General features: G+C 36.2%; 25 protein-coding genes, 1 long non-coding RNA gene and 1 other non-coding gene across 41 annotated transcripts in view; 13 read left to right on the top strand and 14 right to left on the bottom strand.

The window, feature by feature from the left end:
* Positions 1-3,182: 3,182 nt before the first annotated feature.
* On the top strand, positions 3,183-13,427 carry LOC143465798 (cullin-1-like). Of its 2 annotated transcripts, XM_076964268.1 has the most exons (20): positions 3,183-3,407; positions 3,619-3,718; positions 3,819-3,868; positions 4,114-4,318; positions 4,541-4,708; positions 4,816-4,957; positions 8,066-8,221; positions 8,407-8,573; positions 9,159-9,321; positions 9,422-9,552; positions 9,765-9,952; positions 10,215-10,287; positions 10,354-10,485; positions 10,684-10,801; positions 10,931-11,007; positions 11,241-11,372; positions 11,478-11,585; positions 11,709-11,815; positions 11,952-12,057; positions 12,317-13,427. In XM_076964268.1, the coding sequence occupies exons 1-20, from the start codon at positions 3,400-3,402 to the stop codon at positions 12,509-12,511; spliced, it is 2,526 nt and encodes an 841-aa protein (XP_076820383.1). In that variant the 5' UTR covers positions 3,183-3,399; the 3' UTR covers positions 12,512-13,427. The 2 variants fall into 2 exon arrangements, with proteins under 2 accessions (XP_076820383.1, XP_076820384.1); XM_076964269.1 differs by lacking the exon at positions 8,066-8,221.
* A 132-nt stretch (positions 13,428-13,559) lies between these two features.
* On the bottom strand, positions 13,560-20,029 carry LOC143465801 (uncharacterized protein CXorf58-like). Of its 2 annotated transcripts, XM_076964273.1 has the most exons (8): positions 19,268-20,029; positions 17,640-17,774; positions 15,495-15,594; positions 15,141-15,341; positions 14,742-14,873; positions 14,380-14,609; positions 14,143-14,305; positions 13,560-13,938 (listed from the first exon to the last, which is right to left on the bottom strand). In XM_076964273.1, exons 2-8 carry the CDS (start codon positions 17,708-17,710, stop codon positions 13,612-13,614), a joined length of 1,224 nt encoding a protein of 407 aa, XP_076820388.1. In that variant the 5' UTR covers positions 17,711-17,774; positions 19,268-20,029; the 3' UTR covers positions 13,560-13,611. The 2 variants fall into 2 exon arrangements, with proteins under 2 accessions (XP_076820388.1, XP_076820390.1); XM_076964275.1 differs by lacking the exon at positions 17,640-17,774 and having other exon boundaries at positions 18,866-20,029.
* Positions 20,030-20,173: 144 nt separating this feature from the next.
* On the bottom strand, positions 20,174-27,471 carry LOC143465800 (RNA-binding protein FXR1-like). Of its 3 annotated transcripts, none has more exons than XM_076964270.1 (14): positions 27,165-27,471; positions 26,837-26,889; positions 26,538-26,643; positions 25,519-25,739; positions 25,148-25,361; positions 24,715-24,964; positions 24,343-24,542; positions 23,908-24,118; positions 23,699-23,792; positions 23,400-23,497; positions 22,896-23,123; positions 22,705-22,806; positions 22,458-22,532; positions 20,174-22,162 (listed from the first exon to the last, which is right to left on the bottom strand). In XM_076964270.1, the coding sequence occupies exons 1-14, from the start codon at positions 27,318-27,320 to the stop codon at positions 22,005-22,007; spliced, it is 2,166 nt and encodes a 721-aa protein (XP_076820385.1). In that variant the 5' UTR covers positions 27,321-27,471; the 3' UTR covers positions 20,174-22,004. The 3 variants fall into 3 exon arrangements, with proteins under 3 accessions (XP_076820385.1, XP_076820387.1, XP_076820386.1); XM_076964272.1 differs by having other exon boundaries at positions 22,896-23,015; XM_076964271.1 differs by lacking the exon at positions 22,458-22,532.
* A 156-nt stretch (positions 27,472-27,627) lies between these two features.
* LOC143465802 (protein PRRC1-like) lies at positions 27,628-31,276 on the bottom strand. The gene has a single exon (XM_076964276.1). The coding sequence runs from the start codon at positions 29,085-29,087 to the stop codon at positions 28,188-28,190; it is 900 nt and encodes a 299-aa protein (XP_076820391.1). The 5' UTR covers positions 29,088-31,276; the 3' UTR covers positions 27,628-28,187.
* Positions 31,277-35,211: 3,935 nt separating this feature from the next.
* On the top strand, positions 35,212-49,153 carry LOC143466246 (transcriptional coactivator YAP1-like). Of its 3 annotated transcripts, none has more exons than XM_076964888.1 (8): positions 35,212-35,838; positions 35,925-36,073; positions 38,136-38,283; positions 38,643-38,727; positions 46,198-46,262; positions 46,558-46,689; positions 47,095-47,266; positions 47,420-49,153. In XM_076964888.1, exons 1-8 carry the CDS (start codon positions 35,317-35,319, stop codon positions 47,761-47,763), a joined length of 1,617 nt encoding a protein of 538 aa, XP_076821003.1. In that variant the 5' UTR covers positions 35,212-35,316; the 3' UTR covers positions 47,764-49,153. The 3 variants fall into 3 exon arrangements, with proteins under 3 accessions (XP_076821003.1, XP_076821001.1, XP_076821000.1); XM_076964886.1 differs by having other exon boundaries at positions 38,643-38,757; positions 47,098-47,266; XM_076964885.1 differs by having other exon boundaries at positions 38,643-38,757.
* A 104-nt stretch (positions 49,154-49,257) lies between these two features.
* On the bottom strand, positions 49,258-56,301 carry LOC143466245 (plasma kallikrein-like). Its single transcript, XM_076964884.1, has 13 exons — positions 54,587-56,301; positions 54,327-54,437; positions 54,044-54,153; positions 53,716-53,884; positions 53,329-53,549; positions 52,370-52,495; positions 51,862-51,990; positions 51,583-51,642; positions 51,092-51,236; positions 50,930-51,014; positions 50,424-50,652; positions 50,083-50,219; positions 49,258-49,727 (listed from the first exon to the last, which is right to left on the bottom strand). Exons 1-13 carry the CDS (start codon positions 54,949-54,951, stop codon positions 49,557-49,559), a joined length of 2,058 nt encoding a protein of 685 aa, XP_076820999.1. The 5' UTR covers positions 54,952-56,301; the 3' UTR covers positions 49,258-49,556.
* Positions 56,302-58,712: 2,411 nt separating this feature from the next.
* Positions 58,713-60,425, top strand: LOC143466197 (heat shock 70 kDa protein-like). Its single transcript, XM_076964833.1, has 5 exons — positions 58,713-58,729; positions 59,155-59,302; positions 59,556-59,693; positions 59,866-60,054; positions 60,243-60,425. The coding sequence occupies exons 1-5, from the start codon at positions 58,713-58,715 to the stop codon at positions 60,423-60,425; spliced, it is 675 nt and encodes a 224-aa protein (XP_076820948.1).
* A 2,401-nt stretch (positions 60,426-62,826) lies between these two features.
* LOC143464703 (heat shock cognate 71 kDa protein-like) lies at positions 62,827-66,156 on the top strand. Its single transcript, XM_076962634.1, has 12 exons — positions 62,827-62,986; positions 63,080-63,209; positions 63,296-63,414; positions 63,494-63,733; positions 63,814-63,937; positions 64,099-64,252; positions 64,329-64,614; positions 64,694-64,888; positions 64,966-65,164; positions 65,260-65,492; positions 65,571-65,679; positions 65,749-66,156. Exons 1-12 carry the CDS (start codon positions 62,912-62,914, stop codon positions 65,892-65,894), a joined length of 2,010 nt encoding a protein of 669 aa, XP_076818749.1. The 5' UTR covers positions 62,827-62,911; the 3' UTR covers positions 65,895-66,156.
* Positions 66,157-67,423: 1,267 nt separating this feature from the next.
* LOC143464704 (uncharacterized) lies at positions 67,424-70,586 on the top strand. 2 transcript variants are annotated; one of them, XR_013118528.1, is made up of 5 exons: positions 67,424-67,656; positions 68,331-68,419; positions 68,586-68,637; positions 68,989-69,094; positions 70,228-70,586. It is a non-coding gene; the product is annotated as an uncharacterized LOC143464704 (long non-coding RNA). The 2 variants fall into 2 exon arrangements; XR_013118529.1 differs by lacking the exon at positions 68,586-68,637.
* Positions 70,587-76,556: 5,970 nt separating this feature from the next.
* LOC143465432 (angiotensin-converting enzyme-like) lies at positions 76,557-87,800 on the top strand. The gene is made up of 28 exons (XM_076963721.1): positions 76,557-76,575; positions 76,788-76,866; positions 77,185-77,329; positions 78,645-78,735; positions 79,013-79,089; positions 79,180-79,267; positions 79,387-79,530; positions 79,751-79,833; positions 80,371-80,479; positions 80,596-80,693; positions 80,935-81,104; positions 81,190-81,328; positions 81,712-81,941; positions 82,137-82,238; positions 82,317-82,439; positions 82,630-82,811; positions 82,961-83,097; positions 84,049-84,207; positions 84,456-84,693; positions 84,776-84,899; positions 85,153-85,318; positions 85,478-85,647; positions 85,879-86,017; positions 86,232-86,420; positions 86,634-86,773; positions 86,870-86,992; positions 87,122-87,309; positions 87,462-87,800. Exons 2-28 carry the CDS (start codon positions 76,823-76,825, stop codon positions 87,584-87,586), a joined length of 3,723 nt encoding a protein of 1,240 aa, XP_076819836.1. The 5' UTR covers positions 76,557-76,575; positions 76,788-76,822; the 3' UTR covers positions 87,587-87,800.
* A 1,770-nt stretch (positions 87,801-89,570) lies between these two features.
* On the bottom strand, positions 89,571-95,429 carry LOC143465475 (uncharacterized). The gene is made up of 7 exons (XM_076963798.1): positions 95,229-95,429; positions 92,637-92,715; positions 92,224-92,405; positions 91,749-91,864; positions 91,422-91,520; positions 90,974-91,071; positions 89,571-90,411 (listed from the first exon to the last, which is right to left on the bottom strand). The coding sequence occupies exons 1-7, from the start codon at positions 95,343-95,345 to the stop codon at positions 90,101-90,103; spliced, it is 1,002 nt and encodes a 333-aa protein (XP_076819913.1). The 5' UTR covers positions 95,346-95,429; the 3' UTR covers positions 89,571-90,100.
* A 3,043-nt stretch (positions 95,430-98,472) lies between these two features.
* On the bottom strand, positions 98,473-108,622 carry LOC143465111 (uncharacterized). Its single transcript, XM_076963276.1, has 21 exons — positions 108,447-108,622; positions 108,145-108,361; positions 107,718-107,899; positions 107,370-107,528; positions 106,919-107,067; positions 105,938-106,073; positions 105,422-105,568; positions 104,983-105,168; positions 104,289-104,432; positions 103,982-104,158; positions 103,584-103,733; positions 103,201-103,278; positions 102,989-103,096; positions 101,941-102,087; positions 101,470-101,565; positions 101,070-101,186; positions 100,747-100,840; positions 100,600-100,633; positions 100,344-100,442; positions 99,998-100,151; positions 98,473-99,756 (listed from the first exon to the last, which is right to left on the bottom strand). Exons 1-21 carry the CDS (start codon positions 108,567-108,569, stop codon positions 99,568-99,570), a joined length of 2,886 nt encoding a protein of 961 aa, XP_076819391.1. The 5' UTR covers positions 108,570-108,622; the 3' UTR covers positions 98,473-99,567.
* A 9,206-nt stretch (positions 108,623-117,828) lies between these two features.
* On the top strand, positions 117,829-120,554 carry LOC143465892 (mitochondrial inner membrane m-AAA protease component AFG3L1-like). Its single transcript, XM_076964412.1, has one exon. The coding sequence runs from the start codon at positions 117,871-117,873 to the stop codon at positions 120,196-120,198; it is 2,328 nt and encodes a 775-aa protein (XP_076820527.1). The 5' UTR covers positions 117,829-117,870; the 3' UTR covers positions 120,199-120,554.
* Positions 120,555-120,587: 33 nt separating this feature from the next.
* Positions 120,588-122,004, top strand: LOC143465897 (ubiquitin carboxyl-terminal hydrolase isozyme L3-like). Its single transcript, XM_076964419.1, has one exon. The coding sequence runs from the start codon at positions 120,588-120,590 to the stop codon at positions 121,281-121,283; it is 696 nt and encodes a 231-aa protein (XP_076820534.1). The 3' UTR covers positions 121,284-122,004.
* LOC143465894 (pescadillo homolog) lies at positions 121,923-135,001 on the top strand. The gene is made up of 17 exons (XM_076964415.1): positions 121,923-122,063; positions 122,270-122,404; positions 122,698-122,796; positions 122,912-123,021; positions 123,154-123,281; positions 123,519-123,652; positions 124,072-124,290; positions 124,514-124,743; positions 124,861-124,986; positions 125,226-125,410; positions 125,743-125,837; positions 125,949-126,011; positions 126,099-126,200; positions 126,432-126,642; positions 126,782-126,901; positions 133,080-133,410; positions 134,857-135,001. The coding sequence occupies exons 1-14, from the start codon at positions 122,043-122,045 to the stop codon at positions 126,525-126,527; spliced, it is 1,743 nt and encodes a 580-aa protein (XP_076820530.1). The 5' UTR covers positions 121,923-122,042; the 3' UTR covers positions 126,528-126,642; positions 126,782-126,901; positions 133,080-133,410; positions 134,857-135,001.
* Positions 126,805-126,877, top strand: Trnar-acg (transfer RNA arginine (anticodon ACG)). The gene has a single exon. It is a non-coding gene; the product is annotated as a tRNA-Arg (tRNA).
* On the bottom strand, positions 126,975-130,730 carry LOC143465893 (uncharacterized). The gene is made up of 7 exons (XM_076964414.1): positions 129,236-130,730; positions 128,987-129,103; positions 128,799-128,900; positions 128,065-128,195; positions 127,811-127,922; positions 127,616-127,731; positions 126,975-127,335 (listed from the first exon to the last, which is right to left on the bottom strand). Exons 1-7 carry the CDS (start codon positions 130,341-130,343, stop codon positions 127,075-127,077), a joined length of 1,947 nt encoding a protein of 648 aa, XP_076820529.1. The 5' UTR covers positions 130,344-130,730; the 3' UTR covers positions 126,975-127,074.
* LOC143465896 (uncharacterized) lies at positions 131,022-132,966 on the bottom strand. Its single transcript, XM_076964418.1, has 3 exons — positions 132,044-132,966; positions 131,385-131,870; positions 131,022-131,244 (listed from the first exon to the last, which is right to left on the bottom strand). The coding sequence occupies exons 1-3, from the start codon at positions 132,696-132,698 to the stop codon at positions 131,168-131,170; spliced, it is 1,218 nt and encodes a 405-aa protein (XP_076820533.1). The 5' UTR covers positions 132,699-132,966; the 3' UTR covers positions 131,022-131,167.
* Positions 135,002-135,635: 634 nt separating the features above from the next.
* LOC143465895 (protein ERGIC-53-like) lies at positions 135,636-141,720 on the top strand. Of its 2 annotated transcripts, none has more exons than XM_076964417.1 (12): positions 135,636-136,416; positions 137,604-137,758; positions 137,954-138,123; positions 138,254-138,353; positions 138,452-138,572; positions 138,962-139,014; positions 139,111-139,278; positions 139,768-139,835; positions 140,099-140,260; positions 140,418-140,613; positions 140,773-140,891; positions 140,969-141,720. In XM_076964417.1, exons 1-12 carry the CDS (start codon positions 136,395-136,397, stop codon positions 141,003-141,005), a joined length of 1,371 nt encoding a protein of 456 aa, XP_076820532.1. In that variant the 5' UTR covers positions 135,636-136,394; the 3' UTR covers positions 141,006-141,720. The 2 variants fall into 2 exon arrangements, with proteins under 2 accessions (XP_076820532.1, XP_076820531.1); XM_076964416.1 differs by having other exon boundaries at positions 135,637-136,563.
* Positions 141,721-143,243: 1,523 nt separating this feature from the next.
* Positions 143,244-149,710, bottom strand: LOC143465347 (G patch domain-containing protein 1-like). Its single transcript, XM_076963580.1, has 19 exons — positions 149,599-149,710; positions 148,558-148,639; positions 148,043-148,193; positions 147,717-147,883; positions 147,380-147,542; positions 147,092-147,286; positions 146,762-146,900; positions 146,498-146,688; positions 146,170-146,397; positions 145,839-145,953; positions 145,455-145,606; positions 145,178-145,308; positions 144,968-145,094; positions 144,663-144,833; positions 144,176-144,335; positions 143,994-144,080; positions 143,610-143,753; positions 143,418-143,479; positions 143,244-143,339 (listed from the first exon to the last, which is right to left on the bottom strand). Exons 1-19 carry the CDS (start codon positions 149,663-149,665, stop codon positions 143,286-143,288), a joined length of 2,586 nt encoding a protein of 861 aa, XP_076819695.1. The 5' UTR covers positions 149,666-149,710; the 3' UTR covers positions 143,244-143,285.
* Positions 149,708-151,117, bottom strand: LOC143465348 (splicing factor U2AF 35 kDa subunit-like). The gene has a single exon (XM_076963581.1). It carries the CDS (start codon positions 151,038-151,040, stop codon positions 150,396-150,398), a length of 645 nt encoding a protein of 214 aa, XP_076819696.1. The 5' UTR covers positions 151,041-151,117; the 3' UTR covers positions 149,708-150,395.
* Positions 151,118-158,164: 7,047 nt separating this feature from the next.
* On the bottom strand, positions 158,165-159,857 carry LOC143465851 (uncharacterized). Its single transcript, XM_076964361.1, has 4 exons — positions 159,533-159,857; positions 159,068-159,314; positions 158,663-158,746; positions 158,165-158,434 (listed from the first exon to the last, which is right to left on the bottom strand). The coding sequence occupies exons 1-4, from the start codon at positions 159,749-159,751 to the stop codon at positions 158,382-158,384; spliced, it is 603 nt and encodes a 200-aa protein (XP_076820476.1). The 5' UTR covers positions 159,752-159,857; the 3' UTR covers positions 158,165-158,381.
* Positions 159,858-163,609: 3,752 nt separating this feature from the next.
* On the top strand, positions 163,610-181,352 carry LOC143464692 (uncharacterized). Of its 4 annotated transcripts, none has more exons than XM_076962619.1 (28): positions 163,610-163,717; positions 165,262-165,353; positions 165,530-165,640; positions 168,790-168,870; positions 169,062-169,158; positions 169,317-169,434; positions 169,751-169,932; positions 170,925-170,986; positions 171,657-171,719; positions 171,869-171,976; positions 172,082-172,274; positions 172,399-172,454; positions 172,652-172,716; positions 172,793-172,896; positions 173,057-173,187; positions 174,098-174,198; positions 174,376-174,447; positions 175,110-175,223; positions 175,396-175,538; positions 177,607-177,783; positions 178,137-178,226; positions 178,361-178,502; positions 178,590-178,728; positions 179,007-179,090; positions 180,099-180,156; positions 180,242-180,324; positions 180,939-180,975; positions 181,044-181,352. In XM_076962619.1, the coding sequence occupies exons 1-28, from the start codon at positions 163,669-163,671 to the stop codon at positions 181,154-181,156; spliced, it is 2,865 nt and encodes a 954-aa protein (XP_076818734.1). In that variant the 5' UTR covers positions 163,610-163,668; the 3' UTR covers positions 181,157-181,352. The 4 variants fall into 4 exon arrangements, with proteins under 4 accessions (XP_076818734.1, XP_076818733.1, XP_076818735.1 ...); XM_076962618.1 differs by having other exon boundaries at positions 170,925-171,049; XM_076962620.1 differs by lacking the exon at positions 179,007-179,090 and having other exon boundaries at positions 170,925-171,049.
* Positions 181,353-181,368: 16 nt separating this feature from the next.
* Positions 181,369-185,094, bottom strand: LOC143464693 (poly(rC)-binding protein 3-like). Of its 2 annotated transcripts, none has more exons than XM_076962622.1 (8): positions 184,907-185,094; positions 184,350-184,502; positions 184,136-184,264; positions 183,886-184,014; positions 183,615-183,731; positions 183,349-183,540; positions 182,971-183,188; positions 181,369-181,879 (listed from the first exon to the last, which is right to left on the bottom strand). In XM_076962622.1, the coding sequence occupies exons 1-8, from the start codon at positions 184,976-184,978 to the stop codon at positions 181,486-181,488; spliced, it is 1,404 nt and encodes a 467-aa protein (XP_076818737.1). In that variant the 5' UTR covers positions 184,979-185,094; the 3' UTR covers positions 181,369-181,485. The 2 variants fall into 2 exon arrangements, with proteins under 2 accessions (XP_076818737.1, XP_076818738.1); XM_076962623.1 differs by lacking the exon at positions 181,369-181,879 and adding an exon at positions 181,920-182,791.
* A 3-nt stretch (positions 185,095-185,097) lies between these two features.
* Positions 185,098-186,469, bottom strand: LOC143464694 (iron-sulfur cluster assembly 1 homolog, mitochondrial-like). Its single transcript, XM_076962624.1, has one exon. It carries the CDS (start codon positions 186,058-186,060, stop codon positions 185,671-185,673), a length of 390 nt encoding a protein of 129 aa, XP_076818739.1. The 5' UTR covers positions 186,061-186,469; the 3' UTR covers positions 185,098-185,670.
* A 2,244-nt stretch (positions 186,470-188,713) lies between these two features.
* On the bottom strand, positions 188,714-206,732 carry LOC143465270 (uncharacterized). Of its 3 annotated transcripts, none has more exons than XM_076963484.1 (29): positions 206,600-206,732; positions 203,588-203,679; positions 203,396-203,512; positions 201,684-201,764; positions 201,396-201,492; positions 201,120-201,237; positions 200,620-200,801; positions 199,489-199,622; positions 198,812-198,874; positions 198,555-198,662; positions 198,264-198,456; positions 198,084-198,139; positions 197,815-197,879; positions 197,631-197,734; positions 197,340-197,470; positions 196,005-196,105; positions 195,755-195,826; positions 194,967-195,080; positions 194,653-194,795; positions 192,407-192,583; positions 191,950-192,039; positions 191,670-191,814; positions 191,444-191,582; positions 190,981-191,064; positions 189,708-189,765; positions 189,540-189,622; positions 189,278-189,314; positions 189,077-189,210; positions 188,714-189,005 (listed from the first exon to the last, which is right to left on the bottom strand). In XM_076963484.1, the coding sequence occupies exons 1-28, from the start codon at positions 206,643-206,645 to the stop codon at positions 189,083-189,085; spliced, it is 2,958 nt and encodes a 985-aa protein (XP_076819599.1). In that variant the 5' UTR covers positions 206,646-206,732; the 3' UTR covers positions 188,714-189,005; positions 189,077-189,082. The 3 variants fall into 3 exon arrangements, with proteins under 3 accessions (XP_076819599.1, XP_076819598.1, XP_076819600.1); XM_076963483.1 differs by having other exon boundaries at positions 189,120-189,210; XM_076963485.1 differs by lacking the exon at positions 190,981-191,064 and having other exon boundaries at positions 189,120-189,210.
* An 8,436-nt stretch (positions 206,733-215,168) lies between these two features.
* LOC143465852 (carbohydrate sulfotransferase 5-like) overlaps positions 215,169-218,578 on the top strand; it is a 3,924-nt gene continuing 514 nt past the window's right edge. Inside the window, exons 1-7 of the mRNA XM_076964362.1 lie at positions 215,169-215,946; positions 216,157-216,348; positions 216,431-216,695; positions 217,575-217,692; positions 217,795-217,875; positions 218,016-218,194; positions 218,308-218,578. The exon at positions 218,308-218,578 is cut by the window's right edge and continues 514 nt beyond it. Of these exons, the coding sequence (XP_076820477.1) occupies positions 215,229-215,946; positions 216,157-216,348; positions 216,431-216,695; positions 217,575-217,692; positions 217,795-217,875; positions 218,016-218,194; positions 218,308-218,578 (1,824 nt within the window). The 5' untranslated portion in view covers positions 215,169-215,228. The remainder of the gene's footprint in view (positions 215,947-216,156; positions 216,349-216,430; positions 216,696-217,574; positions 217,693-217,794; positions 217,876-218,015; positions 218,195-218,307) is intronic.

Raw genomic sequence — 218,578 nt, 5'->3', positions numbered from 1 at the left:
GAGTAGCTAGAGTGCTGGTCTAGCGGCCGCGTCGTGTTCGATGCCCATCTAGTGGTGTTAGCGCCACCGTTTTGATGCCCTTGTGCAAGGCATTTGTGACTCTTGCTCCTGTTTAACGGATCGCTTAAATAGTTCCAAATTCGGGAAATCCATTGTTAAGTAACAAAATAGAAATCTTTGTGTTTGTCTATTGGAATTCGCACAAAGACTAGCTCGGTAACCGAGGCTAGAGAAGTGAGGAATCATGGCCGAGTTTAAATGGTGCAAAGACTTCCCTTAGTCTGAGTTAAAGATTATGATAGTATACCAAACCAAATTAATTTCTACGTGTATCTTTCGGCTAATGTGTGACATATTTCTTAGTCACTATTCAAAAGCTTTAGCTGTTACGCGGTTAGGTCTCGGTCAGGGCTTCTCAAACTTTTTTATTTTGCGATCCCATTTTAAAAAGAAATTTCTATGTGACTTCTTAATAGGTAGCCTACGCGTTAATGATATTAAAACAATAAACGTTCCATCACAAATCTCAAGTGATAGTTTGTCTATGGCGAAATCATTCAAATGCACCACCCACACAATCCACGGAAGCAACTGCACAATAATAAAAGAATCGCGTAATGGAAACAAGAAAGCGAATAAGAAATTAACATAAAACAATTCAATTCATATAAGTTGAATTTTTTTCACGATCCCAAAATTACATTTTGCAACGCCAAACGGGGTCGCGACCCATAGTTTTAGAAGCTCTGTGTTTATCATTACTGATAGATATTAGAGAATCAGTGAAAGTTTTATTACAAAATTAGTAAATTCCAGATCCTGTCTTTACTTTAGGGACTATCCCCTAAATTTGTGACAAGATCTTGTAATGTGTGGATCTTTGCGCTTAGTGGGCGCCAGAGGACACTGCACAAAGGTTGAAAGAAACAGCTTTAAAAGCAGGCTGTTCATTATGACGTAAAATTTCTGTTTGTTGAATTGGCCTTATAAGTTTTGGCCGATATGGAGTCGTTGTTTTTTTCTTTGTTAGGCTATTTAGGTGACTTTTCGTTGTCGACTAACTAGACTTTAGTTGAAGACAAAATAACTAGGCTTAAGTATTGCGAAAAGTATTTCCGCAGGTACTTTGAAAAATTCGCATTTGTGAGTTTATGTTCTAACAATCTGGCTGTTTCGTTGTGGAATTCCAAGATTTTGTCACTCTGATACCAACGATATAAAGAATTCTTTATATCGAAATTTCTTTGTATCGTTGCTGGTACCATCTGGCGACTGACCGTAGTTTGTGTCAGTATTTAGCCAGTAGGCCTGTTTGTGATCACTATTATTCAATTATCAGTGCATGACATGGAAACCAACCAAATGCAAATGCAAGTACAGCACCGTATAAAAATATATATTTCGGTAGCCTATACTTGTACGGTATAGTATTTGGGAACTGCTCTAGCTATCCAGAGGGCAGTCTGGCAGAACTAGCGATGAACCATCATGCATTAGGCTAGAACCCCTGTTACTAGCCTATGATATGAATGAGCCTATGATATAAAAAGTACCGGCATATAGCCTAGCAGACAAGTGAACTGAAACTTGCTTTTTAAGGTCTGTAAGAGTAGGCCTATTACAAAGACAGTGTCACGGTATAGCCTAGCAAACCTTTGTCACATTACGACTAGCCCGATGCTCTAACAGCTTTGACAACGATTGAGCCGACATTTCTGCATTTTACATTCACATCTTATCCTTAAAGTGCTGCATGGTTTTGTTTAGCCAGTACCGCTACCAATCTGCCAGAATACAATATATGGCGAGAGCAGACCCGAGATTTTTTTGCCAAAACGGTATCGCACACCAGAAGGTTAAAGTGACATGCCTGTTTTTTCGGTGAGAGAAGAGTGGTCTCAAAAAAGCGACAATACTTTTTTCTTTCTTTTCTAATATTAAGAGCCGATCTTTCGCGCAATGCACATCGGCTAGGTTGTTGAACACCTGCACACCTGATTTATGTTTCTGCATAGATCTTAGACCACAGATAAGCTCTCGGCCTAAACTGCCATACTCCGCGGTAGCCCAATCTGCCAATTCAGGGAAGTTATTTGATATACAACATAAAAAAGCAAATAAAAATATTTTTGACCATTGTAACTTGCGCGAAGGCCAGCTTGTAAACCGGTGCTCAAACAATGAGAAATCATCGCTGGGTTTATGTCATACAAGGACTTTCCTCATTCCTAGACTGTCACCAGACTGCAGAGTATGGCAGAATCACAACCAAGATGTTTTCGGTCAGGAGAAGAGCCTTCTGTCTAAAAAAAGGAGATACCATCTTTTTCTTTGTTTTTTTATTCTTAAAACCGCGTCTTGCTTACCACAGACGCCGGAGAGCCCGGTACACACCAGAATTTTGCTTCTGCACCATGGAGATCAGCTTGTATCAACCGTGCTATCAAGCTCTCTTTGTAGGAAATTGATGTACTGGCTTGCCACAGGACTTACACATACACATATGCAGAGTTACAGTCATGGTAAACCAGTAAACTGAAGATATAATAGGCTAAACCAGTGAATTGTGTTTCCATCAATGGCTTAAATGCACGTTGTCATTATTTGGGCTTGTGCAAATTTGAATATCATAAAGGTTGACTCGAATGAATGCTGAGTCTATTTGTATCAAATCTTGGTAGGAATGTGATGTAGTTGCTAAAAATTATAAAATTATTAAAGAATCTTCAATAAGAAATCTTGATTCTAGTTTAACTTAGCCAGGAAGAGAGATGATCTTTTCTTATCAAAGTCGATAAATTTATATATAAGTAATATTATATTTGGTTTCGACATTGTTAGTATTTGTGTTTACCCGCATCTTCCACGCAGGCAATATTCTATGAATGCATTAAGGTTTGGGCTCGAATCGACCTGTCCCTAGTTTGTATTTTTGTCATACCGTCACTTTATGATATGTATATACAAACCAGCCATAGGTACAATAGTCAAGTCATGAAATTGGACAACTATGTCCAGCAAGTTTATCGGCTGATGAGAAAATTTATTTGTCTTTGGTTGTTACAGAGCTACTAAATTTGTATACACCGGTTTCAACATCTTTACGTAGTTAATGCTTAATAAGCATTGCTTATGCTCCTTACTTGAAACAACACTTTTTAGGCTGCCATTCTAATCTTTTACAGAAAGTAAGCCATTACATTATATTTTTGTGATCTTTGAAATACTCATGATTTTAGCAAGTGTCACTTAAGCTTCAAGATTGCAAAGCGAAGGAAGAAACGGGTTGCTTCTGCTTCATCAAACTCCTCATCAGGGCCCAGCCGCTCACCAACTGAAGTCGAACCTTCACCGAGAAATTTGCCGGCAGTCAGTGAGTCTGCCTCTCCACCGAGCAAAATGTCAAGGTCAGTTACCATTCAGACATGTCATAGATGTTTTCATGCGTCTGTTTTATGCATTTTAGTTTTTGATTTTGCTTAATGAAAGGAGCAGTTAATAGTGTTTGTAACTAAAACATTGAAAGCTAGCGATACTACGCAAAAATTCCTTATTCTGCTACTCGACACAAATTTTATGCATCTTATTCATGTAATGGTTTTATTGGGTGACTTGCAGACGACCATCAGGACAATACAATGCAGGAAATAACCCACATGGTTTAAGATATATCAGCCTTGACCAAATATGGGATGATTTGCAGCAGGGAATATACCAAGTGTGTTGAGTTTTGTACATATACCGTAGTTGCTTTCTTGTGATTTACGTTTGTGTTAATCTTTTTACCTAGAAATGTAACTTATAATTTCATGTTTTAGGTTTATACGAAGCAGAGCATGGAAAAAAGTCGTTATATGGAGTTATATACGTATCCTTTGTTGCTAAGTTTGCTGCAGCTGCAGCATATTATAACCTATGAATGGAATGTCATTTATTAATGTAAAATGTTTAACATATATACTGTATTTTACCTTTGGTGAGCTGTCTTTTGCAGTACTAAGAACCGAAACACCATCAACTCATCAGTTTCTTGGTTGCATTGTTACACATATAGTATGGTGTTAACATGCATTTAGCGTTCTTTCATCCTTAGCATTTTGTTATCACATAAAGACACGTTTACAATTACTGCACCTCGGTTGATCAGAGTGGCTCATCACGGCAGGGCCCTACAAATTCAAGCTCCTCGACGGGTAGGAGTTCCATTGCAAGGGGGCAAAGTAGAAACCAGGGAACAACCGGTGCATACCTCGTTGGTCTGGAACTTTACAAGAAGCTAAGGCAATATTTGCGGTCCTATCTTTCTGACATTTTGCAGGTGTGAAGCAGTTTGAGGATGGAATAATTGTTATCGTTCCATTTATTTAGCCGCTGTTGACTTCAACATTTGCGGAAGTTCTTCGAATATTTACGAAATACCAGCTTTTTTGTCGTCTGTAAAATTGTTTGCCCGCACCATGTCTCTTCTGATGGCTGTATTATTTTTATTGTTTTGTTTATAATTCTGTTGTTTATTGTGTGTTTGTGTGTATTTTTATAGTCTGGCAAAACTTTGCTTGGAGAAGATGTGTTGCTTTTTTACACTCGCCAATGGAAAGAATATCAGTTCAGCAGTCGAGTTTTAAACGGCGTGTGTTCCTACCTCAATCGTCACTGGGTGCGACGAGAATGTGACGAGGGCCGTAAAGAAATCTATGAAATTTATTCTGTGAGTTGTATGTTTCTACCAGTCTTAGGTGTCTAGCATAGTTCAAGGTTATAATTTGCAGTCACTTTGTAATGTGGAAAATAACGTTCTTATTTCTGTTGCCTTAGCTCACTTTGGTGATTTGGAGAGAGAATCTATTTCGGCCGCTGAACAAACAAGTAACATCAGCTGTCTTAAATTTAATTGAAAAAGAAAGAAATGGCGAAACAATTAATACACAGCTTATCAGCGGAGTATTACAATCATATGGTAAGTTACTAAGTTTACAACTAACTTCACTGCATTGTGGTGCTTTAAATTTAATCAAATGGTAATGTTTTTTTTTATGCCAAACTTCCTTCTTTAATGTATATACAGTAGGATTGTCCAGAATTGGGTCATGTTTAAAATATTCAAGTTAAGTAGACTAGTCCCATTGTGTATCCACTAAAACTAAGTTTGCAAAAAAACAGTTTTAAAAATATTAACATTCTGACCCCACTTATGAGTCCCAAAGTTTTTCAACCAAAATTGTGTTTTTGGGAGATTCCCCTAATAGCGCACCTTTTTTTTAAGAGGTTTTTAACAGTTCAGTGTGCAATTAGGCTGCCCAGGCCTGTCTACAGTTAGAATTTTCACTTAAATCAACTGGTACACAAGTGCATTCAATTTTCCAAGCGAAGAGTTAAATTAGAATTTATCTCACAATTGTTCCAGAAAATTGTTTGAAATTGTTGATAGACTACTGCTGTAAGCTATGGCTTCACCAGCAAGTCAACCAAGACTCAGTACTGTCAGAGAAACTTGATCCATGAGTACCGTATATACTCGAGTATAGGTCGAGATTTTCGCAACTGACTTTCACCTCTAAAAGCAGGGGTTGACCTATACACGTGACAAGCCAGAGTAAAACCTCCATCTGACAGCACAGTGACTGACACATACAAAGTACGGAAAGCTTTCCGATAAAAGAAAAAAGTTTAATCACAAAAACACCAAATAGTAAACGCGACCAACAACACGAAATAAAGCCAGAAGATGCATTGCGATAATTCGTCAGTTTTAAAATCCATCAAACTCTTCTTCACTGTAATTGCTGTTTTTTCTGACGTGTTAAAATCCCGGGCAGCGGCAGAATTGTTAGTTTTTTCAGCAAATCTAACAACGGTTAGCTTAAACTTAGCCGTGAATTTATTGCGTTTACTGGCTATTTCGTATAAATAACTTTACAACCACTTGCACAAGACGAATATCACATGACGCTTTCGCTCACAGGACAAATATGACTTGCATCACACGAGTTCTTTGTAGGCTTGTCTTAAAGAAGTGCTGCTGAAGTTACAGTTATGCAATTGCTACACAAGTACTGGCAAACTAGGCTAAGGAAAAGCTAGGGAATTAGCTAGCCGACTTATACACGAGAGAATAAAAATATCTCCTATTTTCAGCGAAAAAGCAGGGGTCGACCTATACTCGACTACAGTCTATACATTACATACTTCTTGGTTGGTGCTTCTAAACCAAATATAAATGGATCAAAATTGCCTACACTCCTCCAGGTGTTTCAATATTTGTTGTATTTACACAAAATTACCCCATCTGCTTACCCAATCAAATGTCTTATAGCCCTTGACACTGCATCTGGCAGACACTGTGAAGGCTCTTGTATTTGACACTATTGCCAGCAACAGTGAGTGGAAAAGTGGTGCAGTTAAATTGCTAGAAGAGGAAATTGGCCCAAAGGTGTTTTATCATGTCTGCAGGCATCACATTTATGAATTGATACTTTGTGGAGTTTGACATGTTCTATTTGGGGAAACAACAATGGGCCCAGAAAATATATTCTTCAATGATTTCAAAAGCAAGTGGGATAATATTGATAAAAGCAAAAGTTTTCGTACATTGCAGTTGGGCACCGATCAGTGGTTAGTAGATATCATGATGATAGCAATGACATTAAACAAATGCTTGAAAAGAAAAAGATCTTGAATCCTCTTACATCAGAGGAGATTACAGAGAATGTGAATTAACATTAGCAGTGCTTGAGATTTTGTCTTTTGGCAAAGTATGACGTCTTTGGCCAGGCGCAACACATGCTGCTAGATGGATGAACCCAATCTTTGTACATGTGGGCTGACCAAATGTCCTAAAGCCAAGATATGGTTGAAAAGCTGGAAAGATTTAACATTTTCATAGCCTTCTTTTATGTTCCTGCATGGTTAAAAGCCAATATTGGATGTGAGGCCGCTGTGAATGATGTAAACTTTTTGCAAGACAATTTTCAGTGATTTAATTGCTGATGACATGAATCAAAAGATGGCAAGAAGACTTCTTTCTTTTTCATAACCAGTTGAATTCCGTCGTGGAATACCGAAAACACGACAACATGTGTGGATCTTATTGGGACAGGTTCCTGGCTTCTTTTTCTTTGTCTTGGCCTGACACATGAATGTCTGAGAAAACCAGTGAAAGAATGGGGCTCCTTTGAATTATATCTACTGGCCAAGTCCGGTGTCTGCTCAGTAAATGTAGTAAATGATGCTCCAGAAAGAGGAGTAAAGCTGATGACAGACTATTCAGCTATATTAACTGAAAATGCTCAGCAAAAAGATAATATTGTGCAAGTAGTTGAAGAACACAGACAGAATATTCTAGGGTTTTCAAAGTAGGAATTGTGTTTAACATTTCAACTTCGAGAAAACACTACATTGTGTTGTCGGGTTAGTTGTGGCAAAAGCGCTGTAATTATTACTTCAGTATTCTATATAGAATGTTGCAATCTTCTAATTACACTTACAGCATGAGCTTTAGAACTATGCATTGTACAAGTATGATGAAGTGCAATCTAGTATGTGATACAGAATTGATAATTAACCTTGCTTCAAAGTTCGAATAAAATAGGATAGGAAAATGTTGTTAGAAATGTCTGCTAAAGGGGATATTTATAAGAACATTAAGCAGAAGCATTTAATTTTCTCAACAGTGAAGAAATTATAACTTCGGTTTTTTTCGCTTTAGGAGAATTTCCGGATTTAGCAATTTTAAGCGGAAAATTGTGAGTGGGGTCAGAATGTTAACATTTTGAAAACTTTTTTCTGCACACTTAGTTTTGATTGATACAGAATGGAATTAGTCTACGTAACTTGAATATTTTAAACATGACATAATTCTGGACAACCCTGATATACAGTCAATTGTAGTGCGTAGATAAAAATTGAGTTCAGTCAACGGATAGCCAGCTACGACAGTGAAGAGAAAATGCAAATTATTTTAGAGTGTTTCTTCAGCACAATATTTAGGGCTTACAATGCTATTACCAGTTACTACTGTAGTTTGGTTGTGGTTACCAAGTTTAATCTGTCATTCATACTGCAATAGTTGAAATTGGCGTCGGTGAGTATGATGAAGTTAGACGAGTGAGCAGATGTTGCTCATCAGTTTCCAGGCCATTGTCAGAAAGTGTCAGTAATACTAGCGTGTCAAGTGATAGCGGAAGTGAAGGTAGAAGGTCGTCTCGAGATGGATATCAATCAGGTATTTGTATTAACATCAGCTGAAAACCTTCTTGTGAGGTAGTAATCGATGAATCATTTTTACAATACAAGTGTTTGGAATTTTTACTACTGGGTTGTATAGCATATTTATATAATATTGCTACATTACTGAACCGTTTGAGTAAGTCATATATTTTTAAGGGATTTTTGTTTTTGCCATAACAGTTGAACTTGGTTTGAATGAAAGTGGTTGGTCGTTTAACAAAATACAGTCGCTCTCCGTTTACAAAGATGCATTTGAAACAAAATTCTTAGAGGATACGGAACGATATTATATTGCAGAAAGTCAAGAATTTCTCTCTGAAAACCCGGTCATGGAGTATATGAAAAAGGTAATCTTCAATATCCTAATTTAGGCTTGCATTTGTTAATCGACAGCTAAGAAGGGCGAGGTTGATAAGTTGGATATATCTCACTTTGTCTAACAATGTTATTCTTTGAGAAATATTTTGTGTGCTTGTTATTTAATATTTTTAGCTAGTTGGATCGTGTACAGTTTTTTTTTTTATAAAAAGTACTTGATGATTACCAGCAAGTTTTTCGAATTAATATATTTAGACACATATTCTGTAATCCCACTATTTACTGGGTTAGGCAAAGTTTAGGGTCTTACACATACTTCGTTGCATTCGATTGTCAGGATCTCCCTGTAGTCAAGGATGGTTCTGATGATCAGTTATAGCTGTGGATATTCGTATTCTTAAATGTATATTTCATCCTAAAGGGCACCTTCTGTTTTTGTCAGAGACTCACAAACCTTGTTACATAATATTTATGCCATGTTTTTTTGGTTAAATTTTCTTATTAATACCTTTACAACTCAAAGTACAATGCCATCTAAACCTCTAAGTCTAATACATTGTCGTCAAGTGAGAAAACTTGTTATTTATCTGTTCTTGTCATATCTTTACGGTCAGGCTGAAACAAGGTTACTAGAAGAGGAGAGACGAGTGCAGTCTTACTTGCACAAATCTACTCAAGAGCTTCTGTCCAGAAAATGTGAACAAGTCCTCATCGAACGCCATCTGGAGCAGTTTCACGCAGAATTTCAAAACTTGCTGAACGATGATAAAAATGAAGGTAGCTATCACAGAATTCATGTTTACTATTCTTTAAGCCCAGGCTTTAATCTCAAGCTGCTAACTGCTTTGTTTAATCTTCATCTGAAATTTTATCTCAGATCTCGGTCGAATGTTCAAACTTGTATCCAAGATCCAAGATGGGCTTGGAGAGCTTAAAAGTCTTCTTGAAAAACACATTCACACTCAGGGTGATTCTGTCATTCAGCAGTGTGCAGACACCGCGATTAATGTAAGTTTTTGAACCATCCAGTTACATAGCTTATACATGGGATTAATAATCTTGTTTTGTGTTTAAGTTATGGGGTGATTTCTATCATATGTTTATGTATTGTGATTGTTATCATATGCATATGTGATTGTGCATATGCATATGTGTGATTTTTGTCATGTGTTTATGTTATCGTATGTATTTGACACTGCCAATTTTTTTCTACTTTAAAGGATCCAAAATTATATGTTCAAACTATCCTACAAGTTCATAAAAAATATGACGCCTTGGTGGGAAAGTCTTTCGAATGTGATTCAGGTTTCGTGGCAGCATTGGACAAGGCCTGTGGAAGATTTATCAACAAAAATGCAGTTACAGTAGCCGCAAAATCTTCATCAAAATCTCCTGAACTATTAGCTAGGTAAGCATTAGTGAGGGAATGCTTTGATAGATAATAGTTTTCATGTAACCGAGAAGATATATCATTGACGGTAGAATTTGTTAAGTTTCTAAATCCACAATAAAGCACAGCCATATCGCACCGTTAAGGTGAACAACCTGTTCAGCCATAGATCTTGTACAGTAACACCTGATGAAAGTGAAGCTTGTTTGAGTTCATAACTTAAAAGATGTCGTCCCACTATACATTTTTTAGGATAACTTAATTATCTAAAATCTTGTAGATATTGCGATACTTTGTTGAAAAGTGCCAAAGTTTCAGAAGACGCTGAACTAGAGGCCACCTTGAAAGAAATTGTAAGTTTTTCACATATCTGATATCGCATTTATGTTTCTGTAATTAAGTAAATCTTCTCTTTTTAGATGACTGTTTTCCGGTACATTGAAGACAAAGACGTTTTTCAAACTTTCTATTCGAAGATGTTGGCAAGACGACTCGTTCATCACACGTCGGCAAGTGATGACGCAGAGGCCCAAATGATCTCACGACTGAAGGTGGCCTGATTATTATCTATTTCAATTATTTTGTTAATTTTTCCCATGTTTTTGTATTGAATACTCTATTCACATTCATGTAATATTATTCTTTTTGCCGCCTGCTTTTTCGAAACTTTTTTCCCAGTTTGCGTGAAACGTTGTCCAAGCTCAATAATAACTGTATCAGTTTCTAATTGTAACCTACTTATCTCGTAGCAAACTTGTGGATTCGAATACACATCCAAACTTCAAAAGATGTTTCAGGACATTGGTGTGAGCAAAGACCTCAACGAAAGGTTTCGAGCTCACATCAGCAGTACAGATTCGTTAGACTGTAAGCAAACTTAGCCTGTTACGCGAAGTACTACAATGCGATTACTCTATCTGCTGCCTCATTTAAGTAGTTGTGCTTTGTACAATTCTACATGGTTTTAGTCTCACTTTAACACCCTTTGTTATGCAGTGGACTTCACTATTCAAGTGCTGAGTTCAGGGGCCTGGCCGTTCCAACAATCTATTGTGTTCAGGCTTCCATCAGAGGTGTGTTAAATTGTGAAATTTTAATTTCCTGTTACTTGGTTTAACAGGATATTTCAACAATCTTATATTAACCTTAGAACGTTAAAATGGCTATAGCTTAAGCTAGCCACCTAGTTCAACATTGATATAATGCTCGTTTTGCAACCCCGAATACAATTACAAAAAAAAGGATATTTCAGTTACAAACCTTTTCAGTAAAGTCATTTTTTTTGGAAAATCTCATTTACCCATAGTTGGAGAAAAGCTACCAACGCTTCACAGCCTTCTATGCCCAGCAGCACACAGGCCGCAAGCTTTCGTGGCTCTACCAAATGTCCAAGGGAGAAATAGTGACCAACTGTTTCAAAAATCGCTACACATTTCAGGTTTACAATATCTAAATTCAAGTACATGGTTCATTGGAATTTGATTTTCACCTGTGCACAAGATATACCATATACGAATGCATAATATTTATGCTTTACGTCTAGGCCTCCACATTTCAAATGGCAATTTTACTCCAGTACAACACAGCTGTGACCTATACTGTACAGCAATTAGCCGACAACATTCAGCTTAAAATGGATACTCTTTTACAGGTAAATGACTGGTTGTGTTAAAATTTTCCGTCATCATAATGAATTTCCAGGTTCTAGTTAGCATTGCTTACAGATGTAGAATAATTACGTTTGCGCATATTTGTATGATGTCTATCTTTCTAGGTGCTAATTCATCTTCTAAAATGTAAAATCTTGCAATGCAAAGAAGGGGTTGACGTTAGCAATCTAAAACCTGAGCACGAGATAGAATTGTTCATGGGTTACAAGAGGTTTGTCCATAACCTAGCAAATAAATCCTCAAATCAGCACAGGCTAGTTGCTAGTCTCTGACATGAAATACAGAGCTCGTAAGCATAAATTGTTATTATATCACTAGTTTTGAGGCATTTTTCATTTCAATTACAGCAAGAAACTTCGAGTTAACATCAACAAACCGATAAAGATGGAGCAAAAGCAGGAACAAGAAACAACCCACCGGCACATTGAGGAGGATCGAAAGATGCTAATTCAGGTGAAATGAAACCACTTTTTGCTGTTTCACAGTGCGCCATGTGCTGTTCTTTCTACGCTTCATTGAGTCTTAAACTTTGAGAACTGCGAAATTAAGGTTGTTGTGAGTCTGGCATTCATTACATTTCAGTTTGTTTTTTTACGGATCAGTTTTATTTTCACTGGTAACATTGTCAGTGCTAACTAACTAGCAGCATTTATATGAAAGAATGATTTACTTTTTCAAGTGATTGATTGACTTTCCGTTTTCTGTTGCGCAGGCCGCCATTGTCCGAATCATGAAAACAAGGAAACAGCAAAAACATCAGCAACTTCTCAGCGAAGTTTTCACTCAGCTCTCTGCTCGCTTTAAACCTAGAGTACCGGTTATTAAAAAATGCATTGATATCCTAATTGAGAAAGAATATTTAATTCGCGTGGAAGGTGAAAAGGACACGTACCAATATCTTGCATAGTGTAAATGTTTGTAGTACACTCCGTGCGACAAACATTCGTGCCTGCATGTGCCCATAGTTCACTGTCACTTCCTCTCGCTTTGAATTACAACTTGTAGGATATACAATATTTTCTGTTTCATTTGGCTATGACAATGTCCACGTCAAAGGTGATTTTGTTGCGTTTCCAAGAACAGTATGCATTTTTTGTTTTCTGAGAAAGTTTGTTTATTTTGTTGTAGTTCCTACTTTCCATAGCACTGCTTCAGTAAGCCCACAATAATAAATTAAATTATGGCTGCAATGATTTTCTAACCGGTCTGATAGAATTGTTATGATTTGAACAACTGGTTGTAATACTGAGGCAAGCTTTTTTGGTCAGTTACGCACGTCACAAAATTCTGCAGTTTCCAAATAATTAGTGCTGCTACTATTTCTATTGGTCTGTCAATTACAATTGTTTAGATGAATAAAATGATTTTTTTAGAGCTAAATTGCAACAACCCAGTGGCAAGTTGCACAAAAGTTTCTTTAAAATGTTCTGAAAGCACTTGGTAGAATGTGTTTTTCCAAAGCTTCATATTATTGGCCGAATACTTTTGTAGTACTATATCAAGTACCATGTGTTAAAAGTTGCATTTTGTAGTGTGTTAGCTTTCTTACATACTGCTATAAAACTCAACAATGCTGTAATCAGGTTGATGCTTTTATGGGTTTGGGGTTGCAGCCAAAACTAGTTAAGAATATTTCTTGTTGTATGGGTTTAATTTATAATGTAGTATATTGTTCAAAATGCCTATTACGGTAATTGTCCTCTTTCCACAGTTCCAAATAACTTTCACTTTAACGAAAAAATTTTTTGTTTTGCTCTTTGCGTGCTTTGTTTTCCTGTTTAAACCTTCTATGCCTGTAATACATTTCCAACAATATAACCTGATTAGGCGTTCTTCACAGTACAAAACAGTTTCTTTTAATGGTATTTTTCAGCAGTTTTAGGCAGTTAAGTGTTTTGTTGGCCTTCAACGTTTACAAGAAGTACATAATAATACAAATTCAGTATAATACCAAAAAACACAAATAATAATTGATAAAATGAAGTAAACTACGACATACAGAAATTGTTATGTCGCATAAACTCTTTTCGTGAGCTGAGAAGAAAAAGATACAGATCTCGGGGCTGACTCAGGCCTCGATGCGCTAGAAGGAAAAATCCCCTTATTTATCTCGTCCAGGTTAAGGTCGCACGTCCACTCGTAAAGAGCCCGGGCCTCCTGCTCTTCTGGTTCCACGTCAGGTGCAGGTCTAGTTTCCCTCCTGACACCTGTCGAGGGCTTGACAGTGGACGGGGCAGTAGGTTTAGGAGAGGTAGTGGCGGGATGGGATAGATTTTCTGCAATATCAACCTGTCTGGAGAGAGATGAAGTGGCACGGACAGTAAGATCTTGCGCCTGTAACACAAACTCATTGTTATATATAGATTTAAGTCGGAACTTGTGGTGTAGTTGTTAAAATTGTTTCCAATACTAAACCCATGATAACGTTCGACACATGCACAGCAGTGACCGCTCATTTATTTTGTTGATTGAAAAAAATACTGGAAACTTTAAAACATAACTAAAAGGAAAATCAAAGAATAGAAAATTCTGGTGAACCTCATCACGCTTGACATGATCATTGCTTGAGTCCATACCATACATTTTCTTCATTTTGGCAACTCTCCGCCTAGACTGGACTGATCGTCGTTGAGTAGCACCCCCTGAGGCTTGTGGCTTGACAACCGCTTTAATGAAAGGGTATGCGCTACTTGGTGGTGAACTGAATAGAAAGTATTAGTTTAACTACTAAATACCACGTTGGATAGTTTACTAAGGAAATTGTTATAAGCTTACGGCAATCTTGAGATCACACGGAATTGTTCCAATTGAACTTCTTGCGTAACCGGCCTTGATAGCAAGACGGGCATCTCATTTTGTAATCGCTGACTTGGCGATTTCGTTTTTAAATACTCAATGATGTCATACATGATGCTCTGTCTTGGTAGGACTTCAAGTGAGAGCTGTCTCCAATAATTTTCCTTTCCTCCAAGATAGCTTGGGGTTTCATCCATATTACTAAGGTACTGTACATCAAGCATTGCTCACTACATTTTGAATTAACGTTTTGCAAAACTACTTGACTTCTATCTGGCGAGATGGTGAAAGCCATAGAGAAATTTATTTAATTACAGAATCCACCAAACACAATGTTTCACCTGCATGTAATCTTTTACAGTGGTAACATCAACTTCATCTGTGATTTTATCCTTTTCGAACTGACAGGCATCAATAATCATTTGATCATAAAACTTCCGATGTCCCATTAACTTGCATGCATCAGATGCAGCCTGAAGGATTTAATTTTCAATAGAAATCATGCATTAATTGAGTCAAAGTATATGGATTTTTTAATAATTAAAGTAACAGAAGATAAATGCTATATCGTTAGATTTGAGAATGCTCATATGGTCTCATGTTACGTTGTATATCTTTGAACCTAAACTTATTATACCTAAGTGTTTCCGATAAAAAAAGGAAAAAGTTTTCACACAGTAGCGTTTAATCAAAATGTTTAACATTTCTTTCCCACCATGTGCTACAAACATTTCTCTTACATTTGTTGCCGGCCGAATAATTCTTTTTCCACTAATGTACTTTGTCCCATTGTTGGTCAAATATATTTTAAACAAAATAATGGGCGGAAACTCAGTTCCTCCAAATCGAAAGCGAACTCTTGCTTTTACACTTGGATCATTTAACAGCTCAGCTTCTTTTGGGCTGATCTTTCGAAGAATGTCGTATGTCCATGATTGTTCCTTAAAACAAAATTGCGCCGTTCAGACTTTCATTATGCTCTGGAAGAGTAATGGTCATTTTTATTTAGCCATTGATATTTTAGAAATAATTTTATAACAAACGTTTTGCTTTTCAATTTAATATATAAATTTGTTAAGTGTTTAATAACTTACAGCAGCGCGAACTGCGTGTTTCAAAAGAATAAACATTTGTCGATCTCGATATGATAAATATGCTCTTTCTATCGTTGCAGCAGCTATCAAACTTTTCATTCTGCAAAAAATAAAATACAATCAAGTTGGCATGAAAAAGTAAATACAGCAAGAGCATGTTTGCTGAACACTGTAAAAATTCTGCAGAATTAGAAGTACGTTAATTTTGCAAATTTTATGATCTTGATATGTCAACTGCATATTTCAAACTTTTTAGTTTGTTGATGATTTGAAGTGCAATGCAACTATGCATATGATTTATATTTAAGAAAGATGCCAACAATGCCTTCACAGTAGTTGTAATATGTAAATGTTTTCATTTCTACACAAGCAAAGCTGTGAGGCAAAATGAAAACCAACCAATCCAGCCCCTACTTCCTTAATTCAAACTATAACCAACAGGCATAGTTCCCACTAAATTATATCTCATTATACAAGTGTAAAAATTGTAAGTACGATACAAACTAGGGATGTGCCGCGAGGAAGATTATTCGGGTTCGTGCGAACCCGAATATCATGAAGGTCGACACGAACGAATCCCGAATCTATTCGTATTAGAACCGAACAATAAAATTTCCTCCAAAAGTTGTCAAATGTTGCTTCTAAAATGACGTAATCGATAAGCAAATCGCTTTCTTTCGAAAAATAGTGTTTAAAAAACTATCGAAAAAGCAAAATCGTTAGAAAAACGACCTTCATTGTCAGAACTGCTGACTCTAGTTTAGCATTGTCGAGAAACTAGATCATCATTTCTTAGGAAATTCAGTAAATTTATAAGTAATATTGTATTCGGGTTCGCCATTGTTGGTATTCGCGTTCCCCCGAATCTTCCATAAAGGCGATATTCGGCGAATCTATTCGGGTTTGGGTTCGTATCGGCCTATCCCTAATACAAACTGCCAGGTTGCTTATGCGTTCCAGTTGCATGTAAACAGCAATGGTCAATAAGTGGTTAGGCTAAAAAGATGGTTCCTGTGCCCCAGATATTTCCTTTGCATACTTTGCGCCAAACACCTATGCACATATGCGCAAGCATCAAGTATGCAGCTCAAATGGAAAATTATAACCAACATCTTAACGGTGACACAACGCTTATGTCCTGCCAAACTATCAGCGTAACTTTTGTTTTATATTAAATATGTTTAAATTACGTGTTTTTGTGTTAAATTATGTTTTAATAATGTGTTTTATAATATGGGTTTCGTGGCCGTGTTGACGCTAATATCTTTTTTACATTCTCTAATTGGTACGTAATGCACGTTTTTGCCCTCGAGGCCTTGCAACATTTTCCCGTGCAAATTGTGGAAAATATTGTCGATAACTACTAATATGTTTGCGACCAACTGTGTCAGCACAATTTGTTCGTTCCCCACAAAGAAGACGAAAAATAAAATGAATGAATGAATGAATGAATTAACGAATGAATGAATGAATGAATGAATTAACAGGGCACTTTCAAACATAAAACGTGTTTTGCATAAAATGTATCTCTGGTGTGCGCTCTACTAACTCTAATTACATCATTCTTGTATCATTTGTCGGACAATCAGTGTATGCTCTACAGTGTGTAGTGTAAGTGATAGGTCTGGCGCTGGATCTGACAGTTGCGATTCATGAATTTTGGTTCTCAGCATAAATCCTTTGTGACTAACTGGGGTAATTTACTTCCTCAAAAACATATTTTTGTCTACCATTTTTATAATTGAATCCAAAAAAATAACTTCCTTGGAACTTTGAAATTATCCGACAACTTACAATGATGATTGTTTGAATGTTATGAATGTTTACCAAGTTATGTGCCTATAACTTGATTAAGGAAACTTTTATGATCAATTTTTACGACGAATTTGTTTTCAATTTTTTTGCGTTTATCATTTGTTTTTTCATATAATTCTGAATTCCTTTCATTTCATGTAAAAATGACTTCTGATTACAAACTAAAGTCATAGTGTAAAGCTTATTTCTACATAATGCTTTACTCTAGCAAACTATGTTTTGAAAAAACATTTTCACAAAAATATACATTCAGGCAAATAGGCTACCAAATATTTACAAAATATGAAACATATTTTGATATTGTAAGCTGACAGGTTAACTAGAGATTACCGATAATCAGAATTCATGTTCTCGATTTCTTTCGCTGGATCATATTGGGACTGGGAGTGACTGTGAGTCATAATTACAATAAATAATTCTATAGCCTTTTTGGTAATCAGCAAGATATGATACTCTGATATCCAACTGTTTAACAAAAATGAAACAATGGTCAGATAAATTCCAAATCAAAATTTCACCCACAATGTGTGTGAATAACATACTTTCTACAAAGTTGCTGTTGTCTGAACCGTGTTTACCAAACTTTAAAGTAAAATAAAAAATAGGATATAGTTTGGCACTCTGAAGGTTAACTTTATATTTTTCAAAAAATCTTTTTTCTACCTTTTGAAAAATATAAAGTTAACTTTCAGAGTGCCAAACTATATCCTGTTTTTTATTTTACTATAATAAAGTAATGTTCGAAATTAAGCAAACAAATATAAGTTGCGCTATTTATCCCATTTCAAACAAGGTTAAACTACAACAAAACAATTTAAAAACTTTTTATAAAAAGTTGAACAAGTTTAACAAGACGACTAAAATTGTTATAGCTTTAAAGTTTGATCTTCTTATCACTATCAACGCAATTCGTTCCTTTTCCTGTCTGTTTAGTTTTTAAGTTTTGCAAGGTTCAAATTATAACATCTGAACTTATGTGAAAACTTGCCATTTGGGGTCTCTTGTACTTTTGCACTCCAACTGCAAGGCCTAAATGGAATGGAGTTAAAAGGTAATAGAAAAGAAGTTATGCCGTAGTAGGTTAATTGATAAATAATCGAAGTAACTATTTCACCAGCATCCGTTTACCGAAGTTGCTGAATCATGATACGGTGACCAGTTTGGGTTTATTACTCTCGTTTTAGACAGGGAGAAGAAAGCTATGTGGTGGTGGTGGTGGTGTAGTGGTTAACAATGGGGTTCGTATGCTGGAGGTCTCGGGTTGGAATCTGGTTGTTGTTTTACTTCTTTTTTTGTCCAAATTTATTTTCTATCTAATTTAGACATGAGAGGTGAGAGTTTGGGTGGGAGAGGATTAGCTTTAAATTAGACTTTGGAGAAAATGTTCTTTTAAGTTGGAAAACAGCGTTTATTCAAATTCGCATCCTAGCTTAGTAATTTTATCATGACAAGTTAGAGTTTAGGTCAGAAAGGATTAGTTTTAGGTTAGTTTACACTTTAGAAAAACTAGTACTTAATTTTAAGTTGAAAATTAGCAAACAATTCAATTCACTTACTAGAGTAATTGCCATTTATCGTATTCGTAACTTTCTACTTCAGTAAACGGTAGCCAGTAAAATAAGTACATGTCTACTACACTGGCCTTCGGCAAGAAAATACAAATTGCTTAACCGGCTAGCCGTTTACCGAAGTAGTTTTTTCCAAATTCGGTAACCGGCTAGCTGGTGAAATAGGCGCTGCCAGTGATAATTCCTCAATAGTCAATACTCGATCCTGATATGGGAGTGAAAAAGTAAAGGAAACCTGCCGTTGGTATGCATTACACTAATCACCACAAAGATTAAAGTAAGATATTACATAATTCCTGGCTTTCTGATATTTCGTAAACGTAAAGTCAAAACTTATGGGCTAGGCCTAATCAATCAGTTAGCCATATATAGGTCTATATACCGGCTGACCGATAGTGTGTCTGTTAGTGTTGGCAAAAGACACTTGTATGGGGCTTAGACTGATTGGAGTTGGTGGCTATGTTGCATCAGCAGACATAATGAGTTAACACGCCGCATATTTTGTACACAACATTACCAATGTCTATCACTAGGCTATAATACTATTCAAATATAGGACTAAGCATTTCTGACCAGGGGACTTTTTTGACGTTTCTGATGTTTTGTTGCTAAGACAACTACGTCATCTAGTGATAAGAATATACTGCATATATTTATTTTAAAGCGAATGGGCAAAAGAAAAATGACCGTCGATTGAAAAAAGGAGACTCTGGTATATTACAGTGCTAACCCTACTTGAAGCCACTATAACAAGATGGTTGATATAATTCATTACATACTTCTGAAGGGGAAGTCTCCTACTTAAAATAGAGCGAATAGTCAGTGGTTCTGGCAAAGTATAACTTGTAGCTATAGCATATCAAAGGAACTGTCCGCATTAAATACTACATATTACGAATAATACTACATATTACTGTATTACGAAATCAGTAGTCAAACATGGCATTACGAAAAAACAGAAAGTACTGTAACTTAACAAAACTTATATTCCCATGATCACCACCATACTATCTGAACGCGAATCTTGTCAAGAAATATGTGTGTTTGTGTTAAATTATGTTTTAATAATGTGTTTATAATTTGGGTTTGGTGGCCGTGCTGACGCTAATATCTTTTTTACGGTTCGTAATGTACGTTTTTGCCCTCGAGGCCTTGTCACATTTTCCCGACCAAATTGTGGAAATTATTGTCAACACAACAATACGTCAACAAATCTTTTCGTTCCACACATTAAAGACGAAAAATAAAATGAATGAATGTGTCTTACTGAAGCAGTCCAACTCAACACGAGAAATGTGAAGTTGCAAAAAGAGCAGGTTTATTTTGTCATGCAAACAGCTTAACACTTGCATAACGTGTACATATTACTTGAAACAGTTTGCTTTTACAAGTTGAAACATGTTCACCAATGTTGTAAAAACAGCACTATTAATGAGTTGAATGTAGGCTACACCAAAATCAACAGATAAATATGAATACAGCGAAATTAGTCGTGAAAACAATCTGAAAAATAACACCTGAAAGCCGAAGGACAAAATCATGCTCAAGCAAATTTGTGTTTTATGGTCAGGTGTAATAATAATAATTGATCGGTCAGGTCGACGTAAATACATTATTACACTTTGTTGTGAGCCCGGAGATTGGCTTGAAGATTTGAAGGCAATTGAGTATAAAGCAGTATTTTCTGCTTACCACTTAAATATGAGAGCAAAAGTTAGTGAAAATGTTTGCTTCATACAATTAAGAGAGCAGCTTGTACCAGCTTACAGTGTGATTTTTGTCTGACAGAATATATGCTGCGTCACAGTGCACGAAATTGGGTCAGAAAAAAAAAGACAAACAACATGCTCATAACGAAATATAAGGTCAAAACCTGTACATGAACTCAAACACGCAGAACTAAAAACAGAACACACTTCAGATTACACGCAAGCAAACTGTTACATAATAGATAGTTGTTTTATAAAGAATTGAGTTGCTGAGAATTAAGTTTTCCTGACACTGCCCATGTCTGTCCCATTTTCGCGGCTGATATTTGCAAAACATTTGCTTAAAACGATATCGCAACATACAAGAATAGTTTGCATTTGGTCAGTAAAGCTAATAATATACAAATGGACGTTACCTTTACAGTTTGCAAGTTTTTAAACATTTTCTGAAAACTATATATCTAAACTATGTGACAATATTCAGTAACAGTCAGCTTTAAATGTTGCAGTATTGCAGTTATCAACCCAAGGTGAACTAGTTGCAACAAAATTTAAGAATAATTTAGATTTGCGGTATCAACCCATGGACAGGACAAAGCAACCTATTCTTGGTTTCGAGGAATCCCACCTCTCCTTCTCAGCTGCGCTGGAGTCAAATTGCAATTAAATTGTTGGAAGAAATCTTGGCTTTTTCAGCAGTGAATAGAGTGTGCCAATAGATAAGGGAGAAAATTATAATTTTCCCTTCATCTTTTCATAAGTACTGTACAAATCTTTCGTTGTAATAATCAAAAAAGGTTTAAAAAAATGTAAATTGAGATGTCAGACAGCCAGAAAATATCCACTGTGAGATTTCAAATCATTCTGAAAGAGTTGAAATGATTCTACAAATAAGTTATATTAACTTTGGTGATAAAGTTAATCATCAAGAAGTGAGGCATTGAATTCAAGCAATTGCTAGCAATATCATTCTACAACTTTGTGTTTGCAACACCGCTGGAGCACCAACATGCACTGTCAGAATAAATAGCACAAAGAGAAAACAAGAAACCATGTAAAAAAAGTCAAGCTTATCAAGGTGATGCAAGTGACGATAAAAATACAGAGCATGCCAGCACAGCAGATATTGACATAAATTGACCAAAGTGTAACAGGAAAATAAAAGTAACAATCACATTTAGTACCCCACTGGAACAGAAAAAAAATCACCAGAAAACATAGTTTGTAAAGGTGAATAATTTAGCACAACAGTGTTCGCGTTGTTCTTAACGTACAAAGAGAAGACTTATTTACACATGTTGTTCTTAACAAGCAGGTATGAGTTTGTGAAGAATAACTTATACACTATATCTTATAAATAGCTTCGAATTTGAAACGACTTTCAAGTCAGGATGTCATTAGATCTGAACAGATGTTTCTCAAGCAACTCCATTACTGAGAAGTTGAGCTTCTTGGTTATTGCTATTGCTTTCAACTGTCTTTTTTCGTGGCTGTCTTTGATCTTTAGCATCGCCTTGGTGCGAATTTTCATTCTCATTTGCTTTTGAGCTGGGTGTATTGCGTCCACTTTTTCGATCTGAAGTACAGTTAGGTATGGTACAGCAGTGGTGCGGAAAGTTAAAAAATTTAGACTTTGGTTATCGCGTAGAGTTTGAAATTAAAATAATTTACTCTCTTCATGATAATATGTGAACATGGGAAGTTGCAAACGTGTAACTTATTTGTAAAGCATTTTAAATTCATTCCAACAACGCAATAACTTGTACAAGTCCAAGAAATAAGTAGTGAGGAAAGTGGAGATTTGTAAGCAGAGTACATCTACAGTATCAATGCAGGAAAAATAGGTGGAAGGTCTGAGCCATGCGAAATACCTTCTTTAGAGGTAGAAAGATCTGAGGGAGAGTTAGAATGAGAAAGGGGAGGAAAGTCAACATTGGAATCACACTCTGGTTGAAGAAAAAGTAAAAGCTTATCGTAAGATGTTTCATGTTTTACAGACAAACATCACCAGAGATTGGAAAAGAAATCTCAGAAAAATATTGCTATAGTCGATGATGGTAGCGACCGTGGAAAATAAAATAATAGAATAAATAATAAAACTGAAAGTCAAAAACCTACTTGGTATGTCCCCATTCGTTACTGGTGGGTTATTGTTTCCCCGGCCCCCTCTTCGGTTGTTTCCCCGACCTCGCTGTGAGCGATTTCGACCCCTACCTGACCCTGTTGAACATAATTTATATCCAAAAATCACTGAAAATACAAAAAAGGACTTGAGTTTGTGTTTGATAAGAACTTTGGCTCAACTCTACCTTGCTCCTGGGAGGTCTCTTGGTTGCTTTCGTTTTGCCTCTGCTCCTCATCATGACCATTGATGCCATTTTCGACGACTACATCAGCTGTGCCGTTTTCGTGCCCTTGATATCCAGGCCCTGAAGAAGATTTTAATTTGTTGTTTTCTTGTCCTTGCTTTACGTTACCCTGTTCGTCCTCAACACCCTCAAGCAAATCAAAAGGGTTCCGGTTTGGGTCGTTTAAGACTGGATATTGGTAAAAAGGTTCAAAGAAAAAAATAGAAAAAAAAATTTTGTTAGAAGAAAAATCGTTTTGGATAACACAATTTAGCAAATCAAAGCAGAATTGAGGAAATTAGAAATCAAAGATTTAAAGAACGAAAACATTTTGTCAAAAGAAACTAAAAAAAACTTTATGGCGAAATGGAAAGCAAGAAAAGAAATGGCACAAGTTCAATTCACATCTATTGGTTTCCCACGGTCAACAAAAGCAGTTATATCTTTCTCACAGTTATATCTTACTCGAATTTCTCATGTTAGCTTGATTATGTCCACCTCGCTGTTTGTTGCGATACCCTCCTCTTCCACGATATTTTGGGTCTGCACCAGGCCCATATTCTCTGTGATCAATATGTTGTAAATTGTAATAACCTTAACTCGGATCGATATTAACAATACACAAGGCGGCCAGGCTTGTCCTTGGACTGCCAATTGCATCAGTCCATGCTAATGTGAAACTGACACAACCCAGTGAATGCTGTGTAGGTGAGAGGTTTATTTACTGAGGCGTAGTTTACGCACACAGGTAATGAGTCATTTACCTTCTGGTTAAAGGTTTTCCTTCAGCCATAGAATCTCCAGTTTCTGACCCTGTGTCTGATACGTTTGACATTTCTGAGTTTGTGCCATTACCTTCTGCAAGTCAATCAATACGAAATTGATTCCATGAAAAATATCTTCGTACTTCATAGATTCAGTCTAGAACACTGCAACAAATGACAATGCCACTATCACATACTCATCAACTCACCTCTATCCGTGTATCGTTGTCTGTTTCGGAATCGATTTTGTCTTGGAAACCTCCTCCCACCATCACTTTCATCACCACGAGGTGGCAATCCTGAGTTATTGAGGTTTTGATTAGACGAAGCAGGAGACATCGACATGCTCATACCACCCCCGTTAAGCTGACGAATCTGTTGCGTTAAATTCATCTGTTCCAGCTTCAGAGAATCAAGGTCCTGGGTAAAGTAAGATGTGCAAACAACATTACAAACACGGACACAAATTAATATTTCTGAGAGTAGCGACGCATTATTAAAGCAATGACAAACAATAAAATATAAAAGCAAAAAATATTGTTAATGGAAAATGTCTTTCAACAAAGAAAGTCTGAAATTCCCTTTAAAAACAATTTACAATTTACAACAATTTGTTATCTTTGGCAAGGCAATGCTACAAATACCTTTAGGTATGCAACATGATATTCAAGTAAAGCTCTGGCATTGTTAATGCATTCTCTTGTACCAACAAAGCGAAACGGCACTAGACCATCTTCCCTGTGTGCTGGATCGTTTTCGTCATCCCCAATCACTCGAACACGAAGGACTCCTGATTTATCAATCATTTCCTGAATTGTGACACCTTTTTTGCCAATTACTTTACCTGTACATGAATTTTTGGAAACAGCAACAGCATGAAAAATAAAGCAGGTGAAATGTTTACAAATTAACAGAAAAAAAACACAATGGAGATAGATTACGTTTACTTATACTAAAAGCAATAATTTTGACATCAGTAGTCAAAAAAATGCAAACATGAAAGTAATTTTACTGACCAACGAAAGCCCTTGGCACACAAACTTCCTCTTCCATAAACTCGAGAACTTCTCTCGCTTTCTTAACGGCCTCTTTTGTCTCCCCATACACGGTGAAGTTGTGAGTTTCCTCGTCTAGAATGATGTCAAGCACACCAGGAATTCGTCGAGCTGCAATAATGTTGACTCCATTTGTGCCAATCGCAAGTCCTATGAGATCAGAACTGACATGGAAGTGTTCCGTGCATGAACTCGCCCTTTGTTGAGTAACCTGCATTAAATATTCAAAACCTAAACAAGTGTCGATATTTCGTACAATATGGCAATATGTGAATGGAATTACGCAATTACACGAAATGTATACAATTACACATATGCGCATGCAATAAAACGTATCTAATGTTAATATTTCTTATTTCATGTTTATATTAGCATATTACAACCACAAAATAACCTCTAATTGCTTTGCAGCTTCTTCAACTTTCATAAGCATCGCTAACTTCGTACGAAGGCTGCGAAAATGAAGGTCCGAAACAATGGAAGCTCGTTTTAATGCTGATTCTGATGGTACGATCGCATCCAAGCATTTCGTTTCAGGTTTATAACGAACAAGTATTGCATCAATGCTTCTTTCGAATTCTTTGTGTGCATCAATATATTTGGTACAACTGCAGACAATAAAACACAGTAAAAAATGTGACGTGACATGTCACTGTACTTAATAACAAAATGTGAGCACAAAGGAATTTGAGCAACTTTACAAGCTACAAAAAGTTTATAAAAGCCAGTAACTTAACTTTTGTTTTTCGCCACAGAAATACTCACAATTCTTGAAGATCATCAGGTACAGGAAGGGACACTTTTTGCAATGGAGAAACATTGAAGAGAGGATTGGTGTTCACACGACGCAGGCGTTCCCTTGTCACAATTTCTGTATGCTTTGGTGTGCAAGTTTGATATTCAATTACATGGAACTCTCCCTTGCTCATTTTAACCTTAGCGAGCCACCAACCACATGGTTCCATGTCATTTGCTCTTGTATGGACCTGTTGTATAATGCAATGCAAAATATGTTAATCACTACGATGTTGCTGTTGCAATTATAATACTGTAAAAACCTATGAACCAGCAGTTTTGCTAATTTATGTGTGAATCACAATCATTCATGTATGTTTTTGGATTGCTGATTATAGAAATCTATTCCTCAAACCCAAGTGCTAACTTATAATAAGTAACAAATAAAACAACAACCACGTGAGCCACCAATCACCATCAATAGAAATTTAGAAACAGACTGGCAAATAGATCACTATCATCATTAGCGTTATTGTCAGTTTGACATGCGAGTAACAAATACCAGACACTGATGCTTATGCAATGATAAGTCTTCGGCTCTACTATGGTTGAAGTTACCACATGGGAGAACAAGACGTCTTGCAGCTGTTCACAGCATTGGACTTCTGTTTATCAAATACTTCATGGACAAAATAACAGAGTTTTCAAGACCAACTTGCTTGGCTGATAATGTGATTATTTTTTTCTTTATTGGTTGAAAAACTTCATAGGTTAAGATATAAGTTCAAAATGAAATGTAATGTCACAATCATGCTGAGTCTATAATCCCCTGGGACCTTAAGAAGTTCAAATATAAAGTTAAATCTACCAAAGCATCGTTCGATGACAGACATTTGACAATGCCTCTTTCGTTATGAAGTCATAGTTTACTTTATCGAAAGGGCGGTGTGACTTTAATAAGCAATTTCACAGGGATGTGCATAACAAAATATCCGGTTAAACAACTGTTGATGAGCAACGTAACTGACAATAAACTATGAACTTCTCACCTCAATTTGTTGACCTTCCACCAAATCTTCATCTCCTAGCGCTGCTGCCTCTGGTGATGGAGCGAATCGCGCTTCATTTAGGCCAATTTTCCTCTCTGCTTGCCAACTATTTTAAAACAAAATTTGTATTGCGTGAAATAAGAACTTAGAGAAGACATCTTAAGTTTAAATAGGTATTTTTTCTAACTTAAAGGTGTGTAAAAGAATCAAAAATAAAGTTAACCTTCAGATTGCCAACCTATATCTTCATTTTTATTTTACTTCTAAATCAAAAGTATATTTGTAATTTTCAATCTTACTTGTTCTCAAATGCCACTGTAATCCCATCCGAAAACACGTCACTCAAGAAAGCCTAAAAATAAAGACATCAGCAAAAAGTAGGAAGGGAACTTCTACTTATATATATAACTAAAATGCTCTGTTGATGCATCTAACAAAGATGCCCATTATGTTAAAAAGTTAACCTATTCCAATGAACCTAAAACAAGGATGTAACAGACTCAAAGAAAGCAACCAAACAGGTTTCAGCAAACTAGGTTGATGGACTATGTACTGTTAATGGTCCAGACAGCCACTTCAAGTTCACAGATTTGTTGCTGAATAGCTACTAAAAAGAAATACAAGTACCTTGTAATAAGCAGCATTGGAACCTCTGACCTCAACAGTTCTTTGCTCCATTTTAGCAGATAATAAACAAATCCAATTTATTGCCTTATCTCTGGAACGATTGCACATAATGTAAAAAGATCCACATAGAAATATGAATATATATATATACAGCATTTAACGCAGTGTTCTTCATTGCTGCTTACCCAGCTACTAAAACTACTTGTAGAAAGGATGTATAGAAGACTGTATAGTGAGTTAAGCTACAATTTGCTACATTTAGCAAAACAATACAAGCAATTATATGTATACTAACCATAAGGCAAATAGTACGACCATTCAATATACTAATTATTACATGGCAAGGTGAATTTTAATGAGTAGAGAAGCACCACTAAACAGGAGCTAGCAAACTGATTACAGATAAACAGCTCTTGAACTAAACTTAAGGGGCACTAGAACATTACATTTGTCATGATTGGAAAACAGAAACAGAAGCTACCAATCCTGAAGTTGAAACAGGATTAGGACAAGACATGTACATTTCCAGCAATATTTCAGTTAAAACAAACATCAACAAACAGAAAAACTTGAAAAAAATGCACCATTAAATATATGAGAGTCTTGAACTGTATAAATGTACAATATTACCGGTCGAAAAATTTTAAAATGATTTCAGCAAGAATATAATATGAAACGAAATTTTTATAGCTTCATCTGTACAAGCCTGTTATATGTCATAACTCTCTTTCGGGGAAGGGCAGTGTCTCAACTTCAACAGACTGTATTCGTTATCAGTAGAAACATTTTTCATTTCTCGAATATTGTACTATTGTAATATAGTAACATGATCATGTGAGAAATCCTGCTTAAGCGTGGTGGTAAAATCAGATAGAAACAACGTCAGCCACATAAGCTTCATCGTATCTTCACCATGTTCCAGAGTACAATAGCACACCTACTTTCATGCATATCAGCTTCTATAGAAAACCTGTTTTCAAAATGAATTTGTTGCCAGTTTACCATCCAGTCAATAATACATGTTCAAATATTCTGCTCCAGGTTTTTTTCTGGCAATTTTCTTCTGTATAATTCTGCCAGCGACAAGCTAGCAGAGTATATGATGTCACGTCTAGAACGCCCTGTTAAGGCTCTATGCCAGTCAGAAGGATCTATCCATGAGTGGCGTTTCTGTATTGCTTCCCCAATCGTCACAGCCATCCCTGACCACCGGCGATCATAATCTGCAGGAGTGTCTTGCTTTATACCGTTTATCACATCGGGATCAACTGGAACTGAGAGAGTAAAAAGCTCGAAAGTGATGTTGTGAACTGGATCGTCAAGTAAAATGCAACCGATGTCAAACCAGTGGTCAGGAATTTGTTCAACAATGAAATTTTCCACTGCGATGCAAGGTTGATTTTCATCAATTAAACCAGCTTTTCTTAAGTATTTTATCCTCTCCTGACAACCTTTTAAACCGGCAGTGTAACCAACTGGTTGAGGGGCAATGTTAGACTGTGCTGCAATTCCAGTAACGGTGGCAGTACCAAATACACTCTGGAATGCATCACGCACCGCAGCCCACTTCACTTCCTTATCAGAAGCAACAACAAAATTTATGTCACCTCCCTCTCTCATGTACGGGGTCATACCGGGATCTAGTGTTGTTATCATTTTGTCCACACCAGTTTTTGTTTTTTCCATCACCTTCTGGACAAATTGGTTACTCGATGCAGACTTAATCCATCCCCACACACCACCTTGAGATTTCAGCCCATCTTCCACTATCGACATCTCGATACTTTCACCAGCTGCTTGGAGTTGGGGATTTGGTAGTGGAGCAGCTGTAGTACTGGTTGTTATGGTTGGTGTGGGAGCAGTTGCATTTGTTTTTTCACTAACTTCCGTTGATACTTCATGATGTGCCACTTCTTCCATCATTTTCAATTTCAAAATGCTAGAAATTTGTGACTACCGCCCTAAATTTTTGCAACTACAGCACTAAACATAATTTCAAAATATGTTAAAAAAGCCAAACACCTGTGACCTGTCTAAAAATTTTAGCTACTTTGGTTGTATATTAATGTATATAGTCTTTAGAACTTTTACGATAAATTTGAATGGATATATATATATACAGTATGAGCTATTCCAGGACTGTTCTACCGGAAACCAAAAGTGAAAACTTAAAAGCTATATAAATATATAAAATGAAGTGGTTTAAAGGAAGGAGTCATCTCAATTTTTCCGGCTGATTGTATTCCAAGCTAGGTAATTCAATCGGTTTTTAAAAACATTAGTATGGTAATCTTTATCCTCGGACTAAGGAAAACCTATGCACGACCTAAACCCAGCAATGATTCTTCATCGCTCGAGCCGCAGTTTATCGAGATAGTCTTTGTGCAAGTTCTGATTGTCACAATTTTCTATTTAGGTTTTTTTATTTTTATATAGTATCCCAGAAATTTAGAACTATCCATCCGGTCTATTGAATAGGAGCAAGTGTCATTAATGCCTTGCCCAAAAGCATAACGACAATATAGCGCCACTGGGTATCGAACACACAATTAGAGTCGCATTTATTGCGAGGCCAGCGGTCGAACCACTCAGCTATCGAGCCAACTGTACTGTGAACGTTGTTGCGAGGTGTTCAGAATTTGGAACATGTATGATGCTTATGATAATAATTTCATAATGGTTTTATACTCACAACCAGATTTCAAACTCACCGTAATTTCTTCATGATTTTCAGATTTCCAACTGTACCATTTTCATGATAACCTACCAGTCTAGAAAGACTGGACCGGAAACATTAACGTTTTGAAGCAACTGTTTGTTGAAAAACAGTTCCGTTTGCATACAAAATGATAAAATACATAACAAAAACTTCTCCTTAACCAAACATCTCTTCCAGTTTTGCTACATGATCACAGGTGACACCGTAGCCTAGTGGTGAACATCAAATATCATCAAGATGTGCTGGATTAGACCTAATTCCCTGCCGGGGGATGATGGGAGCATTTTTAATATCAAAGAGAGTTTATATGAGTTACATTTTTGCTACAATTAGTTGGAAGTTTAGTGTTACATGTGTAGTTAATTTGACTCAAAAAAATAAAACTCAATAAGACAATAAAACAATAACATAATAAGCAAACTCTTTTAAATTACTTTTGATTTAGATAGGTAGGGTAGAGTAACAGAAGTAGCATCTATCGTTGCACATATCACTGTAATTCTGTATATCTTAGTGTAGCCTATTCATTTCTGTCTGTTTGGCCTCGTAACGTAAGCTTCGTAACGGCAAAGAAATGATTCTCAAAAGTTTTCACGATGAAAACCAAGAACAGATTAGATTTAAAGTACTAGTTCCAGACGTGGCCATAAAAATCACATTACATAAGAAATTCCATTAATGAAGAGATAACATCACAGAAACAAGTCATATGGTATGTAAAACATCTATTGTAGGCTTATTCGGCACAATTATTATGCAGGCTTGACTTGGCACCATACTAAAGCATTATACTGCAAAAGTAATATGTACGTCATTTATAGCGGGTAGATTGGCCAGATGCTTTACAAGAGACCCTTTCCGAGTTATGGCCATCGTCTGGTGAGGTTTATTTAAATCAGCTAAACTTTGCAATGGAAATCATCGAATAACTACAATTCTTTATTAAATAGCAAGTGTTCTGGACTTTGGATTGGATTGAGGATTTCATTGAAGTAAGTATTCCTTTACACAACTGAAAAAAAATATTATAAAATGTTGCCTAGTTTTCATTTTAATGTACTTCGAATCATGCATAGTTGACTTGTTTATATGACGTTGCAACATGTGGTCATCGTAGCATGCAACGCACATTGCAGAAAAGTTTGCATGATAGCAAGTTAAGCATATTAACTTAGTTATACACAGAAATATACTTTGAGCAAGATTAACAACAGATTGACGTAATGCAGGTGTCAAACAAAATACTGAAGTATAGTGTTCATAACTTAGCTCCAGTCAGATTATTTAAATTACTGTGTCAGAATGTTCTGTGGCTTTTAGTGATTCATCTGCCTAAGTAAGCAAAATTATGTATATACAATTGCGTTATATACAGATAAAAGTGTTACATTCGCAAGTAAAAAATGCCAAGAAGAATGCTGGCAGAACAATACACGAGCCATGACATTTCATGAACAACATAAATACGTTAATGTACGTGCAAAGATTTTTCATCTTTATAATAAACTTATAACACAAGCAGAAGTTGGTTGTTTGAATGCCAATTTATAATCAAGACCTAAACAGAGAAAGTGTCAGTAAGATTTCAGTACGTGCTGTCACTTAAAAATTTGTGTCCTTGCATACAAGATTTCTTATCGAAAACTGCTGCATACTGTCCAGTTGGGAGATAAAATCCTGGAGTCTAGTATACAAGTGCACAACAAAATAACGTCACAGTTTTGAGCAGCTGAAGTCTATAGTAGGCTATGCAAAGACATCATGTGGTTGTGCACTTCTATACTAGACTTAAATTCTGAACTTATCCAATTATCTTGGAATGAATTGAAAATGAAATCATAAAAATGAAACTCTAATAGAATAATGCAAATGCGAAGTGACCTGCCTGAATGCGAACTGCTTACGAGAGTAATGTGACCTGCCATTCTACAGGCTATCAGAGGCAGAGTAAATTTCGAAAATGTACTTAGGACTATACCTTAATGGACACTTTCCCATATGCTTTGAAGTTCAAGCCTAGAAAAGTGATATATATAGAAATATAAACTAGGCGTATAGGCCTTCCGTACACTCCTTAATTCACCAGGCAGTGAGGAGCTAATTTTGTCAAATGCACATTCCGCGAGAACTTCACAGACTTAGCCATCCAAATAATCAATGGTAACCACTAGCTTACAATGGCTTAGTAAAGCGATTTGAACATATTAAATTTTTAAGTAAACGGACTTTTACGAAGTTAACCTGGGCCTATAGCACGCCACGTTCTTACAGTACCGTAATCCAGTAGCCTAACTGAATTGTGGAGCGCTGCTGTCCATTGTAAAAAAGGCACCTAGCATAACGTTTATGACCTCCATACGGTAGGCCAAAAAAATAATCGCAGTTGAGTTGAACAAAGAGGCCTACAGCTATTCTTGAAATTTATAAAACATAACTATCAACAATTAGGCGATAAGAGCTAGCCTAGCACACAACATGTTCCAAGCACTTACACACGAAACTGTGGTTTCATCACTAACGCAGTGACGCCATCACTACGTAACACGCTCACGCGTTGGCATTGGACAAAAGCTAGACACGAGCAGAGGTAGCCTGGTGGGAGTATGAATGCATCGAATGGCATCAGAGTGTTTATCCTGGGACTGAGGAAAGTCTTTGCATCACTTAAATAATATAAAATAAACCGGTTCCAGTTAAGCTCGTGGACTGTTCGTTGCAAATCAAATAATCAGAAATTTTCGCGGGGAATATTAAATTCCAAGAATCCACTAAGCGTATAGTAAAGTTTTAATAGTCAATGTGTCAGGCTCTATTCATTTTTATTGCCAAATACAATACACATCTGAAAAAGCGGTGAACCATTATTAAATGAACCAAAAACATTGTGATAGCTGACAATAAACAATTGTTCGTTGTTTACCACACGCACTTTGGAAGTAAAGGTATTTACATGTGATCATGTAACCTCGACTTGGTTAATTGTTAACTAGTTAACGTGTTTTGAAAGCAATGTTGAAAACAGGCTTAAAAAACCTACATGTAGTCTATGATCTTTTTTTAGGAGACAGCGTTTACGTTTGCTGTGAGAAAGTACATGAAAAATTAATGTTTAAATCCACTGATTTGGTAACAAATATAACCTACCGCGCCATCCATGATCCCAGGATTAAAACTTAATTTTACTTTTAAGTTTGCCTTCATAAAAGTTCCACATCAATCCCAAATCCTAACGCCGGAAAAGGCAAAACAATATCAAGCTTGATAAAAAAATTTTAGAAATTTCCTCAGTTTTTTTCCGTATGTTATTCTGTTTTTTCTAAAACTCTCAAAGTCATCCAAAAATGTCAGAAATGTTGATAAAACCTAATCTTTTGAGTACAGTAGTGAGATTATTCCGGTGTAGGCCAGTTTATGTCTAATTCACTTACTTTAATGAATATGGCGACTTGCAAACAAAAGTGATATACGAACGACTTTACTCGGCCTACACGATGAAATGGCGACAACTACAGCGATGGCGGGACTTTTTTCAAGGTGTGTGGGCCCAGTTGTCTAAATTGTAATTCTAAAATCGAGACTCAAGCTTTGCTGTAGATCTGCCACATTTAGATTTGAAAATTAGAACCATGCAGCTGAGTTTATCCGGCTTCCCGTTCCGCCATCTATGAGTGGGCCCTAACACTTTAAACAATAGATCCCAAATTTCTACATAGGTATAGCTTAACTTTTGCTTCTCCACAAAATCCATCCATGAACCAGCTATCGAAAATCCTTGCAATTTACTTTTTACCGTTTCTGCAAATCGCTTTTCAAATTCAACATGCAAGATTTGAAATAAAAATAGATCTACAGGACTTGGTTTGCGTATACAAACAGCATTTTCTCAAAATAGTAACTTTACATAGGCCTATAACTTTGTCTGTTTTTAACTATAGCCTATGCTTGTTTTAGAATTTTCAAATTTGATCATACACTGTAAAGAAAAAATAGGCAACATTTGACCCATAGAGAATAAGTAATGAAAATGAGATATAAAAACTCACAAAAAAGTTTAGAAAAAAAAAATCCTTTGTTAGTTAAATAATTGCATAGCCTAGTATTTTAAATCAGATTAACCTGGGTTAGCTAAAATCACATTTGTATGCGTATATATCATATCAATAGTCACATACTGTTGTATGGCTTTTGCGAGCAGACCGCAGTGCGAGGAATTTAAACTTCATGGACGCTTTGCACGTTTCAACTTCTGAAAAAAAGTTGTTGTCATACCAATCAACAACCGCGTTTCCAGATTGCATCCATTAAGATCTTAATTTCGGTGATTAACGATTCAAAGCAGTGAGTAAAAGTAAAGGGATGCAAGATTACCTTTCGGAAATTTTTTGTGAAAGTTACTCATAATTTCTTTCCAGCGTGATTTTTAATTGACAATGGTTTGATTATTATCAATTAAAAACAAAACTTTTGGATGCCTTAAGAATTAAATTATTATTAACCAGTAATGGGTTCCAATTCTCCGATATTTTTGGTCTTTTTGCCGTTAAAACGCAATTATGTCCCTCTCATGACGTTCGCAAAATGTCGCTAAAGAGTCAATGTTTTTCTTATTGAACTTATTCTTATTGAAATATTTTGTCCTGAACTTACATCGTTGTTTATTAGGCTACATAGATTTTGATTGCGCTGTGGTGTTTTGTCCGAAGCAGTAATTTCCGTATTTGTCGGTTTTATTTGATGGTTTTCTTCACAGATACCTGGATAATAAGCTGGTGCATAATCGTAAAGTTAAAAGGTGATTTTGAAAATAGAAGAATGGTGATTACTGATTACCTAAGCTAGCGGTAGGCCAGTAGTACATACGGTAGCCTGTACTCACTGATGTTTGCGATAATCCAGCTTTAAAACCTAGTTTTTGGAGTTGATTAGTCGTTTTCCATAACGGTTAGTCTGTTAAAGTAATCTCGGTATGAAAATTTTTACTGTTCAAAAAGGTTTAGCCAAGTTAACACTATCAAAGCACAAATTGTACATAGACTTACAATTATCATATGATGATTGATGTGTAGAATCCAGTATTGCAATTGATAATTGTATATATATATTAGTTTTAGAACCAGACATAGGCCCATCTACATAGGCAGCTAAGTTGCTTGTTATTGCAGGAAACGAAGTATGATTCTTGATTAGTGATATCTGCATTTCATATAAAATATCATTAGGCCTAGTCATCAAATCACACATTTTAAAATTCATGTATTGTTATAATAACGGTGTTAACTTTTTGAAGTAAGTTACTAAATATTTTATGTGTTTGTGTCTTTTAGGTTTTGTTTTCATTTTGCTTTTTTGATCAAGTAATTTAAGGTGTAGACTATTCCATTTCCTTAATTTTTCATATATTTGGCTGCTTTTTGCAGCAGGGAGGATTTAATCATGGATGTTGATAATAATGAAACCACCCAGACTACCATAACACAGGGTCCAAGTGGGACCAATCAAATTATCCATGTAAGGCAAGATTCCGCTTCGGAGTTAGAAGCCCTTTTTAACACTGTCATGAACCCAAATTTTAAAAGCAAGTCTTTGCCTATGAAAGCAAGAAACTTGCCTAAGTCATTCTTCCAGCAGCCAGACAGACCAAGACATGACCGACATTTTCACCATGGCCACTCTCAATCTATGAGCGGCTTAAGTGCCGGACCAGTGCAGATAAATCATTCTCGAAGTTCAAGTTCAGACTCTAACGCATCACATACCTCACCTGCTGGACTTACTCCAAACGCCAACAACAATAATGTAGCAGGTGTTGCTTCTCCAGGAATATCGTCTTGCAATCCGATGAATGGGAGCCTAAAGTCAAAAATTGGCTATGCTATGTCTCCAGCCCAAAGGAGAGTAGCACATAACCAATTTACCAACGCAAGAAATCATGCAGCGAATCTTCAAGTACCTCAGGTCGACCAACTTGGCGATTTGAAATGAGAATACTACACCATTGAGGTTGTGTCTTGAATTTAAAATTTATCCTGAATTTTTTAAAGGTTGCTCACAGTCGATCAAAGTCCTCTCCTGCCAGTTTAATGGATGTTGCAAATCTTCAAGTCAAAGCATCGGATATTCCACAGAACATGCCTCTTCCTTCCGGTTGGTCAGCTGCTAAAACGCCGGATGGACAACAATATTTCATGAAGTGAGTTAGCCTACGTAATCGAAAAGGCAGTAAAAGCTTTTCAGGTCAAGCAGTCTTACAATTGCATGCACACGGAAATTATATTATTTCATATTGCAGTAATGTGACATCATAGTTCCTTAACATGTGCAATTGCATAGATATTAGGGCCAATTTTTGTTCGCCTTCAAACTGGTGAGACCAATTGTACTAATTAGTCTAGTAATTGATATATACACAAATTTTGCGGACATTTATAAAATTGAATTGATTCCAAGACTTCTAATGGAATAAGGTTGTTCTATTGCTACTAGAGCTACATGGCTTATTAATTGCTTTTAATGTTGACATTGTAGAGAACGTATTTGTTTGTTAAGGTGTGATAGTCACCTTTTTGAGAAATCCGTGGATATGTTAGACAGCATGACACCCACGATTTGAAAGCAATAGTTAGTTTCTTCTCACTGAATAACGTCTATTAATTTCCAGTTTAGTAGGGTTGTCTTAATCAGTTTTAGAATAGTTTTCATACCACATTAATATCCACTTTGCGTTAGTGTTGGTCTTTATCACGTCATTGTGTAGGTATTACATGGGTCTTTATACAAGTATGTCTGTAAAATTTCCACATACTAAACCAGTTATACAAGATGGTGTTTTTTTGTAAATTTCCTTGCCCTTCATAGTTTCAATATAAGTAATTGCACACACTAATCCAAAACCATTATATGTATGATCATCAAATAATAATAGGAAGCAATTAACTTGAAGTGATTACTGTCACTTGATTGTGGTTATGGTCGTCTAAACGAGCTCAATTACAAAGATTACATGTGATTTTTTTGAATTATGTATATACTGCTTTTTTTATTCTCAGTGTTTGATAAATTTCACAGTAGCACTGGAATATTTTATTTATATGCCTATAAACTTAATACCAATATCATTCAGAACAATGTCTCTGTGTAAAAGTTGGTGGTTTCATAACTGTAATATGACATGTTTTCTTTGGAAACCTTGATTCACAATGTCTTATACAATCGCTTAAAATAGGCGTCTCATAATGGTGATGAACTAGCTGTCGGTTTGTGCAAGGCGTAACGGTAACGTAGTTATGTTTCAGATTCCGGACTTACACATGCGGAAAATTTTGGAACTATTACTTCTTTTGGCGAGATTTTTAAACTGTGTTTATAGTTGTAGTCGGTGAAATGTTCATTTGTCAAACGTAATTTACGATACAATATCGGTACCTTGGGCATCGATTTCATGATATTTTATCGCTCAACGGCTGGGCAGACCTTATCAGACTGGTACGGAACTACACCACGCCACGATAAACAAAATTGGGCGCGCTACAAAGAAAGATAGGCGCCCTGTAGCTCATTGCGCCTGTGACAGGGGTGTGTAAATCAAGTGGAGTTTCGGTAATCGCTACCACCTTGCTTGAATGTTCCCGTTGGAAACGTCTCAGCGGCGGCGTTGCTTTTCGCTCGGATTAACAAAAGCGAAATTATGTGAGTGTTCGCGCTTGCGGTGCTTTGATCCCGCGTGATGTGTGTGTGTGTGTTTGCGTTTGTCAAGTTCTCGTGTCCTTGTAAGAACAGTTTACAAACCTTGTTACATCAGTTTTGCGCTATATTTGCGTATTTTCTTTAGTCTGCTACTATCCATGATGATGCTATTAATGCGCACATAGCAAGTATCGTTGTTTCGGCTTCAAAATTTCCCACCGAATCTCGTTTTGGAGATAGCGGTTACAAGGATGATTGCCTCTTCTCAATGATAATCTCAGCTTGCGTTTTGCTTATTGGTAGGAATAGAAAATGTGGGAAAGTTACCACGCGCAATGCTACTTAACAGAGATCTTTTTATTGCTCTTTTGTTCAACAACTGACCTCATACTTGCCATCCGATTTGCATTTCAGCAACAGTATTACATGCGAGGCCGTCCCGCGATTCCGCGGTTTACTTCTTGTTCAAACAAACTAATATTTACACTGCTTTGTACAGACCGAGTTAATGGTGTTTGTTACATCGCCAGGGCTCAGTCTCAGAACGATACACATATGTTACCTTTCAGTCACAACGACCGCAGCACGACCTGGGAGGACCCGCGAATTGCCGTTATCAAACAACAACGACAAAACGAAGTGGCCGCCATGCAGAGTCAGTCGCTGACGTCATCGCCGGGCCACCCCCAGCAGACGATGCAGCAGAATAACAACGAGGTAAATTTAATGATTTGTTCTGGGAAGCAGTGATTGAGGTGCATGAATATGTAGATACATAGATGCCCAGTCACTTTGGTGTTCACTGTACATTAACGTAACGGTTTTCGGGTCCTTGGAACAATTATCACTAATGAAACGAATCACTATGTAAAGCCTTAGTTTTATGCACCAAATCGCAAACTCGAAGTCTCAGTAACCCAAACCTCATCTTAACCGTATTTCTTGGCTGCGGACAACAATTACTGGGAATTTATTCCAAGAGGAGACACGGTTTTTGGTCCGACTAAATATGATTTGCTTGTAAAATATCTTTCATACCCATCGATTTCTTCTCAATGAATCATTTTTATACCAAGGTCGCAATGGAACCGTTGCCCTCAGGCTGGGAGCAAGCAGTCACTGCAAAGGGTGAAGTTTATTTCATCAACCATCAAACTAAAAGTACGAGCTGGGTAGACCCAAGACTTCAAAGTAAGGCTGACCCCATGTTACTGCTGGACGGTGGTCAGTTGTCACTATTTTAGTCCAGTAGCCAGCGTTATGCTTATGTCTGTTCAACTTCATTTGGTAATTATTAATGACACTGATAGATGTACTGTAGTGTAATGCCAGTTCCATCTAAGCAGCAATGGCTTTAAACTGTATGGCGGATTTAAACCGTAGTGCTGTCATTGACTTCTCAACCAACGGGAGTGTAACTTATCTTCTAACGCCGTTACATAAGCGATCACACTGTAAATTTGTTATTTTTTACTCGCATTTATCGCTTTGGGACGGAAGTATTTCTTTAAAACGGCATTGTTGGTTTCGTTGGTAACGATACTTATCAGTCGATCATAGACTGGCTAACCTATCATCACGCGTTTACGTTCTTCTTGTTTCCGTTTCTTGTTGCCTGCGGCGTTCCACGCTCTATTGGCGAAAACCGTGCAAATATGTTCGTGAAAGTTTTTCTAAAACTCTTAGTAATTTGAATTACATTTGCTGGCTACTTTGTTACAAGTCCTTCTCACTATTGCGTCCTTACCCTCAATCTAACGTTGGAAATGGAATAATATAATCCAAGCTATTTCATAAGAATTAAAGAATCCTTTCTGTACACAATTTTGGCAGTCTCTTCAGTTTTGATTGATACTATTTCTAAAACTACCCAACTCCAATTTATTCCGAAATATTAGAATTTTTAACAAACTTTTATTTTTGCTTTGCTACCGCATGCGCAATGGGCCTTTCTCGATATGTGGTGAATTAACGAGTCCCCGTTACTTTGCTACATCAGTCAAAAGCTTTTCCATTGGTGTTATGAAGCATGTAAAAAGGTTTTGTTTGTTTACGTTGAAATACACCGCTTTGGCTGCATGGTCGCATAATGTAACCACACTTGGCGCTGCATTTACTGTATCAAGGATTCGTTTGTATTCTAGATCTCCATATCGGTTATTGCGTATTTATCTGGCCGAATCTCATACAAATCGTTCCCCGAAAATATTCGCTTACGTGATATGTTTGCGCTTTGCTTGGTAAGTTAGTTGCTGGTATTTTCTCAGCATTGACCCCCATTAAGCCTTGAAAAACATCACGTGCAGATCTATATGTAGTAGAAATATTCGTTGAGTTGTTTGTCGTATCAGGAAATCGTGTTAGGCCTTGCCCAAGTCCAGCTGGCGTAAAGCCGTAGATGTCATTATATTTTTATAAGTATGACGGTCGAGAGCATGGTCACAGTTCGGGACCTCGAAACGAACTATTTCTACCACTTAATTTTGAGTTAAAGAAAAGAAATGCTCACCCATATGAAGAACTAAACGGAAAAGAGAATGGCAACGTACGATTCCTCAATTCTCGTGGCCGATGTGGGCGTGCATAACGTCACTTGGTTTTTAATTTTTGCATTGCGTAACCAAATGTACGCGTGCTGAGTCACGGTATTGTGACGTATTGATTGACATGATGCAAACTCATAAGTTGACCGTATTGTTCGTTGTTCTGAGCAGAAGTTCAGTGTCATCCGATATAGCAACTTTGTCGATTAAATTAATTATCATTGACGAATATGCATTAGTAGCTGAACTATCTAGTTTTGAAATTAATATCACTAAAGGAACTCAGCATTGCGCGTTATTTTAAAAGTTGGTGCTAGTTATTGAGTTTGTCTCTTTATTGAATTTAAAATTTGAGATTTACGATGTCGTTTGTAGCTCTGAAAAGAAAGTTCACTCGCCCACGTTAGCTTTTGAGAATTACTATACTCCATTCTCGTGTAATCTATCAAACCTTAACGTTCAGTTGCCAAATCTGCATGAACGATGTGGAATTCCGGTTCATAAAATCTCCACGTGACATTGCAACACTAGATGCATAACTTCATATTGAAGTAACGTTGGCCGCATTATTTTGATTGTGACGTCATGCAAGCGGAAAATTTTTGCTATGCAGTATTCTGCGGGTTTAATTTTCACTTTATTGCTTGTGGTGTAACGTCTTGAAGTCTTGTAACGTCTTTCTAGCACTTGTTAGCAGCATGTTTCTTGTTTGTCAGTTAACGACGTGGTGGTTATACCGTTTTGATCTGATTTTCTGTTGCGTTTTACGTTTTTTTTCTCAATTTATTCTTTTGTCTTGGGCATGCTTTATGTAGTGTTTGAATGAATACTTTGTTCTATCCTACTGAAAATGTGGGTGTTACCCCTACGTCGCCCATCATAGGATATGGAGTTGTTTTTCGTTCTTTCTTTCAATTCACTCATTTTTGCCACAAATTTATTTTGTATCACAATTGTACAGGACTTTATCCGCAAAACTAAAACACACCAGTAATTCGGCATAGCAACTTTTCTCGTTTATTACCTGCACAATCATTTGTTTGTTTTACTGGTTAATTTAAAACGTATTCGCCTGCTAAATGAAGACACTTCTACTGTGAAATTTGTGCGGAAAGTTCGGCCAAGTTACAAGTTACAAGCTCCAAGATAAAATGTCATATAAAAAATTATTTTGTTGTTCATCAGTAACGTTGACAAACGGTCATTATAGGTACAAAGCAAACTGTTAATTGTCACCATCACGTGGCACATCTTTTACGTTTTGCGGCCACTTGGACATTAACAAATGTAAACACCTGTTTGGATTGATTATTATACGTCACCATGCCATCATTGTATGGCATTACACAGCCCTAAAATTGCTTCACTTATCGTTCGAAACCCATCTAAATATAGTGTAATTTCACCACGTTGTTTCAATATTCGTGTGAAAACCCAACGACCCTTTACATTAACCCAACGTGATCCTTTTCGATTTGTATTGGTGGCTTTGTAACCGTTTATTCGGTCCCGCGCGTGTAAGGAAATCTGTTTGCGCAATTGAAACAAAGGCGTGATGTCATAATTTAATTATTGTTGAACACAGAATCCAAACACGGGCTCATTCATAAAACAAGGTTCATAGAGTGGGATCTCCTGTTGACGTCCTTCTGTTAAAGATCGTACCATTGAGCGTGGTTTTTAAGGATTATTTCTTGAACAGTGCTTTTCATTAATTCCAGTTACACCGACTTTGTAAATGTACTTTTTTACCGAGTCGTACCGTAATACTTTGTATTGAAAAACCCTAAGTATGAATTAAGAATCGTAAATAATTAAAGATGTACACCCAAGCTTTCCGCGTTTTTCACTAAATATCAGAATTTTTAGAAAACTTAATTATTACCTTGCCATGTTTTGTAAAGTGGAATTATTCTGATGTTGTTATGATTAAGGGTTCCCATTTTTACATAAATTTTATTTGAGACGGGTAATGTTCGCGTATTTTTAGCAAGTTGCGTTATTCATCGGTTTTTGAACGTTTCGGTAGTTTGTAATGGTCCGACGCACCGTTGCCTGAAGATATCGGTTGCACAGAATAGCACTTCTACCACAGTCCGTGACTCGCAGTATCAAGTTGCTCTTTGGTGACCTTATCGTAATGCCATGGCTCCCAGCGCGCAAACTAACAGACCGAAACTTTCGATCCCAATGTTTTGCGTTGTTATCCTTACGTTATGTTGATTTCGAGCAAATGATCGAAAAACTTCTTGCGCAAGACAAGTTTTTGAAACTTTTATTTTAGCCTATTCGGATTGTGTATGATGCAATATTGCAGTCGAATTGTGTTGCAACATGTTGGGATATAATCAGAATTTTGGGTTGTATTTGTGAGAAAAAGCGCGAACAAATGCTCGTAAAATCGAAACGGCAACCGTTGCGAGTCTCACCTAAAAATCAGCGCTGGCCACAAATTGAGAATCAGGCAATTTTTATTGCCATACCTTTGACAACTTTATCAACATTGTCACTTCATAACTTGTACGGCTCGCTTATATGCGCTGTGTCTTACAGTCACTACAGTACTGAGCAGTCGATAGCGGAAACCAAAGTATGCCTGGCCTGGCAAAGCTATCTCGCTCACCAAAGTTAACGCTGTGCATTGTGTGGTCTTAGACATATATCTCTGTAGCACCTTATATAGGCTGCCTTGTGCTAGAGGCGGGGCTATGCAGATGACTTGGTGTTTCAAGTTTTTGTTCATGTTTGAAAGCTTTATTTTTTAACGATGGCGATAATGAAAACGACTTTTCCATCGTTCGTGTTTTTTCTTGAAAAATGAAAATAATATTTGCTGTGGTCTGCTTTAAACTTTGTCTTGGTCAAGTTTTGCTGAGCTGACATGGCGCTTTTTAACATGGTTAAGAGTTGATGAACGAACGGACACATGCATCACAGAGTTATTATTAAATTAACTTGGTCTTTTCAGTCCAAATAAATGTCGAAATCATAGAGATATCATTTCGCGGTCGGAAGAAAACTTTGATCAGATGGCCAGAAATTATGTTTTTGACTGGCGTTGGTTATAATTATGTCAAAGTAACAACAACGCTTTCATTCTTATAAGCCAAATAAGCGGATTTCGTGAAATCTTTTTGTCCGAAATTAAACGATTAAGCGATTATATTGCTTCGTCGAAAAAGGAACGGCTTTTCTCGGTCAAACTTTGTATGATACTTGGTTACCGTCAAAAAGGTCAACACCATCTGAGACAATAACAAATCTACTGTTACGACGCCCAGGTAAACCGTTTCTGTTCTACAGAGACGTCGATATGTATCCCAGGTGTTAATTTGCACCTAGCCCCTAGCCCCTAGCCCATTTAAGGGTCGGAATTGCCAGTTTGAACGCTCGAAACCTTACCCAAACGGGTCACCACTTTGGAACCCATCTATGTTTATTTTATTTGTCGAGTTTTACGTCATACTAAAGTGTTTGTTTCGTGTCGTATGTCAAGCGTTACACTTTGTAGCGCTCTGTGCTCGGCATATTGTCGTCACGCTACCGAACTCTTGTCAAGTGTTATCGTTACGTGGTTTCCAGGCTTCGTCTTTCCTGTTCGGTCTCAAGCTTATATTGAGTGATGATAAATGAAGTAGAATTGGGTGGACTTAACAAACATAGGCTACGCATTGTGTCTTTTGCTGAACATTAAAACGTTGTACGAGCCAAACGTTGCAGGTATATAGCAGGTTCAATATTCGATAGCTAAGCTTTTTTTATTGCCCCGAACATACTGCCCTACTGTAGGCCTTTCCCCGTACTGACAAATAACGATACTCACACTGTTAAACGTTGTAGTAGTCAGCCCGACTTACAAAAAAAAAACATATACAAGCTTAGTTCTCCATATGCACACATTTTTGTTTGTCCTTTTTCGCATTCGTTTATGATCGGTGGCATTAAAAGGAGGCAAGAGACACACGAGCACGACTCTTGTTGGAATAATTCCTGTGTGGAAAAAACGTTCGTTTACTCCCGATCAAAATGCGATTAATATTTTTTGGTATTTTTAATATGTCTGTTTTATAATTAAACGTTTATCTTGCAGAAAACACGTATTTATCGTCGTCGCTTTTCTACATTTCATTTAAGGCCTGGGCAATAAAGTGGTCCCCCATTGTGAATGGTGTTAACGTCGCGGGCTTAATAACCACCGCCTCCTATTCAAGGTTTGACACATTATTTCGTCACGGTCACGTGTGAGATGAAGCGGAGCGCAACGGCTGGTCACGGTCTGCTGGTTTTTAATAGAACACGATAGTCTTTACTTGGCGACCGCGCTCCGGGCTATGTTGCCAACGTTCTTATGTTTTGCTGAAAATAACTCTTAAATTCGTTCACGTTTTTTTTTGCCAGTACCACCGCTCCATAACACGCTTTACGTGCTCGTAGGTCTGTGCTTCTTTCAATGAATGTGAAGGTCACTTCACTATGAATTAGGTTTGTTTGAAGACAAATACATTGCCACTCGAGAAAGATTTATTTTAATAATCGTTTTCATCAAAGTTTCCATTTCGCTCGTTTATTAAAATTAATTTAAAACGCGATTTGTTATCTGTCAAACGCAATTCAATTTTCACACCGTTTTATCCACGTAATCTAGGTAATGGGCAGTAACAAAGTAACTCCGGTGCTTATATTGGACTAAGAATCGGTATCAGAAAGGCAACAGTGGGTCATAATTGCCTTTATCTTTACTTTTATGAGTCACGTCCCCTAGTTAAGTGTCAGTTAACGAGGTCATGGCATTTCGACTTTGTGTGAAGTCGTTGCAGGTTTTGCCTTAACCCTTTGTTTATCAGCTAGCTGTTTACTGGTCTTATCGCCCCTCCCAGTTAAAACGTTTAATGTTGTTTCCCGTTGAGGTAATACCCTTCTCACCGTGTCGGCTTAAACATTATTTGCCTTTGTTTTGCTCTTGCTGACTGTGATTTTATTATCCTTCATGAAGTAGAGGGAATTTTTCACGGCGTGACGTGCACAACTTCAAAACCGCAATTTTTCTTGAAAAAAAGCGTGTTCTTGTCAGTTGAAAGCGAACTCTAGTGTACTTTCCCGCTAGCGTCAAAGTTGTCGTTTCTCAAGTCGTTCGGTGCACAAGATTAACACTGGAATTGAACAGCTGGTCAGTGAAGTCTATCTGTTCAAGCTGGTCTTGGACGTTCCAATGCTTTGTTCTAACGAGTTGCACATTTTCCCAAATAACCCTCCGTTTCATTACCCAGCAAAAGCTTTCCAGAGAATAACGTCAGTTCGATTGGTTTACTTCGCTCGTAAATCGTTAACCGGTAAGCGATCGAAATCACGACTTAGAAGTTAAACAGCCTACCAGGGCAAAGCTTTAATGTGTACAACTAGATAGTTAGGTCAACACAAGGTTCTCATGTCATTAGCCTTATCCGTCGGAAGGCAACAGTCTCTAATTCGGCGACAGATGCCACCGCCGTGTGCTTTAACTTGTTTGTCCATTTCGTTACATCCGCTTTCGGTCGTAGCTTTATTTACATTGGCCGTCCGCCATTGAGGTTTGCTTTATAGAGCTGTTTATGCGACTGTGCCCCCCACGCGTGATTTAGCGACCACTAAAGGCTTAAAGGTCTCCATTTGGTTTGTCACTGGCCTGTTACGCCCTTGTTGTGTGGTTGTGTAAATGCCACCTTCTGAAATGTCAGATGTTATGATGAATTTGTTGGACCGTTTGATAAGCGTTAAAACGGTTTCATTAACTTGGATTAGTATCGTAATTATTTGCAAGAGCTGGCGTTAAGAAGTAACATGTGTTTCCAGCTAAGCGCAGTTAATGTGGACCATTAAATCATAAAACGGTGTACACTGTTCAATCAACCACCTGTCCACGTTTTTTATGACTGCACATCGAATTATCAGCTATAAAGAGTAAATTCTCTTTTTTTCGCTGTGAAATGAGAGAAGGGACAATTCTGTCAGAACAAGGTTTCTTGTTTGGCCTAAACCTAACATATGAACCATAAATCCTATAATTTACAATAACTTTCTTGATATATACGATTTGTCTTTTGATTAACAGACATGCAGCAGCAGAACACTGGAAACCAGTCTAACAACACACAGCTGCAGCAACAGCTTATGAAGGTAATTAAGTTCGTGTGAAATCGGTTTGTTTTTACTGATTACTGGCTATCCGGATAAGAGACGTAAACAGATATTGTGAACTTTGATGATTCAACCAATCACTTTTATTGACATAGTTATAAACATGGAAAATAATACTTAGTTTGTCCAAATTTTAATTTGGTAAGTTATATACTATATAGCTTTTGGTGTGGTTTGATGTATATTTCTGTCTATTTTAGGTCGATTTAACGCGAAATAGTAATGGTAAGTGCACCACAGTTTTTCCATTTCATAACCAGTATTACCATCTCAGGTTAATCAAATGGACATGGCGAACAACCAAGGGCCGAGTCGAAGTCCTGGCGGCATGCTCCCGCAACAGAGCATGATCAAGCACCTTGTCCAAGAGAAAGAAATGGTGATGAGAAGACAACTGATGAAACAGGTCCGACAATGCTTTAGCCAGTAAAACCTGTTAAAACCTGATAAAAAATGTTAAAAATCATCATGATAAAAAACCTGTTACTGAAATGAAATACGCTGTATGCTTAATTATAACATCGTAGTTTCGCACATTTACAAGCGCCGCTATGGAGCGGTTCTCCTTTATAAATGGCAGCTCAGATAAGTACGACCTGGAAATGAACGGATGTGGTGAAAACCGCCTACAAAGCAAATATACCCACAGCTTTGAAGGTTTTAATCTTTCGAGCGCCTTATAGCGGCCTTGCTTGGACTTAGGCATGCATAGTCACGTGCTATAGGTGACGATGAGTAAGCGATATAGACAGAGCAGCAGCTTGAGACATAGCTTGTTATGTGACCATGACGCATCATTTGTCTTTGGTAGCAGCTGTCTTCGAGCGGAATGGATCCTTTCCTGGGTGGCAATAATTCCAATTTTCATCAGCGAGATGCAAGTCTCGACAGCGGTGTTGGCATGGGAAGTAACTACAGTCTGCCTCGCACGCCCGACGATTTCCTCGCTAATGTTCAGAGCAATGTAGAGGAAATGGACACAGGTACCGTGCCTGACTTGCTGCGTATTTTCAGTTACTTTTTATGGTATGTTTTGTGATAAAGTTGCTAAGGTTGTTAAGTTTTTGACGATCGTTGAACTAACGAGCTCTGGTCGTGCACTATTTCTTTGCTTATAATGCTGACATCATTGTTAGGTGACGTAAACAGACGCGTCCACGCCGGACAGCAACAACAACATATGATGACGTCATCAAATCAACCGCAGCCCCAGCATCCTCACCCACCTCACCTGACCCCCGATCCTCGTTATCCGGACTTTCTCGACACCCTCCCGGCTAGCAACGTCGATTTCGGCGGCTCTGGTAACCATGGCAGCCAGAACATGGTCCAAGCCTGTCCGAACTCGACCGCGGCGGCCCTAGACGGCAACGACCTGGTCCCGTCTTTACAGGACACCTTGTCGTCAGATTTTGACGTTGAGAGCATGCTGAACCACGTCAAGACTGAGAACGTTGACAACGGCATGATTTGGCTCTGATCGGGCCCATTATCTGCTCTCTGCTGCACTCCAATGGCACCACTACTTGCACAACAAACTCTCTCTACCACCTAGAGTCGCACTGGCTAGGTGGTGCTTTGATTTTATACAATTAGATTACTTGTCAATGATTATGTAGTCATTGTAGTGTATAAAACACGCTCCCGAGCCTCTGAGCCTTTCCTAGGTAGATTACGCGAACGTCTTCGATTGTCTCGTTGTTAAAATTGCTATACCTCGGGTGCCTTGAAAGAGTTTCATTTTATGCGAAAAGATTTTAACGACGTTTCACCCAACAAATCATTTTGACCGTCGCATTTTGCGCAGCAGTCTTTTACATACCGTAGTCGTCAAAGCCAAAATGTGTTACGTCATAAAATATTTTAAGACAGGAATTTGTGAAATCTCCATCATATAAACGATACCATCGTAGGTGACCTGCACGCTAATACTCACATCCAACTGTAGATGCGCTGACTTCTCTTGTACTATGCTGTCTTGCAAAGTAGAAATATCCACTTACAAAATGTTCATTGCATCCTTGTACCTTGACGCTTATGCGATATTTTTCATGACGTCAGCTATAACGTAACACATTTAACGTATTGCTTATTGGTTTGATACATTTTTATTTTTCTTGCCTTTAGGTGCCTTTTATTTAGTATATAGCTGTTTTGTAAAGTTATTTTCTTTTATAGCAACACTTCGCAAAATTCACGCGTTACACTTCGGCTTATCCCTCATTAAAAAGGCGTTGAACGGCTTAGGTGCTGATTTCACGTTTGGTCATTTTTTGTTGAAATATATAAATGCTTGTTTAACTTATCGATTTGCAAAGGTTTTTAAATTACGTTTGACCTTGAAACGTTTTATTTCAAATGAAAAATCTTAAAAAAATATCGATACCAACTAATCGTTCGGAATATTGCTTCGGGTGTTTCCATGGCAACTGCCTACTTTCTTAACAAAGTTGTCATTTTACAACGAGGAGCACTTTACGTATAAAGATCCAATGAAATCAATTATGATATTTTTATAGTTTTACGAAATCCTGTATTACGTAATATCCCGCATCCAAAAGTTTCTCAATTTTTCGTGCATTTTTTTCACGGTTTTTTGTTGTTTTTGCTAATATCGATATTTTTGTAATCGTTTGTAATTAGCACCAGCAACACACGTTGTGTATATATTATAGTTTTCATTTTACCAAAAAAATCTTATCGCTGTATTTCATAGTAATTGGTGGTGTACTATTTCTGCTTTTCCATTGGATCTGCTCCATATATTTTACTATAGCGTATTTTTGAATGATGTGCCATTTTTCCGTTATGATATCCCCTCGTATATCTCTCTTTAGCCGAAAACTGTAAATGAAATGTGCCTTAAACGATTTCATTTTCTTGCCAGACTCTATACATCTATTTAGTCAGGGTTTTCTAAAATTAACCTCGACCGTGAAATTGACCGAGTTTTGCTGTCATTACAATCTCCTGATTTCAAGTAAGAATAATTTTTCAGATAAATACCAAACCAAACGTACACACTTGAAATACTCGCAATAGGAACTGTCAGAATTGAACAAGGGCACGAAACGAATGCGAATATGCTGTTGCGAGCACAATGGCGATCAATATCGGACAAGAAAGAAAATAAGCAAAAATGGGCCGGGCTTTACACTCAGCATAAGATAAGTTCTTCACCACAACGGCCTCACTTTCTTAGTCTGCAGTATGAGCGCGTCACTATTGATGGAATGTTGAGTGTGAAATAAATTAATGCGAGCAGTTTCTCAGTTAGACTCCACAGTGGCTGCCAACGTATCTTCTTATCCACGTCATGTAGTTGCTGACCCTGGTGTAACCTCCTGGCCTTCCCCTACCACAGTCGTCTCCGAAACTAGTGATCCCACGTAGTACCCATTTTCCGCTTTCGTTGAGGCACATGAATGGTCCTCCACTGTCACCCTGATAAGAACGACAAAAAGAAAAGATTCACCGTAAACTAGAATAATGCTTTGTCAAGTAATTCTTAAAATCGCCATTCAAAATTCAATCCCATCGCCAACTTCATTGTTTTAGTAACTTGGCTAATTTGAACTCGTGCGAATAACGTCACCGTAGTAAGTTCAATATGGGCTGAATAACTTCATCAAGACAATATGTCGATTTATATCTTGGCTGTGTACTAAGCATAATGTAGCTTTGTAGCCTAACCTGTAGGTGAACTTTTGATACTTTTCGAGGCCTAATCTTATTCTAGTTTAACAATTTTTCCGGAGACAACCTCATTACTTCGATGGATTTGTCTTCCATTGCTTACCTTACAGGTGTCTTGCCTGATCCTGCCTCCGGCGCATATAATTTTCGCCCAATCATAAGTATGGTATGTTGCGCATTGTGACCCTGGCTTGATAGGAAGGGCAACCTCCTTTAATTGGTTAGACGAAGCACCGATATCTGGATAGTATTCACATCATCAAATACCACACGCTATTTCATGAAAACATAAAAACTGAGATAAACCAGACATGAGTTTATTACAAATTTACGTTCTAGTTGCTTAAATGCCTCAAAAATTGCTCGCTAGGGGTCGTAACAGACGCCGACTAAACCGTCACCACAAATTTCACTTTACATCCAATAAGCTTAGCTTTAACTTACCCCTAGTTATACCCCATCCGGTAGATATGCAAGAAGTTGCCACACCGGGATGTCCATTACTCCGGTTCATCTGTTGCTCTGACGTAAAGTTTAAGAGCGGCGGCAAACAAGCTGGCCTGGCGTATTCAAAATCTTTCACAAATCCTGCCAGTTGAACAAGAGCTATATCGTTTATATCTGTATCGAAGTTATAATCAGGATGAATTATGATGTTGGCCGCTCGGAAGGACTGAAAAAGGTTAAAATTGCAGCATTAGATAATCTGGAAAAGAATTGTGTAGATTACACTGTATGAAAAAAGCCTTTGTGATACACAATTAGGTGAACGAGGACAATTTAAATCCACTGGCGTAGCTACATTTTGGCTCACTTAAACAATTGCCTGATGGCCCACGTTGGCAGGGAGACTATTAGCAACGACATTCTTGGAGTTACCTATCCAGTAAGTAGATCTGCATGCGCGTTTGTTTGGTAATTGTAGCCTACGTCAACTTGAATAAGCTCACCTGAATTCTACGGTTGTCGACTTGGTCATACTTCCAGTGTTTACCAACGTGGAACCAATACTTGAAACGATCAATTGACTCCGGCCTAAAAAGACAAAAATAATGAAAACCACTCCTTATGAAGACAATGAGAGCTTCGTCCGAAAAAGGCTCGTCACGTACATCGTCCATGACGACTTGTCGAGAAAACAATGCGCAGCGGTGATGACCCAGTTAGAACAGACAAGGGTGGCTCCACAAGAAGGAACAAAGGCTTCAACCACTTGGACCATCCAGGGCCACGCCCCCATTCTTGACATGCTGCCACCTGGTGAAAAAAGTCAGATTCACACTTTACCGAATATTATAACAGCTATGCTAGGAACCTATTTTGACAAATGCAAATAAAAGAACCCATTTAGTTTTTCACTGTAACCAGCTAAGTGACGAAAAATACCGTACCAAGCGCTACCATCACCTCTGGCGATTGAATTATGATAAACATTTGGCGGTGTTGAGTTTCTTTATAAATGGTCTATTGTGGCCAATTTGCAGAAAAATGACACAGACCTTTGACAAAAACAGTTCGCACAAAATTTCAGGCGAAACCACCTAGTTGTTTTGTGAATTATTTTCTCATGAAAGCGGATAATTATAATCTTCAATTGGCTTACCTAGAATCTTTTTTGTCGATGATGAGCTTCTGAGGGGAATTCCACATTCGAAAATCGACTCTAATAACAGAAAATGCCTTTAGTTGTGAAAACCGACGCCCTGGTACGACACTGCATATAGGTCTCAAGTTGCGGTTTCAAAAATAAAATGAAACGAATGCATTGTATGTATTCTGAATGCACGATTGGACCGAATCATAATTGATTGGTTATAAATTTATGTTACACCACATTACAACGTTTTCACGCATAGATTTCGTTTAAATAATTGTCACTTACGGGAGCATTGCTCGACTTTTTGGCATTTCCCCCGGTGCCATATCGGCTTGTCGTCTGGACAAGCGCAGCCCGGTATACACGTGACATCATCCTTCGCTGACGAATCGACAACGCTATTGATCCCATCACCTGCGGACAAATCCGTATAGAGCAATTGCTTCAATATTCCCTAAAGTTAACTAAAAGGTGCTCCTGACATAACTGAATGAAATAGATCAAACGAAAATATTTGTATTATTAACTTCAACCGTGTTACGTCATAATCACAAATACCGCAATGTGCGGGCGTATTTTTTTAATTTGCTGTAAAAACTAAAAGTTTAATTAGAGTTAACCAAGTGAATGATACATAGATATTACATATAGTAAACTGTCGTACGGAACGGTGTTAATTACAACCAACTCAAAAGAATTATAATTTAATTGGCATACGGGGCGGTGCTATATCTTCATTAGTTAATTTCTTAAACTGTCATTAATCAAAATTTGTAGAAGGCCTACTGCCCACTTTTTATGCAAATGTTCCATTCCCCGAAGTCCGGTGACATGGTAGCCTCGCAGGTGAGTCTGCATATTCTCCGGCAAATTTTCCAAACTTGTCCTTTATGGCAAGTCCTGGGCCTTAACATACTACCTATAAAAGCAGAGCGCTTGTATAATTTTATGATCGAAATAAGCTGCAATGAATAGTCACCAAAACCACGATCGAAATTTTTCATTGTGGTTGAAGAAGTGTCTTACTTTCGCTTTCAGAGATTTTGGCGGGTCAAGTGCTTCTTTTTTTGCAGACTGGACTGTTTCATAACCATATTTTAATCGGTTTTGGCGATACCGTTTTCAAGAAATGTCATGTAAATTTTTTGATAAATAAATGATAGTAATCTAAAACCACAGGGTGTAAACTCGGAATTATATTGATACAATTTGTCGTAATCAAGTACTAGATCAACCAACACCGGCTGGCACCGTACGGTTGTTATCCGTGACAATTCCGTAAATAATATAAACAAAATCCAAATGAGAAAGGAGGTAATTTGACTTAAATGACAATACGCGATAATCGTGGTCACGTGACTGTCACGCTTTTACTGATAGATTGTAAGTGAAGATGTTTGTGGTCGACCCACAGTCAAAACGTGTTGCGGCAGCTAAGTTACACAACGCCTCGAGGGATTATCGACGTGAATTTTAAAAATAAATTAAGAACTTTACCGTATCGTTTGGGTGTAGGGCTAGAAGACAATCAAATTTGCATTCAAAACAATGTTGAAGGATGAATGTAACTAGTCATTTTATTTGAACAACACCAAATCTCTCCATTTTACAAGATGTATGAAAGAAATGATTTTTTTATGAGTAAAAAGGTTTAAAAACTATTATAAAATCTACCATACTTAATTGTGATCAAGGAAAGAGCACTTATAGATTTTGATTACATCACAATCGTTTTATTAGATTACTAATGACCTTCAACGATGCTGTAGGCCATTTTGAATCCTCTTCCTCCTTGGGAGGAGTCAGACATAAAAGTTAAATCCACCTCTCCCGATCCCAAGTAAAAGATTTCGTTTTGAGGCGGAAGCTGACCACATAAGCTCCGTGTTTTGTTGGTCGATGCGTCTCTCATGGAAAGACTGTCGTATAGGCAATTCGAAAAGCAATCTCCTCGCCTTAGGTCACAAGAACCTCTGAAAAACATTTTTCATCATCGTCCGATTTTTTTGTTGAAAAGTTGGAAACAAATATTGTACTTTGCGTTTGTTGTAATGCTTTGATAACGATAAAGCAGCAACAAAATAATTTTTGAATGTGTTAGGAGACCATTTGATCAGTTACAGTTTTCTACATTCTTACATCGGGTCTTCCACGTCAAGGTCCATTACACTGAAGACTATGTAACGCGTTTTTGGAGCCTGGATTGTCCACGTGCATTCAAGCGAATCGTTGTAATTAATCGGATACCCAGGCGAGCTTATTAACCCGCTGCTTTTACGAATGTACCTAGGCCCACCGCATCCTGAATCTATGATGAGATTTTGTTAACACTTGAGGAATTTATAAGCTTTTCATGAGATTTCGTTTGCAAAAGAAACAATCTATGTATTATATTGGCGTTGGCAAATTGATGTACGAAGTAAATGCTGGTGAAAGAGATCTAGTTAAAGAAAAAAAGACAATTTACCTCCTCGTACAAAGATCTTTTCGCAATATCCATTCGTACCCAATTCATAACCAGAACAGCAAACTTGAACAGTCCTTTGACAAGAGGCATTTCGATATTCGCTTCTAAACCTAAATACGTGAAATAGTCCATTTAAGATCTGCGTTTCAAGCCCGTAATGAAGAGATTTTCAAACTGCTGACAACAACCTACAGTTATTCTGTGATGTGCTAGCAGAGTAAGGTTAGCTGTGATAATAATAAAAACGCTTAGTTTTCCAATCGTATATTTCTCAGTCACTCACAGAGTGCAGGGTCTCCTTGAAAAGAGAAAAGTACAAACAGCAGAATACGGAACCCGAACAAGCTGCAAGCAAGTGTAATTCTGCACTTCGGTACACGTTCTGTTGTTTTGGCTGCATAAATAAACGAATCGTTGAAATTTCGCAAACAAATTTTTCTTGATACGAAAGCGGGCGTAGGAGTAGATAATCCGGATCTATAAATAACCTAAGTCATATCAAAATCACTTCAGCGTAGATGTACATGGTCACTCTTTCCTTACCTCAGACTGACGGCTGCATTTTTTGTAACCTTAAAGAACTTTAAGCGGTCAGCGCTTACATTCTTGCCGTCATCATGTCCGCCATGGAGTCGATCGAGCATATAACGAGAAACTTTTAAGGGTTCGCCAACCTCAGGGTTAAAAGTAATACCGCCTTGTAGATTCTCGAAATATCGAGTCACCTTTTCTTGACGCGGATTCCAGAAAAAAGTCCAAGTCCGTTGTTGTCCTTCTTCAAATTCATTTTCTTCTTCAAGCCCATTTCTCATGCTTTCGACCGATCCTGGCCAAAATCGGGAGCCCAATGAAAAGTCGGATAACAAAAGGCAAACAGCCAAGACAAAATATAGAACAAACCTCCACATAATATTGATTTATAATTTTCCTAATGAGTTTATAGTAATGCAATTGCAATCCCGATTACTCTACTGTAACATATAGGGTCTGTGGCTATACATAAACAAAAAGGGATCTTTGACCCATCTACATAGATATCTCATAACATAAATATTTATATAATAATTAATTACGCAATTGATCATGATTGGACACGTCCCGTTTTAAAAACTAATCTGTTTATCTTAAACAACCTGATATAGGCCAATTTAAACAAGGCTGGTCTTACGTCGTTCAAAAAGAATTCAAAAATTTGTGTTTGAGCGCCTATTGCACCAACACAAACGGTATAGGCTACCTTGAAAGCTAAAGTTCTACTTAACGTTTTGCAAAATGGTATAAAACGTAAGTTGTACATTCCATACTAACGACTTGCTTCTAGCAATGGTTTGACTTAAAACATTTTTGTTTTCGAGATATATTTTGAATATAGGTCTTACGACATAGAATTGGGTTTTCAGTTGGAATCAAACTAAGAACAATTAGAATCAAAGCACCCGTCTCCTAAACAATAATTTTGTCAAAGTTACTATCTTGACAATCGTCTTACGTCTATCTTGGTAATGTATAAGCTGTAATTGCTTGGGAGGTATGTGGTCATAAGTTTCATTTGAGTTCACAATAAATAAAATAATTGTTTTCATAGAAATTATACAACTGTTTAACACACAAAAACTGTTGAAAAATCCCTCTACTTTTTACGAGTAGGCTATAATTAACGGGTGCTTAAGGCAGGCAACGATTTCTTTTAATTCGTGTTTACTTTCCAGAGTCAGGCTAAAAACTTTCTGAATTTGTTTTACTGTGGATTAGCAACTGCAGTTCGATATTTTCATGTGACAACAATTTTATTTAAGCTTGTTCTTGTAATCCATTAAGTATGCTTGATATACAGTTCATAGCATTGAAAACGTATTAACTTATAACTGTGTATACCGATTACATGGTATTAAATGACCAAGTATGTCTGAGCTAGACTAGGGATATTATCTAAATCTATTACATCCTGATAATCCACCTTTCTCGACAACAAAATTTTCGGCAATCAAACAACTTTCCCATTTGTCGCTAAAACTTGGTTCTTAGTTGGCCTTATCCACATTATTCAAGCATTAAATCACTGTCTTACTCTGGTTGCCTAACGGTTTAAATTATGGAAAATCACGCCGTAATTTAATCGCCTACAGTAATAAATATTTCACTTACAAGTCATCTAAATACACTGTAAGCAACGTCAATCATAATAAACAGAAAGAAGCCAAAACGAGCATTGTTGCTTTTTCGAAAACGAACGTCACGAACTATACTCTGTTACGTGCGCTGATACTATCTTCTATCCTGGTTATCAATGATTTTGCCAACCATCCCATAAACTTATTAGATGTTAACAGCTTAACACGCCTCACTAAGGCCTACCTTGGTTAGTAGGATAGGCATATAATTAGTGTTTAGTTTTTTGATTATTAAAGTTTTTCAATATCCGTTTTCGGTCAATTAGGTCAGGGCTAAGTCTCAGTTTTCTCACGTCTTAGAACCTATATTTTGTTTTTCGTATAAGCGTAATTAATAATTATACAATTACCACATGTACGTTCAATCTCGCCACTTATACAGCATGTAACCCATGTACCATCAATCCACCTACGTACAGATTTGAAACAAAACAACTGACTCAGCGTATTCTTGCGCTTACCGTAATTTCTGCAAATCAATAAACAACTGAGATTTTGATGGTATTTGCTGTAATTTTATTCTAAAACGCCAATGCGTTTTATTTTACAATACCGGTGACAGCCTTGAAGCATTACTGAGGCGACCGCGGCTTCGATACGATTTAAATCAAAACTTTTACCACTTGCCCAATGGCGTTTTTGCTGGCCCATATTTATATTACAACGCTTCGTACACGTTCAGTCGTGTACATTACGTTGCTCTATCATTAAATAGTCGAAGTTATATTCAGCACCCTCGTTGACTACATCATTGGCGCAGCACGTGCTAATATTACAATAGATGCAAAAGCCCCGTAGGTAAAGACTGATTGCCCAAGAATTTCTTGCTTATATATTTATGGCTGTAGGTTTCTCGTTGAAAAACACGAATTGTTCATAGTCTGTTATGCCCAAGCCGGGACATAACTTTTATTTTATAACTCGCGGGACTGTAAAGTAGGTTAAGTGGTTAAACGTTTTCCGATGCTACTTTTAAACTGCGCCATTTGCTATGGTCTAGGCAAAACTTGTTGTCTAGTTCTTTTTAAAACAAGAGTTATATTGATACCGCCGTAAAAGCATATGATGCAGTTTGTACATAAGCTATGTGATGAAAATATTGCTTGAATTACATTTGTTTGGTTGATAGAATGTGTGGGACCTTGCAAATCGTTAAACAAAATTGTCTCACGCCAGAATCATAAATACTGGCCTTTCCTAATTGAACTATTCTAAAAACAAAATGCTTCTTTTACGAGCCCCTTTCGTTCAACGAGCAGGAAATTGTAAATTGATCTTTTCGTTTTTGTTCCTCTCTTCCCTCTAGCGATTGTGCCATGTTAATCCTAAAAATGTGCCTCTTTTAAACCTTTTCTTTATTGCCACAGTAAGCTGTTACTGAAAGCTGGTGAATTCTACGCAACGATTTAAGGTTTATTAACTAAACTGTAAAAGTTTGGCTTTGAAATTCGAAATTGGACTGCGTGTTATAATAATCAACTAATTGCATGTCCTATATATAAAAGAAGCTTAGTCGGGCTTTAACCAAGGCATTAACATGATTAAGTTTATCGCTATAACACGTCAGCAATTATCTGTTTTGCAAAAAGTGTAAGTCACGTTGTAATCCTTTTCTCAATATGTAGATAATATATATCACCGATTTGTCTTCTTTATTGTTAAGACGACCAATAATATAAAAAACATGCTGTAGATGGTAATACTCTTGGTATGAAACGCACTGAAATCGTTCCACAACGACATGGGCAACTGGGCAAACAAGGTAATATCTCTAAAAACATAAATTTCATTCCGAACTATGAAAGAATATTATGTGTCTTTCGAGACATATTAATCCTATAGTTGTCATTACTAATTTCAGATGCAGCATACGTGGAAACCGGCAGTATAATTTTGACGCAGTGTCGAAGGTTTTACAATAGATAACAAGAACCTTGTTTGCTTAGATATTGGTTCAAATGGAATTTCGGAAATGACGTACTGATTGTAACGCACCAACGGAGACGGATATCATTTCATTCGCAAATGAAGCGCAATATTTAGACGACGCATACTTGTTTAGCTTTTGTTAGCTGGTTTAGGTTTTTATAACGACAAAAATATCTTGAAGGAGTTGTGTTTTTCATGAGTTGTAAGCTCACTATATTTCAAACTGAAACAACATCAAAAGAATTTTTTTATATTTATTGCAAGGTTTTGTTTCTTCATCAATATATAGCATATTTTCTGCAAGTACATACACTATAACACACTCATATTTTCAGAAATTTTAGAAACCATTTAGTAAGACGAAAAGGCGTTGTGGAAAATATATGGTCTTAATAGCAGCGAATTACACCATATTTAAGAGTTTCACATATCCGGTGTATATTTAAATATAAAACAGGAATTTGAGTTATTGGGTTTGTTGGTTAAACCCTTTCTGCACAATATGTCCAAGGCACCGGCAATTGGAATCGATCTTGGTACGACCTACTTATGCGTCGGCGTCTTTTAACATGGCAAAGTTTGCAAGGTTATAAAGCGATTGTTAAGTTGTGAAATTTACCTAACTTTCAAACTGTGGTTTATTCTCCGAAAGGTTGTAATTATCGCTAACGACCAGGGTAATCACACAACGCCCAGCTACGTTGCCTTTACTGACACCGAGCGGTTAATCGGCGACGCAGCGAAAAATTAAGTGGCCACCAACCCAACTAATACAGTGTTTGGTAAAAAAATCAGTACCTGATTTTACTTTTTTTTCTACAAACTAGAGCGAAACTATTTAGGTGGTAATTCACAAGCGAAGTGCCTTGGCATTTTATCTTTTTATTTCATATTAGAACTCTTCCCTTGTCCAACGGATTTCACACTCGTTATTCACACAAAAATTAAAGAAATGATTTCGACAAAAACATTGCAAAAGTTTCTGATAAAATTGTTCATTTATTCGCACAGCATTGAAATCGATTCCTTATTGGAGGTTATGGATTTCTACACGTCATTGACAACAGCAAGGTTTGAAGAGCTCAATGGTGATCTATTCCGGGGCACGCTGGAACCCGTTGAAAAGGCCTTGCGTGATGCTAAACTCGACAAGGGCCAGGTATTGCAGCAACTCGAAACAGTTTCATGCAAAACTTAGTATTCCAGTTAAGTTGCTTTCATATTGCCACTTTACAGAGATTTTTAGATTGCCTGCCTCTTTACTCTAAAGTTATTATTTTGCTATTACCTTTTGGCCCTACATAAGTCCAAACCACACCAAAAAAACATACAAGCTACCGTTTTGTCTCTACTATGTCGTTTTAGTTTAAAATACGGTACTTTTATCAAATTCCTTGCTTCAAATCGGTAAGACCAACGAAAGAGTTTTGGTTGGAGGTTCGACACGCATTCTAAGGATACAGAAATTACTGAAAGAATTCTTTAACGGTAAACAATTGAACCAATCAATCAATCCTGACGAGGTAGTGGCACACGGGGCTGCTGTTCAAGTAGGTGTACTATCTAAATATTCTTAAAGCAAGTGACTTTTAGTATTAGCCTATACAGTTATGTTGATAAGTCCATCAATATAACTTTGTGGGATTCTAAATTCAGTGTTCAGGATTATTGACTTAGTTGTGCTAGACAAAAGCCAGCAGTTCACCTGTCACACTTTTTAAGGCAGCAATTTTACGAGGAGACACATCAGAAGAGGTGAAGGATCTTCTTATTTTGGATGTTGCTCTCCTCTCTCTTGGAATAGAGGCCGCTGAAGGAATGATGACGTCACTTATAAAAAGGAACGCGTCAGTGTCGAAAAGTGAAAGCAGCATCTTCACAACTTACGCGGACAACCAGCCTGGAGTCCGCGTAAACCGTTTGCGTGGGTCAGTATATGATTTTCTGACTTAACTTAAAAAGAAATCGTGGGTTTGAGTACGCTAATGTAACGTGTAATAAAGGCCACGTTTATGATTGTGCAATATAAGTCATTATATTGTTTTACCAAAATCATAACACAACACTAGCAGAGATGTTTCCTTTTTGAATAACACCAGGTCCATGAAGGAGAAAGGGCGACGAACAAAGACAACAACTTGTTGGGTAAATTCGAGCTCTCTGGAATCCCGCCCGCCCCACGTGGTGTCCCTCAAATTGAGGTTACTTTTGACATAGATGCAAACGGTATCTTGAATGTATCAGTATGGAACGCCAACGCCGCAAAAATAGCAAAATGTTAAATTGAATGGGAACTTTGCAAATTATGTTTTGTTTTCATAATTTGATTGGAAGGTTTTCAAACGTAATTTTATAGATTCAAATCACGAAACAACAAGCCAAACGCCAAAGCCGGCAATCAAACGGTCTTTTCTGTGATTGCTGTTGCACGATTCATATGGCAATTTTCAAAATGGTTTCGCAACATTTACAATTACACCACAGTTTTATAAACTTGATTTTTTAAATCAAAGCACGACATTTTTTTATAATGCTGGTAACAGCAAAGGAGGCACGCGGTTAGGCAAACGCGTCACAGGCCTAAAACTGAAATTCTGCACGCCCGTTTTTAAATGATTAAGTATAAGCTCAGAGATGCCAAAATTTGAAAAAAGAATGGAAGTGCGGTACTGTTTTGTCCACCGCTGCTAGGGCAAGTTAAGAAACAGTCTTTATTAACTAAGATTCTTCAATCATGTTTATCTAAGATTTACAATTCTTGGGCAAACCCCAGATTATAGTCCGACTGGTAGACCTATACATGCAGGGCCGGCTTTAGGAAGGTGATAATAATAGGCTAATCATAATGTAAACCAAATATCAACTTTCAACGCACTAACGTCAAGTTGTAGGTAAACAAGGTGATTTTATAACTTTGTCGCCGATTTATAGCAAACACTTCATTAATATTATTAACTACTGCTTTTTGCAACAACATTTTTCAATTTCGAGACTGGGGAAATAGCTATTACTGAATGATTGCATATGAGCGTTCGAATCGTTTTTGAAATGAACATTTAACATTCTTACATCTAGTTAGGAAAGCCATGGCTAAAATAAACGTTTTGCAACCGAGGCTTAAATGGAAAGTACTGTACTGATTTATTGTAATGCAGTTGGCAGTGTAATAATGAGGCCCTTTTGTAGGTTATGTGAGGCCCTGGTGTTGAAATCGCAGTATTATATGTAATGTTTATGAAAGCGTGCCGTTGATTATTTCTTTATTCGTGTAGAAATTGTTTGAGCGTCATAACGTCCTATATTATACGTGTTGTTGGTACTGTGTTTGTGTGGTTGGTAGGGTATGTATGTTATCCATGGTGGCAATGTGCGGCCCGATTGAACTAGTGATGTAACGTTTGACCTAGTAAGGTATTTGGGTTGGACATAGCTGCTCTATTTCTATTCCGCAAAGTAGGTCATTGACGGCATGTGTGTGTACTGTAGGCCTACGAGGCCAACAAAATTTGGCTGGTTATGTGTAGGTTTACAAAGTACAATTTCACCATATGCCGATTACGCAGCCTGTTGTAAAAAATAGGCGGCCAGATTAAGAGAATGGTTATGCAAAAACTCTATTTAAGGGTATATAGGAATTATATTTAGGCTATCGTATGTAAGTAAAGTTACGAAAAAACTGTAAAAACTAGCTTCAAGCCTACGATTTTATCCAGTGAAACGGTGGCAGCCGTAGATTTGTTGCAGGGATTGTCATACTACACGTTGGATAACACTTTCCGTAATAGACCTACAGTACCATGATGTAGACTAGAGTAAGTTGTTGACATCAATCTATGTCGCCAAACGACAGTTTTAATTACGTTTTATCCATTATACACGCGAAAGCATTGATCCGAGTAACCAGGTCATTCCAAGAGTAACATATGGCTGTATTTCGAAAGCGTCCACTTCTGGCCTACTTCACAGCCGCGAGTTTCAAAGCTTAGCGGCAGCAACCATATTGTGGAAGCACTAACCAACCTGTTTTCTTTGCTCTTGTATTTAAATTACCTACGATGGCAAGAACCACGTCCTAGGGATAGTAGGCAAAGCAGCTGTTCTCAAGGTAAGAATGAATACAGCTGTTTGGCCTACTAAAATTTCCTTATGAAGGATTCGTCAGAATTTTATTTCGTTTTCTTATTGGATACGTTTGCTGTATCTTTTACGCCTTACACATAAAAATACCCTTTACTCTTCAAGGGCTGTAAAAAGTGTTTTATTTTGCGTCGTCACTCAAGGCAACTCGTTCTAGCAACTTCAACAGACGTATCTCGAATGTTCGAATGTTCGAGGCATGATTAACCGGGTAATCCCACGAGATTTCGGTCAAAGAGAGATAATCAGCAAAGCGTGACTCGCAAAAAAATGGATGACGTCATCATCGAAATTTCTGGAAGATCTCGGCCGTTAAAGTCATGAAGTAACTCGTTCACGTGGTCATAGAAAGGCGTTGGGCGGTAGAAAGGGTTTGTGCGTGGCTCGGTTTTGTGAGCAGTTCGGACTTATTGTAGGTGCTTCTTTATTTCTATAGACTTGAAACTGGTTTTGTTGCTTACATTAGTTTATTAATGTTGTGGCTGTGTAAAATAGCAGAAATTGATGACACTGTGGCGTAAAAGCCTAACTTGAAAATAATAGTTAATTTTTACGCTTTTCTTGTCTTGGCAGTCGGTTAGTTCAAATTGTATCCTATATTAAAACTTAGGCAGATTACCGTAATTAAAACATGTCAAAAGGACCAGCTATCGGTATTGATCTTGGCACAACATACTCCTGTGTTGGAGTTTTTCAACATGGAAAGGCAAGCAGTTTTATTTTGCTTAAGTAGCATTTCTGAGTAAATTAAGCCCACATTAACCACAATTTTTGTTATCACATGCTTATTTTTCTACAGGTTGAAATTATTGCAAACGACCAAGGAAATCGTACAACACCCAGTTATGTTGCTTTCACCGACACAGAAAGATTAATTGGAGATGCTGCTAAAAATCAAGTTGCCATGAACCCAACTAACACTGTCTTTGGTAAGAAGCTTGGCTCAAGTTAATGCTTTTTTACTTGATTTAGGGTATCATTGTATACATATCATATATCTTACATTTTTGTTCAGATGCCAAGCGTCTAATTGGACGTCGCTTTGATGATGCATCTGTTCAAAGTGACATGAAGCACTGGTCATTTGATGTAAAGAATGACAACACTAAACCAAAAGTTCAAGTAGAGTACAAGGTGAGAAGGCAGAGTTTATAACACTTTGTATTTGATGCTAATAATTGCGGGACAAAGTTAACTTCTTTGTTTTATTCAGGGTGAGACAAAAACATTCTTTCCGGAAGAAATCAGCTCCATGGTTCTGGCCCGCATGAAGGAAACCGCGGAAGCATACCTTGGAAAAACAGTTACAGATGCTGTGGTTACTGTTCCTGCTTACTTCAATGACTCCCAACGTCAAGCTACCAAAGACGCTGGTACTATCTCTGGTTTAAATGTATTGAGAATCATCAATGAACCTACTGCTGCAGCTATTGCATATGGCTTGGACAAAAAGGTACTTGCAAAGCTTTTGTTATTACTTATTAAGTGAACTAGTACCATGAATTTCCATATATTATTTATTTTTTTCTCCAGGTTGGACAGGAACGTCATGTTCTCATCTTTGATCTTGGTGGTGGCACTTTCGATGTCAGTATTCTCACCATTGAAGATGGCATCTTTGAAGTTAAGTCAACTGCTGGAAACACTCATCTTGGAGGTATAACACTGTTAAATACCAAAATAATGTTATTCGCTTAAATCAATTGCATGCCAATTCACGTTTTTGGAAGAAAGCATTCTGCCCATCGAATTGGTTGATCTTGTTTAAAGGCATCAACTAAACGTATGCTGGTAATTAAAGCTTTAAATCTATTTCAGGTGAAGATTTTGACAACAGAATGGTGAACCACTTTGTGCAAGAATTTAAACGCAAACACAAGAAAGACATCACTTCAAACAAACGAGCACTCCGTCGTTTGAGAACTGCCAGTGAAAGAGCGAAGAGAACTCTTTCATCTTCTGCTCAAGCAAGGTTGGTGTGAAACCCTAAATAAAATCTTTAAATTTGAAAATATTTGTAACTATTAAACTTTTCTTTTCTCTTTCAGCATTGAAATTGATTCACTCTTTGAGGGCATTGATTTTTACACTTCAATTACAAGAGCTCGTTTTGAGGAGCTTAACTCTGATCTTTTCCGAGACACTTTAGAACCAGTAGAAAAATCTTTGCGTGATGCAAAACTTGGTAAAAACGAAATCCATGAAGTTGTTTTGGTTGGTGGTTCCACACGTATTCCCAAGATTCAGAAGTTGCTTCAAGACCTGTTCAGTGGAAAAGAATTAAACAAATCAATCAATCCTGACGAGGCTGTGGCCTATGGTGCTGCTGTACAGGTAGTGATAGAAAACTATAAAGCGGTTGTCAATTTGTGTGTTTTTAATGCTCCATCTTACACTGAATTGCTATGTTTAGGCAGCTATTTTGAGCGGAGATAAATCTGAAGAGGTTCAAGATCTTCTGCTTCTTGATGTTGCTCCATTGTCACTTGGTATTGAAACCGCTGGAGGTGTGATGACTGCTCTCATCAAACGTAACACAACTGTGCCAACCAAGCAATCACAAGTTTTCACCACTTACTCAGACAACCAGCCTGGTGTTTTAATTCAGGTAAGAAATAAATTTTGTTGTGAAATGACTTGCACGGTTTTAGCGTGAACCGTCGATTAATCGTTTCTCTAATATAGGTTTATGAGGGTGAACGAACCATGACAAAAGACAACAACTTGCTGGGTAAATTCGAACTCTCTGGAATCCCGCCCGCCCCACGTGGTGTCCCTCAAATTGAGGTTACTTTTGACATAGATGCAAACGGTATCTTGAATGTATCAGCTGTTGATAAGAGCACCGGAAAAGAAAACAAAATCACAATTACTAATGACAAAGGTACAACTTAAATGTTGTTCGACTAAAGTACTCTGGAATGTAATTCCCGGTAACTAGTTATAATATTTTTTTAACATGGACGGTTTTTATTTCAGGCCGTCTTAGCAAGGAAGAAATTGAGAAAATGGTCAACGATGCTGAGAAGTACAAAGAAGCAGATGAGAAACAAAAGGAGAAGATCGTTGCAAAGAACGCTCTTGAGTCTTACGCTTTCAACCTAAAGCAGACCGTTGAAGATGATAAGGTCAAAGACAAAATATCAGATGACGACAAGAAGTCAATTCTGGACAAAGCGAAGGAGACCCTTGACTGGCTTGAAAATAACCAGGTACGTTGTGACTGGGGAGTAAGCTTTACGTAATGCGCTTAAAGTCGAATCTTTTTTAACTTTTTTTCTGTTATACAGACCGCCGAGAAAGATGAATATGAATACCAGCAGAAGGAATTAGAGAAGATTGCTACACCCATCATCACGAAGCTTTACCAGCAAGGTGGTGGTGCAGGCGGCATGCCTGGTAAGTTGCGAAATACTAGATGTACATTATTTGCACATTATCGTTATTAAACGCCTGTTTACTTTTCAGGCGGCATGCCCGGTGGAATGCCTGGAGGTATGCCCGGTGGAATGCCTGGAGGTATGCCAGGCGGCATGCCGGGTGGTTTTCCAGGCGGCGCACCACCCCAGGGCGGCGGTTCATCTGGCGGTCCAACCATTGAAGAAGTTGATTAAGAAGTTACATTCTACATTTTCTACTTGTTTTCAATCATACTCGGGGTTGGCGACGTTTCTTCAGCCCCATATGCCCCAAAACTAATTCAGACTTTTTTCTGGCGCTTGTAAATTAAGCTGATTTCCTGATCCTTTTTTGTCCGATTGTCAGTAACTTAAGATGGCCTGCGTTATCGCACGTGTTAGTTTGTTTCTCTCCTCGTGGATTAAATTAAAAAATCGTGCTGTTTACATGTTGTTATATAAACGGGCATTGAACTTATGTCATGGTTGCAAGTAGGCTGGACGACAAACTTTGTGAATAGGTTTAATTTTTTTTATTATAAAGTGAAATTACAGTAATGCAGTTAGCCGAAAAATCCTGCATAGGACTCTGAAATTTGGTGGTTAGTAGTTCGAAACGCTGCGTGGGCCCTTCTCATCAATGAAGAAATGTTGACTGTTGATTGCAAAACACTTCACGTCACTACTGCGTGTGCGTTTAATTTTGCACTGCAAATGCTGCTAATTGGTAGCGAAAACGTGCTTCCTGGTTTAAGGGAGCAAGAAACTTGAAATGTGCTACTTCCCGTTCTGCTATATTAAAACCTTCTCGTGATACGGGGAAGTGATCCATTTATGACCGGCAAACCTGGCTTCAAATTCAGTAGACAGTTTCGAAATATGTGAAGTCATGGCTAGTATTAATTGAAGCCTGGGTCGATATATTAAGGTCATGGGTTCTGTACATTGAAGCCTGGGTCATAATTATAAAACTCACAGCTTGTATATATTGAAGCCAGAGTCGAGATTACAGAAGTCGTGGATTCTGTAGATACGTCTGGGTCGGTATAAGCTAAGCAAAAGGTGAATTCGAATACAATTGACATCTGAGATCTTCAGTTAGATGGCTGAATTAGAGAAAAGTGGTGTAAATGAGCTTTTTTCTAAATTTTTTAAGAACTGGGAGGCTGTGCGAACGCTGGTTAATGTTAAAGAAATGATGAAAATTGCATTGAAAATGAGGCTAAGCCTATAGGCCAGTGGTTCCCAACCGCGGCTCTCAATGACTAGCTTTCTTGCGGCTCTCAATGACCCCTGAAAATCCCACAAAAAAAATAAAAAATCTATTGGCAACAATTAGGGCGATTATTGTTTGAGTTGTCAAAAAAGTCAAAAATTGGTCAAAATTTATAGCGTTAGGTCAAAATTGTTGACAAATTTTTTATTTTACATCTTACAGTTACACCTTGTAGCCTACTTTATACTGCTGTGAATGGTCCATAGTCTACTTATTGTGAATCATAAACCGCCTCCTGAATCCTAAACCACAATTGCGCCTCGATTTGACAAAGTTTTTAAAGCTCAAAGCCAATGCCAAGTTGGACATTAAATTGATTTGTGTTATTTTTCTTGTTAGTGTTGCTATTCGTTGGTACATGATTTCATGCTTTAAAATTTTCGTTATAATTACTTGAGTGTTTTCATGCGGCTCCATACGTACTATGAAGTTTGAAATTCGGCCCCGACACCAAATAAGGTTGGGAACCACTGCTATAGGCTAAATTTATTTTTAGGCTATCTTATTGAAATTTCAGCCTGCTGACTTCGGCAAAAGTATGGCCTATAGCCGATGGAAATCTACCGGTATGTGCTCCCAAGGTCAATACTGACATAATGGTTCCAAATGTTTTCTTTGACTAGCCGTATCTTGGTAGTCCGGTGCGATTCGGAACATTTACTATAAAGCGTTTTAAGTATGTTGTTGAATTGGAAATAACGGGTAGGTGTGCAAGTATTAGTTAATTTCAAATTTCGATAATATAAACTATGAAGTAAAACATTGTTAGATTATGAAATTATATGTTTGTATTAGGACAGACATGTGCAACCAGTGGCCCGCGGGCCGCAGTGCGGCCCGCCAGGTTGTTCCAAGCGGCCCGCGTGGTGCTCAGCAAAATGTTAGAAGTTCATACTAGCCATCACTATTTGATGCAGTTTACATCAAAGCAATCGAAATTTTCGAAATTTTTGCATTTTCGTGTCGTGGACTACATTAAATCTATTTCTTAACTATATAAACTGCATAGGAAAGTCGTTTTATGATACTAATTTTTTCTGAAAAAATCATGTGGCCCGCGTTGTCATTCAAAATTTTGTATTTGGCCCTCCAGTGAAAAAGGTTGCACATGCCTGTATTAGGAGAACGAGCAAAAACGAGGCTCGACGGAGCCATTTTGATTACCCTTTTTGTCTTCATAATTTCAGTCATAGTAGGCCATTACAGTAAAACAACATATTATTACAAAAAATGCTTAGCTGATTGCTTTGCACTCGTTTAGTTTGTAGTATACATACAAACATGTTTTGTTTATAAAGATTTGTGAATACTGTAACTATGAACTGCTAGCTTTTTGCAACTAGTGCTGTTTGAATTGGACATTACATTATTTGCAGGCAATTTCTGTTATCAAGGCAGAAGTCTTCATTCATGACTCACTTGGGAGATAAAAGATCATTGCTCCGACTATTGCAACTAATTTAAGGTAAGCTGAAACTTTGATTAAAACATTAGCTTGTAAGTTGTAAGGAATGGTACATAAAATTTGCTTAGTGATTGACAATAAAGTTTTTTATCCATGTGTAAACATGTGTAAAATGTGTTCTTTGTTTCTGTCAATATTTTTCGATCATTGGTTTGTATTTCTGAAGAATGCTGGGGATGTGCCGAACTTGAGTAGTTTCTAATCTTGCTGTGTCCATTGTAAGTTGAATAAGTTAGTGCTTAAAATGTCATGCACATAGATGGAGTTACTGAAATGTTTTTTTTTTCATTAAAAATGTAAACGCAAATATGTTATCTATGCAAAATGGTTTATGGTTTTGAAATATCTTTTTCTGAAATAATTTATGTTATTGCATGAATTTAGAAGTGGGCATATAGGCTTTGAATGTAGCCAACAGTATATCAACAATGACCTTTGTGCTTTCAGAAAAAAATTTATTTTTATTTTATTATCACGCTCGGGCTCGCATGAGCTTAACGTTCGAAAGTTTGGGTTTGGTACTCTTGAATCTTTTATACAGTACTGATATATATTTCAATTGCAAATAGATTCTTATGTATTCAACTGGGTGCATATAACCAAGATGCAAAAGTAGTGATGTACAGCCATAATTTACAAAACGATTCTCACAGCTGTGGGCCTCTCTTTCTTATGGTAAGTGTTAGATCACAAAATATTCGGATTACTTAATTAACACTTATTTTATACAGTTAATTAACTCCCTACCTCATGTCTTGTTGCATTTGACTTCGATTTACTTCATAATGTAATAAATATGCTTGCTGCTCTATGAGGATAGGGGATGTGAGTTATGTTTCATGTAGATAATTACCTTAGTACCCACTTATGTCTAAATGCCAAAATTTGATACAAATTCAGGAATCAAATTTGTAACATATTCATTTGGTAAACACCTTAACGAAGATAAAAAGTCATAAAAATTGCATATGCTTTAGCACAAGCCACAAGATAGCATTTTTACACATTTTTCACCATTACATTTTTGATATGGTAATCTTCATTTTTAGCCCAAAAAAGGATTTGTATGACTTAACCTCGGCCATGATTCCTTATGAATCGAGCTCTGGTTACGAAGCTAGCCTTTTCGCAAGTTCCAACATGTCACCTAATTGTTTTAATATCGTATCCCCCAAACTTATATTTTTTCACCAGAACCACTGACTGAACAGGAGCAAGCGTCATTAATGCCTTGCCCAACGATATTACAACAGTAGTGCCACTGATTATTATCGAACACGGGCTGCATTATTGCCAGCGCAGTGCTGTAGAAATTTGGCTACCAAGCCGTTTGGTAGTTTACCTCATAGATTTGCTATTTGTGGTTCAATACAATATGCAAGACAACATATGGCATTATAATTGGAAAAGCTGTTTTTAGTTTATTGCTAATTCGCACCTGAGAGTTCAGTTAGAGAGCAGATTTAAATTGTGTACATCTGTGGTAGATTATTGCATATTTATGGATTATGTGGCAAGACATTGTAAATTTGTGTCTGGTAGTTTGAGAATCAGCCTATCTGCTGAAAACAACTTCTATGTTATGTTTATGTAGGGTGCCGAAAAGTATATGACAAATGAATTTCGATGAGTTTAGGGATAACTCAACAGATTGCTCTGCAGTATGCATAGCTATTAGAGATGTGCTGCTTAGACAATGCTAAATTTATTTGAAGTCCCATTAATTCAGAAGCTATGTAAAGTTTCATGAAAAATCAAATTATTTTACTTCAAGTTTACGATTAAAGTTTGACATAAATTGTTTCTAGATGAAGAGAACCCTGACGAGTTTTGTGTACAGTGTACACTGTTCGAAAGCAAAATCACAGAGCATTGCGTGGGTTAAATGATTTTTGCTTGTAGTTGTTCAATCTAATGTCATAAAATTAAGGCTTCTTTTGCAGCGAATCAAGCTGTTGTGCTCATTTATTACACAGTATGCATGTGATCAATGCTGTCGGTTGGTTCACGAATCATGCTTGCCCGCCCACTGAACCTGGAATGAATAAGTTCTTTTGCAAATATTATTGTTGATGCAGATGTTGCACCAATTAAGTGATTTAATAAAATTGTTTCTTGTTCTTAACCTGTTTCTGGTACAAAGATAGTAAGGTATTCATTCAAAATCATTTATTAAATTGAAGCATATCAACGGAAAGGAATGGTAAAAGTACTTTTAAATAATCTTCTCAAGACAAAGACGTTTTTCTGTAGACATGATTACCTAATGCCACAATTTATCTTGCCTTAATTCACGCAGTCAGGAAACTCCCAAGTTGAACGTATGTCATGATATCTGAAAGATTTCACAATCCCAGGAGAAATATGAAATAATCTACAACAAAAGTCCTCTTAAAAATCGGAATGTACAGCGATGTAAGCTCAAATCAATCCATGTTCAATACCTTCAATTACTTTCTATGGAAATGGCTATATATAGCTCAAAAAAATAAAGATGTACGATTTGAGAAGGCAAAATGATGAAATTAATTGAACTTTGGCATGTTATGAAAAACACCAAATAAACGTAGTTTTAAAAAAATTTATCAAGTTTTTTGATACATTTGTTTGTGTTTTTGCATGACTTAACATCCCTGTGGCACTAAATTTCAACCTTGTGTGTAATTTATCGGGCTTAATTTCTGTACAATATGGTAACGTATGATATAATTTACTGCAAAACGTAAACTTTGAGAAGGACGTTTTATCGACCCAGGCTTCAGTATATAGGTGTCATGACCTTTCCAATCTCGACCCACGCTTCAATGTTCAGAACCCATGACATCTATAATCTCAACCCTGGCTTCAACTTATAGGACCCATCCCAGGATCTGTTTTATCTCGACCCAGGCTTCTCTGGTGACGCCTGTCTCTTCATCGTGGGTTGCAGTAGTGGCCTGCAGATGATGTAACCTGTAAGTTGTGGATCGTATGGGAAGTGGGTTGGCTCCTATGTAACGTGACATTCAAAAAGTGGCGCCTTTTCAAATTTTCATTACCTGGGTTCGAAGTCATTAAATGATCACTTCCCTTATTGCTGCTCGTGGCCCCCGGAGAACGCCCCATGGCACTCCAGGAGTCCCTGGTTGAAAAAACCTGCCTTAAGCTATTATCTCGTAAAATCACATATCTTTTGCAGTGGCCCGCTAAACTCAAGACTGCAGTTTTGGGTGAAAAAAGTCCAAATTTACCAATTTTCACCGTTATTTCAGGCGTGCCTGAACCTAGGACCTGGTAGTTTTTAACGCGCTTTGAGCTACAGTAATCCCCGCACTGACAGACAATACCAACCTTGCTGACCTCTGATTGATCTAACAGATTTTTTAGCCATTACTTACTGTAGAACGTCCAACAAAGTATATTCGTTTTATAAACAAATACATATTAGTCCAAATATATTAAATAGTCATTTGTAATACACTGGTTAATGTATTACAAAATATTTTATTATATTGCGATCTGATTTTTATGAACAATTAGAAGGCCGCGAATACTGTCTAGAATTCCTAAACTTCAGTGGAATATTTTACACAACTTGAACGCTGAGAATCTGATTAATGTCACTTTTAATACTTTTCATTATTACTTTAAACAAATACAAGAAATTACAACATTTTCACCGATTATAGGAAAAAGGGTTTTAAGAACCTAATTATCGACAAGCGTATCTCTTTACATTACTTAATCTCTCAAGGAGATTGAGCTCAGAACAGATATGAACTTCCTCTTCAAAATTCTTATTACTGCTACTACTAAATAATAGCATGCAATGGTACATACATACGCTGAAGGAAGCAATAAAGAAACAAAGTTCTATGTTCTATGTTAGATGCTCTTAATAAACAGAAAATAGTTTGGTCTGGAAGAATTATAGTACATGTTAACTCAAGCAATGGAATCTTAAATGAAGGTATTTTTTTAAAATAGCAATGCGATTATTAATCGTGCAGAGGGCATGCTAACTGATTAAGTCGTTAATCACACAGGGCTTATTTTGAAATCGGCAACCTCATAATGCAATGGAGAAACATGCTGACGAAACTAGTTATCAATCAACTATTTTTCAGTTGGATAATAATTATGTTGAGAGCTGAGAATGATTTATAGTAAATATAACGTTGTGCAATAATAGGGCGGTAAGTAACAGATACGTAATTACAACATCACAACTTGGAAGACAATGGAAACAGCGTCTTCCACATTCGAAAGTCGAAACTAAGCCATACAGAAGTATAGTCTCCCCAAGTGCACGGTATCTGTCAAGAAGAAGTTTGTCTTGTCTTTCTTTTCAAATCAGTCGACGAGGGACAGAAAAATTCATTTTACCTTTACTGAAACATGATGAACAAGAAAACACTTGAGTGAATTAAGTTTTTGCAAAAACACGACTCGACCCGAGGCAATTAACACTATTTCGTAATTTTCGTCTTTCTTGTTGAGATGCAGTTGCCTTAATATTCTCAACATTTTCGGTAGATAGCAATACTAGTATGTTAGCACCTCGCTCATCGTACGTTAAGTCATTTTGTTAGCGAAGAATAAGGATGTCACCAGCACAAAAATTTCATTTATTGATTGTTACTAACAACTTCTTACATGGTAGAATAAACTCGTGTCCTTTTGCAAACATAAATCATTCTTACGACGTGGCTGAGACGCAAGCTGCTTATGTATTATAACAGTTTGTTTACTTACAACATAAATAACGAAATTATCTATAGTAAGCTACTAACTACGCAATACAATTTTTACCAGCTGCTTTTCCGTTAAGCCTACTCTGTTATTAAACTTCTTTATTTTGCATTCCTTTAAAAAGACCTAATTTCTTAGTTGGTTTTATTTTGTCGAAAATTTCTAAAAAGAGAAATTTCCCTCCAATCAGGCATCATCAGCGTGTCAAAATAAATAAAACAAAAATGTAAAGCAGGACCATAAAGTATAAACGAAAGACTAACCAAATTTTACCAACATTCATCCGAATTTTAGGCTACAGTCAACATGCGACCTAAATCTTTTAAACGCGCCACCTGCCGGAGTATTAGCCATGCCCAAAATCAACACCAACCAAACTGCTCTCAAAATTGTCTAACCAGCGCTACCATTTTGTTCTTCCGCATCCTTTTTAACTGTTTTGAACTCTTCATTCAGAGCATTAAAGATCTTCAATCAGTGCAATACATTCCAGCAGTATATTCAACTGCTGTATCGGCATCGCAGTATCAATTTGATATTGCTGTAGTAGGTTCTACATTCGGTTCTGTATCTGCTGTGGCGTTCACGCTAAGCTCTTTCCATCAACGTTATTCCTGAAGCCTTTAATGTATTTTCGCTGCAGTTGGCGTTTACAATTTTTTTTAAACTTTATGCTTTTACAGTAACGTAGAGTCATGTTTCTTTAAAGTTTTAGCATGCAAATACTTTTTACCACCACTGAACCGTTTCGTGCTCTTGAGGACGCAATATATCGTGTGGGCAGCAGAAATCCCGATTCTCAGGTTGAAGATTTTGATCAAAACTTTCTCTTCCATCGACGTGCAGAATAATAACCAGCTTATATCAGTTACCTCAATGAAACCAACACAGAGATATTCACAATAACTCATCAATACCATCCTTGCAATTACATTTCTTTTAATGCCCACACTCTTGCCCTAAACGTACAATATTTAAAATTAAAATAACATATGATTTCTAGCGTCGGTTGTCAGTGGCGATATAGCCTATATGTTGTACCAGACCTTTAAAATGGGTATGTAATTTGATAATTAGCACTTCCTGACATGTTCAATTTGAGTAAGCACTTTAATAAGGCTAATAAGCTTTTGGGGGCTACCGCCTTTCTTGAGTTTTGTAAGCCTGTTATTCTGCCAACTTACGTCGTTACGCGCAGCAACAAGATTTTTTTGATAAAAGGTTTGTGTACAGCAAAAGATTAGGTAGCTTATACTTTACAACATTTGTTACTGTTTAGCATAACATTACAAACTTTTAAATAACTTTCATACTTACTCAACTACAATGTAGTTTGACCACCACCACCATATGAACACTATGGGATAAATTTATAGCCTAATGGAATACAACATATTCGCTTTGCTTAGTATTCGAGACATATACGCCACGGATAGAAATGTCTCATTTTCATATCACACCCGAAACCTATTTTTAATGCACTGATAGATTTCAAGTATTCCCTTGTGTCTTCGGGAAGACACCCATAGATTGGTAGACGGTAGGCAACGAAGCGAAGCGTCGGTCATCAGTTTCAGTTTTTTTCAGAGGAAATGTCACAGCAGCCCATTTGTCAGGAAATTAATCACCGTCATTGCATGTAGAGTTGCGTAGATGCACCGTTGTCGAAATCACTATTCAAAATTCACAGAGGCCATTACTAGTTGTGAATAAGAATAATTACATGTAATTATAATAGAGTAATATTATAGAATGAAATAATAATAATTGTACTACCTTGTAGGCTACGGTAGAACGGCAATTTTTTGGAAAGTTTTAAAGTGTTTAGCATGAAATGAACATTATATTGGATCAAAACAGATCTATTGAATTGCACAGAATCTCAAAAATCAGAATAGTTATGATTCAAGTTTAATTGCATCCTACTACAAGCTCTTGCCTTGCCGTGTTGAAGGTGCGAGAGGAAGCTGTTTTTAGTCGACGGCCGCATTCCAGTTTACTGCTGGAATATCAGTTAGTAGTTAGGCCGCCACAGCCGAAAGTAAAGTAAAAAAAATACATTACAAAGCGTGTTTGTTGATAGTATTTGATGAGTATACAATTAGGGTGTTCATCATTCACGAGCTAATACGATATTTATTTGTAGCGTCATTGATTTTGGGATGGAATGATAGGTAGGCCATAGATTACTCCAGATGAAATTTAGTAAAAACTAGCAACCAAAACAAATGTATTTGCAGGAAAGCAGCTAGTTACTATGCTGCACAAGCCCCTTGCAATGGCCGCATTTGGCATTTGGCCGCACTTTCGCCATCCCTGTTTTAACCCTTGCAGTAAAATCATAATCAGTATTTCGCTTATTGGATAAAAATTCTACTCCGAGTGGTTTTCCTATTTCTTTTAATGCGTTTAACCTCGCCTGTTACGGATCCGTTACCATCTATACAACTGATACATTTTCTAGTTGTTTTGAGGGATGGCAACGTAACATATCGTAAATAATGGGTCCATTAATTTTGCTGAGAGATCAATTGTTGACAGTATGCAGTTATTATATAAGATGGTCTTCGTAAAAGAATTATTCTTCGAATACAAGTGACGGTTTCCTACATTGATTTCCAGCGTTGCAGCTGCAGTTTTTCCATATGTAACTTGTGTGTTTTCTGCGTAGACCACAGCCTTTTTGATTACTCTCGCACAGCGTGAATACTTGTACAGAAATAGGGTTATGACCCTATGTGATGTCATAAAGACATAGACCAAATTGAAACCTCATTTTTTCTTTACAGAGGTTTCGATTTGTCGCTTGTGTTGTATTGTACACTGTACACAGCACTTCAGGGCTGTGTTAATCAGCACGGCGAAAAGTGAAAGTAAAACATGGGAACAGAAATTAAAAATTTTAAAGTTCTATGACTTTTAATGATTTCCGGAGTGCGAGAAGCGACATGTTGGAGCTTAGTGAGCGTGTACCGCGTGTCTGTAGTGTTACTTTTGTATACAGCGAATTAAAATTGTAAAAAGAATAGTATTTGCTTTTATGGTATTGTAAAAGCACTATCAAATTACAAAAATTTTTCACTGCAGTTAAAGTAGAAAACATCATTGCCGCCATTTCCACAAATCGAATGACATGTTTGACGAACCGTAAACCTGTAGGCGTAAACGGTGGTACGAGACAACAGCATAATCGAATAATGTCCTTAAATGTAAAGCAAATATTTACCGCTTGCTGATATAAAAATGGGCCTCCTAGAACCACCGGTATATTGTTTGCTGCACTATTCCCAGTGCGTCTGATGGCACATTTTAGAGGTTACCGGTTTCCTGATGGATTGATAAATACTTTTTTAGTTCAACTTAACTGATGTGTTCAAACAGTTTTTTCATTGCTGATAAAAAGAAACGTGTAAGAAAGCGACTATGTGAGGACTTTGAGTGAAGTTAATTTAGTTGAATAAAATTTTTTGTGGCCACGTTTGAGTATGAGTATTTAGTATTTAGTATGAGCACGTATGAGTACCTGTCAGTTTAACAGACACCAAGCTTAAAATCCTGTTACAACGGTGTTCAAAACTGTTTAAACAAGTGCAATAAAAACAAAAAGAGAATTACTTCAAAACTGTTTGTGTTATAGAATACTTAATCAGAAACGTTTAGCTGACAAGAAGCATGGATGCATCGGGCGCACTCGTGTTTGCAATTCTGCTCATAAAGTAAGCCGCTCATACATATATTTATGGCACATGCTTTGTAAAAATGCGAAAGCCAAACGTACAGAACAAGTTTAAAATAGGCCCATAGAATCAAAATTAATTTTTGTTGATAACCTTGTTTTTAATAAAGTGTTTTAATCGTTTGCTCATACGCCCTTTATTCCTATATATTCAATTTTTCGCTTTTTCTTCAATATTATTTTTTCTTGTCAAATCAAAATTACGTACACCAATAAAACGTACCTTCGAATGTTTATCTTATAATAAGTCAGCTCATTATGATATTCGAGGTACTAGAAATTGATTTTTTATTTTTAGCGGGGTGCATTGCGCTGAAATCGATGATCTGGCCCAAGAATTTGTGAATAACTACACCAGAGATGCGGAGAGCGTCCTTTACGATTCGGTTACAACGTCATGGAATTATCAAACCAACTTGACAGATTACAATCTCGAAGAGATGGTAAGAAAAGTTTGTTTTTTGTCAAGAAAATCGCACGAATTTGGTTTTACTTGTATCGTTGCAAGGATCAAGGATGTGATTTTTCTTTGCAGATATACAGAAATGAGTATATTCGGTTTAGATTTGTCGTTGTTTTCGAGAAGTTGTCATGAAAATGACGTGGCCATAAATTAAATAACGCTATAACTTTTTTTATTTGAAATTTACAATTTGCAAGTTCTTGTTTAACCATCATAACCATAACTAGTGGTTTGTTTATCAATTTTTTTTTTAAATTAACCCAACACTTGAAAAAGTGTTTCGTTATTAACCATCGTTCATTTGATTTACCCGGCCAATATATACATCGTTTTCCATTCTTAATATATGATGTATTTATCCGCATTTTGTTAATTGCTATTTCATTTCGACCTTATTACCTTACATAACAAACAAAGACAAATGGTTGTTGTTTGTGATGGCGCAACTTAAATAGTGCAATACGTGGTGCAACAATCTCCCGTGACTTCGTTTATTAATCATTACCCCAAAAAAACTTACCTTTGCTTGATATCAAACAACGACAAATAAAGATAAATGTCATTTTAAGGGAATGGGAAAATGATTGATTGATGGAAAATTTAATATTTTACGCTTCGTAGTTTAGCCATGGCAAGTGAGCGTCCACATTTCCTTAAAAGCCTTCATGTTGAAATCTTCAGATGCCAGGGTCATAGTTTCAGTTGCGATTACAAACGTTTATCAATATCACAGATTGCGGGATGAAAAGAGAAACGTTCTTGTTGGCAAACATTTGTGACTTTAAGCGTCATCTACGTCAGTGATGAAATTAGCAAACAGCTCAGCCGAATAAATGAATAAAAACTTGACGCAATTCTAGGTAATAATTAAAGCATTTTTATTGACAGTTGCGTCTTTGTTTGCTTAATCTGCTGACAGTGCAGTTGTTGACCAGACAGAAGCGTTATAATTTTCGATCAAGAATTATGGTTTATGGTGTAGCTGTTGACTATTACTAAAAACCTTATGCTCAGTTAATCGCACAAAAGCATTAATGTTAATGTCAAAGGGTTGTGCAAACAATTAAATTACAAAGACTTTGTAACATCATTGTTACGCATATACCCTAACAATGGCTGAAACTTTTAAAGAATGTTGTAAACACTTACAATTGTGAGGTCAAACATTTTCAAACCTTATAAACTGTTTGTTATTAACTTGCAACAGTTTTTCAAAAGCATGTAACATTTTACTTGAAACTTCTTTTATAGTTGATTATATTTAGCACTGCATTAATTTTAAAACTTTTTTTCAGAACAAAGAAAGCCTGAAAGAGTCACAATTCACACTGGACTACGGAACCAGAGCTAAGTCGCTATTTGAAGCCGATATTGACAATCTAACTGGTACCAAACGCATAATTCTTATTAACTTTAGATTGCATGTGGTCGAGTTGGTATACCATCATAAAGTGTTGTTACCCACGAACTGGGCCTACAACTAGGCCCGCGAAATGTGGTTTGAATAAAACCTTCATTTAAGGTCTGCGATGTATACATGATTATTCGCTTTATTTACGCTTGTATACAGCTCTACTAACGCATTCTTAAAGTATTTCTTATTCTTTCGTTCTCTATGTTGCTCCCAATAGAACCTCGTTTCATTCAAATCATAATTTTGCAGATAAAGAAGTTAAACGGCAATTGGAGGACATTATGATTTTAGGAACGGCTAATCTGCCACCTGCCGAGCAAGAAGAGGTAAATATTAATAACTCAAACCGTTTTGTATCATAACTCCATTCCACAACAGTGAAAAAAACGCAAATCATTTTTACATTCAAATTTCAGTACAATAATTTGGCTGGTAAGATGGAACAAACTTACAGCACTGCAGAAGCCGTCTTACCAGATGGCACTTCACTTCCGCTCGATCCAGGTGAGCCGAAATCGTTTTTTTGGTTCTCGATTTCGCCAAAGAAGAAACAAAGAATGAATATTGTGACGTATAAAAATTGTTTTATTTAAAAATGTTTAAACCTTGTTTCCGTTTTGAAGATTTGACTGAGTTGATGGCCACGTCACGTGACTACCAGGAACTGAAGTGGGCCTGGAAGGGCTGGTACGAGGCTGCTGGTCGACCAATCAAAAACGATTATGAAGATTTTGTAGCATTGTCAAACAAAGCCCGCCAAGATGATAGTGAGAACGAAATATGACATAACTGTGCAGCGGTTATAAAACTTCATAAATATCTTATGCAATAGGCGGTGTTCAAGTACATTTATTTAAAAGCCACACTATATACAGAGAAACGATGTTAATACTGTGCATTCAGTTAGGATCCGAAACCGTTAAACTCGCGGATCAAGCATTTTGTGGAAGGCGATTCAAAGTTTTAATCCTATGTTTATTTTAAAAGACTTTAAAGACACAGGGGAATACTGGAGGTCATGGTATGAGTTACCAGACCTAGAAGCAACTACAGAAGATCTGTGGCATGAGGTAGGCATGTTTAGACTTGCTAATATTTAGTATTTACTGCACGATTGGGATCTTCCGCTTTATTGCTAAACAATTATATTTTGCCTCGTCATTTTTGATCATGCTTGTTTGATTTCCAGGCGTCCGGTTAGGTTAAATTGAAGTTTATAACTTAATAAAATGATGGAACAAAAAGCTATAAATAACTTAAAAAATTAGGTATGAAAATTAATTATGCTATAAAACGATAGCAATGTTTACCCTATACAGTACAGTAAACCGTATCCGCATTACCAACGGTAAGGTAGAAGAAAATTTATCACTTTTCTTAGACCTATAAAGTTTATCAGTAATTTTAATGACTCCTTGTTTCACACAGTTCGAACAATAGTAAAATTAACTGTTACTTGTTTCGTTGAAAGTAGCTGAGAGCAAATGTGTTGTTTTAAGATAAAGAAAATATGGCGAAACTAAATCACTAACGCCCTCTTCATATGTGAAAACCTATAGTTTCACAACGATAAATTTACAAAAAATTATATTTTTCTTTTATAACAGCTCGAACCACTTTACAAAGAGCTGCATGCTTACGTAAGAAGAAAACTTTATGACGTTTATGGACCTGATTACATAAACCTGAATGGGCCGATACCTGCACATTTGCTCGGTAACGTCAACTATTCTATGAATACTAGTTATATATGACATTTGCATTGGCTTACAGCAGTTATTATTTTTAGTTTTAATTGACATCTTTTCAATTGTTTATTGAACGTAATACAGGAAATATGTGGGCTCAGCAATGGGGCAATATATACGACCTTCTCGAGCCATTCCCGGATAAAACTGGCGTCGACGCCACGCCAGGCATGGTTGAACAGGTGAAATATTTACAGATTCGTTGATCTATAGGACTGTGGTCTTAAATTGTTTTGTTTAACAACATTTTTCCAAAGAACTGTGTAAACCTAACCTTTAGAATGTATGTGACATTAACAACATTTAGACTGTGACTTTCATTAGGATATTGGTCACTTTTGCTGTTTTTTTTTATTCGTAATTCAATGTAAAGTTTTACAAAGTTAAAACCGAAGCAGATATCAAAAAGAATTTCCGTCATAGGGTTACGACGCCGAGAAAATGTTCAAAGTTTCAGAAGAATTCTTCACCTCGCTGGGTCTCAAAGCAATGACTGAGGAATTCTGGAATAACTCCATGATTGAGAAACCAGACGACAGAGATGTCACTTGCCACGCGTCAGCCTGGGATTTTTACAACAGAAAAGACTTTAGGTATTTTTCAAAATTCACCAAGACTTCTGGAATGCAGTTTCTTGTTAATGCATAAGATTTGAAGCTCGATTTAACGTTTTTTTAGAATAAAGATGTGCACTGTGGTAAATATGGAAGATCTTATCACCGTACATCACGAGATGGGTCACATACAGTACTACCAACAATACAAAGATCTACCTGTACCTTTCAGGGGTGGTGCTAACCCTGGTTTTCATGAAGCTGTAAGTGTTAGTCATCAATGCTCTGAAGCTTTTTTTAACGCTGGTTGGGCATCGCACAAGTATAGCAATTTGTTTTATTAAATCCTATGCCTGTTGTACGTAGTACATGTCGTATAATATAAAACGAACTACATATGCTATAAAATATGACAGGAAAAACAATGTACCGATGAGAAACTGTATACCTCGATATGATTATAGGTGTATAGATGTGCAGCAAGTTTAGTGCTCTTAATGTAAAACAAGTGTAGGGACATCGGTACACAAAAGCGTGGCACAAACTATCACAAGATAGGAAGCACAGTTGATGAGTTATTCTCGTCAATAATTAATTTCCTGTTGATCTGTTATCTAATCCTTTCGTTACTGCTGGTTATTTCCAGGTTGGTGACACTCTTGCCTTATCAGTCAGTACACCAAAGCATCTTAAGAAAATCGGTTTGATAGACCAGGTTGAGAACGATTATGAAGCCGACATTAATTACTTGCTTAGCCAAGCCCTGGACAAGATCGCTTTTCTTCCTTTCGGCTACATGATCGACAAATGGCGATGGAGGGTGTTTGACGGTACAACTACAAAAGAAAACTATCAGAAATCCTGGGATGACCTCCGGTAACTGCAGTACAATGTCTGACTTTTTCTGATAATACTAATTCATTGTATATGTATAAGCCGGGACAAACACTGTTTTGGCAGGAAATCACCTGTCCATCAACAAAGCACAATTTAAGATATATACGCTCACGTACAAATGCGAAGCGTTTCTTTGTTTTACTTGTGTCAGTTGGTGCCTGTTTCTTTTCGTAGATTGCAGTACCAAGGCATAGTTACACCCGTTGAACGAGATAACACCTTGGACTTTGACCCGGGCGCCAAATATCACATTCCCGCAAACACACCTTACATAAGGTAACTTATTCGTCATTTAATCAGCTAAATATAGCACATGTCCTGACCTCAATGATTATGTTGGTTTCTTTTTTGTAGATATTTCGTCAGTTTTGTAGTGCAATTCCAGTTTTATGAGGCGATGTGTAATGAGGCTGGCAACACCGACGACCTGTATAAATGTGATTTCTATCAGTCGACTGATGCTGGAACGAAACTTGCGTCAGTTGCTTCAAATATATCTTTAACAAAAAACACCTTATACACTGTAGACTACAATTTGTGTTGCTTTTTTTAGATTAGATCACTCCTTAGATCTTCTTTAAATTCTTAAGCTCACTTTATCTTAATGGTACATCGATAACCTTAATGCTACTTATCTTGTTCTTTAACCACTTTTCTGAATGTACAGAAAAATGCTACAGCTTGGATCAAGTAAACCTTGGCCCGAAGCCATGCAAGAGCTTACAGGTTCAGGCGACATGACCACACAATCGTTGAAAAGCTACTTCCAACCCCTCATTGAGTGGCTACAGCAGAAAAACCAGGAGAATGGCGACACACCAGGATGGAACGATACGAATTGGAGGCCAAGTAAGTTACTGAAGCTCGTTTAGGGTTATCGAAAATTGAAAGATTTGTGGCTGTCAGTGAAATTTTTGTTTTTGGAGTTACATTTTGTCTATGATTCGTGTATTGCTAACCGAAAAAAATTTAAGTCAAAAAGTAATTTTCCATGACAGAGGGATGGAAATCTGCTGACGACGCACCAGTATTTCTGGACCAGTATAACTCGACTGCGGAAGACGCCTATTACCAAGCGGTGCTCGCAGAATGGAATTACAACACCGATATTAATGACGCCACACAAGCTGAAATGGTGAGACCTATATGTCCAAACTAGGCTATTTCCTAACAGTCTTATTTTTTGCAGCTCTTTCAGTGTTGTTTTGATAATTGCGCCAACGAAGGCTGGGAGTAATTTTACTTTGATTTGTGGGATTTTGATGAACGATTTATTTGTCTAGTACTCTGGTGTGATCAACTTAAATTGAAGTTTAACCGAAACTGGGTTTAAAAATATTATTTCTAGAAAGCGTAACGAAACTGCTGTAAGGCTCAGTAGGTTTGCAGCTAACTAATTACGCAAATAATTATTTGCAAGTAGTAGTTTATGATGAAACTGAACTGTAGTATCATATACTAGTGATATATGAAACTAGACAGCAAACGAACCATAACGCAATACTCAACACTTGAACCTGTAAAACTTTTTGTGAAATACGCACCGGTTTTTAGAGATTCATCTTTTGGCTTAAAAACACAAACGTTAAACGTGAAGTTATAACCGCTTCCCCTGGTTATGTGTTGCATTGCCTGTTACCAGCTATAACATTCATAATCTAAAATGAATTTATGGTTTTGAATTTTATGTAACTTTTAATTGATCCTTAAATATTCAAATAAATGCATACAATTAAGTTCATACGAAATTCATAATTCAAATAATTTTTGTAAAGTTAAAATAAATTTAAATAAGCCTATGCATACAAAAACTTCAAATACAATTATATAAGCTCAATCAAAGTCAAATAACCTTTTTTTAAATTTAAAGAATATTGTTGCCTGTAAGTAGATACGCAAAGAAAAGTTTGCAAATCTTTATCGCAAATGAATTTCTAACGAAAACATGCGGGCGGTAGAGTTAACAAATAACCAAATTTAACCAATTTCATGTTTTAAATTTATAATTGAATAAATAACCAGAAAATTGGTAATCTACTGACCTCGTCTTTTTTACATTATTAATAACGTGATTTCTGACCTGCAGGAAATAAAAAGTCAAGCTATGTCCAAGTTCCAAGCAGAACAAGCTGTCCTAGCAAAGCAATATGATCCTGATGAAATTACAGATGAATTAGACAAACGTTTGATGGAGAAGATCAGTGTTCTTGGAGAGGGCGCTTTACCAGACGATGACCTTCAAGAGGTGAATGATACTGCTTAGACAAATAGTAATGAAAGTTCTTCCATCTATTTACCACTTTGTCCGGAAAACATTTAACTTTTCTCTGTTTACTGTTTCTCACTAACTTCTCTCCGTTGGGTGTTCATCTTTCTACTTGCTGTTGAACTACTATTTTATAGTTTTTTTGTTTTAGAGTTTTTGTGTTCTATCTGTGCTTGTGTTTTACTGATATGTCGTAATAGGCCTAAAACGTGCTTTCTTTGTTTTAGCTCTCTTCTGTTAACTCAAAAATGCAAACACAATACAGTACGGCGAAAGTGTGCGGTTTGGGTGGTAGTGACACGTGTGTTCCTCTGGACCCTGATTTAACTGCGACGATGGCGACATCTAGAGACTACAATCTACTGCGCGATGCCTGGGTAGGCTGGCGCGACGCTAGCGGGAAAAAAATGCGAGATGATTACATAAAATATGTCGGACTTCAAAACGAAGTGGCCTTTTTGAATGGTATGACAAAATACTTCTCTCATTAACAATCCTAGACTCACTTCATGATACAACGTTCATTTCAAACATTTGTTAATGTCAGGTTACGATGACATGGGTGCATTTTGGCGATCCGCCTACGAAACCCCAAACATAGAAGCCCAATTTGAGGAAATTTGGCAAGAGATGCTTCCTTTCTATCAACAACTTCACGCATACGCACGCAGGTGCTTTAGAGTTTAGAATGTTAAAACATCTAACAAAAGAGCTAAAAACTATACAGAATCGAAGGCAGTTAACATGAATTTTTCAAACGCAAATTGAATAACTTGAACGACAACTCCAAATTGTTAGATCTTCTACTGCTCGCTGGGTATGCTGAATGATATGTAATCACTCAGGGTAAAACTACCTTTACAGTTAGGTAAATCTATTCTTGTACGTTTAGTTTGTGTGATAACCTTTTGCGGTTTCCGGCAGACAATTGCACAATCGATACGGTGATAAAGTAATCAATCTAAGAGGCCCCATACCAGCTCATTTGCTCGGAAATATGTGGGCGCAAGACTGGTTGAATATCTACGATCTGCTAGTGCCATATCCAGATAAGTCTAGGCCGGATGCGACTGCTGGAATTGTAGCGAAGGTGAGGCTTCTTTCATCTCTTTGTAGCCGTAGTGTGCTTGACTTTGATTTTGCATATTTTATATCTATGGAATGTTAAAATTATAACGAAATTTATAAATATATATTATTATTATTTACATTTCTTTTTATATTATTATTAAATGTTTGCTGCATATAGGGTTGGAATGCCCGTGAAATGTTTGAGGTAGCCGACGATTTCTTCGGAGACATGGGATTGATTCGTCTTCCCCAAGAGTTTTGGGACGAGACCATGTACACCAAACCAGAGGGCCGCGAAGTTGTATGTCACGCTTCAGCCTGGGATTTTTATAACAGAAAGGATTTCAGGTTCTAATTAGTTTTATATAGACGTACATCTTGTATATATATATATACCGTATGTATTTGAATTCACATCCTTTAAAAGTTAGAAAACGAACGTAAGTCGAATGTTAATTTGTTGACCAATGTATAGCAAACAAATTCTATGAGTTCAAGGCGTTTAGTTTATTTACTTATAATAATTTCTAATTTCTAAACTTTTTAAAATGTTTCTTTTTGTGCCAAATATATTCCTAGAATAAAGATGTGCACCGAACTTAACCAGGCAGATTTTGTGACGATCCACCACGAGATGGGGCACATCCAATATTTCCTTCAGTACAAAGACCAACCTGTCACTTTCAGGGAAGGAGCAAATCCCGGTTTTCATGAGGCAGTATGTGTCTCTTGTAATTTGTAGTTTTGAACCTGAATAAAAGTCATATTAAATCGTTAAAAATGACGAATTTTTGCCAACGTGCACGCAACGTATATAAGCTACAGTATAATGAACTTCAAAACTATATAGGCCGGTTCTAGAAAGACTTTTGTCTCATCGAGTTTGATTTTCTTCTACCATTTATACAAGCACTTGCTACAAACCTTAACAGGTTGGTGATACTTTGGCTCTATCGGTCGGAACTTTAGATCATTTGTACAAGCTTGAACTTATTCCCAAACCGACTGAAGACGATGAAAGCGACATCAATTATCTGATGAGTGTTGCCCTCGACAAAATTGCTTTCATTCCTTTCGGTTATCTCATGGACAAGTGGAGATGGGACGTCTTCAGTGGCGATGTAAGTAACCTGGTTGTAGTTGCTTTTGCTTGTATTTTTGTTGATGTATTTATGTTGCGATATAAGTTTTAATTTGGCGTGATATATAACTTATGCAAATGAATTGCCATAAACTTACGCACTTTGTAAAGGTGAAACAAGGTATAACATAGCATAAGTATAATATAACCTATTCATCAAAACACCCTTGAAAGAAACGTACTGTAATGTCAGGCAAGCGCTGCTGAAATGAACAAAGCTTGGTGGGACTACCGTATCCAATACCAGGGAATGGCACCTCCCTTAGATAGGATGGAGACGGATTTTGACCCAGGTGCAAAGTTCCATATTCCGAACGATGTTCCTTATATTAGGTAGGACTTGTAAACGATAAATTTTCAGCTATGGCAGCAATATCGTATATCTTAGATCAACATCAACTCCCACCAACAAAGACCTTTTTGAAACAGATACTTTGTAAGCTACATTGTGCAGTTCCAATTCTACGAGGCCTTATGCAAAGAAGCTGGCCAAACCCAGCCTCTGTACAAGTGCGACTTTAATGGGACAACTGCCGCTGGTGAAAAATTGAGGTAGAAGTTAAACCGTTTGATATGTTTTTCGGGTAATAGGCGCTTTAAATGTGTGTTTTCGGTTTACAATGGCAAGTTTTTTGCCAATATCGTCGGCTCAATCTTTGTATTTTATTCCGCGCATGCCAGCGCCATGTTGAAGCTGGGCTCGAGCAAGACTTGGGAGGACGCCCTACTTGAGTTAACAGGATCCAGCAAGATGTCTTCTTCCTCGCTCGTTAAATATTTTGAGCCTCTCATGACCTTTTTGGAAGAGAAAAACAAAGAGAATGGAGACGTAATCGGATGGCCTGAATCTGACTGGCAGCCACCAATAGGTAACTCATTGGTATACTGCGTTGGTTAAATCTTTAGCTACTTATACAACAATTCATTTTAGCGGTTTCTCATTTTTGGATTGACTGCATTCAAATATTTTACCACTAAGAAGCAAAGCTGCATAATTGCACGTTTTCTTTATATTTTTCAGACACAATCCAAAATGACGACGGCACAGTGTCAGTAGGTGGCGGTAGCACTGAGCTGAGCGCATCACTTTCGTTTACTTTGATTGCGTTGATTACGAATTCCTTTTTAAGAAAACTGTTGGAATGAAAATGCCAGTTATTCGTTCGATGTTTCGCATTGATTGCATTCTTTAATTCAATTCTTGCACTTAATGGCTGGGTATTATGATTCGGTGTACAGTAAATATGATTTTTTTAAATGACTTCAAGAAACATTTTCAACTAATTTTGATAGAACATGCACACCGTGGATTTGCCCCGTATGTTTCCAAAAGTCTCTGTTGCAATAAATACTACGATTATTTTGTGTCAATTGTATCATTTAATTAACAAAAGACACATTTCCCGCTTTGTAAAACTAAGATCTTCTTCTTGTGTGTGAGCATAAGCTCATCATATGTACTCGGCAAGATGTTGGAGCCAGCTCTTCGTTTCCTCGTCAGGAACGGTGATACTTACTGCAGTGTTGGTAGGGCGAAGGATCCCACATTTAAACAGCATGTGGTTCGCGGTCTCCACACGCACATGCTGCTGATGATTTTAGCCCGCAGCGTTGCATGTTTGCGCCAAAACGGTTCACTCCTGTTCTAAGGCGGTTTAAGGTGACCGACAATTTTCAGGTCAGGTCAAAGCCTTGTGGCAGTGCAATGATTTGGTCTGCTGTGAGCTGGGTGTGGTGGTGGCTCTGTGCCCACTCTTCATTCCAGGCCTCAATGATGTTGTAGTCAGGGCTATGGTGTCTTGCCGAATAGCGGCAGAAAGGGCAGCGGTAACTCAAACGCTTAGAGTCAGGGCTTTGAGGAACAGAATCCTGCGAAATGTCTTGTTCCTCGCTCGTTAATACTTTGAACCTCTCATGATTTACTTGCACACAACAATTAAAGCCAAAGATGAAGAAATTTGATGACCAGAATCTGACTGGCGGCCACCAAAAGGTAAATCATTGGTGTGTTTGATTCTCACTGGCTATAACAAAATCTTATTTTAATATCTTCTCTTCACTATATTGAATTTTTTTAATCAACAGAAACAACAAATTTTTGCTTTAAAATGCACCCTTAGACACAATTCAGCTCGATGGCCGCAAGTTGGCGGTAGCAGTATGAGTGTGTCGCTTCTATCATCTTTGATAGATTGGAATTTGTAAAAAATCATAGAGGTAAACATTCACTACCTTAAAGTAGTTTTTTTTGCATACATAGTAACGAGGGCTATGATTTGTTGTGGGCTCCTGTAAATTTGATTTTCAATTCACTTCAACTAACCTTTCAAATCGTGTCATGATGTCTTTGAGTGCTTTAAAGTATTGTCGACAGAATACATATACTTATAGGCCTACACATCTTGATCTAAACTTCGAAAGTCACTGTTGCAATAAAACTATTATTTCATGTAGTTTGTTGTTTGATTATTATCAAAACAACAATATAGGCCTAAAGTGGCAATTATAAACACAACATTGTCATGTGGGCAACCATATCACAATTAAGTCAGTTATAAGCTCAAAACTGTTGTCACCTTCGAAACAGTTTTTAACCACCAGTTTGTAACAGTTTGTTTCATAACCACCTGGTCAGTCCATCACTGTTTGTGCGAAGGAACGGACTCTCTAAAAGTCTAATAGAATCTTTTCACAACACGAAATTACTTTAAATCACGGTATCCGCAGTTTTTCACTTGTACAGTTCGATCAGTAACAAAAACAACTTCTTTATTCATCTGGTACATTTTCGAAAAGGAGCTGATTGAGAATTACGACAAATATTCAAGGCGCTTGCAAATATAGCTATAAACCACCCATAGCTACTAGGGAATGGCGATCGACGTATTTCTGGTCATGATTATCTTAGAGCAAAGGTTTACTTTACCAAACATCACAATATCATTCGCAAGATGAATTCTAATTCTCTTCAAGGTTATCGCAAAGTTTGCTTCCAGCCACACAGAAAAGCATAATCATAATTTGCATCTAATGAATATTTTAAGACAATATCGATGGAGCATGTCGCTTAAGGTAAAAATTCAACGACCGACATTAGTTTGGAAGAAAGTTTATTTTTTTGACATGGTGATATATACATCATACAAATATTAATACAATCTTTGTGGTTTTATAATAGTTGAATTGCCATCCTATCACAAACATTTTTAACTATCCAAAAGATTAAGCCTTACCCAAAAGGTTACCCTTATGCAACTTTTTTTCATACAACAACACATTAAAATGGAACTTTTCGAATTCTGAGCTCAAACCCGATCACATAATTTGATGAAGTAGGTAAGTTCTATACTCTAACGCATTCACAGCAAACAAAAACACGAAAAATTCTCAAACTCTTACAAACGAAATCTCGGTACTGTGTTCAACACCGGTTGAACTTTTTTGCCTAAATGGCGATTTTCTTGTATAAAGTCATTGATCAACCTTGTCAAGATCATTCGTGGCAATTATCCAGAGGTCTCGGTCTCATCACACAATTTACGAAAAGACGTTACCCTTCGTTTGAACCATCACGTCCATTATAGTCGTATGTCCCCTCTTCGTATAAGTTAGTCTTGACTTGTGAAGACTCAGGTCGAAGAAGAATTTATCTTCAGACACTTAGTTCATTGTAACTAACGGCAGCCGATCGGGACAAACCTTTTGGTTCATCTTGTAAGCGGATCCAGTGAAAGAGATTAGGAGACAGGGTGAGGCAGTGGGCTTGATGCATAGATAAGAATTCTGATAAGTCACGACTTTAACTCGGCAATTTTTTCTAATTTGACGTTTGCCATTTTTACGTCCTTGGAGCGGAGGTTCAGGTGAAAATGACTCGGTCCTCAAAAATTGACTCTTTGCAAATGCACTTTGTATTTTTCTTGATGTGGACGAACTCGTTTGCCTCGCGTTGTCCGGAGTAGAATTCTTTCCTGCAAGCAAGCAACAGTACTGCTGATGTTAGGAAGGATAAAAAAAGGAATGAATAAATTCCTGAAATTTACTCATCTCAAGAGAATAGCAAGTAAATTGATGTAAAGTTCCGAGCGGTGAAAGGTAAAATAAAGTTTTAGCTGACTCATTTAGCGATAAAGACGCAAATGTGCGTTTCTTCACTGATAATAATAGCCGTGAAAGGACGAAGCGATTTAATAATTCATAAAATCTTCCAATTTCCAAATTGTTTCTTGAATGTGAATGTTTCTTTTATGAAACTTCTTGCAACAAGAGAAGAACAAATCCGAAGGATTAAAAACCAACAACAATTATAGTCTACAGGCGGAAACAATTGTAGTTTAACCGTTACCGTTAAGCCGATTAAGCTAACCACGTCAATAATTGAACATCCCAAAAATTTATATTTTTGGTAAGAAAAGAAAAAACAACGCGGCTCCGCTTTTTCTCGTAATGCTTTTCTTCTTTAGCATGAGCATAGGCACCTAGAAATGTCAAATGACAAAACTAACATATTCCGTGCTCAGCGGCAAATCTCACCGACTGCGCCATTGCACGATTGCGGCTCCTTCACGTACTTCGCCGTGGTCTGGTTCTTTTTGAGATGACAATGATCAGGAATTTCCGGGATTTTCCATCTGCAGGAAAAATTTTGATTTAGAAGCGGAGTAATTGTGGCAATAGATTTTCCTGACCCGGAAATAAAGAACTTGTTCTGAGTTATACCGCCTCTCTTTCCATCTTCCAGATTATAAATAATGCAGCATAAAAAATGACACAATTTTTCTCATTCAAATTAACGACGTCGATAAAAAGGAAATGGAATTTTTATGCATCGAAAACGACTTGTCGGAATATATTTGATAAGTATATATTCGAACAACTTTAAATGACAAATGGAAACCACAACAAACGGTTTCAATGGGATGAAATGCAAATGCAGTTGCTTGTACTGTCTATTTTAAGTGGCTCCAAAAATATACCGTACCTTTGACTGACATCTGATAATCGACTTTCAACAAACTGTGCTGGCGTCAACTTCACACTTCCGTCCGCGTTTCCTTTGACTCGATAATTTATAAGAAGCCTGTGGTTTAAAAGCAAAGTAATTGATAATTTCGTCCGCTTATAAAATAGAAAATGAAAAATGCAAACATAAGAATTTTTGCTGGTAAGTATAATGGAGGCGATGAAATAGTAATGAACGATTTTGGAACAGCGCGCCGTTAATATTTAATGCGAGGACATCTACATTTATAATGTAACATCACAAATTTAACTATACGTAATTACAACGTAATAACTACGTAATTACAACAAACTGCTTCCGTCAGAGTCCCAACGCATGACGACACTTCCGTTCAGAAAAGCCGATTTTTCCGAAAGTTGATAGCTGTATGTGATGACATCATTCTTCGGTGACTTGTCATTCTAAAAATCGTTCACATCTGTTACCACATTACACGGCATGTTATATATTTGCCGAAAGGAACATTTTTTGTTTCAACAGATCAAATATTTCGGTTCCTTTTTGTCTAAAACCTCTGATACCGTACTTGATAAGAAAAATATACAAACCTTGACAAAAAAGATTTCGCAATGCCTACGGCGGAAAGCCTTAATGGACCTTAACAATAACAATGTGCCAGAATGGAAGCACTTAGTTCACTTGGAAAAGCATAATTTTATGTTTCCCGTCAAATAAATGCTGTGAAACTGACTGATTCACTCTTAATTTGCACAAAACAATAGGGATTCAAAAATTTATATGAGAACTTAATGTTTCTAACTTTAAATCTAGGTTGAAAACGAAGTGCTTTGTTCTTCCATCCAGGACTTTCATATACAGGAAGCGTATAACTAACGGATCCTCCAAGACTTCTTTTCGGGCGGATAGAAGTTATTCCACTTTTCGTTTCTTTGATCCCTGAGTATCTGCCACCTTGAGCAAATGCTGGATAGACTAAATCGCCTGCAAAGGAATATTTGCTTTCAGAATACCTGAGATAAGAGCTCATGATAGTTTTTATCATATGAGCTTTAAATTTGTTTTTAGAATTGTTTAAAGTGAGTTGTTAATAATACGTGTCGAGCATGTATGGAAATAAGAAATGCAATTACAAAAGTTAAGCGAATAGTTTCTGTGAAGTTTAAAAAACGCTGCAACGATGCTTAAAACATCTAAAATCACTAAATGTTTTACCTGACCAATCTTGATATGATTTTAAAGATGAAGATTCTTCTGTAGAATACCTTTTCCTGAACTTTGATGAGAATTCTTCCTGCAAGTTGACATAGCCTTTTAATAGGATAAGATCGTTTTTATCAGACAAACAGCAATGAAATAAAAAATGGTAAGCTAAAGTTTTATTAGAATACGAAATATACTTTATGGTATGCCGAAACATGCAGTATAACAAAAAGTATTGGTTACTGTTATATATATTGAGAAGAAGATGTCTTACATCTAAGCGTTCTTGAATTATTAAGCTTTGTCCACACCTGGGACATATTGTTTGTTACAGCAAAGCGTTATCCATGAATTCATATGAAAGTTATAAGTTTAGATATTTCGGTCGGGGAGAAAAGATTATTCTTTTCTTTTTCCTGAAGGAGCACCACAAAGTGTCAGCTTTCAAATAGCAAGAGCTCACTCTGAAGCGACTTGCATGTATCGCAGTCTATCTGGGAAAACTACTGATACCGGAAAACAGCGAGTGGGTTTTGCTGAATTTCAGTCAAAAACGGTGGGAACAACCCTTGGAGCTGGATGAACGGTTGTAAAACATGCGTTCAGACAGGGTCTAACAACGTTGACCATTAATTATTAACTGATGTACGAACACGCAAAATCCAAGCAACGTTGCTGACCGGGCAACAACTTTGGGGACCGGTTTCCAAATAAATTAACCAAATACGGTGCAAGATGCAGGTGTCTTGAGCATTAAAAATTAAAAAACCCTCATTTTCAGCCAATGACTAAGTTAGTAATACAGTAATCGATTTTAAATGACAGCCTTGAAACGTGTGGAAATCATTCCACTTCCACAAAACACAAAAAATAAAGTAAGCAAAATATCCTTTCAACGAACCAGAAACCGATTTTGCTACAGCTCATTCTAATGTTCATTTGGTGAGAAAATGCCTGCGCTGTTCGGATAATTTTACATTAAATATTATTGTTTTTGTCAAACTTTCGGAATAGCAAAAATGTTTAGTTATACCTTTCGTTACATTGTTATTTGCTAAAACTTAGAAAACAACTTTTATTTATCTCTATTTATGTTTGTTGTATTAGTTTTTGCTTCGATAATTAATTCTTTCTTCCTTTATTTCTAGAAATAAACGAGCGTGAAAAAGTTTAAATTATCTTACGCCTCGTTGTAAGTTTACCTTTGAACCTAGCAAGAAAAATCTTTTTTCAAGTGTGCTTAGCGGTGTCAGCGGTGTGATAAAATAATCATTTTCGTTTCGTTTTCATTTTCGATAAAATAATCATTTCAAAATAATCAACTTTAAAATTCTAACGGCGACAAAAATGACTTCTAAGTCTGGTTCATTGCAGATCGAAATAGGGTTAGATTTTCGCGTAATTGTGACCTTAAACATGTATAACATTCTGCATTAAAGAGATCGTTCCATTTTTTTCAAGAAATGCAACTTTCTTCGTCAAAGGTGCCGTAGTAAAATCAGAGGGATTTTCCAGTTATGACAGACGTAATCTCTGAAAATCTATGAATATATCAAAACAGTGTGACATTTGTACAAAATAAAACAAAGCCTTGTTTGGAAGCTCTTCGACTTGGCAAGATTGACATTTGTTTGTCTTGTTAAGAAAACCTTTGATACTTTAAGTTCAACCTAGATCTCTCCTTTAAAACTTAATCTCATTTATAATTATTGAGTGCTCGTGCTCTCGATTTTGAGAAGTATAAGTAAGTGTTTGGTGTGAATCGAAAACAGGATTTCCATTTGTACGATAGCGACACGTCCTATTATTTCAAAAACATTGATGCATCTGTCGCAAATTGTTTTCGCTTTGTCTAAGCCCTGTGCCCGTATAGTTTGCTATCGAGGCATATCTAAGATGCAGCAGGTGCATGGGATCATAACGCTCGTGTCTTATCTTTTTTCTAACCTTTCGATGTGTCGCGTCTGCACGTTTTTTCAAATTACTTTCCCGGCTTTTGTGAAGTCAGAATATTGATGCATCGCCGACATTGTTGCATCTGTTGCTTTCATTAAATCTTCAGTAACTTCCAAAACAAAGGTATATTGCTGTAAAGGTATGCTGCGCATCTCAGACGGCGAGATGTTGATGTGTTTTTTGCGACAAAGAACACCTCGTTTCTTTTTGTTTTTTGATTATTTTAAAGTTTGTTTTTATTTTTCAATATTTGGAATAAAATCATAGTCACATTCGACTGATTATAAAACCTTTTAAACCCTATTAATGAGAACCGATTCCAATTAATCTTAGATTCATTTTTAATTTGCTTAATTTAAAGCCTAATCGGTGATTGAAGTCGTTAATGAAATTGGAACGCTCAAGAATCAATACGAAATAAGAAGTTAGCCAATTAGATTAATTCAATTGTTTTGTGACCCAATTATTTCCAAACAACACAATATTGCTCAATAGAAAATCATCTTTAAAATAGCTTGTCCTCTATATTTCACTTTCATTTCAATTTGATGTTATTTTGTTGTTTTTATTTTATCCAATTGTGTTCTAAAGATAATATAATTCCAAATTATAAAGCTAAAATGGTTTTATCACAAAGAAAATCAAAACCTGCAGAGATGCTTGATGTGACGTTGGTGAAACTTCCCTTTCCTTTTCTGGCAACTTATGTTGAATCGCATCGACCGTAATCACTGATGCTATGAAATATAACACAATCGACCTCATTTTGAAAACGAATCGTTGATTTTTCAGTTCTTCTAATCATCAACGAAAAACCATACCATAAAAAATCCAGTTTAACTTTGTCAATGTAATCTAACAATAACAAATTGGAAGTGATATATTTTTGTAGTTCAGCAAACAATGTAAACCTACTGCCTTGCTTATAAAGTATAAGGATTAATTATCATCAACTTACGGTACAAAAATACATAAGCAACTTTTCAACACACTACCAAATAAGTCTATATGCAAAGTATACTACATTTATGGATATTTGAACCATTATATTGTTCTCATTAAAATAGGCTTTACTCGTACACCGAACCATTAACTGCACCTATAGTCTAGCCCAGCATATAAGTATTTTTACAAAGGTAATAACAATTTTAAAATATGTGCGAGAGTCAAAATAATTTTCTTCAAAGATCACGCACCTCACTGCTGTCTTGTCTACAATGAAGTTCAATGCACCAGGGGTTTATCACACACGCGCCGAAAACTCGACCTAATCTTGTGCAAAGTCGATTGTTATAACACGAAACTGGTGATTTGGCCCGTTGGGACCAACGGGTGTAGCAGTCTACGATTACTGCAAATTATTGCGCCTTTCTTTTAACGGATAGTTATATTTCAAGTTTTAGACAATACAAAATAATATTCTCCTACCGTGAAATGTTAAACGGAAAACTTTAGAAAACCAGAAACATGAAAATAACCGAAGAAACTTTTATCAGTAAGCCCTGCAAGTTGGGAATTTGTTGCATAACTTATTAACTTGCAACTTATTCATATTAACCAATGACCAACTCTCCTGGGCCTCAACCAAGATTACCATTTGACTTAGTCGTCTTAGTGTTAAACAGGTTTTTTTATAGCTAAATCTTATGTTAAAACGTTTACTAGAGCTAACAAAAAAGTAACACAACCACAAAATGTAGTTACAACTTTAGCAAATGTATAGTATTTATAATTCTTTTCTGCTGCAAAGAAATCTTGATTTTCATAACTTCGCAAACACATTCATAAGTTGTCCTATATTATCTTGGTTTAGGTAAGCCCTTGCATTTCGCCCCATTTTGTCCAAAATAATGTTTGCCCTTATTCCACTTTATCCTTCCAATATAATCGCTGTTGAGATTCATAGCGCATTAACCCATCTGAATAGCTGAGCAGAGCTTTGTTCTGCCGCTTAACACTGATCGACTTCTATGTCATCTCTTGAAAAAAAGCCCGTTCTCACCAACCTTCATTTGGCTTATGTACACCATACAATACCGTTCCCATTTGTTCACGTTTTGCTGGTGATACACCACAATTGCCAATACTCATGAGAGTAAATCACGGACTACCGGGTCCTAGTGGCAGCCAGGCTTTTGTAATTAGCCAGATGATGTCTTGTTTTGCATTTATCGTCCTTACTCGAATAGGGGCCTAGGCTTGTATTTTTTCTCAGTAATGATTTTGTGCGGCTTCCAATCAAGGGCGCCTTTTATTTCTTCGCGCGATTATAAATTTATTTGACCAGTACTGCATGTACTACAAACTTACTGCGCTGCTCATCCTGTTAATCAATAGCTGCATACGGTAATTATACGCTCGCTTCTTCAAATCTGTTTTATTAGTAAGACAGCAGTTTTTACTTTCAAATTGAACGTTGCCCGTCCATAAGTACGATATAATTTTTAAGCATCGTTCCATGCGCTTTCTAGGGAAGATGACCTTATATTTTTACTTAAATCAGAAATTTGTGCACCTTCTAAACCTTAATCAAATAAATACGGTACGGCGTAGTGGAAAATGTTACATTCCCCGAGACCAAGTGCCCAACGCAGCTGTACTCGATAAGTGATTTATATTACCTGCACCGGCATTAATATTTAATGTCGCATTCGGGTCACAACAGCGTTCAAGTCTATCAACAGCTCATTGTTCATTCTTGTCCAAAAAAGTCAACTCACCATACGTCACCAAGCTGTCGTGTCTAGATAGGATGAGTAGAAAGGTCACCTTCAATATCAAAACTGCATTGAATTGTGCAATTAGCGCTATTTTTAATGATGGTCGGTTTCCCGCTTTCATCTTCATCAATATGTCTTCACACGCATGCGATTTGTCTTTCAAAGGCATTAAGACACAAGGGGATTACGAAAACGTTCTGATTTTTATTTACGTTTATGTTTCTACCTTGTGACATGACCCAGATGTCTGGTGTGATGTCATCACAGTAATCCCAAGCTCCATAACTCAATTTCGTCCTTATGAGATCATTCTCTCATTTGGGATTGATATACTGTACGGTATCGCACAATTGCTTTACTCGAGTAAATACTAAAGTACGATTTACAGGAAGCAGCAGTTTTTTTACTCGAAAATACTCGAGATAGGAAGGTGCTCGTAGGCTACTTATCATCGAGTATATCGTTAAACTCAGGTACAACGGTACATGGACTTGAGATGAAAAATAAGTGCTCGGGTACAGCTTTGAGCTTTCCTATGTCTTCCTTTCGTTGAGTATTTACTGGACACAGGAACTTATCAACCGTTTCTACACCTTTGGTTTCATTGCAACACTGAAGTTTAATTTCCCAGTACATGAGACCATTACTTTGGCCAAGAGCATTGGCATTGATATAACCGTTGCAATATAGGTTACTGTCATCTATGTTGGTTAGAAACGTTATTGATCGAGGAATTCTTCTTTAAGATAGGACTTAGAAGCAATTTTGAGCGATAACCTCATTTGTCCAACCGAATTAGGCAGTTTGTTCGCATTAAATCCGATCGATGAAACTTAATAGAAATGTTCAAGTCGATTTGCGGATTGATATAGTTAGACACAGGAAGGTAGATTGTGAATAAAAATGAGCCAAAAATGTCTTGTGAGCGCTTGGATTCGAAATTCCCAACATACAAAACCTATATATAGTTCAACTGAAACTAATTATATGTGACTAGGCAAACAATTAAATTAACTTTCGAGTAAAAAGTTACAGACAAACGTTGAAATGGACAGTTCAATTCATTGTTATGGAAATTTCGTATTAGTTGTTCATTCCGCTTCTGCGACTTTCCTCTCATAGGGTTTGTGACGTCATTTAATCAATCTGAGGACAAGAATCACCGAGACGAGCAAAGTTATAAGCGCCGAATTTATTGAATGAATACATTCACATAATTTGGATATAAACAGTGAATAATACATCATAATTGCTTATATTGTCATATAACTACGATGGTTATACAGAACCTTTTGGTGATGTCGGGCGTTTTTAAGTCTTGTGCTACAAAGAAATCACCAGGATCTACAGAAATAACAGACGAAAACAAAAATTTGGTTAAAAGACCCTGTAAAGGCGCACTCGACAACAATGTAGAGTCAGTAAGAAAACAGAAATGTACAGTAAGCGCCATGGTGGTAAAAAATCATTTGGAATTCATCAAAATCGCGTAAAAAGCTTTTCAGATGTGGGCAGCAAGGAAAAGATTCAGATGAATCTTTCCATCGTTTCAAGCAATCAAACACATACCAGCTGAGACGTGGTTATTTGTAAAACGGCAGGACACATATAAAAAATTCTCTCAGGGTTCGGTTGAATCGATTCTCAATAATGTTTTGCTTCCTTCACTTAATACATTCGCTTCCTTCACACGGAATAAACGCAAGTAACAAGCTATTTTATAGATTCAAAAATTTTACAGATTTAAAAATGAAATTACATAAGCGACAAACCAACTCTCCACAAAATATACGCTCATAGGTTACAATAAGGTGTACATTTTAACTTTTTCACCAAGCGGTCGGGTAAAAGTTACTTTCGTGCAAGATTTCGTTGATTTAAAAAATAAGAATTAAAAGCTCCCAAAAATTAAAAACCGACTTTCTGGCAGTAATTTAGGCGTAACTCTGCGCCGCAAAAAATATAACGGCTGACCGCATGTGGTGCGAATAAGAAAGATGAAACAGCAGGTTTCATGACAGTTCACAAAAGTATATGTTGCATGTAATTTCGGTATGTACAGGACGTTTGATAGAGAGAGAAATTTAATCAAAAAAAACACAGACAACACAAACCTCTAAAGATGAGAGGATTCTGCGTTAACAAGAGCACATGAAGAGTGTAAGAATAATAAGTTTCAAAACTATTGTTTTTAAGATGACTACAAGACAGGCAACGAAGCGCAAAGTGTGTCTTCTTTTAGAAGGATGTAAGTTGCTTTACCTGATTCACATGACTCCATTCAAGCTGTGCTTGCTCTTTCTGCCTTTGTGCGATTTTCTGCCTCTGCCACTCTTGCTCTTTCTTGATTCGCCTGATGACGTGGCAGTCAGCGATGTGATGATCTCAGCAATATGAGGAGGGCTTCTGATTGGCTGACGGCTGATGACTTTTTTGCTCTTTGGCGGAGTTGAAATCTGATCGATAGAAAATCACTTCAACTTTTTTGCATTTAACTCTTATACGGAGTATTCAGAGTAACGAAAATAATTGCAAGTGCGGAAAGCTTGGTGAAAATAATAGACATAGTTCGTGGGATTACTTGGAGACAGGGTGTAAGTTGACACAATTTAACAACACCACACCAATCCTGCTCCACCCTTAATCCCGAGACGTCATATAATTCGCAGAGAATTGCAGGTTAACTTTATAACTTACTGTGATTGGCTTAGAAGACGGTCTACTCATGACGTCATCATGGCTTGACATCACCATTGGGTGTTCGTTTATGGCGTCACGATCAGAGCAGATATTGAATTTGGGAAGTCCACCAGTTCCTAGAGGAAAGTCACTCGCATCATCGCTTGCCTCGCTGCAACAAAATTAGAGTGTCATTAATGAAAGAAATTACACAATCCCAAATATTTAACAAAAATTAAACTACTTTGGTCTCAGCTTGGTGGTAAAGTTTGAGCTGAAGTTTCATTTAGTTTCACATTACCATAATAACTTAATTATTTACTTACTGCCAATACTATTAGTAGTTCGTTTAAGGCGAGCCTACCTGGAGTTCTGGGATTGGTCGCTGGAGTCAACGGGGTAACCCTCCTGATAAGCTGGAGTGTCAAGAGCATCTTCGAACTGATTTTCCTCATCTTGGTCTCTGTGCAAATTTGAAAGCTTAATGAAAAACATCACAGATAGCATCTTTGAATATCATTTCATTCTCTGCCAGGTTCGTATAAAAGACGCCAAAGTGGAGAAGTATTGCAATAATGATTGGATTAAATAGAAAAGGGCTGAGCTGCACAAACACTCACCTGTCAATTCGCTCAGGAGAACTACTCAGTTCGTCTACAAACGATAAATTTGTATTATAAAAATGATAACAAAACATTTCTACACAAAGTGCTGTATAGGATAGAATTACCTAATGTACACAAAATTATTGTTGAATGCAAACTTACCATATGAGCTAGAATCTCCTGTGTACATCATGGCATTTTTGACGGCCGAATCGGTAGATGTGTGAACAAATTCTTTCAACTGGGCCTTCAGCATCTTTAAAATAAACGGTAAAAACGCTTAACTTGCTGGAATTGAAAAATTTGTAATCAAACAAAACACATATTTTGACAAACAGGTACCACAGGGCAACATAAAGGCCGGAAAATAGGCAGTTAATAAAAAATTTGGCCGGGCATAGGAAGCTACTTATCTAAAAACAAACTTGACAAAAGTTTTTGAAATAGGTTGTTCAATGTATTGTGTGTTTCGGTCCCTATCTTACCGAATTTTCTTCACTGAAAGACCTGAGTTTGTCCTGAACATCCTTGAATTTCTTCTCCGATTGTTTTTCCTTGGCTTCCGCTTGCTTTATCGTAGACGACGACTTCTGCTTCTCGTCCTACGTCATAATGCACAAATTGTTTAAAAACAAAAACGATTTGCAACATTGCAATTTTTATAATAAATCCTTTAGTGTTTTTTTCTGAACTGATTTACCGTTAAACATTGGAAAGAATTGTTTCATAATTTGCACCATAAAACATGATCAATGACTATATTAAACAGGTCCGCACAACTTAAACGCAGCCGTCCATCACATTTCAAATCGAAAATTCTAGAAACTGTTGCCTGTGGCCGTTTACAAAAGGTTCGAAAGGGACCAGTATCAACAGATCAAGTACCTGGTAGAGCTTCTTGTATTTGCTGGATCGAGCTTGTTCACTCTCTAAGTTCTTCTGCAATGTTTCGAGCTTACTTATGAGTTGCTTCTCGCGTTCCTTTAAGTATATATTTCATTGAAAAATTTAACACAAAATCAAAATACTGTGTAAATATGAAAGAAACGAGCAAATTTTGTTGCGAAGTTTCCAAACATGGGAAGTTACTGCGCATTGTAAAAAGTTTAATAGTTAACTGCATTGCACATATTTAATGGGTCATAAATGTGGATATGTTGTAATAATAATAATAATAATATTTACATTAGTTTATATTTACATCTTTGGCTATTGGATAAAAAACTTTTACCAGGAAAGTATAAAATACCGGTTTGTAAACGATCTGTCAGTTTGCAAACAGCAAATTTATATATATTGTTATTTAATGAGTTTCGTGCTTACTGCTTAGTTTAACCCACTAAAATATTCAACTACCTTCTCTTCCGCATCTGGATCTGCAATCGTCAGGAAGAGCTTCTCCAGTCTACTGCTCCAGCTCTCACTTTGTCCGGATGTTTGTGATCCACTTTGTTCAAGAGAGGCGGAAGACTTCTCAGCCAATGGTACATTCTGTCTTGCGTGCTGTGACAACAAACATCTCATTTACTGGTGCCATCGGGACAATTACAATCATGTTATTGCTGGGGCTACTGTAGTTATGTTAAAGTAAATGGTATTAACCCTACTTCAATCTGCAATGAAACTTACGAACATGTGTTAAAAGCAGAGAAGGAAAGATTCAAATCATTGACTTGACTTAATACAGGTTTTTATAAAGACTTGACTTGTGTATGACGTTCAAAAGACTCGACTTAAGTTTACGTGGAAATTTTTGTGAAGTCACAATCCAAATTGATTCAATTTGTTATAGAAGCGGTTTTTAATTGTGAAGTAATTCCTTCAACACAACCTTGCAACGCATTCTATAAAAAAGCGTCCAGAAGCGACAGAAATGGATAAAATTAGTTGTTAACCGATGCTTATAATTACTTCACGAGTATCTAAAACGCCACTTACACTTGACATATAGCAAAAAAATTGTAACTAGTGACTTGGTACGTATTAAGACCAGAGCTTGATTCGGTATAAGTGACTAACACGACTTGACTTGGGGATGTCAAGAAACAAATCATTAAGACTTGTTTCCATCACTGGTTTATACTATGGTATATCTGAACTTGGATTGCACTATCTCTTTCATGTGAGTTTATTTCAATTATTTTATTTAAGTGTAATGTTCCATTTTTGTTGGAAACTTCATGTTACCTTCAAAATTCTTAATTTATGAGGTGAGAGTTTGGAGCTATGAATCAATTTGAATATAAAACATGACTATCATTTTGGATGTCTTCTCCATTTAAACTACAAGAAAGTGAACATGATTACTTTTGGATTATATCGTTATTACAAGCCAGTGTGGTTTCTATTCCCTTGTCAAGTGTCTGGTTTCAGTTCTTGCCATTGTTATGATAAGCCAACTTACATAAAGCTGCTTCAGTCGTTTGACCTTTTTCTCCAGCTTGTGGCACTCAACAAATTTTTCTTTGTAAGCATCAGCACCCATGCTTAGACGTGTTGTCAAGTCAGAGACCTATTCAGAAAATGTGCAATGAGTTGGCGAATTGTGTTCATTCCATGCAAAATAATCTGTTTTCAATGCAGATGACAAAGCACAGTTTGAAGTAAGATTTATACCTGGTTTTTCAAATCAGTGATGATGGCTTCATTTTCTTCAGCTGTTGATGAAATTGTTGAATTTTCACTGGTCTGGGCCTAGTTAGGAAGAATATTTTTCACATTAACCACGCAATATGAGCCACAATACATTTTTATATAATATAAAAGACAGAACAACTTTAATAACTTGCAACATTACACAACTAGCATTTGTTTGATAAGTAAATTAAAAGCTGTGAAGTACAATGTGCAGTCTGACACTTTCATGAATCAATTATTAACCTGAATGAAAGCATTGTTCACAAGCATTGTTGATTGTAACACAGTCACCAGATATTTATAGCTATTAATACTCGGGCAGTGACACAAATCGGCCACTAAATTTCTGTTTCTGCTCTCACCTCAACACTGGAAGTTTGATCTTTCTTTGTCTGAGTCTTCTTGCTGCTCGTATGAGAAACATGAATGGGACTTTCTTCAGCATTCCTTGTTGCCAGGGCGACAGCATTATCCGCTTCCTCAAGCTGACGACGCAATAAAACAATTCTTTCCTAACAGGAAAGAAGAAACATTTTAGCAAATGAGTGAAAATTTTACAACGAAGACATGCAAGGTATGTGAAACATCACAGAATGCTCCTGAAGCTGAAGCTTGTTAACCTAAAGTGAAAGATACCAACTAATTAGTTAAGCAAATCAATGAAAGTGATATTATTGCAGAAATTTCGTCCATATCAGTAACTTTAGTTTCAATTATCCGAAGTTTTGAAAAATATTACAAAATTTCTGAAAATACACACATGCATATCTCTTTCCATTTCCTCGGCTTTTGTCCGCTCTTCCACCATCATTTGCTCTTTCTTACTCAGAGTTGTTTCACTGATGACCAACTTCTCTTCAAAAGTTTGAAGCTGGGACTGCAGAGTGTGTATTGTAGATTTGTTGCCCGTCAAGTCATCTTGCAACTTTTCCTTTTCCTATAAAATTAAACAAAAATGTACTACAATATAAGTACAAAATAGGAATGATAAAAAGTTACCGACAGTATTTAGTAGACTGCATTTTGACATTTATAAAGTTTAGTTTTATAACAACGGTCCACACTACCTTTTTTATTTCGTTGATGTCTGCCATGAGCTTATCCCTGCTGGCAGTAACTTCAGTAAGTTCAATAGCAATTAACTGTTTGGCAGTTTTGGTGGAACTTGCATTTTCTAATGAGTTTCTAAGAAGATCTTGTAACTTGTTGGTCTAAGATTACAAAAAAAGTTTCTAAACTTACTAAATATGCATGAATAACATGAACAATTAAACTAGTAAAAAGTAAACTAAGATCAAAAGTCAATCTAAAAAGATTATCATAAGTTTATCGCATCTTATTATAACTTTCATTTGAAAAAATCATCTCTGATCTGGTGTGGCTGCTTAACAACCTTATGATAACTTAGTATAAACATTTCTGTAAGTTTGCTATCATTGCTAGGAAACTTTGAATAAAATTTATTAAAATTTAAGGGAACAATTTTACGCAGTTTTTTGCAACCCAAAAGTGTCTCTAAAACAGTTTAATACAATTACTGCTACTCAAAGGTTAATAACGAAACACCGTTTACCATTTAACAACTGCAAAAACTAAAGCTGCTATTAATAAAACACACTCATGATCCATAGTATTCAGTAACACCCTGATGACTTACTTGAGATTTAAAAAAAAAACGTTTACAGATAAAAATAAATTTTAAAGTACATAAAATAATATATGTAGTCATCGCAGTCCAATGACTACCAATGACAAGACTACCTCATGTTTATATTTCTTTTTCAACCCTTCAAAATCGTTTGTTACAACATTCACATTTCCTTCCATGGTATTGACCTCCTTCTGAAATTTATCCAGTTGGATTTTAGCAGTAGCCAACTCCTTCAAAAGTGCTTCTTGTTTTTCCATGGCGGCTCCTCGTCCAATCTCCGAGTTTGCTAATTGCTCCTGAAAAAATTTAAGCGGTTAGATATCATGTGACAACAATAGCTGACCATTCAAGATAAGAGAAATAATATGCAGCCTACAGCAAAATTTATGGGATGAACATACTGTGTTGGTATTACATTGGTACACTGTGATCGTCATTGATCACAGGATTCACAGCGATGGGGATCAAAGTGTTTTTTATTTAGCACCAGCAAATTAGAAATGTGTTCAACAGCTGGATAGACTAACAAGAGGTGATATGTAAGTTCACCTTAAACAAATCCCTTTCATCCTTGAATCTTTGCATCTTAGTCTGCACTTCCTCTTTTTCGCCAATCTCTTTTCGAAGTTTTTCATCTTGTTCCATCTTTTGAGTATTCGACTTTTTCTTTGCTTCTTCCTTGACCAGGGTGAGTGTCTGAAAGAATAATTAATAGTAATTATATGTAGGCAATGTAAAGATATGATGTAGCCATGGATGAGACCCTTGCCCCAAAATTGAAAAGTTAATGGGTTAAATTGCCAATCATTTAAATCGTGCTGCTACAAATTGTTACATAAATTACCTTTACTGGCAGACACATAGGTATTGACAACTTAAACACAAATAAGTCAATTATGTGACAGAGAATACACCGTTGTGACATGGTTACTCTAACTGACCTGTCAAATAGGGTCAGTCAAGTAACAGAACCAAACTGGGTATCACCTCTAGTAGTAACTTCATACCACACATGTAACAAGCTAAACATGACCTTGACAAATAGGAGATAGCGTATGACTTCACCTTGAGTTCGTCAACAAGTTTCAAGTTCTGTTTCTCATTTTCCTGAATTTGAACCTCGAATGAGAGGATCTTCTCCTTAAGCTGCTCTTCTTCCGCATTTTTTGCATCCATGATCTCCTTCATCTTATTCTTCAGTCTACGTCACAAAATGTTGGTCAATGTAAATTCGGGACAAGATTAGTGCAGTGAGAATTGTGCAAAAATATTACGAATCTCCACATCTGCCAGTCAGTGGATGGCTACTTATCAATGCAATAAAAAATAAATTCTTGTTGCACATTATTTCAGTAAAAGCTGAAAACATAAAAACAAACAGAAATTAAACCTTGAAAGACTTATGAAATACATAAAATCATTGTGTACACAATGTGATAGTAAATTAAATAATAGATAGTATTAGCAGTAGTGGATAGTAAATTGATAGCAATGGATAGTAAATTAGCAGCACTAACATAAAAATAACTTTGATGAAAGTTTTATAATGGCATCAATGCATTATCAGTTCATTTGGTCAAAACAAATGATGCATGCATGATGCATGTTGTACGTTACTTCCTGACAAAACTCAGTCTGTTGTGTCACTACAATTTTTAATCGCTACAGTTGCATCACTACTTTTAACAACATGACTAATGTTACCAAACACATTGTAATGCGTAACACATACATATGCATGAGTTACATGAACATTGTTTTAAGCATTGTTATGCCGTAGTACAACAGTTTCAGGCTAACAAAGACCTGATGATGAGTCATAAAACAGACTGCTTAATTACTTAAACAGTGTGTCTTTAGTGATAGCAAAAAGGAAATTGTATCACAAATCAAAACACAAACAATGGCAATAGCCTAACAAGCTAGCAAAAATACACTCGTTAAAACTCTTGGTGGTTGAATTGGTAAATCGAATTTCATTTTTCAATTTTTTAATCTACAAAATTGGATCCACATTTTAAACTTGTTAGTGGAATCATTACCCACCCTTCATTATCATTGCTGAGTGTTTCAATCTTTTCTTCTGCTTCTTTTAACTCTGCTTTGGTCTTCTCAATTCGAGCATCAGCTTTTGCAAGACGAATGGTTAGCTTTTCATGCTGTTCGGTGATGTCGTCAAGCTTTTGAGTTAATACCTGAATTGATATACAAGCAAGTTAACTGATACCATGCTTAAATAATTTCCACCTTTACAGGTATTCAGTCTTAGCAGCATGTGTGATTGGGATGTTATATAAAACGTGCCTTAACCCAATCACCTGCTAGTGAACAATTTTATTCATTAAATGCTGCCAATGTACCAGACAACAAAAAAAACAATAATAAAATGGCCAAGCTCTACTATACAATTATACATACAAGCTGTTTGTACAGTAACAGTGGTTGCTACTTAGCCAACCGTTACATAGAATCAAATTATATTTTTAATAAGATTTACTCCAGTCTGTTCTTTTTCATTTTCACATTCATCTTGTGTTACAGTTAGCTGCTTCGACAGACTTGTAAGTTCTGCTTCGAGATCTTCCTTAGCCTTTTCAAGGCCATCAATCGTTTCTTGCAATTCTTGCTTTTCAGCCTTAACCTTTTTGAGATTATCCTTAAAATAATGACTGACAAATTTACCAAAAAGTACATGATAAAACACCGGCAAACTGTCATTGTGAAGATGAAATGATCATATAAACACAGATATTTAAATCCTATCGCACGCAAATATTTCAACATTTGTTATTGTTAATACAAACAAAATTTATTGCTTTATACAATTTCTACAGTAATTACAAACCTCAAGCGTGTCAGATTTTGTTTTCAAAATAATCATTCCATTTTCGTCTTCAACTTCAACAAGGCAATCATTTTCAGTGGAAACTCGAAACTGGAATGGCGTGCTTGCCCCCCTTACATAACCCTGCTTCGTCACATAGCAAAATTGATAAAATTCATTGTCATCACCCGGGAGTTGATAAGCTAAAAAAATGCCAACAAACTTACCAAAAGTACAATCAAATTGCAAATCAATACAAACTCAAAATATATAAGGAAAAACAATATAAGATACAAAAGGTATTAAGAAGATCAAAACGATTAAAAAGATATAGAATTCAAAAAAAAATAAACAAATAAATCACTCTGTATTAAAAACATGGTAACATAAAAGTTAAACACACAATTTAAGAACATGTATTGCAACAACGAAAAGTAAGACTGCATACCTTGGAAGGAAACAGTTTGGAATTGGTTACCATTGTCATCAACAATAGTTGGTTTGGGTGCCCATACATATGTCGAATAATCTCGAGGACTTGCCCAACCAACCCTGAAAAGTCCAACCCAGTCACGTGAAGATGGTTGAATGATGTCCGTCACAATGTAATTGACGTTAATGTCCGCATCCGGGGGAAAGAAGTCAGGAATATCAGGAAATATCACCTGAAAAATAAACAGTTTATATTTTACTTAACTTACCTAACTGCATTTTTTCTCGTCAAAAAATAGACTTCTAAAACTACCTTACCTGGGAGAAATTACTGACAGCCATGTCACGAGAACTAACAGATTCAGGAATAAATGGAGCATCACAAGATGCAACAATTTCTTCTGAGTTTGCATCATTAACTATGCTTCCGGCACTTGCCATTTTGTTCAAAATTATAATTTTGTAACAGCAGTTGTCTATAATAGCAATCGATAATGAGATAAAGACGCGAAACTTTAAATTTTAAAAGCGGTAACGCCAGCAGATGTACAAGTGTAGTTACATTTGCTCGTTATAATGCAAACACAATGAAGTTTTACAGGTCTGCTTGCTCTTGTCTGACCAGTGAAATGACAAATTCACTTGACACTTGACCACTTTTTCATGAACTAATATAATCTGCCTGCCTGGCAACATAAAAACTTACCCAACTAAAAATTCGAAATGACATTCATTTAAACTTTTTGACTTCATTTTTTGAAGGTTGCACAAATCAGCATGAACATAAAAAAGTTTGGCGTTCATGTTAATAAGTGCTGGGTGATAGTGTTCCACACTTACCAGCATGGCGTAAAAATGTTTTTTTTTGGCCGATAACAATTAATTAGCAAAATGCAGTAAATGCACTTTCAGTTATTCAAACTTGGCCAAAGCAGCAAAAAACATCAATGAACACAAGGCTGGATACTGTGCTGACTGTGCTTTTTTGAATTAATTTTGAGATAAAGTTAATTCCCTGGAACCAACCAAAACTGAGTTAACCGAAATTTGTTAATAAGTTAAAAGCATATACCTCCATTTTGTATAATATTGTTAATTATAATATTGTATATCAATTAATTGTTGATATGTTGCTCACAAGTCAATTCTTTTGGTAGATAAATTTCAAGTCAATTAAAGTCAACTGATATCTGAAACGAAGCCATACAAAAACAAAAGACTGTTTTTGTAAAAAAGAAACATTTACGGTTCTAAAAAATTTGCTTCATTTTGCTGCATGGTACTCGTACATAAACTAATAAATTTGTTTAAATTAGTAACACTTTCAAACTTTAACCTACTCATGAAAAAAGACTATAAGATATATATATATATATATAAGATATACAGATTACTTCAATCCTAAAAAATTACGATCTAAACGGATCGACTCAAGTCAAATTGAGTCATTTCAAATATTGCATCAAGTCAAGTCTTTCATATAGTTTCTTTAAAAGAGATTCAATGTGTCGGCCAAAATAACTGCTATTAAATTAGGCAAACACAAAAAAAAAATTTAAAAATCGAAAGTTTTTTGCTCCCCACAGTTAATAAAATAAAAATAGATAATACGAAACTGCAACAAAATCGTCATACCAATAAAAAATCCATTAAAAATTGAAGCAAATCAACAAAGAATTGAATTTGTATAAGGAATTTCAATTAAAAGAGTCAAGAATAAACTTAGCCTTAGCAATTTTACTTAAAAAGCAATACTGTATTATATCCTGATATTCAACTGTATCAATTTTCATGTCACTATCAAACTGTCACCTTCACATCAAATTGCTTGATGGTTGTGCACTTGCAATGCCATATAGTAGTCTCGACCCCATTAGGTAGATTAAGGTAATTTGCATGCGATAGTAACATAACCAACACATCTACAACTTCCGATATGATACGATGGTCTGATTGCAGAGTATGGCAGTTTCAACTAGATCTTGGGTGCATTAAACAACCAAAAATGACAAGTGCGAATGCGCAAAAATGCTCGGACGAAATGGCAGTGAGCATTTTTATAATAATCTACACAGTTCGACTTATTCAATCTTTGAAAATTTAATGAGTAGAAGTTTTGTCCAAGTTTTCAAGTCTAAGCCTATGTGCAAAATTAAGGTCCCGAACTGCGTCACTGTAGCTCATGAAAAGCATTATTGAGTGCGTCCATGCGTCATGCTAAGGTGGCAAGCTCTGCAGTCTGAGCATTTGTTATGGGTTTACTCCCTATTTTGACTTAAATCTCATGTACGCATTTCAATCCTACTCTGAACAGTTGGTAGCTGTTCTGTCTGTCACTGTTACGCTGTTGAATGGCGTACTGGTACATCGTTGGAGGTCAGACTGTTATTGGTGCGTCATCAGTGCAGGCTTTCTCTGGCTTACCAAAAATGCACTGCAGGCTGACAGATTTTCATTAAACAACCATAAACCACAAATTGCGGCTAAATCAATCAACAAGTGGTAACTACGGAATTGCAAATGGTAGTGGCCAGTCGGTATCCCAGGGCAAAAAATCCCCATTAGACCAACAACCTTGGGACTTCTGGAAGGAAAGATCAGCTGATGTTTGCGCTCTGTTGTTGTTTTTACTTGACGTCATAAAAGAAAGAAAACTTCAGTGCGGAGCACGTGATCTCAGAAACCAATCAAAATGTTGTGTGAAAGACATAAACATCATAGTTTCAGGGATTTCTTTTGTGATAAAGAAATTCCTAATTTTGTAAAAAAAGCATTTCATATTTTTGAAAAGGCGAAATAAAGAAATAATTCTTCGGTAATCATTTTTCATGTTCAAATTGTTCAGTTGATTAGCACATATTTTTCGAACGGATGTATAGTTCCGTGTGTTTTTTTCAATATATTTTAGGTTTAGGTGATTCACTCAGCTAATTTTGTTCTTACATGTTTGTTGGTAGAATTGTTAATAGTCATTTTATCATGCAATAATGATTACCATTTTATTTTTTTCTGCCCCACAGACAATGACAAAAAATAAACAATTCAGTGCAATATGACCCCGTCTATCTAAATCAGTGGTTCCCAAACTATGGTACGCGTACCACTAGTGGTACACGAAGGTCTTCCAGGTGGTACGCGAGCAACTTATCAAGTTCACACCAAACGATCACAAAAGATCTTTTATTGTCGTCGGCATTATTTTAATTCACATAAATTAGGTAGAGCGTGAAATTTCATGCTTTATTCCCTACTGAATACTAATTCCTTAGGGTATTGACGCATTGGATTGTAACGAAATCTTTGTAACGAAACAGAACGCCATTAATTACTACGTAACAAATCCTTGAAGTCAGTTTTTGTAATACCTTAGTTATGCTGTAGCACTGTAGTGTGGCGTTCGTGATAATTTAATAATTGCAATAATTTATACAAATGGCATTTTGCATAAGTTTTTGTATTTTCTCCAGTTTAGATAATGTAATGTTTGCAAAGCTGCGTAGTCGTGTTAAGCAGTTATTCAAACAAAGGAATTTAAAATGTTTTAAGTAGCATCGTATTTTACCGTATAATGTTTGATGGTACTTTGGTCAAAGTTTCGGTATAATAGAAGATGTAACATAGCTTGTACGTAGCAATGTATTGTTTCCTAGTAATCTTTATTCAATCGTAGTTCCAAATTGACATGTGACGTAGTTAAGTGTGTCAAGTGGTTTTCTGTACACGATGTAAATCGATTTGAATTCTTTGTGATAAAAGCTTGGATTGTAACATTTGACAAGTAGATACGTTTGACTGTATGGCTAATTTGGAAAGCGCTCATTGGTCAATAATGGAGTATAAAAGCAAATGTTTGGTTTAAATCGCCCCTTGGAAATTCTCTTCTCTCTGAGTTATTTTCCTTTGTTCTGCTGAAGTGAAGTTATTACTGAATTATTATGAAATTGGGATCATGGTGTGAACATTTCTAATTCGATACAACCTATTCGGACAATATAACAATTAGACTTTATGAAGTTGGTGTTGATTTGAAGAAACATTATTGAGACAGTAAACGCAACGGAGTCAAAGATAAATATTCTCGGAGTCAAACAGTAAGACTTGGCTTGGCCTTGGGCCAGCCTATAAGTAAATCCTAACATCACACCATCATTCCCATAGTAGCGAGGCCGGTAAAAGTTCGACTAATTTTTGTTTAATATTCACGAGCCTTTAGTAAACATTTTGCCTATCATTTTTTATTTTTGAATTCTGGAGTTTTGTCGGACCACCTACAATGTAGGTGGTACGAGAACGCTGCATGAACCAAAAAAATGGTACGCGAGTAGATAAAGTTTGGGAACCACTGATCTAAATCTATTCAGCAGCCTCGTGACGTCACCAACAACAGGGTGTTAGGCAAAACAGCAGACTGCCATTGGTGACGACACGAGAAAATCTTAACAACCGATCAATTATAACTGCTATTTCGGCCGCTGTGCACGTATCAAATTTCATCGGATATGTTTCACTACTGACACCCGCAAACCCAGTCAATTCATTATTAACTGCCATTTTCTGATTGTGCATAACAAGTGCAGCAACGTTCTCTTCAAAACTGAACTTCACCTGAACCTTTAATTCAACTTTTACTGGAACACATCTCAAGCGGCAAACTACAAGATAACCGAACAGGAGCAAGGGTATCGAACCGGGTATCGAATATGGGCCATTTTTGAGAGGCCAACGCCTAACGCCTAAGTCTAACCACTCGGTTCCCAAGCTGACAAAAAACCTACAAGCCGCGTTTAAAAAAGTTTGACACCTGACAAAACATCTTTTAATACATTTGAAAATAAAAATAATAGTTTACTCAGGACCTTGCATTCTATGTTGCTACAACTACTGTTGTTGGATTTCTATGAAACTACTTCATTGAGTTACTACATAGAAATCTAATAACCATGCTGTCTCATGTTTCTGGTTGCATAAGACTTACAGCATCATGTTGTCACGACCCAGATCATTCTTGCACGTAGCTTATTGGTATGAAATGTGTGTGCTGTTAAACGAAAAAAATTCTCAGTCGTTTGGCCCGTTGTTATAGTTGTTTCTGCACTGTCTAGAAATTCAGCAACGGCATAGGTTAGGTTAGGCTAGCTAGCTAGCCTAGACTTTCAGGGTTTTATTATACAAGTGCACAACCAGATGACGTCACAATTTGGGTAACTGCTTGGGTCTAGTCTACAAAGAAATCCTGTGGTTATGCGCTTGTACACTAGACCCGGTATCTCGTGCACAAAATGGGTCAAAAAAGCTACTTTGCTACGTAATTCCCTACGAGCGATGTTTGGTGTACACTCGAAAATACCAGTGCGCATAATGTTGCCTATACTGGTGCACACCAGTCATAGAAATTTAAGCGGTGCGGCGTACAAACAATTACATTCCATACTGGGCTGTTAGCGATGTAGGCCTAACACAAGGCCAACACTGTTCGTGACGTGCTCAGCAGCATTTAAGTTTTTCAACAAGGTGAAGGGCTGATGTGGTTTTTTTCAAATCCTATTTTTGAGTAGTTGTAAACTAGTAATGTTTTTAAATCAAATGTAATTAATTAATGATGTAATAGTTCAATTTGGCTACCCCTTTTTCACCAACATTAAGTAGGAGAAATTATGACAGGCTCTTTTATGTTATTGTTGCTGTTATTTGTGAATTTTTTTAATTGAGAATGGCTAATTCAAGCATTTTTCAAAACATATTTGTAATGATAACACTCGACACGGTTTTTACGACAGATTGTGTTTGGGTCTTTTTTTACCTAATTTGAGGGCGCTGGGGGCTGAGTGCGAATCTGGCTTTATTTTGTTTCTATCACATCACATTTTTAAGATTAAATATATGTTCATTATAAAATAATCAATAAGGCTTGGTTTTGAGCTGTCAGTAAACAGTCCCCACTCATTTGGTTGATATTGAGCTATTCCTAATTGCAAAAAAAGACCTTCAATATCATGGCAATAAACCAAAGATTTTTTCAATGGGAAATAGTTTAGAAAGAGCTTTTCTCGATTCCAATAAAAATGTGTCAGTAAATACATCCAGGCTGGAGAAGGTTTTTTTCCTGGAGTTGTGAAGCTAGCAGTTCTGAAGCCTGTTTGGAAAGATTTAAGTGACGGATTAAATCGTTCAGCTCCAACTAACAATATGGGCTGCTCAGAAAAGAAGCTCGAGGTTTGAAAATCTAAATCTGAAACTTGTTCATCAGTCTGTGGAGAATCGGAGAATAACCCAAGCTCTTAAACACTAATTTTGGGCAAATTAGTAAAGGTAGGCACCAGTGTTGTAAAGAGTCGAGTCACATTTTTAAATTACTTTACTTGAATCAAGTCTCGGAAAGTGACTTGAAGCAAGTCTAAATCATTGAACTTTGTTAATTTATTGATCATCTAATTTCGTTGCGAACGATCGGTTAAAGGTATAGCCCAGCGGTTCCCAAACTGGGGTCCGTAAAGCAGTTTCCGAGGGTGGATATAGTACACGACATGAGAGTTGTGCTATCCAAAACCAAACCAAACATTGATGAGTTAATTGCAGCAGAACAAGTGCACCCATCCCATTAAATGCTTACCATATTTGATAATTTTTGCTTTTTCTTTCATTAGTGTGGTTTTTACATTTTTTTCTGTAACATTCTTTCATTTTTATAGGGTCGCAAAATATCAAAATAATTGCAAAGGATCCACCAGGCAAAATTTTTAGAAAGTTTGGGAACCGCTGGAATAGCCAATGACATGACTTGATTTAACTTGCATTATGTTTTAACTTAACTTGACTTGATTGACTTGACTCGAGTTTTAAACAAACAACTTGGTTATAGCACTGGTATTTGTTCACTGTGTATAATAATAGGTCGGTCAGAGGCAACATTTGGATATTGCAGCTTGTGCTTGTTCCTTTTGTTAAAACCTTTCACACTGACAAGACAAAAGCAGCAATCACTGAGATGATTTTTTTTGTTCTCGCCAGATCATTAGTATACCAAACTTCAGATGTCTGTCCTTGCCTTTAGACCAATATCTTAAACTCTCCATGCAACTTTTGCATACTTTATGAAGAACCCAACTTCTATCTTTGTATCCTAACTTCACCTTCAATTAAGCGAAATAAGCCTTTTTCACAAAAAACAGTAATTTCACGTCATTGACAAGAGAGAGTAAAGCACCCATAAACGTAGCAAAAAATACTGGTGTTATTGGAGCATCTACACTTTTTGACAGCTGACGTAGTATTTAATACGATCAAAATTTACATCTTACTAACACAATCTGCAACAGAAAAGTTTCATCTAACACAAAGTTGCAAGTCGCTGTTGTAATAAAAATCAATAAAACCCTAAATAGAATTCATTCATTTGAAAGGCTCACAAACTGACTCTATAACGACAATTAAAGTATACTTTGAAAAATATAATATAATACCCTGGCGTTCGTTTAGTTTCAAATTAGCTGGATAAGCAGATTTAGTATGATAAGAATATGTGTTAAGTTAGCATTATAAGCAGGGTAGTTCCCCTCCATAGCACTGCCACTGCGATTTACTGAAGAGCAGGGTGCTGTCACAAAAATCATTGGCCCATTAAGTCTCTGGGGCAGTCGAGGTTTCATCATAGGTAATTTCAATAACAATATTTGAGCTGTTGGTGTTATACGCTAACCGTAATGATGTATTTACGCAGAGTTTTTTGTCGAAAGGATTTTCTGTTTATCTAACTCTGACATTTTCCTTTCTTGCCTGCTTAATTAAGTGAAACAAATAAAAAAAGCGCCCTAGTGGAATCTTTGTGGGGATCCATAGATCATATATTATATACATCGTCAAAACATACATACATACAGTACATACATCAAAACCTCTGTGACAACGATTGTAATCAGAGTGATACCGGTTCCAAAACTAAGAGCCAAATAGTTTTGAGAAACGATTTTGATGCTTGAGTTCTTTATTTTCATTTTAAATTTTGGAGTAAGACATGATATCTTTTGCTAATAATGCTATTAATATAATTTCATTCCGACTATTAAAAATAAAAAATAGTTTTGTCTGCAGTCAGCAACATAACTTGATGATTTACTGCTGGCGATTAGCCATCAAATAACAGTCAACTAGATTCCCAACCCTAGAGTAAATCAAATGTTTAGATAATTTACTGTACAACAAAAAATAATTTTCCCATGTATATAAGGGTTTTTAAACTGTTTTGGGTAAATTTGGGACGCCGATTTCAAATTCGAAGCCCAATTTTTTTTCTATGACGTATCATTTTTTTTTCTATCATATTTTTTTCTATATTTTCAGATACAGGAAACCAACATTTTCTTTATTTTCATTTCAATTTTACATAAATGTATCACCTATATACAACAAAAATGGCACATTCTTGATCTAAGTGATGAATAATAATTAGAATGTCAGAGACAATTTGAGCAAATTCAATATTTAATGAACAACTGTTCTCAATCATATTATTAACTCTATCTTAGATTGGATGGGGCATAGAATCACTCCCTGTCCTTCTCGCTTCCATTATTTTCAGGTTTTGTTGCTTTCTTGCCATCCGAGACATGTTTTACCCATGCTTTAGGATGTTTAGCACTACGAATATCAGATGAATCATTTTCTCTCAGCAGATACCAACAATAGTCACCCATCATTTTAGCGTTAGATTGTCCTTTATATCTCCTTTCAATCAGTGCAATGTCTTGGTGTAGCCGTTCTCCATGCTCATCATTCACTTCCCCCAAGTTTGGTGGAAACAAATCAAGATGAGCATGGAGAAAATGTAGCTTTAATGACATTTAACAACCCAATCGTTGATAGGCTTGCAACAGGTTTTCAACATTCTCTACAAAATTTTCAGCTTTGTACATGCCTAAGAAATTGTCAACAACCTGTTTAAATGATTTCCAAGCATCCAATGCTGTAGAATTAAGCTTTATTTTAAACTGGTCATCTAGAAATAGTTTTCGAATTTCGGGGCCAATAATAACTCCTCACTTTTGTTTGGTTTCATTTTTAAAAAGTCCAAATTTTTCTTTTAAATACATAAATGCAGCTCCCTCGTGCTTTGACAAAGGTTTTTATCAGTCCAAGTTTAATATGTGGTATAGGTAGAAGCACATTTTCGGGATTTACCAGAGGTGTGTGTTTTATGTTAAACCTTCCAATTGTCGGATTTTCTCGTGGTTCCCAAACTTTTCTTGTGAAGTGGTTACTGTCATCCCGGCTATTCTAAAGACATAAGAAGCATATGTATTTAGTATAACATAATTGCAACCCAACAAGTAGTGATACAACTTTTAGATCTGTGCAGATCTTCCAGTTATGTTCAGAGTAGTTGATAGCTTAAACTACTCCTTTTCCTCCTCTCCACACATACCACAAAGTCAGTGGTTTCACAAAGTCAGTGGTTTCACACTGTTAAATCCAACAAAGTTTTGGACTAATATATTCAATAACGCAAAATCTATCCGTGGTAGAATAAATCCGATTGTAGATTTGGACTCGGCAGCCAAAATTTACCCCAAAAAGCTATTCAGGTTATCAGATACAAAAATTTTCTTGAACAGTGATAATTCAACATATACATGATCAATATATGCCTTCAGTGAGAACTCAAAATTTGCAGTTTTAATAGCTACCTTATTGTGTGTCTAGAGATTTAATATTGTTCTATATTTCAGATTGTAAGTGTTGTTGAATCATGAACAATTTGCTTCGAATCGTAAGGCCAAATGTGTTTTATGGCCATTTTTTAAGTTATTTGGGTAAAAATCAACAATTTTCACTGCGAACACTACAGACACTATTTCAACAGCAAAAGTGTGTGCACACTTCTGTAGTTTGTTTTAGAGAAAACAAGGTTCCGAAAGGCTTTGAAAATTTTTTTAAAAACAAAAAGGAATCAAATCCAAGCAGTGACAACAAAAATACCTCCAAAGAAGACACTCCTCGCAAAAAAGACAGCAAAAATGATAAAAATCTTGGTGAAGAAAATGATCCCATTAAAATGTTTACAAAAAAACTTGCAGAATGGGATAAAAACATTAATCCGGATGACAAGAATAGAATTCAAACTATTGTGATTTTAGCAGGAATTGTGATTATCTTGCATTATCTTAACCAAAAAAATCAAAACAAAAAGAAGATAACATGGAAAGAATTTACCACTCAGTATCTTGCTACAAATTTAGTAGAAAGCATTGTTGTAAAGAATGAAAAGTATGTTGAAGTAAAGGCTAAAAATGTTCCGAGTCAAATCTTAACTTTCAGCATTGGAAACGTTGCCTCGTTTGAAAGAAATTTGGAACAAGTCCAGAATGAACTTGGAATTAGTCCTACTGACCGGGTTTTGGTACAATATGAAACAAGTTGGGATCTATTTGATGTTGGATCAAGCGTGATCTCCTATTTGTCAACCTGGATTATACCAATTTTGTTTTTTGCTTACTTGGCTACAGCTTTACGCAAGACAATGGGAAATATGCCAAAGGGGGTACAACAGCGAGGCAAATCACCTTTTGGGTCCATGTTTGGATTTGGAGAATCTTCAGCTAAAGTGGTAAAACAGGGTGAAATCGATGTTCAGTTCAAAGATGTTGCTGGCTGTGAAGAAGCAAAGATTGAGATCATGGAGTTTGTGAACTTTCTAAAGAACCCTGGCAAATACGAAGAACTTGGAGCAAAAATACCTAAGGGTGCCATAATATCAGGTCCCCCAGGCACAGGTAAAACATTGCTAGCCAAGGCTACAGCGGGTGAAGCCAGTGTGCCATTTATTTCCGTGAGTGGTTCAGAGTTTCAGGAAATGTTTGTTGGAGTTGGCGCATCAAGAGTAAGAGACATGTTTTCACTTGCTAGGAAAAATGCTCCATGTATTTTGTTCATCGATGAAATCGATGCAATAGGACGAAAGCGATCAGGTTCTTCAATTGGAGGTAACTCAGAAGCAGACAATACCCTTAATCAACTTCTTGTTGAAATGGATGGGTTTAATACTGTAGGAACCAATGTGGTAATTTTGTCAGGCACTAACAGAGCCGATGTTCTCGATCCAGCTTTGATGCGCCCTGGACGATTTGATCGTCAGATTTACATTGGTCTACCGGACATCAAAGGGAGAGCTTCCATATTTAAAGTTCATTTGGCTCCCCTTAAAACTGATCTGGATAAAATTTCTCTTTCAAAAAAGATGGCTGCTAGAACACCAGGGTTCTCTGGAGCTGATGTTGCAAATGTTTGCAATGAAGCAGCCTTGATAGCTGCCAGGGACGCAGCAAATAGTATTGATGAGAAGCACTTTGCCGCTGCCATTGAAAGAGTAATTGGTGGGCTAGAAAAGAAGACCCAAGTCTTGCAGCCAAATGAGAAAAAGACAGTGGCTTATCATGAAGCTGGACATGCTGTGACAACGTGGTTTCTTGAACATGCTGACCCCTTAATCAAGGTCTCCATTGTGCCCAGGGGTAAAGGCCTTGGGTATGCCATGTACCAACCTAAAGAGCTCTATCTCTACACATCGGAGCAAATCTTTGACAGAATGTGCGGTTTGCTGGGTGGTAGATGTTCAGAGAAGATATTCTTCGATCGAATCACAACCGGCGCTCAAGATGATCTGCAAAAAGTCACTCAGATGGCATATGCTCAAGTGACCCAGTACGGAATGAGTGACTTAGTTGGCCAGGTGTCATTTAACCAGGAATCGGGCACTTCATTTCAAAAGCCTTACAGTGAAGCAACTGCAAAGTTGATTGATGAGGAGGTTCGAAATATCATAACTACCGCTTATGAAAGAACAATCGCGTTACTACAAGACAAAAGGGACTTAGTTGAGAAGTTGGCCCAACGTCTGTTAGAGCAAGAACACTTGGAGAGAAAGGATGTAATTGAATTGCTCGGTGAACGTCCTTATAAGGATAAAACAACATATGAAGAGTTTGTGGAAGGGACCGGCAGTGAAGAAGAAGTAACTGAACTCCCTGAAGGTTTGAAAGGCTGGAATGAGACGGCTTCTTCCAAAGCTGAAACCTAATTGAGATATTTTTTTTTGCAAATTTAAAGTTTCATTTTAGAAGTCTTCACTTTAATAAACGTTGTTCTTGTAGGAGACATCTGAGCTAATTGAATTTTGAACATTTTATGGTAGGCTTATTTGACAAATGTTTTTTGCATATACAATACTGTAGTTTTCATTGGGTACCAGATATCTCATTTAACTTTTTGGCATCACACATTTGCATTTTAACTTGAATATGATATTTAAAAGCAGCTTTTTTAACAAAATTGCAATTAGTAAGATTTCTTTGTCATATATATTTAATTTCTAAAATCAGCTTTGTTTGAGAGATGTTTAATATCTGCTTTGTTTGTTATTGGTATTATATATAGGGTGATATATAGTGATTTTAGTAAATAACAAATATGTCTGCTGTGCGGTGGATGCCCTTGGAATCAAACCCTGATGTGATGAATCAGTTTATTGCGAATTTAGGAGTTTCACGACAGTATCAGTTTACTGATGTCTATGGTTTAGATCCTGAATTACTCTGCATGGTGCCGCAACCCTGTTTAGCTGTCATTTTACTTTTTCCTGTGTCCGATAAGTATGCTGAATTTCGTGAAGAGGAGGCAAAGCGTCTGATTGCCTCGGGCCATCAGCATAGTCCAAATGTCTTTTTTATGAAGCAAACCATAGGAAATGCATGTGGTACCATCGGCGTTATCCATGCTATTGCTAATTGCCAAGATAAGGTCAAAATTGAAGACGATTCTATATTGAGTAACTTTTTTAAAAATAGCAACTCTCTTACCCCGGCTGATAAAGGCAAACAACTTGAAAGTAATGAAGGCATCCACGACGTGCACACCACATTTGCTCAGCAGGGTCAAACTGCTTCTTTAAGTGCAGAAGCTCATGTTGATCTTCATTTTGTGGCATTGGTGCATGTGGATGGCAGCATTTATGAACTTGATGGAAACAAGCAGTTTCCTATTAATCATGGCTCCTCTTCTGAAGAAACATTCTTGGAAGATGCTGCGAAAGTATGCCGAGAATTTATGGCACGTGACCAGTCAGAACTTCGATTTACAATTGTTGCTTTTTCGAAAGTGCAGTGACCAGATTGGTTTGGAATCGCCAGTGAAGCTGAACGCAATAGTAATTGTTCAAAATGCTTGATGCAGTTGTTGCAAATGTTGTATTCATATTAGGCCTATACTTTATCGCATTCAAAAAATTTTCTTAATAAAAACATATTTATTTGCTTTAAAAAAAACATTTACAATACACAGTGGAAGCTCATTAACTCAAACTTGAAAGAACCCATTAAATTACTTCCGAGTTATTCAAAGTTTGCGATATCCGAACTTCGTTAATTTGGCAAAATGGGTTAGTAAAAACAAGGCTGGCATTTTGTCAACACCGTAGCACCAGTAAAACTTTAAAATGTATACACATGAAAAAGTATTGTAGACAAATTTTTGTGACATGATGAGTGATATTTTGAAAACAAATTGTCAGGCTCCGTTTTTGCTTTGAGGTCAAAAACAACATTTCCATCAAAATTGCAAATTAAAAATTTTTTTTACTTGGAATTACTGTATGAAGGTTGTTTATATGTCTTTTAATAGACATTTAGTTAAAAGTCAACATTTCGAGTTAACGAGCTACTACACATTTTAGTTATGATGTTGTATATTGTTCCCTCTTTAAATTTACAACTGTCAATATGTATGAGTTCTAAGGTAGCTAAAAACCATTGTCTTGTACGATTAAAATCACAAATTGAAACAATCACCTGACGATATACTTTTATATCCCCTGTGAAACTGTAGATAACGTGAATTAAGAGTTGTATTATCTCATCACACTTCACAATGGCAAGGATGAAAAAGAAGGTGATGTTTACCTTGTAAACTTTTATTTATTTAGCTACTTTATTTCTACGACTTACTCTACTTGAATGTCCAATTGTAATTTTGGAAATATTCTAAACTCTTTTGTTACAGGCTAAATCACATAATGTGTTCCCTAAAAGGTGGTAACATAATGAAGCAGTTAATAATTATGATTATCAGTAACTCATTTTTTTGTTCATTGACAGTTTGAATCTGGCGCAGCAACACAATACATTTCAAGAAAGCGTGCGTGTAAAAAACTTCAGCTTTCTCTCGCTGATTTTCGTCGTTTATGCATTTTGAAGGGAATATATCCCCATCAACCAGTCAATAAAAAGAAGGTCTTCTATATTTTTATTTTGATCAATTAGATATTTTGTTTGTACTTATGTCTTTCTAAACTCAAATCCTTACAATTTTTTTGCTGTTCCAACATTATTGTCATCTTATTCTGCTCGTTCTCTTCTAGATATGTGGAGTTCTGTTTAGATTTGGCTAACTTAGTCAGTTCTTTCAGGATTCTACTGTATATATATTCTATGGTTCTATATGTTACGATTAACTTCATAACTGATACGGTAATAAAAATGCGTTAATGCAACGTGATCATATGCCAATTTATTTCTTCATTTAGGTTAACAAGGGAAGCACTGCAAACCGAACATTTTATTTCATGAAAGATATTCAATTTTTACTTCATGAGCCAATCATAAACAAATTTCGGGAATATAAGGTAAAAAGTTAATATTCTTGTAAAATGCTTTGGAATTTGACCTGCATTCATCATGTTTATGAGACGATGTTTTATTGTATACATTAAGTTACCCTAACATTATTTTTCGTCACAGGTTTATATTCATCGGCTAAGGAAAGCAGAAGCACAATACGACAAAGTAAAAGCCGCACACGTTCGTCAAAACCGACCAACATATAGAGTGGATCACATAGTTCGTGAAAGGTTTGAATGAATCAACTTCTATCCAAGAGTTACTTTTAACAAAATTAGTGGGTTAGCTAATGATAGTAACAATACTCGTACTTTTGCAGCTTTTGTTAGTTTAACCACATTATGTCCATCTGTTCTTCGTAGGTATCCTTCATTTATTGATGCACTTCGTGACATTGATGATGCGCTATGTATGTGTTTTCTGTTTGCGTCACTTCCAAAATCTGGCCGAGTTCATGTTCAAACAATCGATTTATGCAGAAGATTAACAGGTCACTAAGCAAATTCATGGTTTCCTATTGACTTGTCATTACTTTGCTAAAGTTAATAGAAAAACTATTAGAGTAGGCTCACTTGAAATGTATATTAGCATTGAAAACTGCCATACTTCGTTGTGGCTGAGTTCAATTTCTGGATGCTTAAGAAGCATAGACTACGCTTTTATTTGCTGTAATTTTGACGTATAACTGCTGTGTGTTTCGATAAGCATATTGGTTTCCTTTTTTCAGTCGAGTTCATGCATTATGTGATTACATCGAGAAGCCTTCGAAAAATCTTCGTATCAATTAAGGGATATTATTATCAGGCTGAGATAATGTCTCAACCAATTACTTGGATTGTTCCCCACAACTTTCCTCATGCTGTAAGTTTTCACCAAATAATCTTAAGACCAATAAATAACGTGTGTAGTTACACTACACATTTCATGTTTTTATACCAAACTGTTGCAATAACTACAATTGCACTAATATTCTTACTCGAATGAGAAAATTTGCATGTTTCGGATTTTACAATAATCCTTCATCAGACCATACCATCACTAAATATGAAACATGTAAGTTTTAATATAATATGATTATTCCTGCACTTTTTGTAGTTATTGCAACCATTTGGTATAATAAATACATTCTAACTCTCCCCAAGTTATATTTAATGGTTCTGTTTAAAGTGCTATATCATATGGATATCTTTTACCTTTAAAACACTTTACCTATAAAACATTAGTCAGAATAAGTAATGTATTGTTTGTGACGTGGTGTGACTCTGACTTTTTAATCCTAGCATCCCTCGGATGTTGACTTCCGAGTAATGTCAACGTTCACGGAGTTCTACCAGTCCATGTTGGGGTTTGTCATGTACAGACTCTACCAGTCAATCAATCTCCACTATCCCCCCAAAATACCACTTCTAGCCAGCATTGACTTGAATATAGAAAAAAAGGAAGGAGGAAGAGACAATGAGATGTCTAAATTTTGTTCAGAAAATGAAAAATGTGCTGAAGTAAGATCAGTGTTACTTCATGTGGTAGCATGTTTTTTGTTCAAGTTATTATTTTTTAATTTTATGTGGTTTGGATAATAGCAACTCAATTCCAATTTTACACATAAAATATCAAATCAACGAATCATAACTTTGTAATTATCGCAATTTTAGTGCAATTAATTTTCATGACATTCAGTTGCTTTTCCTAACTTCTAGTATTTTTGTTCACATCTCATTGTAGGTTGTAGCTTCATTGAACACTGCCATTGCCAAGTTTGAATCGGCCGATGATGATGGTGACACAGTAAAGGAAGAAGAGGAAGCAGATGAGCTTCTTCAAGAAGCAGGATCAGCTGGTGACGAAACTAGAAAGAGAAGGATTGAAGAAAAACAATTTTTGAAGTTGTTCGAAGGGAAGAAGTTCTTTCTATCGCGGGAAGTGCCAAGAGAGCAATTAGTGTTCATTATTAGGTGACATTCTTGGATTTTTGTTGAATGCTAGTGAACACTTCCACTGTTTTACCCCCGCTGTTCTAGTTTTTCTTGATTGGCTTAATGTGGTGATCAAATTTATCTTCTTGAAATTAGGAGTTTCGGTGGTGAGGTTTCCTGGGATAAGACAGTTGGCATCGGAGCTACTTTTTCTATTGATGATGAAAAAATAACCCATCAATTGATAGATCGGCCCACTGTTGATAAGACTTACATATCAAGGTTAGAATATTTCATCAACGATAACTTCATTAGCGAACCTGTTGAATGTTGATGTGTTAGTATCAACATCAGTATATCACTGAATACTATAAATCTTCGAAAAATTTTTTTGACACAATTCCCTACTTTAGTCTTCCAGTGCAACGAAATCATTTGCGTGTGACTGTCAGAATGCATGTACCACCCAGCTGTTTTTAAAATGAATTTTAGCTTGAAAACTGAAACAAAACTTGCCTTAGGTATTATGTCCAACCTCAGTGGGTGTTTGATTGTGTCAATGCTCACATGTTGCTGCCAGTTGCCAATTATCTTCCCGGTGATGTCTTACCACCACACCTCTCGCCATTTGTGGATGAAGATCATGAGGGTTATGTACCTCCTGAGCGCCAACGAGTGATTGCTCTTCAAAGAGGCAAAGACCCTGGTTTGTTCTCAATTCTTCTTTGATAAACTTGCTTTGAGTTTTAACGAATCTTCAAGCAATAAATATGTTTATTTCATTAACAAGGTGGTTCAAACCAGACATGGTTATTTTTGGTTCTTAGTCCTGACCCAAGGGTTTCTTGAACGCAAAAGTTTGCAAACAACGTAATTAAACTTAAAATTTATGCTAGTCTTTTCTGGTTTGCTCTGCTGTATTTTAAAAGGAAATATTGGTGAAATCAAAAACTGACAAACTTATAATTTCCTATTTTTACCAAAACTTTAAGGTATTCTGTTAAGTTCATATAGCAAATGTTTCTTCACTTTCTTCAGGCATAAATAACGATGACGATGATGTTTCTGAAGAAGAGGAGGAAAATAGCGATGATGAAGAAGATGTGGAAAGTGATGAAGAGGAGCAAGAGCAGGTGATTGATCATTGTTTTCCTGCCTAAAATCACTCAAGATTTTTAGTTAAATATCTATTTAAAGACGCTATATCGGTTTTTAGCTTAAAACAAATGTTGTTTTTCTTATAGAAGTCAAAGGTGTTAATAACACCTGGCAAAAAGGATGTTGATAGAAAAGAAAAACCAGATCAGGTTAGTTGGTAACTGATAATGCCACCGTCAAGTAGTACAGCTATCACTTTTCACTAAATCGGCTCAACATGCAAATTTTAACGTTAGATTGCAGCAGAAGAGAAGAGACTCGCTGTCATGATGATTCCAAAAAAGAAAAAACGGTTATACGAAAAAATTAAATATGGAGAACGGAGGAAAAGACGAGAGGTTAGTATCTTGATTCTCAACGCAAGAGACGCTCAAACTCGAAATTTTTTTGCTAGGATTTGCCAATGCTGAAGTTTTGCCAGCCTGAAGCTTGTTGTTATAAGTGTCTCTTTCACAACTTTGCATTATACCGCGTGTAGGCCCAACTTTGCATTATGCCGCGTGTAGGCCCTATATCCCGAAAAGATTTGAATATTTTAGTATCTAATTCGATTTTCTTTCATTTCAAAGGCTGAGGCTCTGGCTTCGAAAAGAAAAATGATTGATGACGAAAATCGACAAAAGAAGAAAAAGGAGAAGAAAGCGAAAATGCGAAGAATGAACTGACCAATGTATTCAAGGCGACTTATCTCGCAAAATAAAACAACTGCCAATTTTAGTTTGTCGTTTTGATAAGTGCAGTTCCTGTAAACATTGCGATTTTCAGGGGCTGTTAATGAAGGTTAGTTCAGGTTTTCGTGGCCTTTCAAGTGCTTTTTTATACCGTGTGCACTGTTATTATTGGAGGACTTGTGGATAAAGCCAGCTGTCGTTCCAGATAATTCCAATGCCATTCCTAAGTAAGGTTTAATTTGTTGTAGGCCACTTGTCCTATTCCTGGTGTGGGCGCGTGGCGCAATGGATAACGCGTCTGACTACGGATCAGAAGATTCCAGGTTCGAATCCTGGCGTGCTCGCTTTTTTTATTTGTCACCTATGAGGTTCGTGCATGACGTGGCAAATTAAACCTTTACTTTAGTTGCTCTCCTAAGACGTACAGAAAGTAAGACCAAGAGCTACGCAAACATTTTATTGCAATCTTAAAGAGCACCAAAATATAAAAGCTAGAACACCGTTTGTCAAAGAGATATTATAAACCTATTACAGTCAGCAATCAAACTTTGGCTGACATGCGATATTGCACTTGGTTTGAAGTTTTTAGATGAGTGCTTTGTGTTTTATCAAAGACCCGATGAATTGCATAGACTTGAAGGGCGAGAATGAGCAGTACCAAAATAAATTGAGTCCAGGATCTTTCATTCATGATGTTGATGTAGTCGTCTGCATTACGCTTGTTCGAGCTGTACTTAGCTTTGCGGAATTGTAATAATGCGTTCACTTCTTGCAGGTTTTCTTGAATCAAATAAAGACGGCCCTGTAATAGAGAAATTTCATATATTGTAGACCCAATCGGTACTGTGACGGAATTCAGTTTCAAGCATGCAATTTACTTTTTAGATATTTAAGCAAAAAATGAGCGGACTAAACCTTCAGTAAATTATTTTTTCTACAAAATGTTATCAGCACTGAAATATGAATTCAGTCACCGTAGCCTGTGCATTCACATACGAAAACAAAAGCGCGCCTACACATTTTCAAGGCGTAGACTACATTTTGCATACTAAACATTTCGACAAAAATGATAAAGCCTATACCTCACGGCCACCTTCCCAGTATTTCTTCCTTTTCGCTTTTCCCGGTCCTATTTCAAAAGCGATGAATAACTTTCTTGGCAACCGAAGAGGATTCACGAAGCAAAAATGATAGTAGCCTAAAGAAACCACAATAGATTTGGAAAAGGTCTAATCTAATAAAAATGATTGAGCATGTAAATTCCTGTACCAGCTTACCTTTTGTTTTAACGGGTATGTTTATAGTTCCGCTACAGTTTCTCTTTTCCTCGACCAGAATTTTTGCTTGAGAATCCAGTGCTGCCATATGTATGGGCTTGTTTTGCATGTCCTAAAACAAAGGAAGGGTAATATTATCCATTTGTTTCTCGATTCGTTTTCTTTCATGATGTATCAATTGAAGCGAAATTGTCAGTTTTCTCGGTTTACGTAACTAGATATAGCGCTATAAGTTAAAGTATAACTTAGCTCACTAGGTAGAAAAAGGTGATCTCAGAATCTTCCAGGACATATTGATGAAGACAATTCCTTCCTCCGTGAAGCACTAGGGTGTATTGTTGTAGCATCATACCTGAACCAGCCTTGCTTAACATTTTCTTTACTTCTGTAAGTTTGATTGGAAAAAATGCATGTTGTTCATTCGGCTCGATATGCACTAATTGTTGTTTCATCACATGCATCTTAGACAGAGATGGGCAGTTGGTACTTTGAAAGTAATGTCGGTAACGGTACCGGTAGGCCTACTTGGCAAAAATGTACCGACGGTTCCGGTATTCGATATTGTTTTAAGAAAGTAGTTCGGTACTTTGTCGTTACTCGGTACCGGTACTTTTTCTGTAAAAGATGCTGCTGCAAATGCATTGTTTGCCGCAATTATGTCCCCGGTAAAGGTTACTCCAGACTAAAACATATGTGACGTTAATCGCTTGCAATTTTACTTGACATTTCTAGACTAAAAAAGGTCAACAAATGGTAAATTTAGTATTAAGGATTATTTAACATGTATTTTTGAAAACATACTAGTTAAAATTTTGAAATTATCACGTGAAAAGTACCGAGTACCGCGACCGATTGAAATTTCTTGGAAAAAATATTTCAGTACTGAGAGTCAGTACTTTTTTCCAAAAGTACTGACGTTATCGGTATCGGTACTGAGAAAGTACCGCGGTTCTGCCCACCTATGATCTTAGACTATAACTTTTCTCACCTTCCGCATGACCATGTGATTTATACATGTAGCGATCATAATGATTTTTGTTATGAGCAGCATCCAACAAGTTTTCTTCCCGTCGAATTTGCTTCTGGTGTTCTGCAACAGTTTAAAAGTCGGTTATACCACACCACACGCAAAGTTTCGTGTTTAGTTTCCGATGCCTATGGAAGAAGAGATCTTACCGTGGTGGTGTGCGCGTGCTTCATGATGACCTGCACTGTGATGTCCCATATGATGATGTGTATCATGATCATGATGACCGTGATAGTTGTGACTATCACCGTGACTAGCAATGTGATCTGCATAATGAAATAAACCTACTGGTAATGGTAGTCAACTGAATAAATAATATTTGCTTCGTTTTCAACTCAAAGAAAACTCTTGCTACAAATCTTAGTTTCTTAATTTCATAAATATTTTTAAACGTCTACCTTTCTTTTTCTCGTGAGCTTGTGCGTCACGCTGTTGTTTGTCCTGGTTTGTTTGTTCATGCTGTTGTTGATCATGGTGACTATGGTGATCGTGCTGGTGGTGGTCATCGTAATGTTTATCATGATGACTATCGTGACTGTGATGGTGGTCATCGTAATGTTTATCATGATGACTATCGTGACTGTGATGGTGGTCATCGTAATGTTTATCATGATGACTATCGTGATCGTGGTGATCATCGTAATGTTTATCATGATGACTATTGTGACTGTGGTGGTGGTCATCGTAATGTTTATCATGATGACTATCGTGATCGTGGTGATCATCGTAATGTTTATCACGATGACTATCGTGACTGTGGTGGTGGTCATCGTAATGTTTATCATGATGACCGTTGTGATCGTGGTAGACATCATAGTGTCTATCATGATGACTATCGTGATCGTGGTGTTCATCGTAATATTTATCATGATGACTATCGTGATCATGGTGGTTGTGATCATTGTTATGCTTATCATGATGACTGTCGTTATCGTGATCGTGATCATGGTGATCATCGTAATGTTTATCGTGATCGTTGTGATGGTGTTTATGGTAATAATCATCATGATGATTTTTGCTATGTTCTTGATGGTCATTACCATAATGATGATTGTGGTTTTCGTGAGCATGTTGTTTTTGTAAAAGTTCGTTGTGAACTTTATCGTGCGTAAGGTGATCGTGACTGGGCTCGTCCTGATGATGACCATGTTCATGATTGAAATACTTGTCATGATGGTCATGGCTGCCATGTTTATCATGATCGTACTCATGTTGATGGTGAGTATTGTCATGATTTGAATGTGAATCGCGATGGCTGTGATCTACAGTGTGAGCATGATCACGATGATCAGCTTCGAGCATGCTGTGTTTGTAATGATGGTCGTGTTGATCTTCATGATGCCTACTATGCTGGTCGTCATGTGCCACGTGACTGTGGTAATCACCGTGCTGAAGGTGATCGCGATCGTGAAGAGTAGCTTTCACCTTGCTGCTCCTTTCAGTTTCGTGGGCTCGAAAAACGGGAAAACCGCAGCTGATGAGTATTAATACAACGCAAAGCTTCATTTCTATTCGATACTTCTAATATCTCTTACGCATGACACAGTGTCCAGCACCAGGATATTAGCAGTGCTACACTTTTCCTATATTAAGTAATTTTAGAAAACTCCGTTTTGTCTACTGCACCTATAACTTAACCAAACAAAAAACGGTTTGGTATTGCCCAATATCAACCTGTACTATATGACTTGACATAGTTCGTAGCCAGCACTTCCATCAGACAATGTAATACAAACAAGACCCTAGCTCCAGTTGCATATGTTACTACTTCATTTGCCATTTTAAAGCTACTTTCTAATTTTAATAAGAAAACTGCAAGTAGATTTAATTAGCTAAATTAGTTTTTTCCGCCCATTTTCTTCTAAATACTCTTAACCACAGTGTCCACTTTGTACAACAAGCAATCTGCTATCTTTACAAGATTGTAAGAAATTGCTCTTTTTGCTAAGTTCCTTTTTCAACAAAAGAGCAACATATCCTCACAACCTTTCCTACAGCAAACCTTATCTCACTATTGCAGCAGAGGAAGTCAGAACTTCTGCGGTGACACGTAACTGTTATGACAAGCAAAATGCGATTGCACCTCTTATGCGATTCTCTTGTGGATGCTGTTTAAACAAATGTTACCCAGCTGTAATGTCGACATAACCACTAGCATCCTGCTTTACTTACAGAAGCTACCACTTGCCTGTATATAACTGCATTGCAAACTTAAGTTAAAACGTTTTGTTACATTTACACTTTATTACATCACATTACGACCCAACATTCATATACACTTGAAATTACTTCACAAAAGATTCCAACATTTATCTTTCGTACAACGAAGTTTATAGTTCTCGCCGGCCTTTTATAAGTTCTTCGACGTTTACTCCGTCCATCATCGCTTGTTTGTGAAACTTTTTATCTGTAATTGGGAAAAAAGTGAAGTTACAGCTCAGAGAGAGCGAGTAATATGAAATCAAAACTAGACATGTTTTCGCGTTAACCCTTAAACGATCCTATAGTCAATAAAGGAAATGTAGTAATTAAACGTCTAGAACTTGCCTTCTTCCGTTAAACTTGATTGCAATAAATGATCAATGTGCTTATGTAAGTCTTGTGTATATTCTTCCTTGGTTCGATGCCTGGTATGATCTTCATAGTGTCGTGGGTCGGAGGCATGTTTGTCGTACTCTCTTACAGCGTGTTCGTGAAAGTCTTTTCCCTGAACATTTTTCCGATAGCGTTCCTTCTGTTCTTCACTTAGTTGATGGTAATCATGAAAGTGATTGTGATAGCCACTATCCCGCTCCGTGTAATATTCCCCGTCTCCACGTCGGTGATGGTGCTCCTCCTCCTCGAGGCTTTTGTGATGTTCTGGTCGTTTGTATTCACGTTCAAATTTGCTAGGTTTATAATTGTGGTGATCGTAGATTCCTTTCTTCTGTCTCTCAAGGACTTCTTCAACCTGTCTCTTGTCATCTTGCCTTTGTTCCTCCGCACTCCTCTTTCCATATTGACTTTCCCTTTCATAACGCCGTCTCTGGATCTCTGAACAGGGACAGGAGTGGTTACAAGCGTATTTTACTGCTTAAGTTAGTAGGCCTACGACAATATACTTCATTAAATGGCAAAACATTTTCAATAAAATATTTGCCGGGTGCTACTGCCGATTGGCACACTTTCAATAATATTTTATAATAAATTAAAAGGCAAAACTGTACCGGTTAATTCAGGATGACGCATGTGATGCTCGTAGGATTCCTTTGCAGCCTGTTCATCGCTATATCCATGAACGCGATGGTGGTTTTCATTATGAAGGTGTTCCTCTTCTTCCTGTCCGTCGGAAAAGCGACGTTCCCTTTCGCTGTCATCTCGGTCGTCCTCCCGCTCTTTCTCATCCGGCTCGTAGTGATGTCTGTGTTCCTCAACATGTTCCGGTCCATGATGTTCTTCAACACGACTATTTCGGTAATGGTCATGCCCTCTGAAGTGATCGTATTCGCCGTTTTTATATTGTTCATCGTCTTTTTCATGGTGAACGTGACCACTGTAACGACCATGGCCATGTCCAAAGCGGTCACCTTCTCCAAAGTGTTTTTCCTGCTCACGGCGGTAATCTTTTTCATGGTCTCGATAATTATGATCGTGATTCTTCTTCCGCTCATACTCATCCATAGAATCACGGTCTTGATCTATTTTTTCATCATTCCTGCGATTACTTTCATGGTCGTAATCACCACCGTCATCGCGATAATGCTGATGACGATTTTCTTCGTATTCTTCGTTACGGTGATGTCTGGCGAAGCAATCAGCTTGTAAGACAGTCAGAAGAATAATTAGTAAAACAGCGGTGCCTTTGAAACTGTTTAGAGTCATCTTATTACCCTGATGGGTTACGTTGTTTTCTTGAGCTGGAATTATAATTTTTCTGAAAAACGTTGAGCTACACTTTCTGTCTTGATCTAAACACCAGATCAATATTTTCAGTCGCCTAGTAGTTTATTGCTGACGCTAGTAAATGTACAGCATGATTCGTCATTCGTTAGTTCAGCGTTCGTCTCTTGTGCCTGTTTTAATAACACATTGCTCACTGTCGAAGTAAACGTTGAAACCTTTGTTGTTTTTGCTAACTAGGAGCTTAGTTGCTAGGTATCCTAAACACGTTTAGTTAGGCATAAGCTAAAAGTATGCTTAGTTGAAAAATTTGTATATTTGTATATAACAGAAAATTTTTTATCCATAAATCTTTTTTGATAGATGCAGCTGCGTTTTTAAGAAAGTTCCAAGCCGTTTACTTTGAGTCAAAAATGCGGTACTACTGAATAACATATGCTTGAAAAACCTTGCAGCAACACCTGAAACAACATTGCCACCTGTGTTATTTTTATTCCAATTCGAAACATGTATCAACGTGGCAACTTATCACTGGCGCACGTCATCACAGTAAAGAGTTTGGAGTCTGAATCGATTATTACTGCATGTGAAAAACTGAGGTGACGAAATTTTGAGCAGATCTGTCAATCTTTTACGAGCACACAGCTAAAAATTTCGAGTTCCGAGAATAGAAGGTATACGGAAAAAGCGAAAAGTGAGTAATATTCAGACCCGGGTTTACCTTTGGTCACATCAGGGCAGATACCCCGGGCCCAACAAATATGTGGGTCTCGCAATTTTTAGTAGGCTATACCTTATTAAAAAAGGAAACAAGTTGTGATAGTAATTTTGCATTAAATTGTTTCATATAATTTTAATTTGCTACGTAACATAAAGCACTCCAGGTTGACCGTAGATAATTAGAAATGTCTTCATATTCAAGAACATACGAAAGTGAAACGCAGAAAAAAAACAAGAAAAAAGAAAATCGTAAACAAAAGACAGTTACAGGAAATAGCCAATTCAACAAAGTACTTTCAGCCAGCGACGACAAGCGTAAGAACCAAATTAACCGTCTCTGGTGGTCTTGAAATTTTGCGTTTCGAAAATTTTTAAAAACCAATATCCACTATACATTTAATTAGCGATAGAAATTATCACCGACATCTAATGAAAGCCTTCAGAGTCAATTGTCAGCAAAAATAATTTTCTTTTTGCCTATTCCTTCTTTGTAACTTATACTGTAAGTGTTTTCTTATAGTACTTAAAATGTATTATGTTTATTAAATAATTTGTTTAAATTTGTCTCAACAATATCATTTTTTTCTTAGACAAATAAGACTTTAGTTAAAATGCTCATTTGGCAATGTTATTGCTATTTCCAATTGTTAGATAGAATCAATAACTTTTATTCTTCTAGTCTCTTTTATTTGTTAACTTTAACAACATAGAAAAATAACGAGAAAAGTATTCAGTTAGTAGACAGGATTTAACTTCAACAGGCAAGCATAATGTAATGTTATGTAGCCTTTAAGCATTGGCAGGTCTTGTGTAAACCGCTGGCCGTCAGTTTTGAGCCTACGCAATATATTTTTATGGCGAAGGCATTGCGAGGTTACTTAACAAATTAAATTGCATCTACACTACAATACTTAGTAGGCCTACATGTAAATTGTAAAGCGTCAACAAAAGAATAAACAAAGATTTAACTGCAACTTCCCTCCTCTGCGCCAATGCTTAGCCTACATCAGCCATATAATCCCAATCAAACATTGGGTGTTTTACAGGATTTTTCAAGTTTAATAGTTGGATTAACTTAAGCTTCACCGACAAACTTTATTTATTCATAAAGGATGAAGGTTTTAGCAGTAGGATTGTTTGTCCTCTTCTCTCTGCTACTGGTTGTTCTCGGGGAAATTCCCCCGCCTAAAAAAGATCCAAATAGCAAAGATTCAGACGGATTTTCCGCTAAACCACCAGTAAAGTGTTTGAAATTTATGTATTCCAAAGAAATAATCTTCTTGTGTAGTTTATAAATTTATAGTCAAAACGTCGTCATCAACAAATTAATTGTAGCCTAATATCGTAGGCTACGATATTTCAGTAGTCTATTCTTCAAGAGTTTGCATTAGATATTACGCTAATATATCTTCGTTTCTAGGCAATAACGGAAGAACAGCAAAAGGCTTTTGATCAATTGATGGAGGAAGATCCAAAACTTAGACAACATTTTTCAGAAACATATTTAACCAAAACTCGGGATGAATTAAGCGAAGAAGAAAAACAAGAATTGGAAGCCATTTTCAGTACGTATTATTATTTTGTGTTGTACATTGTGTTATATTAAGTAATTCACAGACACAACATATATAAAATCAACACATAACATAGCTTAATAGGTCTCTATAGTAGCTTCAGTCATGAATCAGCTATCCGTTTGCTAATAATGCAACGGTAAATTAACTTTTTTGTCATACACCGTTCATTAGCAAACACTTCTTTTTTTTGAATGCATAGGTAAACATACAATTAATTGGCGTAACTAAACCTGAAACAAATCCTCTTCTTTTTATTCCTTAGAAAAAAAGGAAGAAGAAGAAATGAAAGCTCTAACAGAGAAAATGGATAAGTACATCAAGGAACAAGTAGATTTACAAGAAGAAAGAATTAGTGAGTGTTTTACCAAAACAAAATATGGCTTAGCTTGCTAGTAGGCTATTTAGGCCTATTGAAGCATGGCCCTTAAGGTAATAACACAAGGTTAATTTAGCAATGCTCTTTATGGCACATTTTAGAAGTAGATCTAGTTTTAATACCTGATATTGTGTTTTAGGAAACATGGACCCAAATGAAAGACTGAAACTTATTGAGCAACTTAGAAAAGAATTGGAAAATGTAGCTGATCGAATGTCCAAAAAGGATGAACTGTAAAATTTCAAAGCTTTGTTGATGCTGTTAACTGTTTTGCTTGAATTTTTCTTAAACCGATTCTGTAAAGGGTGTTATAATTAGTCAAATGTTCAGTAACGTGTAACGTGCTATATTTAATTTTCATGTTAACTATGCATTAAAACGGTTTGTTTATTATGCACTTCAAATTACGTTTCAAATAAATGAAAATTTTGACAGATTTACCTAAAACACGTCTTTGCTCATTGGCACCCGATTTGTCTACTTTTCTACCGTCAGATTATGGTAATATTATCTTAGAAACAACCGCTTTTTCCGGCCGTAGTTAGTATTGCTTATTTAACACCCGATTGATGATACCCTAACGTTATACGTGTATACAGTATACTGATGTTGCTCCAAGGTTTTCTGACTTTCGAAAAAAATTATTGCTGCACTTTGGGGCGTTCTGATGGAAAAAAATCTAAGCAAATTTGGTGTGGCCTAGACCTATTGTTGGCAATTAGAATTAGTTTGACACCTATTTTGATTTTCTAATCAACTTTTGTGATAAAGCATCTTCACTTCATATAAAAGACCATTTAAATACTTTTTGCTACTGTTGGTTTTTTAACTACTTAGAATTATTTGCTAACATTTTAATTTTCTGACAGTATATCCGTTTTCTTTCCGTATGCCGTACACTGGTACAGTACTATAAAATTATTATCAATGCTGAATCATCATTAACGTTTACATTTTCGCTGTAGCGAATGATAGCTACAGCTGCCCAAAACATGAATTTTCAACATGAATAAAGTCACCATGAATCGTAAGTTTGTGATTTTGTTAATATGTGTAGTAGAATTCGTATTGTCAGATGATAGCTATAGGTTAAAATACGAATATAAGTATAGCTTCAAAGGCCCTAACCTGTCTCAATCCGATAAATCAGTACCGTTTTGGAATACTTCAGGAGGTGAGTGTTTTTCCGCTGTTATACTTTACTGCTGTACTACTGTGTAAAGTTTTTGCACCTCCGAAAGTCTGTAACAGACCATGGTGGAAAGTGTAGCATTGGCACACACTACAGAAGACTCATCAACGTGCTGGTTGATCTAAGTTTTATTGGGATGCCAAGCTTGCCTATAATAACTTAAGTATAAGCATCGTCGTATTGGACAATTTATCAGCTGCCGACTCACCCTGAACTGTAATAGCGAATTTGGAAAACGGCAATGCTTTGCCCACCACGTAACTAGTCATAGTGCAGGCCGAATTTTTGGGTTCAGTATGCAAGTGCACAACCACAGGATGCCTTACACTAGACCCCTGCTAATCGCATTGTGATCTGGTTGTGCACTTCTATACTAGACCCGAATTTTTTATCCTCACGTCGATTTATAATACACAAACAAAAAAATCTGTCGTATATTTATTAACAAAGAATTAATGATTTAGTGCCCACTAGAATGCAAAAATTTGCGTCTTTGTATACACAATTTCTCATTTTAAACGGATGTTTAAAACTGCTGTAAAGTAAGAACGAAGCAACATAACTTCCACCTTTTTTGTGTCATATAAAGAAATTCATATGCTTTTTAGCCTACCTGAGCAAAATCTTGACAATACGATGCTCAAAACGAATTGTGAAAAGTGTGGCACCTGCAAACATGAAATTTATAACTGTGCACGTAGTGTGTACAGTCTCATAGGTTAAAAATCACTGCAAAAAAATGATAAACATGTTGGCAAGTCCCCTGCATTTCTAAGTCCGTTTTCCACTGTGGACCACTAAGTTATTAGTCCACTGAGTTCCAGCTAAACATTCAAAGTGTGTATAGAGGTGATCCAAAGTTTAACTGTCTGCAAACTCAGCAGCAGTTTGCAAATAACATAGATAACAATTGACATTGATTAACATTGTTTTAATAACGTAACAGCAGTCCAATTGTTTTTCCACTAATATAATTAGTTATATTGTCCGTTGGAAAGCATCATTAATTTCTTTTATAACAGATGCAGTTCCTAGTCACGATTCCGTTCGTGTTGTACCTTCTTTAAGAGGAAAGAAAGGTGCAGTTTGGTCAAAGTACCCATTCACTCACAATGCATGGCAATTAGATGTTTCTTTTCGAATCCTTGGCAGGGGAAAAGTAGGAGCAGACGGCTTGGTGAGCACAAATTAAACTTTTACTTGCCAGTAAAATAACAGTAACGGTACAGCACCATTTTTTTGGAAAGTATAAATGCAAAACCAATGATTATAAGCATGTATTGCTTTACCGGCTAGGTATGATAAACATATTTACTACCAATTTATCAAAAACAGGCAACCTATATTTTTATAAGCATGTTTTTCAATTTAGGCGGTCTGGTTTGTTGAAACCCCGAGTCATGGTGGTCCAGTATTTGGTTCAATGGACATGTGGAAGGGAATGGGACTTTTCTTTGATTCATTTGACAACGATGGAAAACGCAACAATCCATATGTGACTCTCATTGTTAATGATGGAACAATGTCATACAGTCATTCAACGTAATACCCATATTGCCTCATGTGGTTTACAGCATTCATTGATTCAATGAAGATATTTACGTTTTACTTATCATTATATGTAGCACATGCATGTGCATTTTCTAAGATAGTTGATCTCTTTCCTTTTAAGAGATGGCTATGAACAGAAGAATGGTGGATGTTTGAGGGATTTTCGAAATCGTCCGTACCCCACTAAAGCAAGAATAATATACTGGAATAACAGGCTTCAAGTGTGTTTCAGTTTTCTTGTTATAAATCAAGCCATTGAATTTTGACTGAATTTATGCTGAAGCGATTTTTTGTTTTAAACTGATGTAATTTTCAACAGGTTTTGATCGATTCTGGTTTTACAAAAGAAGAAGATTTTGAAGAATGCACCACTGTTGATAATGTGAAGCTTCCTCAACCGGGATATTTTGGCGTCTCCGCTGCAACGGGAGGATTAGCAGGTGATAACTGTTGTTGATGAATTTATGAAAGTCATGTACTTTTAGTTTTGACCTGCTACTGTTTGCTAATGTTTTTTGGTGTGTGATTGTGGCCAGACAGCTTTCTATTCCTTTAAGTTTTCATAAGACTGGGAAAATGAGCAACAAAATGAAATTGATGCTACTAACGTTTTTTTGAAATATAGCTATGCATTACATGTACACGATATTATACAGACTATTTTTGCTACATGCGTCATTATTTACTGCCCAAACAATGTCACCAAATATTGAATAGAAGTGGCAATAGGTGGGGAGTGAAATGCTTTTGTAGCTGAATAAGCACATTGAGAATATTAAAAGTATTTATAGTGTGATTGTTTTGTAACAGTACAAATTGTGTTGTTCAGATGATCATGACGTGCACAAGTTCCTGGTTTGGAGCTTATATCCGAAGCAAGGTGTAAGTCTTCATCTAAGCTTTGCCTCAGGAACAGTTGAAGTTTTGTTTGAATGTCGTTGTTGCCAAAACCTAAACTTGATTATCTTCGGTATCTAGGAAACCAAAGAAGATGAGGATCAGCCTGGTCAAAAGAACAAGGAAGAGATGAAAAGACTCCAGGAGGAATATGAAAAGAACCTCCAGAGTTTCATGGAAGAGCAGAAGAAATTTAAAGAAGAACATCCAGATAAAGTCAAGGAAGAATTTACGGATGTTGATGACATGGTAAGTAGACCTAGATACTTGGTCGAAAAAAAAGGATTTTTGTAAAAAAAACGAAAAAAGTTGAATTCGTAATATTTTATCATGAATATTGATTGTTGATGCCTGTCGTAGGCATATGTAATCACTAGTTATAATAAATGGTGATACTGGTGCCAAGAAAGTAACCACATCGGAAGAAAACTCATTATCCACAATCCGTTATCATCTATAGCGAGGCTGCCCTAGGCCAGTCTTGCAATTTCTGGAGGGAACAGATATCAAAGCACTTAAAGGAAATTTTTCACTGAAAATAAAAAATACTGTTAAATCAGAATGAAACATTTTTCTGCATTCATTGCAATTTCTGGAGGGAACAGATATCAAAGCACTTAAAGGAAATTTTTCACTGAAAATAAAAAATACTGTTAAATCAGAATGAAACATTTTTCGTATCAGGTCCAATGTTAAGTGAGGTCATTCACATTCAACAACATTCCACTTGTATTTCAGTATGAAGATTTTATGCCCGAATTTAAAGCTGTGATGGATGTCCAGAACAAGGTCAAGGATGAGTTGAGGTGTGGAAGTTTACTTTGCATTTTATTTTACGTTAAAACTTAAAACTTGTGCTGCCATGTGTATTGTTTAAAATTAGTACAAAAGTAATTTTGCATTTTCTAATTTCACTAGTATCATAATAGTAAAATTGTTTTGATGTTTAGCATTTCCAGATTTTGTAATTTTTCTAACAATTCTATTCTATTTAGAATCAGTTGTGTTTATGTGTTATATGACTTCTTTAATGCTCATTTTAAATTTTGCTTCACATTTTCTCTCTCAGTAAATTGAGATCGTCAATGATCATGGTCCTTGAGAAGCAGGAGAGAATTATCTCCAGACTAGATGAGAAGAGTCCTCCCGACGCGAATTTAGCAAAATCACATGAGATAGAAAATGTCATGAAAATACAGAGAGTCACTCGCGATAGTGTTCACGAACTGGAGTGAGTGAAGTAGGGTGCCAGATTATACAACCTACTAACTAAATAGTATTTCCTTGACTTGCATGGTACGCGACTTTTTCTGCATTCCAGTTAGTTTTCAAACTCTTCTCATTAGATGGTAACATAGAAATAAAATTAAATGATGTTATGTTGACAGAAATCACCTCAACTTTCTCAAAACAACAACTTTGGCTCTGTCAGACAATGTTGCAAATCTGAATGTTCCTGATCGTGCAGCCGCAGCCGGCGACAACATCGCAAGCAAAAGCTACGAACAGCAAAAATTTGCTTTGGACATACAGGAGAGATTAGATGTTATGCGTAACAGCCTTGTTTCCATAGAAGCTAAGCAGGTGCATTTTAACTATATAATATTGCTAATTAATGAAAGTTAATCAATAATTCCTCTTTATTTCCGGTATTTGGGAAACCGTAGAGCAATTATTTTAAATGGTGCTGAATGGTCACAATATGCTTAATTGTGCTGAATATTTAGCATAATATTATGACAGGGCAAACAGCCAAAGCTGAGCTGCCCGTCAGTTGAGATTCCATCGTGTGTTACATTTGCCGGTCTCATCATCGTAGCTGTCATTCAAGTAGCAATCCTCCTTGCCTATCATATCATAAAGTAAGTAATTGATCAGGTTTTTTGCTGTGAGTTGATTAGTTGTAGATTTAAAAAAAAAATATTTTTTTGCATTGCAGACAGTCCCGTGAAGCTGCCGCAAAGAAATTCTTTTAACAATTTTTCAAAGATTATTTATTCAGCTTCATGTTGCATCAACTACTTTTTGGTGATCTTCTGTGGGGGAAGTCCGGTTCAAGTGTTGAAAATTTTCTCTTTTTATTTGCTCAGTGGTACATTGTTTTTAAAGCTAAAAGATAAAGTTGTCTTTGAAACCGATCCACTTTAACTTGTTCTTATCTTTACCTACCCATGCACAGGCTCATTATTGCGTTAAAATCATGCGACATCTGCAAATCATTCACTAACATGTTCATTTATTATTTTGTCATTGGTAGTCATTCCGAGCAATTTAACTCCGGTGAGCTTATCCCATTTGAACCCTGTGCAGTTAAATTGGGGCACGTCGGCAGGGTTTGAATTGACCGGGGTTAATTTGAGCGTTGTTGTCATTATGCAAAGCGAAATTAGTCCATCTTGTAAATACCAGGCTGAACAAATTGCCGAGTGATTTCCAGGCTAAGCTGGATCAAGCACCAAAACTCACTGTTCAGCATATTCTCAGTGTCAGACGCACGTACTTTTGCCATCTGCCTTCTTTCCATGCAGCCTCTGTTCTATGCCGCAAGTGTATTAAGTGTTAGTAGCAAAACCTTGTTCGCGTGTAGCCTGACAGTTGTGCAAGTGTGCCTTTTGTTTGTGGAAGTTTACTCATTTTTATGTATTTGTATCGTTTTAGTGGCGGTGAGGTGCAATAAAACACAGTTGGAAACCCGTAGATGATAAGGCAGTAAGAAGTGTAATTTAGGGTTACCATATTTTCGTGGCCTAAAATCCGGAGACTCTTTAGTGCCCACTAGCGGTTTTTAGAATGAGTTATGAACACATTGTCTGTCAATATGACGTCACACTAGCAATGCCCCACCTTGACGGTGCGAACAAAATCCGCGGCCCACTTCGAAATCATTAAGCAAACGACAATTTCCTTGGTATTTTAATTTGGTCTGCAACAGACTTCTTGTTGCGCTATTTCTCTACTGCTTTATAATTTTCTTCAGCGAATATACGCTCTTATTGTTTCAGACATGTTCTAAATTTTGCAATATCGACCAAGATATAAGGCCTTCAGCTACTAGCCTAGCGCCCATCATAAAATTCCGGACATTTGAGCATTTTTTTAAATTCCTCCCGGACGCAAAATTTAACCCTACATTCCGGACATGTCCGGATTTTTCCGGACGGTATGGCAACCCTAAAATTATTATACTCATAGTTAGCCCCTTACATTTTGCTATGCCTTTCACACAAAAATTTATTTTTACTTGTAAGAATCATGTTAAAATATTTCGAACACAAATGAAGTGATTGAAAACTTGCCGAATTGTTACCATAAAATCATCATAGCATTCACGTACCCAAGGTTGGAAAGTACTGCAGCCAATGCTACTTTCTCTTGACACGAACTTTGTTTTCCATTCACTTCTCTCAATAAGACAGCTTTAGCATATGATATTACGTAATCCGGAAATCAACCTAAGCTACATCCTCACAGTCGCTACGTGAAGCAAGTTTACAGTGCAGAATGTTTTGATAACTGAAGCATTATTGGAACAAATTACACTTCAGCTATTAACATTTTTTGCATTTACTCATATTCGCTTGGATTTGCGCTCTCGTGATTTTTCATACAAGCGCTATTTGTACCTGTCCAAAACACTATTTTCATAACAATCACAACCAAACCAGCTGATAACACAAATTAAGCGAATGGATGCCATTACACATGGTTAAAATTAGGACTGGGAGAAGTTGAAAAGTTTTTAACGACAGATATTTTCCGGTAGCCATTAACCGAAAATGTTTATGAAGGAGAGAATCAGGAGCAAAATTGTTAGTATTCCAAATGAATCACGGAAATTTGCTGCTCTGTTAGTCATTTTAGTGCTTGAATACACTGATTTCCTGATAAACTGTGTGGTTTAGTATGACATAAGTTGCCAATACAACACTATTCTTCACGTTTCTGAATAAGAAATAGTAGTTTTGTCCGCAATTAACAATGTGATAAGACAATTAGCGATCAAAGCAGCTAACTGCTATAAAAAAATCGACTCAATCCCAGTCCTAATTGGAATACCGTGATCACTATTTTATTTCATAATGTAGCTTTCCAAGGGTTCATCCAAACGTTTTTGGCACAAAAAACGTCAATGATATTTCTAAATCGCTATCAATCCAAAACATAGTTCAATTTCAACGTCTTCAGGGTATTCTTGGATGACAATTGCGAGCAAACAGGTTATAAAAATCATTTATTGCAGCAATAAGAAAAATATGTTATCTATGTTTATCCTTTTTCTTCTTTTTGCCCTTGTGCTCGTGTTTCTTCTTCTGGAGAAAGAAATTATTGTTAATCGATAATGCTGTTGAAAGCTATCGTGTGAAAAGTTGGACATCAACCTGTGGTACCTTTTTATGCTTCAATTGCTTCTTATCATGCTTTGGTGGTGTTCCACGATCAACTGATTCAACTGCAAAAAAATTTCCATTTTATTGTAACTCATTCTATTGCTATTGGTACTGGTATTTGTTCGCTGAAACACATGATGTCATTCGCATGTTGAAAGCACGGAAGGGTAATCGTTACAAAATTCTTTTTACCTCCGTTGGAAGCTGGTCTAACAGGTGGTAGAATTGGACCAAAATACCCATCATCGCTTCCGTTTTTCTCATCTGGTTGTTCATTAACTTCGTCTTGTTCCATTGGCTCATGATCTGGCTCGGATTCTTTTGGGGGGGTTGGATCTTAAATAAATATTCTTGTGGTGAAATTAAGCGTATATCTATAAAATTAAATCCAACATATCAAACAACTAGTTTAATAAACATGAATTAAAAGAAAACTTTCGGTGCCAACAAATCCAATGCAATTGTCATGAATTCATGATACTACCGTATATCATACGAAACACATTACAAAACAAGTTTACTCAGAAACGAATTAATCTTCTACTTTACCACCATTTAAAAAAATAAGTCGCCCACCATTCACAGCTTGCTGCAGAATATTTTCTTTAACTGGAATTGGTCTCATGAACACATCAGCAGCAGAAGCCCTTTTTATTACAGGTTCTTCACAAAAATACAGAAGAATTTGTTTTAAAGACTGGGTAACGACGTTACTAAAGTTAATAAAACAATCAATTTTCAACGTTGTGATTTATTACCTGATTCCTCTTGTTCATTGGTCTTAACATTCTGGTCTGATGTTGCATCATCGTCATCTTCTTTTTCCTCTTCGGAAGATGATGTGTCCTCCTCACTTGATGCAAAGATAGACTTGAATAACTCCATTGGTGGACGTTCAGGAGATTTCTCTTCTAATTCCTGGTTTACAACAATGTTAAATCAAATCATTAGAATACGTTGAGTTAAACTGCAGATTATTGAGAAAACCTTGAAATTAAACTAGCAGAGAATGTTATAATAATATGTGGATGTTACTTCCATACACTGAGTTGTAGCATTCAACATGTTCCAAAAGTTAAAGAAAGATTATAAAGACGTTGATTCCAAACTAAAGTTATAGGCTGACTCACTTTATCTAGTTGACTATATCACAACAATTACGTAATAGAACTCGAACAGAATTCAGACAAAACTTATAGTAGAGTGCAGATTGAATTTTGCTGCTTACAAATAATTACTCAATACCTGTGTAGTCTGTGTGTCCTCTTTCTTCTCACTCTTTTCATCTTCTTTCTCAGCAGGCTTATCCATTGGCCCAGCAAAGACAGGCTTCCGATCCCATCTTCCACCAATGAATGGTCGAGATTTGTTGAAAGCTGGCGGACACTTTGTATCACTGACTATTCCTGTTTTACTCTGCGATAAAAGGTAAAACATTTTATGAGGAGATTACAAAAAAGGCATCAACAAATCATCGATTGTGGTCTTAGTCAACTCTTATACTAACAAGACAACTTTGGACCCACTCACTATCTTAAATAACATCTAACCTTCGTCTCTGAATCTTCCTCCGATGCAACATGTCCAGCATCTGGGGTCTTGGCTGCAGATGAACTACCCATTACGGCAAGGATCTTGAATCCACCAAATGGCTTTGAAACACCAACCGACTCTGAGCTATATATATAATAATTAATTTAACCATATGTACAACAGAAAGCATATCATGTGTTCTGCGAAACGTGCAACAAAACATCTACTTTGGGTATGGATCTGGCACATTGAAGCGTTTGCATAGCAAAGGGTCTGGATGCCATTCCACGCTATCATGTGTCATTATGCCAAACATTTTCATCTTGGCTGCTGGCTCGGTTACTTCGCGTTGAACAACCTACATAGAAGTCAATTAGCGTTTCAAAGATAAATATAAAAATTTAACACATTAGATCACCAACTTGATCTTGATAACTTGAAATATTGCCTCTGGACCACCAAACCACTGCTTACTTTTCTGAACACTTTCAATTTAAAACTCACTGAATCATTGTCTTCATTTTCAGAAGCTTTGGTAAATTTAGAGCTGATGTTGGTCGAAAGATGAAGGTATACTTGTGATAGTCTTGCAAATTCATGTTGTTCATGTTTTCTCTCCCATTCAGTCAGATTACTTTCAATCACAGAATACGGATCTGAAGTAAAATATTTTGTCATAAAAATTTCCAAAAGTACAAATTAATATATGAAGTAGAAATTTTAGTTAAACCATACAACTAAAAACTAATGTCAATGAATATGTTTTCATATGATATCATTCTAGTTACTAAATGCTGCACATGGAATGTTAGACAACGTCCATGGAAAACAAAGCTCATAGGTCAAAGCTGTGCACTTGCAAAATGGTTAATTGTGCAGTTATGCTACCTTTTTTCCTTTGTCGAATAGCTCTTTCATATTGCTCATATCGTCGTAGTTTTTCAGGATTGTTGGAAAAAGGTTTTAGTGATGTTGCATCGCAAAGAGGCTTGCTTCGATCAACCTACCATGTAAGCTTTGCAACTACCATTGTTGAACATAAATAACGTTTCTTACATCACAACCACAAAAAACAACATTCAGTTGTTAGACTAAAACTTCTCTTAAAAATGAAGTTCTGATCCACATACTTCTCAACTGTACTTTAGACATGCCAAAAGTGCCGAAGGTATTTCATATGCAGCTATATGTGGAATTTAAATCGATCAAACTATCTTACCATAGTTGGTTGCTCTACTATCTTGTTGTCTCCCTTGAAGCCAAGCTCAACCGGCTTGCGCTTGGCTGCTTCCATCCTCTGCCTGTCCTCAAAGGAAATAAAATCAAAGATAGACTGGGCCTTTTTCGTTGGAGCAGGTGACTTATTGTCTTCCAACAACGCTTCCCTATCTTGGGAAGTAAGTCGTGGTTGATTTTCATTCGAAGGAGGTAAAACCGTACTTGGTTCCTGTGAGGGAAAGTTTAAAACAAGCCATCAAAAAGCAACACTGTTGTGTTGATTATGATTATGTTGAAATCTGAAAAGAATTTTAAAAATGACAAAGTACCACAGTTGTTAGATTCAAGTCCTTAATCCGCTTGCTTTCCCTTTGCAACTTCATTCTTTTGTAGGGGTCAAAATCATTTGGAATTGGTGGTGGTGGATAAACCTTGGGAAACAATTTCGCCTCCCTCTTTGCATGAACAAAAAGTATTTTTGGTGTGTCGCCGTAACCAATTGCTTCCTTGTGTCCAGCACCTGCAGGTGATAATAGCAAAGGTAAATGTGATATGTTTAAGTACAAGTGCGGTCACAATATTACTTTACATACCAGCAATAGCCAGAGGTTTAGTCCACCCATAGGTGTTGTCGGGATTTTTTTCAATGCTCATCACCGAGTCATAATTGCTCATGCTATCTTGAGCATAGATGTCATCGTCTTCCTCTTCATATGCACCAACACCAAATGCCTTGAAAATGTAAGAAAAAATTCAGTGCGAGGACATCCTAGTGAGATCTAGCACGACCAACTAAGATGACTTAAATACTATGAAAATCTCAGTGTTTATTCTCTGGCAATAGAATTATTATAACACCAAATTTTCCAAAAACAAACTACTCATTGATATGATTGGTTTACATGATATTAAACTTGACATACTTGACCATAAAAGGAAAGTTTACTTCCACTTTTTGTTCGAGCTTTGACAGCAGAAGATTTCTTTTCTTTTACATGAAGAGCTGCAGTCGGATCAAGGCGACTGTATCCTATACCGTAGTTGTCATCTTTATGGAGGATACTGATCGGCATCATGTCTTTTGGGGCAAACTGGAAATTTTCTGGGATATTTTCATCCTAAATGTTTATAACACTGTGAGCAATTTCGGGTAAAGTGGTTGAAACTTATATTGGGTTCTATCATCAAATCACGACATTTAAATCACTCACATCACTGTCTGGGTCATCTGCACCTGGCAACCGGCAGCCGTATACTTTCATTTTTGATGCCGATTTCTTCTTTTTCTTCTTTTTACGTCTTACCACATGCGGCCCGAGGCCTTGACCCTCTTTCCAACCCATTGACTTCAACATCTTTATTCCAATGTTGTTTCTGAAAAACACATCACCCTCTTCACATATGTGTATCAGTTATTGGTGATTAACTTCGATGAATCGTCTGATGAAATCTTGTCACTACCGACACAAACCCACTTTGCAAACCTCATTTAAACCATGATTAGAATTAAGTGAAGTACATGATCAAGATGATTAGTAAAAACGATACCTCATTGGTAAAACTAAGCAATCAAGTAGGTTTGCTCCGAAAGACAGTGTCATTTTCTCTTCCTGAATATTGAGTTGTTTTTCTTGAATCGCATTCCGTTTGTGCTTTGACGTGAAATCAGTGCTTGTTGATAAGGTTTTGGGGGCAATTCCAAAATCACCCCGGTCCTTCATGGAAACATTTTTGTTTAAAAACTAAAACCACTTCTTAAGAGTCTTATCCTACCCTAAGCAAATTGCAGGAAAACAGGCTTATGCTCCATAATGGCAGATGTACAAGTCCGAGAAAAAGAGTGATGGTGTTGTTTTTAACGGCATCGCTGTTACCTCATCATCCATAAAATCGTTTGCTTGAAAAGTTTTTCGCTTGGATTTGTTGGAACGAGATGAAAGAAACGTTGAAGGCTTCCATCCTTCCTTTGTGCCGACAGTGTTGTAATAACCAGCAGAGAATCCACCGGTAAACGCTCCATGAAACCTACGTTAAACACCAACATGTACAATATGGGTTGTAAGAGCAATTCATAATACAGGGGTGTCCCAAATCATTGGATTCACATTTTTTATGTTCACTTGTTGTAAAATTTGTACAATACAGTATAGTGTACGTTTTTCTCGTGTATTCTACAGTATATATCTTGTAATAACAGATCACGTATGTATATCTTGTAATAACGATCAAGTGCCAAATACAAAATGAAAGTTCATAAGAATGCAAGTCAAAGGTGTTGTTGAAAATGGAGTTTTAATGAAAATGGAAAACATTGAGTTTTATAAAAGTTGTTTCGAAAACATGTTTCTCTTTCTAGTAGATCAAGTTTTAGATGTTGTCTTGCACAAACCTTCTTCTACCTTCTTCATCGGTTACAATTTGATCAAAAACAGGAACGTTACTCTTTAACATTGATGGTTTGGTTTCGGATTCTGCAAAAAGATACCTAAGATTAGTTACCTCACTACAAAAAAATATCATTTTGCATCACTGAAAGGTTTGGTGTTTCAAGTGCATATTTTTCATACAAGTCAAGCATCACTCGATAAGTCTTGATTGGGACAGTGTAGAGCTGGATGTAATTGAAAATTTCAAATTTGTAATTACTATTACGTAATGAAACTATTGTGAAACTATTACGTAATTTTGACGAATGTTATCGGGAGCTAAGAAAGTCACTTTGTGCGCGAGTTCATAGTGTCTCTCACTTCAGTTTTCGGTTTTAAAATGAAATTACATTGGCGTTTGAATGACGATTCTCTTTGCACTAGAATCTCGAGCCAGAGTTTTAGGCTAACAAGTTCCATTATGCATTTTGTTTCATGCCTTAGGTAATAAACATACCATTGCCTAGAATTTTTTAAAGATTTTGATCCAAAGTGATGATTTCAAATCAACCTTTTAAGCTAAATTCACTCTACACCTCCAATACACTTGGAACTATTTAATCTTTTAAATATTTAAGTTCAAGTTATTGCATTAACTGCAACCTACTTTGATTTAGGTACAAAGTTTAATCTGTGGCTAGATAACTGTCACTATAAGCACAATGTCTCAAAGGGCAACATTAATATAACATATGGTACCTTAACCTCGATAAATAACTCAAAACCTTTCACAAAACATGTTAACACTACTAGCGTAATTGCACAGCAGTGAATAGTGGTATCTTCCAGTTGCATACTTTAGTAAATTTTTGTATTAGACCCAGCTCTAGGCCAATTAAAGTAAAATTAAGCATTTTGTTCTAGGACATGCAAAAAAAATCATCATATAGTTGAAATAAAATTTTTGGGCATCCCAAGATTGCAGATATTTTAAAACATAACAAACTATTTAAAGTGCTTTCAAACTACTCAAAGCAACACCAAACGCAGTAAATAGTTGTTACCATCTATCTCCTCCAGTGGTGTTCCATATTTAACATAAGGATGTTCATCATCAGATGAAGCAGACATTTTTCAAACCTCTTTACTGTTATATTTCTATGTAATGTCAAATCTACAAAAAGACATATGTACAGCTGACTTGTAGAGGCAAATCATATTTTCGATATTTTCTATGTACACCACAAGAAAAAATTTCACTTCATGACTTTTCATGCGAATAAGCAGGCCTATATACTTGTTATTTGGGCAGTTTTTTGTATTCACTCAAAAACAGAATTTCTATACATTTGATTCCACTTTGGAATACCACTGTATTAGCTTGTATACACAATAAACATACACAAATACAATTATTATTCCTATTTAGTGTAATTTAGAGTTACATAAAAACATGCTTGAAATCACATTGAATATCAACAATGATATGATTAGAATCTCAGTTCTGAAAAAAAACTTCGGTCTTAAAATTAACCTTTATAGACAGAAAAAAGTTTACTTTCAGTTGTAGAAAATAAGTTATAAGAATTTATCACTCATTTGTGTGGACCACAACAATAGTTGTTAAACACTACTAAAATGTTGCTAAAGGATACTGAAAATTAGTCTGTAACAGCCAAATTTAAGCACTGTAAAATTAGGCAGGCTAAACATAACATTGGAGAACTACAGTCAAATGTTTTTAGCAGTTTGTCATTCCACCTAAGGAAATACACAGGGTGCAGAATGGCACATTTTCCATCTCAATGTCTTGTCTACAAAAAGATCTGCAAGTTAGCAAAAGTCATAGAAATGCCACAATTTAATGCCTTCGCTCTCTACTGCGATGACGTTCACGTGAACCACCTCTTCGGCTCCGTGTTGGAGGAGAACGAGAACGTTTACGCTTCTCTTTGCGCCCATACAAGCGCTTCCGCAGCTCTCTTGAAATTGGCTTCAAATGCATGAAGTTACAAAATCCACCCCTTGTGCATTCTCCCATCTCATATTGGCGACAGCAAGCTTCACGAAAATCAGTCACAGTACTCAACTCAGATATCATAGGTTGACCATTGAACCAACGATTGTTAAGATCATTTACAGCTTTTTCGGCATCTTCCTCACGATGAAACTTTATGTACACGTTGCCAACTAAGTGATCACCAAGATTATCACAAACATTCATCTCTTCAATTGATCCATATTTCTCTTCTAGCTCAACAAAAACTTCTTCAAAGAAGTTGTCATAATGCTCTTGCATTTCAACATCAGTAAATGTTCCTGCAGCCGTGTTATTAATCTGGGGATTTTGGTACAACCCTTGGATTAATATTGTTTGACTAAACGTTGGTTTTGTGTGAAGTCGAGAACAGCGTTCTCCATGACGACAAGCACCAATTTTAAAATAAAATGAACAATTGACCTTGTCCTTTTCTGTTCCGAAAATTGAAGCCAGGTATTCAGCCATGACCTACTTTGGTATTTCTAGCAGTACAAGGCAAAATAATCACAAATCAAATCGCTGAGGCTAAAAGCAACAAAAGTCGTAAGTTCAATGTTTTGAATACATATTAGCCTATTTAAAGAGATTTTATTAATATACTGGGTAATAAAGTAAAGTGTAGAATTGTAAAAGTGTCATCCATAATGAAATGTGCATGTTGCAAAACCAAAAAAAAATCATGCCTGGAGAGCATGTACCTCACACAGGAAAGTTTGTGAGTGCATAACAATAACTTTTTTATAAAGAATGAAGCCAGTGCTATAAAAAAAACATAGTATTTTTGTAACAGTTTAACAAAATTAACCACTTTTCAAAAATTAGATTTTTTAACAAGATATTTGGTGATGAATAGTAATCTTTATATACACGTTATGACACTTGCGAAAGTTTTAAACCACAGGCCTAAAGTATTTTATAATTGTTTTTCTTCAAGTGGGAAACATTAAAAATGATACATTTCTTTTCGATCAACTTGTTTACATTTTACTTCACCATTCTACAACATTTTGCCATGAAAGAAGTCTCATTACATCAAAAACATTGTCATATTATATTGAAAGATTTATAGTGTTTAGTTTAACCTACTTTGTGAAAAGGTTAAGTTGTGAAATATTATTACAATTATACAGTCATATTTTACCTACCCGGACTGCAGAGTATGGCAGTTTTAGCCGAGATCTCAGGTGTGCAAGGAAGCAGCTGGTATGCACTTCGACTCGTGGCCCAAGGCTGCACTGCGTTTGTACTGGCAAGGTGTGGCGCTATACGATAGAAATCGTGGAAAAAATCAATGTTTCCTGTATTTTGCAGTATAAATGGGAAGAAAAGTTAGTGTCTCGTTTTTATTTTTGGAGACACCAGTTTGCCCTGGTGTATAATGCCGTTTTGGAAAAAAATATCGGGTGTGCTCTTGCCAAACTCTACAGTCTGGCCGGTAATATTACGATTTATAATACACAAACAAAGAAAGACAGGAGGTTTGAACGCCAATTTATAATAAATAAACAAATAATTAATTAAGGTTTCAGTGCACGCCATCACGTCAAAAATTTCGTTTCCATGTACTTTTCAGTCGGCGGCCGGGTTCGGTTCACCACTTAACACGAGCAACCTCCGCTATGCAAACACAGTGAAAGTCAAGCGCGCACGCCTAGCAGTAGAAGCGATGTGCATGCTTGAGTTAGCGCTTCTGCACACCCGAGATCTCGGCGAATCCTGCCATGAAGTACAAACCGGCCAGTCGGGCTCGGTTCACTACTTAACACGAGCAAGCTCCCCTATGCAACCGCAGTGAAAGTCAAGCGGAATGCCCAGCGATGTGGAAAACCGCTTTGGGCTCATGTTATACTTTGTCAACCGCCCAGGAGCATCAGCTCAGCACACGTATCAGACGTAGCCTACCTAACCTACCGATTTTGCCCGAAGCTCCTAAAGCTAGGCAAAAGCATGATTTGAAAGCACAGGGGTGACTCAATGCGCCGACTCGATGCGCCACCATGTGATATATGAGGCTACACAAAAACTCTGAAAAAGATTTTCTTAGTAATCTTTCATTTTACGATGATTGTACGAACGAGGTAAAACCAAACGTCGCCTATTAAACTTGTGCAAAAGGGAAAAACATATTTTAAAGTGCCCTTTTCGGTTACGCAACTTTGAAAATCGATGTTTGGTGAACGGTGGCTTATTTACGACGGTATACTATGATTTCATTACTTCAGGATGATCGCGTAAATGTGATAAACATTACTGTATTTAATTTGATATATTTAATCTGTGCTCAGCTGACCACGCTGTTTAGTTGTCATGCATAATTTCCACGTTAACCCTTGGGGCTCGGGCTAAGAACTTACTAGAACAATATTTTTCTAAAATCTGCTATGACATCGAGCCTTATAAAACGAACTTGAGATGATTATTGCTAAGGCTATCCACTAACCTACGCAGTTTTGCATTGGCTACGTCATTATGTCGGGTTTCCAACCCTTAACCGGCGATTGAATAAACCTACCGGAAGATTACTATGCGTTTATTTGGCATTATGCAGGTAGAACAATAACTAATCAGTAATAATCACGCCTCGAGATCCATTAACATCGAGATAGCCTACAGCCCTAACCGTCGTCCACTTCAACCATCATTTCGCTTAAGTAAAGAGAATGGCGACAGTTGGCGTGTGCAATGTTTTTGAAGATTGAAACGGGTTCATAAATTCCTCGATCAATCAATTAATCAAACAAATTTTTCATTCTTGCCCGAAATTTTTATCCGTAACTTTGTAACGTATCAGAGTGGTTTGATACGTGTGAAGTCGCAGTTGTATCTTTAGTCTGTAATGAAATGATTGTTTGTCGGTCCTTATCCTGTAAGGGCGACCACTTCAATTACAATTTTGTCTGTTGAATTGTTTAATGTCCTCGATGGTAAATGAGTCTCAGGTCGTTGTCTGCTTTTCTTAATCTTAGAATTAATTGTACACCTCGACAACTTTATATTCTGATTATATTGAAGCTTCATTGAACGAATAAATCAAGATAGAACATTGTGACAGCAACAGCATACAGACATGTTGCGGCGTTGAACATACGACTGATAAGTGATGACTCGTAATGCACGCACAGTAACAGGGAAGCAATCGATTACGTCACACAGTGTTATGCTTCGCTGATTCGATAGACGAGAATTCTATGTCGTACACAATCTTATATTTCATTAATTCATATAATTATCACAAGTCATTCCCATAAATCTGACTCTTGTAGGGACGTCCTCAGCCCAGCTTCTCAGGCGGCTACAATACTAAACTGGTGCGATACAGAATTGGGAGTCAAATCGAACTGTCGCTTATTCAGCGATGCAAGAGTGGGTGTTCTGTAGAAACTAGGGTTCTTTTATAGAATCAGCGATTACGAAAAGCGCACATACTGCAAACAACACTAATTACAGCTGTAACGTAATTGGTTAAACAAAACGAGGCCCTGCACGCCACAACTTAATTGATCCAGTACAGATGCCGGTAAATGATTTCATTGTAATGCATGAAGTTCCAACCAAAGGCACGGTTAATACATGTGCATAATTTAGATAGCTCAATTTTTCGACTGCCAAGCTTTCTGCAAACTATGCTACACAATTATTCATGAAACGTACACAGAAATAGGCACTTTCGTTAGACGATTAACCAGCTCACTGAGATGACACATGCCCTATGCCTGCTATATGAATAACAGTACTTGTTCTATGTGCAATTACTCAAAAGTCCATTTCAATTTTATTGCTAAAACGGAGTATGCCCCACGAATCTAACTAAAATTTGTTATTCAAATGTTTTAAATAAGACAAGCGGGTAGTTTTGTGCAGTTGCATAACTAAAAAGAACTTTTAACATATTCCTTGGTTGCCAGAAAGACAACCAATGCAAACAAGCTTGTAAAGCATTTATTTGCATGCAAGCACCAACTAATTTCAAGCTAATCTTGATACAGAACAGATGTCAGTGGTTGGAGATAAACAAGTTATGAACACACACAAGGAAACTACTCATTTGGAACCATTTTCATTAGGAGGAGGTTCCGAGTATGGTGTCGGAATTCTTAATCCTACTCGTTCTGCTGCTTTTTTAATAGAATTTTCTCCACGGTTGTAGTAATTGCAGAGATTATTCAATTTCCTGGTACTTTGCAAGTAAGTAAGAAATGTCAAAGCATTATAATTTGCAGCTGCTTGGTCCCTGCAATATCTTCCAGCAGTAACCTGGTAACAAAATTATAATATTTTAATAAGTTATAATCTATTTTATTGAAACCGTGGGGTTAATAAGGTATTATTAAATTGACTATAAAAATACTATGATGTAATATGACACTTCTGCCAATTGCCCGCTTACAAAGACAAATACTGTACAATGGTGCCCTGATTAACCGCTTCAGTTTTAATCACTTTGTATTTTAAGTTTTAATCATGGCTGCCCAAAATGTCGATCACAGAGCGTCTTCTAGCCAATCACACGTCATTCAAAACATATTTAGATATTTACACATAACTATGTTTTTATTTATTTTTCAAACAGGGAAGCCATTCCTTTGTTTTTTAAAGCTTTGTTGAGTCAAAATCGTTGAATACAATACTTCATTTGCAAAAATTACTATTGTGTAATGGACACTATTGTGTAATGAATACAATTAAAGGCATTTCATTTTGAAAAATATTAAAACTTTTTTAAAAAGTCAGTTTTAACAATCTTTTATTAACTAAATGCCAACTTGCAAATATGCGTGTTTAGGAAATTTCATTAAATTTTTGTCCAGTTAGCATGGCATTGTGACTTTGCACCAGAATAAGCTACTGATCGAAACTCTATAACTAGGTGGTCCTTGGAAATATTTTTCCCTAATGGGCTACTTTGCATATCTTTAAGATCAAGCTGACCATTTTGTTCAAACCTATTTATAAAAAAATAACTTGTACCTACTTGAGCAATGGCAGAAACTGTTGCCTAGTTGAAGTTAAACAATAGTTATAGCTGCTAATTTCTTACAGACTGAACAGAGATTACAGATTATACTAGTGACATGAATACTATCAACTTATATTGCGACAAGCATAACACAAAGAACACATGGACCAGGATAACAGCGATAGAGTGGGCATCATAACTTTAAGTTTTACAAAGGTCCTTGTGTAACGTTAAAATGACTTGAAACAGGATTTGCAAAATGCCTTGGAATAAACTTCTAGGCCAGCCTACAATGCAACTTTTCATAACAGTACAGCATAAAATTTTGTTACTGACCTGATTTGTTTTATACAGTTTCATTAAATGAACGTAACCAGGTGTACCAGAATTTATTCCAGCCAGTCTTAACTCTCGTAGTATTGCATGGAACGTTTTTAACTGTGACATCGCCAGGATTATGCACTTTGATGTAACAAATCAGTAAATCAATATTGATATGGTAAGGTTTTAGAAACAAATTTCGACAGCCTTCAAAAAAATTTATAAGTTTGCAACACAAGCAAACAATTAATCCATAAGTAGGTTGGCTAACAACAAAATTTATGAACTGTATAAATAATCTACCCTGAGAGCGGCTGGCACACTCCAAAGACTGAAGGAGTGTTATATCAGTATGGTATTACAATTTTTAACCTTGGGCTGAGAAAAGTCTTCACACAACATAATCTCGACGATGACTCTTAACCGCTCAATCCCAAGTTACCGAGCTTGACTTGTCGAGTTACCGATTTTTGTTTATATTTATTATGTTTTGACGTTCAAACAACCAGTTTATATTTATTTAATTATTATCATTACATCATTTGTTTGGATTGATACTTGTTGATAGGTTAACTTCATATTTGCTTCTTATCACTCAAGTCTGTCTATTTTCGGATTTCTATGATCTTTGTTTCTTTTTATACAGGCTATTGACTGCAACGCACTAAATACAGCAGCGCAGCACTATCAGCTTGCAAGTATAAATCTCACTCTCAAGTTGTTCGTTTAGTTTACCACAAACAAGATGATGTTAGACGGCTGTATGTTTGAAACGCACATTCAACACTAGCAAATCGATCCAGCTTAATCTAAACTAGTTGTTTTGCAAAAATGTCACAACAGTCGGTTACAACCCTGCGCTAAAGTGTCAAGCTCAAGATAAATCACAACATAGAAACCTTATACATGAAGGTCCATCGTATGATGTCATAATCAATTGTTTATAGAATGGCATAACCACAACATACGTCATAATAACCAGGTTTAGTTGAATGAAATAAACTGAAACATGGTAATACTAACTTTTTCATAGACAGGGAATTGATGAATTGAAATCCTGGTAAAACAAAATAATTCAATTTGTCAGCACACATCTTCACGAATCTGTAAAATAGTTGTCGTGAAAAAAGTTGACAAAATTTGTTTTCTCTTCACTTATTCTTCATACATTTATTGTGTATAAATTTTATATATAACTTAATTGTCATTCGCATGCAATATCACCTATTGGTTGCAATAAATGCCAAAAATACAGGTAGAAACAACCCTAGCGAGCTCAAGTTTGCGTTACCGAGATTGGGTTGTCCAGGTTGAGCTGACCGAGGTTGAGTTGACCGAATACGATAAATTATTATTAGCGTACAAGTCTTTGATAATAATGACTCTGTATTATTGCTGCAAGTCGTATAAAGCCAAAAAAGTCTATTAAATATAACAAGTTATGCAATGGCAGTAATATAAAGCTCACGGTCTGCAACAATAACTCAAAATCATAATTATCGAGCCACCGTTTCGATAATGTCTGCGAGCATGTCAGTGTGGCTGGGCACAGTCACAATTGATTCAAGTTTTTTGAATGGGAAATGCAACGTCTTGAAGATTTTCACGTTTCAAGAAAGATCATACGATAATTTGGTGATTTTGAATATTTATTGGAGTCGCTCCAAAAATGATTAATTATTCGTAATTAAAAAATAGTGAAAATAGCAATTTTTTAAGGAATTGTTTCTTTGATTTATACAGTACGTTTATGCCGAGGTTTGCAGGCCCATTTTAACTTTGTTTTATTTACAAAATTACATGTTCTTTTCAATGGCATGCAATTTGCTGAAATAGTGTGATTTTATTTTACAATTAGTCAGCAATTTATACACGGATTTAGATTGTAACGCCTGCAAAACCAGGGAAAATTCTTGGTTTCTTTCAAATTCAGTGAGTTTTGTCCCAAAACATCTCCTTTTCTTTTTTCTAAATTCTCTAGTGAGTTGATCGATGAACAACTGAACACGGATTTCTAAACAATGAGCTGAGTATGCTAAGCTTACTTTCACTTTTAAGACTTTTTCCACGTCGTATGCCGGTATGCTATCGCAAATATATTGCACTTTTGTAGTAATCCTACGTTATAATGGTGAAAATTTACTTGATAATGTCATTCTAAGCATGGATGTCATTCATGGATGTCATTCTAAGCATTTTTTGGCATGTAGGCCGACATTGTATAAGCTACTGTAAGATGATAGTTAAACTTGCAAAACGACAAGTGACTGCTTTACTTGAAACAAAATTATAAGGAAGTTGACGAAAAGAATTGTTTCGTTCAGACTTTTATTTTGAAGATATAGGTTAAGCTAGAATTTATATAATTCATGACGCATTATTAGAATGCCAGAACAAGCGTCCGATTTTGATGAGTAAACTAAAAGTGATAAGGATGGTGATGTGATCGATGATGACGGGTACCTACGCAATGACAAAATACGCGGTGAACAAAGCATTTTCACTCTACTATCATTTCTATCATAACGTTAGGCATTTTCTTTTTCAGCAAGGGCAGCGGTTTCTTCTCTGTAATTCCTATCTGTAACGGGAATTATTCAAAATAGTTACTGTATTGTATTCATTATACCACCGTTATCCTGTTCTATGTATTGGCCTACAGCACTTTGACAAAACAATATAGGATATAATTGGTATAAAAATTTGCTAGGAAGATGGATATATGTTAGCTGTTAAATTTGAAACAAAGAAACTGGTTCAGACGTAAATAATAATAACTAATAAGCCTAATAACATGACGATAAGTTACCTATTCCGTCAAGAAGATTGGCAAATGCTTCAGAGCTGAACCCATCACTGAAGTCATAATATAAGAGAGTGCTTTCCAGGAAATCTGTTGGTTAGGTTTTGAAAAAATATAAAAACTACTATCAAAAATTGACAAAAAAGGCTAGTCGTGGTGATTATTAAGGTAAGAAACGACAGCTGATTGATCGGTTATTGCTTGGAAAAATAACTTTCGTTATGTATTCACTTTAATTATTAATTCAAACGTACCACGCCGCCACAATATGAACAGCATGCGACCTAATGCACGCATCTCTCTGCTGTAGATATCGCAATCGTGACTGACATTTTCTCCTCATGCGTTCTACACTTTGTTTCGAATCCATATGATATAAGTTCAATCATGATAAAGTGAACCAAAACTTGCCTAGCCATAGTCCGTAAGTTGGTGAGAAATCAGCTTGCACACGAATCGGAACAATTCTTTTTCTTAACTCCCAAGCGTATTTAGCCTCAGCCGATCCGGCGTGACTCACTTCGTAATGCCTGGACACAAACATTAACACCAGCCAAGAATTGTTGACTGCTTCGGGCATCCGATCAAGCATGTCGCCATACATCTCATAGTCATCCATCCAAACCTTGTAGCCTGACTGGGTGAGCCTTTTATAAATCTAGTAACAAGTGTAACAAATAATAAATAAGTTGTAACTTACACATTATAATCCTATATTTTATATAAATGTATTAAAAAAACAGAAAAACACAACTTTATTCTGCAAGCTCAAACATCAAGTGGTCAGTTTTTAGTTTTTTTGTTCACTGTTACCTACGTCAGGGAAAGATAATAAAAAATAATTCTAAAATGGACCAAATGAATAGGAATGTTTGCCTTTGTGGCCAGTTCTTTGGAATCCCCCCAATTATATGATATCATGATGTGTTGATCCGTTTGATTCCTATCAAAATGAGAATGCATCATTGATTCTTCTTCATCTATTTCGTTGTCCGCAGTTACATTCGGAGCTTCCATGGAAATACTGGCTCCATTGCAGGTCGAAAGATACCCGACAACAAATACGAGGAAAGTAAACTGCTTCTGAGTGTTCATCGTGATTTGTATGAAAGTCAGCTTCTACAAATCTATCGTATAATTCTAGGCAAAGTAAAAGGCTCAAAATCCTATGGAAAAAAGGTCGTCTAAAATCGTTTTTGAGAAAAACGATTCAAAACTTTTAAATGTTACATGGTTTAAATATTTAGTGATTCATACAAGTTTTCCTGATGACGAAGACACGTAACTGAACTCAAATTCTTTACAAAACAATTTTGATTAAAAAGGTCGTTTTACAATTACTTGTTACACACAATGGCTATTCGAACCATCGCTTCCCGCTGCTTATCAAAAAAAAAGACTCTAGTAATGATAATTCACCATGAGACGTATTTATATTAGGCCTAATAACAGAATAATTTTATCACGGCAATAATTTGAAAAAAAACTAAATTACTTTAACAAAAAGGTTCGGTTTGATTCCTTTTTAATATTTATAAATTATTATGTTGTTGAAATTAGTTTCATGCAATGATCAACTTATTTTAATGCGATTATGTTTTTGTTTTCTCTTCGATCTTTTTGAGTGCCAGTCTCTAATAAGATCTTATATGTTGTGCTCCAGTGCTTTTTTACGAGTTTATTCTCCGAAATTATACGTTTACCGTTGACGACGAAAGCTCTCCCACACGTTTGGGCGTTTAATGCAGTATCCAGGTTGCAAAAAGCCTTATATAGATTTCTAAAATCTTACATGCACCTTTCGTCTGCACGTTTTCCACAAATCATGTCTGCTTCACATACAAGTTTCCCAAAATACTGATAAATTTACGTTGAAACTGCTAACTGCACGGTCACGGTATATACAAGATAATAGCAAACTGTATGTTTGAAACACACGTCATATAACTTAACAAAAAACAAGATTTCCCTATATTATACATAGCAAGACAATATTAATGAAAGAGACTTTTTTCCCTCGGTTGCCTCAGGTTTCATCGATAAATTAAAACAAACAAAATTTGAATAGTCTGCAACATATTTCCAAAGGCACGTTTGGAAATATTGCCACTATTGTCCTAAAAGCGTGTTAGTTGTGACTTGTATCATGTACTCATCGTCTGGCTCAACGAACCGCCCAGAAACCTGAGTTTAGGCAAATTTTTGGAATGTTTGTTCAAATGCGAGAATCTTTTCATGTGCTTCCGTTATTGCTAAAGTATGCTGTATAAAGTCAAGTAGAGAGGGAATTTTTGGCAAAAAGATCACTATTTTTATTCATAGTTTGTAAAGAGACTCGTAAACTGTCAGTAAATGAGAAAATTTAGTTTCGTTATTTTCAACCACCACTTACTTACTTAACTGTGTCGGAATATAACACTGTTTCTATCAGTGTTATCTATATCCACACCGCAACTCGATATGCAGCATGCAAGATTGCTGCCTGATAATTGATCACTTTTGTACATATACCTATAGGCTATAATTTAAGGAGTCTGTAGGGTTTTGGTCGTTGGCTATTTAATAAAATTGCTCTTTTGGGTTAATGGTGCCTCGGTTCATCGTGATTGGGGATAAAAACCTGGCATTTAAACATTGAGAATCTTCCGTTACACTCATGCCCCTGTAAAACACTTGTTTTGGTGTAACACCCATTGCTTCCACAAAAGACAGCTTTCGACTATAAGAGTTAAATACTTTGGGACCCTAATAATTGTCTTTTATCAGGTTTTGCACTTTCTGAGGTCCCTTAAATTGTTGGCACCCCAATGGTTAGGAACCCGTGATATTTTTATATAAAACTTACTTTAGATTAATAAATTGATCTTGATGTGGTTAGCTTACAATAAATTTAATTGATTTATGCATCTAGAAAACAGAACACTTTCAAAAAACATGCCAAATGCAGAGATTTCGCTGCCATGAGTGATAAAAACATTATTTCGACAGAGCAAGTTACAATATGAGTTTAATTTATATGTTGCTATTTACAACTATTTAAAGCGCGCGAGTTGCAAGCTTATAAATTGTTCCATTGACATAACCATTTATACTTTTCTTTGTCTGTTTGTGGTTAAATTTTTATCTTTACGATAACTGAAAAAGTAATATACTTTGCCTAGGTTTTTGGTAAACCTATCTAGTCGATAATTTATATTTAAGATATGCACATATATTTAAGAGCAATATTTGCTCGTAAAATAATAATTTCTAATTTCCTTTCCTTCCAAAAACAAGTTGAGCTATCATCTCAGGCCAGGGATTATGTGACACATCTATTAACTTTGTTAACCAGTGCAAACATTTCCTCGGCACTCACTGTTGTCTACAGATTGTGCAATATTAAGCTTGCAGCAAAATGTATCTATTAAAGTTTTAGTTACATGTAGCTTGGCTGATGTGCTAACTATATAACTCACGCCAGGAAGACAACATCTAAGAGCACTATATCATTCTGAAAAAAAAACACTCGGTTTCCTAAATTTGAAAATGACTTCTAACTTCATCACGCACTTGCTATTTAACTTTATGTAATTCAAATATCCCATTGCAAACTTATCCCTAAGTGTTGTACTTCCTGTCATGCAATTGCCACCAGATGAACACTGCTGGTGCGACAACATATGTCAGGAACTTTTATCCGGTTACAAGGCGCTATCGATTATATAGGTATATACAGAGTTGAGTATTTGACTGGTCCGGAGCAACTCCAACTTGAACTTCCACCACCGGCGAACACTTTCAATCATTTGAAATGCTTGCTAAGTTCCTGCTAACCCATTCAACTGTGTCGTCAGACGCCAACTAAAAATAGAAACTGGAACTTGAAAGTAACCTACTATGCAGTACATTTGTTTGCTTTATATTATGGTAGTCGTGATTCATGAACAGTAGCCTATTACTAGTCATCTGGCCGTTGTAAAATCATGCGCAACGCAGCATCAACAAAAATGTTAAGGTTATATAAGAATCACAAAAAAAGAAATGTATTTGTGAAGATTTTACCTCCCCTCAGAGGCTATTTCACGCCAACTTACAGTTGTTTAAATTAGTTTTTGCCGTGTTGATTTTCAAATAGGCCTTGTTTTTTTCGATACAGTCCGCATTGAAACGTTAACTTTTTTGGTTTTGACTACTTGCTTAAAAATGAAATTCAAAAGCTAACAAAGTAATACCTGTGTGCAAACATTCAAATGCGACGAATCTTCAATCCTTACCTATACCGTAGTAATCTTTGGTGTCAGCCCTGCGTGTTGTCTCCTCGTCGCTAGGTGCCACCCCGAACACGTTGAGATCACGTGATTACGCACGTCTGAAATCAACTTCAATGGTCAACTGTCACAAAATTCCGTTATTATGTCAAATTTTTTCCGGCCATTGTGACGTAATATTTTGCGTAGCTCGTGCACGCTTACCGATTAGAATCCTTGTTTCCAAGCAAGTTTGTAAGTTTTCCTTTTGGTTGGTAAGTTAAGGTTACAACTTTTTCCTGAACCTTCAAGTAATTAAATAAAGTGAAAGTGCGAATTCTACACAAAATGAATTGGCTTCAAGAATATTATTGTAAAGCTTTCAAAACATGTCGCCATTGTATTGATCTACAAATGCTGACGCATGAGAGCTACAAAAGTTAGAAAATATACTCCCAAATAACCAACCGCTGATGTAACGGATTTTCATCGACCCATAGTGAGAAGTGATTTGCAAAAGCCTGATACCAGAGCGGACTTGTAGCTGAGGCGACTTGCGACGCTGATTGAGCTTTTCTCCGAGGCTTTCGATTAAATATAAAATTTTCAGTATTTTTTATTTCAATGTGCTAAATCATTGCCGAAAAAAGGATCATTTCAAAAATTAGATCAATACTAAATTATTTTATTTTTCTTCTTTTATTCGCAAGTAAAGTGATTTATTTTGAATATTATACATTTTACAAATTTTACAATAGCCTAGTGGTTTTACGCCACAATCGGATGGATATTTATCATTTCGTCATCGTGCTAGCATCAGCGTTGAACGGGGGTGAGCAAGTACAAGTATTTCAAATAAAATTTAACGAATTATTATGAAGCATCTATACATGAATAAGTGGACTTTTCGTGAGAATTAACGCCATCTGTCATTTGCTTAAACTTTTGTTTAAACATGGTGTTGTTTACTGTTACGATTATGCACTGTTGTTCCGATGTACGGCTACAAGTCACTCAATGTAGCTGTTTGCAAGTCTGCATTACCTCAGTATGAAAATTAATACAGTAGTGAACAAGTAGTTTCAAAATCTTAATTTTAAAACTGAGTTTAAGTTAAAAGCTTAGAAGCCCGAAAATCATTAAAATACATTTTTGCATGCATAGCCAGTTATCAGACATGCGCTAAATGAATAGATTCCTACAACAATATTACCACTAGATTGAAGAGTTCTGAATCCGTAGTTGTGTAATTAGCACATTAACCTATAAATTGCAAACCATAAAACTGGATTAGATTATAACAAATCATATAGGACCTCATGACACGCCTAACTTATCTGCTAATCGTCTGCTCGTTGCTGCTGCTGATAGGCCGTGTGACAACATAAAGTCAATGCAGCCAAATTGGCGCATACGATTTTAACGTTGAAGTCGACTTTCTCTCAAAGCGTAATAAGTTACCAATTGATATAACTTGACAATCGGAAGTATTTTAATATTTTTAAGCATTGAGTTAATTTGATTAATATGATAAGTGATTGGGAAAAACGCAAAACTGTTATCATGTTCAATGTGATCAATGTAATTTTACGCAGGATTTTGGTGTAGCAATAAGCCTATATTATTATTCTGGTGTAAACAAAAACATTTTGTCCAATCTTTTCATTCATCATAAATTTAGTAGGGACAGTGGTACACTTCGCTTTTGCCGGCTGAGCAAAACTTCACAGGTCATACAAATCCAGTTTTTTGTTTATACCGTCGCAAGGTTGTACATTTATAACCTACAAGGCCGTAGCCAGAGTAAACTTTTTTCGGAAGTAATTATGAACCACCCCGATTAGGCTGCAGTTCAGCACTTGAGAATGTTTACTGCCGAAATTTCAAAAAATTTTCGGCGGTAAGTGCCTGGTTTGCCTCAAAGCAGTGGTGGGATACAACCAATGTTCCCTCTAAGCTGCGCGCGTGCGCAAATGCGCACTGCTGACACGGTCTCCGCGCACAGAAAATCTGTGCTGCGCACAAGAAAAAAATCCAACCTGAATTGAAAATAAAATAAATGCATAATAATGGCCACAGTGCGCACGTGGAACGTTTGATGTTGCTCACAGTGGTCCAAGGGACCGCTTAGGGAGTTAGTGTGTTTGCTCAGACTCGTGAAAAATTAGAGGGAACATTGGATACAACCGGTTCGTGCAAACCAGTTCTTGGAATTTTAATGGTTTCCGCGAACCGGTTGTTAACAAGCGTATGTAAAGCCAGTACTAGTGAACGAACCGGAGGTTAAAATATTTGAATCCCACCACAACTTCAAAGTAGCTATACAGTGTTGGCCAATGTTAGAATATGTAATTCCTAATTGAAAATGTTTTGCAGGTCAATCTGAGGTTGATCCATACACTCTTGCCGTAGCTCCCGGCCAAAATTTTTCCTTCACATGCAAAACAAGGCGACGTCATCCCAGCGAGGTTACTTCTGACTTATGTTTTAAATTCGCTTGTGTTAGAATTTCCACGCTTACAATATTTGCCACAATAGGCCTATACTATAGGCTACCAGAGTAAAAAAATTTGTAAATTAAGTGGTCCAAGTTTTAGCGATGTTTTCGGTTAGTTCTTAGACTAATACGGACTTTTCAAAACAGGACATCGAATGGCAGCTTATTCAACCCTATAATAGCGTCATACAACTAGGCAAGAATTTTACAAAAATTGCAGAAAAAAAGGAAGACGGAACTTTATATAAGACTGGACAGGTGAGCTGGTGAGATTGTAGTGAAATTATTATAGCAATTTCAAAAAAATCGATTATGATTAACGTACTAAATAAATTGTTAACATAATATACGTAACTTCCACAACGGCTAGCTTGGTAATTAGGGTTCGGGCGACGAGAAATTATCGCCGGGTTTGAGTTGTGCAAATATTTTTCTCAGTTTGAGGATCAGGGCCGGATTTATGGGGGGGGGGGCAAGAAGCCCGGGCCCCCACCAATTTTTTGGCCAACTACACTGCATCACAAATGAGCAAAAATAAACTGATGTTTAATGCAAAAATATTCTCCAAATTTAAAGTTTTGCCTAAATGCAACCTTTAATTTTTCCAACATTTAAATTGCATTGCATGTTTATTTCGTTTTAATAACTTTAAAGAGCACTGGAAAATGTTATTTTTTTAAAACTAAAACTAATTGAAAGTCGGCACACGTCGATGATTCAAAAAGGAGTCGCTAAGACAAACGTATTTACGATGGGGACCGTAATTAGGGACATAGCCCCCCCTATAAGAGACTCAATTTTTGGGGACCATAGGTGTTTTCACGTTATTTATTTCATTGGTTTCTTCCTTTGCGACTCCTCGGCTATATTATACTTCTATAATAATGGTCCCACGGTGCACTGCACCACTGCAAAACTGTATATTAAGTACGATGCTATGATATGAAAGTTTCAGGTAGTAATTTTATAAAACAATGATCAAAGTCAAGACCATAACTGACTGATCGTGAAACACGACAGATTTCTTGTCGTTCTATCCATGGTTATCAAGCATTGAGAAAAAGTTTCTCAAGAACCTACTTCTAACAATGCAAATTGAGCACTGCAGTTGCTGATACAGAAATTTTCACCATTTGATCGAGTTTTAAAAGTAAAATAAGGTTATCCACATTGTCCAAAGTAGGTGTTGAAAGGAATGGTCTTACAAAACTCATTGTGAAATGAGTACGGCTACGGTCCCTGCCCATTACAAGCTTCATTGAGAGTTATGCCAGATTTTTTTTTAAATACAAGTGGTCAAGAAAGCATTAAAATTTCGTTGATGGCACTAATCGTGGTGTTGGCTACTATTGAATAGTATAGCTATTATCTAAATATTTTAGGGACAAATCTATTTCAGCTGATTAGCTTAAAAATATCGTTCAGAAAAATTTCAAAACCTTAAAACATTTTCAGAGAGTCTATCATTTACCCTTCTAAATACTATTTATGTTTTCCCTACCATATTTAGAAAATGGGTGTTTGGCCATACCCCCTCACGAACCTTACGTTTTGAAACCATAGGCCTTTTTACGTTTTCAGTCTTTTTCGTTTATTGCATTTCCTTGTTTACGGCTACATATCAGCATCCACCTGCTCAGAGAAACGTATAAGATTAATAGGCGGGCATACGGTGTTTCAAAATCGATGTATACGACCTTACAATTTGTACTTGACGTGAAAAGTGAAAACTATAATTTTTCCACATTCGCCCACTGTTTAATTAGACATACAAAAAGCTGTTGGAGTTCATAAAGCTAAACTTGCACAAGTGCACTTAAAATAAAAATTTCATTAATGAATGCTGGGCCTCAAGGCACTCCAACACGTAAATCCATCATGTCATTACAACTTTTATCTTGAGCTCATTCTAAATAGAAACCTGCGTTCCAAAACAGGGACTTCCCCCAAAGTGTGGATTACAAACCCAAAGTCCACATTTCATGTCTGCAAAATATCGTATGGCAGAAAGGTTCGTTTTCAACGGTATATTTTTTACGCTAACAAACGTAGGTGCCCGTCTGCCCAAGAAACTCAAGGTGCACCATCGCACACCAAGTGCGAATTTTTACACTTTCGACAAACACTTGTAACTCATTAGCATTTTTCCTTTAAGCTTTCAATTGAGTTCCGAGCAATAGACCCATTCCGAGTTACCGCCGCCATTTTTTTCGGGTGGCAAAATTTTTTTCTATCGCCTATACTGAACAATGGAAGTTGTAGACCCACTTTAATTCTTTTTTAAATTAAAAACGTTCTGGGCAGTGGATTGTAAAGATTTCAGTTAGGTGAGTTGCATATGAATTCCTTTACCCGACAAAAAAACATTTCTTGCCACCCAGACAGTAACTCGGAAAGGGTTTATAGGGTAGCTTGAGCACGCCATGTATGATTGTGAATTTCAGTGAACCTATGATTTATCACCAGCATTTCTTCCATTGCCATCAACCAATACTCTTGCTTTTGAGCAAGGAAGGGAAGTGTGCTTTCTCCTGAGTCAGGACTGTCCATTGGTCCTGGTGGACAGTTCCAGTTTCCAGTATTATCATAAAAAATGGAAATTTTTCGAAATATGTGCAGACAAGAACTTGATAACTTGGGCGTTATACCAAACGTTATACTTTATATATTTCACTATTGAAAGTTAATCCGTGCAAAACAAACTTTATTAGCATTGAAATGAATAAACCCAATCAGTAGTCACAATTAAGGCAATAATATTGTATTTGAGCTTACACCAGGTTCTGTTATTGCAATAGTCAATGTTATCTTTTATGCGTGAAAACTGAGTCAGCATTTTCAAAATTTTTATGCTAACACTGTTGTAGTCTGATGTAGTAAGATAGTTCCGATGTTAGATCTCTTTTTTATACTCCAAAACCCAACATGCTCAGAATACATGGCTAAACCACACATGCTTTTGTACTCCTGAAACCACCCACAGAGTTGCTGCATGTGGTTGCTTGTTGCCTGGTTGCTGCTGTAGTCATGGTATCAGGGTAAATATTTGCTGAGGATATCGGGGCTTTTAGGATTATGGTGACATTATTCTGTCATACTGAAAACGAAAACGCTCTATGTACAATACATACATACAATACAATGAGAATGTATACAATACATTCTTAAAGTCAGTGGTTGAAACTAGCTAAATCTAAGATACATTTTTAAGCAATCAATGTTCACTCATCGATCTATCTTTTTTTATAGCTAGGCACTAGAAACGGCGCACTGGCTAGTGTTGGAATTTGAGCACATTCTTTGTGATGTTGTTTGTGTGCAGGTCCCACTCCCATTACTATGCTTTGTAAATTGTACATATTTTCTGTGTTGTTAATTATGTGCAGGCGTAAATATCTTTTCTCTAGATAACCTGTCGACTGGCTGAGACTGAAAATGACACAGTGAATACGATTTATTGTTTAAACAATGCAGCAGTGTGGAAAAAGGTACTAAACCATTTTTGTACAAAGCTCTGACTTTAGTCATGAATGAAAAACAAACTTATCTTTTAATGTTTTTTGTAACGTTTAAAAGTAACAACAGATTTTAAGATTCATGTGATGTAAGATTTTGTTAGTTTTATATAGTTTTCCATACCTGCATATAAATTTTATTTACGTTGTTTTCATTAATTTAGAAATCCTGGAAAAATTTCTTCAATCCCCCAAAACAAGTTGTCTTGCGGGTTGAATGCTTCCAATCTATCATATCAAATGCTAACTTACATATCAGACGTATGTAAATTTTTAAGTATAAAAAACAGATCAGTTACTTGTATTTTCACCAAAAAAGCTAGTTCATATTTATCACAGAATGAGAAAACAAAATAATTTCAATTAGAGTCACACTTCACAGTAAAACTGTTTTATTTTGAAAATTGTTTCATTTAAAGTTTTACCAAAACCTCCGAGTCTGTCTTGTTTGATACTTGATGGCAACGAGCTTCACTGCAGATGGAGAGACCAAGGCAACGAAACTCATTACACTTTGATTTATCACACAACTGAAATGTAAGAATAATACACCTTAATTTTATGTTCTCTGCTTGCTTTGTTTTGAAATAAGCATATTCCTTGTTTGTTGAGTGTTTTAGTACACTAAACGTTACACATTAAATGTTTGAGTATTGACGCAATGGCAAAAATTTGCTATTGACATTTCGCCTCATGAACTGTTGTAATCAACCTTTTTATACTTGTTTATATTGTTGTATATTGCTACTCAAAGCCTGTTTAATAATATAATCGTTATTATTCACAAATATAATACTTCGATTACTAGAGTGTTAATACTTGGTTTTTACTTGAAAATTTTGTTGTTTTGAAGCGGATATCAACAGACGCATTTTGAAGCTTGTAATGGAACACGGGACACTTCTTGTGTTGTAAAGTTTGACAAGGACCAGCTTGAAATCCTTAAATTGTTTTACTACATGAGATTGAATATCACACTGGAAGCCACCAACCTTGTGGGGTCAAACAGTACCTCCATGAACTGTTATCCAGCAGGTTGAACATACTCAATATTTAATCAAATACAAGGAAGCACTAATAAAATTCAAAATTTTATTTCTGCCAACGTTTCGTTAACCCATTCATGTTAGCTTGATCAGGGCAAAATACAATCTATAATTGCCCTGATCAAGTTCACCCAAATGGATTAACAAAACATTTGCAGATATAAACTTCTGTATTTCACCAGTGGTGCCTTGTATTCGATGTTATTATATCTGGTGGCAACCATAGTATACCCTATATTTTTTGTTGTTTCGTAGCTTTAAAGCAGTGGTTCTCGTATGTCAAGCTGCAATAACCTTCTTTGCCTTGAATGTTTTGAAAACTCTTTCCAATTGTCTACGTTCTTAAAAATAGTCCTGCTATAAAAAAAAGTTATTCCTTAAATGTCATGTAATTACTTGTGTAAGTAGTGTTTCAGTATAAATTTTTACATAACCCTACCTCTTTATTGTGCCACAGTGACATCAGTAAAAAATAATGCAGGAGCACTGTGACTATTTTAAGTTTTTGGTAATAATGTAATCAATTTTTGTATGTTTTTGTTATGTTAAAGTTACTATTGTAGCAAAGCAGTTGATCATTCTTATCACTGCTAAAGTTTGAGGTTGGAGTTGGTTACTATTTTTTGTTTGAAACACATCAACTTAATAAATAGAATTGTGTTTAAAAAACTTTAATTATAATTTAGGCAATATGATGTTAATAGTCTAGTTTACCTTCTAAATATGCCATGTGTTACAGAAATATGTCCATTGTATTAGTTTACCGCTTGCTAAAAGACTTTGAGACTCACTGCTCTGAAGTAAGAAGTTTATGTTAACATTTATTGTTATCAAAGTTTTTAAAAATGAGAAACACAGTGACTTAACTGCTATAAGCTTAGATATTGAAAAACTTTGGATTTATGAACTGAATAGGAATCCTTTCATATCTGTAATGTTTAAGATTTGTAAGGTGTGCTTAATATTTATCCTGTTATTTAGCAATTCCCAGTGCACCTAAAGGAATCGTGCTACGCAGCAAATATTATGCTGATGAGCGTGAGGTGGATCTATCTTTGGGATTAAAAACATCTTCACAATATAGTATCTTGGAAGGAAATTATCAAGTAAAATTTAACATTATGTTTAACTATTTTGTGATATCAATAACAAAAGGTGCTCAGCTGGTGAATTAATTCTTTTATGAACCTACATTTTGCAAACTCATGCGTGTGAGCTTCGTCAGGGCATATTACAATAAAAGGATAAGAAATATTTTTTAAAAACTATTAATTACCCGGATATGAGCAATAACTAAGGAACGATTATGATGTATGGTATTATGACATAGGAAACAAAAAATTATACAAAAAAGCAAAGTTTAAAAACTAGCAGTTAACAGCAAAAAAAAAATATAACAGGTTTAAGTAAAGTATTGCGAGTATGCAGATGACAATAGTGTGTCCTTTTATCGTTTATTACATCATATTGTGAAACGTTGGTTCATAAAAGAATTAATTCACCATCTGAGCACCTTTTATTCATAAAATTATGCTTGGTGGCAAACGTAGTATTTTTTGATATTTTAATCATTCAAATAAATTTACCTACTATGGTCAAGGTAATATTGATACAATGGCCATATTAATAAACATGTAACCACACTAATCTGTTATATGTGTTGGGGTATTTTTACAACAATGAATTTAATAAAACTTTGCTTTTTGCTTGCAGTATCTTCATGTTGGTGATGACAACCAAGGCAAAGCCCTTCTTGAAAGGCTTCAAAATAATGAGGTTAAATCATTACTTATTAATAAGTCAAAAGCAGAAATTACAAAACTACAAATTTACATAGTAAATTTAAGAGCATTTTACTAGACTTTTTAAACAGTTTGTGAACAAGAAAAATTTCACATAAAAATAAAATTTCTATATCAAAACAGAATCACTTTTCATGGGAGTGCTGGAATGCATTTTGTGAAACTCCACCAGACAATAATAATGCTTTTGACTGGACGAGTAAAACGTTGTTTACCAAAAACGGAGAAATGGTATTTGGTCTGGATTTTCATCAAAACAATACTAAAACCAGAACCCAGTGATTAATTTTCTTTCTTTTCCGTTGGCCCAGCCATAAATTTTCTTCTTTGCTTCAGACCGCCGATATGTTGGACCTAATGGCAAACACATCGTATGTTGTACGTGCCCGCTACAAGGCTCAAAACTTCAGTCCCAATCTTTGTTCACCAAACGTCTGGAGCGACTTCAGTTACTCAAACGTAACTAAAACTGAACCGATAAAGCCTGGTAAAACTGAAGTGGCAATGCTGTGGTTTGAGCATCCCACAGGTAAAGTCTTGTGTATCAGAGCAATCAGGAATTCATAATAAAATCAAAAGTTATTTATTGCTTTGCATGTTTATAATGATAGTAATGTCTTGGTATTTTCAAACTAATGTTTTTTAAATTGCAGAGTTTGTGCAGAAATTTCTTGTACATGATGAGAGTTTTATTCTAGCCTGGAAAGAGGTGAATTTATTTCGGAACAGAATAATCAGTGGTTTTTAAATCATAAGTGATAAAAAATTTTCTGAATTTTTACTCCCACCCACAAACAACTACTGTTTTTATACAATTTTTGTAATTTCTTTTTCTTTTAATATGAGTTCAAAACGGTAATGATGAATGGTAATAATTCTTTATTAAATGATTGTTTGTTTTCTTAGGACAATAATCCTCGCTACAATTACAACCTGATTTCTGCTTATTCCTTAACTTTAAATTATAGCGGGTAAGTGGATTGGTTATTTCAGAGAATCGACATGCAAAGTTGTCCACATGCAAATATCATTTGTTTCCGTTTACAGTGACAACAAAGCAAAGTCAAATGATTTTTCAAACTGTGCTGTTCAGTTCAAAGCAATGAATGAAATTGGCTCTTCGAAAGTGGAAACATGTGCTTTTGCTTCTGGTAATCACAAATTCAAAATTAACAGTTTTACTTTAAGAAAGATTTTAAGTTTTTAATATTTATGAAGAACAGAATATTGTAACAGATATTAGCTGAGTGTGATAAGATTTCTACTCCCTCAATAAACTCTGAAATGTTTTTATAACTTGACTTGGGGAAGAGATGGCAGTTAAAGTGAATGCCTTTACCGTTTCTCCTTCCTCTGACACGTTGGCAGTGATTGATGTGGAATTGAGCTGTCAATCTTTTATAAACGAATCTTGGTTCCCGTGTTCTAATGCTACAGCAGTTGTAAGTTTTATCCACTTGTGTTTATTCTGCTCACTTTTCTGCGAAATGTTTCCCATTCTTCATACAATGGGTGTGGCGGAAATAAATTTACTAGCACTTGAGTAATTATACACCTAATAATAGAAAGTGACAATTTTCTGGTGAGTAGTTGACGCAACCTGTTGTTAAAAAGACAGAAGATTACGTTAGTAGGATTGGCATGCAAAAAAAATTGATTTACGTTAGATGTCGTTAAAGTTAAGTTAACAAGAAACTACGCAAAACAACTTAAAAACGTACATGGTTTTCTTGTGAAATGGTGAGCCTTTATTATATCATCGTCGTAATTATGTTGAAAATACACACCTAGTTGTTTTAATGAGTGCCACAAAATTTTAAAGTTGCCGGAATAGTCTATCAAAGCAATATGGTGTCGAATAGTTTTCATACCTAACTAAATGCGATCTTGGTCTTACTCCATCCGATGATAGAGATCGTCATTCCTATATTTTTGATTGGCTGCCACTATTTCACCGAAAAAATCGTACGTTTGAAGCTAATTTTTATAGTTTCTTGTTAACCTAACCTACCTTAAATGTTATAACACAGTAATCTAAACCTAACCTGCAAATCTTCCGTCTATTTTACTGTAAATATAACTTCAATTAAACCCTAAACAGTTTGTATCGACCTTTTGCTTACCCATTATCCTAACCTAAACGGAACCTCATATCTTTAACAATGGGCTGCGTAGCTTGGGTGATCGACTTCGAATTTCTTGAATTCTGTTGACTTTTGTTTTGAATTTCTTTTTTTTTGTATGAACGCTCGATTCTACTCGAAAATGTTGGAAATATCGAAAAATTTGGAAATAAAGCGATTGTGTGCACACTAAGCATTATATTCACATAAACCATCTTTTATGTTCTAGATAGAAGAACAATATTCATTGGTAGTCTTTTTCTGGCCAATAGGTGAGGGAGTGGTTCCAACAGAAAATCTAATACGTCAACCTTCACAAGTTAATATTTGGTTAGTAACCACTTTTTATTTGAGCATTTTCTGTGTGTAGAATTTTAGTCCCATTTGTTTTGTTTTGAAGAAGAAATATAAACATAAAAACCTTATAAATGTTTAAATGTGTAATAACTTGCTGCATTGTCTGCGCAGTTACCAGAGTCATCTTCCTAAATCTTTTGTATAATGTAGGAAATCAGACAGCATTACCATCAATGTGACCATGCACAGCAAATCACTGAAAAAAGGAGCACTTACTGTGAGGTAAGTGTCGAATTGGTTTTATAGCCTGTTCGAAGTTGCGTTGCATTTGATCGTTTCACAGAAAAGCCTGCAGCATTTGAAATGTCAAGGTTGTAAATACTGAAATGGAAAATTACCGCAAAACAACCCGACATTTCCGCTGTTGGATTAACAAGCATGTGGTCAGGAATGCAACCGAAATCTTAGTGCGGTTTGTGCAGCATTGTGTGGTCTGGCTGTGCTTGTTGTAAATTGAACAATAGCCGCATAGTATTAGGATGTTTTTGTTTTCCAGTTTCTGATAGTAGATTCAAGTTCATGGTACCCAGCGTGAAACTATTGCAGCCTAACTCCTAGTTAGCTTATCGTAATATCTGTGGAGTGTGAGAAAGTTCACTCGTGTAATTTCAGAGAAAGCTGCGGCAAGGCGATGGTAGACGTAGGGAGTGTTGTGTATGCAAAGAATGTATCTCTTCACAGACACTTTGGAACCAGGGCGTTTATTGCAATGTATAAGACAGTGCGCGCACATATTTATGACCAGCTACAAAACCCCAAGATTTTACAACGTTTCTAGAGTTATTAAGAGGCTTTCGTTGTGGTTGTTACCACTATGCTGCAGCTATCAAGTATTTAATATCAAATTATCAAAAGGCAATGAACATGTATAATGAATTTTTCAGTGTGCATAAACCTGCAGAAGAATCACCCTTGCTATTAAGATATCCGAAACACACCAAGGATTCACCTGTGGACACAGAGTCAACTTTGCAGTTCAAATCAATAAGACTTGACAGGTACCAAAGATTTGCTTCTTTAATGTTAAACTTTCGAACGAAGACGCGCATAAAAACAAGATTATTTTGCACGGGTAATAACCTCTTCTAATGAACTTGTAGTTTGCGGTTTTCATTCCAATACAGTAAACTATATCGTGGTTATGAAAGTAATGGACTTAATAATTAACAGCTACTATGGCAATCACTTTCGTGGAAACCTTTCTTACAACTTTACAAAACACAATCCGTATCAGTTTGCTGTCAGTCTGAAATCAAATGAAGCCATTGGTCCTGCTTCGTTGTCTGCGGATGGTTACATCTTCGGCACTCAAGGTTTGTGTTTCAAATCACAGAATTCTTTGGTAGCTTCATAGATATCATTAGATGTGGCCAGTGGCTTCCACATAAGTACTGACTATTGGCCGTACTTTTTAATTAAATCAGCCACGTTTTTCATAATTCAGTCGTGTGTGGCGATTAACCCAACCTTAATTTACATCACAATGGAATGTTTGTGGATGAATGGACGAGAAAAATATTCTAAAAAAAGCATATTAATTAATTATTATAATGAATAAAACTATTCTTAAAGAACATTAAAGCTACATAGCGAATTTATTTGCATTTACGAGCATGAAACGATTTTGGATTTTTCTGCAGTAAACTAATTTATGCAGTTTTAATTATGGGTTAGCAATTCTGGCCAAAATTAAGATATTTATGTCTATGCAAACTTTTCAACCAATCGTTTTCTTTTACATAACCTACCCGTTTTAGGACACAGAAAAGAGAAAATGCATTAATTTTGAACCCTGTGTCATTGTAGTCAATGAGTTAGATTAATATAGATTTATGACTACAGTATGGATATGTATGTAAACTAACTATTGCATTTTCGTGTTGGGGTTAGTGCTATGTTTAATGGAAAGTAATCACACGCTGCTGATAAATAGACAACTGCATGAACATGAACAAACAAGCCTTGTTAACTGTTGTGTGTTTTGATCTTTTCAAAACTATTTATCCAGTTGACCAGAGCTGTATGCAAGCACTGAATATGATTATGCTACTCGAGCACAAGGACTTAGTCTAAAGGACACTTAAGTACAAAGTACTTAACATAGGTACTCGAGTACTTCATTGTAACATAGAAATTACGGAATAATTCATTTTTGCTGTCGATGGAGAACATCGCGTTCTAACTCATAACACTTGCGTTTTTATACACAGTAATAATTATTAAAAGGATTATGATGTAAAACACTTTAGACCGACGATCGGTCGGCGGTCACACTGTACTGTCTGTAGCCTAAGCTTATAGTTCAATAAACATATTTAAGACAGGTTAATATATGCAATAACAGATCAACTATAAAAACTGATAAACAAATACCAATTCAAGTGTTTTAAAAATAATCAAGTACACCCCAGTACTGGAAAATTAATGCTCAAGTAAAGAAGTTCTGCATTTGACCTATTAATGACCATGGATTGCTTTTGCTTAATGACCCGTTTCAAACAGATGCTAATTATTTAATGTATAACGTATTGCAAAAAGTTGCTTAATATTTGGTTTTACAATTACTATAAAACAACTAATTTCGGTTGGACGGCATGCACAAATACTAACAGGACTGCAGATCAACTTGAGTTTGCTGAAATACTTTACGCAGACAGAACACTTTGCTGTGGTTTTGTACCATTTGATAAAGTCTATTGTATAGTGATTGCCTTGAAGCTGTAAAATCTATATTTTGTTTGTATTTGGTTGGGAGGAACGGCGCAATAAATTTTCTAATTGGCATCACATGTACATATGGCATGAGTTACCGGCGTTGGATTTTTGTGCAGCTGAATAACTTTGTACGCCTTCCAGTTCAAAAAAGCAACATGAAACTGTGAAAGCGAACATCGTCACCAAGCAGCTAATAACGTTCAAATACGTTCCTGTTTAGACCAAGTATACAAAATTGTGGTAATTTTTTGTTTTCTTCTTCATTAGATTTGTTGGCCAAAGCAGCTTATAATTACTTCCTCCCCCAATAATTCTGCTCTTTTCACTCGCCTCTCACAGATGTAAGTAGAGAGACAGAGGCGAGGAAACACAGCTTGAGTATATGCCTAGCAGTGTGTCGTCCCAAAATCCCAAAAACTATTCCATTTCCCTTGTAGCATAGCTGACCTGTCCTCATAATTTAACCAAACTCACAAAACAAGGTTTTTTTGGCAAACAGAAAGGTAGACAAATGAACACTCATGTAAATATGATCCCCTTGGCGGGGGTGGTAATTTCGAACATTCTTGTAAACCTCAAGTAAGCTATGTTAATTATTTTTGCTCAATGTTTTTGTAGTAAAGTATGAATAGAGTTTATTCCTGTTTGATCTTCAATTGACTGTAGCACCTAGCGGATCACCGAATAACGTAACCGTCAAAAAAGATTCCAGCATTGTAGAATGGCAACCGGTAGATCTGCAGCAGCAACACGGTCGCATAATTCAGTATCAAGTTTATATCTCAACCAAGGAAAATTGTGGGCGCTTCCCACAAAAGCTGATGGGCTACGAAAGTTGTGCTGGTGAGTTGTTTCAAAGATGGTATACATCTAATATAGTAGCTGTTATAGAACTGCCAAGGCTTGCAAATAAGAGCATAACATCAGACATTCAATTACTCGCTGAAACAGTGACTGTTTACCGAATTAATGACGTCATGTTGTATTTGATTGCCTCTGCTCCTATTGCCTTAAGCTTGCATCAAGAAAACGTCACAACCATAAAGGTTATGATAATTAATGTATTTGCTCCAGTATTTTCACCAATAACAATGTTTTTAGTGAAATAAGAATACAGTAATATGAATCAAAAGTAACATTAGGCGGATATTTTTTAATTAATTTATTACAAATTCATTTTGATTTTTAATTTACAGAGGAGTGTCCAAAACCTGATGATGTAAAGCGCTTTGATGTAAGTCCTGCTGGAGGAAGGAAAAACATAATACAAAACTACATCATTCCAAGTATAGAAGAAAATCTGTATATTACAGTGTGTATAAACTTGTGGTAAAACAACTATTGTTCGCTGCGTTCTTAGCTTTTAGCGTTTTCCCGTTGAACAATCACAAACTATAACGAGTTTTTACATTTGTCTAAGACGTGAAGGGTCACATAAGCAAGAGTATCAAGAATTCGACCCTAGTCGAGGGTAGACATTACATCAGAATATCAGCCAAAAATCAAGATGGTGAAGGTCCTTGTTCTGAAACTGTTCTGGGTTTTGTGAACAAATCGTCGGGGTAAACATGTTCGTTCTTTAAACGTTGTTATTTGCTTTGGCTATTGTATAGTTTTATTTTTGTAATTTTGCCCTTCGTTTTTCGCAGTTATGGAGTTCCTGTTATTATTGTTGCTGTATTGGTCACCACGGCGGTCGTAGTCTCCATCACACTTTATATAAAAGATCGAATAAGTTTCAAAAAATTCTTTCCACCACCACCAACACCATCTATTGCTCGTTGTGTGGTGAGCTATTTTTTCTTTTTAACATATTGGAGTTGTTTTAAATGCACTGACAATTGTTTTAAACGAATACAATTTGTGTGCAGAGATGTAAACATATAACTTTTGTGCCTAGCACAGTGCTGTTGTAAAACATCTTTAAACGACTGACGTAACTTAACTGACAGTGTAATAGCTTGAATTTCTTCAGCTGGTTTAAAGACATCAACAAAAACCAATTTAAATCGTGGTTGAATTTTGCAATTTCTCTGACAATGTAGGCCTAACTGTACTCTATCTAGATATCGGACGACACCTTCAAGATTCTATCTCATCGAACTGTTGCTGAACAACTTGATTTAATTTCAGATGACCTATCCACTTGGGTTAGGTCTATAGCATGTTTTTACGTTTGAGGCTGTATTGCCAATGGTGCTATTGTGGCCACGCTTTTATACGCCTTCTGAACTCAAAATTTTGCAGGCTAAAGGGTTGTCTTGCTGTAGATAGAGATGTAGATTAATGTAGATCACAAATCAATCAAAAATGCATAAATTCAAAGTTTATTTTTGACCATGTTATGTTGATTAAGAGATTAAGCCCTGTTATTCGTTTGTTGCAAATTAATGTCATTGGCGGCAGGGCTGGGTAGCAGTGCATTACTTTTAAAGTTGCTTTTAAGCTTCATAATTTTGTGATGGTATGTCAAAGAAAAAAATGAAAGATATTACAGACATTTTTGTTTGTGGTCCACAAAATTTAACAAAAAGTATTATTTCAACGCAGGAATGTGTAAGTTTTCAGACTCATGCCCAAACTTTCAGCGGTAAGTAGGCCTATGCGTATACAAATAACGCCGGTAAATCTGACGCTGAAAGCTAAACTCGATAGTCTTTTAAAAAGTTTCGTTCACAATTTATTGCAGGCTGCTACCAACAACATACAAGCATAGAACATAAGTAGTGCATTCGTTAGCTTAAAAAAAACTAAAAAGGCTGCAACTCAAAATAAAAAACTGGAAACGAGCTACGTTTTCTTGAGAAAGTTGGTGTGTACAGAAAAAATGTAAATAAGCAGTACATTTACCATCTAAGCCTATACCGGAACAATGCCACCGCACCTAAGGGATATGGGGTTGAAAAATATCAAGATGTCAATAAGTCGGATAACTTTGAGAACGCAGATTAGTTTCGCCAATGGAATCCAAAAATAATTGAACACATTTGCCAAAAAACATTTAACAAAGGTTCTTATTAACGGAATTTGGAGTGTTTCGGCGTACCACAGTTCTTATTAAAAAATACATATGTGTTACCTTTTGATATCAGCAATTTATATTCATATATAATAAACTTGTCTTTCGATACACACCAGCTTATGTTATATCCTACCAGGGGCCACCTCGTGGATATAGCGACGGAATACCTGACCGGTTAAATTTAGAAGGCAATAGTAAGTAGTATTTCATGTGGAACTTGTCTTGAACTTTGCTGTACATCTTTCAACAAACATGAAAGCACTGCTCTGTTACTTTCAGATGCTGGCCAGGGATGTGCGCCTTACACGAGTATGGCAAAGACTCTGGAATCAACTCCGTTGGGAAAAACAGAAAACTGTCAGGTCAGTTGCAAAGTGTAGATTTGCCGTAACTGCACATGTTACAAAATATTTTTGTAACCGACCAGAAATGTTTAAAGTTGGTCGTTAAGTTTTCACACAACCACTTAGTCTTGATCCGTCGTCAAATACCAAAAAATGTCTTAAATCTTGTTTTTTTTGTATAGGCCTACAGAGAATTTATTAAAAGACTAATTACTCGAAAAACCCACCATGCAACTGCAATTTTACATGACACTTTGGACTATCACTCCTTAAAATGCCATCAAAAATCTATGATTCAATCTTTTTTAACAGAGTTACAAAATCGACAGTAGAATTTTTAGCCCAATTTTAGCTACTTTCATGCCAATTTTTAGCTAATTCTGCACGCGACCTAGGACATTCATGCACGCCAACTGCTAAGGTAATTCCCAGACTAGTAAACAACACCAACCCTGCTGTCTTCTGATTGTTCATAACAGGTTTTCCAAAGCGTTACGTAAGAGTCCAACAAAATCATAGGGATCTTGCCTTTAGGTGTTCGACAGCCTCTTCAGATATGATTTCTTCTTACTTTAGTCTACCTAACAAGTGCCGATATGCCTAGATTTTTGTTTAATTGTTGTACCATTTAGGAACGTGATAAATCTTTGGAAGACTTCGATTGCGTAGGTAAGCGCGAAAATTAAGAAACCAAGCAACTCTTCCTCCCGTGTACATGATTTGTTATCTTACTGCAGAAAATTCTGAGGACGATGATAGTGACACCGAACATTCATCTCAGAATCGCGACAACTCTGGCAGTAGTGAAGGTTACACACATCCATGCTTTGACGAGTGCGCAAACTGTTGAGCTAAAATATTTACTATACAGCTAAAACATGTACAGTTTCGGCTTTGTGTATTTCTCGCCCTTGTTGCCTCTTTTTACTGGTGCTTATATACAACTTCCTACCTATAGTACTGAAGTGAAGTTTTTTCCGAGTTAGGCAGCTGCATGGGTACATGTCACCTGTTTCTTTCGGAGTATCTCGACACAGTATCTTGTCAGTTAGCTTTCCCCGGTAACACTATTTTGGTTTATCTTAGTTGTAACATGCAAATCCTGTTCACAACGTTGTACAACCGTTTCGTTCAAAGTGGCGTTTTGCAATAAAATAACAACGCAAATGCATGACTCAGCTAATACGGCTGAAACTTTTCACGCTTTATCTTTCGCTTATCTTTCCCATTCGGTGACGTATCACCTCCACAGATATCAACGTCAGCGGTAAAGTCCACCTCAGATAACGATGTTGTTGAATTGATCTTTCTTCCTCTGCTGCCACGATAACTGCTCCCACTGCCCCTGTATCGTGATGAGGATGATGATAAAAGTGAACGCCGGGCAGACATCATCGCAGCTCCAAACGCACCCGGGGCCATGACTCCACCGAGTAACCCCCCGACTCCAAATGGTGGCTGACCCAATAGGCTGGTCGGCCCACCAAACATGTCAGTTAAACGCGGTTGGGTCGATCGATGAGAATTCTGAAATGCAGCTGATTTTGCTTCGGGGTTGGAGAACATTTGTACACTGCACAAAAATGAAGATATAATTACTAACTACACTATGCAATGTAAGTTTTGTCCACTGTAATGCGAATAGAAGATTTTAAAGCAACGTCAGGTTTGCATTTGTAGAAACCACAAACCTTGTTATATTCTATTCACTGTAATCTAATCATATTGCATGTGTAGATCAAAATAATAATAACACTGTACAGGGAAAACTCGTTAACTACGCACTTTACCGACATTAGGTAATTCAAAGTTATTAAATGATCCCTTCTAGTTAATGAACTTTCACTGTACAAAACAACAATATATCTGGGTTCTGTGTGAAATTGACTGGGTCAGGTGTGGTTCGAATTACAATGCCAGGTCACGGATAACGGTTGCAAACAGGTAAAACCAAAGGTTCAAAAGTTGGTGTCACAGGTTACCAGAACATCTTGATATCTGGTTGAGGTTTGAATACTGACTTCAGAGGGAATTTCTTAACACACACGGTAATATATTGAGGATATGGTTTGTGGAAAGATCTTCTATAGGTTGAGTACATGGAAAAGATACCAGTATACCAAAAGTTATGGATATCACTAGGTATCTCTGATAGGAAGTTTGTTCTTCTTGGGAAAATAAGGTGTTCCGTGTGTGGGTTTGCTGAAGTGTGTTGTTTGAGGTGGAAGATTCAGGCTCAGTTAGGATGAAGTAAGATTGAGAAAAGAAGACACAATTGAAAAGTTCACCAAATTTCTTGAAGAGTATTTTCCTTGAAACAGGCACGTGAATGTGCCAGCGCAGGTGGAAGGCTGTTTCATCACGATCCAGAGTTGAAGGGAATCTTTTTATCTTGTTTTCGGATACTTCCTTGCAAGATAGTGGCAGGATTCGTCATAAATTATGTCTTTTGTATTCTCCATATATGCTAACTCTCAAGCAAAACCTTTTCAAAAGACTTCATCAAGCATCATATATTCTAAATTTACGATGTGGCGTACAATAAAAGTTGTGTAATTCAACATGAAGCTGTATGTAGGTCTAAACTTACACAACTATAACAATACTATACATAACAGTGACAATTATTTAGCATGCAATTTCAACTGTTAGATAAACACTTGCCTGAGATTTATGAGATACGATGCTAGGCTAATCTCTTCCGGCGTTCCACTGATAATAATTTTCCGCTCTTGAGGTGGCACCAAAGGAGCATCACTGCCTTCTTCGGACTCCTCAATACGCTCTTCTTTAATGCCTTGACTTATCTTTATTTGTGCTCCGGAGAGGGATCGAATTTCATTGATCCTTGAACCGCCTTTGCCGATAATGCAACCCATCATCTGCGAAGGATTAAATGAAATGATAAAATCATTTTGCACCCAACACAGTTCAGAACTGAATGTAATAAGCTCAACGTGATGTTTGTGCAACCTGGCATATAAATTACAAAATATAAATTGTCTTTTGAGATTCTGAAATGAAATGTCTAAAAGCATTTACATCATTGCCAACTGTGATTTCCTGGGTGGCTGCATTCACCAGTCTCACGGGGAGGTTCATCATCGGTCTATTTTCATCACATGCCGAAGATGAGGTTGTTGATGAGGAGGGCTCATCATCAAAGATGGGAGATGTACAATCATGAGGAGTAGAAATCCTTTGGTGAGTGTTTGGTTTGGTTACTTTTCCCACCTGAAAACGCACAAAACAAAACGTTTTTGAAAATGCTTCTATTTTTACATGTAGGGTAGCAGAGCCATACTAACATCTGAGCCAGGAATTGCATATTGTCCTTGTAGCACATAGGCTTGGCCGTGGTGAAATATAATAGGTGTATTGCCACCTTGCGGTTTGTATGGCACAGTAGCTGTTTTTGCTGGATACTGTAACAATGACGAAGTAACATTTAGAGCCTTGGTGTCAGTATAGCAAAAGCAGATTCAGTCAAACATCAAAGAAATCAATCAAAAAGGCATCCCACAACGTCAAAAGTTTTTTCAATTAATTTATTAGAAATTATTTGCTAATTTTTATTACCTGAATCATTACATCTATCAGCATATCAATACAATGGATAATTGTCGTTGGTGCTCCACTTAGTGTAACTGTTCGTTCTGAAGAATTTGGAAGCATTTCAGACTGGACCTGGATGGAGCACCCTGTAGACTATAATAAAAAAGGCATAACTACTACAGCTTAGTCTGGGTAACCCTGAAGTAAAATGTGTTCCAAAGTAACTTCAAGAAAAAAAAATTTTTTTTTTGATATGCAGGTTATAAGCGCTCACATCTCGAATTTCTTTAATCTTCACACCTCCCTTGCCAATAATCGATCCACACTGACTAGCAGGTACAATAAGCCGAATTGTTACGGGCACTTTATTTGTGGCACCACTAGACAGACCCGCATTGACATCCTTCATAAAGATATCCCGATTAATTGTCAGAACACAGGGCTTAGGGCACGACTGTGGGTTAATTGTGTCACGCTCAAAACCCTACCTTGTCCATTTTCTCCGAAATCATTTTGCAAGCTTTATGTATTTGAGATTGTCCTCCAGTGATTGTAACAATTCTTTCTGGTGACGACTGTGCTGTAGAAATTGTAATTCGAGCCCCGCTTTCTTCACGGAAAGCAGCAACATTTGCTCCTCCCTACAAATTGCCATTTACGAATAACACAACAAAAGCAACGAGACCCTCCACTGATACATAAAACAAACCAACACCCAAGATTGGGCATTACTAATTTATATCTAGAATTCTAGTCAATGACATATTTACATCTTGTCTATCTTTACTGTTTAAGATAATATCTTATATTATTTGCAATAATAAAATAAGTAATAAAAGCTAATAATGATAACAGCAGTACGATAGTCAAAATGGCCACTGAATCGAAACCTTTTGCCAAATAAACCCTAAGAATAATTAATTAATTAATCCATGGTGACCTATACATGGTATAAACAAAGCAGTATCGCAAAAGGTGCTGTGACCAAAGTGACACAAAAATATGCGCAGAACAACAGATTACTAATATCAGTAAACCTACAAACCTTTCCAATAATGCCACCGATTTCTTTTCCAACCATGAGCATTCGAACTGTAACAATTACATCTCCATCCATTGTTGTAGACAAACCTACTACTACTGAAGGCCACCAACACTGTAAGTCTTGATAATAAGCAGTCTAATTAATAGCAAATAACTTTACTAAAAAGTATTTCGCATCTACTAAGCTTACACCTGCGCAGAAAATACAAATTTAAAAATAAATCACATGCAATCGTAAAATTTAAGTAAGCAAAAAAGGAAAATATACGCGGGGCACTTTTACTGTCTGACAGTGACAACATCAGCAAAACCAGTTTCAAACAATTAAGAAACCTTTTCTGAATGTTGCTGAAAACAAAGTAGTGGTTTTGGAAAAAATCTTTTACGTGCACACAAGTGGTGTCTAACCACAAGACTATAAATAAACTCATTAATCCTAATAAAATGAAAAACTGATCCTCGATGAAAAAATGGAACAATATATATTCAATAAAGAAAAGCTAGAACAACAGAAAGTGTAGAATAGAGTATAAGTAGCCAAGTATGCTACTCTACTTTCGCCAGATAAAACTTCAGAGAAATAAACAATAAGTTTCTACAATTAAACAAAGCATACACTTTATATCGTTGCATAATGACTATAGCAAAACAGAAAAATACCTTCACTTGTGTTGTGCCATATGCCATTCACATGTTTACCGTACAAAGCAACAAACAAACAATGTAAATATACTAAACCCACTAACATCACGGTTTTATGCCATGTTATATATTGAAACTTTCACCACAACCACATGTGCCTTTGATGTTAGGATTATTAAATATAAATTCGCTTGATAATTTGTTCTCAACAAAATCCATTTCTGTTCCAAGAAGTGTCATTTGTGCTTTTGAATCAATAATAACTCGAACCCCATCTTGACTAACCTCCTCATCAAATCGTTCTTTCTTCTTAGTGAAGTCCAAAGTATATGACATGCCATTGCATCCACGCTGTTTAACTCCAACTCGAAGCGCAGTACCTTCCGGCTTGTCCTGCAAATGCACTTTGATTTTGTTCACTGCTGCCTGAGTTAGGACAAGAGCTTGCTTGGAAGGAATTAGGCGTCGGCCTTTCACTGCACGAACTGATGCACCAATGACGCGAGATGCCATCTGAGCCGTTTCAAGTATTTGCTTTTAACAAAAGTCTGAGAGTGCTGTAGAACAACTTCCTTATCAAAACCACATAAAATTTTAAAATGGAAACATTTTTGAACACACAGAATTGAAGGCTAAAACAAAAAATATGGATATTAAATACTCTAACCTATTGAGGTCAAACCGAATTTACGCCGAATTACTGTGCTGAAGATGTTCAGCATAACTAACATAGAATGCTCTCTGGGAATTTTTTGAATTATCAAAGTTTATTGTAGAAATAAAATATTAAACCATTAAACTGATAACTTGTCAAGCAGCACACTGCCACGAGTCAATGCATTACAAAAAATGCAGGAGATGCTTTCCTGCATATATATACTCATGTAGAAATATATAGGATATGTAGTATTTACATTTTCAGCTGATGGCTACCACCAACAGGTAACAAATATTTTTAGCCATGTTGCTAAGTAAGTAGCTAGAAAAATGTTTACAACACTTATAATTAAGGAAGTGACTATTTCATTGCAAGTAGCCACTTAACAGTAAACGACAGTAGCCAAACTTAACCTAAATCTACTTTCTAATCTAAATTTAATATTTCTCCTAAATTTAATACTAAATGGATTTAAACTCCAATAAAATCTTAAACCGCTAAAATCAACTTTTTGCATACCCATTCTCCTAACCTATAGGCCGGTTTATGGTACTTGGACCAAAATAAGGGATGGGGAATGTTTTTTGGGACGAAAGTGGCATTTTATTAGTCAATGATGAAAATTGTGGACTAATAACAGTCACTATTTTTTCCAGTGTAACCTTCTAGGCTATCTTTAACAACAGGTAGCGTGACCTACATAAGGTGAAAGAGTCAATTCGTAAAATGAGCTGTCAGCTGTCTCATAAGAATAAAATGCTCTAAGTAGGCCTATCGCCGGCTATGTCTTGTCATAAGCCCAAATCCTCATCAGCACTCAATTAATAAACTTTTATATTTGTCCAGCCCAGTCTTTCCAGAGTGTCTGCGCGGCTCCAAGTTAAAACGATGATTATTATAATATACAGACGACAAAAACTGAAAAATGCATTTTTTCATTTGTCATTTCTTCTTACGGCTAACCCTAACAAAACTGGTGTTCTGCCATTACCTGTACCTAGTGGTGGCCGGTTAGGACGACGAACGACGACGACTAAATTGCAGAAAGTTACAAACGTAGTACATCCTATATAAAATCGTTACATTAAAGTGGTTATATTATACATTCCAAGCAAGTTAGGACCCACAAGTAAACATTAAAAAATATACGTATTGACCGAGGCTAGAGGTCAGCGGATCACGATCAGAGCAAGCAAAAGATAAAATATACTGTACAGTGTACAGTATATCCATAGATATTACATTACACAAGATAGCAGTCTGGGCAAAGATTACTAAGTAATCAGTGCTTAGTAATCTTTTGGTCAGTCGCAGAGCGTAAAGAGACTTGGCTCGTAATAATGCCAGCTGGTTCTATTCCCAGTTGCACTGCTGTTATAATACCCTTGAGCTAGGCATGAGTGACGCTTGCTCCTGCTAAGAAGTCCCCATGAACACGCACATTTCTCTTTGGTTTTTAAACGTTTTTTTATATTGTATTGGCCGAATTTGAAAATGTTTACCAATCACCAGGGTCACTGAACAAAAGTAAGCCTTGTTAATGACGTGCCAAAGAAAATTAAGAAAGTGTTAGTAGCGCCACTGAGTTGCCCAGCGAAAACGGGGCACGTAATTGCCAGCCCAACGCTGAAGCAACTCCCCACCAAGCTGATGAGTAATGAGCAATGAGGAAGTATCGCCTAATTTAAGTCGTGTAAAAATTTTCTTTAGTCCGAGGATAAAAAATATGATACTTTACATTACCATACCCGACAACTATCCAGTTAATTGCCAATTAATAACGTTTCGTTCAAAATGGAGGCGTACCGAATTAAGGTATATAAATAACCTTTATCGATGTACAAATTTGGGAAAGCTACCGGGAAAGGGAACGTATGCTCCCTCAGCTATTTTCAGGTTTCTTTATATATTGTTAAACGCATCGTAATCATAAAAAAGTAAACACAGGCTACAGGTTAATTTAATGCTTATGGTTGGCCTTAAATGTGGTTCCTACTTATTGGTAACCCGGCTCAATTTGTACATCAATGACGTATTCGTACGTAATTTGTTACCAACTCTATTTCACTCGTCTGAGCAATAATCATTCACGTAATCATTCAATAATCATTCACGGTTACCGAACAAGCCTTTGTGCAATTTCCGTCTGTAACACATTTCTTGGTTTTTTGATTTTTTATATAATATTGCCCGATTTTAGAACTGTCAACCTGGTCCACTAAGCAGGAGGAAGTTTCGTTAATGCCTTGCCCACGATTGTATAGGCATCTTAGGCATACTAGTAGGCTTATTGATTGGTTATTCGATTTTTTAAGGTTTAAAAGTATAACTAAACCACTTTTTTGTAATTAATTTGCGGTTAGCTTGAAAATATAATCGACTTTCTAGTGTTAAGTGATCATTAACTATTGCTTAACCAGGACTAAATTTAATCGTTTAACTGCTAACTACGCACTTTCGCATCTCAAACAATAAATACTTGTTTCTTAACAATCAACAGACTGCAGGTCAATCAAGCATTAGTATATTTTTGTTTCAAACAAAGCTATTAATGTAATACAATGTACGCTGCATAACTACGAATTAAAGGATCAAAACTATATAAACATTGCAGTTTACCGACGTTTATTTAAGGAAAGCTAACAACGAACGGTATTGAGAAACTGTTACGGCAACAGGTGATATATGCACTTGTAGCGTATAATGTTATCGTTTTAATCCCGGAAAATATCTTCTTTTCAGTAAAATTGGGTGGGAAATTGTATAGAAGATTGAAATTAAGTTTTCCAGCAATGTCATTCTAAACCACAAACGATCCGAAGTCAACCATAAGAAAGCAACCATATAAATATTTATTTAGCAAAATATTACCAGACTTCATTTAGCGCAGCTGTTTGCACACTCCAGAGCTTGCCTGGCCATGGTGGTGTAACCCTCACTACTGCTTGAGTAGTCGCGATTCTGAGATGAATGTTCGGCGTCACTATTATCATCCGCATAGTTTTCTGCAGGTGAAAAACGAATCACATACATGTCAAAAGGGGTATTTAGCTTGTCAATTTTCACGCTTACCTTTGTAATCCACGTCGTCCAGGAGTTTATCGCGTTCCTAGATAGTAACAAAGCACTAGGCAAGGTGGCAATTATTATAAGGATAGTGACATGATACAAATGAAGTTATATCTGAAGTGCTTGCATGAAAACTTAACGATCTAATTTTTACTTATTTCTTGTCGGTTACAGAAAACAGTTTACTATGGTGTTTAGTAAAATTCGCAACAGGCTGCATCCTGATACATCAACAGTCCGACACAATCTACAATTTGCAACTGACCTGACAGTTTTCTGTATTTCCCAATGGAGATAATTCCAGAGTCTTGGCCATACTTATGTAAGGCGCACATCCCTGGCCAGCATCTGAAAGTAACAGAGCAGTGCTTTCATGCTTGTTGAAAAATGTACAGCAAAGTTCAAGACAAGTTCCACATGAAATACTACTTACTATTGCCTTCTAAATTTAACCGGTCAGGTATTCCGTCGCTATATCCACGAGGTGGCCCCTGGTAGGATATAAAATAGGTTACTGTATTAAAAAAGCAACTTTTGTTTAAATACTATTTCAACATATTAATTAGTATTTCATAATAAGAATAATGAAACGCTCTAATAGTCTAAACTCGGTTAAATAAGAACTGTAATTAAAAGCTTTTTTTTAACAACCTGGAAAAATTCAAATTCTTCAGACCCATAATGAATAAATAAAGCTCAGTTTAACTTTCGTTGTAAGATTTTACTGGCGTTCCACTTAAGGATACATTTGAAATTCAAAGTTTTCATATTTATTGCTGTTTTGGTGGAACCTGTTTGGTAATAAGAAATATCGGCCTGTTCTGACTTTGTTTGTATATACGCATACTTATTTCTGAAAGTGTATAGACTGTAAATCGATATAACTTGCTTCCTTGATTTTTGTTGGCGTTGTTGTTGTCATACAATCGCAAATTTCTGAAGCACGGTTAACTCACACCAAAAGCAACGTCATCACCAGCAATGAGTTTTGGATAAGTGAAAATTCAACCATCTGTAGGTGTACATGCGCTAACACGTAGCTATGTTGCATCGGATTATCTCACTGATATTTGTGTTCATGCGAGCATAATGAAAACAATAAGTTTGCAATATTTGTCGGTAACCATGTTAAAAGGTTCAGAGATTTTTTCACTTTATTAAAAACCTTGTGCAAATTAATCGCATTGCATTGTCTACCGTGTCTTTGTTGCGAAATACGTCAAGCGAAAAGTAAGTTGCGAAAATTATCCCCAATCAAACAAAAAAACTTTGCGCAGCTAGCGTTTGACACTTACACTAGATTTTTATCTCAGTCCTACCTGCAAACCAGTGCAGGCGGTATTTCTCTTTTTTTGCAAACCAGACCCTTATCGGCATTGAAATATATCGCGCGTTGTTTGTTTCGTATTTTTGAAAAGCCGTGCCGCCACCATAGCCGCAAGTAAAAAAGTAACGTCCTACTGATCATTCCTGCCTCCAATGACATCAATTACAGCAACGAATGACAGGGTTTAATCTTTTTGTTACAATTTCTTTGCATTTTGGTTGATTGGTCATAGGTGCTATTTACTGCGTGACAACTCTTAAGAAGGCAAATAAAAAGCGTGGCCGCAAAAATAGCAGCAGAATGGACAGACGCAATTTGTTGTATAATATCTTATCCTATATCTTTAACGTAAAAGCTTGCTAGTAATGATAGCGCTAACATTGCTGGGTGGATTATCTGAAATTAAATCAAGTTGTTCAGCAACAGGTCGATGGTAAAGAATCTTGAAGGTGTCGGCCGATATCTTGATAAAATACAATCACATTTTTAGACAAGTTTGCAAGATTTGATCACGATTAAGCATGTTTTATACGCAGCAAAAACATTTGTAAAGTCATTTTTAACTTGTCACTTTTAACAATGTCCATAAATATTCCGAACAAATTTACCCCATCCAAAAAAATATCTTTTCTGCTAACCAGAAAGTATTCCGGGCATACTACTAAGCAATTACACTGTCGGTTAACTTACTACGTCAGTCGTTTAAATATGTTTTACAACAGCACCGTGCTAGGCACAAAAGTTATATGTTTACATCTCTGCACACAAATTGTATTCGTTTAAAACAATCGTCAGTGCATTTAAAACAACTCCAAAAAAATTAAAAAGAAAAAATAACTCACCACACAACGAGCAATAGATGGTGTTGGTGGCGGTGGAAAGAATTTTTTAAAATTTATTCGATCTTTTATATAAAGTGTAATGGAGAGTACGACCGCCGTGGTGACCAATACGGCAACAATAATAACAGGAACTCCATAACTGCGAAAAACGAAGGGAAAAATTACAAAAATAAAACTATACAATAATCAAAGCAAATAACAACGTTTAAAGAACGAACATGTTTACCCCGGCGATTTGTTCACAAAACCCAGAACAGTTTCAGAACAAGGACCTTCACCATCTTGATTTTTGGCTGATATTCTGATGTAGTAATGTCTACCCTGGACTTTCACCGAATTCCTGATACTCTTGCTTATGTGACCCTTCACGTCTTAGACAAATTAAAAAAACTCGTTATAGTTTGTGATTGTTCAACGGGAAAACGCTAAAAGCTAAGAACGCAGCGAACAATAGTTGCTTTGCCACAAGTTTATACACACTGTAATATACAGATTTTCTTCTATACTTGGAATGATGTAATTTTGTATTATGTTTTTCCTTCCTCCAGCAGGACTTACATCAAAACGCTTTAAAACATCAGGATACGGACACTCTTCTGTAAATTAAAAACCAAAATGAATTTGTAATAAATTATTTAAAAAATGTCTACCTAGGCCTAATGTTACTTTCGATTCATATTACTGTATTCTTCTTTCACTAAAAACATTGCCATTGGTGAAAATACTGGAGCAAATACATTAATTAATTAATTATCATAACCTTTATGGTTGTGACGTTTTCTTGATGCAAGCTTAAGGCATTAGGAGCAGAGGCAATCAAATACCACATGACGTCATTAATTCGGTAAACAGTCACTGTTTCAGCGAGTAATAGAATGTCTGCTGTTATGCTCTTATTTGCAAGCCTTGGCAGTTCTATAACAGCTACTATATTAGACGTATACCATCTTTGAAACAACTCACCAGCACAACTTTCGTTGCCCATCAGCTTTTGTGGGAAGCGCCCACAATTTTCCTTGCTTGAAATATAAACTTTATACTGAATTATGCGACCGTGTTGCTGCTGCAGATCTACCGGTTGCCATTCTACGATGCTGGAATCTTTTTTGACGGTTACGTTATTCGGTGATCCGCTAGGTGCTACAGTCAATTGAAGATCAAACAGGAATAAACTCTATTCATACTTTACTACAAAAACATTGAGCAAAAATAATTAGCATAGCTTACTTGAGGTTTACAAGAATGTTCGAAATATAATCCCCGCCAAGGGGATCATATTTACATGAGTGTTCATTTGTCTACCTTTCTGTTTGCATAAAAACCTTGTTTTATGAGTTTGGTTAAATTATGAGGACAGGTTGGTTAAGCTACGAGGGAAATGGAATAATTTTTGGGATTTTGGGGTGACACACTTACCCAAGCATATACCCATATACCCAAGCAACATTATTAGCTACTTGGTGACGTTATGCGCTTTGAGTGTTTTTACAGTTCCATATTGCGTTTTTGAATTCGAAAGCGTACAAAGTTATTCAGCTGCACAAAAATCCAACGCCGGCAACTCATGCCATATGTACATGTGATGCCAATTAGAAAAATTATTGCGCCGTTCCTCCCAACCAAATACAAACAAAAGATAGATTTTACAGCTTCAAGGCAATCACTATACAATAGACTTTATCAAATGGTACAAAACCACAGCAAAGTGTTCTGTCTGTGTAAAGTATTTCAGCAAACTCAAGTTGATCTGCAGTCCTGTTAGTATTTGTGCATGCCGCCCAACCAAAATTAGTTCTTTTATAGTAATTGTAAAACCAAATATTAAGTAACTTTTTGCAATACGTTATACATTAAATAATTAGCATCTGTTTGAACCGGGTCATTAAGCAAAATCAATGAATGGTCATTGATCGGTCAATTGCAAAGCTTTTTAACTCGAGCATTAGTTTTCCAATACTGGTGTGTACTTGAACCTATTATTTTAAAACTTATTATTTCACTTTTTTTTTAAATACTTGAATTGGTATTTGTTTATCAGTTTTTATAGTTGATCTGTTATTGCATATATTAACCTGTCTTAAATATGTTTATTGAACTATCACCTTAGGCTACAGACAGTACAGTGTGACCGCCGACTGTCGTCGGTCTAAAGTGTTTTACATCATAATCCTTTTAATAATTATTACTGTGTATAAAAACGCAAGTGTTATGAGTTGGAACGCGATGTCCTCCATCGACAGCACAAATTAATTACCAAGGAATTAGAAATATTCCGTAATTTCCATATTACAATGAAGTACTCGAGTACCTATGTTAAGTACTTTGTACTTGAGTGTTCTTTAGACCTTGTGCTCGAGTAACATAATCAGTGCTTGCATACAGCTCTGGTCAACTGGATAAATAGTTTTGTAAAGATCAAAACACACGTCAGTTAACAAGGCTTATTTGTTCATGTTCATGCAGTTGTCTATTTATCAGCAGCGTGTGATTACTTTCCATTAAACATAGCACTAACCCTAACACGAAATTGCAATAGTTAGTTCATCTCGGTTTATCTGGTTTGAAACTTAATAGATGTAGGTCCAACAGCAATACCTAATAAAGGTAAAATAAAGGCCTAATTAGTTAAATTAGGGCCAAAACACAAATTGACCGTCGTGCCCCATACACACAAACATACTGTAGTTATAGATCTATATTAATCTAACTCATTGACTACAATGACACAGGGTTCAAAATTAATGCATGCTCCCTTCTCTGTGCCCTAAAACGGGTAAGTTATGTAAAAGCGAACGATTGGTTGAAAAGTTTGCATAGACATAAATATCTTAATTTTGGCCAGAATTGCTAACCCATAATTAAAACTGCATAAGTTAGTTTACTGCAGAAAAGTCCAAAATCGTTTCTTGGTCGTAAATGCAATTAAATATGCTATATAGCGTTAATATTCTTTAAGAATAGTTTCATTCATTATAATAATTAATTATTATGCTTTTTTTAGAATATTTTTATCGTCCATTCATCCACAAACATTCCATTGTGATGTAAATTAAGGTTGGGTTAATCGCCACACACGACTGACTCTCGAAAAACGTGGCAGGATTTAATTAAAAAGTACGGCCAATAGTCAGTGCTTATGTGGCAACCACTGGCCACAACTGATGATATCTATGAAGCTACCAAAGAATTCTGTGATTTGAAACACAAACCTTGAGTGCCGAAGATGTAACCATCTGCAGACAACAAAGCAGGACCAATGGCTTCATTGGATTTCAGACTGACAGCAAACTGATACGGATTGTGTTTTGTAAAGTTGTAAGAAAGGTTTCCACGAAAGTGATTGCCATAGTAGCTGTTAATTTTTAAGTCCATTACTTTCATACCCACGATACAGTATACTGTATTTGAATCAAAACCGCAAACTACAAGTTCAATAAAAGGGGTTATTACCCATGCAAAATAATCTTGTTTTATGCGCGTCTTCGTTCGAAACATTAACATTAAAGCAGCAAATCTTTGGTACCTGTCAAGTCTTATTGATTTGAACTGCAAAGTTGACTCTGTGTCCACAGGTGAATCCTTGGTGTGTTTCGGATATCTTAATAGCAAGGGTGATTCTTCTGCAGGTTTAGGCACACTGAAAAATTGATTGTACATGTTCATTGCCTTTTGATAATTTGATATTAAATACTTAATAGCTGCAGCATAGTGGTAACAACCACAATGAAAGCCTCTTAATAACTCCAGAAACGTTGTAAAATCTTTTATTTGGGGTTTGTAGCTGCTCATAAATATGTGCGCACATTGTCTTAGACAATGCAATAAACGCCCTGGTTCCAAAGTGTCTGTGAAGAGATACATTCTTTGCATTCACAACACTCCCTACCTCTACCATCGCCTTGCCGCAGCTTTCTCTGAAATTACACGAGTGAGCTTTCTCACACTCCACAGACATTACGATAAGCTAAACAGGAGTTAGGCTGCAATAGTTTCACGCTGGTTACCATGAACTTGAATCTACTATCAGAAACTGGAAAACAAAAACATACTAATACTATGCGGCTATTGTTCAACTTACAACAAGCACAGTCTGACCACACAATGCTGCTCAAACCGCACTAAGATTTCAGTTGCATTCCTGACCACATGCTTGCTAATCCAACAGCGGCAATGTCGGGTTGCTTTGCGTTAATTTTCCATTTCAGTATTTACATTTTACAACCTTGACATTTCAAATGCTGCAGGCTTTTCTGTGAAACGATCAAATGCAACGCAACTCCAAACAGGCTATAAAACCAATTCGACACTTACCTCACAGTAAGTGCTCCGTTTTTCAGTGATTTGCTGTGCATGGTCACATTGATGGTAATGCTGTCTGATTTCCTACATTATACAAAAGATTTAGGAAGATGACTCTGGTAACTGCGCAGACAATGCAGCAAGTTATTACACATTTAAACATTTATCAGGTTTTTAATGTTTATGTTTCTTCTTCAAAACAAAACAAATGGGACTAAAATTCTACACATAGAAAAAGTTCAAATAAAAAGTGGTTACTAACCAAATGTTAACTTGTGAAGGTTGACGTATTAGATTTTCTGTTGGAACTACTCCCTCACCTATTGGCCAGAAAAAGACTACCAATGAATATTGTTCTTCTATCTAGAACGTAAAAGATGGCTTATGTGAATATAGGCCTTATGCTTAGTTCGCACACAACCGCTTTATTTCCAAATCACAGCAAAAACTGCAAAGGGATCCGTACTTCAAAGTAGATTTATTTCAAAGCAAGAAGAGATGGATGGACCAGTTCAAAATGCAGTTGCATGAAGATGAAAATGAGGTGAGTCATTAGGTCACGCTAACTAAAACAATTTTTCGGCCAATTATCGTATTTTTACCATTTTTTAATGGCTTTCGTTTAATTGGCATTACCGTTTTCATTACTGTGCGCTTTATCAATCCAAATTAGTGATTTCCCAAAAGAATGCATTGTAAAGTTCACGAATAATAATATTCTAACCAACGGTTTAATCATAGATAAATATATAATTATCAGATTAATTCTAGGGCGCCCATATCAATTTAAAGAAAGGAATAAAATCAAAAGAACTAAATTAAAAAAAAGTTACTATCTCACTGCAAGTCGATTACCCAAGCTACGCAGCCCATTGTTAAAGATATGAGGTTCTGTTTAGGTTAGGATAATGGGTAAGCAAAAGGTCGATATAAACTGCTAAGGGTTTAATTGAAGTTATATTTACAGTAAAATAGACGGAAGATTTGCAGGTTAGGTTTAGATTACTGTGTTATAACATTTAAGGTAGGTTAGGTTAACAAGAAACTATAAAAAGTAGCTTCAAACGTACGATTTTGTTCGGTGAAATAGTGGCAGCCAATCAAAAATGTAGGAATGACAATCTCTATCATCGGATGGAGTAAGACCAAGATCGCATTTAGTTAGGTATGAAAACTATTCGACACCATATTGCTTTGATGAGACTATTCCGGCAATTTTGAAATTTTGTGGCACTCATTAAAACAACTAGGTGAGTATTTTCAACATAATTACGACGATGATATAATAAAGGCTGTCACCATTTCACAAGCAAACAATGTACGTTTTTAAGTTGTTTTTCGTAGTTTCTTGTTAACTTAACTTTAACGACATCTAACGTAAATCAATTTTTTTTGCATGCCAATCCTACTAACGTAATCTTCTGTCTTTTTAACAACAGGTTGCGTCAACTACTCACCAGAAAATTGTCACTTTCTATTATTAGGTGTATAATGACTCAAGTGCTAGTAAATTCATTTCCGCCACACCCATTGTATGAAGAATGGGAAACATTTCGCAAAAAAGTGAGCAGAATAAACACAAGCGGCTAAAACTTACAACTTCTGTAGCATTAGAACACGGGAACCAAGATTCGTTTATAAAAGATTGACAGCTCAATTCCACATCAATCACTGCCAACGTGTCAGATGAAGGAGAAACGGTGAAGGCATTCACTTTAACTGCCATCTCTTCCCCAAGTCAAGTTATAAAGACATTTCAAAGTTTATTGAGGGAGTAGAAATCTTATCACACTCAGCTAATATCTGTTACAATATTCTGTTCTTCATAAATATTAAAAACTTAAAATCTTTCTTAAAGTAAAACTGTTAATTTTTAATTTGTGATTACCAGAAGCAAAAACACATGTTTCCACTTTCGAAGAGCCAATTTCATTCATTGCTTTGAACTGAACAGCACAGTTTGAAAAATCATTTGACTTTACTTTGCTGTCACTGTAAACGGAAACAAATGACATTTGCATGTGGACAACTTTTATTTAAAATCAATCCTCTGAAATAACAAATCCACTTACCCGCTATAATTTAAAGTTAAGGAATAAGCAGAAATCAGGTTGTACTTGTAGTGTGGAATATTGTCCTAAGAAGACAAACAATCATTTAATAAAGAATTATTACCGTTCATCATTACCGTTTTGAACTCATATTAAAAGAAAAATAAACTACAAAAATTGTATAAAAAAAACAGTAGTTGTTTGTGGGTGGGAGTAAAAATTCAGAAAATTTTTTATCACTTATGATTTAAAAACCACCGATTAAATATTTTTTTCGTAAATAAATTCACCTCTTTCCAGGCTAGAATAAAACTCCCATCATGTACAAGAAATTTCTGCACAAACTCTACAATTTAAAAAACATTAGTTTGAAAATACCAAGACATTACTATCATTATAAACATGCAAAGCAATAAATAACTTTTAATTTTATTATGAATTCCTGATTGCACTGATGCACAAGACTTTACCTGTGGGATGCTCAAACCACAGCATTGCCACTTCAGTTTTACCAGGCTTTATCGGTTCAGTTTTAGTTACGTTTGAGTAACTGAAGTCGCTCCAGACGTCTGGTGAACAAAGATCGAGACTGATGTTTTGAGCTTTGTAGCGGGCACGTACAACATACGATGTGTTTGCCATTAGGTCCAACATATCGGCGGTCTGAAGCAAAGAAGAAAAGTTATAGCTGGGTCAAGGGAAAAGGAAGAAAATCAATAACTGGTTTTAACACTGTTTTGATGAAAATCCAAACAAAATACCATTTCTTCGTTTTCCCATAATAACGTTTTACTCGTCCAGTCAAAAGCATTATTATTGTCTGGTGGAGTTTCACAAAATGCATTCCAGCACTCCCATGAAAAGTGATTCTGTTCAGATATAGAAATTTTATTTTTATGTGAAATTTTTCTTGTTCACAAACTGTTTAAAAAGTCTAGTAAAATGCTCTTAAATTTACTATGTAAATTTGTAGTTTTGTAATTTCTGCTTTTGACTTATTAATAAGTGATGATTTAACCTCATTATTTTGTAGCCTTTCAAGAAGGGCTTTGCCTTGGTTGTCATCACCAACATGAAGATACTGCAAGCAAAAAGCAAAATTTTGTTAAATTCATTGTAGTAAAAATACCCCAACACATATAACAGATTAGTGTGGTTACATGTTTATTAATATGGCCATTGTATCAATATTACATTGACCATAGTAGGTAAATTTATTTCAATGATTAACATATCAAAAAATAATGCGTTTGCCACCAAGCATAATTTTAATAACAAAAAGTGCTCAGATGGTGAATTAATTCTTTTATGAACCAACATTTCACAATATGATGTAACAAACGATAAAAGGACACACTATTGTCACCTGCATACTCGCAATACTTTACTTAAACCTGTTATATTTTTTTTGTTGTTAACCGCTAGTTTTTAACCTTTGCTTTTTTGTGTAATTTTTTGCTTCCTATGTCATAATATCATACATCATAATCGCTCCGTAGTTATTGCTCGTATCCGGGTAATTTTATGTGGTACTAGTTTTTAAAAAATATTTCTTATCCTTTTATTGTAATATGCCCTGACGAAGCTCACACGCATGAGTTTGCAAAATGTAGGTTCATAAAAGAATTAATTCACCAGCTGAGCACCTTTTGTTATTGATATCACAAAGTAGTTAAATATAATGTTAAACTTTACTTGATAATTTAACAGTTTTCTTCCTAAGCTAAAATAATCTAAAGATGTATTTAATCCCAAAGATAGATCCACCTCACGCTCATCAGCATAATATTTACTGCGTAGCACGATTCCTTTAGGTGCACTGGGAATTGCTAAATAACAGGATAAATATTAAGCACACTTAACAAATTTTAAACATTACAGATTTGAAAGGATTCCTATTCAGTTCATAAATCCAAAGTTTTTCAATATCTAAGCTTATACCAGTTAAGTCTATGTGTTTCTCATTTTTAAAAACTTTGATAACAATAAATGTTAACATAAACTTCTTACTTCAGAGCAGTGAGTCTCAAGCAAGCGGTAAACTAATACAATGGACATATTTCTGTAACACATGGCATATTTAGAAGGTAAACTAGACTACTGATATCATATTGCCTAAATTATAATTAAAGTTTTTTAAACACAATTCTATTTATTAAGTTGATGTGCTTCAAACAGAAAATAGTAACCAACTCCAACCTCAAACTTTAGCAGTGATAAGAATGATCAATTGCTTTGCTACAATAGTAGCTTTAACATAACAAAAACATACAAAAATTGATTACATTATTACCAAAAACTTAAAATAGTCACAGTGCTCCTGCATTATACTTTACTGATGTCACTGTGGCACAATAAAGAGGTGGGGTTATGTAAAAATTTATCCTGAAACACTACTTACACAAGTAATTACATGACATATAAGGAATAGCTTTTTTTATAGCAGGACTTTTTTTAAGAACGTAGACAATTGGAAAGAGTTTTCAAAACATTCAAGGCAAAGAAGGTTATTGCAGCTTGACGTATGAGAACCACTGCTTTAAAGCTACGAAAACAACAACAAATATAGAGTATACTATGGTTGCCACCAGATATAATAACATCAAATACAAGGCACCACTGGTGAAATACAGAAATTTATATCTGCCAATGTTTTGTTAATCCATTTGGGTGAACTTTATCAGGGCAATTATAGATTGTATTTTGCCCCGATCAAGCTAACATGAATGGGTTAACGAGACTTTGGCAGAAATAAAACTTTGATTTTCACCAGTGGTGCCTTGTATTTGATTAAATATAGAGTATATATATATATATATGTTCAACCTGCTGGATAACAGTTCAAGGAGGTACTGCTTGACCCCACAAGGTTAGTGGCTTTCAGTGTGATATTCAATCTCATATAGTAAAACAAGTTAAGGTTTTTATGCTGGTCCCTGTCAAACTTTACAACACAAGAAGTGTCCCGTGTTCCATTACAAGCTTCAAAATGCGTCTGTTGATATCCGCTTCAAAACAACAAAATTTTCAAGTATAAACCAAGTATTAACACTCTAGTAATCGAAGTATTATATTTGTGAGTAATAACAAATATTAAACAGGCTTTGTACCATTTGAGTAGCAATATACAACAATATAAACAAGTATAAAAAGGTTGATTACAACAGTTCATGAGGCGAAATGTCAACAGCAAATTTTGCAGTTGCTTCAATACTCAAACATTTAATGTGTAACGTTTAGTGTACTAAAACACTCAACCAACAAGGAACATGCTTATTTCGAAACAAAGCAAGCAGAGCACAGAAATCATTGTATAGTATTCTTACATTTCAGTTGTGTGATAAATCAAAGTGTAGTTAGTTTCGCTGCCTTGGTTTCTCCATCTGCAGTGTAGCTCTTCGTAATCAAGTATCAAACAAGACAGACTTGGAGATTTTGGTAAAACTTTAAATGAAACAATTTTGAATAAGAAACAGCATTACTGTGAAGTGTGACTCTAATTGAAATTATTTTGTTTTCTCATTCTGTGATAAATATGAACTAGCTTTTTTGGTGAAAATACAAGTAACTGATCTATTTTATAAACTTCAAAATTTACATACGTCTGATATGTAAGTTAGCATTTGATATGATAGATTGGAAGCATTCTACAAGCAAGACAACTTGTTTTGGGGGTTTGAAGAAATTTTTCCAGGATTTCTAAATTAATGAAAACAACGTAAATAAAATTTATATGCAGGTATGGAAAACTATATAAAACTAACAAAATCTTACATCACATGAATCTTAAAATCTGTTGTTACTTTTAAACATTACAAAAAACATTAAAAGATAAGTTTGTTTTTCATTCATGACTAAAGTCAGAGCTTTGTACAAAAATGGTTTAGTACCTTTTTCCACACTGCTGCATTTTTTAAGCAATAAATCGTATTCACTGTGTCATTTTCAGTCTCAGCCAGTCGACAGGTTATCTAGAGAAAAGATATTTACGCCTGCACATAATTAACAACACAGAAAATATGTACAATTTACAACGCATGGTAGTGGAGTGGGACCTGTTAAATGCTAAAAAGAATATAGTCATTGCTGATTGAATATTTGCTTAAAAATTTACCTATTTCCTGTACTTTGTACAGGTTAATGTTTTGGTTACCGTTGAAAAATTCAGTGTATTGAAAGAATGTCCACCCCTTGGTATATGTTTATACATAATTATTTACCATAGCAAAAGATTGCAGACACACTACAAAAAAAATAAATAAATGACTTTTTTACTTTTGTCAGCTCATGTTAAAACAGGTTGAGGTTTGGAGCGTTTGTGTTTGGCTGCCACTATTTTACAAAAAAAAATCGTACGTTTGAAGCTATTTTCACAGGTTTTTTGTTAACCTAACTAAATAAGAAAGTAACTTAAACCTGACCTAAATCAACCTTCTAATGTAAATCTAACTTCAGTTAAACCCTAAACAACAAAAATCAACCTTATGTATGCCCACTCCCCTGAACTAAACGTCTATCTTTAACTATGGGCTGCGTGACCTAGTTACGATGAAATGGTCAATTCCTCAAACCATAATCACATGCTTACATCATCTGCACCACAATATCAATATTAAAGCATGATTGATTTTAACATAATACAAAATAGACATCACTATCGAGGAAAGTGTTTGCATGCGCATGACTTACACTCAGTGACAATTATTTATTGCTCAAGCCACCAGTTAGTCAAATACTAAGCTTGTGACTGCGCTTTTTCAAAAAACCATTTCTGATTGTTTTTATGTGATACTGCCCAAATCTTAAAATGTTCAACAGGACTATTGAACAAGAGCAAGTTAAATCTTGCTGAAGGTCCCTCAACACTCACACTGTACTCTTCAGTTTGGCATTTTTGTGAAGATGAGTGCGAGAGAAGTTAGATAGAGGGGAAGTCCCAGTTTTGATACCTACATTTCTTTTCGTTTTGACGTTGAGATAAAATAACTTACATTTTTGACACTACAACAAAATACTGGAAGTCAAGAAAACATTTTTTTCATGTTGCTGGCGTTGGATGCCGGCCTACATTATTTATTTAAAACGTAAGTACTTCTTTAGTTATTAGCTTTCAAGCCATTTTTACGCATATTGTTCATGATTTTGTATTAATTTTTTAGGCTAAGGTGGATCCCATACTTCAGAGATCAAAACTTTCCTCGACTGCTTTTTGCCGTCGACATTATGCCTAGGAGGCATAGTCTACCCATTTTATTTTACCCTGAGCGGAAGCGAGACAGATGTTTTCGATATTTCGGTTATCTCTACACTTCTACAGCGTGAAATATTTGGATCTAAGGATTCGCAAGAGAGCGGCTTAGGTCACTCGATAATGGTTGACTCTTGTTTTGAGGATAACCACCGTACTTCCAAATTAGTTTGCGTCGTTACTCGTGTTGTCAGTACATGCATTGATATGAAGACAGTTCACTCATAATCGAAACGTTTAACTCTTCTGCATTTGGTCTTTCCACTTGCCAGACGTGCGAATTTTCATATTCGATGTAATCGTATTCGGTATTTTTCAAATTTCCGCAAATCTGCGACAACATGCTTGACTGACCTGTCCAGTTTTATAGACTTTACCGTCTTCCTCTTTTAGTGCGATTCTTGTAAAATTCTTGCCCAGTTTTATGACGTCATGAGTACGCGGGTCTCCAATAATGCGCCATTTGATGTTCTATTTTGAAAATGGTCTATTAAGAACAAATCAATAAAGGTTAGGCTACTTAATTTAATTTCCAAACTTGTTAACCTCGCTGGATTGATTTTGTCTTGTTTTGCAAGTGAAGGAAAAGTTTTGGCCGGGAGCTATCACAGATTCGTTGGGACCAACCCAAGCTTGAACTGCAAAACAAGTAGTTACCGGCATTTACAATTAAAGAATCACATATTCTACCCATATATGTGCAAGCTTGTCACGGCATGCGAAACAAGATCCGACAAAGTGCACCACTGCCCCCTCCCTACAATTGTGGTAAATGAAAAAATTGGACAGAAATGTGTTTTTATGTTTTAGGACTAATAGACTAAACACCAAAAACCTGTGTAAAGTTAAATTGATTACTCTGAACGTGATAACAGTTTAGCTGCTTTCCAAAAGTTGTTTACCCATAGTTACGTTTACGGCTATATCAGCAGTCCATGTCATCGCAGAGTAAACCAAAAAAATATTTGTAGAATAAATTTTACGCATTGTCGCCAAATAAACATTCAAAGAAAAATAGCATATAAAGCTAAAATATAGCGTATACAAGGGTGTCCAACCCGTGGCCCGTGGAAGATTCTGAGTGGCCCGCGCGGTATTTTTCGAAATGACTTATAATATCAACTGAATCGCCTACGTATTATATGACGAACTTACATTTCGATAAATTTGCATTTATTATTTTCATTGTCTATTGCTCTATAGTCTATACTAGTATAGAGTATAGACTCTATACTATAGAGCAATAGGTAGTATAGAGATAATAGATAATTAATATAGATAATAGAGCAATAGATAGATAATATACTATAGTCTCTAGTGCAGGCACAACTGTTCAAGTTATTTTATTGCATCACAATTTATTTCTAAGATTAGAAATTTGGTGTGAAGGTTTTAATTAACTTAGATATTAGCAGTAAACACTCAAGTGGCCCGCGCAATCATTCGTAAATCGCATGTAGCCCTTTGACCAAAAAGGTTGGACACCTCTGGCGTATACATTGTCCCTTTCATGTTAAAAGGTTTTTTCCATACATTACACAATACATGCGTGTTACAATATTATTCTTCGAGTTTTGCATAGCATAATACAAAATTCCAAACTTGATCGTTCATTCTAAGACATTATCCCAAAACTCATGGATTCTAATACGTTCCAAATATTTTCTAAGCTTATTGTTGGAGGCTGTAAGGTATTCGAGTTGTAGATTGAATCAATTTTTAACATGTGGGGTTTCGCTTTGGGGGAAAATTAACCTTCCCGTTTACTAAAAAAGGTTTTTTTCTTTTTGTTTATTTATTTATATATAATAAAAATTTTCAACAAATAAAATTAACTGAAAACGGTAAAACATATAAGCTATAACGCAATACACGCACAATGGTAACATAGCAGCATCGTTAAAAACTTAAGCTCTGAAATATGGCAATAACATTATATCTCTTCAAGTTATTCACACTGACCGCATAAGTGGCAACGTGGCCTAAGGGCGGATAAATGTCATACCATGTAGACTATAAGCTGTTCATTAAGCGCATAAGTTATTTATGCAAAAACATGTTTTATGCATATGCATATGCAAACTATCACTTTGTGTTTTTTAGCTTTAACTGGCGGTTTAAGCAAGATTTACTGTATTTAAATATAAGAATCAAGAAGTATCCGTATAAGTATCCGTTTCTCACGTACTGTGTGGTTGCTCGTCATTGTGCTTACGTTTGTAGCGTTTTCATCAATTAATACCTTTCGCGATTTTTTTTTTATCTATTTTGATTACATGGTTTAGCACCTTCGTTAAATATAAAGATTGTGAGTTTTTTATGGGAAGATGAGTCGGTGTCTGGGTGTGACCAATTAAATGTGGTTTCATAAAGTTGATCGGTTTGTTTTTTTAGTGCAGTGGTTCCCAAACTTTATCTACTCGCGTACCATTTTTTTGGTTCATGCAGCGTTCTCGTACCACCTACATTGTGGGTGGTCCGACAAAACTCCAGAATTCAAAAATAAAAAATGATAGGCAAAATGTTTACTAAAGGCTCGTGAATATTAAACAAAAATTAGTCGAACTTTTACCGCCCTCGCTACAGTGCTACAACATAACTAACGTATTACAAAAACTGACTTCAAGGATTTGCTACGTAGTAATTAATGACGTTCTATTTCGTCACAAAGAAACCCTGTTTTACAATCCAATGCGTGAATACCCTAAGGAATTAGTATTCAGTAGGGAATATAGCATGAAATTTCACGCTCTTCCTAATTTATTTGAATTAAAATAATGCCGACGACAATAAAAGATCTTTTGTGATCGTTTGGTGTGAACTTGATAAGTTGCTCGCGTACCACCTGGAAGACCTTCGTGTACCACTAGGGGTACGCGTACCATAGTTTGGGAACCACTGTTTTAGTGGGACGACGCTACACAATACGTAGTTACTCTCAGCTAAGGGCGTTGCGATTCGTCGTTAACGTGAAATTTTAGCCTGGTTTCATGAATGAGAGAATTTTCGTTACGTAAATGTTTAAATATATTTAAAAATTCAATAAGTTTAAAAAAATTTTGTATGAACAGTGACTTAAATATTTGAGAAAATAAATATTTAGGCTTTTGAATTACTGAAAAATCAGTTTAAGTCGCAATTAACGTTTTTAATATTATAACAGCAATTTAAGTGCCATTACATAGAAGATAAGTTCAAAAGTTTACAGACAACGCCTGATGGACAGGTATATAGTATTTTTGCACTTTAAAATTTTTCGGTCATACATAGTTTCTTTTGCACAACAAAAATTAACTGCCTGCTGCTTACAGTACATGTTACTGGCGACTGGCGTAATACACATTTAAGGTTAGCCACAATGAGTGACCTGTAGCCAAGCATAGGGGCAGCAGTAAACTTCTTAATTATAACACCCGCAACCATAACATGTTTAATAAGCAAAATTTTAAACGAATCCCTATACTGGCATCAATCACCATAAAAAGTCCAGATTAACTTATTGATGCATAGATGCTCTATGTTATAAGTTATTAAAATACATTTTGAAAATTAGCTCACCTTCGTACAACGCTGCCAACACGATGACGTAATGATAGATATCCATCAGACTGCAGTGTAAAACCACTAGGCTATAATGTAAAAACTTCTTAAATGTATGTTTTAACAGAAATAACTTAGCAACTAAAACACAGCAAATATAATACTTTTGTAATGGTCTTAGTCTCTTTGTTTTTTTAATCGTTGTTCCTCATCTGGTTTAGCAAATTAACAAAAAGCATAACAGAAAATATTAAATATTGTCGAAAACCTAAATAAAAAAAATACCAATAAGAGCAGCCAGCCGTCGCAGCTATATCATGCGCTCGCATTATTCCGCGAATAATTTCTCGCTATATATGCGGGTGGATTTAGTCCTGTAACGCTAGCGGTTAGCTTTTGGGAGTAAATTTTCTAACTTTTTAATAGCGTTTAAGCGTCAACATTACTGTCGATACGCCTGCAACGTACAGGCTACTAAAAGCTTTAATATTCTTGATCCCCGTTCGATTTATAGGGATTAGTATTTTTACTTAGTTAGTATTTTTACGAATTTGTTCGAGCAAAAACAACACACAACAACACAACACGACTGAGGCTAAGTGGACATGCATAGCAATTACTCAAACATAAAAAAACATGAGATCGTAAGACGACAACGCACTCTTCTGATTCGTATATCTTGATGCAGAAGTGTCACTTCACGCAGTAACATTTCTGTGCCAAATTTTAAAAAATTAATCCTCAAGATTGCCGTTTACCTCGGTTTAGCTCGCCGCACCAATCGCTCGTGCAAGCACGGTCGGTCAATGCGTTTGATTCGTGTTGAAAATGATAATTAATTTTAATAGTTAGTTTTTCATACATAGTTAACGTCCATAACACAGTTTGCGGTCACGACAAAAGGTTAAAAAAACACTGTATATTTTCTGGAAATACCAAGAAGTCAGCATTTTTTTGTTCACTGCTTTTCATGCTTGCAGCTAATTTTCTTGTCACAATCTCGAAATATTTTTTATGACTTTTCAAACTAAAGAAAAGTTTAAAGAAATATGAGCTATTCAAAATTTCGGTTAAAAGTAATAATATATATGAAATTCGTGCTGGCGAGATTACGTTATCGGTGTCACCTATTAAGAGTTTGAATAATCCATCTAAGCAATAGTACTGTCATATTTAGCGGGAGTTACAGTAAATAAAGCCTCCTCCTAAAAGCTTGCTTGTTTTTCTCTAGAATAATCAGTATCTTTCAAACATGAACGTCAAATGTTTTGTTATTCCGAGCAATACGGGTGTCAGCAAAAATCTTTTTTCAGTGATGTAACAAAGTTTGACGTTTTTGTAAACTCTGTATCTCAGGACTTCTCGTACAGGCAGTTGCATTCTTCAGCTGTGGTTTAATCGGAAATTCGCTTTTTAATAAATAAATAAACTTTTTTAACCAACCAAAGTAACCACTGTTCGTACAGCAACAAAACACTTGTCTGTGTGAGCTATGGATTATATGTTAGAATTACTATTCGCAGTAAAAGATATATCAATAACCACAGCACACATTTGTGACATTTCAGAACGTATATTTTACGGCCTTCCCTTCCTCAACACGTGAAAACGCTCCACGCAAACTGACCCTGCCAATTGCCAAATACGGCGGTTGTTAAACAAACTTCAGGTTCTTCGTGAAAACAAAGTTTGATAATTTTGCCAGCGTTTGCTGATGTTTATTATATTTTGCAATATATAGCTAAACGATAGTCGTTTCTGTAAGAATTTTTTTCAGAAACATTCGAAAAATTTCAAGTTTTTACGCCTGAATTTTGCAATGTTATTAGCTAGTCTTTCTGTCTACTTCACTTTGACCCTATACGAGATAAAAATAAATTGAAGTTAAATAAAAAGCGACTTGTACGTTGTATTTTCTTTGTGTGAAAACAAAGATAAAAATTCAATTGTTCCAATGATAAAAACATTCAAGGGGTAAATCAGAAGCATGTTCAAACCCGAATAAATATAATGCTTATCTGCTTTTTTATCATAGTAAATTTTATTTATTGCAAATCGCTTCCACTACAAAAGGTTACAGAAAATCTTACCCCCAAAATTGGGTTACGAGTCAAAAAAGTCTGAGAATTCCTGTTGGCCTATTCTTTTGTGACGAGTATTTCACTATAGTCTTGCTGCTGATTTTCGTAACGCGTCGCGTGTTTAACCACAAACGATTTAAAGCCGTGTATTATTACCAGTAGAATTTACATACAGTGTATAACCTTCTTTAGCTTTAGGTTAAAATAGAAAAAAAGGCAAACCGATAACAATAAGAGGCGCCCTCAGGAGATGCAAAAACACGATAACAATACAAACAGCCGGAGAGAGTGGAAACTATAATGTCCATCCTAGTAAAAGTTGATTACATGTTTCCTGGTTATATACTTGTTTAGTTACTGTGTTGGTTAAAGTACACTACTTGGCAAATCACTTGTTGTTTGTTCTAAAGCTCATAATTTTAAATAAATTCATAAGGCTTAATGGAGAGTAGAATAAATTTGAACGAATTGAATACATTTTTATTAGATTTATAAAAGCATTGAAAATTCAAAAAAATCAAAAGAAAAGCACGAAAACTTTTACAAGTTTCTAAAAATTGAATTGAATTCATGTAAAAATACAAACAAATATTAACCACAAATACAAATTAACAAATTTAAAAATTTCATTTAAACTTTAATAAACTTCAATTAATCTAAATAAAACCAAATAACGTTTACTAAAATTGCAATACATTTGTAAAAAAGTCAAATAGGTTTAATTAATTATGAGCTGATTAATAGGCAACTGGCATTATCGTATCTTTTGCAGACAAATGCAAGATTCAAAATTGGCTACCGATACTTAAGTCAGCTTTTTAGGAAACTGTCATTATCACAGTCTTAACTACGGGTGGATCATTTGAAAATCCGATAATCGTGGAAAAAACAAAATCAGCCGCATTATATCTGGAACGAAGACGATAAAGCCAGTTACCAATTGCTTAGGATTAATTAGATTTATTTGAGTTTTTTAAAATGTAGTCTCTTTCAGTTTTTATAAGCTTTGTTTGGAGTTTATTTAACTTAATAGTCTACCAACTTTTAAAATTTGTTTAAATTTACTTGACTTTTTATACTTTTTTTAACTAACTAGAAATTTAATGAATTTTGAACTTTTTAATCTGCATTTCTAATGTTTTAATTGAATTTTTATCACTTTTTAAATTATTTTAATTTATTTCAATTTGCACAGTACAAATTTTTTTTAATTTACATTAATTCTTTTGAATTTATTTAAAATTATAATAATTACAATTTGATTGATACAATTGATTTGGCAGATATTTTACTTCCTGCAATAAAGTAACTGAATAAATAGCCAGGAAATAGGTAACTATAACTTTATATTTTGAATAAGCAATTGAATATACTTAACCAGAGAACCGGGAACCGACTTAACGCCGGTTAGAAAGTAAATCATTTGTATAGCACGTTTAGCTCATAGTACGTAAGTTCAAGTTGATCTAAAAAGATCTTAATTGCGTTTCAACGATCTATTTCTAAAAGCACTTCAAATAAATATGAGCAAGTCCTGGTCTATACTCAACACACAGCTTTCTTTATTCGAACTGCAATGGGTCAACAGCGACATCGAACGTGACCACGAAACGTCAGTGATTTGACGTCAAAGGAGTATACTAGCCAGTATATGTATCGTAATACTGTATATAGAAGTGGTCAGTACATCTTTAAGATGACGGCTAATGGCTGATTGGCTGGATTAGAAAGAAGTATTATCTTGTTTCAGGCCTTCCAAATTTCTCTTCCATTTAAACGCTTTCGTAACAACCTCCTGCAACTTTTATAGTTCTGTGGCGATATTCATTCGGGCATCAAGCACGGCAAGGTTCTGTAGCGATTGCTGTTAAGAGGGTTTGGGGAAATCAGATTTTCTGTGTGAAACCGGTAGCGGGTTGCAAAACATGTTGAAAAACGCTAGTTTACACTGAAATTTGTTACTTTTATTGTTTTATAGCCTTTTAAATTTCGCGTCCTTTAAAATTTCCCAAATTTAGTGAACTCTATACTTTCTTTTGATATGAATTGTTGAATTAGGTTGGGCATTTGCTCTAAAAGTTTTATTAGAAATAACTTATATTTGATAAACAATTGAATATTACGAGCAATAGTTTCTAAAACTAGTGGTAATAAAAGCTATAATGCTCTATAGTCTATATGCTCTAATTAGTGTAATGTTATCTTTAGCTAACATTATCGATAGTTATACCATAGATATCTTATGTATAAAACACTCACTTTTTGCAACATTTTTGCTTATCTAGTGCCTATATATATATAAGATATCTGTGGGGTGTACCAAGTGAGCAAGGTTCTAAACTGGAGTGCCACAGACGTCACAAGTTTGTTTTCAAAACAATACAAGTTGACTGAAATTCGTAATCAGTATGGTTAAACACTGTTGTTCTGGCTGATTTTAACGAGGCCTATCTCAATCGTGAAGTCTTCTACAATTGCATACTCACTAAATGATATATAGGACCTGGCTTTCAACTTTTCAACGACCTCACACTCGAGTTCAAGATGTAGTGTTTAGGAGTCTGTAAAGTAAATACAGTGATATAAGCACTGACTGGCGTACTGGAGAATAAGCGAAAACACTCGTTGATCAATCGCATAACACACATCAGCATGATATAAGATACCAAATGTAAAAGTAAGATTTAAAAGTTTGTCGCATTGACTGTATAAAATAACGTGAGATTAGTTAAACCTGCTTTAACCACAGACCAAATCTATTAAAGTAATACAATATATATTACCTAGAACTTCCAACGACGACAATAAAAATTTTAATGGTAAGTTGAAGATCACTCAACTGGGATTTAAATAACGTATTTAACATTATTTTAACACTAACAATTTTAAATAATATTTAACATTTAACGCTGGAATCACAATCTCAGAGCAAATTCAGATTAAAAGTAGGAGTATTTTGTTGATTTTAAAGCTTCGAGTTGACGGGCGTATGGCAAAAACTCAAGCGACATAGCCTTAGTTTTGTCCAGTATCAGACGTCGCATAACCACGCGCTATTCACGTGGGAACTATATGGTGCAGAAATATGTTTGATACACCCCTTCGTTAAACATTCGCTTCTACGTAGAGTAATCAATTATACCGCCACCCATTATGCAAACTGCGAACTATTCGTAAATTGTCGTATACGCCGTTCAACCCCATACGTAAATACTGTATAAGTTGGGAGTAAGCCAACTTAACAAAGCTAAGCTGTGGATAAGAATTCGGTTTCCTTCAACCTTAATTAACCAATGCTGATATTATAGCGTGTACAAATTGCTTCAATGAAATGTTTTAATGGTCTGAGAATCTGGCCACAACAATCATTATATTTTGAGTATTAGTCGGTCCTTTATCTTCACATTATAGCCAATAGGGCCATATTATAGCATGCTTGTTCGTTGTGCAATGATGATGATCAAAATATTTTCGCTTTTCACTTGTAATTCAAAGCGCAAAATACACGACACTTTGTATTTAATGAGAAACCAGTGATTTGTTAAAAAAAATTCGTCGTTATTGGTCCAAGTATTATAATTTTAAGTACAACCGGCATCAATAATGAAACGGAAGAAGCGCACACAGTCCGTGTTCAAGGCAACAACTAAAATAACCATGAAACCTGGCAACATTGTCATGTTTGTTTTACTAACTAACAGCACCTTGCCCACCAGCTTTTATTTCCGACAATAAAACGCCGTTATGCGTCGATTATAAAACTGTCAATGTTTTAATTTGGAACTTCACACACGTCATTTTCGGAGTCCAAAGCCCGGAATTCCATTGTGCGTTTTACGTAAGAAGTTTCCCATTTTTTTGGAGTTACTTGGATTATTTAAACTTGGGGCGTCGACGTCAGAAAAAAGTGCTATTTGCTCCAGCGTTTGACGTCACTTCTTGCGCGTTGCCGACTTTGTTCAAGAATAACTTCTTGGACCAGTTGGCGTCATGCGTCATTCTAAGATCTCAAAAGCCGTGCTATTACCCAGGTGTGGCGAAAATGTTCTACATAAGATTTTGGTGTGTGCTGTGCATTATAAAGGTCTCCTATTCAACAAAGTACAGCAAGCAAGGTGACATTAAGGATTGGTGTTTTTTGCAATTAGCTTAATCAACCGTTTAGCATGACCTAATAATGCCATAGATACAGTAGTCTAACTGACCGTTGGTTACATTTCAGCAAGTGCGCGTCCATGAAAGCCTGCTTAGACAGCTCATGCCTATTGAATCTTGAAAATAGTTTGCGGCGATTACAAACGTGGTTTATTAAATCTGGTCGTGAAGTATGTTTGGTTTTCACTTATTGCCAATAACGTAAAAATATTATATAAGTGTTTGTCCGCTGTTTTAAATGGTGCAGAAGGTATTACGAAGTCACAAAAACAAAAGCACCTGCATAGATGACGTAAGTATAAGATCAGGTTGATTGGAGTAGGCATATTTTGCACCCGCTAATTGTGTTGCTAACGGCTGATGTTAATAGGATTTTAAGCCAAAATGTTTAGTGCACTGCAACAGCACCTAAAAGATGATAATAAATGACATAACATAATCTCATGACAGCTTTCGAATTGACCCTTTATGAAACAGCCAAGTCTTACTTTAAAATCATCGCCACTGTTATTGGTTAAAGCGAGTGACAGGAAGTCGTTGGTCTTATCACAAGAAGTTTATGCAGATGCATTCATAGCAAAACTTTCCGCCTATACAGTCGCAAACTTTAGGCTTAGACAACCCGCTTTATTTAGCACAGATAGTCTGTGCAAACAGTTTTTCTTCTAACACATAGGGAGATGTTAACAAATCTGTGAAGAAATTTAGCTATTTTGCGTGAAATGCTGTTTACAAGTACTGTAATTGTTTGTTGACAGTTTAGAAACAACTCTTAGCTTCTGTGCTGTGTTACAGCAAAATCAAAGTGTAGGTTGGTGGAGGTTGTAAATTCAGGCTCGATTTGTTATCTCACGAACAAATTTGCAGAATCTCATGCTTCTGTCAGAATTTTTAACAAGATATATGGTAGTTGGGGCCAATTAAATATCATTTTATGCTAAATAAAAGTTTGCAGTTTCAGTTGTCCATCAAATAGAACATTTTAGCAGCTAGTTAAAGCAATGTTATTTGATTTTCAGTATAAGTTTAGGCGAGATGAGATTAGAAGTCAGACTTCAAATGTGTGCAGCGCTTACATCCAACACAATCTGAGTAAAGTTGGTTACGGATCCCCGGTTACTTTCTCATTAGTCAGTCTCATATTCATAACATGAACTATGTGGTTCCTTATTAGTCTTTAACAAAGATATTTACCGATATATTTAATACGTAACTGAATAAAATAGGTAATCAGGGAACCAATAACCAGCTTCGCGCCCGTTCAAAAACAACATAGAAGATTGATGAATAAATTTAAGAAGTAACTATTTCACCGTTAGAATATCACACAGTTAGTTAGTTTAAGGAAAATGGTTAGTTTAAGGAAAATACTTCCTGCAAAAGGTTGATTTGTCTTTATAAAAGTTTGAATTACCGCCAAATTTAGAATAGAATTTAGCTTTAAGTTAGTGCATGATAACTTTCAAGTTATAGGTTCGAAAGATTTTCAAATGGTCGAGATTTTTTGGTAAAACAGAAACAGCACTAAAACTAAGAGATAAAAAGGATAGCATTGGTATCGGATTCAAAAGACTTTTGTAAGAAATTCTCTGTTCATGTATCGTTAACTGTGATAAACGTGCACTTTCGTGCTTGCTTTGCGGGAAAATTCCGCTTTATTGTTGAATAATAACAACCACCGTTGCCAAACTATAATTATCTTTACCTTCGGCCATTTTCTAAATGTGGCCATCAAACTTTGAAAGTGAGGGGTGCTATGAAGGTGGGTTGGTTTTTAGTATTATTCTGTTTGAGCCTGACCTATATTTGCGATCGTCAATGAATAGGGAAGATATGAATGAAACGAACTAAGGATGGAATTGTCGAAGTTATTGTAAAGCAACGAAAACGTTAAATCGGGGGTTTTCATCTCAATCACTTGTTTGCGGCTCAGTAATAGAAGTCGATTAAATTCCGTTTCCCGATTTTGACATTTCTGTCTGAAAACAAGCTCTTAGTTCTATTTCAACAAGACGGTGGGAACGATAAATCTCAAGTGACCTGTTTACTTTCCAACCTCTTGTACACAATGGAGTAAAAGCGTTGAGTCCTTTGCTGGCGGTGTAGTGGTTTATTCCGGTGAAATGGCAAATATTTGTTCTCAAAGCAAAATTCCGTTTCCAACTTTGCTTCGTTGTAGTAGGTACATTACAGGTAAATGGAGGAACGCTTTTATAGTTCAGATTCATGTATGGGGCTGATTCATAACCGATTCTCATTTCTACTCTGTCTCGGTTGCCAATGTTGTGAAACTTCTTTTCTGCGAATATAAAGTAGATCTATATACTGTATCCAGAGAACAATTTTACCAATCCTATATAATTTCTTGTAGAACCACGTGGTATAGGGAAGTAAACCGAAAAATTACCGTTATGTTGTCTGTAAATTCATATTGGGAGAAGGATAAAAGAGGAATGCTTTTACACTCGTCGAAACAGACAAGGATCGGAAGTTTTGTTCGATTCTTCTCTAATCGTTCGGTTTGCTTCGTGTTCCTCATTCTCTTATGTTCACTTTCGTTGATGGCTACCTTCACACGTTTGACCACACATCCGAAGCCAATCAGTGTGAGAAAATGGGACAGTTACGATACCTACCGGTTCATCGAAGGCCAACCCATCAAGCAATATCGACAACTGCGGACAAGGGACATTATGGCGATCACCAGGAACGAAAAGGATTCTGCTCTCCGCCACCTTAATACGAACGGAATAAAAAGCCAAGGTCTTCTCACTTTAAGGAAAAAACAAACTTCCTCGAGGCGAAAGTTGAAAGATCAATTGCAGGATGTTGTCGTAAATATAGCCAGCAACACAAAACCCATGAGTGTTGCCGAACCAGCACCACAGCATAAAAGCGAACTCGTATCTGCGGTAACACCTACGTGGTCCAACGGTGAAGCAAAACCTCCACTGGTTACGAAAGCGCCTGAAGTATTCCCAAACATGAAAAATGACTCGGTAGAAAAAGTGCTTGTGCCTAAAGATGTCGACAAGCAAAACCCAAGTTTACAAAATGATAAACCAAAAAACGAAAGTCTGGTTGTGACGCCTATCGCTACTATGAAGAATAAAACCAACTCTACAAAACGTAAGATTTTAAAGTGATATATGTACTGTAGTGTATGTCAAGTTTACTTTATACTGTATAGTGCACAATACAGGCTTATGTCTGCAGTGGTTGTTAGTAAAATTGTCCTCCACACTTGCTCTGCTCTCTATGACATAATTACTTATGGTTCAGTATTCAGAGATATTATGCCCCTCTAAATAGTTTCTGTACTTTGCATGGTATCATTAGACAAAGACCTTGTTAATTATGAACATTACCGCGGGGAGCTTGAAAATTTAATGGCACTGGATTTTTCGAATGAAATCGATCCAATCCGAGCGTCGTTTCTCAGGAACGTTTCTCGCTTTGCCCAAAGCAGAAAGAAACGAATGGGCAACTACTACAAAAAAGAAATTCCTCTTCTTCCGCAGCAGAAGACCGGTGGGTGCAGGATGCCAAATGTAACGTTAGTTGTGATTATTATTGCTATACAAAGTTTTCATTGAAATGACTCCAATTTTAGGTATAATTCTGGTCACCAACTATCGCTCTGGGTCAACATTTTTAGGCGAGCTGTTTAACCAGCACCCTGGCAGCTTTTACATTTTCGAACCCCTTTTTCCCTTCACTGGTGGTTGCGAAGTACGAGAACCTGCCAAGGCCAAACTCCTTTATCAGCTTCTTAAGTGTGAGTTTCCGGAAATGTTAGATGTCTATACGCAGGTGAAAGGGAAGCTTCGAAGGGGTGGAGAAGATGTCAAGTGTCTTGTCGACAACTTCTGTTTCAAGCAAGTTCTGCTTACTCGTTTTATTTGCAATTTTCTAAAAATGAAAAAACGTTTTGCTTTAGTTGTGACTTGTAGTTATTGCTATATAACCTTCTCATTCCCTGACCATTTACCGTTTATATCACTGAGCGAGTGAGTAGCTTATGGCGTATAGAGACATCACTCGTTATTACGGAAACTGTGCTGTAAAAATAGTATCATTAGCTTTGGTCCTTGGGGATTATTTATTTTTATTTTTCCTTCCTATATAAACCTCGCTTTTCCTAACATCTCACACCCTAATTATTTAGTTTTCTTCTGCTATCTATGATGTAGCTTAAGCTCTATACCCACGATAGTTTTCGTTTTTGCTCTATTTGTCCAGAAATCATCTAAGCATGGAAGGTTATAACTGGCGAGCTTTTGTTGATGATTATTTAGAGGTTAAATTTGTAAGAGGTGCTTTGCATGTATAGTATTGTCGTGGAATGTCTGGCCGTAGCTATGTACATTGTGGCAAATAAGGCACTTGTCTCCGTAAATGTTCGTAAATTCCGTAAAACACAGTTTTAGTGGTTAACTACATTTAACAACATACTTTCTTGGAAACGCACTTCACATATCTGACTCGGTAAAGTTTTACTTTGGGTATGGCCTTAAATTCTATCTTGCTACTTAACTTTCTGTCGCTTAGTCTAACGTAGCTTTACATGAGGTAGCTGCAAACATGCGACGTAAGTTTACATCAGAATAAACAGCGCATAATTTCAAAAAGAAGATTCCAAAACCGTCATTAATATTTACTGAATCTCACAGCTATTATAGTAAGTCTATGGCCAGTAATTCTTACACCAATGAAGCAAAAGCAAACTACATCATTTAAACACATCTTTGTTATAGGTTCAAAACAAAGGAGATGTGTGAACGTGATCTTTGCCCGTTTTGGAGCTTTGGAAACTGTCACAAGTGTGGTTCTGTCCATTTACCTCGTGCGATGAATGCATGCCGAGAGAAAAAGGTGGGATCCGCTTAAACTAAGTTTTCATTCTCTCTGAGATTGTCGGCAAACTAACAAAGCAAGTTTGTGACGATTTATGCTCCATTTTTGTACCTTTTCCAGATGACTGTGGTGAAAACCATTCGCTTGTGTGACATCATGAATTTACGGCCTTTGCTTGGTGACCCCGAGCTTGATTTTAAAGTAAGTCCAGTATTTGGTCGATTAAGCTTTAGCCCCTTTTTATAGCGGATGACGATGGCTTATACGTGTAATACCATTATATGCAACAAGCACATTTGCGTTCCAAAACATGTTGAATGCAGAACCGATTTCTCTCATAGATTATTCACTTGATTCGCGACCCTCGTGGCATTGAGAGTTCAAGGAGTAAAATTCACCAGGAGTGGAAATTCGAATCTGACGGCGAGTCGAGCTGTCGCAGATTGTTGCACAACGGACAGCTCGGACTGGCCAACACAAAGGAATCAAAGTGGCTGCGAGACAAATATTTGAGAGTCAGGTATTAATACAACGATGCCAATCACACAATCGCAAATGCTGGTGAAACCAGTTTACATGGCCGCCGTGCCTGACCGACATGGGTTATAAACTATACCGCACATGTATTTATAGGTACGAAGACTTGTCATTGTATCCACTTGAAGAAGCTGAGAGAATTTATAAATTTGCAAACTTGGAGTTTCTTCCCGAGATGAAGAACTGGATCGCTCAGAACACGCACGGCTTAAGCTCAAAGAAGAAATTCAATCCTTACTCGACCAAACGGGACTCGGCTTCGACCATGGAAGCATGGAGAAAACATTTAAAGTTTCCAGTTGTAAGAACAGTTCAAAACGTATGCAAAAACATGATGGACTTTTTCGGCTACAAGACGGTCGACAGC

The sequence above is a fragment of the Clavelina lepadiformis genome, chromosome 7 (assembly GCF_947623445.1).
Source record: "Clavelina lepadiformis chromosome 7, kaClaLepa1.1, whole genome shotgun sequence".
NCBI classification, from domain to species: Eukaryota; Metazoa; Chordata; class Ascidiacea; order Aplousobranchia; family Clavelinidae; genus Clavelina; species Clavelina lepadiformis.
Note: the sequence above shows the minus strand (reverse complement) of the source record. Positions and strands in the feature narration are given on the sequence as shown.

Coding starts and splice junctions, on each gene's coding strand:
- LOC143465798 (XM_076964268.1), top strand. Junction 3,719..3,818: donor TGCAGCAGGGAATATACCAA/GTGTGTTGAGTT, acceptor TTCATGTTTTAG/GTTTATACGAAGCAGAGCAT. Junction 3,869..4,113: donor CGTTATATGGAGTTATATAC/GTATCCTTTGTT, acceptor TATCACATAAAG/ACACGTTTACAATTACTGCA.
- LOC143465801 (XM_076964273.1), bottom strand. CDS start 17,710: ATGACTCACAGTCACTCCCAGTCCCAATATGATCCAGCGAAAGAAATC. Junction 15,342..15,494: donor AACACGCAGTTCGCGCTGCT/GTAAGTTATTAA, acceptor TTTTGTTTTAAG/GAACAATCATGGACATACGA. Junction 14,610..14,741: donor CTGTAAAAGATTACATGCAG/GTGAAACATTGT, acceptor CTTGATGTACAG/TACCTTAGTAATATGGATGA.
- LOC143465800 (XM_076964270.1), bottom strand. CDS start 27,320: ATGCTGTATATATATATATTCATATTTCTATGTGGATCTTTTTACATT. Junction 25,740..26,537: donor TGGAAGGTCAACAAATTGAG/GTGAGAAGTTCA, acceptor ATTATACAACAG/GTCCATACAAGAGCAAATGA. Junction 22,163..22,457: donor TCTTTCTACCTCTAAAGAAG/GTATTTCGCATG, acceptor ACTGTACTTCAG/ATCGAAAAAGTGGACGCAAT.
- LOC143465802 (XM_076964276.1), bottom strand. CDS start 29,087: ATGATGGAAGAAGTGGCACATCATGAAGTATCAACGGAAGTTAGTGAA.
- LOC143466246 (XM_076964885.1), top strand. CDS start 35,317: ATGGATGTTGATAATAATGAAACCACCCAGACTACCATAACACAGGGT. Junction 38,758..46,197: donor GGTAGACCCAAGACTTCAAA/GTAAGGCTGACC, acceptor TTTGATTAACAG/ACATGCAGCAGCAGAACACT. Junction 46,263..46,557: donor TGCAGCAACAGCTTATGAAG/GTAATTAAGTTC, acceptor TTACCATCTCAG/GTTAATCAAATGGACATGGC.
- LOC143466245 (XM_076964884.1), bottom strand. CDS start 54,951: ATGTGGAGGTTTGTTCTATATTTTGTCTTGGCTGTTTGCCTTTTGTTA. Junction 51,643..51,861: donor AAAAGTCGAGCAATGCTCCC/GTAAGTGACAAT, acceptor TTCTGTTATTAG/AGTCGATTTTCGAATGTGGA. Junction 50,220..50,423: donor CGGATGGGGTATAACTAGGG/GTAAGTTAAAGC, acceptor AATACTATCCAG/ATATCGGTGCTTCGTCTAAC.
- LOC143466197 (XM_076964833.1), top strand. Junction 59,694..59,865: donor CACACGGGGCTGCTGTTCAA/GTAGGTGTACTA, acceptor ACACTTTTTAAG/GCAGCAATTTTACGAGGAGA. Junction 60,055..60,242: donor ACAACCAGCCTGGAGTCCGC/GTAAACCGTTTG, acceptor GAATAACACCAG/GTCCATGAAGGAGAAAGGGC.
- LOC143464703 (XM_076962634.1), top strand. CDS start 62,912: ATGTCAAAAGGACCAGCTATCGGTATTGATCTTGGCACAACATACTCC. Junction 63,734..63,813: donor CATATGGCTTGGACAAAAAG/GTACTTGCAAAG, acceptor TTTTTTCTCCAG/GTTGGACAGGAACGTCATGT. Junction 65,165..65,259: donor CACAATTACTAATGACAAAG/GTACAACTTAAA, acceptor TTTTTATTTCAG/GCCGTCTTAGCAAGGAAGAA.
- LOC143465432 (XM_076963721.1), top strand. CDS start 76,823: ATGGATGCATCGGGCGCACTCGTGTTTGCAATTCTGCTCATAAA. Junction 83,098..84,048: donor ACGCCACACAAGCTGAAATG/GTGAGACCTATA, acceptor TCTGACCTGCAG/GAAATAAAAAGTCAAGCTAT. Junction 86,993..87,121: donor GCCGCTGGTGAAAAATTGAG/GTAGAAGTTAAA, acceptor CGCGCATGCCAG/CGCCATGTTGAAGCTGGGCT.
- LOC143465475 (XM_076963798.1), bottom strand. CDS start 95,345: ATGAGGTCGATTGTGTTATATTTCATAGCATCAGTGATTACGGTCGAT. Junction 92,716..95,228: donor CACATCAAGCATCTCTGCAG/GTTTTGATTTTC, acceptor GTCAACTTGCAG/GAAGAATTCTCATCAAAGTT. Junction 91,072..91,421: donor TTATCAGATGTCAGTCAAAG/GTACGGTATATT, acceptor TTTTTCCTGCAG/ATGGAAAATCCCGGAAATTC.
- LOC143465111 (XM_076963276.1), bottom strand. CDS start 108,569: ATGGCAAGTGCCGGAAGCATAGTTAATGATGCAAACTCAGAAGAAATT. Junction 104,433..104,982: donor AAAAGAAATATAAACATGAG/GTAGTCTTGTCA, acceptor TTGTAATCTTAG/ACCAACAAGTTACAAGATCT. Junction 100,443..100,599: donor TCTCCTGAGCGAATTGACAG/GTGAGTGTTTGT, acceptor AAATTTGCACAG/AGACCAAGATGAGGAAAATC.
- LOC143465892 (XM_076964412.1), top strand. CDS start 117,871: ATGAACAATTTGCTTCGAATCGTAAGGCCAAATGTGTTTTATGGCCAT.
- LOC143465897 (XM_076964419.1), top strand. CDS start 120,588: ATGTCTGCTGTGCGGTGGATGCCCTTGGAATCAAACCCTGATGTGATG.
- LOC143465894 (XM_076964415.1), top strand. CDS start 122,043: ATGGCAAGGATGAAAAAGAAG. Junction 123,022..123,153: donor GATCACATAGTTCGTGAAAG/GTTTGAATGAAT, acceptor TGTTCTTCGTAG/GTATCCTTCATTTATTGATG. Junction 124,291..124,513: donor AAAATGAAAAATGTGCTGAA/GTAAGATCAGTG, acceptor ATCTCATTGTAG/GTTGTAGCTTCATTGAACAC.
- LOC143465893 (XM_076964414.1), bottom strand. CDS start 130,343: ATGAAGCTTTGCGTTGTATTAATACTCATCAGCTGCGGTTTTCCCGTT. Junction 129,104..129,235: donor AGCTCACGAGAAAAAGAAAG/GTAGACGTTTAA, acceptor TTCATTATGCAG/ATCACATTGCTAGTCACGGT. Junction 127,923..128,064: donor AGATCACCTTTTTCTACCTA/GTGAGCTAAGTT, acceptor CCTTTGTTTTAG/GACATGCAAAACAAGCCCAT.
- LOC143465896 (XM_076964418.1), bottom strand. CDS start 132,698: ATGACTCTAAACAGTTTCAAAGGCACCGCTGTTTTACTAATTATTCTT. Junction 131,871..132,043: donor GCGTCATCCTGAATTAACCG/GTACAGTTTTGC, acceptor GTCCCTGTTCAG/AGATCCAGAGACGGCGTTAT. Junction 131,245..131,384: donor ATCAAGTTTAACGGAAGAAG/GCAAGTTCTAGA, acceptor TCCCAATTACAG/ATAAAAAGTTTCACAAACAA.
- LOC143465895 (XM_076964416.1), top strand. CDS start 136,395: ATGAATAAAGTCACCATGAATCGTAAGTTTGTGATTTTGTTAATATGT. Junction 136,564..137,603: donor GTTTTGGAATACTTCAGGAG/GTGAGTGTTTTT, acceptor CTTTTATAACAG/ATGCAGTTCCTAGTCACGAT. Junction 139,279..139,767: donor TTACGGATGTTGATGACATG/GTAAGTAGACCT, acceptor CTTGTATTTCAG/TATGAAGATTTTATGCCCGA.
- LOC143465347 (XM_076963580.1), bottom strand. CDS start 149,665: ATGTCTGCTTCATCTGATGATGAACATCCTTATGTTAAATATGGAACA. Junction 144,336..144,662: donor AGGACACACAGACTACACAG/GTATTGAGTAAT, acceptor GTTGTAAACCAG/GAATTAGAAGAGAAATCTCC. Junction 143,480..143,609: donor TAGACCAGCTTCCAACGGAG/GTAAAAAGAATT, acceptor ATTTTTTTGCAG/TTGAATCAGTTGATCGTGGA.
- LOC143465348 (XM_076963581.1), bottom strand. CDS start 151,040: ATGGCTGAATACCTGGCTTCAATTTTCGGAACAGAAAAGGACAAGGTC.
- LOC143465851 (XM_076964361.1), bottom strand. CDS start 159,751: ATGAACACTCAGAAGCAGTTTACTTTCCTCGTATTTGTTGTCGGGTAT. Junction 159,315..159,532: donor CCAAAGAACTGGCCACAAAG/GCAAACATTCCT, acceptor ACTTGTTACTAG/ATTTATAAAAGGCTCACCCA. Junction 158,435..158,662: donor CAATCTTCTTGACGGAATAG/GTAACTTATCGT, acceptor TTCCCGTTACAG/ATAGGAATTACAGAGAAGAA.
- LOC143464692 (XM_076962618.1), top strand. CDS start 163,669: ATGGATATTTATCATTTCGTCATCGTGCTAGCATCAGCGTTGAACGGG. Junction 165,641..168,789: donor CTTTATATAAGACTGGACAG/GTGAGCTGGTGA, acceptor TCTTTTCTCTAG/ATAACCTGTCGACTGGCTGA. Junction 178,227..178,360: donor ACAAAACTACATCATTCCAA/GTATAGAAGAAA, acceptor CATTTGTCTAAG/ACGTGAAGGGTCACATAAGC.
- LOC143464693 (XM_076962622.1), bottom strand. CDS start 184,978: ATGGATGGAGATGTAATTGTTACAGTTCGAATGCTCATGGTTGGAAAA. Junction 184,265..184,349: donor TTTCGGAGAAAATGGACAAG/GTAGGGTTTTGA, acceptor ATCTTTATGAAG/GATGTCAATGCGGGTCTGTC. Junction 183,541..183,614: donor ATGCAATTCCTGGCTCAGAT/GTTAGTATGGCT, acceptor GTGCGTTTTCAG/GTGGGAAAAGTAACCAAACC.
- LOC143464694 (XM_076962624.1), bottom strand. CDS start 186,060: ATGGCATCTCGCGTCATTGGTGCATCAGTTCGTGCAGTGAAAGGCCGA.
- LOC143465270 (XM_076963483.1), bottom strand. CDS start 206,645: ATGGATATCTATCATTACGTCATCGTGTTGGCAGCGTTGTACGAAG. Junction 201,765..203,395: donor AAGTCTATAAAACTGGACAG/GTCAGTCAAGCA, acceptor TCTTTTCTCTAG/ATAACCTGTCGACTGGCTGA. Junction 197,471..197,630: donor AACATGTGTTTTTGCTTCTG/GTAATCACAAAT, acceptor GACTTGGGGAAG/AGATGGCAGTTAAAGTGAAT.